Genomic DNA, 288,358 nt, shown 5'->3' with positions numbered 1-288,358 from the left:
CTAGGAAGCATATTTAAACAGTCCTGGCATATCCTAGCAAATGTCGCTTCCCCACAAAAAGCTTGAAAGCTCACACTCACAACTTTATCGGTTTGGTGACATTTTTATTGCTTGCAAGTTGCAAGAGAGAAATGAGTTTCTAATCTGCTGATATTTTGCTTTATTTTTCTCAGAAGTTTTCAAATGTTTCTTGATGCATTCTCAACCAATTTTTCTTGTCTAATTCTCTAGCTAAACTGTTCATCAGATTTCAAAAGCAAGACATCTGCACTTTTTTTGTTTACTTTAATTAGCTTTGTTATTTTCATTTTAAAAATGCCTACAAAATCAAGGGTGGGACTTGTGCAACTTTGGTCACAGGGCACGGGCCCACGGGAACTCTCTTTTAATTTAACTTTTTAATTTATTGAAGAATATTTTACCGTGGATTCAAATATATAATTATGACAATGTCACATTTTCATGAATTTATGAAAATTATAGATCTAGGTTAGTTACTATTTAATTAGGTGCGCACGTGCTAGTTATTGCTTGCAATGTTTGCATAACATAAAGGGGTTCACGAGCCTGATCCTCGTTCCAGTAATGTGGGGGCCATGCACAAAATATCAAATAAAATTTGAGGTTTGGAAATTGTTTACTCTATCTTATGAAATTTGAATTAGTGGCAGCCATAATGCAATACCAAGAGACTTACAAACGACGTGCAATTTTTGCTAAGTAAAGGCCGCTTAACATGGTGCGTTCAATAAATTGTGAAATATTCCATAAATGAATATTGCACGTCATTTCACATTATTAAAAACTTTTGCGATGGCATCATAGTTAACACTAACAAAAATTCCATTAGTAAAAGTTCCTAACATCAAATTTTGTTTAATATTTTGTAACCGGCTTAAAAATGAGAATAAAAAACTGAGGTCACTGGGCTTGTTTTTGAAGCCTATGGACAGGTTGTTTGTTAAGTCAAAAGATTCTTTAGATTTCAAGCTAGAATCTTAGCAATAAAAATGACACCAAATCAATAATATTGCAAGTGCAATATCTTGCATGAAACAATCACTTCATATGCGCATGTTTTTTATCAAGAAATATTGCGTCTTGTATCGCATTGCACGTTATATTGCATCATATCAAGCGGTTTTTACTTGAATTTTTGAAGTATGGTAAGTAAAACTTATTGGTGATATAGGAAGGATGAGATTTTTAATGGAACCACAGAGCGAATATTTGAAGAATCCGTATGATCTGTATGCATCATTACCTGTAAAAACAGTATTTTTTGTCAGAAAACAGAACTTTCAGTCCATTGTTGAAGTTAATACTATATTTACACATTAAGTTCAATTTTTTAAAAAAACTTCAACTTCAGATATATTTGGTTGAAAAAATTTTCCTTGAATTTATCTGAAGCAAAAGTTGAGGCTGGGCTTTATTGATTTGAAAATTAGACATATTTTTTCGATGAAAAATTTCCAATGTTTCTGTATCGTACTCAAAAAGCAATTGGAATTAGTTATAAAGCAGTAGTTTTTGGAGTTCTAGGAAATTTTAAATTTGAAAACTACAATGCTGAAATTTTGAGACCATGGGCAGATAATTTTCAAAGCAACATGGGGAAACACACACAGACAAAGAGAACGTTTTCATAAAAAAAAATGTGTTTCATACAAGGTCAATGCAATGAAAACATGATGAGAGTTCCTCGAGAGAAAGTACTTATGAACATAAAAAAGTGAATCGTTGCAATTTTTAATTATTTTTCATGTTTTTAGTTAGTTTGCTAGTAAAACTACATAAAAATAATAAACATGTTCCGAGGAGGTTTACCCCAATTAAAAGTTAAAACCACAGATTCTGAAAAACATAATTCAAACAATCTCCTAAATTGCAAATCAAACTTTTCAACGTCGTGCAATTTTTTCGTCTAATTACGACCTCGAGATCAAATTTCGTGTTTATCGGTATTACCTGCATTTTGAAGTTTCTATTCATTTATAGTATTTTATAGCAAAAATAGAATGTTTAACTTCAATTTTTGTTAAGCATTCCTTATACGCAAAAGTTTATAAAAACAGATTTTATAATATCTATTATGAATCAGAATCAATATCAACTGATTACATTTTCTTACCAAGTAAACATTTTTTGATGATTCTTTTAAGCGTACCATGATCAACCTTTCTGATATATTTTGTATGCAGATACCCAGCAGTATTTGCAACAGTTTTTTCACTTTTTTTTATTCGTATTTTTCTCCTACTATTGAAATGATCCGTTTGATCCGTTTATTTTCAGGCTTCGTGCGGTATAGAAATCTTTATTAATAAATTTTAGTTGCAAGCAAACAATTTTCATAATAAATACCCAGTATACAAATCAAGCCCACTGCTTGTAGAAAAATTTACTCTAGTCATGTTACATAATTCTTAATAACTTCTTTGTTAAATTCGAGTATTGTATTCATATCTTTATAAAGCAATGTCAAGTAATATTGAACTTTGTCTACTATTCACCCTCTTATCGAAATAATCTCTTCCACTTCATATAATAATAACATATATTTACATATCTTTATAAAAAAATACAAAAACAACATTTCAACATGTTTTATGTTATCACTAATTTCACAAACAATAATGCATATGTAATTCTATGAATGTGAAAAGAGTGATTCTTGAAAAATTATGATTCACAGAATATATCTGTTATTAAAATATAGGTACATATACTTATAAAATTTAATAACAACAACTGTAGATTATCTAACATAAAAAAAAATTTGATTGAGATCTCATATACCATTAATGTAGTGAGTTTGGGAAGAATAAGTAATGCTGTTAATTTGATTTTCAGAAATCAATTTATTTTCAATGTTAAAAATTTCTAAATCCTACGAAACCATCACAATTCACTTCCATTATGTTATATACTCAACTTTTTCTCCTAGCAATTTTATTGCATATGGGTGGTGCAATGTTTAAAAAATAGATTGAAAAATGAAATCAAAAGGTTTTTCTAAATATTTCCAAGTAAATGATGCTCTGATCTACGAACAGAAGTTATGGAAAGCTTCCTCCAGTGTTGCTATTGTATTTATGCCTTTTCACTACGGAGTTTGTGTAAGATGCATCAAATCTGGACTACAAGAGGTCCCTGAAATATTACCTTTTTCGAAATCAGTCTACTTGGGAACATCCGGTTCACAACCACGATGGAATCATTTGACGTGTGATTGGTTGAAACCAAGTTCTTAAATTAACTATTTGTGAAGTTTTTACATCTAGAGCTAGAAAAACTTCCAATATCGCAACTTAGTGGTCAGTATTAACAAAAACGTTTCGCCCCTGTGCATTTTTGAAATAAAAGAACCAATCGTTCCTCTTCCCGAGATTGCTACCATAAAGTCACTTAAGGCATATGCAGTGGTTTCTAGTGATTCAGTTATGACGGTTTGCAAACCTATTAATGGGGACAAAGTTGGAATTTCTGGAACCGTTGGTGATAGTCATAATGAACACAATATTTACTACTACTACTACACCAACACCCACAATTACACTGTTTGACGCGCGTTTCGATAACCAAGTTATCGTTTTCGTTGCCGTCTTGTTTATCGTATTCGTTATCGTCTTCGTTATCATCTCTGAAGACTGCTGTGAATGTTGGTGTAGTAGTAGTGTGAACAGTGTGTATCAAATCTAATGGTTACAAAACGAAAAGTTTGTTTGAAAATGTCATAAAAAGTGCCCTACTGTTTTATGATAGTGATAAAACATGTTTTTGTTTTATAAAACTAAAATTTATTTGATGATCATTGTCAAAACAACCTGTACCTTCAGAAATAGTTAGGTAGATATTTGAAATGTACCTAAACAAAGTATTAAATGAAACTGGTATCAAAAAATGATGCATTCAGCTCAGAAATTATCAAACTAACAAACACAAAAAAATTAGACACCTGAGCAATTATAACTACGAACCAGTAGCTAAATTCGTTGATAACATTCGTGGCCTATGTTTTATAATAATCAAACTCTCTCTTACTTTTCCACCATTTTCACGAACTTTGTCATTCATTAAGATTTTATGAACTGATAGTAATTTTTTTTTCAGGGAGAAAATGCTACTGATGTAGCTCTAGAAGGTTTCCAGACATCAGGTCTTCATTCTCCAATAATCGATCTATCTCACTACTACTTCAGTGGTATTGGTAATGATTATTTTTCTGGAGTAACCGACTTTTTGAAATTTTATCATGAAGAACTTTCTTCATTTTTGAAAACATTGGGATGTAACGCTGAAGAAATATTTTCCGTTAACACCCTCCTCGACCACTGGCAAAGATATTCCTTTTACGGATTCTGTTTTGCCATAGCATCTTTAGAATTAGGATCGCTCAAATTAGATGACGTATTAACCGAATTCAAAAAAGGAGAGGAAAGAGGTGAAGCTGTACAAAAAGCTCCACGAGAACCTCGATCAGAAAATATTATAGCTTATAGAAAAAAGTTGGAAAAGATTGTAGAAGGTTTTTTAGAGTCTGAAATAAGATTTTGATGAGGATACGAGGATTCAGTTTTCATTTTTTGTTTCACAATTTCGTAAAATTTAATATGTATCACAGTTTATCTAGTAATGTTTATACTTGAAGTTTTTAGATCAAACAATAAACTTGAAACGATGACCACTTTCTTCAATACCTTGTGTAATTTGGGAAGTAAGTATCAATAGGAAGTATCAATAGGAAGTTTGAGCAGCAAGATAAATCAAACTTCTAATTTTGTCAAAATTCAAAAAAAGTATAGGTACAATCATACCATAAAATATTGTGAGATGAATCTACATCTACATCTACATTGTTGTCAGATCTTTTCTTTTTCCGGAAAAATAATGAGCTTTGTTATTTTAATTGGATAACCCTATATATTTTGGTGTTTGTAGAAATCCTTAAAAAATACTGATTTTTTTTATTATCAGGTTTTGTTTTATAAACGATGTTTTTTAAGTGACTCCACAGAAAATAGTCTAAAGGATTCATGTCGGGTGATCGCGAGGGCCATTCGATAAAGCCACGGCAGTAAATTAAACTGAGAATTCGTCAACTTTGAATTTACTTAACACGTTATTGTGCCGATTTTCGCCGTGGTGTCTTATTTTTACAACTGATACCAAAAAAATAAGAAAAAGCAATTATATTTTGTGATTTCAGAAATCGTTAAAAAATTAAAAAAAGCAATGTCTGAAAGTTAGCAATGTCCTGATAAACTGATAGACAGTGCTAGGAGCTTTCCACATTTGTATGACAAATTATTAATAAGCTAATTAGAGGTTTTTACGATAAATCATTTTTTTCTAAATGTTTCATATGCGTTTGAAGTTATATTAATGAAGTAGGAAACTTGGTATAGTAATGGATGGATATTTTATTTGTTTTTTGGAACATTAAGCCTCTAATCTTGTGAACCAGTTCACTAGTCAAATGGCAGACAATAGGGAATAATGGGACAATAGAGAATAATTTTCAAAAAAAAATAAACAGAAAAACAACAAAAAAATACAAAAATATATCCCCAAACTGAAGGGAACCGTTTTTACTTAGTCTTCTTCGAACCACTTGGTCTTCGTTTCTTCTTTCTTCCGTAGCTTAGACAGCACAATCACAAACTAATTCACCACAACCCCAGCCCTACAGAGGAGCAAATCCTATATCAGTGCCAACTCTAACAAACCTTCCTATAAAAAAAATTTCCTTATCCTACCCAAAAATTCCTATCAAATCTCTTTCTTTCTCTCGCAACTTTAAGACTGTGGTTTTCAAGATTTGAGAAAAAAATTTCGATCGGCTTATGAGTTGTTACACTGTATCTCTCATAAGTAAGCCTTCGACTTGGATCAAAACTAGAAAATATTTTCTATTAAAAAATATATTATTTATCAAAATAAAGTTAAAAATATTCTAATTCTTCTACAATTTCTGGCTCAGAATATCATGGCAGCTTGGCTTCAGTGGCACCCACTCACATAAATTATTACCGATGACCAGCAAAATGAAGTTTTAGAGACAGACCAGTTGTTTTGCTCATAGCACACCACCCGTGACTTTTCATATGACAATTTAACAAAATTATTATCCAATTATCAATTGACAAGAGTGAGAACTGTCATTAATCCATAGTTTATGTGATAGTTGTAGATAAATTTATAAATAATATTGATATAGATATAATGAAAACGGACATTGGAATATATTGTATTATATAAAGGATTGGAATAAATCACCGATACTCGAAACGTTGAAAAAATATCTCATTGTTCATTCTCGAGCATAGTATATCTCTCTTCACACTAACGAGTATCATCAAAACGGGACTGAAACTAATTGTCGTCGCACTCTCCAACTATCATTAGGTAATGATTCCCTAAGGGGCGTGCCGTAAAACTTCAACATTAGTTAACTGAGCTAACGAAGCCTCAAATTAATTTAGTAGGTGTAATTAGAATTTAGCAACACTAGAATGAACTTGAGATGTAACGGACACGTATGTCTTAAATAGCGGTCAACGATAATACGCGGCAAGATTTCATATGAGCACTCGTGATTCCCCTAACATAATCGTAACTTCGTTTTTAGTTGAGAGGAGATAAAAAACTTGTGAACCTTGTGGAGTATTGGATTGACGATTAATAATTTCTTGATTCATGTTTTTCAGAGTAAATTTGTTGATATAAATTTTAAATAATTGAATATACATTTGCATTCCACGTGTGAAACTTTCTTGACGAAAAACTAATTCAAATAATTTTCGCTATTGCTTGAATGTAAAAAATTGTCGCTCTGCGTTTTCAACATCTCCTTCGGACTCAATTTTTTCCCAAGAATTCCTCCACGGATCTGAATAAATAGTAATCTGACGGTGCAAGATCCGTACTGTATGTGGATATGGTAGGAGTTCAATACCATCAAATTCTTGCATATTATTCTGCGCAGCTTTTACAGTATGTGGTTTAGCATCTTAAGAGGTACTTTTTTAGGTCAACCTTAATATTTTTCAAATAAACCCTCATACATTCGCATTCTTTGTCCACTATATACCTCGACATTGATAGAGACCTTCATAATTCCACCACACACACACGACAAGATTTTTCTCAACCACTGATTTATCATATTCGAATTGTTAAAATAAATTAATTGTCCATCGCGTCTAATATGAGTTGTTTCCATACCTCTACTCGACGTTTCATTTGAAAATTTCATAGATCTTACTTGATGATAATAACTGGCAATATATGGTATCTTTAGGAGTTCCGAGAGACTCCAATAATCGGCAGTACCAATACTAGAATGGTTTTCTATTGCTCCCCTTGTAACCTCAATATATCATGCTGATGGACGACCTGAAAGCGAACGATCTTCAAGCGTCAAATCTTCACTAATAAAAGGATCAAAACAACTCTAAGCCGTTCGCTCATTAACTGTGTCTTCTTCAATTTATACTTTAATTGCTGCCACGGTTTCTTTAAACTTTTGTTCCCAATTATGACTCGATTTGTATTTGTGGCACTCCATACTATTTATTAGAAAAACACACTGCTTCATCAATAAGTATAGATAAGATTATTGGAAGAAGGTAAAACAATTGTGCTCTTCATAAAATTAGAGACTAATTTTTATAAGTCGCGACATATTTACATAGATAATACTTTGTTGAGAATTGATCAAATTGACATCTGACCCGACCTATCCCAACCTTGACCCTATCCTTATCTCACACTATTTTGTTTTATATAGAGTCAAAATTGGTAACCACGTTTATATTAATTTTCAATTTAATTTAGTTAAGTTAGCAGGCGACAAGCACTCTTAGATATGTTTAACTGTCAGTGTTAGTATGACGCAAAACTTGTGACAGGCAAACGTGATCCAATTTGTAATTTTAAGAATTTTTAAGTATTGAGCAGCAATCCGATGATTGTTCAGAGTTTTGTTAATCAAAACAAGTATCATTTCTCAACAAAGAACCCAAACCCACTGAAAATAACAACATACTTTAACTGAACTCTTCCAATATTTGATGAATCATTAAAAATATGTGAAGTCTAGCCCATGTTGACCATGAAACTTACAGCTGTTGTTTGCCTACGCTGCACAGACATTTCACTATTGCTAAGTTGAAACTACTCTTCTACTCAACAATGATTTGGTTTTTTCTTGGTTTATTTCTAGACCGACTTTCCCTGCTTCTATTCCCAATTTGGTGATTGCCCTTATTAGTTATCCTGCCCCCCATTAATTCGAATTATTTATTTAAAAACTATATTCAACTATATTCAATACATTTTTTAATTAGAGAATTTAATGGAAATTGAGCAAACTATGATCGACTATTATAAATTTAATTAATCCAAATCTCAAATTACTGTTATAAGAAAGGACTTTGTTGTTGGATAATTACTAATGATAAATTTGGACACAGAATCCCCATTTAACATTTCGATGAGAACATTATGAGTAACAAGCCGACAGGATTTCCCTTAGATAAAACATGATCTTAGTTGAGGACATATAAACTCGGGAATAACAAGATGACATTTTCCACATATAAACTGGACGAGGGTTCATAAGGAACTTGATTTATTTTGAAAGTGCTGGACAACATAGATAACGTAGGCGGTTTGAAGCTACGAGACAATACAGTGTCGTAGCCTCAATTTTTAAAACTAGGAATCGAAATATCACAATATTTTGCTTTTTAACGAAATATTAAATAATAGCACAGGATATATATATATATATATATATATATATATATATATATATATATATATATATATTTAATTTAATCTATTTTCCTCAAATACTCAAATACTATTCCAAATATGATATGAAAACACAACATAAATATAGATGTTTGTCAACAATGACGTACGAAGTTTTTTTAGTGGGTTCGCTAACTTCAATTGGCAACTCTGCTAAATTTTACAGCCAATTTAATAACTGATAGTTGCTTTTTGTGAAATTGGGGTTCATTATGATTAGCCTTGTATCAAAGTAAATTTTACAAGGTATTAGTATTAAAAATATAAAAGTAATGCTCCCACGTTAAGCAGTGCACGCTGGAGAAGCTATAGACGCTATATAAGTATTCAAATATATACAAAACATTGAATTTTTCGATGTTCTTAGTAATTAGGATTATGTCCTTCCACTTTATGGTAGATTTTACGCGGGGACTTTAGATTAAAAGCTTCCAACATTCAACTTATTCAGAAAACGACCATCGCATGCATCGCCAATTCGACGAATGTGCTGAAGTACAAGTTGATAATGATATTGATTTGCCCATTTCAAACTTCGTTTTCCGATTAAGCCCATTTTTAGCTGAATGGATACGTGAGAAAATACAATGTCACATTTAGAATGAGAATAAACCACTTGTCTAAACATGGGAAATTACTATTTGGCTTGCTCTATGGACTGACGAAGTCATTGGTACAAAAACAATGATAAGATAAGTAACCAACATATTATTAGAAGATAAGATGGAGATATCACATATTGAGATCTTCGAAAAGAGAAGAATTATATGTTACTTAGAAACTAGACTTAGGAGGAAATGGAATATTGATCAGATAGAAGGAACACAAGAAGTGTTACTAACAACAGAACAAATAAAAGCAGATATGAAGTACAATCAGTGAGAGAACTGGGCAATCTAACAGGAATGAACAAAGTACGGAAAGAAACAGAATTCAAAAGAACGAGGTAATAAAATTGTAAGGAAAAGAAAATAAATAGAAACCACTTAACTTGGATGAAACAAAGAGGAAAATTAATTGATCACCAAGATCTTCTGAGTTAGCCCCTTTGAACTATTTTCTTTGGGTTTATATAAATTCACGTAGATAAATGATCAGAAACATCATTCGAACAGTTATTAGTGATATACGGCTCCGAAAACTTTGTGATAAACGATGTTACAGATCACCTCTTGTACTCGCCAGCCATGGAGGTCCTATCGCCTAAATCATATTTAAACATTAATGTCATAAAATCTTCCATCGAATAGAGCCCGTTTTATTGATATTCAAAATATATTTCTTCATTTTATTATGATTTGAACTTGTTTAACAGTATATTAGATTTCGACATTATACCAACGTTGCGTTTTGTATAATCTTAAATAGATCGGATCAGTCTATTGATAATAATTCAAGAAAATCAACTTCTTGAGAAACGACATCATGCTTAAGAAGTGATAGAATTCAGTCCACAAGTTTCACTATTTACTATTTACTACTACTATAGCTATACAATACTAACTAAATTTCTTATTTCTTACAACTTTTGATATGTTCTTTATTTTATGTCTCCTCTTATTTACTTTACTATATAGTTATAATTTTATAGCCAGGAAATTGGATTTCACTTTTAGAATGATGAAAATTATATTCAAATATTTTTTAATCTTTCCAATTATTTCGCAGGTGCTAATCAGGCTTATGAAAGAAGTAATGAATAGAATAATAAATAGAGTTTTCAGTTTCCAATTTAGAGAGGACAGCTGCGAAGGAAAGAAATTTTATTGGTTTAATTTTGAATTTCTGAAGGTAATATTTCAAAAAAATAAAAATACAATGCATCTACAAGCATAAAAAGTAAAAAAATAACTTTATTTTCATCTACATTCTCTAATAACATTACATTTAGCAATAAATGGAAACTATGCTGCAAGTGATCACAAAAATGATAATCTCTTCGTTTATTTATAGTCTTGTACCTTCATGTTCTTCTTTTTTAGGGTGCGTCACTACTCCACCTAAAAACGCCGCAACAATGGTGATATCACATCAAACTATTTTTAAATTTATAACCGTTTCCACGAACCATTGCGCTATCGAAGCTATTTTACATTAGAAACGATATTTGTAACCAGACTTGTTTTACAAAAAATTGTTATGAAATTTGTGAGATAAAGTTGAAATACTATTATAGAATTACATATATGTAAAATAGAATATTCTGTTTCATATAAAAATCAATCAATTCGCGGGATATTACTAAATAGCTCACCAATTTTGTTATTGAATTACGTATTGTCATCAAAAGCCAGAAAATATTCGAACTTTCAAGAGAATCGGTTGATCATAAATTGATAAAAATTCCATCTAAATACACAAACAATTAGATAAAATAACAAAATTAATGAAATGTGAACAATAATGTTTTTAAATTGGAAATTCTATGAAAGTCATAAGTAGATTTGTTTAAAAGATAGCATGAAAAATTTCCATAAATTTCAAATTTCTCTAGAAACGGACAATTACGTAGCATGCTTTTAATCTGAGAAGTTTTTCATTACCTACTTTTAAGAAGCCTATAAAGTAAGTTTATGCTTCTGGATGTCTTTTACCATGAGCGTCTGAGAAAGTAAGATTAATATCGGATAATTTTTTACAACCATAGGATTATTTATGAGAACCTCATTTTCAAGACACTATTTGATGAACTTCTTTCGCATCCTATCGAATAATCAAATCTTGTTGAGAAATTAATCGATATGAATATGTTTTTCGTTTCTCAATTAATAAAATTTGGAATTTATATTGTGAAATAGATTGTTGACATTTTTCTCGTAACTTACCTCTCCAAATCAATTTTTCTAATGCAATCATTGGTGCTTCGAACAGTAAACTTAAAATCAAAGCCAACAGATAAGCCAAAACAATATCCCCGGCAGCCTTATGAATCTGTAAAATTATATTCAAATCACGAAGTATATTTTAAAATTATAAAGAAAATTAGAAACTGAGTTTTCAAATATTATTAATATATACATTTTTTTAATATAGAGAGAAAAAGGAATGCTTTTCTATTAAATCTTTAAAATATATTATAATAGATGAAATACTCATCACCGTTGTATTGCCCAATAAAATCTTCAGAGAAAAACATTTCATAAAATCAGAGTCTTCGCCATTAGCTTTAGCGCAGTGTTGGCCAACAGAATCATCAAAAAACTGTGTAACCTAGTTAGAGATCTGTCTTGCTATATAGGAATGTTTGGGGGAAATAATTTAGACAAACCAACAGAATAATAGAGAGGAGATAAAATAAAAAAAGCCGTGAGCAGCAGAGCTCCATCACGAAAGTCGAATTTTTCGTCGAATGAAGAATTTAACTAATACATAAACAAATCTTTCCATAAAATGAATTTCTTGGAAATGATATCAATTCTCAATCTTATTTCTTTATATGAAAAATTTGCTATTCCTCAATAACTTTTCATTTCACAAGTTAACTCTCTCTCTCGAATGAAAATTCATAATTTCAATAGACCCGTGGGTCTCGAACCCTCTTGTTCACCCTAGCAACGATACTCGTATTATTCATTAAATAGGAGGCGGTCCAGTTCAACAATTACAACGATCAAAATGATTTCGGGCGTTTTGTGCTAGAAGAACTGAAGAAGAAAACTTTGAACTTGAGAAAGACCATTCTTCAACATCACCCCTACTTGCATGCGAAGTTCGAACCCTCTAGTTAAACTTTTTCTGGCCAAAAAATAAGAAAATATAACAAAAATGACCATAAAATGGGGAAGGGTGGAGATGGAAAGTTTAGACCTTAGACAGGAAATCATCTCACAACTAATTGAACGAACCTACATGTGAAATTTCATTTTTCAGTCGCTTTTCGTTTGACCTGCAGAGGTGAACAAAGGTCAAAAACCACTTTTTTTGCACTGCGACCCCTCGAAATATTCATTCAAGCCATGTATGCTAATTTTGAACCAAATTGGACCCATAGCAATTGCTCGAGAGACGAAAATAAGAATTGTAGCTTAAACAGATATATAGATATATATTTATATAAACTACAGACATTCGAAAAACCATCAAAATCGTGTTCAGGAGGTCTCAAAACATGGGAAAAATGATGTGCTCCCCATTTTTCTTCTAGTCATGCCTACCGTAATAGTCTAATTTTTCCTTGAAAAATTCGACCAAAAAGATATAGAGAAATCCAAGCACGTCGAGAAAATAAAGTCATACTAAAAACATATTAAATGGGCTTAGTTTAGCTTAGCCCCGTAAGAACATCAGGAAAAAACCTGCTTAGATCACAAACGGATGGTTAGGCAATCTAAACCATCGGTTGGTCTAAAAAGAAAGAAAACACCATTACTTGCAATATAAAATACCAACTCTTATACAAGGGCCACTCTGTATAATTTGAGATACCCTGAAACTAGAAGAGTTACAGCTAGTATTTTTAATTACGCCATTCTTTAGTGCCAAGCTCTGACTGCAGTTGAATCACTGCTCTCTCTCCTCTTTCTATTATCCTCCAGAGGATGTGACACCATTTATATATGATTCAGCAGTTGTTTCCATGCTGGCCTATCCTCATATTTATAAAGGGTTTTGTTTGGTCTACCCATCTAGTTGGAGATCTGCTTCTTGGGCGTTTGCACTCTACTTTCCCTTCTTTGATTAATCGTTGCATCGATCTTCTAGCTATATGTCCCAGGTACTGCAGATTTATTCTGGTTAGCAGCAAGTATTCTGCCCATAATACTCGTAAGAGTAGTCTATGAACCCACATTTCGAAAGCCTCTATTCGGTTTTTATCTGCTTTGTTTTCGTGATAGATTTGTCTTTCAATATTTTATTTAACTCGGTAGGCGCTGATCTTGCCAACCAAGATAGTTAAAATTTTTTACTACCTAGCTACTTCTGATCTTTGTGGAAAAATGTTGTCTTATCTATCACTTTCGCTTTGAAATAATCAATTTTTAAGCCATATTTTTTGCTGATAACAGACAGTCTGATCATAATTTCTGTTATTGCTGGTATGTTTGACGTGTGTCGTCAGTGAAGCGTAAGTTGTTGATTCTCTTTCCGCCAACTGATATTCCGTATTCCCACTCATCTAGAACCTCTCTCATGACGTATTCGCTTCAAACGTTAAATGAGGTAGGTGAAAGAATGCAACCCTATCTAACTCCCGCGGCAGTTCTGAAAGTTCCCAATTAATCCCCGTCGATTCTGACTGTCGCGTTGTTTTTTTGATAGAGGCTGCGCACTTGTTGAACCAGGTGTTTTGGCGTTCCCATTTCATTAATTATAACTCCAGTTAACTCTATCACACGCTTTTTGATAATCTACAAAATAGAGATAAAGTGGAATATTAATTTCTCTAGCCTTTCCAATAAGTTGTCTGATATTTAATATTTGTTCCCTAGTTCCCTTTTCTGGCACAAAACCTGCTTGCTCCTATGAAAGCTGTTGCGAAAGAAATGGTTTCAGACGGTTATGTAAGATATGCAGGAAGATCTTACTAACGTTAGAGATAAGAAAAACCGTTCTGTAGTTGCAGCACTCCAAGGGCGAACCTTTTTTGAATATTGGAATAATTTTCTCCCCAATCTTCAGGCCATTGTCCTGTTTTCCACATAAGGTTATAGATTTCTTGCAATATTTTGATTCCTACTTTGCCCATATTTGATCCGCACCTGATGAATCACTGCTAGCACAGAATAAAGTGGCACATACAATTTGCCAAAATATGATTTTTTCAATTTTCAAAATTTCAAGGTTGGTTTGTATAAATAGAAAAGTTTTGCAACACGCTTTTGGAGACGAGAATCTTTCAAGGGCATGTGTTTTACTAGTATAGCAGATCTAGTAAGTGATGAAGCATAGTGATGAAACGTCCTCTAGTAAACTCTATTCCCTAATTACTAAAACAATAATAGAATGAGAAGATATAGTATATCTGTTTTTTGAGGCCATTCTGAAACATAACTGGCTTTAATTTGTTTAAATGTGGAACCAAAAACTTTGAACTTAACTGAAATCATTTTTCTGAAATGGGAATTATAATAATTTCAAAACTTACCGTGTTGTAAGTACTTGCGTAAACAGGCGCTCTGATAGTACCAGATGAATACATTTGAATGATACCATGGCATAAATATACAGTATAAGTGAGTCGACTTAATATTACCAAAGGAGACTTACTCAATATCATGTAAACCAAATCTGGAATTTATTGTGTATTTATTAAGCAAACTATATACTTAAAAACTATAAGGCATATCACCTAGTTAGTGAATCATGCAATTCATGCTATTCATTTACAGAATGTTTCCTTTTATCCCGTTTTTTTTTTCTAAGCAAACTCATTTACTTACGTAGATGGTGAAGTTGGTTCTGTTCATTACATTCATAGAATCTAAATTTTGAGAGCTGAGGTAATTCTCAGAATTTCTATTTAAAACAATTTGCGGGAATATTAATTCATTATTTGTATCAATTTAACAAAAAATATATGAAAAATTATAAACTAGTTAGTAATTCTAGCATTTAATTTTTTCTTAGTTTTCTATTTATACATTTTTTTCTAAATTCGTGTTAAAACATACATTAAATCTTGTTACGAACTCGACTATTGACGTAGATCGTGAAGCTAACTCTGTTCTGTTATAGAATTTAAAGTTTGGCGAATGTGGCAATTCCCAGAAGGTTCATTTACATTTTTTATACTGCGTCAATTTTTTCATATTGGTTTTTATAACTTATTGACAGTATGTTATGGCAGTTTTCATAAAATCAGTTTCTAAGAAAGCCTTTTTTTAGTTTACATTCTAGAACCGAATGGCTGATAAATCTGTTTTGCTTAAATTTAGCGCTTGATAAAATCAGTAAATAATAAGATTAAAAAGTAAACGGTGAGTTCAAATAAATTAGTGAATAATTAAGTCTTCGTAGATAATTATAGTGAATAGCGAGTAGTTTAGTGCTTAAAGCATCGTTTAGTGTATCTAGTGTAAGGGTACAAATAAATTAAGTAAATAAAATACCTCGTGTGTATGAATCTACCCCACCGTAAAAACACTTTAAATAAATTAGTGAGTTTTTTTTCTTTATAATATATATTTTGAGCTCTCGAATTTACTTTTTTGTTATATACTTTGGTCAGAATTTACAATGTTCCACTTGTACTTACTTCCGTATCCAGAAGAAGCTGCAATAACGATCCAAGCGATCCCCAAACTCCAACTTGCGTGATAAAGAGCACCATATAAAGCTGAAATCCAAACTGGAACTTCATGAATGAAAAACACAAAAGCTGTATGTAATGAAATAAACATCATAGACGCGCAAAGAATCCATCCAGCTCGTACCCATAGAATTGGAATTTTGAAATGGCTATTTTTCAGTCTGTATTTGATATAACCAGTCAGAGCTCCGATGTAATAGGAGCTAGCTCTTAGATGTCCTGGAATATACACTCGCAAGAAAGTGCTGTTTTCAGCTGGATGTAATAACATGCTTGAAAACAAAAAAACAAATTTACAATCTTATCGTCTATCCCTGTACAATATACTAGCTGTTGCCCGCAGCTTAGTTCAAGTTGTTTTTTATAATCATCAGAGCAGTAACATAAAGTAAGTATGTTTATAAATAATATTCTATCGAAATGTCAATATTATTACGAACTCGTCCACCTACATAGACCGTGAAGTCGACAGAAAAGACAATTTCCAAGAATCCTTTAGATTTGCTAACGACATATTAATAATTTCCAGTACATATGACGCTCCGAAAAGTAAAATCAATAGATGGAGATTTAGTGAATAATTTATTGACATAGTAAGCACACCGGGATAGTACAAAGTAAACCAAACAATGTATTTAAATAAATTAGTAAACAAGCGTTTAGTGTATTTAGTGTTCATGAACAAATAAATTACGTAAGTAGGTTACACTTTGTGTATAAATTCATTATCATTAAAAACTGTTTGAACAATAGGAACATTACAATAATATTGATTTGACTAGAGTAGGAGCTGTCATTAATTGTTAATATTCTCTTTGTTATCCGTAATTTTGTAAAAGTTGTAGACAAAAAAGATAATTTCTCATTACAATTTCTGTATATTCTGTTAAAATTATCAAATACATGTTTCTTTATTGAAACTCTTATTATTTTGAAATTTCACATATGTTTGAATTCTATTGTATTCCACAATTAATTTCATATCGCAAGGAGTTTTTGTGGAAAATTAACAATAAAAATTCAACTGCTTGAGGCGGATTTTTAAATTGGAATTTATAATTGTTTTTATCTTTGTTATGCGTTTCTGAATACCTTTTTTCGCCGATAACAGATTCGACGTAGAAGTCTATATAGTACCTACTGCCGCTAGCAAGCTGCGTGCCCCGGTATCAGAAGAAACCGCATACAAAATCAGTCATAATCATTCTTTGAAATGAATAAATCGTAAATAATAATATTATGTTACATGGAACCTAACAATTCATTCATTCTTGTGATAAAATAAAATTGTAATTTAATTTAAGGTATATATGTAAAAAGCTTAATAAATAATCATTTGGACGTGGAAATTATAGTACTTGTTTGAATCTATTATTATGGCTAAAGTAAGCTTTTAAAGCAAAGAATAATACCAAGAGCACAAAATGCAAGTAGTCTAAGTGAGTCTATTAAATATTTATAGTTCTGTTCCTTCTCATCCTCATCCTGGCTCTAGGTTGTCACCCCACCTCTTCCATGGTCGTCCTCTACTTCTTGTTCCAATTAGAGATTTATCTTTCCCTATTTTTACCAGTCTATCGTCTCTATTAATAGCGTACTCAACAAGAAAAAACATGTGGCTTCCGAATACTCATTTTTTTTCCAAAATCATCTTTTTTCAAACCAATTTGACTTTACCTCTAATTAATGACTATATGTTGATGGAAATTTCGACTAAGGTTCTTCGCATAGTTGTTCACTATTCACAAACCTTTATATACCAGGATTTTATTTAATATGCAAATGAATTTACAGTGAACGGCGTTGAGACTGATTATTGTAGATAAAGGCTTAAAGTTTTCTCCACTCCCAATTGTTTGGACTGGCTATTTAACAAAGTGCAAGTATGGCCTGTAATAGAAATATCTGTTTGTTATTTAACCTAGTCATGGTTTGGAAAAATCCAGCTTCCAGTGCTGAAGAGTCTGAAATTCACCATTGGTTAAATTGGAATTGAGAACTGATATTTTTACTTCCTAACTAAGTGAATTTTTTGAGGATGGGTAATGATCAACGAGTAATGAAAAACGCTGTTCAATCAATCAATAATTACATATCAAAAAACGAGACTTTTTCCTTCAAAATTGTGGAATTGTAGTACGAAACAAAAAATCAACGCTTGTCAACCCTCTCATCATCAATATCTTTTAGCTTATCTGAGTCCACTGCTGGATATAAACCTCCCGTAATTCTGTACGGCATCTACTCAGTTGGATTGCATTACCTTAATATCTCGTCGGAGGACTCCCCCTAATACGGTGTGCGTATTAGGGGGACTCCGAAATATTTCTTATCCAGCATTTATCTGTCAATCCAGCTACGTTGCCAGCCAATTTTAATTTTGCAATTCGTTCAATTACATCAGTAGTGCCAGACACTTGCCGCAGTTGGTTAATAGGAGTTTTGTTTCTAAGAGAAAGTCCCGGCATACGATGATCCCATTTTTCTTTGTACAACGCGTACCTCATTCACAGAATATTTTGTGATCGTCTGGGTTTCTGCTCCATGAGTGGGTACTGCCAATATGCATTGATACATAACCTTTCTCGTCAGGCATTTTGGCAAATCTGATTTGAAGATATGATTGGTCACTTCTGATGCAGATTTTATGCCCTAAATATTTATACGATCTGGCTTGCTTCGTAAAGGCTTCACTACAAAAAACTGTAATTATCAAAATTACATTACAAATTTTGAAATTTCTTAATTTATTTTTGAAAACTAAGTCCATTTTGAAATTAAAATTGTTAGTTGGTTGTCTACTTTCCTAGTCTTATATTTTCCAGAAATTATATATAATTCTTATCTGTGACCGAACTGACCTAATTCGCTTGCGCCCAAGTGTCCTATGGGATTAAGACCTTCAACTAAACTTAAAAGTGAACACCGCTCCGGAATAATTCATGCCCTTTTGGTCGTATCTTCAAAGTTATGAATACTTTCTTATCTCACACTGTATTAAACATAGATATACAATGAATATTTGAGCTCAAAATACAGAAAATCTAATTAATAGAATCAAAATAATTGCGTTAATTAAATTCATACGTTAATTATAAAAAAGTAACTGGTAAAATAAGTTTACATTTACAGTTCACTTAACGGAACTCTGTTGTTTACCTGGGACTCAAATCGAAAAAAATATAATTCAACTGAAGTATCGTGAAAAAATGAGAAAAGTCATTACTTTTTTTATACACTCAAATTTTTATCGCATCATGCTTTTACACTTTTCCATGGTCGCAATAAAATTCGGATTTTATGTGAAAATATTTTATGGTTAATAATTCGAAAGAAAACACTAAAGGTGAACCGTCAGATTAATGATATTCACCAGAATATATTCGACAAAATATTGCTATTGTGATTGACTATAAACCTATAAAAAAATCAACGAATTTAAATATCTCGATTACAACATCAATAACAAATTGGATTTGAAAATAAAAATGAAAATGTTCATAGCGATGTTATAGTTCTTCCAATATCAATTGCAGATTATAAAAACTCTTGCCGACAATTTTGTTTGATCTACCATAGGCGTAGATACCTCATTTTATAAATTTATTATATACACAGATATATAGACAGATGCACTTGATTATACTCCTACTTGGAACTTGAAAAAAAAATCATTATTATACCTCGCTAACTTGCTACAACTGATTATTAAATTATAAAACGTGAATAGACGAGTAAAATGTACCTGCCTGTAAGGGTGTTTGGTTTAAACAAACAGGGTACCAGACGTTAACTGAACCATTTTTGTATCCCATTCGTATCTTTCGTGGAAAACGAAATTTCAAAGCAAAAAGCATAAAAGTAAATAAATTCTTTGCAAATAAAACAAAAGGAAAAAAAACATTTCAAATCCAAAGTCTCTTTATAAATAATCATGGTAGTCAGAATCGTCTGAACTAGAGTCATCTTTTTATTGAATTATGAAGTGTTGTGAAGAGGGGTGATACCACATACTCATCTTCTTCTTTGATAACATGTTTTACACACTCTTTCCACGTGGTAGAGAAGGTTAAGACAAGCGTTATATACATCTAGGGACAATCCTGGTGCGGCGTTGATTGCTGCTTTTAACGCAAATTCCGTGTAGACCTTGGAAACACCAAGGCCCTTGAGTTAATGAGTATGTGTATAATAAGATAAGATCAGAAATTGGTGAAGATAATGTGGGCTATTTGCACATATATTGTCATAAGTGTATGTGTGTTAATTTTTTTCAATCGTTCAATTAATAAAAATGGGATGAGATTAATACCCACCTCATGTACGGTATCAAAATGGGCATCTCATCATAAATGTATATAGTAGTGAAGACCAATATTCCCGAGACAACTATGAATAAAATCGTAACTGCAATACCAATGATTGGTTTCTTATAATAAAGAAGACTTAACAAAGGTATTAAAAGGAAAGCCTGCATATCACATGCCATATACCAAGTCTGGAACATACACTGTAACAAAAAGCAATACTCGAATATTTTGCTGTTGTCAAAAAATCTGATTTACCAATTTTTATATAGAATAATAAATACTCACATAATTAGAAGTTCCAATATAGTTGTTGATAAATAGTAAATTGGCCCACCATACGTTCCTGCATTTTTGTTGTTCAATCTCTATTCTTTCTCTCCATAAAGGGCCATCACCAAATTTCACAAATATTGTACAATAGAAAGTTAAAATCACTACATACACAGATACCATTCTAAAAAATTAAAAATAGACTTAGACAAATAATAGATACATTCTCGAATCACGACAACATAATTTTAAACAAGTTTAGTTAAATAATTATTAAAAGTGTCATTATTTATCTATATTATTTTGTGATCTTCTATTTCAATTATCTATTCTCATTTCTAATAATATATTCAACGTATACTTCTTTGTTGGTCAAATGTATCTTTCTCTGTGTTATCAATGATTCTTCTTCGTGGAAACTGTACCTAATGCTCTAAATCTCTATCTCTCATATTACTAATTTCTAAATACAGTGGACCCCCGGTAATCCGGCCCCTGTCTTATCCGCCACCTCCTTTAATCCGACATGGTCTATTACATGTACTATGTACTGAATAATTTTTTGACAATCTTCGCTAATGCATGATTGAACAAATTATAACTTGTACGAACCACAACTACCACATATTGAACTCGACGCGTAGGGTATTGTTTTGATTCTGACTGCTTAGTTTGAATTTGACTACATATGAAGATAGCGGTGCGGTCTAGCGGTCTAGCGTGTGTTCATTATTTACTGTTTATTCATTGTGTATTACGTATTCATACTTAGTAATGTCGTCACAAGCTCAGAAGCGAAAGCGCAAAACGCTGACAATTAAAGAAAAATGTGATATTTTAGACCGCCTTAATCGTAACGAATCTTTCAGTAGTAGTAGCAAGTGAATACGGCGTAGGCCGATCTACAATTTATGACATTCAAAAAACCACGAGAAGATTAAACAGTTCGTGTCAACTACTGACTGTGGACCAGGCAAGAGACAGATACTCAAGAACATCCAGAAGTGGAAAAAACTTTATACATGTGGTTTCTTCAGGAAAGAAATAGGCATGCGCCTATTTTGGGACCCATGTTGACTATGAAAGCTAAATATTTTTATAAGGAAATAATAAAAAAAGATGATTTTGTGGCTAGCAAGGGATGGCTAAAACGTTTGAAAAGTCGTTATGATATACGTTTAATGACTATTATATGAGAGAAACTTTCTAATGATGCCACCTGCATAGAGCCATTTAAATTAAGATTTTTGCAAAGGGCGAAAGATTTAAATCTTAACTCGTCACAGGTGTGCAATACAGACGAATAAAATACGTTTATTCAAAAACATTGATTTACCTGTACACTATTATGGACAAAAAAGTGCGTGGATGACAGAAGATCTTTTCAAAAAGTGGTTTGATGAATGCTTCGTACCAGAGGCTAGAAAATGGTCGAAAGATCATAATTTTCCTCAAAAAGCGTTATTACTTCTTGATAACGCTTCTGGTCATCCGTCTGAAGAAGACTGACAACTAAGGAAAAAATGCATCACTGCGCCAAACTGCACTGCACTGATTCAACCCATGGATCAGCATATCATTCAGTTTGTAATGCAAGATTATGAGAAAAACCTACTTCTGAAAGCCGTACCAAGAAAGAACAACCTACAGAAAAAATGTTAAAAAAATTTAATATGAAAGACTTGGTTTTTGCTTTTTGTCGTGGAATGCATACTGTCATCAACTATTACATCGTCTTGGAAAAAGTTATGGCCAGATATAGTCACCACTCCTACCAACGATCCACAAGTCAGTGTAACTTCAGAAGTACTACTAGAGCAAATTTCTGCTGAAACAAAGATAAGTCCTGAAGATTTTGAAACCCGTTACCATGGAATGGATAAAGATATTTTTCATGAAATGTCTGACGAAGAGATTATAAAACAGATTTCTAGTTATACAACAATAAATCAGGAAGATATCGACGAAGTAATTGCAACTAAAATCTCGCGTTTCAGCAATGCTAAGCAAAAAAAATGATGAATATTTTCATGCTTCATAAATTAATTAATTCATAATTTTTTATTATTTTAGTACATATGTACATTTGTTTGTACACAATTACATAATTCTAAATGTAAAGTTATTACATATTTTTTGTAAGTTTAATGCATTAATGACGTTAATTATATAATAAAACCCAAGCTCTCTATTGTGTTGTTTAATTTACTAAATTTGACATACATAAGTAAGTATGATTTGTACTTACTACATATACTCATATGTATAACATTAGAATCTTATCATTGGATCTGTAATTTGTGGGATTATAAGGTGCTGTTTTGTAAAAAATTCCGGACTACAGGGGGCCTTCGGCAGTACTATATAATCCGAGAAATTCGATAATCCGACACTGCTCTGCAAAATGTTTGTCGGATAACCGGGGGTCCACTGTATACGAGAAGCGTTGATAAACATTCGATAGTGGAGCAGCATTTACGTCGAATCTATTCCAACTATTAAGTCTCATACCCTCAATAACAACAATATAAGCTTTAATCCGTTCGGCTTGTAAATCTATGACTATCCCGCTTTAGTTTTAGGACATTGAGAAGATAACAACAGAATAGATAAAAGCCATTCCGAAATAACCTTCTGGAGCAGTACTTATTGAAATTGAATATTTCAAATTACTAGCATCCTTTGTCCTGATCTTAGTTATTAATATCATTGATTAATATTACAACACTTTGTGGTTCTGGGATGTGGTTCAAATCTTTTCCATTCGGGAATATTTCTGTATAGGTTCATCTCAGTAAAGAGCTTCAATACTTGTCTAGCGCCTAGAAGGTTTTTCCTCGACATAATTAATAATATTATCTTATACCAGAATACAGTGTATCCTCCTGTAGATGAAATGACTCGTGTATGATATAAAAAGTTTTGGTTCCAATTTTCACTTTTTTAGGTCAAGACCTGCGTGGAAAGATCAAGATCAAATTGGTCTGTGGAATATTTAAAGGGAGTTCGTCAATAAATCTTTGCAGAATTTGTAAGTAAGAATCCTGATTCAACGTTCCTTGAATTAGAAAAGTTCTGCAAATTCCTAGATCGTATATCACGGCACACTGAAGATTCACTTTTTTGAAATAATGTCTTCGTCAGAAACAGATTATAATAATTTTCTGTTTCGTGAAATTAATTATCCTAAAGACAAAGAGAACTGTAATCGCGGTTCTTCGTCACCTTCTTCTAAAGTGTGAAAAATTTTGTCTTTGTGCATATAAATTCTGTTCCTTTTATCTCCAATTTCTGAGTAATCTGCATCAGTTTCTTCATGAGCATGTGTATATTTCTTTTTATGATGAATACTTCATTGATAATGTCCTGGTACACAATTTCTGAGTAATCTGCATCATTTTCTTCATGAACATGTGTATATTTCTTTTTATGATGAATGCTTCATTGAAAATGTCCAGATACACAATTTTTCAAAATTAACATTATGTTATGAGTCTTCAATCAAGCCAGACTGAAATCTTGAATGAAGAATTTTTTATCGTTTGCAAGTATCAATCCACCTATTTGGCGTAATAGTATAGATTCAAGATGATCCTAGGTATGTCTTGTCTTCTAATTGTGGATAAAACAGTTTATATATACTTGGTATGTTTTATAATTGGGGATAAAACAGTTTGTAAATCCTAGGTATGTCTTGTAATTGAGGACGAAACAGTTTGTAGATCCTAGATATGTCTTGTATTTGAGGATGGAAAAGATTTTAGATCCTTGGTATGTCTTGATACATATGGTTGAAACAGTTTGTTGACCTAACAGCACAGCATTTGGTCGAAAGAGTTTATGAACATCGTTTTAATCTTGATAAACGAGCGAAGTTCCTTATTTTCTATACGAAATTTATGACATGGAAATAAGAATTACATTTCAATGTCTATCCAAAGGAAATATATATTTTTTATTTCAATCTACTAACCTTAAATACCTATGAATATATATTTGCGGTATGCAAATTCTCTTTGCTGTTTGATAATGATGCAAAACTAAATAAGTTGCTAAAAATCCAGAGACTGTAAAAAATGTATCCACCAGTATAGGTCCATTTAAAATAAAAGTTATAGCAAAATTTGTATAAATCTGAAAAAAACTTTTGAAATGACTTCATGTTTTCGAAGAGAAATAAAATTAAAAGTATTCCATATTACTATATTAGAAAGTGAAGAAACCAAGTATTTGGTTATTTGGATCAAAATAATGTCTTTAGAAAAAAAGGATGAGGAATAGAAACTTGGGATGTCGTGGTCCTGCAAAAAATTACAAAATTCAAAATAATTACTTCTAAAATGAGGGCGATATTGCAGTGTATCATGGACTTAATATTTGGGTATGTGGTACCTATTGCAGGTGCTCGACATGGATGATTGTCTGTACCCCACCTTCTTCTGGTTCAAATCAACTCGTAAAGGAGCTACCGAAAGGCGTTTCCTCAGGGAACCTCGTGAAATGTCTAGATTGAAATTAACACATTTGAATTCACGCCACAACCTTCTGACTATATATTATGATAACGTAGAATTCCCTAATATATCCAAAAAATCTCTGTGAGAGTGGGAGCATCTCTTTTCATCTGACGTGTCTGTTTTAAATTCAAATTTGATTTTGGTTCAGAGGTAAAGCAAAAAGATATAATCTCGTAAAATGAAAATGAATACATAAAATGTACCTTAAGAAAATGATAACTAGGATAGTTCATTAAGAATTCTTCAAGGGAAAAAGACATGCTTGCAATTTCCAAAAAACATTTTATAAATTGAATGGGAATTAATTACAAGTCAACAAAGTTACAAAAGTATAACCAAGCAAACGTTTGAGGATATTATTTTGTGAGAAAAATGGACGGAAGATATAGAAGGAAAACTATTTCCAAACTCAATTCTGCAAATTTTATTCTTAACTCTAAAAAATTACCTTTTCTACGTATGTCGAGTTACTTAGAGCTGAACCAAAATCGAACATATTTCTGTGTAAAACTATTATGAGAATCATTGAATATACTTTCATTCCAGCGGTGCAATTTAGACCATCCAAATCATTCCCCACTGATGTTAATGATTTTATATTCTTTTGAACAGCAAAGCATAGCAGTATATCTTGTATTATACCTGAAATTAGAAATGTGCTAAAATATATGATGATGTCGCAGGATATTCCTGAATCCTATCTTAGCGACTTTAGTTTAGAGCAAATCCAAAGATTATCTTATGGTAAAATTCGAGAATAACTGAAATTTTGTATCTATACTAGTACATAATAATGATATTCTTATACAATTATTAATAATTTAACAATATCTTTTAAACGCCACATATTTAAACAAAAAATATATAGTAACAATCTATGAAGCATGATACGGTATTATTCAAATTTGCATTCACATATACACAATTATATTAGCAACACACATTAATAATATTATTATTCTTGAGATACTACTGGTAGAGAAAAAAGTCATTCTTTTACCTGTGTAAATATATTTTCAAGGTATTTCGAGAAACACTTAAACTTTTTAAACCGAAATTTCTACATTTATTTGAATGGAAACTACAGAGTTTTTTTTAAAGAAATTGATGTTAACCCAAGAACCCTTCTTCACTACAAAATTGTTGTTCTCCAGAGCTCAATACTTTTTCTAGGACAGCCATCCATCCCCGTTATAATATAGACTGTAAAAGCCAATATTAGCAAAATTCTACGGCTACGAACTAACTATAAAAATTATTGATTCTTTTGCTATAAATTGGTCACTCAGATCTCCACGGCAAAATAAACTGCGAAATTACCGCTACCACTAGCAAGAAAACAGGAAAATTATTGATCCTTTTGCTATAAATTGGCCACTCAGATCTCCAGAGATAACAATTTTAGACTTCTTTATTGATGATTTCCACTGATAATGGATACGAAGAAATGATTGATCCTTTTTTTTCATGGATTGTCACACACATCTCCAGAACTTACAATATTAGATTTCTCACTTTAATAATAAATAATCCCACTAGATAATAAACTGTAAAAGGCAACGACTAGTTTGCGATACATATCGAATCATAACAAACAGTGGAAATTATTTAAGAGTTATCAATTTAAGAACCTAATTTTCATAAATATGTCATGCAATGGATGCCCATAAAAAAAGTTTTGAATCTCTTGACCTAGCAACTTTCACCCCCATTAAAACCTCAAGAATCGAAGAATAAAATTAAAAATAAGAATAAATATTGAAAATTTTGTCCCAAAGTAGATATATTGGTATTTTATATTAGGTAAATTAGTTAAATACTTTCACAATTCCAATGAAAGTTTAAATCTAAATGAAGCACACTGTTTTAAGGATGAACTTTATGCATTATATGTTTCAGTGATTTGAAAATTAACAGTAGCATATACATAAATAAACAGACTTTTTAATAAATTTTATTTATTAAATATTATACTTTTATTTTCAAGTTTTAATAATCTGTTGATCGAATAAAATTTACAAGTAATTCAAATATTAACTAAAACTAACAAAGTACCATAAATAATAGATTTTCTCCTTTCTAAGGGTACAGATTACGTTGTTTCTAAGCCCATTGAAACATCAGAAAGATAGTGTAAATCTAACAGTGATTTCTTTTCCTTTATAAAACCAAAACACAAACTCTTTGACTAGGAAGCTTGTGCTGGAAATCTTGTATTGGGTTGTAGAACAAAAGAAAAATGTTCTGGACTAGATTTTGATTTTCTCGTGATTTGGATGAGTCTAATAATAATTTTGATGATTTATACTTTTTGTAGTAGACGCTAAAGGTTACAGTTTACAAAATGTCGTGTTGTACAAAATGAAGACTTCATTCAGTCTTTTTATATTTTAATAGTAATTGTTTACACGTGATAATGAATGTGATGAAACATCTGTGCAAAAGTTGTTTGCTCTAAATGAAAAAAAGCATTGAACACGATATCTGAATCCAAAGCATGAATCCAAATTGCCTATCCAACCAAACTCAAAGTTGAATATTAATATGATTATATGGTTAATATGGTTATATATGGATATATAGTCGTGCTTTATTTAGGATATTAGAGGAAAGCAACTTCGTCGAGAAGCTAAATGAATGCCAGAAACTATCGATAAACTTAACGTGATAAAGAACCCATTTTTAAGCCAAAAAAAACATACTTCTTCTATTACCTATTCAGTGAGGTAGTGAAAACTTTGGATAGAGGAAATTAACTTTAATACGTCCGTAAAAAGTTTCATAAGCATAGTATGGAAAGTATGAAGGCGGAATACTGGACTTTAAATACAGAAATTTATAAAATATACAAATTTCATCAAGGTGATGATTCTTATGAAAAAAAAGATTGAAAGCTTTTGTAATTCTTTGTCAAAACAATATCAAACCTCAAAATATAACTAAAACCAAAGAATTCATAAATAAAAATAGAAATCTAAAAATTTTGAAAGCAGATAAATCTAATAAGACTGTTATCATGAAATCGGAAGATTATAATAATAACATGATGAAATTATTAAACGATAAGACAACTTACAAAAAAATTAAACAAGACCCTACGAATTCTTATCAAAAACAAAATAATGATCTAATCCGATCTTGGGGAGAACAACTTTTTATTTGGCCATCAGATGCAAAAAAAATTAAAATTCACAATGCCTTACCCCCTAAAATATAGGGTTTACCAAAACTCCACAAACCTGACATGCCCCTTCGACCGATTATTTCAAGTATACAAACTCCTCTCATCCCATTATCTAATTATTATAAAAATATTTTGAAAATAATTTCATATCAAAACAAACACTATATCAAAAACACATGGGATTTCAAAGAAAAAATTAAAAGTATCAAAGTTCCTAATGATTGTGTATTTATTTCGTTAGATGTGGTTTCTTTATATACAAATATTCCTATTAGCATTGTGAAAAATATATTAATAAAAAAATGGGACAAAATTAAATATACAGAAATACCTCAAAACGAATTTATAAAAGCTATAGAACTCACACTTAGAACAACATATTTCAAATATGAAAATGAAATATACAAACAAATTGATGGTTGTGCTATGGTAGCTTCCATTTCAAGTGTTATAGCACAATTGGTAATGGAAGATCTTGAGGAAACGGTCCTAAGCAAACTTGATATAAATATTCCATTCTTTTTCCGATATGTAAATGATTGCATTAGTGCTGTACCAAAGAATAAAATTGAAAACATAAGTAAAAAATTCTCAAATCATGAAGTTTCACAATCCAGGTTGAGCAAAATAATAGAATCAATTGATGATGTCACATTATATAAAATTAACAATAATATAAGAACAGGATGATATACGAAACCAATTTGTTCCTTAAGATATTTAAACTTGAATTTGTATTATCCTATGTCACAAAAAAGATCAGTAATAATTAGTTTGGCTGATAGATCTAACCAACTATCAGATCCTGAATTTAGATGCTTAACTATTCAAAAAGCAAAAACGGCATTGAAAGAGAATCATTATCCGGAAAAAATGATGAATAACTCATTCAAGAAAAGGATAAATAGATACTACAACCAATTTAAAACCAAAACTGAAACGAAACATCAAACTATAATAGTTATTTTCCTAACAAGTGCCGAACGACGCGGAGCGGAGTTCGGGCAAGCGGTCAAGTGCAGGAAAGACACTTTACGCATGAGTTAGGAACATTATTTTTTCTACGACCGTATATACAAAAAAGTATACCAACCCATTTTTCTAAAATTATTTTATTCCAACAAACATAATAATATACAAAACATTAACTAAAAACTACTAATTATTATAAATATTAATATTGAAAACACAATTTGTTGTATTCTGTAGACTAGTAAGAATTGCCGGTCCAGTGGAGTTATTTGGTTTCAACTGGAAGGTAGATGACGTCGATGAGGATGGCATCAGATGCAGGTCGCAGAGATGACGATGACGGTTACGGCAACGGTTTTGTCATTTGGCAGGAAACAGCTCGGAATTAGCTTCATTTGCAGTCTTCAAAATAGCTGCGGGAAGTTCTTCGTCGGATGAATCCATTAATATTATTGTATAGGATTCAGTTTAATGTGGTTTAATTCAGAAGAAGATTGCACTTATTCGGTTACTTCCAAGACGTTTTGAACAACTTTGACGTTTTAGTAACAATTACATGGTTATATAAAAAATATCTGTATTTTATATTTTCAAAAAATTAAAAATGCTACAAAAAGCTAGAAAAGGTTTGAATTTTATTTGATGGACTATTTCGTAAATATTTATTTACCTGTAGTAACAATAGTTATAATCTCAGAAAAAGAAAACTATCTAATAAGGTCAAAATTTGCATAATTTTACTTTCAAAACTAAAATGCGTGCGGGAAAGTATGTTAAAAAGCACGGTCGTAGAAAAAACATTTTTCCTTACCATATGAACAAGGACTTTCTCAACAATTATTTCAATAAATATGATATTAGTATAAGTCATAGAGGACATAATACATTATCCAAATATTTCACTAAATTAAAATCTAAAACACCAAAACACAAAAGAAGTAGTAGTATATATCAAGTGCCTTGTACTAATTGTGACACTGTAAACCTAGGGCAAACATTTCAGTATTTAGAAATAGACTAAGAGGTCATCAATACGATAAAAAAATAGAACCGCATTAACGAACCATGAAATATCAAAAAAATCATGAATTCAATTATAAAGATTCAAAAATTCTGGAAACGGAGTCTAATACACAAAAAAGAGAATTTTTAGAAATGGTTCACATTCATAAGAACGAAAAAGCTATAAATGATAAAAAAGATCTAAATAATTTAAAGTAAAATTTGTAGCTCTATTTTCTAAATTCTAATAAATTTAATATATTATGAGATGTTGAAACCAAGGAAAAATTAATTTTTCTTATTGGAACAAAGTTCTAAGTTGATTTTATCCTTATTTTGATATTCACGATGTAGGTGATCTGTAGATCAATATAAATAAGCAAACTGTCAGTGTCAATATCATATTTTGATAAAGACTTGAAGAAAAGTCGAAATGTCAAAATTTATCTTGCTTTTAAAAACTATCAAAAAAAACTAATTTTGAAACAGAAGAGACCTAAAATCAAGAACATTTAGATGCATTAATATATCAAAAGGTCATTTCTTAGACCTTTTATAAAAATGTTAATTCATGTGTTAAATTTTGTCTTTCAAATCCTTTTTAAATCACTCAGCCACAGCAACGCGTGGCCCGGTCTGCTAGTAACTATTATAGTTATTCTTTCTAATTCATTCTAGTAGTATAACCTCCAGCTCTTATTAAATCGATATTCTATGCATGCAGAAACTTCTGTGTTATTCTGTAAACATAAATTTTGTCTGTTACATCTAATATAGACTATTTTGACTATCTATTAAATATTCGCTTGATCAAATCGAGAAGGAAAATTTGAAATTACTACGTAGCGACAATTCATACTCTCGATTGTCTCAGTCGCAAAATGAATTCATGTATAGAAAATGATCCATCTCAGACATTCTCTGACATTTCGTTTAATCTACGTTAATAACTAAAATACCCCAGTGTAATAAATTACCATTCCCATCAAGTGAATTTAATTAATATCTCAGTCTAGCTTTCTTTTTTCTTGGTTTTCGTTTTGATTTTCCATCGAGAATATTCCATCAGTTTGACATTATCCTCGGGAAATATTTTCAGCGTTCGTATTTTCAAGTACGAAGCGTGTGGCAACTCGAAAAATAGCAACATTGCTTCACTTCGTCTGCGTCTGCCTGCCTCTCTTCCAGTTTTATTCCTATAGCATGACTTAGTTGTGTGCTTAAACTCTGTGACTTTGTTGTTATTCAATTTTTAGTGATGACAAAAATATCTTGGAAATGTAAGACAAGCTTGCGACAAAACCGCACGCGTTTGAATGGTCGAAGTAGTTCGTAGAGACGGTAAATCAGTAGAGAACGATACACGCGAAAAAGTTTCTGTTGCCGTTCGTACAGTTGCCAAGAAGACTGAAGGTAATTTGCATCACAACAACGCACCTCTACATTCCTTATTAATTATGCTATAGTTTTTGGTATTCCAAGATAAAAATGACACCTCAAAATTAGTTATCATGGTAACACAAAGTTAAAGAAGCTGTAACAGTGGTTCTAAATTCAGATGATTACCAAGGATGCTTTGAATAGGAACTACGTTAGAGTCGACGGTATTTGATGTCTTCCATATTTGGAAACTATTTAACATGGTACTCAAAGATAGAATAGGTGTATAGTGAAACAGTTTACAAATTATTATTTTCGTGATTTTTATATTGATTTTGTTTTTTACTTCAATTTTAGACCTTTATAAATTCACACCAACGAAATGAAATAAACGATATTGATTAATCATCTAATGTAACGAAAAACTAATGTGGAATCATACAATATATTAAATTAGAAGACGTTTATTCCAAACCTCAAGTGATCTTTTGAAGTTTACGATCACACGACATCTTTTTAATGAGAAAGTCAGTGGAGCAGATTGTTAGTAATTTGCAAATATTGAACTAACGTCTTATTCGAAAGTTTCAGCCGATTTCAAATATTTTCGAATTAACTTCCAAAGTCAAACTTTCACTTTGTAATTACCATTCAAAGTTATTTGTCACGTCATCAAACTTGTTTCGCATTCCTTGAGATTTGTTCGTGCAGGAAATTGGAAATAAATGATTATCTCGCCAAATTTACTACCAAGTTCAAATAATTACATACATCTGTGTATGGTAAATTGATTGTCGATTAATTGGAAAAAACAGACATTACGACATCACTGTCAAATGAATGTCACAAAACAACCTAAAATCTTTGAAAAAATAAATCAAATCGAACATCGAAATTGAATATATTAAGTTGTCTGGATAACTTTAAAATATAACCATTGCACTTGGCGACAAACTTTTTCTTGCAAAAGCCTTCGATTGTAAACGAGTTGAGTCCTGCGGTCCAATTTTAATGCGGGTTACTGTTAGGGTCGCATCGAAGTCTTCATATCAACAACAGAATTGAATGACCATGACAAAAACAAGATACTTCGCTTCAACTTTCTTCTATATGATTCTTCCACCCTAATTACTCACTATATTGTAATAGGTGATAATGTTTAATTGTATACAACACCCGATACTATAAGTTAGTGAACAAAGTTACCTGTAAACTAAAATTGGTATATAATAAAATTATTTAAAACCAATTTCAATAAAAAAGATATTAACCTCACTTTACTCAAAATTCACTAAGAAATCAACATTTTTGGCATAGCTGATAAGCTGATAGGTTAGAAACTGAAAACACTCGTAATTCAGAAACCTGTATTCCATTCAAAAAGTTAAACACACATTGACCTCTTAGTTGATAGTTGACCTCGGTTCTTGAAGTAAGTTCATTGTCACTTTGGTGTGATTTGTTTTTTATTGCCCATAGTTGCTACAAGCCAACAGTCATTACAACGGATTACTCTTTTAGTAGAGTTAGCTCAAATTTAAAAATCTCAAAATTGTAATGTAATTATGTACGAATTGAGTTAATTACTATTTTTTATAGGTACCAAACAACGATGAATTTGAAACATATTGATGAGATGGAAATTAGCAATAAAAATATGGATATTTTTCTAAAAACTCAATAAAAGGTGTAAGGTAACAAAAAATATTGAAAAGTAATAAGTTTCAAATCACAAAAATGTATTTATTTATTTCTGAATATTTTTATAAAATAGAATTAACTTACCAGAACTATCTGCAGATTGTCTTCTATTTGAAAAATGGTAATAGCATGAACCAGTGATCACAAAACATAAAGCAATAATGGATATTATTCTAAAAAATTGAAATTGCATCATATTTTGAATTAAATAAGTCACCTAAGGCAGCGGTTCCGCGGAACCCAGGGTTTCCCTGAGAAGCTCCCATGGGCTCCGTGAAAATTCAATGTATCGATGTTTTTTTCTAGTCTAACTAGACTTGTGAATCGCTTCACCTTTGATATATGTAGGTATGCTGGTAATTCTATAATTGAACGTATTATTATTCAGTTTCAATTATCTTATTTTAAAATGTATTCTAAAATTCCGTTTAGGTACCGTAGTGTAAATTCGAGTTCGTGATAGGTAGCATGATCTGGCATGGCCACAGATGGAAAACAACTCGAAAATTTTATAAACTAGAACTTATAAGGTTCATAAAAAATAAATAGAGAGGAACTAAAATTTTATTGTGATCGCAAAATTAAAAACTGAAAGAACTGGTGAGCTGGCTATCATTTTTCCTCTCAAATTTTGTTACTGGATAAATAGAAAACCTTCAGTAAAATATCCGGAAAAAAGATGTACATTTTTCCGATTGTAAAAGAAAAAGATTCTCCTCCAACCCTTTTCTGTAACTTCAGATGAAGAAATCAGTTTTATTTGTTTTCATTTAATGGGGATTTAATAGAGTGGTTGATTATCTGGGAATCTCTGTTCAGATATATTAATCATGGGAAAGAGAGGAATAAGAAGAATAACATAAGTAACTTTTTCTCCATACCTCGGACGAAAGTACGTACTTTCGTCTTTAGTAGCTAAAGCTCTAGGGCTAAATGTCAACATTTACTCCCAATAATAAAATATTCCCGCGCATTACCCTGCATGTACCAAATGTTGAATTTTCGGCCCTGCGCGTCATAATTCCCGAGGCAAAAGTAAATGTTTAACTTCTGTCCCTGCAAAAAAGTACATAGCTTCGATCGAGGTATGAAGAAAAATCGTGTGCACTACACGGGACGAAAGTTGAAATCTCGGTCGTGTGCGTTTTGATTCAGTTGTCATATGTGTTACTTATAATAGTTTCAAATTAAGCTCGAATTTTATAATGAAAAATTGTTGTAAGTAATGGAAAATTTAATGCTAGACGAGTTTTCCAAGTTTATATCCAAATGCTAGCAGTATATACATATTATATTATTCACTTTCATATTTAGAAAACTTTAAGATTTATTTAAAAACTCACATAAATATTAGATCGCCGTAGTCCAGTCGAGAGCTTTGAGCTTGAACTTGACAACTAAGTTGATCAATTTCTACAGTTACCCTGAAACCAACTTGTTCATTTAAGTTTTCAATAACTTCCTGTAGAGTTTCCTGTAAATCCGAATTGGTGCAACTGGAAGGCATACAAAAAGCAAACCGTAATATATTTCGAGGGTTCTTTATAGGATCTTCTATAGAATTCTGGAAATTGAATAAATACAAATGATTAAGAATAGAGAAATATGCTTTTTCTACTGTCAAACATTGACCAATTTTTATTTGAAATTTTTGAAAATTAGCATCAAAAATTGAACTCAGTACGCAGGAGACAAAAAATTGGATAAAAAAAACAGCAAACATAGGAAAACTATCCAACGCGATATAAACATCTTGTCTAGGAAACAATGTAAAACCTAAGGATATATGAGTAGAAATTTACAAAATGGTGGTTATACACATACAATATATGGTTCAAAAACATGGACAACGACCGAAAGACACGGGAAAAAGGTCCAAACTATAGATGTGAGATTTCTTCGAAAAATCAAAAAATCAAAAATGAAGCATACGCGCAAATATTAAATACAAAACCTGCAGAACTAAGATGATTGCGAGATGTGGAAAAGATGAGTGAGGAAACTATTACAAGAAGAATATTAGAAGCCAGAAAAGTAAGAGCGAGAAGTAGACGAAAACCAAGGCAGATCTGGATTGACGAAATTAACGAAGTGACTGAGAAACAAAAGAAAGAAACTACATGAGGTACTACCATAAACAAGAGACCGAAGAAAATTGATAGAATTTTGAGAAAAAGATTCTGGTAAAGGATGAGGATTAAATAAGTAGAGTAGGTTTCAGGAAAACAGGAGTTGGGTGATAAAATAATGCCCAATTGAGAATTTACGACATAATTCAGAACTCAAGAAGACAGACACAAATTAATCAATCCTACTAGTGAGTTAACGATACTTTCTCATCACTTTCCATCTGTAGGCAACGATATTGATTCTTTTTGAAGTTTATTTTTAACGCCACTTAAGAACCAAATTGTATAATATTACTCTCATTTTCCTATTTCAGAACGTATTTCGTTCTTATCGGCCCCTCATACATTTATGTACATAAATCAGCTGTGAGTCACTATGAAGCAATAACTGATAATACTTACAATAATTTTCATCCATATTGAACTGTTCGTAAAATCACTAAGAGAACTTGTTCCATTGGACATATATTCTTCGAGAAAGTATTTTGAAGGCTCTATAGTGTATTTCGCCAAGCAGTACTTTCCAGTAAAATTATAATTCTCGTATGAAACCTCTGTTCTAATGCATTCATCAAAATTACCAAAATCGTAATTTGATCCCTCAAGTATACCATTTGGAAATTTCGTTGTAGAATCAAACACTGTGAATTAGGGATAAAAAAGTGTTAGAAAACAATTTTTTTGATAAGTCTTTTATTTTTGTTACTATCATATTATTTATCTATAAAAAATCTACATTCCTAATATCAAACAGTCCACGCCTCATCGAACTATCCAACTAGGTACTTGGGACATCCAAGTAAACTGGATGAAATAGTGAAGGAAATGAGAGAATACAACGTCAGGATATTGAGACGACTGGAAAGGAGACGGTCATTTTGTAACATTGAAAGGAAACACCGTTCACTCTTCTGGACATGGTGAACTGAACTTTGCTGGTGTCGCTTTTGTCGTCCCGACACTGTTCATCAATTTCATGGATTGCGAGTTGAATAATATCAATAAAACCAGATACAAAATCGGTTAAACTTGACATTTTACGGGTATATGCCCTTACAACGACACCAAGTTAATAAATAACTGATGGCTTTCACAACAAGCTGCAATATGAGATGATTCATCACAAGAGATTATTATCATTGCATAAATCATCACTCTAAAGACAATGAACATCTTGAGCATGTTGTTATTGATGCGAACAATTCTTTTAATCTTTCTTAAACTTATTGAAAGAATCCTATGAATTATAAGTTGTCGTTTTTGGTAAGAAACTTTTCATGCTTGAATATTTATATGGCTAAAATAATTGTAACAATTCCTTATGATATTTTCGTGATCAATCAATAAACTATTAGATGAAATAAAATTGAAATTAGACAACTGTTGTTCAAAAGAAGGTATTTTCAGAGAAAAAAAAAAAGATTTGCGTTGACCCCTGTTAGTCATCGTAGACTCATTGATCGATGGGATATCAATTACCTCTGAGGAAACCGTGGATAATTCAATTATAACCAAAGAACGACGGGAATTGATCGAATAAAAAATTAAATATCATCTGATATAAAATAAATAATATTATTAGTTAAATACTAGAACACGTAAATAAATATTATTTATCTGGTCCTAGAAAAGAACAATTCGTTTTACGACTAATCTTTCAACTCGTTAATACAGCTCAACAACTCAACGTACAGGCCATTGTGTGATGATACATAGTTCAAGAACTTGAAACAAACATTTTGAGATGCTTCACGTGCGATTATCATTCTCTTTTTCGGAAATAGTTGATGTGGCACCCAAAGGGTAACGTTTTTCACGTAAAAATAATCATTTAAACTTTACTGTTGCGAATCCAGATCCAAGAGTTGTCTTAATCTTCAATCTTCTTCTTCAAAGTTCATCTTCAATCTTGATTGACCACATGCTTCACTTTTTCAACGTTTCCAACAGCTACTAAACTAGAGGGCCTACCAGTACGTACCTCATCGCAAAGGGATATTCATTCTCCTTCAAATTGTGTGTTTTTTCGTGCTTGGATTTGTCTTTTGTCTCAATATAGGCTCAGTTTTAGCAATTGCTTCTTTGTTCGAGCTGAATTTCTTACCGGTTAGCATTTTTTGAAATCAGCGAATAGCCAGTAGTCTCTGGGAGCCAGATCTGGAGTATAAGGAGGATGAGGAAAAATTCGAAGTGTAATTTGTGCAATTCAACTATCGTTACCATCGACTTGTGATTCAGTGCATTGTCTTGGTGAAATAGTGGTTTTTTCTTCAACATATGAGGCCGTTTTTCCTTGATTTTTGCATTTAAACGATCCCAACAACTTTATGATTGTGTATGCTATTGACTGTATCTTCCTTATGGAGAGACTGTCGATGAACAATATTCCATACGCATCCCGAAATACTGAAGCCATAACCTTCCCAGCTGACTGTTATGCCTTTGAATGCTTTGGACATGGTTCAGCGGCTGGAGTCCACTTTGATGATGATCGTTTTGATTACTGTGAGTAAACGTGACATTCCCTTTGACAAAAGCTTTCTCATGGTCAAATGTTCATGCACATCTGTAAAAACACTCCCTTCTGATATCGTTATGGCCGTTGGGCTATTTTTTAACAATAGGCGAATAGACAATGAAAATCGTTAAGTGATCAAATTAACACGCAATTTAAAGATAACGCTATCGGAGAATGACTGATTGACAAGACAGCCAGACTCTAGACGACAGCTATTTCAGTGAGATAGATTTAGAATGCATTTTGCTGAAAGATAAACTTACCTATGAAACCTATGAAAATAAAATCTATTGAGAAACTGGTTACTTAAAATATGTTTTATCATGAGCTGCAGATCGCAGACCTCTTGTCTGATGTCTTCAAACATACTCAGTGGTTACTTATTTAATTTGCAGATCCCCTGTCAAATTAATTACACATGCTTCAAGATGCTCTCAATTAGTCTAATCGCCTGTTTAAATAAACAAGTTCCGTTTATTTTTAAGTACCGTCCTTAATTAACTCTTTTCCACTGCTAAATGTCTCGTAGAACTTGTAAACAGTATCCAATTTCACAATATTATTATCTTTGATAGATTTCCTAACTTGTCTTAATACATCAAGCTATAAGACGTAATTTCCATAAATTATTTTACTTAGTATGTGAGACCAAAGGGATAAAGTTAACATATAACATTAGAAACTTGGACTTACTAATTTCATTTTAAATAATAAAACAGTTTTATTATGAAATACATAGACTTACTTTCTGCTGCCCATCTTGTATATTTTCTCAGATTTTCGGCGTATAATATACTTTGATTTCTACAAATTTCTGAATTAGAACGTAATGTAGGAATATAATTTTGAATAACATCTTCTATAATTTCTGGATTTGACACATCCACTAGAACATTGGCTTCGATTTGATTAAAAAGAGAAATAATGTAATAAATTGTTAAAAAACTAAGCTCCTCCATTTTAAAATCCACAAGGTGTATGAACAAAACTCATTTACGAATGGAAGTTAGTAGTCTCGTTTCGTGAATTCGATTACCTTTCTCTTATTCCGTTAATTAAATCAATAAAAAAGAAGACAATCATACAGAGATGATAATAAAAAAACTATTATTTATGATGAGAATTGAACACTGCTCTAGTGGGAAGAATAGTGATAGAAACAAATGGAATATACGAAATATTAAAATCACACACCAATCCAATTCCAACGTATCTTTTCCAGTAATGAACCCATGAAAATGGGTCCTTTATTTTCTCAAACATAGTTTTTCCTTTTTCAAGTCAGTCAATGAAAATTATCTCACGCGTATCCAAAAAAATCGACGTCATGACCGTGCCTGCAGATGGAAAGGCCTTCTTTGGAACCGATTCTCCCTTTTAGTCCATTGTTCTTTTGTTTCGGATGTGACGTGATGAGCCCATGTTTCATCCATGTTTGTTATGAAACGGTGTAAAAATTCGGTTTTATTTCTGTAAAACATTGCCAAACACTCGATGGAAACATCAGCATTCGCAGGTCGTACGACCTCGTTTATACTCTGCTATCCAACTTTTACTGTTGATGACGAAGGAGCAGTCTCACCCAGAGTACAATCTAACTGAACTCTTTTATTCGTTGGGCTAACGCCTTTCAAATAAAAGTATTGAATTACATAACGATGACCAATGTTTTCCATGTTTACAAATTCACTGAAAAAGTTCAGTATTGACGACTATCAAACAACGTGGCGTCTTCAAACTTGAATCATATGCTGTTTGGATCGTGCATTTTCTAGTGATATTTTTCAAAGCAACTACCGCCATCTATGGGTTAGGTCAAGTACTTCCGTGACCATCCTCGTATGTTTCAAACACACTAATTTTTACATTTGATTTATTTAACTTAATATCAAGAAAGTTCAATCCAAAAATTCAGGTATTTCAGGTTTCCAAGAAATTGATAAAGATGGAAATAAGTGGCGCAAGAGTTTATGGAAAAGTGGAACTTCCATAACTGTTTAGTAAGTGCTTATCATAGACATTTATCCATAACAAAACCCCGTTAACTCTTACTACTATAATTATAACTATAAAGGAGCTTTTAATATTGTGCCTATAGTTATTTTTAATGATCATGTTAAGAAAATACAGTCTGAAATGAAAAAGATATCTACTAGTATACATCCTCATGAACAGTATTCTTTTAATAACTGGAAAACCCGAGAGGCAATGACCCTTTCATTACTAAAATTAGGAAGTTAGCTCTATCTATGGTGTTTGTATTTTCATGCAAGCTTAGCACTTGTTTGTATCTTGTGTTCATAAAGTAGCGCAACTGGTTAATATTTCTATTTCTGTTTGTATTCCAAAATATTAATAAAAGCTTATCAAATAATTCAAGGCATCTACATAAATCTATTAGAAGTACCTATATAGGGTACACTCATACACCAAAAGAACCTATTAACATATTATCGATACTAGTAGTTGTGAAAAAATTCAACCCTAATACATTGAACCTCCCAATAAACGGTGGTAATTTGAATGCGGTATTGGTCATTAGAAAATGATTCCCAAAATTTTGAGCAATCATACTTCGATTTCTCAAAGCCAACTTGTCATTATCTCTTGGATAATTGAGTAGGAGGGGTACTTTCAATCGATTTTTTCCCAAATCAATTTCAATATTACTCGTATCATTCCAAACGTCAATATATTAAGGCGAACAAAATTTCTTAGATTTGTACAAGGTGCGTCTGCTCTGTTAAGTATGATCATTGGGTTATTATATTCATTATATGTAGTATTAATTAAATATGTTTTTTCAAGTCATGACTAATCATTTTAAATATTAGGAAGAAAGTCTTTCGACCGACCAGTTCACAATCAGATTCATATAAACAACGAAACCTCAAAACTCTCAAAGCCTCCAATATGATTCAATAAGAAAGCATCGTGTGAACAGAAAATGCTAGACCTTTGTACAAGCATTAAAACGAGCTTTAGCTGTAAGCTAAAATACCAGTAAAAGCCTCTAGCTCTGCTGTAGATACAATATAATATAATACATATACTTTTCCTGAAGAGGGATTCCGTATCCATAATCGAAAAAATATCGATTCCCAATTATTTTCCTGAATTTTCTAATAAAATTCGCAGCTTGTGAGTACAGCTTAGACACTTGTTGCTTTTTATTCCATTTTCTCTAATAGAAAAAATTGCAGAACAAATTTTAAGTTCGTGAACACTTAATTGAATTCAATCTGTTGCGTTGCTCCTCAATGTCTTCATGCCCAGTGGTGCAATGAAGATGATCTATTATTTCAAATTTTATAAAGGAAGTTAAAATCAGAAATATTGAAAAATTATTTCTTACTTTAAACTCTGAAAAAAGTTTTTGAATTTCGAAAATTAGGTCATCATACTACAACTCTACGACTTCCGCTAAATTTATGATCACTTTTCAATAAATAAAACGTCAATTAGTTCTTATTATTTGGTGTGAAATTCCCTACAAGTTTCATACCTACAATATTTTGTACGATCAAAAGTGAGAGAGTGTGAAAAACTCAAATTTCGCGTTCCCTCATTTGTACTTTGTACGTACGTTGGGTCTCAGCTTTTACCAGATTGTATTAGACAATTCAGGAAATTATTCGTAGTCGACATATTCTCAATTATTTTTGTGATAAAATGTGAGGTTACTTTCTTTCCTAGACCAATATATTTATGACATATGATTTAACACGTTGGGCCCCAACCAAACTTGATAAACTTTCCACAGGGCCCAAAAATGTGTTTGTTTTTATATGCTCAATAATATGGGGTGTGGATCCAACGAAAAATAAAGGAAATGTCCTTTGTGTGCGGTCCATAGGCTCCGTCTGGGCCCGAGGTAAAGTTTAGTGCAAAAACTTCCTCCAGAGTCCAGAGAAATTCTTGAACACAGAAAACATCATTTTTGCACTTTTTATTTGTAATAAAGTTTTTCAATATATTTTTATGCAAGTACTACTTTACAAATTTTATTCTTTGAACGATGATTTATACTTATGTGAAGTCTACAAAAATCTACGATATGTTTTGAAAAATATATAAGATTAAGATGGGTAGTGTAAAGGTAGCATAAATCAAAAATTCTAATAAAATATCATTTGAATTATATTGAAGAAACCAAAAAATAGATGAAAAGTAAGGTTTTCTGTTTTACAATGGAGTTGAACATCAAAAAAAATTCAAATGGACCAAGTGTAGTATAATGTTTCAAGGATCTAAGACGGTCTAATCAAACTGCGAAAAACATTTAAATACTGCCCCTTGGGCCGTGGAGTGGATTTGGAATAAAATTCAGTTGCGGGCCTATGAACCGCATCGGGTCTCGCCGATTTCTATTCAAACAATAGAAATCTTCTAATTTATTAACTATATGACATTCATACCTACATGTAAATGATACATCTAAAATTTGCTAAAATTCGCCTATAATACTATATGATATTACTCTGACCCTATACAAGGTCTGTCTATAAAATAACGAGAATGGTTAGGTTACGGTTTATTATAAATGTTTTCCCTCTTTCATCGACTCAAATCGGGTCCCTTTCAAAGCATATTTTATCTTCGGAAACAAATAGAGTCGCACGGTGCCAAATCTGGTGAGTATGGCGAGTGTTAGAGCACTGGAGTGCGCTTACTGGTCAAATACTGCTTCACAGATATCGCGTTATGGGCAGGTGCGTTGTCCTGGTGGAAAATCGGGTCGATTTTTACGAACTAGTTCTTGCAGTGTTGACAAAACTGACAAATAGTAAATCTGGTTGACAATCTGACCCTCTGGAACCCATTCAGTCATCAAGATACTGTTAATTTCGAAAAAAACGAAAAACATTGAATAATGGTTCGCTCTTTCGGCCCTCAATAAAGCGCTTACACCAGTCAAAAACACGCGCACGAGATAGAGAATTGTCCCCATAGACCTCTTGCAGCAATTTATCGCCCTCATTCGGAGTTTTTTTCAATCTAACGAGGAATTTAAGTTTGATTTGCTGCTCCTGTTTTACGTCATACATGGTTTTCGGCACGAGAAAACAACATGTTCGTTTCAAACCGCTACTGCACAAATACTATAATATAATAGTGACAGAAACGTGTTTTGGAACGTGCATAGATGCAAGATATATAGATGCCCAACGCACTACTCGTTTTTTACCCCACCCGTCTAGAGCGCCCTCGTATATAATCGTATTTTCATCAGAATAATGATTCAATATTCTAAATGAAAGAATTTTCCGACTTGGTATAAAAAATGACATGCTTCCATAAGCGAAGAAATTGATTCGTCATTATTGATTACAATTCAATAATTGCAGGACAATTTAATAATTAGTTTATAATTTATTCCTGATGATTAAATAATGTTGTAACTGAAATATATAATTTGCAAAATAATCGGTTCTAATGCCTACACTGAACGTAGCGACCACATACTTTTCCTTATTTTTGCAATCAAGGTCTCTGGATGTTCAATTGATATAATTGAAGGTCCTCTCAAAATAAAATTGATTCTCATCGAACTATATAGGAATATCCAACAGTGAATGTACACTGGGCTAGTTGGGGCAAATGTCCAGGGCGGAACAATTTTGAGAGTGAAAAAAAATTAATTTTTAGTCTTATCAAGATTGCTCAATATAATTAATTAATTAATAATTTTCTGTTTAATTGATAATTCAAGAAATTCAATTTATCCTTTATTTGCGAATTATAATTTTGGTAGTTCTAATTATCAATCAAAATGATTTAATCAATTTATTTCCTTAGAGATATGAAATAATAATCGATTTTTCTATTTTCTAGAATCAAATAAGTTTATTTGGTATTTTTTTTTTGAAAAATTGTATAAATTTCAAGATTATTTTTTTGCATTTTTCAAAACATAAACTTTAATCAATAAAAGAATCTTAAAAAAATATTATAATCTGTCGATTACGTCGTATGTTTTACAAAAACGTATATAGGTTCCTTTGATGAAGTTTGTTATTTTAATTTTGAAAAATATATGATCTATAAGTTAAAGTAAAATTCCAGTAATGGAACGGATTTTTTTCCGGTGCCAATGAGCGGCATTAAGTTTAAATCTAGCCCTACAAATACCTGTATCGTTCCATTATAAAATGTAGAATCTGGTTTTGTGGAGGGATTCTCCATGGGAATTCGGTTGACATCAAAATCTTTGATGTTCAATTAATCGAAACAGTTATGAATAGCTCCATTCGCAGGTTACCGAGGCATTGGTGATCTCTCTTACCTATAATCATAGTTTCCGTTAAGCTCTGTTGTGAATCATACTTGAAATAAATAGTCGTGTAAGGAAAAATTCACATAACTACCTAAGAGTCAGTTTATACAAAGAACTATTTCTTTTTGCACAGAGGGTCACAGATCATAATATATTACCCCTCTTCCATTTGCAACACCTTAGAGTCTGACATTGGTTAGGGGTAACGATTTAGCTGATTAATTTCATTTTTAGTTAATTTTATTACCGTCACCCAAGTTTCATTTTCTGTTAGGTGGAAGATTGAATATATTTTCTTCGCTTCCTATTTTAGATTTAGATAACAAACAACAAACATCCTGCATTCCACATTTATATTTCTGTCATAACTCTTGATAGTTGATAGATTACTTTCCAGCCAATAAAGTATAGCAATAAATTCTGAATTAAAAAAAATAGTTGTGAGTGAACATATTAATGTTTTAATAAAAAGTGATAAATAAAATGTTTCCGCCCGGGTTCGAACCGAGGACCTTGTGCGTGTGAAGCACACGTGATAACCACTACACTACGGAAACTTAATATTAATAGTCATAACTTTTTGATAAAATATAATAACATTTTTTATTAATAATATGAAAAACAGTTAATATTCAAAGCCTATTCTGGAATGAGATGGAAAATTTTTGCGTCATATATATTTAATTTCTATATGAATACAAGGAAAGCAAATTATTCTACCAAACATACAGTAACAATATGATATATTATTGTTTTATTATAAAGACGCATGTAAGACCGTGATCAAGACATCAAATATATAGAATTTGTTTAATTTGTCATTTCTTGGAACTTTTGATATATTAATGCTTCTAAATATTCTTAATTTTAGGTATCTTTTATTCAAGAATTATTGAAACAAACTAATTTTTAAACAGAAGGGACCTGAAATCAAGAACATCTAGAAGCATCAATAACTAGAATTTAGTCAACGTAGGCAACACACATTACATTATATAATTTAAATCTGCTAAAAACTATTCGAAAACTTTATAGAAATATCACTCAGTCACTAATGGAATGTAACCTAATAATTGAATTTGACTAAAATTTAGAATAAAAATGTCATCAACTGATGAAGAAGAAATGTCCATTTTATATTATTAAATTACATTTCTATATGAGTAAACTGCATTAGTTATATAATGTAAATAGCTAGGTGCAACTACAACCTAACTTCCAAAAATGTAAAGTGGTCAAAAAATTTGAAAAAGAAATGTTTCCGCCCGGGATCGAACCGGGGACCTTGTGCGTGTGAAGCACACGTGATAACCACTACACTACGGAAACTGCGTTAGGGTAATTCGGTAATACAAACAAATGTATAATACAACAAATTTCTAATTTTTACCCCAAAAATTTGTTTATCAAAATTTAAACTATTGAAAATAACATTCAAATTTTACTATAAACTAAACTATGAGCATTAGTGCTATTCGAAAGCCGCTTTATATAAAAATAAAAGACAATAAAAAGCAAGACGCAATATATCTTTCGTACGATCTAGTTTAATGGATCTTTATTTCGATAGTTTCTATGAGCTATCGGAATGTACAATTTAGTCCAAAATGATGCTTGAAATCGGGTTTTGATTAATAAGATGCTAAATTAGGGAGAATCCAAAATGACCGCAGACTTTACTTAGTTCGTTTACCGAGTATATAATCTTGGTGGTGATTAGCAGAAATGTAGTTTAGAGAAACCAATACCTAGACATAAAAGTATACCTATTTAAGGTTTAATCATCAGATTTCTACCACCTGAGATCCCTTTCAAAAAATTGATAGCACTGTAAAGTAAATCTCTAATAAACGCGAGCTTACAGGCAACCATAATTACAAAAGTTTGTCTTTTGGTTTGTGTACCTTGCAGGAAATAAATTAAAATCTTAATTTTTTTAGTGGAAATTCCAAATGTTAGGTTAAAATTATGCGTAGGCAAAGATCAGCTGCTTCACGTAGCTTGGTCGGTTTGATGCTATTTTTAATTTGGATTAACAATTAACATTATATTATATATATTAACAAGTATAATCATTCAATTGTAGCACTTTTGTAAAACTAACTTTGTGGTCTTATGTGATTAATTTTGTTGGTACTTGATTTTTCTTAGTTCCATCTATTCACTTTACTTGTAATTCTGGATAGTTGGTAGCCACACGGAAAAAAAAGACTTATGGTTGGGGATTCAAGAAAGGGATTAAGAGCAAAGGCAATTCCTTTTTTTCTACAGAGTGAAACTTCGTACCAAATTAATATATTCACATTAAAAAATATACAATACACAAAATTAAAATAAAAAATATCTATTATATATATAATTTTTTTTACTTTTTAGATTTCTTCTTTGTTTTCGTATCAACTTTTGATTTCTTGCCATCTTTGGCTTTTTTAGGTTTCACCCAATTCGTGAATATATTCTCGAAAAAACTATCTTCTGCCGCATCTGTGAGAGGAAACACAAACAATTTATTTTCCTCCGCTTTTCGTTCCATCTCCTCTCTTAATTTCATTTCAGCTTGAAGCCTTGCCATTTCCGCTTTTTCTTGTTTGGTAAGTCCCGGTTTTTTCTCTTTTGCTTTTCCACCTTTCTTGCTCTTCTTAGATTCCTTAGAGGATTTGCTCTTTTTTGAATCCTTGGAGGATTTACTCTTTTTTGAACTTTTTTTGGAACCTAAAGAATCTTAGTGTGAGCTAAACCGGAATTAAATATTTTTATTAGAATAGAAGTCATTCACAGAGTAGAAGGCACTGTCCAGTAAGAACACCTTCAAATTATTGCTAAATGCAGGAAAAGATAATATCGATTTTATTTCAATTGGCAAGTGACTGTGCATTTTTTGCATTGTAAAATATTGATCCCTTAACTAATTCTGAGCGTGAAGTAGGTATGAACAGGTCGTGCTCTGCGATCCTAAATGGAACGATCTTTCTGAAATTGGAGAAGCGTGCTTACGAATTAGGCAAACGGATTCAAAGATGAATAAAGAAAGAAGAGTCAGAATTTGTAATATTTTAAGGAAGTCCCGGCAGTAGGTCCTGTTGTTTAGTTCGAGTAAATATCTAACAGCTCTCTTTTGTAGTGTGAAAATTCGCTCAAATTGAGTCGCACCACACGTACCCCAGAAGGGAAGGGCATATCGGAGACTGATTTGGAGACTGATCTTAGCGCAAAACAGGAGGAACTTAATTTTTTAGATAAGGCGGCATATGTAAATACCATTTCAAGAATTGTCAACAACAAGCAATAAAAATTCCACAGATTCAACGACGTCAGTGGTGGTGTTATTTTATAAAAACAGCTACAATGTATTCTTATATGATGAAACTTTAGTTTTAGAAACGTTGAAGATACAGAAGATTAGAATTGCACCATGATTTAAGGATGATTAGGTACTATCAAGTGCCGTGAGATCAGGCTTGCTCCAAGAAAAACTAGTATGGTCTGCCCAGTACCGAGCACTCTACAATCTATTGGCTTGCAAGAAGACATCGTGGTATGAACCCTTACAAGCTGACTTCTGTTGGTAAGGTATGACTTAAACTATTCGAGAGTTGATCCCCTGAAGCCGTAGTACTGCAATTTGTTAATCAAAATATTTTGTTTACCACACTCGAAAGCCTTATAAAAATTACAAAAAGTTGTTGCGGTCGAGTGTTGGCTGTTTACGCTGGAGTAGACATTATTTAGGAGGGAGGATATAGCATCATTTGTGCATTTTTTACTTCAAAACCCAGGTAGTATATTTAAACAGAAATGATTCCAACTCCTCACCGCATTATCTAAATATTTGAAAAAACTTTTGAAAATAATTTTATCCCAAAACAAATATTGTATCAGAAACACATGGGATTTAAGAAAAAATTGAAAATATCGTAATTGCTGACGAATCCGTAATTATTTCGGTAGAAATTTTTTAAATATACAAATTTCAATAAGAAAAAATAGGCCTAGATTAAAAAATAAACATACACTCACAACATACTTCTGTAGAGGTACTTGAGCGTGGGAAAATTTTAGATATTATGGGAAAATATGAGATAGCGACCGTGCAGTACGCTTCTACTATGAAACTCGTAGTATACAGGGAATATACAGATGGAATTTATTATGCAGGGAGCGTACGTAACCTATTATACAGGGAGTATCGAAAAAAAATACTATCGATGTCAAAATAAAGGCGTTATTGTCTAGTGTTATGATTTCTTAGTCGTAGTCGAGTAAAATTAAAAACACATACAGTTATACTGTTACATAAACATATACTGTTATATAAACATATACAGTTATATAAACAGATATAGTTATAATCAAATTTGAAAATTAAATATATGAAGATAATGACGGTTTTGCTATGGGAGCATTCATACCAAGTGTTATAACACAATTAGTGATCTTGAGGAAACTGCTATGTAGTTGCTTGCATTGCATCAGATTCTGAATTTAGATGAATTACATTTCCAAAAAAGTATAAGCAGAGACTATCAATTAAAGAACAAAACAGAAACCAAACATCAAAACATAAAACATTTTTCCTCGGCCTATGTACAAATACTGTCCCAACAATTATTGAATTATTTCATAATATCAGAACAAATCATGAAAGATATAATACATCTTCGAAATATTTCACTAAACTAAAATCTGAAACACACAAAAACAAAAGAGGTATTATTGTGTATGAAATACCTTGTACTAATTTACATAGGACAGACATCTAAGTTTTCAAAATATAGATTGAAAGCCCATGAATAAGATAAAAAATTTGAACCTGCATTAACAAACCACGGAATATCAAATGAAAACATTCATTTGATTATAAAAGAAAAAGAGAGTTTCTAGAAATGGCTCATATATCAATAAAACTACAAATTGTTTAATTAATCACTGCTAGATATTTTTGAAATGTAAAAACTAAGGGAAAATAATTCTATTTAGTTGAGTCACATTTTTATTTTGATATTCGTGTTCTAGATGACAGGTTCTAGGTTCATATAGACATAAATAGGTCGACGCGTCAATTTTTACCCTTTTTTTTAAACTAATTCTCTATCAAAAGTAGCCTGAAACTTAGACGATTTATAAAGAAAAAAATATATTTCAATATAGGAAACATGATCTATAAAACATACTTTTACTACTCTTTTTTGATCCTTTCTCTTTTTTAGGTTTCTTCTCTTTTTTCACTTTCTCTTTTTTCGGTTTCCTGGGTTTTGGCCTCTTGATTTCTCCTTTAAATTTCTTTGGTATATACCATATTCTATTCAGTTCTTGAGTTATCAAATACTGTGGATATCTGTAGGCCGTTTTCAATAGCGAAAATTGAAATCTACCAAAAAAACTTAAAAAAAAATAAAAATATTAGCGAAGTTATTCTCCACGACAATACATAACTTATAACTAAAATATTAAATGTCTAACAGAAAGTTTTCTTTTTTAAAAATACTGAAGCTAATGACACCTACTACTCACGAACAATTTGCTTGATGGCCATCAGTGCGCATGAGTTGATGAAATAATTTTTTCTTGCTTCTTTCATCCTTTCTTTCGATTCCATAAGATAATCGAAGAGTTTTTTTTGAGCTAATTCAGTCGCAGAATCGAAAAACGATATTGGTTCTACGGATTCAAATTCGATATCGGAAAATGACAACCAACCAATCTTTGGATCATCCATATCTGCTTTACGTAATTGCCATAGATGGTAATCGAACCAACTCTAAAAATGTTTGACTCTTGTCAATTGAATAAAATTAAGAAGTCGATAAAATATTATTCACTAGCTATATCATCATGGGTTTAATGGTAGCCTGCCGCACTAAGTTACACTTCATAGAAATTGATGATATAGAAGATTACAATGGAGCTATTATAGTCAATAAACTTGTCCAAAATCAAAACAAACACTTCTCATCGTATACCGTGTCGAATAAATTTTACGAAATTACAGAAAATCTTTCGGTGCGACCACTTCATGCCCCATCAAACTCTGTATTTTAAAATTATCAAAATGCACAATACAAAAAGTTTGCAAAACAAAATGGCTGCTATGGGGAAACCAATCGGTATATTTAGAAAACTGAATGATCCTTAACTTTACATGAGTCATTAATTTTGTCCATCATTGGCAACAATGTGTGAGAGCGGGCGTGATATTATCACAGCTGTAAAAATACTAGGAGAAGAGAATGTTATGCAACGACGACAACATAAATAACAAGCTTGAAGGATGAAGAAAACTTGTGGAAGTAATTAACAAGAATACCATACAAAGTATGGTAGAGTACATAACTAATTACATTAAACATGTTGGCAACAATGATTAATTTTCCTGATATTTGTTGATACAATTGAGTATATAGATGGATATCGGGGTGTCATATACACTGTGATCCAAAGGATTATCGCATGTAGAATAAGCAAAGGCTAAAAAAATTAAAAAGGAAACTCTTAATGTTGAAGTGATTTTACTGAGTGAAATCAATGAGCGTATGTACTCTGATAGGAAAATTAAAGTCCAAGACACATAATAAATAAACGCATGTAATTCTTGACCAAGAGTATAACTAACATATAGAAAAAGAAGATCATAATGATGTACTTATGTCAAAGGAAAACTGTGAGTTATACGAATCTGGTGCCCTAAGAGGGCAAAATTCACTTCAGCAATATAAATAGGTAAAAATACATAGTAAAAAATGAGATTTTCCGGACATTAGAGTGGAAATTTCTGCTTTGCACTATTACAACTATTTAATTAAGGACGAATGACTTAAACCTGCAATACTTCCTCTTCTTTTTTCTTTTCGTCTACCTCAATACTTCCATCGCTCTGAACTTCGAATATCTTACTGGGGCATGGAACATCGGGATATTTTCGTTTAGCAATAAACCAATTGGGAGCGAAAGTAGCAGCTTTTTGTTCTTCTTCAACTTCTACACTACAGCTTTCGTATGAATTGGAAATAGACGATATATCATCAAATATCGATTCTGATGAAGCTTTGAACCTACAAAATCGGGTTATTCAAGAAGATTTTCTTTTGTACAATGATTATTTTCTTGTCATTATATCTATTTGATATATTTGAGAGACAATACGCAATAGTCATAGAGTTGACCAAAAACTGTACAAACCTAGGGGGAGTGCGCAAGTCTGGTTTATAGAAATCTTCATACATAAGATCAGCATTCTCTTCTTCTTCAACAGTTGCGTTAATCGATTCTTTTTTCACCAATATCATTTCATCTTCGGATGCAGTTTCAATTGAAGAACTTAGACCTAAGAACATGGTGTTTTGTTAGTTTACCAGGTATATTCACAATGTAAGCTCCGTTACTATTTCTTTCAACGGTAGTACTGCAATCGCAGTTCCGAGCAGTTACTCTGCGTCAAGCAGAAGAGATTACAACCAAGTGACATTTTCCCGCAAATCTACGAGGCTTAAGGACACAATGCTATGAGTGATTCAATGAAGTTCGTGATCAAGTGCAACTGAATAACATAAAAAACAACGGATGAGCAGTGCCCTTCATTTTTCATCACACTACAAGATGGTGCTGATTTTCTTTTTTGGATAGTCACGGGAGATGAATATTAGGTACCTTACGACACCTCAGAAACTTAACGGCAATCAATGGCATAGAGGCGTACGTCGTCCCAAACGAAAGTTAAACCTAAACAAATTTTAACATCTAGAAAAGCCATGTGCACAGTTTTTTGGGATATTTTGCTCATTGATTTATTACCACGAGGCCAAACTACCATTGCACATGTTTACTGCGAGACCACTAAGGAGTTACGCCACAAATACGATTCCTGTCATAAAGGTGTTGTCTTTGTCCATGATAATGCCCGACATCCCACAGAAATTTGACTGGGATGTGTTTGATAATCTTTTGTACAGTCCCGACCTCACTCCTAGAGACTATTATCTCCTCTTAGAACTACAATTATCACTAAGTGTTCAACGATGATGAGCTGAAAGAACATGTTAGCACATGGTTGAAAAAATGGTTGGCAACATTCTATAAAGAAGTCAAGCCAAACGGAATTTACTTTGTGGATATACTATCTACAAAGTAAATCGATGGAGAAAAATCGAAATTTGGGATTACATGAATAAAAATTACAACATTAGAAATATTGTTCGTTATAATAATTGACTCACAATCCTCGTCGGTATCCCACGGACACAATTTTGGAGGTAGATCATAAAATTTAAGTCCATCTTTACATTCAATTGCTAAATAACTGTTCTCATTTTGTGGTACATCTTCATCCGAAGAGATAGAAAGAGAACAACTTCTGGATACAGATTCCGTCTTGAACAATATAAATGGATCATGTATCTATGGAAACGAATATAAAAGTAACTCACATCTGAGGCCATTTGCGGACTTCCAATAGTGACAGGTTGCGCGAGATCGTCCACTTTCAACTCAAAAAGCTCTTCTGGGTGAGGAATTAATGCAACCCCATTTTCTATAAAACGTTCAGCTGCGGATATAGCTTCCCCGAATATTTTAATTATTTGTTGTCGTGTAAGGTCGAGATCCGTTGCTGAAAGATTGAATAAAAGCTTATTCCTTAATAATATCGGCACTTGTATGAACACAATACCTCTTATTAAATTGAATACATAAAGTATCCAATCTAAAATCACTTTTTGATAATCTTCTGGAAATTGATACTCATCTTGAAGTCTCCATAGACAATCGGTGACAAAATCAAGAAACCAAAATTGTATCAAATTCCAATTAAACTGTTCGCATCCATATACATCTGATAATTTTTTTATTGTTTCTTTTACACCGATTTCTCGAACCCACGGAATTGTAGTGATTCTTGGTAAGTTTCGCGGAACTGGAGTCACTTCGCAATCGGATATAAGATCTCTGGGACTTGTAGGAGGAACTAGGAGATCTTCAGATAAATATGCATCTGAAATAATAATTAAAAAACTATAACTCGACCATTCTGGTTTGGTATACACACGGATCAAGAGATTTAAAGGAGATAGAAACCTTTTTCAAGACGGTATGGCTGGAGGTACCCCAGTGTGGTATAAATCTTGGGTGTCTACTACGTTTCGAGGTATACTAGTTATAATATCAACGGTAGGAGCAAATTGAAAGATTACAAAGAAACTCTGCTGCCTAACTTAACTTTCTTTAGTTTCAATGTATAAAATATAACATTCTCCATTTGCCCAACGCTATTAATGGTGTAATATGGAATTAAATCGGTCACTCCGTTTAACAATAAAATTATCTGAGTCAACTCCATGCTCTCATCTTAGGCATTTAAATAATCTTTGAAATGGACATATGAATATTTGTCCAAACAATTTGTTCAATGTCCAAACTCTCGTCTGACTTCTGAATTCACATTTTTTTCATACCTCGACAGTGTATCCATCACCTAACTAAGCGAAAAGCGAAAAATAAATAACTATAAAGTCCATTTAAAATACCACTGAGGAATGTTACTATCAACAGTCGAAACAAAACGTGTGTACTTTGTCAACACTTTGATTTCTAATCGGGGTAACAAAAAATAGATAATCTTGTAAAATTCACCACTTTTGTAGAAGCTAATGGTCTGACATTGACACTTTCCAGCATATGGGTATTGCGGTCGAAACTCTTTGATACTTTTGATAGTCGTCTATGTAAAAACAGATGAAGTGTACTTCTGAAAAGTTTTAAGATCCGATTTGGATCTACCTCTCTAATATCTTCAAACACTGCATGCAATTTTTTAACGTCCCATTTATTCAACCTCCTACCCTTCTTCAATGATTCTTCACGCAAATCTTTCAAGTATCCTTTTAGTATGTCTTGGTATTTATACAGATCTTTCTTTCGTTCTCTATCAGTTCTTCTTCTCCAAAGTCCTCTGTTAGTTTCCATTCTCAACAGCTTTCCATTTATTTTATTTTTTGATAGAATGATGAAAATTGTGGAAACGTAAACTTTTCTATTGAATATCAAAAGTGGTACCATATTTCTTTTGGTATACTCAGTACTGTTTGGCAAAGAAAAAATAACAGTTTTTGGAAAGTTATTTTCATGTTGAGGTTTGATTTTTAACTTAAGAACTGGAAGGCATACGTATAAATATCGAATTTTGCTAATGGAAAATGAAGAAGAAACAAAAATATTGTCAAATTGAGTGCATAAAATTACCTATTAATCCGTTCAACTTACCATTATCTTGATGTAGGGGAATCGATGTAGTACTTAAAAACTTGACAGATTCATCAGCATATGGCAAGCTTTTCCGTGATTTTACAGCTCGAAAAGAACTAGCTGAATCAAAATCTGACCTAAGTCCTTTACCCTTTCTATTTATTTTCTTCGACATAAGCTTTGAATAAATATTTTCAACTACAAATTGTCACTGTCATTGTATTCAAAATCATATGATAAGAGATGACGTAAGGGACCTAATAGACGAAGCTTCCAAGTTGCGCAGCCACGTTTTGAATCTCCACAAAGAAATTCTCTCGGTCACAGTTTATAACTCAGTGAATACGTATCCTATTTATAGTTGTTTTGCATTACGAGTAAAGTGTTATAAAAATGTGTTTATTACATACTATACGGTACTATATTCACTTTCCTACCTCGTTAAGAAAACTGTTATTGGGGCCTAAATTAGCTTCAACTTAAATGTTAACTTACCTTGAAGTAACTACACATTTTTCTTCTGGTGAGATTCATTTTCTCATTTGAGTATCTATCCCAGTTATGTCATCTCATATAAAGTCTAACAACTCCAAAAAACTTGGTTTCGACATGCGAAAGTAAATAAAAAATTTAATTGTCATCTGCACATAGTGATATGCATTGTTCTCTTTCATCACCTCCTTTTTTTTCAGTATCAACAGAAGAGGCACACTCTCTAATCTTTTCTGTCAAATGTCCCAAATGTTCTCATTTATTGAACAGCGAACTTGACAATGAATAACCTTCTCTTTCGTCTTGTTTCAAAGCTGGTGATTTTAAGGCTGCTCTACTACTTACTCTCTTAAGCAGCCAGGCTGCCTCATCGAATAAGGGTCTAAGAAGTTGAGTTACCTCTTCCAATTCTTCTTGGAGTTTTTCCGAAGTTCCTCCATAAAAGCGGTTGATTTAAAAACAATCCATATTTATTTATATTAAAGATAAGAACTGTGACTTATATATGGAAAGCTGGGATGGTTGCAGCCCTCAGCTGGGTTCCAAATTGTTGGTTACAGCTAAGTAAGTTACAGAACTTACTTTTTGGATATACCTCGTATATCATAACAGCAAAAAGTTATTATAAATATTTACTAAATCGCATTACTGATATTTGTAAGGTCGACCAGATTATTAGATCATTTCATGTTTATATAGTGGATAATTAACTCTATTGATAGGACGTAATCACATTTTTTGATAGGTAATTTATATGTCAAGTTTAAATAAATATTCTTGTTTTATTTAAAAGCAGTTATACAAAGTCAGACAGAATAATTCTGTAATTATCTATCCAATAAATAAACTTTATCAACATTCCGATAGTGACTTTCCTGAAGATTGAAATAATCATTAAATAAATAACACTGAAGTAGGTCGAAATGTCGAATTTTGACATGTTGTTTTGAACTGATTTTCCTAGAGAGAAACCTAAAATCAAAACAAATCATCACGGAAAACATATAAAAAGGTCTAAGAAGTGAAAAGCTAAGAAGAACTAAAATAAGAACATCGCAAGGAATCACAAGAAATGATTCATGTAAAAAATTCGGTTGGTTAGATTAGGTCAAGCGCGGATCTAAGAGGGGGAGTCATGACCCCCCCCCCCTAAACCCTGATTAATTAACTTGGTTTTTGTTTCAAAGTCGATGAGGAAATGAGGTTTAAAGTAAAAATTGCGTAAAATTCGTTATTATGCTGTCAAAATCAACGTAATTAACTTATGTTTTGTGGGTAAAAGGCTTAAAATACCATGTCTTTGTAGGAGGACTCGTCCTAATACTAATGACCCCCCTTTGTCAAGACCCTGGATCCGCCCCTGGGTTAGGTTAGGTGAAACATGAGGTTTAAATATTACTTTCCACTATTTTAACTATACCAACATCTGAAGAACAGTGCTATAAATTTTTATATATCTACACAAAATAAAATACATTAAAGTGGAAATTATTTTATTCAAACTAAAACTGTATTTAATGATGAAATTAATACTTAAGTTTGCTAATATCTACTTAATATTGTGATAGTTCATTAATAAAATATGATATTTATATTCACCTTGAGGTTGTAAAAAATACGATTTCAAAAATTTTGCATTTCATACCATATTATATCGATGTGAAATTCCATCATTGACGAAATGAATATTATACAAATTACTTTTGAACAACAGTCGTTATAGAAATGGCACATGCTTATGAAATTCAAATCAAAATTAGGTTTAATTATCTTTCAATTAGATTAAAAAGATTAGAAATATTTCAGTTGATAAAAATGCTAATTAATACTACTACTGTGGCCACTCCAAGTTGATTTTTGGCCTCGCCAACAAGTTGTCTCTATAATTTTCTATCCTCAGTCATGTCTACTTCTCCACCAAGTCTTCTTACATCCTTACCCACTTGGTCATTCCATATTGCTCTTGGTCTTCCCAGTGGGCGCCTCCCTTCTGGTTGACCTCTTCACACTCTTCTTATTGTTGTCTCTTCACCCCTTCTTCTTACATGACCTAGCCATCTAATCCTTCTACTTCTTATCACAGCCACAATATCTGGTCGTCTGTACCTGAGTTCTCTGTTTTCAGTATTCTCCATGCTCCTCCTTCGAAAACTGGCCCATATATCCTCTTTAATATTTTAATTTCAAATGTTATTAACTTCTTCTGGATATGTTTTGTTACTGTCCACACCTCAGCCATACAATAAAACTGGCTGTATTATGACTACATATACTCTTATTTTCCTATTTTTTGACAGCAGTTTACTTTTAAGTAGTTTCCATAGGCTCCAAGAACTTCTAGTGTCTACATTTAACCTCATCTGTATTTCTTCTTCTATTTTATTGTTGCTGTCCATAGTAAATCATACGTACTTAAATTCTTCAGTAATTTTAAAGCTGTATCCTATAACGTCCAGCGTTGAATGGTTTTCAGTTCATTCTTACTCTTCGTTGTTAAAGCTACATCATCAGCATAAAATAAAATATCCATTTTCTCTACAATATTTACTCCTCTTGGAATAGCTTCAGCTCCTTTCATAGCTTTTTCTACACCAAGGTTGAACAGAAGGGGGACAACCCGTTTCCTTGTCTTACCTCTGTGGTAATATTGAAGAAGGCATCTGTGTATTCTTTTCTTTCCTTTTGAGCCTTTAGCACACATTTTTACAAGTCTTATTATCTTTTCTGGTATGTTATTCTCTCTGAGCACATCCCATACTTTCGATTTTATAGGCTATCATAAACCTTCCTAATGTCAATAAATAGTATATATAAATCTTCATTATATTCCTAGTACTTTGAGGCCAGCTCTTTCATAACAAATATTTGGTCAGTAGTTGATTTCTCACTCATAAATTCTGCCCACCGATTATCTCCATATTTTCTTAATCTATTTAATATTACTTTAGATAAAATTTTATTAGTACAGTTCAGTAGAGATATCCCCCTGTAGCTTGAGCATCCCCTTCTTTATGAATGGAGATTATCACTGCTTCCTTTCCTCCTCCATTCTTTGGGCATAATTTCCGGGTCCAGATCTTAACTATTATTTTATGGAGGAGCTTCATCATTGATCTTCCACTGTACTTTATCAATTCCTCTGGTATTCCATCTTCTCCAGTAGCCTTCTCATTCTTCACCCTCTTAATTACATTTTCAATTTCTCCCATGGTCATCGTCGGCTCTACTCATTCCTGGTCTTTCCCGATTTCGGCGTCTTCTTCATCAATTTCATTGTTCATATTCTCTGAGTTCATTAGCTCTTTAAAATATTCTTTCCATGTGTTCAATAACATCTCCCATCTCCAAGCACTTCGCGACAGTACCCTTTTTGGAAAAATCTCACTGTCTTGTGTCTTTAGATTTATTTAATACTACATCATGTTCCTCTTTAATCAGTTTATCATTTATGAATTTTTTCTTTTCATTTTTCATTTCTTAAGGTGTTATTTACTTGCCTGTTTATTTCTTTGTATGCCTCCTTTGCTTCAGCGCTTTTGCATTTTAGTAATCTATCTTTGGCTTCTTTTCTTTTGACAACTCTACATTTTTCATTAATTCAAGGTTTCTTTGTCTATCGCTTCTTTGGAAATACCTCCTTTGCTTTGCTCTCACAACTGTTTTAAAGGTTTGCCAAAGTGTTTCAAATTCATTTCCCTCGTTGGCTTCATTTGTGTCTTCCACCAATTTTCCCTCCTCAAAGAAATGTTCTCTTGCACTTTATTCCTGTTCCTCTTTTCAACCTTTATTCTTTGCCTTAGCTTTGACAAAACTAAATTATGGTCTGTTCTACAGGCAGCTCCCCGTTTCTAAACATATAAGAACTGAGAATTAACTAATGAGACTTAAGCTTAGTTTATGCAGCCAAAATTAAAATTTACCATTAAAATAACAAATCCAATTACTTGTTGAAAGACACTAAAATAGTACTTATTGTTCATGCAGAAAATTAACAATAAATTTAAATTAAAATTAAACTAAGAGTTCGCCAACTTTCAACTTAACTTAGATTCCTTAATTTTGTGAGGTACAGAATACGTCATTTCAGGTCTGTATTGGTGGTATTATTTTGTTTACAACATCTTTGTTTTTTGGTTATGTAGAAATTATTTTCCTCATTGCACCGTATTTTATTTTAAAAACTGATATCGAAAAAATAGGGAAAAAAATGTCTTAAAGTTAGCAATGTCCTTTAGACGATGGAACACTGATAGACAGTGTCAGGAGCTTTCCACATTTGTATGACATAAAAGACCCATACGGGTCATCTTATTCTCTGGATTTATCGCCCTGTGAACTCTTTTTTTTTTCCGAATATCAGAAATGTCATGAAAAGAACGCAGTTCGAATTCCAGTCAATGACTTCCAGAATTGCTACAGCCAACACCTGGAAACATAGTTGAGGTCGGCGTGGAAGGAAATTACTTCAGAAGGTATAATATCACCCAAAAATTTTATTTATAATTAATAATTTTTATAGCACCAGACTCATTACTTAATTGTCAGAATTTCAAAATTAGAATCTCAAATTATTATTTGTAAGCTACGATATTACGAATGTCTAGCGTAGTGGCCTTGGTTTTATATGAATGCATAGAAAGTATTTGTACTTGATTCAATGAGAGGATAAAAAATTGTAGAAATATGAGTCATAGACCAGTTTTGGAATAATTTAGTTTTATTTCTCATATCCTTCTGTACCAGTTGGTAGTTATACTCATCCCGTTTGTCTACAGGGGGAATAAAAAAGACTTTTCGATCTCGAATGAAAGTTGGGGTCGGGTAATACCTTATTTTGAACGACGCTTTTCTAAAAATGTCATTTTAATGGATAGAATTAACGTCGTATTACAAAATAGTAAATATTCAAAAAGTTTTTACTTCTAATATATACAAAATAATAAAGTACATAACATAATATTTAGTTAAAAATAATCATTAGAGTGACTATTAATTCACTTAAACGACACTTTTTATATTTGTGTAGAAAAAAGGAGCCATAATATAGCATCATCCTCAATATTTTTACTTAATACATTATTTACGAAAGTAGTTCTTGTCGCCAAAATTACTTTATTGTATGATTAACTTTGTGAATTGATTATTTTTCTTCAAGCTTTTAGTTAGAGGGTTTATTAATCAAAGCAATTTTACAAATTTTTCAACTTGATTGTAACAATATGTAATCAAATTTTTAATACAAACCGAAAAATCGAGGTAATTTACATTCCTCATAATCACTATGCTTAGCCGTTCCTTTTCTACCTAGTTTCCTTATGTAACTTCTTTCCTCAGTCCAAAATACATTTTGGGGATTATTAATCCCAACGGTCATAAAACGTCAATACGACCCAAGTTGAACCGACGCTAGGACAAGGTTCATAATAATATTAAATATTTAAAAGTTAGTTTAGGAATTTACAAATAATCTATATAATTAAACAAAGCGTGTTTACTACTAGTCTCAGATAATCATAAACAAATATATATAGATAATTATTGGTCATATAAAATAGTTATATGAAGTGGTATATAGAATTGTAAACCCGTGATATAGAAGATGCAATCCTATATTTCCGATTGTAGTGTCTTTATTCACATTAATCTCCGGAGTTGGCATAAGACGTAAGCGTTGTCCCACAACGTAACTATGAACCACATTTTGAGTAATATTCATCACTATTTAATATTTTTCTAAAGTGATATTATTTTTGTTTATTACAGAGTTCATTGTCATAATTAGTACAATCTAATATCATGTGATTGTGATACAATGATTGTGTTAACATTTCAATATTATCTTTAGATCAATTAGCAACTCTCAGCTGACTTAACTAAGGTCTGATTAGCCAGCTTTTCACAACCTCGCTCCACCAACTCATCTTAAGTCTTGTTATTCTTACTGTGTCTAGAAGCTGGATTACCTAAATATTGGTATAATGTTGAAGTCTTAGATCATGACTGGCAGGAAATTTACTTATAGTTTTGTCAACAATATCCATATCCAGATTCTTATTGGGGCTAATGTTTCGAATGTATCTGATGAGACACAAGAATGTCCAAACTAATCAGCGGTTACAATCTTTTCCTTGCCTTTGTGAGCCATTAGGGATGTTTATATCGACAAAAAGGAGAAGATTTAATTTAATATTCATCGAGGCATTAGCCAGAACAGTTAGTTAATCGAGAATTGTGATGTGAAGTTTTCTCTTTTAAAAAAAAATAATTTCTTTCGATTCAAATATCAATATTCTAATCGAAACTTGACATAAATATTGAGGTTTGTTGATTTCTATTGCCATTCAAATTGTAACTAAATTTTCATTGGTTAGACCATTAGGTTAGATTTTGATTTTTGAATGGAATATATTCAATGTTTTTTTACCAGAGAAAATTTCATAACATCTAACAATTAATTAATTCAAGTGATTTTTATACTTGTATATATTTTTTCATATCATATTTTGACCATAATCCTAGTCTCTAATAATTAAACCATCAGTATATTCGAGAGCTTTGAATATATATCAATTAGACTACACTCCGGTGTTTTATTTGCCACAATCCTAAAATTAGAACGCTAATAAACTATTTGGCAAAATTTTTGCTCCAATTCAGTCAAAACATGATTTTATATTTAATTTCAATAAAATATTTTCTTCTTAATACTTTATTTATGAATGGGATTTGTTTTTCATTCATGTGTATAGCTATAAGTTTTTGAGAAAAATGAAAACGTGCATAGATTTGGATTAATCTATTTTCCATTTCTCCATTTGTCTAATTAGTTGATTTATACCTATAATTTTTTCTGTTTATGAAAGCGTATTAAAAATATTATTTTCGATATAATGAGTATTCAAACAACAGTTCTGAAAATTATAAAAAAACAAGTTTTTTTTCAATTCATAAATATTCAGAGTGACGGGCCTATTAATGCACGATAATGTAATGGGAAAAGTGAAATACTGATTTAAAAAAAAACATGTGAATAAATTCATTCAATGTATGACCGTGACGGTTAAAAGATAATGAAAGAAGTTATCGAAGGTTCTAAATTCAAATCGAGGATTTATCAATATATTGCTGCAGTCGCTGGTGAGTCACTCATTTTTCTTGTCAGGTCAATTCAAAATTATTTATTGAGGAAAAAAAATAATTTCTATAACCAAATTGTGAGCTATAATATCAGGAAAGTGTTATTCAATTATTAGTCAAAACATATTGTTACTGTTTGAGTTTTTTATCTTAAATCAAACGTTCTTCATGAATATTAAGGGTTTTTCTACCCCATTGGAAGTATTAGTGCTCCGAATATAATTGATTGAATATTAATTTCTGTGTTTTTATTCTAGTTACTGGGAAGATAAGTAATTTCAATTTTTTTAATACACCTATTCATAGTAATTGTTAATTTTTCCAGCAATTTGTTCAACAATTAAGAAAATTGAGGATGAAAAAGTAATTTTTTTCATGCTTGAATTCTTGTACATATTTATTACCGATAAAAAATAACCAAAAGAATTACCATACAATTACTTCCACACCTTTTATTTTAATTAGCTATTCAAGTACTGGCATCTAACATATTAAATTAATTAATTTCCTTTGTTATATTATTTTATCTTCAACTACATTCATTATACGAGGGCGATTTTGTATTAAAAAGTTATGAAAAAAATCATTTTCAACAAATCTACGAAATACCCACTATTGAAGGCGGCTAGAAGATTAAAGAGGCTAATAATCCAGAATCCAAGAATCCAAAGTTAAGAAGGTGAACTAGAAACAATTAATAAGAAGCGAATGGATGTTAGCAAACGTTTTCACAAAAAACTAAGAACAGAACCTCTTATACAGACAATACAAAGTCAGTAAAGCTTGAAAATAACCTATACACTAAAGGAAATATCCATAATGTTATAAGAAGAAGAAAACTTTTAATTTTAAGTTAATCACAGGGGATATATTAAAATATTCACCAAAGAAAGCTATAATCAGATTTTTAATACTGCGTGGAAAATAAAGTCTTAATGATGCCCAAATTAGGAAAGCAACCAAACATATTATCTTCATATAATCAAATATCAATATTATCATAATGATTTCGCACAATTTGGCTCCAGAGAAAGCCACTCCATAATAGACCATGACCGATGACATGGAAAAATCTTAGACGAGGCTCATGCATTTGAGAAGGTTTGTCATGAACGCTTTAATTACAAAGTTAACAAACTCTTGTCTAAACATAATGCTAAACTGTTGAAGTTGAAGAGCAAGCTTTCAAAAGAAGCATATTCAGTCTTAAAGAAAATAGAAATACCACAAAGTAGTGTGCTTAACCTTTTGTATACTAGTCAAATCTCTCAATTAAAAAATGATACAATTGACACATTTAATTATTGAACCAAAACATTGATACTAATCTAAAGTAAGAATAATCCGTACTTTTGAAATAGTGACCTCTATCGGGACCTGGATTTCAATTGATGTTATTTCAAATTAACTCAAGAGTTTGATCATATAGAAACAGAAATAAATGATATAACTTATATGTTCATGCCACACAAATTTTTGACTACAAAATGTGCATTCAGATAAATATTAGAATTCCGTTCTATTGTATCGTTGCTTGAGATGCTGCTTCCTTAAAGATGCTGCTCATAGCGACCCCATACATTATAAATGGTTATATTGCAATAACATTCTACGTTTCAGCAAATTTAGGAATTTTATCAATCGGACTACATTATGGTTGGCCTTCAGCTGCACTTCCAATTCTCGTTAGCGGAAAATATAGTTTCACTCTTACTAATGATGAAGCCTCCTGGTTAGTTGCTGTAATTCCAATGACTTCTTTAATCGGTGACGTCTTAGCAGCCTACACGATCAACAAGTGTGGAAGAAAAAAGCTGATACTTTTCTCCTCAATACCAATGACTATATCTTGGATATTGATAGCAGTGGCTGACTCAAAGACGAATCTCTTTGTTAGCAGAGTTATTGCAGGTATATTCCTTAAATTATTACTAACTTCCATACGAGTATCTTTGTTTGTAAGATCAGTTATTAAATAGATAGTAAATTTGAGACCAAATTGGTCATTCCATTAACAACGAGATTGTTTTGAACTATAAAAACCTCGAAATTTCTTCAATATTCATTCCATGCAGAAATTAGTAACTTTTTTAACCATAATAACAGCTAACAGAGATCTGTTATCTTGATGAGTTGACATATTTTTCTTGATTATATTATTTATTTCACTGAACTTGGTTTCGCACTCGGCTCCCGCATGGAGCAAAGATAATTCATGGAAGAAGAGAATTTAATGTTCCTTTTATAATCTTTTATTTGAGTAAAATCAAAAAAAGGATTTTATGAAATATAATCAATCCGTGCAATATTATGTAAAGTTCTAAATTAATAAGATAATATAGATGTGGATAATTAAGTTTGGTTGGATGTTTTCAATTTTATTATATTTGTAGTGAAAATTGAGTTTTCCTTTCATCATCCAGCGTCTACAGATTTAGGGTTTGACCCGTGTTAATACTCGGAATAGCAAGGAAGGTTTTCCATTACATAGCTCAACACAAAATTTGACTCTGACTTCAAGGCATAAAATTTTAGGTTGTAATCAGATTACGTTTACTTTTGTATTCAAGAGTCAGACTGAAAGATATTTTCTGTGGTTTCAATTTTTAATTGATTCGAATAAGTATGTGGAATAAGTGGAAAACAATTTGAAAGTTTACGGTTTTACTTTTGCTATCTTATTTATAAGTAATTTCTCTGAATAAACTGAGTGATGGACCTTGATAACAATTTCCAGAGCTTATATTGTCTTGATGAGAATGTTCTCCTTGTTCTTCTGAAGTCGCTCCCTGTTGTTTTAAAATGTTTCTAAATGAGCGTACAGCATACGTACTTTCAATGACATCCTGCATCACGCTTTTTGAGCACGATTTAGTAGCCTTTGAAAAATTGTAATCCGCGAAAATATGTACAATTTGGGCATCCAAAAAAAAACAGTTTCGAGTATCCAAAAGCTTATGAAGCTTCATACAGCTTTTTAGAATTAGCTTGGGAAGTGATCACTCATCACGTCTAACTTTTTGTGTTGTGAGTGGAGCGGTGCAACTTTGTAAGATCTTACGGCACGTTCCTGCATTAATCGTATTTCTGCGAGGTAAGAAATCCTCCTAAAGGTAGGATTCCTAAGCAGCGACTGCAGTCGTACTACTATGACTCCTTTACATGACGCGAATGGCGCCGCGCAACTGAAACGGCTCTAGTTAATCTGCTCGAGTCTTTCGACTAGACTGTATGCATGAGTAGTCTAATCGTAACAGACGCGTGATCAACGTACTTTAATAATGCACGATAATATACTAATAAATAATATTAATCTCTTTGATATAATCCAATATCTACAAATAATTAATGAGAGTAAATTAATAGAGCTTGTGCGTGATCATCCTTACATGTTCAATCCAAAAAACTGAATCATCCTGTAGAAGGTGCCTCTTAATTAATATATTTTCAAACCCCTCTTCAAACCTTGATAGATGCAGTGAGTGTTTTTTAATTCCGATAATTTAAATGCTACATCACGATTCCGTTTAACACTTTTGAGACATCAGGAAATTCTTCAGGTAAGGAATAAATCGTGATTCGCTTGTTCTCTTCCACATTACTTTCCACTTTTTGCAACACATCATCGGTAATGACTGAAGGTTCCCCACTTCGCCATGAATGTTTGTGCGGTCATCGTTGAAGATCTCATACTCATAATATCTTCACCATAAACGTCACTGATGTTGTGATGAATGTTAGCTCAGCTTAAGTTTTAATAAGTTTTACATCTTCGACCATTTCTTGTCTTGTATTTGGAGCCATTTTATCCGAAATTCGCGCCGATTTCTTCTTTTGCTCTTGTACGACCAGGAGTACTACCAACATCACTTTTCTAGTTACTTGAACAGTTATATAATACCTATATAAATTTAGTTCACGTTACTAAACAAATGAAAATTTAATCTCACTGAAAATGAATGCACAAACTTAACCCATTCAATACGGCAACCATTTCCACAGATTATCACTGAGTACGGGGCTATTTAAGATAAACCTTTGGCTCTGGCGGAATAGTTTTTGATACAAATTATTTGATCTAACATTAATTTGAATTAAAAAAATGAGGGCGCGTCTCGGCACGCTCTCCGTCAGTGGTAAAGGGATCAGTTCACCTGTGTAGCGGGTAGCCTAGCTTCGTGACTTACCATGTAACTAATTCGTGGTTGGTTCTAAGACCGAGAAATTAAACTAACAATAAAAAAAACATGTAATTGTGTATATTAATTACGTTAACGATTACTTAAAATCATATACATATTTCACCTTTTCTTTGTCAATCAAATAAAATTGTTGTAAAAAATATAATAAATAAACAACCTTTTACATTTTTTTATAAAATGTTTATTATATGTACATTTTTTCAAAAACTTATAGAAAATTTATATAAATTAAATTAAAATTCTATTTACAAACAATATACTTAAGTACTACAATTACAACTCTATATTTATATGATAGTTTACGAAACAGTCAACTAAGCACAAAGAGGGTTGGAGCTTTTCTCTGAGGGATGTTCTTGATTATATTGTATTCTAACTTCTAAAAGTCGAAAATGAACAAAAATACACCGTGAGAAATATAGAAACGATATTATTTTTAAAAGTTAGAATGGGATAAAGTGAAATCAGAGAAAATAAAAACAGAATGTTTTATGGAGAAATATATCCCAAAACTTGAAAAATAAACAAAGAATTTAAAAATAATGATGATTCTACAGATGGTCTCAAAAATAAATGTTTGGTCCAATTTACAAGAATCTTTATATACAACTTGCGTAGTTATTTATCAAAAATAGTTTTATAAAATAGACCGAACGAAATGTTGAAATTAAATATTTTTATTAAGAAAAAATGTCAACTTATGTTAACGATTTAGTAATTTCGTTGTCATATTTGTTTTTCAACATGATTTTATTTATATACAGGTGGAATTTAAAAATTAATAATTATAACAAATGTAAAATCTACGAAAAATGTGTGGCACTTACCTGAAATTCAATTTAAAAAAAAGGCACACTTTCAGTTATCCGATTTTAAAATGGTAAACGGCATATTGTACACTGTTTTTTCGAGAATCACGATAGTACAAAGCTGAGTCCTTTGGTTGTAACGGATGGTTTGGTGTCGACTTGTAAAGTGAAGGAAAACGAGCGTGCCGGCACGCGAACCGTCAGTAGGTGAGGAATCGAAGAGCGCGTCGGTACGCTCTCCGTATTGAATGGGTTAATGACTGCAAATAATAATACAAAATCAATCTAAATGAGAAATAAATCTTCGTTTGTTAAGCCTAAATGTTCATTTTTTGCTAGTTGTAGCTCAGATCTCGTTTAGATTTTTGTCTTTGGATACAAAGTTTTTGAGCTGTCATACGTTTACGTATTAAAATTGATAAATTTAAATTAATTTAAATTAAATTTAATGAAGAATGAAATTAAATACACTATATTAGAGTATAGAGTAGAAAAGTCCAAAACACAGTAGATCGACTTAAATCTGGAAGCATTGGCAAAAAGTGTGTTTAGTACGAATATCACCAATCAAAAGTTCCGTACTGAAAAGTTCTTCTAAATTGAATGACAGTTCTTATCTTCATTTTAGGTACAATCGACGGCCTTCTCTTCACTGTAGTCCCTCCGTATTTAGCAGAAATATCGGAACCTGACATTAGAGGTTTTTTGGGTGGGACTTTCATGTCAACTTTGGCGTTTGGACTTTTGCTAGAAAATATAATGTTATATTTCATGTCAATACCGACGGCAGCGTACATATCATCTAGCTTTACAGTTTTAACATTATTTTTCTTACCTTATTTACCAGAAAGTCCTTATTACTTTCTATTGCATAGAGAAGAAGTGAAAGCAAAGAAAAGTTTGAGGAAATTTCGAAGGCGATACGATGTGAACGAAGAAATCGAACGGATGACAAATGGAATTGAGGAAGACGGAGAAGAAGGAAATATATTAGAGTTATTGCGTAACAAAACTTACAGAAAATGTTTTTTATTGTCACTACTTTTAACTTTAACTCAACATCTTAGTGGAATCATGCCGATACAGTCCTACGCGGAGACACTTTTTACAGAAACTAAAGACTTTCTATCTCCTAGTACCGCAAATATAATTTATTACTTAATTTTTTTCCTATCGGCGATCGTTTCTTTAAATCTAGCTGACAGAACTGGGCGGAGACCTTTAGTGTTATTCGCAGCTGGAATCGCAGCTCTGTGTCTCCTATCCAATGGGATATTCTTATATTTAAAAACAGCTAAAAAAGTGGATACCACCGGACTGGACTTTCTCCAATTACTTTTCATTTCTATTTACACAACAGCTTATTGTAGTGGACTACATTTGATGCCTGTAATTATTTCAACCGAAATCTTCCCGTCAAATATGAAAGGACTAGCGTTATGTATGATTAACATCTGCTTTAGTTTCGCCTCCACTTCTTGCATTAAACTCTTTGGTTGGTCTACTTCATTCGGTATTTACGTCCCGTTCTTTTTATTTTCTTTCTGTGCCATGGTAGGATTTATTCTTATATATAAATTTTTACCAGAAACCAAATCGAAAACTATGGAACAAATACAAGTTGAACTGAGAGGTAGTGATAGAAAAATTAATAGATATAGAGGTTAGTTTTCATCAAATCATTTATCTTAGACTTTTAAATCATCTTCTATTAAATATATTAGTTTCTTGATACATTCTTTGTTTTGCTATTTGTTTAATTATGAGTGAAAGCACTATAGTTTTCCGTGGAAATAAATAGTTTTTATACAAATACATAGTTTTGAAACTTAATATTAAGAATTTTAAATTTGACGATTAATATATATCATATATTTGAGATTAATTTCACCAAAATTTAATGAATTTTCTCTTAACTACGAACAAAATATAATGAAGCTTTCTCATGTCTCACTTTCAAAAACTGTCAAAATTTAAATTTAGTTAACAGACATCCAAACAGTTTATATATGTTAAATGTACAAGAGAAAACCGCTTCTGATATTGAAGAAACTGATGATCCATTTGTGCTGCTTTGACTAGATGCTTCTAAAGGCGTCAATAACGAAGCGGACTGATAATTTACATAATGATCATTAGGAGTATTCAGAACTAGCAAACTGTATATTTTATTAAAGTGTTTTAGTTTCAATCTTCAGATTTTAGGCTCACTCTAAGTAGACTTTATTAGTGGTCATGACTGTCCTATATTCTTCTATATTGAGGTTTTCAAAGTGGTTGTATAAACATATTTTCATGATAGATAACTTTTCGTGGGAGTTTGTCTGTACTTTTTATTGAAAATATTCCCCACTTAATAATTAGAAAAAAGAACAAAAGTTTCAGAAGAATGTCATTGTTTAAAATTGTACATACAAGTATAAATAAATTATAAGTGTAGACCAAAGAGTATGCTTCTTACAAGACTTCAAATGGTAACGATAATAATTTGTTTGATGGCGAATTATGCTGGCAAATTTACCAAGCTAGCAGGTGTGATATCTCTCACATTATGTTACATTTGAGAAAGTTTATTTTTCTAAAATAACAATTATAAAATAAAATAATGAACGTTTTCTTCTTCTTTCTATACCTAGTCATAATAATAAGGGTGAAGTGAGATTAACGTTGGCAGAAAAGTGTTATACTTGATTAAACGCCCACAATATGAATAATATTCTACACTACGTTGTTTTTTTATAATATACAATAATATTTTAAGGATTATGTATTTTCTTAGTCTACTTTAACATAAGCCGAGTGAATGCAAAATTGCGAGTTATAATAATGTTTATAATAATAGTAAGGTAAAATGTGAAAAAAAGTATGTTTTCTATTGCCAATAGTATTAAAACAGAGCTGTAACTTCTAGTATGACTTCATATTTAAAAAAAAACATTTGTGTATTAAACTTATATTTTATATGTCACGACGACGTTGTTTCAATATAGGCTTACATACACAGGGTCGTACTAGTTTAAAATTTTTTAAAAAATGTCGCCTTACTTCACGTAGTTTTTTCTAATCCTTATTTCCAATAAAATAAGGTAAAGTGATGTTAGTCCGATCCTGTCTATTTGTAACTCTCATCATTCTACAATGAAATCGTTGAACTTCAGATAGAAAAACAATAGGCTGATTATCTACTATCATTTAAATTTACTTAACTAATTATACGTATTTTAGTAGATTTTATGTTAGAGTTATATATATGGAAATATTATGGATGAGTCTAATTTTATAAACTTTGGTGCTGGACCTACACAACTACCAAAGCAGGTGAGCTTGATTAATAATAAATTTCATGTGCAGGCAATATATATGCGTGAATATTTTAAATTTTTATCAGTCGATGTTACAATATTTGACTCTCAATTTTTGGTCCGAACTATATTGGGACTAAACCAAATAAAATTTGCGTCTTAGATTGCAACCGAGAGCTACGGTTTTTATATTCAGAAGATAAGTTTTTAGGGCTCCTCGGAAACTATAACCCTGATACTGACAAATCACAGACTGCTGATTGCAGATCCTAGCCCAGAACGAGATTCAGATCACTGTATCCGAACGCCGTGTTCAATTTCAAATATGGTATACAAGGTATAGTGCACTTGCCATTTAATGGTAATAAATCATTTTTAAAGCTAAAAAAACCACCGGTCTACGAGGGTAGAAAGGATTTTATCATATGACAACGACCCGATTAACTAGATTAGTTTCCGAACAACAATGAATGTGATCACATAGATCCATCACATCCTTCGTGATCCGGATTCGTCATGATCCACAGAAACAACATTCGGCAATTCGCATCAAGTCTACCTATTAACTTAACCTTAAAATGTTTAGTTAACCTCTTCCTTGATCCAAATAATGAATTTTTTTGATAAATTTTACCTAATATCTGTGTACAATAATGACCTAAAAAGCTAAATCTTACATCATGAAAGCTATTGATTTCAAACAGAATTTCAGTGACTTCAAGTTATGTGAGGTTACATCAATTAATATAATAATTTGTTCAAGTAACGATTCAGTGTGTAGGAATACAAATCAAAATACAAAAGAACTACAATAATATGCAGTCTTTATCAATAGAAGCACAAATTTTGAAATATTCCTGCTTTAAAGTTGTAGAAGATATTTATTGCCTCATATTAAATGTGCTTAGGTACTTGAAGAAATCCAAAGTGAAATGCTATCATATGAAAACATTGGAATAAGTATTGTTGAAATGAGTCATAGAAGTACAGAATATGGTGAACTGAATAAAAGGGCGCAAGAAACATTGAGGAGTTTACTGTAAGTTGGATTTTCATTAACTGATAGTATCATGTATCAAAAAATACGTTGTAGAAATATTCCATCAAATTACAAAGTACTTTTTGTTCCTGGTGGTGGCCAAGGAGCGTTTTCAGCTATACCAATCAATTTAATTGGAAAAACAGGTAGTGCAGATTACTTAGTTACTGGAACATGGTCAAAAATTGCTGCCGAAGAAGCTAAAAAGTATGGGAATATAAATATTGCAGTAAAACTTGATACAACCGGTAGTATTCCAGATCCAAAAACATGGAAACTGGATCCAAATGCTTCCTATGTGTTTTACTGTGACAATGACACAATTGATGGTATTTATAAATGAAAACACTTTATTAACAACATATTGAAATAATAATACTCATTAGGTGTTGAATTTCCATTTGTACCAGATACCAATAATGCCCCATTGGTAGTGGACATGTGCTCAAATCTTCTAACAAAACAAATAGACGTATCAAAAGTAAGTTAATTTTATCTAAAAGACTTTATCTTATAAAGCTGAAAAAAAGTTTGGTGTAATATTTGCAGCAACTCAAAAAAATTTGGGCACTGCCGGTATAGCTGTTATCATAATCCGTGATGATCTCTTGGGATATGCAGCAGGATATTGTCCCAGTATATTAAATTTTACATTACTGAACCAGTACAATTCCATATTGAACACACCACCGATATTTCCGTAAGTCTAGAAATTATTGTAAATTAAACAGAATTTTTGAAGTATCTGCATCCTAAGAATTACTAAAAAAATTATTTTTCGAAATGTTTTAGAACAAGAAAAAAAATTGGGTTTTTTGTAATAAAAATTATAATGTTCATTTTATTTCTTTATACAGTTTTTTAACTTTTCCAATTTACTTATACACTACACTATTTACTAAACTATGCAGTAGACTTAATACCAAACACTTTACTTTTAACTATCACTGTGTGTTCATTATGACATCAAGTAATTTACTGACTACTACGGCTGTTGGAGTCTCATTTAAATAGTATTATAGAAATAAATAAACTATAAATTTCGTTTACTGGAAATCTCTAGTTTGCTGCAAACAAATTTTCTCCATAAAAACATGTATTTCACATAATGTTTTAGAATTTATGTTACAAGCAAGATTGTAGAATGGGTGAAACAAAACGGAGGACTAGTGACAATGGAATCCCAATGCAGGGAAAAATCAAATTTAATTTACCAAGTGATTGACAATTTGAAAGATTTTTACTACACACCTGTTGATAAAAATGTACGAAGCCGAATAAACATCCCATTTCGAATAGGAGGTTCAGATGGTGACGAAGAATTGGAGAAAATATTTCTAGAAGAAGCGAAAAAAGAGAATATGATTGATTTAAAAGGACACAGATTAGTAGGAGGGATACGAGTTAGTTTATATAATGCCATAACTATAGAAAATGTAAAAAAATTGGTTGCATTCATGATTTATTTTAAAGACAAATATGGAAACCAATGATATTCATTTGCAACAAGTTTCTGAATGAATATGTTTGATAAAATGGTTTTATTATTAATATTATTAAAGTATAAATAAGAGTATTCAACTATTAATATCCTTTCTAAGCTCTCCAGTCAATTTTTATGAAAAGAAAGTGGCAACTATGCAATGTTTACAATATATTTTGTTATATTTCATGTAAATAGAAACATCCTGAATTTTTAATTGATCAGTTTAATTATTTTATATAAATTTATAATCATTAACCAGCTTTTAGCACCTATTCATGAATTGGGTGTATAAATATAAAAAATTTGATAGAAAAACAATGAATAGGCAGTTTTATGTATTGGAAAAAACAATATAGAATATGAGGCGCCTAGATTCAAAATCCGCCAACTCCATCTCAAGAAATTTTCGAAAAAGTGGAAAAATCCTTAGTAAAAATCTTGATTTTAATTATTACAAAGTATTATTATTATTATTAGATCAAACACAATGTCTGTATCAATTTCCTCATCAACAATAATGTATTTATCTTCTTCATTGCTGAGACCTTCGGCTTCTTGGTTTTCCAAATCTCGGTAAAATGTCAGCATCTCGTGGTTTCTCCGCCCTTGTCCAAAGTGCTTTGTTAGCAGCTTCGCAACATCCCTTGTTTTTGCAGCCTTACAGCTAACCCCTTTGTTGATGGCTTTTGATTTATGTGAGACATATTAAACTTTGGTTTTGTGACAGATTTTGCTTGACAAGTTTCAGCTCTATAAAAGACTTCACCCTGGACCAGAAAGCCGATACATAAACTTGACGTTTGACCTCTATTGACCCTATTTATATACTTGACGTTAACCTAAAATATATGTTATTATCTTTGACGTGTGTACTGCATTTTGTTTTTGTGATATTTTTGTTTGTTGTTTGTAACCCAGTATTTATGGAAGAGTTTTTTATATCGAGACCATTAGGCATAATCACGTGACAAATGGTCTTACCCGTTTCAATGACTTTAATTTTGTAATAGCAAATGGAAAGTAAAGTTTATTAATTTATATTGTTGCATAAAGTTTATCAAACACGAGCAGGTTGCAAACGAATAAACAAAAAACATATTAGTGCTGATGTAGCAGTATTAACTATCTTCAAATGTCGTCATCCATCTTAATATAGGTGATCTGTAGCTTTGAGACCTCAAGTGGACAAAACACCACAATTTTCTTTACATTACAGGATAGATAAACTAATAAATCACTTATAATATCACAGACTATATGGTTTATTCTCATTTTATATTCACAAAAATATATTTGATAAATTTGTAAATAATTTGTTGTACTTCTACAAGTTGGGGTAACAATAAACTAGTACCCTCATTCTTCTAGTCAAGTAGTACTGATTTTGGAACTTCTTCAACCTCTTTGATTACATATTGTTACCTGTTATGTTTGAGAGGATCTGAAAATAAAACTTTAATTTAGATTGAGCCTGTAAGGACTTGATTATAACAATAATGAAGGGAGGAAATCTCAACATATGTAGTAATTACAGAGGTATTAGTTTGCTTAATACAGTATATAAAATAATAACAACATTATAATGATAGACTGAAAAAGGTAGTGAAACCAGAAATAGGGAATTATCAAAAAGGTTTTATACAAGGAAAATCAATACATACTATAAAACAAGTTATCGAAAAAAACTATGAGCACAACATTCATTTGCCAATGCTCTTCATAGACTTCAAACAAGCATTCGACAATCTGAAAAGGAGGACGATTATAAAGGACATGGAAAAACTACAAGTATCCCAAAAGTTGATATGATTGGTGAAAATAACTATGCTAAATTCTAGGGCAAGGGTAACATGGACCCTCTATCCTCTGAGGAATTTGAAATAAATGCGGGGGTATGGCAGGTATTGTTTAACATTGTAGTTGAAGGCATAATATCGATGGAAGTATCATTAATAAATCAATACAAGTAATAGCATATGCTGATGGTTTAACTCTATTAGCAAGAGACCGAAAGAGTCTAGAGAACACATTAGAGAAAATTGTAAGAAAGGCAGGAAAAATAGGATTGAAAATAAATCAGAAAAAGACAAAATATATGGAAATTGAGATATAGGGCATGTAATAAGTACAGAATTATAATGCATAGCAATAGAATTAGCAGAGCAACCAAGTCTACAGGACTGCGATAAAACAATGAGACTAACAAATATGGACAAAGAACAACTAAGGATATGTGAGAGGAGAATAATTAGGAAAAATCATGGACCAGAGCTATGAAATCAAGAATATATTAGAAAATAAGGATATAGTAAATACACAGCAAAAATAATACAATGGTACGGACACATTAAAAGAATGGAAAAACTTACAGGGTACAAGGAAAATCACAGAATGGAGACCGAACGAGAAAAGATTGCCTGGTAGACCAAAAAATATATGGGAAGATCAGATTGTGCAAGATATGCAAAATCAGGGAGTACGTGACTAGAACAAACAGATGCAAGACAGAAAGAAATTGAGAACAATGGTCGATGCTTCAAAAATATGTGTTAAGCTGTAATTAAATAGGGATAAAATACAGGGTCAAAAGAGCTTAATTTCAGCGGCTACAATTCTCAATAGAATGTATAGCCTTGTATATATATAAGGATTAAAATCCATAGGAGAATTTTTTCATGAATTGAAAATATTTATTGAATGCATTGAATTGTTTTAATTGTATTTTTTTTGAAATAATGAAAGTGGTCAGTAAGATTATGAATTTAGTTTTAAAAATTAAATCAAAATTATAACAATGTTGTCCAATAGAAAACATAATTTGGAACATTAGTGAGATTTACTGATAAAATGATTTCTATTTCTTGGCAAATATTCAGATTCAATTATTGCACAATGTACCTTAAGCATTTTAGGGTACTGTTTGGGGGGATAGTTTGTCCGTTAATGTGTAGCTGCGATTGCAATGAGCTGCTTTTCCTAGCTATACGTCTGAGTAACAAGTACTCTGTTTTGAGGCATTTATAGTTAATTGTTTTGAAAATATGGTAAAATTTTGTTGTTTTACTGTTTGGATGACTTTAAGTGCGTGATAGGGATGTTTCACCGATGCTACAAAACAAGTATAGTCAGCTTACACGGCTGTTAAGATTTGTTGGGAAATGGGTTGGTCATATGTAAAAAGAGAATACAACAAAGGTGATAAAACTGAACCTTGCGGAACTCCAGCATTTATGGGGTATGGTACCGCCATACTTTCGTAAGATTTTCAGTTGTTCAAAATTCTGAACAAATTCTGTTTCCAAATCATTAGGGTAATTTTTTTCCAGGAAACTAACTTTCCATTAGAACAACTCACTCCATTTGATGAAAAATTAGAATTTTTCACTAAATCCATTATAGGCCAATAAACTAACTCGGATTTAAGTCAATTTCTGACAACGACAAAGTAAAATTATGAAGTAATCATTCGCTGCCATTCCAATATCTCCATCCGGTGTTTAATAAAACCTTCTTTTTGGTTGTGTCTTTCCATATCTCTAGCATTTTCTTTATATACGCTTCATTCCATAGTCTTCTTCGAAATACTTGAATTTTTCTTGTACAGCTATAGAAAACTACTTAAGATCCGAAACGGTGATCAAAACTCGTTTTCATATAAACAATTTTTGTTTTAAATTTTAAAAATTTAGCCCTAGGCTACATCGCACTCAGTCTGTTGGTGAATCCTCCACTGAATTATCGTATATCTTCACGTTGCAATAAAAAGAAATCTAGTGGACTTAAGTCAGGACTTTGTGGAGGCTAGATTATATCAGAAAACCAGATATATGTGAGAAACTATATTCCTCACTTTAATTTGCAATACATTATCCCAATCATAAGGGTTTTTTGGATACTCTAATCCGGATTCAGGTAGATCATCTACCAGCTGATTGTGGATATTAACTCAAAACGAGATTTAGATTACAGTTTTCGACCGTCCTGTTCAATTTTCGGTGAAAATTTCATATTCAAAACACGACATGCAAGAACTTTTAATTGTTATTAGGTATATTCTATGTATTTAATAATTGCCATCGAGCAGCTATCGACGATTTACCCCCTTACACGGATTTTGTACAAATACTAATAAACCTTTTTTCATGCTGAAATGCCAAAAATTGCAATATCCATCAACCTCGTAACCTATAAATGACGCTGCTCATGAGAAGTAATAAACTGGTACTGCACGATACGTCCAACTTTTACGCCAAAATTCACATACCAACGTAGGGTGAACATTGGACATTTGCTGGAACCTTATCTAAACTTACCTAAAGAAATGAAAACGTAGCAAATTAGTGATGAACGGCAAACAACAGATAAAAATTCTTCAAAAATAAACTGGTTGATACTGGTAACTTAGGTTTTTCATAGTTCCAACTTCGTTCCAATGTTTGGTACTCCTTTGACTCGAGTCAAAAAAAACCGACTTTCCATATCCAACGTTGGAAGCAAAATATTCGTCGAATAACATGCGCACTATGACCGCACGTTGAGTCCAATCATACCAGCGTCCGACATTGGACGCAATAATTGTTCTAAAAACCATAGACAACGAAACAACCCATCACGATCACATTTACCCACTGGTCTACCACACTACGATTCAAATAACTAGATTATAGTTTCCAAAAAATCTATAGCCATCTCACCAATGTCAGTTCTCAATAGATAAATATTAACCCTCATAATACACACTCCGCACAAAAGTATTGCGTAGCCTACAAAAATGGCAACATTGGTTACAAAATCAGAGATAGTGAAATTTTTTTATTATTATTTATACTATTAGAATCTAACAAAAATACGAAAAAGAAATATCGATTAGTAGCTCACATTACTCCTCAACTGACCAGTTTACACTTGCAGTTTCGCACGAAAATATGCGAACTGGAACTTTCAATATTGGGGTAATGTAATTTTTACGGGCGAGTCCGGATTTTGTTTATGTACTTCAAATCGGATACAACCGATTTATAAAAGAGAGTGCTGTACGTCTACTTCCCGTGCACGCAACGTTCCATAAATTCCATCATACTGTGCGTCTCACGTTCGAAACATTAGCAATACTGGGGTGGAAGATACTAGAGCATCCCCCCACAGTCCGGACTTATCTCTACCATATGTTTGGACTACTGAAAGAAGCCTTCGGAGGTTAAAAATTCAACACAGAGTTGCCAGAGAAATTTTTCAATACCGGCCTGTGTAACTAATGATGGAAATTAACTAACTTTGAATATTTTTGATAATAAATAATTGTGTCACTGCGTTTATCTCTGACCTCCTAGCAATTACAACTTTAGTCTCGCAAGAAGTCCGTAGATGACCGTAACCCCATTAAAGACTTGTTCAATGAAATAAATAATCTTCCTCTAAAACTGACAAAATATAAAATCATACAGCTTAAGATTCAATAAGAAACAGGATTTTTAATATGCCCCAAAGAAGTCACGACAGTAATCAGAGCAAAGGGAGGCAATTGAATAGAGTAGGTAATGATTTTTTTTCAATTCATAAATAAACATTTTTTATTTATTATATTTTCATTAATATGCTTCAAACATTTGATAAATTTCAATATCAATACATTAAGTTACTACAAAATATATTTTTTCATCAATTGGTGTCACTTATCACCAACTATTTTTTGGCGCAAGGTATATACATACAAGCTAGGTTAAGTTATAGCGAACGATTAGTACACAGCACCTCGCCTATGCGGATGGCACGAACTTTTTACTTCTTATACACAAAATGTCTATAATTATAACCATAATTTCCTCAGAGACCAGCTATATGAGGACCTGGTGGAGTTTGGAATCCCAAAGAAGATGGTGTATATGGTCAAAATGACAACCATGAACGCCTCTGGCAGTGTGTAGGTATCGGGGTCTCTAGGTACAGTTTTTACCGCGAACACAAGCTTATGTCAGGGAGTCCCATTAGTGACAACACTGTTCATTATAGCACGACCACTCCGACTCTTTCAGAAGTGGTTGAGGAGTTGAAGCAAGAGGATTCGAAATCAATGAACAGAAAGCCATGAGAACCTCAAGGAGAACACCGACCTTCAAACCACGTTCCAGAGAACATCACTTTCTTGTATGCCACCAATGACGCCAACAAGAAGGCCGATTTTGAACTACTAGGTCCATAAGATCCTACGTAAGATTTTTCGCCCTGTTTGCGATCCGGAGGAATGTTGAACTGAGACAGATGTATAGCGAACCAGATTTGGCGCCGTTCATCTGAGGTGGCTAGGACACGCAGAAAGGATACCTTCTGATCGATACCCATATGGAGTTCGCAACTATGAGAAAGACCTCGCGTTCGCAAGTTGGAAGACCTGATCCAGCTAGGGCTTCGACATTGGAAGCGCCATGCTCAGGACAGAAAGGATTGGCTGTCGATTGTTGAGAGGGTCCTGTGTCTCAAAGAACCGTAGCGCCGGTAAAGGAAAGAAAGAATTATTAGTATGTTTATTTACAATATTACACATAATCTGAAAATACGGATTACCAACACTACTTTTGATGGAAGGGAAAAGAAAATAGATAGAAACAATTGATTATTTAATAATCATAAATATATACATACACTGGTATAAATTTTGTTATTAAACAATTATTTACAGTCTTAAACATCAACTAAATTAGCTTTCAACTACTGAAAAAAATAATACAGAGGTTGTAAATATTTAAAACGGTTACCGTGATTATTTGTATGGACTCCACAAACATCAGAACTACTAATATCTTTATTATTACCTGAGCGTTTGTCCTTGACAGTATCCTGTGTCAATGTGCGATTGGAATTCCTTAATAATGAGCAATAATCAAGTTTATCTTTTTGCCTTTGTGCTTCAGCTGCCCTTTCTGCTTCTATAATTTCCTTGCAAGCTTTGCTGGTACCTTCACGCAAACAAAACTCTTTGTAATGTTTGGTGGCTTCCCTTAATTTATCGAGAAAATCTGGCATGGCACGCATGGCAACCCATGTCGTTACCGATGATGGTATACTAACACCAGGATTGTCGTAATAAGTAAGGGTAAATTCAATTCCGGGTTTCTTCATATCTCCATCGTGAGGTCTTATTACCATGCACGACCAATAATCATCTATCCGATATTTATCTGGGTATTTGGGAAATTTCGGATATTCAGTACTTTTATTGAGGATGAATATGTATTTTGATTCTTCATCAATTAGATAACGTCTATTGAAGACATAATCTCTATTTACAAACAATCTCTGAAATAAAAATTGATGGATTGATTAAGTAAGTACACCAATAGATAACACTAATAAGAAAACAAATATGGATAAAAATGAATTTTTTGTTTAAATTAATTGAAACTAATTTGGAGATTGATACTAAAAATTATTAGATGATATAACTTCTTATCCACTAGATGACACATCATTATTCTTGTTTCAATAATTAGAAACTTGTGTCAACATTTTCAATTTCTCTAACAGGTAATGAAATTTTACAAACATAGGTAATTCCTTTCCCAAGAATTAAAATTTCTGGATGAGGAGTTTTTTCAATAATCAGGCCAAAAGTTATTGAAGATTCATCAATCGAAACAAATTCTTTTCCTACAGACTTGAGATCCCTGACTTGATGAGTTTCTCTTGAACGATGCACAGATACATAAACTGCCCGTTTTCGTTTTATGTTTTATCTATGTATTTTTATTAATTTAGTGTTATCACTTATTTTTATTCTATTTCTTTAATCTGTATATACTTCTCATAAATGTATTATCAAATATTTGCAGCTTACTTTTTGTAATTTTTATTTCAAAACTACCTTATTGCTTTATTTATATAAAATTCAACTGATGTATATTATATGAACCAAAAATATTTGTCATTTTTTTAATTTATTATATCACAAGTCTTGTGTTAGATTAATTAATACAATAATTAATTAAGTGATTAATAAGTTTCTGTAATTGATCTAATAATTATCATGAACTGTCTTATGTGCTAATTAACAAAAAAAAGTGGGATGAGGTAAATAATGCCTTAAAATATTGAGTTAGTTCACAAAAAAGAAGAGAAATTCCCATATCCATCTGTGAGATGGATGTTCCTCAAAAGCAAAAAAAATCATGTTCCGCCTGAAAAGTTAACAAAGAAGGCTCAAACTACTAAAATTTATTAAAATTCTTAAATTTAAATCAACCTGTGAGATTGAAAATTTGAGGATTAAATTTTAAAAAGTCTATTAACTTAGATTTTACCAACAATAATACAAAATAAACACAAATACTTACAGGCCACAACAATTCCCAGTATATAATGTCACTATTAGAACTTTCATCAGTTTCTCCATGTTCAAGAACAACAGCACTAGTATCCCAACTCCTCCTGTAGTCAATATCAATCTGTACATTTAGAAAGTCTTCTGCTGAAACATCATTATAAGTTCCGAACATTTTATACTCATATTGCCCAGATCCTGATGGATGAAGTCTTCTCCAAATAACTAGATCTGGCTTGACAATAAATAGAGCCCAATCTTCATAAGTTTTTGGTGTTTTCATAGTACCACAAGCGCATACTTTCATATCATCTACATCTTTTTGAGAAGGATCACATGCTAAACATATTGTATTTTCCTTTAGTACATTTATATAATCAAATTCCTGTTCATTCTTTTTTATTTCCTCGTCTGTTATTCTATATTTTTCCCAATTATAAGCCGATATGCCTTAAAAATATTTTTTTTGTTTCTAAATCGTCTTGATTTTAGGTCTATTCTTTTAAAAAGTTAGTATTTTTCATAAATTTTGAAAAACAGATAAAAATTTGACGTTTCCACTACTTTTAGTCTTTATCAAAATATTTACAATGATAATTTGTATATTTATATTAATAAATAGATCACCTACATCATGAATGTCAAAATAACAAGAAAAATTCATTTTTCCGTAGTTTTTACATCTCCAAAATATGTAGTAGCCATCAATTGAATTATTTGAGGTTGTATTAGAATCTACAAAATACAGCTAAAAATTTTACTTAAATTATTCAAGTCTTTTTTATCATTTATAGCTTTTTCGTTCTTATGAATGTGAACCATTTATAAAAATTCTCTTTTTTATAAATTATATTCCATTCCCTGAATTTTATAATTGAATTTATAAATCAAGAATTTTTATCTGTCTTGAAAATTATAAAAAAACTAATTTTAAAACAGAAGAGACCTAAAATCAAGATGATTTAGAAACAAACATTTATAAAATTCTAAGAAATTAAAAAAAATATATTATAATACATATTAATCAAGTGGATACTGCTATATTAATTCCAAAATATTGCTTTAAATATATGGATGGTTAAGTGATTTTCTCTATTTACCTACTGATCCAAATGCAAAGTCTCTAGTTCTTCTTGTCAAGTTCTGCCTCATTCTTTTCATATACTCTTTAAATGCCTTTTCTTCCCACCATTTCGAATACAAGGTAAACATCTGCTGGCATCTTCGTAATCTTTGAGCAGCAACACATTCGCAATGATGTAGCCACACCTTAATAACATTGTTTCTACCTGATCTATTACTTGGACTTTCTTCTAAAAATAACTTATAAACCTGACCCTTTCTTACAATTTCACGGATTTTATTATTTATATCTTCAATACTCTTAATGCCACTTAATTTTTCACGAAAGTTAAAACCATATTTTGTAAAAAATTGTCTCTGCACCAGATTTCTGAATACATTTTTTAGGTTAGAATTTAGCGGTAATATGGATAGTGAAAATCCTCTTCTCGGATACATTAGTTTTTAAACTTACTTAATGTTTTGATGAAGCTGATAAAAATAACAATCACGGGTTTTTGTAAAATGAAGATTGGAGATGAACGTTTAAATTTATGATAGTACTGAAATTTTGACAGACATGCTTTCTTTAATTCAGATGCATAAGGTGTTTAGACTGTTTAGTAGTATTAACTGTGTAATCAAGAGGCAGTATTGGCACTGGTAATTAAATTGAATTGTTTTCACTGGCACTGCTTTTTAAACTAAATATTCTACAAAGCGTTGATAAACATATTGGTATGCTTCTATTATTTTAACAATATTATGCAACATTTACTGAATAGTATGTTTGTTTTTATTTCGACTTTTCAAATTTTTCGTTGTAATGATAATATATCAAAAATTTAGAGAATTAAAAATAGAAAAAATATTCTACATTTTTTTAAAAATAGATATTCCATTCCTAATTTGTTGTCATTTTCACAATTGTTATTGTCCTCTCAATTTTTACTGATGTTAGAAAGAAACAAAATACCATTACACCGGGAATTTACGAAATGAACATAGCATTTAAATGTCCTTATACAGGATCGGGTTGGCTAAGCGTGCTCTTTATTATTTAGATTTTTATTGAGGAATTCTGGATATTATAGTAACTATCATAGTATGAGCTTATAAAGCATGTCGTGCGAACGGACTATCTTACAAAAGTCAAGATTAAAATCTTTTTGAATTTGAGAATAATATTGTTATGGATAACCATTAAATAATATATTAGCTAGTTCAAGTTTTCTCCTTTTCATTTGAAAAAATATATAAATTGAAATTATTGTTATATTTACAGTTTGAATTTGAATATTAAACTTAGCTTTCACTGTGAGTACCTATATTTATCATAATATTTCAACCTTGACAAATGAGTGTAAATGAGCTCGAGAATGACCCCGAAGACGTTCTGGTACCCTAAGGTATCCCAAGCACAGAACCAAATTCAGGGCCCACATGAATACAGCATAATTTGAAGCCCAATGCCACAGAAAGCATTGGTAGATCGATGTTGTTTAAATGCAATTAAAACAACAAGTCAATTGGCCAAAATATCATATTCATCATATTCCACGGTGCAATATACAGTACATGAATTCAACTCCCACTGAAAGAAACGAAAAATTCGTAAAGATTCGATGAGACTAAAGATAAAAAAAATCATATATGATTCATACAAACAAAATGTTGTCAAATTAAAATGTGTAAACCTAGTGTTTTCTTTCTATAGTTAAAATTGGCTTCATTTGGTTCTACATTCTTTAAAGAGCCAGGCCGCAAATTAAATGATGATTAGTTGCGGTAATCCCTTTTTAAAGGTTTACAGAGACCATAGGACTAGGACTATATATTCTATTGAATCAATAGAAAAGGTGTGAGCAAATTAATAATCGTTTTGTCAAAGAATTTTTCATGTTACTTTCTAAAGAAAGTAATATGTATGAGAACATAATGTGAGAATTTTCTTTTATATAGGTGCTTCACGCAGGCCTTTTAGACCCATAGCATGGCCCTTTCACTCTTTCCTATTTTTTACTTTTGTTTTCCAATCCTTAATTCCTCTCTCTTTCTCTTAGGTCTTTCATCATACGTAGCATCTTTTTCTCGGTCTTTTTTTTCTTGTTCCTCCTCGTTCTATGTCCATCATTTTTTTTTTGTTTCTCTGGCATTCTCTGTATGTGACCGTTCTATTCTTTTGGAACTTATTATTTTGCTTAGTTCTGCTTCTCCAAATAGATTCCTTATTTCATTATTTGCTCTCCTCAGTCATAAATCTCCCTCTTTTTTACCGCCTGGTATTCTAAATATTTTTCTTTCCTATATATCGTTTCACCACCGTAGCTCACTGTTGGTCTCATTAGGTTTTTTTGGATCTTATTAACGCGTCCAGTGTTTTCAACTGTTTACTTCCCCTCGTCATCCTCGCTTCTAGATTTTCTCCCTCGTTAGTGTCGTTCTTAATAACCTCTACAAGATATACATAACTTTGAACTTGTTCTAGGCTCATTGCCTTTTCTTCGTTCAGTTGTATCGACAAACTTCTCATTGCTCTTTTCCTTTGTGGTGTTGTCATTATCATGAGCTTCGATTTATCTTCGTTGACTCGAACATTCACTGTCTCTGCAATTTCTATGAAAGCTCTGCAGGCTTCCTTAATTCTAATACTATATTGAACAGCGTAATAGATAAAGAATCTTCCTGTTTTAATCCTGTGTTGGTCTAGAAACATTTTGATATTCTTTGATTTGATTTAAATTCGATTTATATGTTCCAGCATCATTTTCGTTTTAGACTTTTAAGCTTTTTTGGAATACTAAGCTCGTTCATATTGCTGAACAAATGGTTTCTGTTTACAGTATCGTAACTTTTTTGTAAATCTATGAAGACTAAGTAAATTGGCTTAACGTCTTCATACACCATTCTTTGCGTTTGAGTGAAAATGTGGTCTGTAACTGATCTTCCACATCTCAACCCGCATTGGTAGTCTCCGAACAAGTTTTCTCCATATACTCCTAAACTTTTATCCGTAGCCTGAGTCAAAGGTTTGTAGGTTGTATCTAGTAGCCCTATACCTCTGTATTCATTTATTTTTCCTTTCTTGTGTATTGATTCTATTATTGTCATTTTCCACGTTTCTGGTATTACCTTTGGTTCCCATATACTGCTTATTAAATAATATATTCTCGTGTTTAGTGCAGTTCCACCATACTTGATTAATTCTGAATCTATTTCGTCCTCTCCCGGGGAATTGCCGTTTTTTAGCTCCTGAATTGTTTTTAGTATTTCCTCCTTTGTTGGTGGCAATATATTTTTGATATTATTCCAATTTGGAGTTTTATGCTCCTCCCATCTATTATTATTTGCCCCCTCATATTTTTTATATAAATAGTGTTTTGCTCACCGTATTTTATTGTATTTTATTTCTTTATAGAAATTCCTCATTTCTTTGTTTAGAAAACTTTCTTCAATGCGTCTAATTTTGATCTTTATTTTTTTGCGTTTCTTTGCTCTACACGTCTTCATCGTTATTCTTCTTTGATCTTCATTGACAATTGTCTTAGTATTTGTTTTATTACAAGTGAGAAAGATATTGCTGAAGATATCGATGAAGTACATCCAAACCATTAATTTTTCCGTTAACAACTCAGTTCTAGGGAATGTCTTAAATATTATTTTTAATATGTAACCATATTGATGAATTGAAAGTGTTTATTCGCTATCTTTTCATATCGTCGTACAAAGTATTCTTCTTTCCACAGTTTTGTCAAATATTCAATCTAAATTTTTTAAATAAACAGAAACGGCACAGATTTTCTTTTAATAAAACTAAATATATTATAAATTTGAGTACTTTAGTCTATATTTTTTGGATGTATTCCAAGGTATTTTCAATTTTGATGAAATTTTCATTCTTTATTGAATATCAAAAATAATTTTGCGATACACCGCTGGTTTATGTATGAAATTTTTGTAGATATCAATGAAAAAAGATTAAATAAGATTAATAGGAATCTTATCTTTCAGAACAAAATCTCAAAATTCAAAAACACATTAAACACGTTTAATTCCGGCTAGGTTCACAAAATGTCGAATTCGCCGAGTGTTTTAATTATTGGGGCCGGTGTTGCGGGTATTTCTGCAGCCTGTAAACTATTGGAACATGGTATAACTAATGTCACAATATTAGGTGTGTACAATTTTTTCTCTATTATTATATAGTTTCAATTTAAAATAATGATTTTAATATTAATAATTATATATAAAAATCGCCATATATATTTTAGAAGCAAAAGATCGTATCGGAGGAAGAGTTCACTCTGTGGAATTCGACGGTAGTTACGTAGATCTTGGTGGTCAATGGGTACACGGGGAAGACGGAAATATCGTCTATGATTTAGTCAAAGATTTTGATTTATTAGGTACATCTTTGAATACGTACGAAGACAACACGTATTATTTATCAGATGGTTCTATAGTTGACAAGAATTTAAGTGATAAAATATTCGAAATTGGATATAATGTTCTATATGATGAAGAAGACGCTACTAAATATCCAGGACCATATGGAGATTATTTCATAAAACGGTGATTTATTGTATAAAAATTGATAGAAAGTTTTTTTTATGTTCTTCGTTAATCGTAGATATAATGAAAAAATACTTGAAGAATTCAAATCTGATAAAGAAATTTTGAAACTAGCGAAATATTTTGAACATTGGTTTCATAAATTTTACACTTGCTTAGATCCGGCTAAAACTTGGTTTGACATATCGACTCATGGAGCGTTGTCTGTATTTAAGCAGTGTGACGGAGATCAACAGCTTAATTGGAAAAAGAGAGGATTCAAAACTATTTTAGACGTTCTCATGGTAAGTTAGACCAATTTTTATCTTAACAATTGGTCATATAGAGGTTTCATTGATAATTGAAAATAATTTAATCTAATTTCTTGCCTAATGATTCTATTATAACGAGGCTGTAGGGTTTGGTAATTTTTTTTTTCTTAATTTTAATTGTTTTTAACTTAACGATACATTTCTGATTAAAAAAATAACTGCAGTTGAAAATGAAGTAAGAAACAAACGTAAATTTAATTAAAATATGATTAATTTGCAAATCTAATTTTTATATAATATTCAAAAATTTTGCGCGAAACACGGTTCCACAAATACAAATTTCTCACAATGATATTCCGAATGAATGTTAATCAGGATATTCCACTATCCGACGTCTTTCCGAAAAGTCCTCATCATATTTCGTATGTGGGAGGTCTTTTCTTTTATGAGTTTATCTCCAGTGGAGTTTCAATATTATCTTCGCGGTTGTTTTGTCCTCGTAAAGTGTTTGTATATCCTGCCTCAAGCAGAACCATTAAACTTCTTTACTTAGAGAATGTTTAAATTAAAAGGTCCTTCGTCTTCTCTATATATTTCCTCGATGTACAACTCGTTACTTGCTTATATGAAGTACGAAGTTACGTTATTGAGCGTGACTTCAGTCCTTGGATTTTTGGGTTTTTTATATTTTTTTATTTTGTGTCTGTGTATATGAAAATATAAATAAAAATATATATAAATTCAAAATTACTTACATCAATTAGATAGAGTGAAATGCTTTATTGTCAAAAAATTGTTACAATTTGTAGACAAAAGCTTGTAAAAACGAAAATATATTATCGAGAATTGTAATATTATAAATTTTGTATGAAATATTATCACATTATTCAAAGAAACAACATTAAAAATGACACACAAATAGTTCCGCGGGTTAGATGAAAAGTTAATAACCCACGCAAACATAAACATTAACAATGTGAGTTTTATAAAAAAAGAACTATGAAATATAAACGTAACAAAGAAAATAATGGTTTATCTACACGTTTTCGATTTAAGCGATCCATCGTATTAACGTCTTCACAGAGTATCATTGCGTCTTCTGAGCGCTCTTAAAACTGGAATAGTCACGATGTCGCCGGCTAGCATAAACAATGCCCTGAGCACTGAAAAAAATTGAGATGGGAGAAAACAAAAAACGATAAACAAGTAGAAAAATAAACAAAATACTCTGAAACTAATAAATTGTAGAAATATATTTTCCTACAATATTGAGTAGAATTTTTTCAATATTTCTTTAAAGTCATATCTGTCTATTTAATTATTTATTTATACACTAATGTCAAATGCACTAAACGAATCACTATCCACTCGATTATCCAGTAACACTTAACTATTCACTAAAGTATGCACTAACTTCAACTAAACACTTATACAATTCATTTTAATTCACCTTTTCACTTTTAACTATTCCTATTTGTTCACTATGATATAAATTAATTACTGACTCGGGCTGCTATTTATATATAACGGATTTGTCGTTAATTCGGATTCTGGAACGTCAACAAACAAAAAGGCCTTCTAAGAATTTATAATAAGAGGTCTCAAAAGATGTAAACATCTTATAAAACGAATACAAGGACTTGTCGCTTTATAACCGTCCACTAAACTTTAGGTTCTTTTAACATAATAGAACAGGGCAGGTTTCTCGGTCTATGTGAATGGACGAGTTCGTAACATCACGAATGAATTTGTAAGGAATTTGTTTTTTCAAAATCTAAAAGATGTGTATAGATAGCCATTTTAAATCAATATTATGACAGAGACAAATGACAAGAGCTTCAAAATAAAATTCTACGCCACAGTCGTGTGTACCTGTTGAACTTCTTTAGTTGTAGCATGGAGGGTTTGATTAACATAATTTAATAGGTTGTATTATACCTACTATTTCCATCAAATATAACAAGTAAATGACATGGCATACTTCCGAATAATAACCTGTAATTAAATCTTGATATTTTAACCTCAAGATTCAACAGATAAAATGTACTAATTAGTAAATAAACATCTTGTATAACTGAAGCATCAAATTCTTCATTAAAGTTAATATTTATAATCATTAATTCTTTTAGAAAAAGTTTCCAGATGAATCGAAATGTCTTCCTGTGGAAGAAAAAATCTTCCTAAAGAAAGAAGTAAATAAAATAATTTGGGACGACACTACCGAAACAAGCCCAACTGTCCGTTGTTTTGATGGTACTTCTTATAAAGCTGATCATATATTAATAACAACTTCGGTTGGAGTATTGAAAAAACTCCATAAAAGTTTATTCGAACCTCGACTTCCAGCTTATAAAGTCAACTCCATAGAACATATTTCCTTGGGAGTAGTGAACAAAATTTTATTGAAATTCCCAACTAAATGGTGAGTTGTATAGGTGATATGTCACCGATATAGAATGAGGTAAATTTTATGTCTTCAGGTGGCCTGATGATACTTTAGGGTTCAGTTTACTCTGGAATGAAACAGACAGTTTAAATTTAGTGAATGAGGTACCTGCTTTCGGACCAATTGATGAAAATAGATGCTGGCTGGAAGATGTCTTCGGATTTTATGTAATTGACAGTCATCCTAGAGTTCTATTGGGATGGGTCGTTGGCAAAATGGCATCAGAAGTTGAATATATGAGCGATGAGGATATCATTGCTTCTTGTATGTTCGTATTAAGAAAGTTCCTAGGGAAATTGTATGACATTCCAGACGCAGATGGCGTTCTAAGGTATACCATTTGCACATTCTTCATTTGAACTTTTTACGCTTTATTTTGCTTAATCCTTTTTTAGTTTTTCAAAAGTATGCGATTTTTATGGTTAATTTTCTATTATAGATCCAAATGGGGTACCGATCCACATTTTTGTGGTTCATACGTCTATGTTAGTATGGACCAAGAAAAGCATAATGCATCTGCCAAGGATTTAACTGAACCGTTAGTTTCAAAAAAATGGAATACCCCCGCATTACTATTTGCTGGAGAAGCCACCAGCGCTGAGCATTATTCAACAGTTAATGGGGCTATTGAAACAGGTTTCAGGGAAGCAGAAAGAATTATTAATCTCTATAAAAATTAAATATATGTTTAAAGTACCGATTTAATTAATTTAATGTGGATTTGGGTCAAGAAGTGAACAATTTTATTAAGTTAAAATGTTTTTTTTACATTTGTATTATTATTGAGTTTAATAGAAAAAAATAAAAATACTAGTTGTTTTCATTAATCAATAAAATATCTATTCCCTGGATAGATGCTAATATATCATTTATCACAATTAAATTGATGAAATATCAATCGAAAGAAAAAACGATATTGGTCGAAGACGGCTCTGTGCTTTTCGCTTTTAATTCTTAAGATGATAGCTTTTGACATCTGATGTAATGTGTATTGCCTAATACATATATCGCTTATTGTATTGTTTGGGATTACTGACAATTTAATAATTTAAGTAATGTTTTAAATTAGAAGTGTATCTAAATTTAACTAGAAGTGTATCCGTCGTTGTCTAGCTTTAATAAGTTCAACGAAACATTGATCATTTATATCATTTATTATAATTAAATTGATGAAATGTCAACCAAAAAAAAAAAAAGATATTGGTCGAAGACGGCTCTGTGCTTTTCGCTTTCAATTTTTAAGATGATCGCATTCGACATCTGATGTAATGTGTGTTGCCTAACGCATATATCCCTTATTGTATTGTTTGATATTATTGACAATTTAATAATTTATTTAAGTAGCAGTTATAATTTTAAAAGTCTTATAGAATTGCTAAGTAGTGAATATAAGTGAATGTTTCAAATTAGAACTGTATAAGTGCATCTAAATTTAACTAGAAGTTTATCTGTCGGTGTCTTGCTTTGATAAGTTCAACGAAACATTGATTTTGTTGTGAATGCATTAAAGTTCACTGCTCTTATTATACATTTGGTAAATCACAGCTTAACGCACTGTATTACAAGAAAATAAGTAGTAAGCATGATAAACAGTTCAACTATATGAGGTAAGTTTATTGAAATGATTGTTTAATTTTATTTAACTCTACTAAATCCCTGTAAAATAGAATTTATTTATGCTGCAACTAAAGGTTATGATTAAATTTTTACTTTGTTAATTCATAAAATAATTCAAATATTTAAATAATTATTGGTAAAAACAAATTTTTTTATTTTAATTTTTATATTAGTTTTTCATTTTCGTCATCCAATTTTACTTAGTTTCGGTATTTAATCCACCACATAGATTCATATTTTTTTTTAAATATTTATGTAATATTTCTAGTCTACATACATAAATTAATTTTTTATTTTCACAGTTAGCAACATAAATTCAAGTATGAACAATTACTTACAAAGATTAGGACTGACTGCTTGGAGAAAAAAGACTACTATTCTTGTAGCCTCTGGTTTCTTGTCATTAATAATATTTGGTTTACAATTCTCGCATTTAGATAATAACAGTACAAATCTAAACAATCTTCTACAAGATGAAAAAGATGCAGAGGTAGTAGCTGAGGCTTTAGTTAAGAGTATAAAAAATGTTAAATTTATAGAAGCAAATAAAAATAAATTGGTTGCAACTGAAATCGATCCTGAATCAAGACAAAATGATATTAATATTAAACGAGAAATTAAACAAGACAAACCATTTGAAAACATACATTTGGAGCAACAATTAGGAATACCTTTTGTAAATATAGATCCTAAAAATCCTTATATTCCAAAGAAAAGAATAGTCCATTTAGATTTAAAAGGAGCGCCACCCCTAATTTCATATTTCAGGAGGTTTTTCCCATTAATTCAATCAATGGGAGCAACTGGAATATTATTAGGTAAGACAACATTATTTATTATGTGCTCCTCTTATTATTTTTTTTTTCAGAATATGAGGATATGTTTCCTTTTTCTGGACATTTGAAAAATATATCTGCTAAAAATGCATACAGTGTGGAGAATATCAAAGAGATTATAAATCTAGCTGAAAATTCTCAATTAGAAGTTATTCCTCTGGTACAAACCTTTGGACATTTGGAGTTTGCACTTAAGCATGCAGAATTTGCTAATCTTAGAGAAGTTGGTGGTAGTCCACAAGCTCTTTGTCCCAGCAGAAAAAGCTCTTTAGATTTCATAACGCAATTGATTAACCAAGTAAGATATATTTATGAATTATTCTAATATTTATAATTTATTATATAATTTATAATTATTATAAATTATATATTATTATAATTAGCAAAAGTACTTAATGAGTTTTTTTATTAGATATATAAAGGAAATTATCCAATTAATTCAATAAGTACGATTTGTTGGCTAGTACAAATACAAAAGCATTTGTGTAGTTCCAATAGTATACTTTTAGGCAGTCATGACTAGCATGAAATAATGAAGTAGCTTTAAACAAAGTCAAACAACTATTTTCATCAAATTAGACTTCTGATGTAACATATATATAAGAATGAAATTAGTAAGACTAAAAATTGAAAGACATGTGGTTCTCAACTGCATAAGAATAATTTTGCAACAAAAATTGCTTTGAAAGTTTATAGAACCAATTCTGGCCCAGTATGCAAATCTAGAAACTCCTTCATTAGAGTAATCAATATATTGTTGAAAAAAATTTCAGGTAATGTCATTACATCCTTCAGTAAAATATCTTCACATAGGTTGTGATGAAGTTTTTCAAATGGGAGAATGTGATTTATGTCGATTGGAAATTCATGAAAATCTTTTCTTAAAACATATTAAAAATGTAGTAGACATTGTTCGTCTCAAATATCCAACATTAAAAATTATTGTTTGGGATGATATGTTACGTCATATATCTCAGCAATCAATGTTGGATGCTAAACTAGGAGAACTAGTGGAACCGATGGTGTGGGTTTATGCTGAGGATATTTACAGGTATTTACAAATGTATATTTTATAAAATATAGTGGACTGCATCTATATTTTCAAAACTCAATCCATTGAATAGAAATAAAACTGTTTTACAGTGTGGAAAGGAACTAATGTGCCATCTTCAACATTATTATTGGACTTAAATCTGTGTAAAGATCTAGATTGTTTGAATAGTACTCATGCAGTTTCTTAGTGACTCAAAACTTTCTTTTGATTCACTGTATACTTTATATATTTTATATAATATGTTGGCCTGCATCTATATTTTCAAAACCTAAGCCATTGGATAGAAATATATTAGTTTTACAGTATGGGAAGGAACTAATGTGTCTTCCACATTATTATTACACTTTATACGATATATTAATTACAATCAATACTTTGTTTTATCATCAATAGATTTGTACAACCTACCATATGGGAAAAGTATTCATCAGTGTTTGCAACAGCCTGGTCTGCTTCAGCTTTCAAAGGGGCATTTGGGGAAACTATGTATGTTCCTAATGCCCGTAGACATTTAGAAAATACTTTAAGATGGTTAGATACTATGGCTGCACAATCTACTGCATTCAAGAATGGAATATCCGGTATTGCTATTACAGGTTGGCAGAGATACGATCATTTTGCAGTACTTTGTGAACTACTACCTGCTTCAATACCATCATTAGCTCTGAGTCTGCTTGCTGCAACAACTGGTTACTTCAATTCGTCATTGAAAGATAAATTTTTGAAAGTATTGAGTTGTCCTGAATCAGTTATTGATAGTACTCCTTTCATTACATTGGAATCTGATCCGTTTTTATGGGAAAAAGTCAGTAGGTAAGATAAAATCATATGATATAGAGGGAATTAAGAAAAAAATTGAGTTTTTTCTTTAGTTATATCATTGTATAAAGAATAGGATAGTAGAACAGTGACAATGTTAAAACCATTTGAGGTAATTTTGCACGCCATCTAGTTACTTTTACGCTCGTTCGTTCGTTCGTTTTGTCGAAGCTATTAAGTACTATCATGGTGAAATTTTTCAATAATGTTGTTGAAGTTTTCAATGCACACTTATCATTTAAATAATAATTCTTATAGAATATAAGAAGCTCCTAAACTGACTTTACAGTCTTTGAAAATGAAGCGATCTAAACATTTTTTAATTAAATATCTCCCAAAATATACTACAGAACAATTTTATAACGTCGCAATATAATTTGAATGTACCTCGGAAGAAATTGAATTGGTGGATGAATCTGTTTGTTCGGATGATGATTCTTCTTCAACATTTAATGAAGCGAGTGCTTCATTTTCATCTGTTGGTAAAAGCAGTATATTATCATCATCAGCCAGTTGACTGTCTGCATTAGCACTTCTAGGTGGCCTCTTTAATTGGTGACAATATTTATTTTAAATGCAGCTCGAAATGCTTTTACTGTTGGGTTTCTGTTATACCCTCCTCTCTGATGATAAACAGAAAATTGATTTTCAAGTGGTTCTTGAATTAGTCTGCCTGTGAATAAATAATTGAAACGTTCATTTTTTTTATCACTTGCAAATTGTTTAACGGAGTTAATGGTGAGAAGAAAATCATCAAAGCTATCAGGTCTGGTCAAATTTCCCTTTTTTCGAACTTTATATAGATTTTCCAATAAATCATATCCTGAGCTTAAAGCGCTAGCACTTCTGGATTCCTATCGCTTAGAACACGATTACAGGGTTTTGTTGACTGTAAACGTACTATTCAGGACATCAAATAAATTTTTCATGGTTAGAACAAAGTTAACCGTGTTTTTAGCTGTACTTGAAATAAGTTCACCTGTTTCCAAAGATATCATTTTGGCAGAATAAACACTGTGACTTAACAATTGAGCAGCTAATTTAACCTTCATTTTTTCGAAAGAATTCGGGTTGATGTGCTTATCAGTCAGTTTCAATAAGGCTTTTCCTGTTTTGCTCCTTTTATCAAGATATTAAACTTTTCGAATGTCAGAAAAACATATGAACTGCCTATTAAATATGAAACTATTGTTCAAAAAATTGTTTCTAACGTATTTCAACAGATGGGTAGCATCAAAAAAACCATAATATTTTTCTCATTATGAAAAAAATAAGGTTGGTTTTTGTTAACCCCCAAATGATTTATGAGTTTCTGATTGGTAGTTGATAAATCACATACTATGCCTATAGTGTCTAGTTTTGTCTCACTAAGTTTTTCCAATGCCTTGGTAATTATACACAATAAAGAAGCATATGACACCCCACCATTCGACACAAAGTAGGCAATAGGAATTTTCCAGTTCCAGGCTTTCTTCCAAATTCGCCCAGATCTTCGAAACCCTCAATTAAATCGGTTTTCATGTTGTACTCAAGATACCTCTTAATAGACATTTCGTCGAACATCAGAATATATTTCTTCTCGTAAGGCAGCATCGTATCCGCCTTTAAAGTAAGGTACATAAAAATTTTTTTATTGAATCTAGGTTTGCAATTAAAATTGACAATCCATGATTTCACTGTTGATATTGCTGGCAAAATAAACCCTTTTTGTCTCAAATATCTGTATGTTTTAGGTCCTTTATATAATAATGACAGGGCAGTTTTCTTTTCAGATAGTAACCATGGTGATTTCATCTTATGTCGTAATTGCATATTCACAAGAGATTTTGTAAAATTCGTGAGATTTCCTTCTTCATACAAAACGTTCGCAGAAAGTTGCGTTTTCATAATCCTTTTTTTGTAGCTCTCAATTGAGTATTCAGGTTATTGACTTTTTTTCCCAGTATTGGGTAGCTCCATTCTCAACCGTTCATTTTCTTCTTGCAATGACTGCTTCCTACCTCCAATTCCCATAGAACAAGATGGAAAGTTCTGTAACTCTTTCAACCACTTTTCATCTTCATGGTTACTGATAGAACTATCTGTCATGTCAATGTTTCTGGAATGAATCGCGGCAATAAAATCACTATTTGAATATATTTGTGGATGTGAGGAAACATTCAATTGGATTATTTGTTCATCCAAATTTTCCCTATCCGATTCACTTTCTGAACCTTTATCATTTTTGTAGCGTTTTTTTAGATTGACTAATATTTTCACTAAAATGTTTGCTGCAGATCAGCTTATTTCTTAGTGATTTTTGGCTTAGATTTGCCAAAACAGCATTACCTGAAATAAGGAACATTAATGTTAACATACATATTTATTGTAATGGTTGTGGTAAAGTATTTTTTATGTTCAAAAACTTGAATTTATTTCATTTCAATAACGGGCATAAATGGAATAACGACTAGTAGCACCCTTATTTGGAATTTCCCTAATTGTATCTTATATCATCGTCGAAATGACAGAATTTTCCCGGTTAAGATAATTCCATACCTGTGTATCATTCTCAAAAACAACTACACATCATTGAAATTTCTTGGTATGCTCACAACAACGGTAAAAACACTCTCATACTTATCTTTAATAATAAAATCAAACAAAAAAGACCATTCAGAAGAATTGTAACAAAACCAGAAATAAAAAATATACAAATAAGTATATACGTACCAAAGATATTTAAATAATCTGATTTTAATATAAATATGTATTATATTCATTGGCTTTGTATTGAAAGTTACGGATCAATGCGAAAATTTGGATAAGACCTATCAACTACTACTAAAATACCTACTTATAATCGTTTTGTCAGTTTTATCATTGTATATTTATACAATGGCCTCACCCTTACCGATAAGTGTACCAACTAACCCAGGACCGGTCTTGGTTTCACATTGGAGAGCCAAAAGTTATAATAATCGAAAATATTATTTATTGTATTATCTATTTATACTTTTTGGATTTACCACAAAATAATATAGAAATTTAATAGAATTTAACAAAATGGATTTTATTCACAAATCTGTTATAGGTAAATCAAGCATGAGTCATATATTTTTGAAATTATAACCTATTAAAGTGCAATATAAAAAATATATACCATTAAAAAATATATCCAAGGCGTCATATTTAATACAGTTATAACGTTACAAAAAAGACACCAACTACTACAGTTGAAAATATAAATTGCCTTTCTCCAGGATTTTTTCTACGTAACATTAATAACAATAATTAATTTGTTCTATAGTTTTAAATAGGCTGTTTCTATTATCACTGTAGGAAGTTATGGATAGTTAAATCGTGAAATAAATAACTAACATCAATATTTGTTGGGATGATAAATTCATTCATAATGTGCGACTGGAAAAATGTACTTGAGGAGCTTGTTGCTCCCTTCAACTTTCAGAAATTATATTTTACAATGAGACCATAAATGCTTACAAAACAATCTGTTTGTTTAATGGTATAATAAAAGCAAGCAAAAGGTCTACTTATCTGAACCAAGTATGTATGGTCATAAAAGCGGGTACTTACTAGTAAATAAAATTATCTCTTGTTAAATGTGTTTTTTGCAATTTATATAATAAAATTGAAACTAAAATTCATTTTTATTGAAAGTATTCAACAATCTTAAGATGGTATATGGCGTTACTATATTCTTACCCTTAATAGATACGAGGACAAAAATGGTGATTATATTATGGAGGGACATTACATGGTTAAAAAAGTTCTTTTTTATATGGAAAACACCAGGTAATGGTTAAAGTAAAGCTCTCAGTACCTTTTTTGACAAAATCAAAACGAATATCTAAGACAGAAACGTATTTAAGAATAATCATTAATGATGTTAGTTATTCGAGATAAAAGTGTGCTATATTGCTTACATTGACTAATAATTATAATAAATAAGCATATCCTCATTAAAAACCTATATGTTTGCCTCGTGAAGGCACGAAACGTCGTATTTGTTGGTACATGTCTATAGTAAATTTGTATTCAAATAAAACTAGTATTTGATATTATTTCATTCAAACATTCTAATCCGGATAAAACAAAAGCATAATTTTCATGTATAACTTGAGATTGGAGGAAATTATAATTTTCTCCTTAATTGTTACTATTTTGTCAATTTGTTATGTCATAGAATATAGTATTATAACCATATTATAATATGTGATAGTCTATATACATTTGAACAGGTGAAATTTCTGCCTCATTGACAGGATAATTTCCAAATATAAACACACAGACACACTATCTTATTATTATGAGCTTAGTTCATGAACATAAAAAAATAATAAAAAATATCATTTCAATTTTTGTGAAGTATTAAAGTTCAGTCCTTTGTATTGGGTTAGTTGTGTTTATATATAAGTTTGAAATATTTTCAAAAATGTTTTATTCTATTCTGCTTGTCTTTACTATAAAGGTGGCTTCTAACTTTAAATTTAGGTATGATTCAAGTACTTTTGATAAGTTTATAAGATTGAATGGATTTGGAATTTGTAGTAAATCATTGTACTCATATAATATGATAAGGTTAACCTACTATCCTATTCTTTATACAATAGTTATATTAATTATATTTATTAAGACACTGAAGTTCTTTATTTGTAAATACAATTTGTTGATATTTTAGTAGATATGGGTTAGACAGAAAAGGGGGGAAAAAAATTTTGATTTTCATGGTAGGAATATAATTTTTCTGACTACGCTATATATAATCAAAAGTAATTTTATTTTTATTCAGTGTTCCATTAATTTATAATATAAAATAAGTAATTAAATCAACTCAGTGACTAGTGTAACCAACTGTTTTTCAGGTGTACATTTCCAGGTAGTCCAGTGTTTAGATTAACCAATCGGTTTCACAATCTTGAACTGGAAGCCAACGAATTCTTAGACGTCACATTGAAACAAAAAGGTTGGATGACATTGTATAATGTTCAACATAATTATAGTTTAGCACTTAGAGTTGAAGAACTTACTTTAGATCTACCTAGACTTTATCACGGGATGATTTCCTTAGCTAGAACTGCTGTTGACGCTATGAACGGCATCTTCGACAATTACACAAAATCTGAGTGGATAGAACAGAAAATTTTTCCTTATATCTTGCAATTTGAACAAATACAAAATGACAGTTATGTTTTAAAGAGCGTAAATCATTGGCCAGCTAGACCGCTGCCAATTTCTAAGGAAATGCAAAAATTAGCTTTCAATATTGGGTTACACTAGCAGTCATCAGTATATATTTTTCTCTTGAAATAATACTACCTAAAAACCTGTTTTTTTAAATGTGTAAAGGCCTGGTTACACGAACCAGTATCCGATATGACTTAGTCAGTTACTACATATTTTTTAATACATCATTCGCCTTTCTCTTGCAAACCGGTATCAATAGATCCTTATAGAAGATGTCTACTTTTATACCAGTAGCTTGCACTTGTATGACCAGGTCGTAAACCTACTGTCACACGATTATGTAGATAAAATCTATCACTTGAACCATTCGAATCAAATTTTATATTTAAAAATAAAGATTGAATAGAAATTTGAAAGTGAAAGAACGTATTGTAAATTCTGTGATCTAAAAAAATCTTTTGCTTGAATGTTTCTAAAAAGTATGTGTTTTTAGTTTTAAGTAACAATGGTATTTATTTCATAAGAATCCATGATATATCTAGGGTCGGTATTATAAAAGTTTTGTTCGACCGAACGTTCTTCAACCGCATGTAAAAATTCCATCGATGATTAACATCGTTCGGTATTATAACGCATTTGCAACCATCCGTTGGTCAACCGGAAATTTGTGCTGAAAAATTTACGTTGGCTGCATTGAGAGTTCAATTTTAACCAATCAAATCCGAGTGAACTGACATTTTCTGAGGAGAGTGTGTCAGTCAAAGGTTGAAGTATAGTTTTGATTGAAGTTTCCACGTGAAGTTGAGAAGGAGAAGATGATAACGACATCGTTCAAATGGTTCAATTAATTAAGTTCATCAAATGCAAGTCAAAATAAATGGAAATTGAGATTAGAAAGTACATTCCAACTCTCGGTTGACACTTCAAACTGAACTTTCGTTACGGTTGAACCGACCGACAGACAACCATCCGTTCAACCCTTGGTTAACGACTATAATACGCAAATTTGGCTTCAATTATAAGTTGAATCTCAACCTTCGGTCAACCGGACGTTAATCAACCGTCGGTCGAAACTCCACCGATGATTAACATCAATCGGTATGATAACGCATGTTGGTAGCACAGAGAGTTCAGTTTTAACCTATTAAATCCGTAAATTCGGATTCAATTAACAATTGAATCTAACCTTCGGTCAACCGGACTTTATAATCCCGACCTTTAAGGTTGATCCACACATATCCGTGCCGTAACATACCGTACAGTGACCTTCAGTGGAAAGAAAATATCGGCTTACAAAATTCTTAGTAAACTAAAGGGGGAAATACGGTATGTGTTCAAACATGAACGGCGAAGTGACAACTTGGCGTCCTTCATATTGTAAAGAACTGGTCGTTCCCGAACCAACTCAATGAGAAGCTTGTCGGTCATATTAGAAAAATGAGGTACACACAGAAAATATTGGAAAATGAATTGAGCAAACTCTTTTTCACGGTACGTCACGGCACGGCACGGATATGTGTGGATCGACCTATAGACGTGTGTTCATTCAAAATGGTACTCGAGTTAGTGTTGCTAGGTTTGAAAAAAATGTATTTATAAAAGTGAGAAATTCGTATTTTAAAATCAGTTTTTATGAAATAAATATTCATTTCAAGTACTAATTACAGTACTCGTTTAGATATATCTACACTATATGCACAAAAAAGAGATTTAGTTTTATTCTATATAAGATAACCTCTAAAAATCGGTCTAATCTTTAGTGTAGGTAGGCGATGTTGTTTTTTAGTGTGTCAATACATCACTTTATATGATCCCTAATTGGTAAAAAAAATCATTTTGTACTGATATTTATTGATGAAAAGTTAGGGATTTTATACTTGTTAATGATTCTATTTATAATATTTTATAGAGAATATTCGGATTTTCTTCATCTAGTCAAACATTAAAAAAAGTCATGAATAATTTTTCTAAAGCTATATTTCAATACAACAAACCAATCCAAAGCATTACAACCATTATACTTTCACACCTATAAATAGTATATAAATAATTTCATATACAGTATGGTGCAATTGAAAGGAATAAATCACAAGAATAACCTGTGCAGAGATAGTCCAATAGGAGTACCTCACATATCTATTTGAAACTTTGAGCGATGACATGCTCATATATATGACGACAAAAATAAAAAGATATACGAAATAACAAATTTGTTCCTTTCATCATCATATATCCTCTATACAAGGTGTGATCGAAAATACAATCAATTATTTTATCGAAAACAAATTACATATATTACATAACTTTTGAAATAATTGCCCTTAAATCATTGCTTTAACTTGATAAAAGATTTTTGTATCCAATTATTGGATGTAAATAAATTAAATCATAAAAATTGTAAAATAACTTTCCCAGAGGAACTGTCTTTGCAAATAATCCGTATTTTCAAACTTCAATACATTTATTGATTTATTAGAAACCACATAATTTCACGAAATAATAAAATTTGTTCAATTATCGAGAAACGACATTTCCCAATATGATTATCTCGTAATTGGTAACTAATATAACTCCAAATAGGGTTTCCCTGTATACATTATTGTTTTATAAGAAACATAGCATCACATCTGTTCATTATCCATTAAATAAAATGAGTTTTTGAATTACCAAATTCTTTTTCATCCTATATTCCTCCTTTAATGAACTTTTCGTATGATATCTGCTCTAGTTCCATTATTTTCATCCATTTATGGTTGGTCTATTCTATGTACACATATATACAAAGTTAGTGGGATTCCATCTCGCCTAGTGATCCACCATTTTCCGTTCAGCAGCTCGTTGTATCACTCTAATCTTATTGCAATTATTGATTCGACGAAAACGGCTTGCTTTTATTTGAAGGATTTTTCTCGTTAATCGAATTTTGTTATAGTAAAAAATTGACGTAAATCCATGTTAACGAAGTATCATTGAGATCTACTTTAAACTTTGAAAGCACACCTGGATTATTGCCAGAGATCTTCGTCTTTTACTTCAAGCGCTCCCAGGTGTAGTGCTCTGGAGCTCCTTAGTGTTTCACACTTCGAGAGAATGTGGATAGAGATCTCGTCCTCGTGCAACACAACCAGCACGCTGTATTATCTGCTAAGTCTAGCTGTCTCCTGTTAGAATTCGTAGATTGTTCTTACTTAGGTTGATACATTCAGAAGATCTCTGGATATGGTTTTCTAGTACTTTCTATGGAGTTTACAGTTCCCCTCTTGAAACGAACTTTGCCTCAACCAAAGAAAATAATAATAACTATGTTCTTGAAGGACTCATTTCCACTTTTAAAATTTTCATACGACTTGAATTTAGTATATTTTACAGATTTTAATATTTCGTGAGCTTCTTTTCACTTTTTCAACTCTGCGTTTTTAAGAATAAAGTTTCAAAACAAATACTATAAACGCGATGTCATTAATTTGGTATTTGGTAGCAGACTGACGAGCTAGAATGATTTCAAACTTATCTCACCATAAGAGGGTACAATATGTACTAGAAATTAAAAAAGATAACATTATAAATAATCGTTGTTATTAATTGTGTTCTGTATTTTGTAATCACACCTCGTATATATTTTTGCAAAACCTTAAATTTCAAACTTCCACTTGATATAGAACTTGAAAAATAATGGGATCCCTTTATCAAACAATTATTTCAATAAATGTTAGTAGGTTCTGTTAAAAAATACTTTAGCTGTTTGTCTATGACTGTTGCATATCATTTACCCAATCTGTATGATACTTTTTCAACAGTAATCTATTAAGTGAATTATTAATATTTTTTGTTTATCTTTTATTTTATTAATACAAATATCAAATCATAATATTTTTGATATTAATAATGACACTTAACTTATTTTCCTTTCCTTTTCCAACAATAATTACTTAATAGGACCAAGGACAATCGGTATTAAAGACTATTTTTAAAGTGCCAAAATTTTTTGATATTTTTTTTGAGATATTTGAATTTTTCTTGTCTTTGTGGATATTAATTATAATAACAAATTGACAATAATTCAACTTGATTACTGTATCATTATTTTTCTTTTGTATCATTGCAAAAAATTACAAACATTAAATAGTCATAGACAATTTGCTGTATATCTTTTGCTTAGTTCTAGTTGATTAATTTTTAATTCATATTTCATGATTTTTATTGTTTTATCTAATCAGTAGTGATAAAAAATACTCATTTTTTTAAAATTTATGTATAAGGTATAACTATCAGAAATTAGGTAACATGTATACCTTTTTTGTAGCTAAAAAAAAACAATTACTTGACTCAAGCCTTCAGATTAGTTCATTTTAAATGGCTAGTCATCTATACCCTTTTTTGAATATATTTTATGATTGTAAATGAAGGATATAACAAAAAATATAGTTTATAAATTAAACCACATATCATGACCAAAAAGAACCTGACTTAATTTAAGGGGCAACATCCTGTAAAAATTTGAAAAAGTCAATATCTTATTTTAGCTAAAATGGTAGGAAATTATGTTAAAACTGACGTTCTTAAACAAAAAAAAAATTCACTTGGACATTATATTAATAAAAACTTTTTGTTTTATGACTAATTTTTTTATACAAAAAAAAGTTTATCAAACTTCCGCGGTTTTGTTAAAATTTCTTATTTTTTGAACCCCCTACGGACTTCGCTTGCTTTTAGTTCAAATATTAAGAAAAAAACTTGATTTTTATGTTTCTGATAAATAGCTACGACCGAAACTTGATGGTAGTGGAAAATTCCTGTTATGCTTATAGCTCTGTATTGACGCCATTTTGTTTTAGAATGCTCTGTTAAATTAATTTAATTACTTCAAAACAAATATAATGAAATCATCTAATTAGATTTTGCATCTGATATAAAGTTTTTTTGAGAAAAAAAATTCCAAAAATAATCTTAAAAAACCGTACTCTACAGTGGTGTTACCCTTTGAATATGCAGTAAAAAAATTTACTACATTCGAATTAGGTTTTTTAAAAATTATAATCAATAATATAGGTGCCAGTATCTAATTGTATCTCTGGCAATAAAAACTTAATAGATAATTCAAATCCTTGTATACACTTTTTGTAGCTAAAAAGTACTAAAGAACAAAAAATTTTGTTAGTTAATCAGGACTCAAAATTAAACGAACCCAAAACTTGAGTCCTAGTTAAATTAAAAAATTTAATAATACAGTAAAGTATCATGAAAATTTCATTAAACTTTTTTAGCCATCTTTAGAAACTTGGAAAAATACTAATTTTTTTCCAAATTCATGTATAAGCTATACAGTTCAATATAATTAGTAAAATTCAAATTCGAATTGTCTTTTCTAACTTTTTCACTGCTAGATCCTCTTATAGTGGGGCTAGTGAACCTTTGTCTCATTTTAGTAGGTCTAGACGATTGTTCCGTGCTTGCGGACCACCCCTAAAGTCGGGCGTAACATTTTCAACATTTGACTGCTGCTACCAATTAAAATAAATCCAAAAATGTATTCTCATGTTTTAATAATCACAATCAACAATATAGATGTCAGTATCTAATTGTATCGCTGGCAACATGAACTGTTAAATTTAACAAATAATCTAATACCACTTTTTGTAGCCAAAAAGCATTAAGGAACAAAAATATTTTAGTTACTCTGGACTAAAATGTAAAAAAATGAAGCCAAAACTTGAGTACTAGTTAAATTGAAAAATATAATATTAGTATCTTTTTCTTTCATGTTCCTTGTCCGGTCTCTTTGACGTTGGTGATCACCATGGCAAAAGTTGTACGATTCTCTGCGAAGTGAAAAAGTTCACCAGCCCTTCTTATACCGGTCCAGTCTCGATTATTTCTGAGCCATCACTATTGCTTTCTTCCAACTTCACGGCGTCTCTTCATTTTTCTCTTCAGTATGAACTGTAAAGGACGATTTATTAACTTGACTTTTCATTTGCCGTTAGATGTTACAACATTAAAAACATTGAATTACATAATAACATTCATAGTTGCCGTTGGCGGCTTTTAATATAAACCGCAGTTCGTAGCAATAGAAAAAATCCAAACATATCCGTTTGTGTTTAATACGTGATTTTGACGTATGACGTTAGATTTTCGACCCCTGTTTATTAGTCTCATATTAAATTTCTTCATATTCTTTTTCTTTTCAAGTTTTGTTATTGCCATTGTAAACATAAGGCCTAATGCTCCCAATAAAAAACTCTTCGTTATTTTCCATATCATTCATAAATACCAGATTACAAACAAAAATACAAAAATATCACAACAATTTTTAAGTTAACGGCAGCACTTCAAGTTTATGAATAGGGTGTGGAACTCTCGAACTGCAACAGCAAACGGAAAGTCAAGTTTATGAATCGGCCTTAATAGACAATATTTATCACCCCTCAAAATATGACCAATTTATAATGTATATCGTCCAGTGCTGCCTTTCAACGTTTGCTGTTCGTAGTACTTTCTCGTTTGTAACATGTGTTCATGAAATATGAAGTGTTCTTCTGTGAAGCCATATTTCAATTGCCTTCAGTTGGTTCAGCGTACTGACCTTTAGAGTCAGAGTCAGATATACATGGAATTTATCAAAAAATTTGTACGTAACATAGTTATTTCGAAAAATCAAAAGAAAACTCCATTTGTCCTCAATAATAAGACAAATTGTTGCAGAAATAGTCCTGGAAATAACGATTGAAAATTTGAAATACAAAAAGTAAAAAATAGTTTAATGCAATTACATGTAACCAGTTTGTTTTATGATAATTTACAAGAGCTTTTTATTGAAAATTTATTTCCTTCAAAATATGTATTGGTAAAATATTTAAGATTAATGATTAGTAATGTTTGCACAAAAAAGATATTGTAATGATATATCAGTCGATATGATAGATATTCAATATAACAATTTTTATAGTAAAAGAAACGTTGTTGAAAAATAATATTTGGATACAAAATGACGGATAATATTTGTAATAACATCATAAATTATCCCAATATATTTGATATTGAAAGTTATTAGGAAAGCTTTCGAAATCTTTCTGATATATTTTAGTGGACCAACACCCACTCGTCGTCTGTCGCGGTACATTCGAAAATTAAAAAAATTAATGAAGTTACAACAGTATTAAAAACGTTTAAGAAAGTTCCTTCAGTAAATGTAAAAATTTGGTAATACCTGTAATGATTGTTCTATAAATATATAAATATCATCCCTATTCTACAAGAATTTAAAATCAAGAGTTGATTAAGAAAGGAATGATTTTTATGAAGGAAGTCAAACATTTTATTATTTATTATAAAAAATTCCCTTTAAGCAAATTAATATAAAATAATATCTCACATAGTTGTACTGATACTAATCCACAGGTATTACAAAAAGACCGTTATAAGGTTAAAGATAGAACTGAAATCAGCTGATATTAATAATTTTGAAAATTGTTGGATAAAGAACAATCTTACATCATTACAAAAACATCGCCATGATAGAGGTAATTTACCGCCCCCCCCAGCATTTTTCTGTTTTTAGGTTCATATGCCCCGTGTGGGCAATTTTACATTTTGGCATGTTGGAAGGACCACGATTGAAGAGGATACAAAATTAAATTTATTTTATTTAGCGTATACTTTCATAGAAAAATCGTCATAAACTTGAATTACACCAAACTTAATTCTTCAATAAACACATTTAGATCAAAATATATAATAATGAAAATAAAGGATGGTTGATCCAAGTACGTTAGGCGCCTCTGGTATCACTTGGATCAATCATTTTTAAGTACTGAACATTATCTCAAAAACTGGGCAAAGATACCCCGAAGGACAAAGTCACCCTAATTGACGGTAACAGACTTCAGCAGCAATTTTTAAGCACCCAGTATAATTTTTTCAAAAATTTCAAATGATTTAGAAAGCTTTGGGTATTTTTTGGGGCAAATTCTAATAATTTTTGACTCTTTGTTTAAAAAAAAATGTGTGAGCGTCTCAGATAATTTGAACTCAAGTGTAGTTCATTTAATTTTAGTCAAATCGGATGAATTGAGTTATTTACCTCCCTTTCACCGATGCAATACCAACTTTTGTTTTACGAAAGTTCAGTTTATTTGACAAATGACTGAAAAATTTGAGGATTGATTTACTTGTTTTATGATCAGTTCTTACTGAATAGAGTTGTGATTAATATTTGTGAATATCATTTTACTTCACTTTTGTATTGACAAGTGCATTTTGGTTTAGAATACAATCTCAGTTTGTTATTCCATTTGACTCACCATATCAAAGTGAAAACAGGTGAGCTTATGATATCAGCTTAATTTGAAATGGAGCAGATCATTTGCAAAAGGGAAGCTATGATAAATTTCGAATGAAGTTATATTGAAATCCATCATAGATTTGTATGAAAAGTGGAATTTGTGAATAACTGAAAATATTTCTACTAAAACAAACTCCCCGAAAAATATTAGGTCATCATGGTGTACCCTGTATATTAATGGCACCTTACAGGTTTTAGTATATTTACCGCTACATATTTGTCCCTATTTTTTATAAGTACAAAAACATTTATATTTAGGAATGATTACATGCTTGTGAAAAATATGAATTTTATATCTCTATTCTACCTGTTGTGATACCAGTGTTGTTTTATTTATATATTTCACCAAATAGTATTAATGTTCAAAATATATGAAAAAAATTCTCTAACGTTGTTTTTTTGCTGGATACTTGGAATATAGATAATGATATTGGAAGGAACCAGAAACAACCTAAAAATTTGGCATTTCTACTACTTATCTAGATTTTTATCAAAAAGATGAACAAAAACAACAATAAGAACATTTAATATAACAATAAAAGGGAAACATTGAAAATAGGAGTTATAACAAAAATACAATAATATTAAGAACTAATATTTTTTCCTAGGTTTACTATAATATCATCCCTCTTATCGTTATTGTGTATCCTTTTATGGGCAGATAATTGTCCTGATTGTGAATAGCTATTTCCACATATATTACATAAATATGGTTTTTCTCCAGTATGTACTCTGTAGTGACACTTCAACGTTCTGGAATCTCCAAAAGCTTTACCGCATGTAAAACATACAAAGTTTTTTATTCCAAAATGGGTACGTCTATGTGCTGCTAAATTACTTGATGTTAAGTATCGTTTACCGCATTGGTCACACGTATAAGGTTTTTCACCTAAAAATATACACTTACATCAGAAATCACATCTAATAAACACATTCATTCAACTTAAAAGTGATATTTACAAAAAAAGTTTTCAAAAGAGTTTCTCACATCAATTTGGAAATACAATTTGAAAAACATAGTGAGGTAAGCTTTCAAAAAATAATTTTTTGCTAGACTAGCTCAGCGTTTCATTTACTAGAGGAGAGGAAGATATTTTAAATGAACTGAAACCCAACCACCCAAGATAAAATTAATCTGGATGTAGTTCCTAGAAGAACAGAATGGATAAAATGTTGCAAATATAGAAAAGTACAACTTCTGACGAAGAAACTGAACAGTATCAGCCTTATTCAATTTTATTTACAATAAACTTTTGTCAATGTTCTCTGTCTAATGAAATTCAAAAATTTTCCGAAATAGAACCTTACGCAATCAATTTGGGAACCATAGTAAAGTAAATGATCAAAAATTTATTTTTTGCTATACTAGCTCAGCGATTCATTTACTAGAGGAAGGAAGATATTTGAAATAATTTGATTCAGAAAATTAAGTGGATTAAATATTAAAAATAGGAAATTATCAAAGCCCTATAAAGAAAATGGACATTTTTATGTAAGGTTTCATTCTAAATATATGTGAGGTCTCAGTCTAATGATGTATGAACAATTTTTCAATCAAGTACCTTACATATTAAATATTGTAAAACGCAAAAAAATAAGACTTCAAAAATTCATTTTTTATTATACTTCCTCATCCTCCCAGAGAAGATAATAAACGGTAAACTAATCCCAAGAGAATGGAGTGGATGAAATATTGAAAATATTTAATTACACAACTCGTCATACAGAAATTAAAATGTGTTAGCTTCAATTCCGTTTTTTGACAATACATTTTTGTGTATGGTCTCAGCCTAATGATATATGAGTAATTTTCAAAACATGTATACGTCCTCAGTAGTTTATTTACTAGAACAGAGAAAATATTTCAAATTAACTGAAACACATTAATCTGGAAATTGTTTCTAGCAGAATACAGTGGATAAAATATTGTAATTATAGGAAAGTACAACCCCCAATTAAGAACTTGAAAGGTCTCAGCTTCAATTTTATTTATAGCAAAAACTTTTGTCAACGTCATTGGTCTAATAATATTTGAATAATTTTTTAATCTTGTACCTTACATAATCAATTTGACAATAGAAATGAGAATGAAACCACAATAAAGACAGCATTCCACAAATTATTTCTCTATACCTCTCCAAATTGTTACTCAATGCAGAAAAGAAAATATTTTAAATGGATTGAAACCTATTCTCACAGTAAATATTCCCATAGAATTGGATTGGAAAAAAACAAAAAAAAAATTGTTAGTTTTTAAATATAGTTTATAATCACTCCAGTTATTGAAATATCGTGAAAGGCAAGTAAATACACTAAAAGAGTAGCCTGAGTAAGCACTAGATTAGATTTGGTCTAATAGAAACTGTGAGTTCATATTCCATGGGTAGAAGGATTAAACTCCAGTTCACCTATTTCTAAAAAGTCTTACTATTGCAAGCATATGCAAAAAATGATTTTATTAAACTTCTAGGAGTGTAAATCTATTCTCCTTAAAAAGAGCAAAGATACTAGAGTTCATTACTAGTGAAAATTGAGCTGTCAATGACTAAAACAGTTCAGATAGGATGATACGTTGGAGGTTGAAGTGTAATCTAATCCTATTAATTAATAATGAACATCCACGTATACATAATTTGGTTAAAATAGTATGGAACACTTTGAGATGAACATAATTTCAATTCTTACCCGTATGCGACCTCATATGAATTTGCAAATCAGTAGATCGATTGGCAGTTTTCCCACATATTGAACATTGATATTGCTTTTCTTTATTATGAATCACCTGATGCGTTGAAAGAGCAGTTTTGCTCACAAAAGACTACAAAATACACTCAAAATGAAATCAACAGAAGTAGCAATTCAGGAAACTAACCATTCAGCTATCAGTTACTTACTTTGAGGCATGTATCACATTTGTATGGTTTTTCTTGGGTATGGATTCTCTCATGTATTTTCAAATAAGAAGATGAAGCAAAGGAAGCTCCACAAGTAGTACATTTAAACGGTTTTTCTCCAGTATGAACTCTCTTATGAGCACTCAGTACAAAAGAATGGGCAAATCTTTTACCTAAAGAAGAGAATATTTGCAAAATAAAATCCAAAAGGTATTTGCCTTAAAAAATATTTTGGAACAGTTTCTTATTGTGAGAGAATTTGTTTTAATGTCAAATAAATGAAAAAAAATGACAACATCAAAGCTTACCACATTCGTTACACTGATACTTTCTTTCCCCAGTATGAATTTTATTATGTGTAACTAGTCCATGTTTACTGCTGAATTTTTTCCCACAAGTTTTACAACTTAAGGGTTTTTCTCCAGTGTGTGATTTTAAGTGTACCTAAAATACTTTTTTGAACACTTATCATTATATTAATTGAATTTTTGCAGTTATTATATTTCTAAGTAGGTTTATCCTCCACTAGTGTCGCATGGGTATTAGAACATGTTTTGTCTCATGTAGGGTCGCATTGACATATTTTGTTTAGAAGCTAGATCAAATGATCCCCTAATTGGTTTAGTAACGTGTATTTAATTTCACGCGCGTTAATTTATTGCCACAACCTCAAAGAAATTCATTCAAATTATAATATGATGCTTAAGTTAACTACCGTATTTACGCTGATAAGGATTAATACAGTATCTGTCTAAATATATTTACAATTACTTCATTATATGAGACAAATTTTTTTTAAGAAGCAAAATAGATAGTTTGGGCATTTTAGTATTTCTTTACGTGAAAATTTCAATTCTTTGAAAGCCATTTTTTATCAAAACACTTTATATCCATTATAACGTTTATAAGTGTTTTTTATTTAGTTCTCTCAATTTCTTTTTAGGGTTTTTGTGAAATTAGTAGTACAAATGTACCCTAAACAGACCTTAATTGAAAAGAAATCACACCTACTAGAGCGAATCCTATGAATAGACGTAATAATTTGAAAATAATTATTTTCCTTTGAAATTATTCAAGTTACTAGTTTTTTCATGAATATTATCTAGTTTTTCAATTTGTTCAACTTTTAAATGTTTTCTATTTTTTATTTTGTTGTGTCTCAACTTTTTTAGTATGTAGATTCTAGCACAAGTATAAGGAAATTAATGAGTGCAAGAGAGATATCGTGACCATCTTTATTTCAATAGTCCTCCATTGTTCCATTTTTTACAAGCAGCGCCATCTATTCGATAATAGCTGCACGCCGATATTATTCAATAGCACCACCTGTTGGATAGTAGCCCCACCATGATATTATTCAAATAGCGTGAAATGTTCGATAATAGTCACACCCCGGTATTATTCAAATAATCCTCCATTGTTCTATTTTATTTTCTAGGCGCCATCTGTTCGATATTAGTGACATTTCGCAGCGTGTCCTGCACAATAATCACTAAGTTAAAATCGATTACCAATTCAATTTTTTTATCACTACTTCACTTTATCTGCTATACTGGGTGCTTGCCCATAAGCCCCTGGCTTATCACTCACGACGACGGGCTATTTATATACACTGGGTATGGTAACCATGACCGATATAATTATCATTATCATGGTAACTGGTTACCATACCCAGTGTATATAAATAGCCCGTCGTCGTCGTGAGTGATAAGCCAGGGGCTTATGGGCAAGCACCCAGTATAGCAGATAAAGTGAGGTAGTGAAAGAAAAGTGGAATTGGTAGACTTTGTATAATTTGTGTAAGAATGCAGTTACGTACGAACATTTTATCAGCCCAATAACTACTAAGTCAAAATCACTTACCAAATCCACTTTTATATTACTACTTCACTTTATCTGCTATACTGGGTGCTTGCCCATAAGCCCCTGGCTTATCACTCACGACGACGACGGGCTATTTATATACTGTGATATAATTACTGTGATAATGATAATTATATCGGTAACCGTGGTTACCACAACCTGTGTATATAAATAGCCCGTCGTCGTCGTGAGTGATAAGCCAGGGGCTTATGGGCAAGCACCCAGTATAGCAGATAAAGTGAGGTAGTATTAGAAAAGTGGAATTGGTTAGTGATTTTGACTTAGTTATTGTACTTAGTGTATCAATTTCTTAGATAAGATATATTTTTCCTTGAAAAGATGCAAATTTTAATAGTTTTTTGAACTTTTTCCACTTCCTAAACAGACTATAACGTATTTAATTATCAAAGTATTATTTTCTTTCATCTTTGTTTCACCTCTACTTTTTTGAATGATTTGAAAAGAATTATAAGTAGTTCAAATGTACCCGAAACTTAACCATATCAAATTATTTTAATAGAAAGTATATTTACAAAATAAATAATTTTTCCTTGAAATGATTCAAATTTCAGTAGTTTTTTTATAAAAATGGACAATTCTTATATGTTTCTTAAAATTATCATTTCTTTGTACTCGTAGCCATGTTTTATTTTACATCACAATGCATAATAACGATTTTTCCCACTTTCTAAACAAACTAAATATTTTTAATTATCAAAGTATTTCCCATTACTCATTTTGTTCTGTTAAAACTTTTTTTTAATCTTAACCAAATTAAAATCTCATTAGTAGTTCAAATGGTAAGCAAAAGCAACTTGTTGAGGGATTAAGCAGCAATTTTAACTAAAGCTCTCTGGAGGCCAACTCCTATATTATTGTCATATTTCAACTAATATAAAACTTGAGAAAACTGTTAACTCAAATCTTCCTCACGAATCACTCTTTCCCTTAGTAGAATAATAATTTAAAGCAACAGAATATGCTCTATAAGAGACAAATTTTCATTATAAATGGCACTTTTCACTTACATTATTAGTATTTGGTTTTAGCTAAAGAGAGAAAAATTTAAAAAAATATATACTACTCACTAATAAATGATTGTGTTCATAAAATCTCTTTCCACAAACTGTACATAGATGTTTCCGTTCACCTCCATGTATTCTTAAATGTTTAACAAGGTTGTGAGACACATTAAAAGATTTCCCACAATTTTTGCACTTATATGGACGATAATCTGGATGTTTAGATAACATATGGGACCTGTATGTTCTCATAACTGGAAAAACAATTCTAATAACAAAAAAATATTTACATAATTGAAATTTCATTTATATTGATTGAAAACCATCAAATAATGATAATTAAAATTGATTTTTATATATCTTACCAATAAACTGTTGATTACAAACTTCACAAACTAATTTTTTACCATGGGTTACCATATGTAACTTAAAAGTACTTTCAAGTCTAAACTTCTTGGCACATTGTGAACAATCGAATAGTTTTGGCTTAAAAATTTCATTAGCGTTTACTTTTGGATTATATTTAATAACACTATGAGTATTATGTTCAATATTTTCTTGAAATTCTTGCCTATCGTCTGTATAAGGACTTTTAGGTACGTTTTTGATGTTTTCATTGTAATTTTTGGCAATCAAATCATTTTCTACCGAATTTTCAGATATATTTAGATCAGTATCATTTGATTTTGGTAGATTTTCTTCATTGATGATTTCTAAGCACAAATCATTAGGATTACTATCTAATATAGTAATTGATTTATAAATAAGTGTCGATTCTTCAGGAAATAAAACACTTCGTAACTGACTTTCTGATTTTAAGCACTGCTTTTTGAAATTTATACTAATGTTGAGCATATAACAGCAGTTGTGACAAATTCCATAAGGCAAACCATCATTTTCTTGCACCTACAAATTAGAAGATCGATTACTGTAAATTCAAATAAGTTCATGTCTTCCAAACAAATTAATTCAATCATTAATGAAATATTCTACTTCTATAGATGTAATTTCTTTCAAATCCTGTCTTAAGTTATTATCATATAAACATTTCAGTTCTTCTGGATTTTTTTCAGTGAAGCATGTACGACATAATTTATTCAATGAGGTAAATACTGTTAACTCTTCTGTCATTTTGTTCAAATTTATAACTAACACATGAATTATAATTCAAATAAAGTATCATAGAAACTTAAAATAACATGTATATTTATAATTCTAATACATATTAATAATTATCACTTTTATGTCAATTTTATTTAGAATTATTACTTGTAGATATCTGTACTATACAACTTGAAAATTATTATTCTTTCACCAGTAGATGGTGCTAAAAGAGGTGTTTGATTTGAAATAATTTTAGGTATTAACAAAAGACCATGTTACGAATTATGTTATGATGAAAATTCGTATTTTTTAAAACAATATATGGTTATTGAGACAATTTTTTGTTATTTAAGAAAATGCGAGCGATGGATACGTGTTACTCCAGTAGCCTATCAATTAAACCGCCATTTTCTATCATCTCATTCCATCCAGGAACTACAGTGACATTACTTCGATATCATTTGGCTCGTGGAAACAATTCTTACTCTCATATGTCTGTACCTTCTTCATTTTCTGAAGGTACCGCAGAAAGTAGCTATATCCCGTCAGGAGCTGGCTAATGTAATTCACATCTTCCAACTTCCTTTCTTTTCAAAGTTTAAGGTCTTTTATCAGTCGTTGTGTCTATTAACTTATTTTTCTCCTGTCCCCAGTTTTAAATGAAATGAATGAGTTCGAATAATTCAATATAATTAAATGAGTGTTTTGAATGATGGGAAGTATAAATAATTGTCATTAGTACTTTGCTATTTTTTATTATTAAATAAGTACATAAAACTTTGACTAGTTGACAACTACCGTTATCATTTTGTTCACATTTACTAAACAATACATAATAATGTAAAAGCCTCATTCACTTTAAAATATTTTTACAAAAATTATAGTTTTCTACAGTTGACTCTACTCAACTTTGTTCATTTCGTTTTCTCACCGTAAAAAAGGCTTTTGAAACATAGCTCCACCATTAGATGGCGTACTAATACATAATTAATAATAAATATACATGCAAAGAATAATTTAATAAATAATTACTTTTACTGAATCGTATACAGTTAGCTCAATCAATTTTTGATATAATTTTCTTAGAAAATAAAAAATTTTAATAACTGCCGGAACAGAAAAGTCAGCTACATATAATGAAGATTAAAATAATATAACGTAGAAGCGGATTGAAAAATATTAGATGGAAAATCTGCAGAAGAATTCATAGAACAAATTAACTAAAATGGTTCGCCACTGTTAAAAAACATAAGTGAGGAAAATATTACAATAATATAACATGCCACAACAATAAGAGCGAGAAATAGGGGGAAGACTAAGGAAGACACGGATGACGCAATCAACAAAGCGATTAGGAACATAGAGTACACAGAGGTACTACCATCAACAAACGACCGAAAAAAAATAATACTACTACAGCCTTAAGGGTAGATAGATTGAGGGATTGAGAGAAGAAGCTGATTGGAAGTTTTCATCTCGAAATACTTATTAAATATTTGAAAAAACTTTGTGCCTTTATTTAATGGTTATGTTCAGAAGCTTGATATACCAGGGAATGAGGATTTTATTAGAAAAATTATTAATTAAGTTCAAACTATGAGTTTTATCTAGCTACCACGTTTAAATTAATCTTTTCTTATAAAATAAAATTGAATTTAATGGTTCATTATATAGTTTCATAAATACTAGACGATTTCTAATGAAATCACCTTTTCAAAAAGGATAGTTAAAAAATTAATCAAAGCCATATGACACTTGATAGTGCAATTAACGACATCTGTCCAGACGTCGTTTATATCGACAATTTCTTTAATAATCTTTTTATTAAGAATATTTAACTGATTGTAATTACTAATTAGAAAGATAAATGAATGAGTTAGTTTTACTAAAAATCGAGATGGAATTAAACAAAAAAAGGAGACTTGTATTTATAAGTATTGGCCTTGACGCTTTTACATTTTTCTATTATAGAGTTGAAGAAATATATTATCGAGTATCTACTACTTGACAATCCAAGCTATTATAAACAATGGCTCTTCAAGGGAAGGATTTAAAGCGACACACGTTATAGTTTTCTCATTTATACAATCCCTTATTGTGTATTAATCAGCTTCAAATGATTCTAATTAGACCAGGGTAGAAGCCTTTAAAAATGATAAAAAGTGAAAAGAATAAATGCTGGAAGAAACACTTTGTAAAAAGAGGAGAATATGATAAAAATGTAAGGAAAAATAATTTACGGGCGATCTGGGTTCAGGAAGGAAGGGGAGTTTTTAAGGGTAAAAAACGGTTTATCTCGATTTCCGGGGAAACTACAATTCCTATGTAAAAAGTTGTAGGTAATAAAATAATCTACAACTTTCATACTTACACTTTTTTCACATAACCTCAAAATTGATATGACAACTTCAATAAATCAAATTTTGGTTTTCATATTTTCATCTGTTACAAAAAACATTATTTTTTCACACATTTTAGTGAAAACTTCTTTTTTCATGTCCCAAATACACTATATTCTATTTTGATTTTCAGTCAATATTCTACCGCCAAAATATCAGCTTTTTTTAAAAAGCCGATGATTTTTTTGTTCTTTGAAATTTCTACTTTCTGGTGGTGTAAAAAAGATTACCTACACTGTGGTAAATTTTTTCAGAACAAGCAAAGAAAACTCGAATCAGAATTTTTTTAATTATTATGTATAATTTGAAGATATTTTTGAAAAATTTCACACTCTAATTACTTAGGGTTATCAATGTAACATGGAATTACATGTTTTTCGTATAATCAGAGTGAAAAGTTTCAATAAATAACTAAAAATTGTTTAAATGATAAAAAAAATTTTCGGATACTTTTTTTCGATTTATCTTTTGCCTTTCCTGAGAAAAGTTACCATGGTAATAGTAATATTTTTTTACACCATCAGAAAGCAGATATTTCGACGTCCAAAAATCTCACCGACTTTTCGAAAAAAACTGATATTTTGATGGGAGAATTTTCGATTGAAAATTAGGGTGGTTTTTCAATATTGAATCAAATTAAGGTTGAAAAATAAATCTTTCAAATCAAATAAATTACACTGTATTTGGGACATTTTTTACCTTTAAAATCTCACCCCCTTCCTTTTCCTCACCTGAGATCGCCTGTAAATTATTTTTCCTTTCATTTTTGTTATATTCTCTTCCTTTTCCCATAGGATTCATCTACTATTATTTTTTTTTTGTTTCAAAAAATTATCAACCCTGGTCTAAATGGATTCAGTTAGAGTTTGAAATATAAATTTTGGAATTTTGTTATAGTCAATATTATGCTGGTATTTGCATTGTTGTCACATCTTTCGTTTTGATTGGAATATAATAAATCTATGATTACATATGTATCTCAGGAATGTTTTATAATGTCCTGATATTTTTATAAGGGTTAACAAGAATATTAGAGGCTGTACGATTAAGCAACTTACATAAGATAAAGGGTACAATTTCAAATAAATATTAAAAAAAATACTACTTTAAATTTTATTTATAGAAAAACGAAAGATCTGACAACTACGTATAGCCGTTTTCGAGATAACTGAGATGTTTTATACTTTAAATTTACTCTGTATATTGAAATATTTTATTGTATATTATTGTCAAAAGTGATGATAACCTTATACCACTACTCCAATTTCCTACTACAATCAAATATACACTTTTTCCTAATTCTCATCAAATTATGATTTTTGCAATATTACTTATTTATAAATTTCTTCAGATTCTTATTTCTCAGACCTTTTTATATGTATTCACTGTTAAATTGTCTTGATTATAGGTCTTTTTGCTATAAAAAAGACAAGAAATCAAGACGATCTAGCAACAAATTAGTTATTTATTATACATGGGTAAAAAGTATAAGCTCCAGGTTGATGATGGAGTTAAAAATCGAGATAAAACTTGAGATTTTGTTCTGTAACGGAAAAAACTACGATGCTACACCGCATTAGTATTTTTTCATATAATTTACAACGTATTTATTGATTTATTCTTTGTCACCCACTGCAATGCTATACTCGAACGCGTTGTTAAGCCGGTAATACACGTTGCGTACAAAGTTTGCGCCAAATTCACCTTCCAACGTTGGCTAAATATTGGACAAAGGCTGGACGCACCGCTGCAGACAAGTGTGAAAACATACATAATGTGTGCGAGTTGTCGATATTCGCAAAAAAGTGATGAACAAAATTCAACAGATATAAATTCTTCCTAAGTAAACTGGATGATACTGGCTATTTTGGTTTTTCATACAAAATACGTAGCAATCACGCGCAAGAGGACAAGAAGTATGTGTAGTTGTACCGCAAGTGTTGGTTCCAGCTTCAGTCAGTCTTGAATCAACAAACATACGAGATGGACGTGGAGTTATTAATTTTAAAAGTTAAAGAAAATAGTGCTATTTATGACGCCAGTGATATAAATCACAGCAACAGAAATCTCCTCCTACGAAACACTATTGCATTTAAAACAACTGCGTCCATGATGATAGCTCAAAAGCAACTAAAAGAAGGAAAACAAAAAGAAGATGAAAGGATCTTTATAGATTCAGGTTGATTCAGCTGGTGTGAAAGAGTGGAGATGACGAATCAGATTCAACTTGATTCGGAGTGATCCAGATTGATTCGGATTCATTTGGTGTGAAAGGGGCCATAGCTTCTACCCAAGTGATATGCAAATGAGTGATCACACAGAGTACCCAATATTATATCATCAACAAGGTTGAAAAACATGTATTAAAAGTAGTCATATATAAGTTAATAATTTAACTTTTCGTTTTGAATCGTGATAAGAACGACTGAACCAATAATGACTGAAAACTGAATAGTTTATTAATTTTAATAAACTTACGATTAAGTATGGAAAAAAATATTTCAACAATTGCTTAAAAAACCTGTGTTTGATGTGAAAATTCCATACTGGCATATTATTTATCTACAACTATCAGGTAAAAACACAAAATATTTGAATTTTTGCCAACATGATAATTATAATTAATTTGTTATATTAATATGTTTATTTGAAGGATTTTCTTTACCTGATATTTTTATATGTAGTACTTCCTGTGGTAGTTGTACTTGTTTTTTATTATCTTTGTCAATTACTTTAATAATTTTTCATCCTCGTTGTTATTCGGCAAGTTGATTTAAACCCTTGGACGATGTAAAAGTTTGAGCGATGGTCTTTGATTTGGGGTTTTGGGAACGCTTGTAACTTGAAATGATTTTTCAGATGGAAGTTATGGTAAATATTGAGGGTATTCGCGACTCGAGTAAAAAGCTCACAATGAAGATGACTTGTATTTCTTGTTTAAGTCAGTTTAGGCAGGGCATTTACGAAACCAAACCTAACCAAAAGCCCTTTATTCGTAAGTGCCTTGGTCATGTTTGCAGAAAAGAAGTATGCAATTTGATTTTGTGATACCTGATTTTCTATTGTGCTTGTAGCTATCTCCAAATTATCAGAATAAAAACACAAAACATTTATAATTTTTGTCAATGTGATAATAATTATAGTTATATATAGTTATTGTCAATATTATCGACAAGATTAAGAAATGTGATTACTTGACACTTGATTCGGTGACAATTGTAGATGAATATACTTTTATTAAGTTGTATATATTTCCATTGAAACAGTGATGACACAAAAAGTGATACTTTTTTCAACAAAAAGGGAATATCAAAAATTTTTTCCGCCACAGAAAAAATAATTCATTATTCACTCAAAGAATAAATATATCTTGTAGAAGCCATCCAAAGTTGCGTTTACATCACCAAGTTAGTATCTCTGTAGCGATTATGGCTAAATTTTTATTCAAAGATGTAAATACTAGCGATACCACTGTAAGGTTTACCTTTGGTTTTTGAAGATGATAACTTTGTTATCGAAACGCGCGTCAGTGAAATTGCGAGTGTTGGTAATAGTTATTATACCAACATTCCAGAAAATCCAAATTAATGAAAGTGTTCGGATTTGAGAGGATTAAGGATAATAACGATAGAAACAGATAATTACTTAATATTTTTTGAGAGTGAAATTTTTGGATAACTTAATAATAACCTTACCACTTTTATTGTAGAATTCTTGATTGCGTGTAATCTATTCATAAAATTTGATTTTATTGTTTACTTCATTTTTTTTCTGTTTACTCTCATATTTCAACGATGTGAATGTTCACAATAACTACGTAAACACAATTTTATTTGGCTTTTACTTAAGTTAAAAGTTTGAATAAAACATTAAGGAAACTTGTCGAGATATATGCATAAAATTAAAATTTGCTTTTCTCAAAAAGGCACCAATATAGTTTTTCTATTGTCTATTCATATCGTCAAGCTTAAGTTTTTTCATATATCAACATTTTGATATCTTTAGATTGATAACTTCTGAACGCATCTGTCAGAAAAACTTGTAAAGACTCAAACAAATCCGTTACAATTTGAAAGCCTAAATAAAAATCCTCGCAATTCCAGACCGCCATTTTGTTTAAGACTAAACACACTCCATGTTGATTTACTTAACTGTATTTTTTGAATTATTTTTTAGAAATTCGATATGTGACCACTACTTTTAACCTTTATTTGAAAAAATAGGTCAAGTCTTCACTAATTCTTTTGTGTCTACTGTAAAATTTAAAGCTATGGAGTTACGAGGTTTGCCACATAAGCTGATGATATGCCAATTCCTTAGCATATTTAGCTAGGGAATTGGCATATCGTCAGCTACCTCTACTATTGCATTTTTTTCTGAAATATCTGCTGGATAGTTCAATACGGCTTAGTTTCATCTATACTGCCACAAAAGATTAAAAAAAAAGAATGGCATCCATATTAATACGGATCATCTGCAATTCACAAGAGTTTTATTTGAATCCACAAGTTTGAGTATCCATCGTGGATTGAATTTAGAAATTCTATTTATCAAGATCATATTTAAACAGTCAAAAACATACACTTTTTACGATCAATTTTTTAAATATTTCCCTTTTCATATAGTTTCAGTTGAAATTAGCTTAATATTATTCATGAAAGTTCCTCATATTATTTTCTTACAACTCCGCCTTTTTAATCAGAATATAAACTAAAAGATACATTCGTTTTATCAAACATATATTTCCCCACTCGGAAGTTTCTCACCATTAATACCAGCAACGATTTCAATCGGAGCCCTTACATAAACATTTTTAACTAAATTTTTCTTGTTCGATGTGTCTTCCTCTTCTTTAACTTCTTTAAGACTACTTGACTGTCTAGAATAGTTGCGACTGTTTTTCAGGAAACTCTCCGAAGTCTGCTGAGAAGAAGTATGGGTGGAAGAACTGGTACTTTTTCTGGTGATTTCCGGCTTCTTCAGATACCTCTGCCTGAACTTTTTAGCGCCACATAATTTGAAGAATCCACCACGGAATTTAGAACTCATAATGTTATAGAGAATCGGATTAACGGCGGAGTTAATGTGAAACATAATTCGAGAGAAATAAAGGATGTTGTAGTATCTTTCGAATCCTAGTTCAATGATAGATCCTGCAGGAGCTATGATAATCCAAAGTGTAAGCGCACGGAAAGGTAATAGGCAAATGAAAAAAGCTAGAACCACTGTACCCAGCATTAAAATAACTTGTTTTCTATATTTTATTACGTTCTGTGCTGGTACAGTATTATTTCTCGATGCTATCATAACTAGAGGTTGAGCCATTAAGGAACTAGCTATAAGAGCGTAAACGCAAATTAGTATACCCAATGGGAAAATGAAAAATACTACAACCGATCCTATGAAAAATATACAAGGAAAAAGATCTTCAACTAAACTGAAGCAGACAAATACTAAGGAACCATCGATGTACTTTTCTGTGCTGTACTGGGTTATTGCCAAAATTGGACTGCAAAAATAAAAATATATTAGAATATTGCAGATAAATTTATTACAACTATCACCCAAGAAATTTAACAATGCCTTTATTAGTACGAAGAATTGACACTAAATAAAGATGGTGATTATTAAGAGGTTATACGGCTTTTAATAAAAATGTTGTAATCACGCTCTTCCATGCAGATCTGGAAACGACGGTAGTAAGCTGGGTTGATTCAACGGGCGCTTAAGTACCTCATTCTGTAATCGCCAGAGCGGCGTTGTAATCAAGAGAGGATGTCAAATTTTGTTAACCTAATAATGTAATGAAATGTTATATACAGGGTGCTCCAGGACTTGACGCAAAAAATTCGGGAGCGAGTAGATGACATGAAAATAATGCTGTACCATGAAACAAATTTTCTCATATGACCCCTCGTTTCTGAGTTGTAGGCCTTTGAATTTGCAAAATCAGAATTTATACTCAAGTATATTTTATAAATTATACATTTGACCATTATGAATGATTAATGATTAGTTATGTCCTATAATAAGTAATAAAATAATTCTACACTATTATATACCCAATAGTTTTCAATTCACAACTTTTACAGTACAATCTATAGATATAAAAAATAAATTTTCTAATCGATTTTTTAACAAAAAGATACTCTTTATTAAACTCGATAAAATTTATGGTTTAGAAGATATATAGATTTTTAGATCGTTGTACATGCCAAAGAAAGCGTTCGTCATAAAGAGACATTCTGAAGAAAATCATAATAAATTGTAATTATGTATTGAAAATAGGTATTATAACACAATTAAAAATTTTTCGGAGAACTAATGAATAAGTAAATAAACATTTGTACCACATACTATCGAAGATTACTGACGTAAGGCAAAACTTGAAACAGATTAATAATTAATTTTGATCAAGTTAAATAATCTACTAAAATGGTCTCCAAAATACCCATATCGAGATTTAAAAGAACAGACCTACTGGAATCTGGTTTCGAATAAATTCAAGGAGTTCTAGTAGATTTCTCTCGAATAATCTACTAAAATGGACAGTAATACTTAGAATTTCTCAAAAATGATTTCCCTCCCTTGTTATGTGATAATTCCTCAAAACATTAACATAAGCATGTGGTGCATGCACGATGGAGCCCCTCCTCATATGCTGAATGATGTAAAAAATCATCTTAATAACTTTTTTCCCAATAAGTGGATTGCATTTGCATAGCCACCACTTTTCCCTGATAAAAGAATAGAAAATTCTTGGGAACAAGATCACACAGGAAGGTGAACGAAGCGTTTGATACCACGCGTGTCACCTTGGATAGAAAAAAGCTAAGGCATAGTTGGGTGAACTCATACAATTTGTATCGGTATATGGGTATTTTGCGTGCTATTTGCACACGATGTGGTGAAGATTTTAAAAGAACATACCCACTGGAATCTGTTTTCGAATAAATTTCAATGAGTTTTCGTAGGTTTCTCTCAAATAAGCTATTAGAATAGTAAGAATTGCTTCCGAAATGATGTAATAAATAATCTAAATAACATTTTTCCTAATAGATTGATTGACCGGGGAGGTCCATTTGCATGGCCACCACGTTCCCCTGAATTAAATACAATGGATTTATTTTTTTAGCGATTTCTTAAAAGCTTGGTATATGCAACACCGATAAACACAAGGAACGAAATGATCCTAGAATAAACTTCCATTGTGAAGCTATAAGAACATTTATTATTTTTTTTTGATAAATTGTAGACTAACCAACTAAATTTCTCTACATTTCAATTTTTTGTAACAAGATGTTCGAGAGTATGCAGTACAATTTGAAATTTTTGATTGTGTTTTTATACTCGCTGTAAGTATTTTCAATAAATAATTACAATTTATGATAATTTTCTTCAGAATGTTTCTTTATAGCGATCGTTTTAGAACGATCTAAAAATATACATACCTCCTAAACCCTCAATTTTATCGAGTTAAGCAAAGAGTACCTTTTTGTTAACAAATCGTTTGAAGAATTCATTTTTGCTATCTTTAGATTATACAGGTTGTTCCTGTAAAAGTTACGGATTGGTAACCATAGGGCATGTGCCACCCCCGGCTTTGTGATCATAGTGTAGAATTATTTATTCCATCAAATTGACAACATGGACCTACGTAATTATCCATTTAAAATCCATAATGTTCGAATGTAAAATTTAGAAAATATACTTGAATATAAGTTCTGATTTCGCAACTTTGAAGGCATATAACTCAGAAACGTGGGTCGTATGAGAAAATTTTTTTGTTACAGCATTATTTTCACGACATCTACTCATTCCTAAATTTTTTGCATCAAGTCCCAGATCACCCTGTATAAAAGTAGTTGATACGTAACGTAATTATATATAAGTAGCCAAATAAGTACAAATAATAATAGTTGTGAAAATGCTGTCAACATTTTCATATCTGCCCTACCCCACGGGTTTATGTAACCGTGGCACTACAGTGGCTTTTAGTTTAACCCAAACTACGATACAAAATAAATCATTTTTGTTTTTAGTTAAAAATACTACTGAGCATTTGGATAGTTTTTGATTAATTATTTGAGAATATCGATTACGATTTTATAAGCGTTATTACGAGAAGAATAAATGCTAAATCAGTCTAGGGATATTCATTTAATATCGATATATCAAATTTTTTCGATGTTTTTCGTACGATCCATCGGATTGATTCGATGTTTTGTCAAATATTTATTGTATTCCATATATCGATATATTTATAGAAATATCGAAAATATGCTATTTTTTGTTTAATCTATTATACAACCATACATTTCAACACTACTAGAAGACTTAGATTTTAAATATGGTTTATTTAGATAGTGACATCTGTGAGTCATCAGCTTAATTACTTAATTTATCCTGACAAACCGATCGACCCTTCACACTCATTATTTTTGCATCGTCTTCTACTGTATGGCGGTAACGCATTAAATCATTATTTTGATTTTTTAACAAAGACTAGTTTATGTCAGACTTTCACTTGCTACTACAATTAATGACTCTCAAATATATGTAATATATCAATTGTGGCAATACATCAAACCTGTTTAGCCACGTAAAAAATATTCATAAGGCTGCCTTTTTAGATATGTATAAATAAAATTCGCGAGTGCTGAGCAATGTAAACTTACTAAATATACACAGTAAAACAATCACAAAAACAAATACACAAAATATTGAAATGTCGGATTCTGATCAATTTGAAAAACAAGAAGAGAGCTTTTCCTTATGGGATAATCATCACAAGGTAGTAAGCAAAAGCTGGAAATCATCGCAATCAGATGATGCAATTTCTGATGAATTATCAATCCACTTGCGTAGTCCAGTAGTAGGAAGGCTCAATGAGAATCCTTTAGAGATTTGGCAAGATCTAAGAATTCAATTTCCTAAGCTTTATAAGATTGCCTTCAAATATTTAACTATAGTCGGAACTTCTGTTCCATCCGAACGATTATTTTCAAAGGTTGCTCAAATAGTTAATCAGCAAAGAAATAGAATGAAAGGTAAGATTGAGCAAACTGTTATTTTTGCGAAGTTTGTCTAAAGAGGTAAAGTGAAAGTTAGTTTTGGGGATACCTAGATTGAGGCTAGTATTAAATATGTTTTTATTTTCTTTTACTGTTTTGAAGTTTTGTATGTAATAACATATTTTTATTAATTTGTTGTTTTTATTTCACTTACAAATATAGATATGTAGATATAGATACATTCTTAGAAAATCAATATCATTACACTACTATTTCAGCTATGATACAAAATCAAGGACCACCAAACTTTGCCTTTCCCTTGGAAGAGGTAATATTAAACTTTGCAGCGCTAAGCAATGGTTATTTCAATATATAGAAATTAGGCTTGGTTTCCAGACCTGTATGTAAGACCGTGGTTGTAATTAATTTATATATGAGACTATGATTAGTATTTTGTTGTTGTAATTATCAAAAATTTTCGCAATTCTTAGATCGTAGATTCTTTGTACTGCTTCTTGTTACTATATAATTATGATTATTCTACATTTTAATTAGTTTGTTAATTGTTAGGTGATAGTTGCTAGAAATTTCATTTGAATTTACACTATTAAATAGACCAAGAAATAGGAACTACATACGTTACAAAAAAATTTAAGGAGATAGTAGTAACAGTTTTAAAAGAAAAGTAAGAATCAAAGTATTAGCGTATTAGTGAATTGGTTCTTATAAGTTATTTAACACGAATTGTGTATTATGTTCCTTAATTTCATTATATGCTTCGTGTAAATAAATAATACTTTAATTACTCTTCGAATAATACTAAAAATAATAAATAATACCAACTATTTCCATATTTTTATAACCTATTTGTACTGGTGGGTTGAAGCTCTGAGAATACAGAAGTATCTAAAAAGATTAATACAGGTACAAAAAAGAGCGGCACCAAGAGTCACAGATTATCGGAGGGTCATGAAGCCAGCCATAATAATGATTGTGGGAGTTATTCCTGTAGAGCTTCTTGTTTTGGAAAAGAAGGTAATATACATTAGAAAAGCAGAGGTATTCGGAGTGAGAACACCACAGTAGAAAAGGACTAGCAATATAAAGAAATGAAATATTCTTGGGAACAAGATCAAAGAGGAAGGTGAAAGAAGCGATTGATAGAAAAGAACCATAGCAAAGTTGGGTTATCTCATATAATTTATATCCGGATATAGATATTTTGCGTGCTACTTGCACACAATGTCGTGAAAATGCTAAAAGATGCTAAAACAGAACCATTTTAATCTGGTTTTGATTCAAGAATTTTTGCGTACCAAAAAGGCTGACCTAGATCGGACAGCGAGAGAAAGGAAAGAGCGAGTTCGAAGAGTCAAATAGGGATCCAAAGCTGAAGTAAATTGATAAACAGTTCCAGGCTGGTCGGAAAAAGAAGCAGAGGTTTTAGTTGATAGGACAAGTGATGAACATTCAAGCACTCAGTGCGTGAATGCATCAGGAAAAGGAAATGTATTTGTACTTCATTTTTGTTTTCACTTCTTTCAATATATCATCCATTTTTTTTATAAATAACGCCGGACTTGATATTGTTTATCAACTCCAACTTCTCTTTGTTATGAACTATTATTTTGATATTTGATTTTTTGGGATGCTATCACATGCTTTTCCAATGTCTATAAAACCGAGGTATACTTTATGATTTGTTTTCAGTTTTCTCTCTATTATCTATCTCAATGTAAATATACGTTTTCGTGGACTTTCCTTTTAATAAATCCACTCCAATTAGTTGAGTATTATTTTCCTCATTCTGTTCTCTAACATATTCTCGTGGACTTTCAGTACCACGCTTATTATACCTCTATAAATATTACTGTCTGTTTTGACAATTTTTTTTAAAAGTGGTAAAATTATACCCATTTTCCAAGTATTGTCTACTACGTATTAGAAAATATAATATCTACATTTTTTTTGAGACCTGTTTATTTCAATAATAATGACTTCATTGGAACTTTTGAAAGAACTGATATTAAAAAGTTATGGCATGTTGTGTTATAATATGTAGGCTAGAAAAACGTTAGGAAACCCTCAATTTGAAGTTTAACTAAACGCCGACACCCATAAAGTTTTATTGAAAACGTATTTAAGATCTTGAGGCACTTAAAATGTTGTGGCTTGGCATCCTTCAACAGAAAACATTGAAAATTGCATATACTGATTGATGACTTACTATAGAAGTAAATAATTTGAAGCAATATCATTCATTAATATGTAAGGAAATATGTTATGAAGAAATTGAACTGTTACTACTCTCTCGAACTTTGTGACGTCACGTTGGAATCAAAATGTGAAGTATAATAGGTTCGTTTCAACCCATTAAAAAACCGTCCTTGGTACGGTCACGATTTTTCGCAATATAGATAACGTATTCCAACCGGGCAGTTACTGTTAAATGAGCGATTCTGTTCGATTGAGTTCCAACCGACTTAGGTATCGTTTATTAACAAACCTATCATGTTTGTTCCAACTGGGAAACCTAACCCGATAGTTTGGAACGTTCTTGGAACGGTTATTGGAAGCATTTATAGATATTTTTTGCGCAATCTCAGACTATGCACGATTCTTGTAACAGTACTTGCTATAAATCAAGTGTCGAAAAGACCGTCCCGGAAACGGTTCACAAACGACAGAATCGTTCGTATAAAGGTCACCGCCCGGTTGAAACACGCAATCTCTATTACGAGAATCGTCACCGTACCAAGGACGGTTTTTTGATGGGTTGGAACAAACCTAATGTGTGCTGTATAACTGCTATAAAATTTCCTATATGGTTATCGAATTTGCCAGTTAAATTTCACATTATTAATAATTTCTTGTATGTTCCATGAAATAAAATACTATTTAAAATATGATTAACGAAATTATTCAATTCAATAATATTGTTTCTCATATATTATAGGTAGATTTTATTCTTTGCATTATATGGAACTATATTCTCTTTGAAATGAATGCCCTAAAATAAATAAGGGGTATCGTAACTAAATATTTCCCACCAGCTCGAAACCGTTTTTGTTTATAATTCTACAAGTGAATCGACAACAACATAGGATAAGTATAATTATTGGAAAAAATAGGAATAGTGTGTGTTATTTTGTGATTTATGTCATTCATTCACCCTATTTTAAATTAATTTTATCCTATCGACCGCAGGGTCCTATTCACCGCTTCAAAGTATTTAATATCTGTTTGTTTTGTATTTCGAAAAGTACAATATTTTAAAAGAAAATAATAACAGTTGGGTCAACGCTAAACACAAACAAATATCACAAACACACAAAAACCCAGGAAATGCGTACAACTCCAACCTTATCTTGGCCAAAAAACATTCTGATTCCAGTGTGACGTAATGCGCGAGGCGTGTTAAATTTGAGTCGACATTTCAGCATACCGGTGATGTGTATCGTGTTTGAAATATACAATGGACAAAATAATTATTATTAGTATAATTGTTATTAGAATGAAGGATTAGATGTTAAATATTTGTATATATACCACAAAATTTTAACTAGTTCAAAAGATTAGGTATGTTTTTTATCGGTTCTAATTTGATTTGGCTTTTAATGAAATCTCTATTGCTTGGCCTAGAAGATAAATTAGGAATCCTAGTGAATCCATCGAATTAAACTAAATGTTTTGGTAGATATAATAAGAATAATAACGCCCTTCAATACAAATTGAGGCCGATCTTTGACAGATTTTGACGAACTTATTAATAATATATTTAGTTGAATTCGATTTTTACATTTGTGGTTGCATCGACGCTACAATAATCAAAATTAGAAACTACTTCTGATATACTCATAGAAAATAAATAGAACAGTGCTCTATCTACTGTATTTACAAAAATTAATGCAATGAAAATGTACGGATATTTTTACAATGTAGAATATATACAGAATGTATTCGTATATATATAAAATGAGCAATAAGTTGAATATAAATACGGAATATCATCTAAGTGTTATTTTTTCTCAATTTCTTCAATTTTAGTATGTATTTTTGGATTAATTTGGGTGATTTAAAAAAAATATGGCTGCGGATATGCCTTGTAGGCTCCTGTTGTCCGTTTTTAACCACTTTGGTAATCCCTTCTATTGCAGTATTTCGTTCCACTTGTTCATTACTTCTTTTATTAATATTTTACTAATTCATCCTGTTTCTGATGTACTAATATCTACGAACAAATACTTTGAATACTCCAGAGTATTAGTTTTATTGTGAAGGTCTGAAGTCTCACCACGAACCAGTTCATAATATGCCACAGACTTGTTAGTGATTTGTTTCAGTTTTGTGTGTCTACTCTACCATGTTTTTTTTCATATATGAACAAATTTAGTTTCTTGAAGAATGTGGTGCATATTGGAGAATATTGCGTCTATGTACAGTACGAAAAAATGCATATACTAATTTTGTATACTACCAAATGCTAAAATAACATATATGAATCAGTAAAACTATTTTTTTTCTACTACGAAATTGGAAGCCAAGCATTATATGCACACAATTTAATCAAACTAAACATTGTTGAGATATTTTTGTGAAAGAGCTTCGAATTATTTACAATAGATTGATGGCACTGTACAAAACTGAGTAGAATAAAAATTAAAAAACAAATGAAAAGTTATACTCACATTTGGCTCATTGTTAAATGACTGGATGATTATTGTTGTTAGAGTCGATGGATGCTGTTTAAGCTCCTCTAAGGTGTCATTTGTAATGAAGTATGTTGAATAAACTCTCGAAATGAAGATTCAGTTTCATATAACTTCATTGAATATGTATGAATAATTTGAATGAGATTCTAATTTAGTTGTGATTGTATACCCTTGTAAACGAAACTATTGTATTGCCCATGACATTCTCGTTTGCGAAAGTATCGTTTTATCTTGCTTTCGTAGCGAGAATTTCAAAAAGTCTCGTCTTAAATCTCGCACGAGAGTTTCGCTAAAGTCTCGCAAATATATTAATAAAGTATTCTAATTGCAGGGAATACTATTTACACATATTTTTTAAAGCCGCTTTATAGTGATCAGTCTTTATAAAAATATTTTGATAAAGACTGAAAGTAGTCGAAACGTCAAATATATTATCAGAACAGACCTAAATTCAAGACGATTTAGAAAAATGAATATATATAAAAGGTATAAGAAATTAAAGAAAAATTAAAATTTAACCTAAATCACTTATAAATATGAAAATCTTAGCAGCTTTGAGGAGCACTGTTAGGTAATGCAGTGATCCAGATTAAGTTTGTGGGTCAATTGTGAAGACATCCAATAAGCATAAGTTTGGTATGGTTAATACGTAGTTTTCTTTTTATCATATCTTTTAAGAAGCGGTGAAAAATGAATGCATGTTGCTCCAAAGATAGATCCAAAATTCTCGGATGAAGTTTTATAAATTAATCTTGAATGCTTGAAGGTTAGAAAATACTGAACAAAATTCAAAGGCTGATATGTTTCGCGGCGTCTACAGGTTAATCCATACTGAAAATGAATGTCAGGGAATCTGACAGGTTACTTGGAGGTTCTAGAATTGATAAAGCTAGAAATAAGCAAAAATCTTCTGCAAGACTTGAAATGCATCTTTGCGGTTCCAAACAAGCGCAAGGAACTGGATTGAGCATTTTTGGTCCGAAATGCAAGCTTTCTATACCTCAAGAAAAATTACTGACTATTTTTAAGGTACAGTTGCTAGCAATGAACATACGAGAATATATTGAAAAATTCTTAGCTTACTATAGAACCAAACAAAATTTCAATGTCAAAATATTTTATTACTCAACATATTTTCCTCTTAATTGGATACATCTATTACAGCGAACCTACAACGTCTCTAGACCTTTCAAAAAAAATATTTCTTCTTGCTCTGTAAACCAGACCTACACAGCTTTTATTATCTCCTTTTGGAAGAAAATTTACGACCTTTTAAAATTTTTTTTTCAGTTGAGGAAAGATATGATAGTCGGACGGAGCCAAATCAGGTGAATAAGGGGGGTATTCTAGTAATCCAAACCCTAAATCACGAATTTTTTGCATGGAAACATGAGATTTGTGTGCAGGGGCGTTGTCCTGCAAAATAAAACACCTTTGGATAGATTTCCACGTCTTTTCTCTTTAATTTTTTCCCGTAGAGTTGTCATTAATGTCGAATAGTAATCTCCAGCTATTGTTCTATATGGCAATCCCAAAAAAATTGAAGCAAGAACCTTTCCAGCAGATTTTTGGTCACGAAATTTCTAGGTCTTGGAGAATCAGAGTGTTGCCATTCCATCGATTGTTGCTTTGTTTTTGGATCGTAGAAATATACCCAAGTCTCATCCATAGTAACAATTCGGTTTAAGAATTCTACATCGTTTTGAAATCGAGCAAAGAGCGAACGCGATGCTTCTACCCTTGCACGCTTTTGGTCAACATTCAAACATTTGAGAATCTATTTTGCAGCAATTTTTCTCATGTCTAAATTGACGTCAACTATATGATGTATGAAATATCCAGTGCTTCAGATATCCATTTTAGCCCAATTCGACGGTCTGATAAAATCATGTCATGAACTGCATCGATGTTTTCGGAGACTGACACAGAAACTGGCCTTCCCGATCGGTCATCATCTTCAATGGAAAATTTACCTCTTTTAAAGCTTACAGCCCAATTTTTCACGGGCGCATACGAAGGATATTGATCACCAAGGGTATTAAACTAATTTCTAACCGTAACAAAAAGCCTTAATGTGAACACCAGGGCATACTAGGTAATGATGAAGCAAAAAGCATTGCAAAAAAGGGACCACCTCTCTATATTTTGGACTAAGGCACTAGCACAAAAAAATGATTTAAGAAATTTTATGGGTTTCACCATTTATCATAATTCTCTTGTTATATAACATTGAAAATTTTTTCTTTACCCATTTTAGCGGAGACGTATTCATATATTGGTTCTTATCTATATAATTTTCGTTCTTTGGTGTAGATTGAGCGAAAACAAAGTGATTTTTCATCTATTCAACATCTTCAATACAAATTCTTAACATCAATAGAGAATCAATAGAAAAATGTTTCTTCTTAGAGTATGCTGGGAAGTACGTACCTGCTCGAGGTTCGTTAATATTGTTAGAGAAATACAGGTGATGAAATGATAAAAATAAAATAACACAAATATCTTAAACTTTATTTAATAACAGCTAACATTTATTCTTTGGTCTAGATTCATGCAGTACAATAAGAAACTTTACAAAAACGACTAATGGATTAAGTACATGATAAATATTCAGTTAGAGGATGAAACGAAGTTAGCGTATTTGATTTTTCAGTTCGTTCCTCATTTTTTAATTATTAATGTACGAAAAAATATTTAAAAGTGAAACTACATATTCTTCCATCCTGGTAATGTAGATTATTTTATCGAAATTGTTGAAATATAAATTATGTCAAAATCAGATGCAGTAAGTTTCAAATTGCGATAATAATATTTAAACCGGAAATAATTTCTAATAGTTTCGTAGTATATTCTTCACAGTTAATTATAAATATTTTGTAAATATATATTCGCTGCAGAAACATTTTGTGAAGTTCAAACAAAATCATTTATTGAGAAAATTTTAGAACTTTTAGATCAAGACGGATATGCGTCATAATATGATATTGTGTAATAATTGTGGAAATTTGCCGAAAAGACTGTTGAAAAAGTACGTTCAAGGGGCATCAAGGACTATGTATAATATGAAGAGTGCCCGATCAATGTATAGTTCTTCCAATATCAATTGCAGAAGACAGTTATGCGAGGAGCAATCAATATTTCATAAATATGCACGGCACTCATATCGAATTAAGAAATGAAGAATAATGTTTATAAACCATCACTGTTTACCAATGAAAACATCGAATCGTAAACATAAATACATTTATATGGGCCGAAGCTGTCGGAAGGCGTATGTACACAATTTCTTTGATAATCTCCTTCTAGACAATCTGCGATAAGCAGTGGCGTGGCAAGGTGAGATTTATTTAATCAATATATTTCTTTAAATAAATAGAAATATGACGCACTTTAGACCATGGGCAAATGAAGACAATGAAATAAGAATGTTTAAAAAAGGAAAATATTCAGTAATCTGATAATGCCATCATATTAGAAAATGCTGAATTAACTAGAATAAATAAATTTATCGAGTAGTTACGGAAAGGGTTGCTGTAGATCATTCAAAGAACCGAAAAACATGTAAAGCAAGACTGAAATCAGTTGACAAAGCTACTCAAGATTTCATACTTAGGTTGCGACATTAGAAGTAATACAGCAAAAGGTAGCAAATTATCCAGACTACAAATATACCAGTTTAGACACATTGCATCAAGTTTTGTCAGCATGTGGTTTTAAACAAAAAAACCGAATAAACGGATGGCAATAACCGAATCATCAAGGCGACAAGATTATTTACGTCAGATAAAAGATTACCGAAGTTCTAATAGACGAATGGGGTAAAAAATAACGGCGTATAGTGCCATCCAATTTATGATGATTCGATTGCCTTTTAACCAATCATTTAACTTTTTCGCATAAAATATACATATTTTTAAAAGTATTAATAAAAATAACAAATTTATAAAATGAGGTATCTACGCCTATGGTACATCAAACAAAATTGTCGGCAATCAGTTGATATTGGAAGAGCTATATATGAAACCGAATATAGGAATCAAAAGCTGCAATAGAAACGCCTGGTCGAATGTCTCTTTGGATTTACCCACATCAGTTAATTTTGAAAAGTATGCCAAAAAAATCGAAATTATGTTAATCATTGATGGTAAGAATAATTTAAAAATTTATTAATACGAATAGAAGTGATTAGTGATAAGATAATATTCCTTTAATGGTACAAGCGAAGAAGTGTTTATAATTCAAAGAAATTATTATAATCCAGAATATCCATTGTATTATGTTCAATTTTTGACGAACACTTTTTTTATTATGAAATATTGGCTCAAAGTATCCCATCCGTTGGAATTAGGCCTTTATGATAGATATCGTTAAACAGGTTAGTTAGTAATCTAAGGGAATTGGTTTCAAGAGTTTTTAGAAATTTTGTAGGTATTCCATCACGCCCGGAAGCTTCTCCATTTTTTGCATTTGCAATGGTTTTCCTGACTTTATCTATTGTTATATCTAGGTAAACCAGTGGTTCTTTTATTTTGTGAACCTCTTCTCTATCATCATCAAATAAATCTTTAATCAATACTAATCACAACATAATATATGTCTCGTAGTTGTGATTAGTGGCGGTTTGTGGCAACAGATTTGAGATTTTCTGCAATGTTTCTATGAAACTTATGTTGTGAAAGCTTTGTAGTCTTGATCAAATTTCCATTGATTTCATCGGTTTTTATGATGGAATTATGCATTGTTGGAAAGGTTATTACACAAGATTAATATGAATCAATGATCCCTACTTCACTCTTATTATTTATACGGGAGATTGTTTTCTAAACTAACGTACGTTTCGGTATTCACTTACATTTACTTGGTAAGTAATAGCAAAAGGTTGTATTACATTATTATTATTTAAATTGTGTAATAATTATCATATTTTTATTCAATTATAATTTCTTACAGCTCTACAATACAGCTTATACACTAACCGCCCCCGGTTGTAATCTAATTCTAATGGTTTCATTACCGAAAATATAGTTCATTAATATCATTTTTACTTTCTTTTTTTCTAGTGATGTAAATAAGTATATAGTTAGCGTTCAAATAAATAGAACTCGGACTTTTTTAAAAACAAATTTCCCGAATGAACTTTTTAACTGGACTAATATGTATGGAAGTTTTCCAACTGAAAAATCAAATACATATGCAGATTTTCACACAAAGCTTTCGTCATCCTTATTTGGATTTCGTTTAACGATTTTTTCTTGTAAATTAATTTGTCCCTCTTTTTCTCTATAACATTTTTCCTGATAAAAGTTTTTAAATTCATGCCTTCTGTCTTGGCTGTACATTATAACTTTCTCAGTAAAAACGTTATAATCGGGGTTCTCATGGTTTTCTAGATCAAAATCGTCGTATTCTTCGTCAATACTACTGTTTTTTAGAGATCTATTTTTGGAGGCAGTCACGTCTTTCAATATAACCGAATGAGAATCAGAACTTTTATTTGAACCCGGCGAATCACTGAAGCCTTTAATAATATTTTTAGGTCTATAGCAGACCCTGTAATTATAACTGTCTTGGCTGTTTCTAAGTGTACTACTACTTCTCGTAGCAGTAGTACTAGTAGTACCGTTTCTTGCTCTTCGAAAGAGGTGCCTGTTAGTGTCTGAACATATTACAAAACCGTGTCGAAATTTTGAACTCATTAGATTGTACAAAATAGGGTTGACAGCCGAATTCAAATAAACCATAATTCTGCAAAAATACAGAATATTATAATACTTTTCAATACCTAAACGAATGACGCTTTCTTCTGGTACTACGATTATCCATATTATGAATACCCTGAAGGGTATTAAGCAGAGGAAAAAGCTTAGTACCACGGTTCCTAACATCATAATAACTTGTCTCCTAGCTCTGATCGAATAATTATCTATATGTTTATTTAAAACTAATGTAGCGGCATTTGATATCAAATTTTTTGCTATTACAAAGTATAATACTATGAGCAAAAGTAAAGGAACTATAAAAAATAGGAAAACACTTCCGAGGAAGTACAAAGCAGACCAAAACGTGTTGGCGAGTGTATGGCAAGCTGGTACCTTGGTTCCGTCGAAATATTCAATGTGTTTGAATTCTGCTATTCCAATTATTGGGCTGGAATAAATGTTGATTTTCTGAATAACAAATTTTCCATAAAATGCAAAGAAAGCTGGATGCAAAAACCAAAAAACCAACCCAAAACTCCTCACCGAAAGTGTTATTCTTAAACTTTTATATGCAGGAAACGGAAACTAATAATACGGCTCGTTGGTGTCAATATGGTGGGTCGATGCAAACATTTCGGAAGTTGATAAAAGACATTATTTTAAATTTATTAAGACACATTTCGTCTTTACGAAATCTTATGGATTATGATAAATTGTAAATGTATAAGGTCATTAAATATCAAAATTACATAAAAATTAGTTAATGATGGCTTTATAATCTAAAATTCTCCACGAAACATCACGTTGTCGGTTCTTTTGGAATACATATCACATACTCGAATAAGTTATTAGTTCTTGAAACTACAGAGCAATTATGTGGAAAGTGGCCAACAAATAAATTGTCAAAATTTTCATCAATAAATTTCTTATTACAATTAATATTGATCATAACATTCATAGTGGTTACTTTAAAAAACAATTTGTGTTTTAGAGTTTTATGGGAATTGCAGCTATATCGTATAGGAGAGCGGATAGTTGAAGCTTGACAACCGAACCAAGAGAGGTTTTTTACCCATAAAATATCGTGTTGTCTCTCAAGCAGTAACTGTAAACTGTAGCGTACATGAAATTGGTTTGAACTCTTAAGTCTAAGTACACAATTTACAGATATTTGAAGCAGCTTAAAATGAATGAACTCTAAAGAGAAACAGATGCCCTTAGGAGAACGGTAATCATCTTGTCACAAAGATGAATGTAACCTCTTCTCACATCCCTCATATAAAAGAAACTCATTTTTTGAAACCTCTCAGTCCAAATACTTTTATAAGCTGACATGATCAAGCAGAAGAGACACTTTTACAATTTAATGAGTGAGCCACGCACAAAGCATTCCTTTCTGCAATTTTTGCTTTCGTACAAGCTTTATTGGAATTATTATCGTAAGATAGTCCAATTTCTAAGCCATCAACTATCAACTTTTCTACAATCTGTTTATTTATTATCCCGCCATTCCAGGAACTTATTTAGAATCACATAAATCATTAAATATTTATTGTACAACACAGTTTTTTTGTCCTAATTTCATTTCACATAAGTCTGACAACAGCTAGTAGTCACTGGAGGTTATGGTGTATGGAAATTCAATTGACAGAATTTGTCCATCGTTTCTGTTACGTTGCATTGTCTTAATGAAAAGAAATTTTTTCGCATAAATGTGGAGCCGTTTTTTCGTCACTTCTTTTTTCAATCGTATTATTTCGTAGTGTGTATTCTAAAATACAGAGGCCGTTACATTGACCGCCCTTTTCGAACAGGTTTTACTCAGAACAGATTTCTCAGATGGACGTCTAGTGGTGAATTTAGGTTGCATCGATGGTAAAGAGAGAGAAAGATTTTCATAAGGTTTCTAAGTAATTGTGTGTGCGTGTGAGATCTTGTAGATCTTTTCAGTTGACTTGATAATAGTTCATTAAAAGAATCTACTTAAGTGGAGGAGGTAAAACTGCGGTTGTATATAGGTTATAAAATGATTTAAACGTTTCCATATGATTTCTTCGTTACCACTATGGTCCCTATCAATTTTTCGTTACTGTTTGCTATTGGTCACAATGATATTTGATCATCAAAGGTGCTTAATTGAAGATCTTCCTACACTTTTAGGAGGTGTACAATTTCTAGAAAAAGACTTACTAGAATAACTGTGCTCGCTCATTACAATCAAACTGTAACGGAATGTGTTTATTACAGCTTTCTCTATAGCTGAATTGATAGGTGTGGACCTAGAATATCGCTTGTTATGTTTTTAGATATCAATCCTATGAACTTTCATGTTTGGGAAATTGCAATCGTGGGACCATTTTATTCAAAAAATGATACGAGTTCCATTATATTGATCATTATTATATTCTAGTACTACAAAAAATAAGTTAAACTGTGTAATAACACTTTGTCGCTGTTTTATAAACCCATAAGAATTCATACAAGGTAAGTAAACATATACATAAATTGATATATTCAAGATGATGTCCTTTATCAGGTTATGAAACGTTTGCACGGACCTACTGAAATTTGTATTTGAACGATTGAAATTTCAAATTACGTAACATCCTTTATATAGTTGTATGTACAACATAATGTAAAGTATAACATGCAAGCAAGAAGCTGCTTCGATATTTGAGGCAAAGACTGAGTTGTCAGTATTGTCTAATCCAAATAAATGACGGAAAACTTAGGTCACATGTTATGAAATAGTGGCCACATCTTTTATAAAAATAATTCACTTGTTTCTCTTGAGGCTGCATAGATATTTCTAGTTATTTTCTAATTATATTTGTATCATTACTCAGTTTGCATCTCATACTAATTTGTAAAAGTAATAAACAGTCGATCAAATTCATCTTCCCCCTGATGTTCTAACAGTGAACACAACCTCATAGTAGATTGAGTATTAACTCAGGAAACACGTACATTTGTCTTTTAATTGACATAACTCTCTTTTTGTTGTTCAATTATGACCTTAAAATGTTGAACAGAAAGCAATAAACAACATCAATTCAGTTTTATTCATAAGGATTGATCCAAACTAATGAAATTTTGGTTTTGCAGGACGAATTCTTTCAACATATAGCAGATGTAAAATTAAATAGACGTGTAGAATTAAGAATAGATCATTACTTACTAGCAGCAATTATAACGCAGAAAATGTTCGCAAATCATACTGATGAAATTGAAAATAACAGTAAAAAAAATTTTTTCTACGACCGTGCGTTTAAACCCGCACGCATTTTAGTTTTGAAAGTGTCACTTTCCCGCACTAGTGCGGGAAAGTAAAATTATGTAAATTTTGACCTTATTAGATAGTTTTTTACTTCGGAGGTTATAACTATTGTTACTAGAGGTAAATAAATACTTACGAAATAGTCCATCAAATCAAATTTAAACCTTTCCTAGCTTTTTGTAGCATTTTTAATTTTTTGAAAATATAAAATAATGAAGATATTTTTTATACAACCTTGCACATTCTTCAAAGGAGTGTCACAAAACAACTATCAAACCACCTGAGTTTGATATCAGTTGATATGAGAACCCAGGCGTGTAATTGTTACTAAAACGTCAAAGTTGTTCAAAACGTCTTGGAAGTGACCGAATAAGTACAATCTTCTTCTAAATTTAAACCACATAAAACCGAATCCGATACAATAATATTAATGGATTCATCCGACGAAGAACTTCCCGAAGACATTTTGAAGGCTGCAAATGAAGCTAATTCTGAGCTGTTACCTGCCACTTCAGACTAAGGTATGAGAAGCAATACGACCATTTTGTTACATGGTGTAAGGAGAAAGGGGCCAAAACTTATAAGGAAGGGGTATTTCTGGCGTATTTTTCAGACCTAAGTAAGGTTTTGAAATCTAATACATTAAGATCCCGCTATTCGATGGTAAAAAGTTTAGTAGAAATAAAACAAAATTTGGATATAGGAAACTTCCATAAGCTAAGGTCGTTTTTTGGTTTTCGAGCACAGAAAGCGCAAGTTTTCACCAAAGAATATATATCCAGGGTTATGCTAGCTCCCGATGAGGTATACCTGATGATTAAAATGAGTACTATTTTTGCACTGGTTGGCGCTCTCTGCAGATTCGAGCTTGTAAATATCACTGTCGACCACATTCAAGATAAAGGCAACCTAATTGTTGTGAAAATTTCTGATTCCAAAAATCATTCGTCAATACCATTTGTTTTATCTGATGAAATAAATGATGGAACCTATGACTTAAAACCGTTACCGTCACCGTCATCGTCATATGCGACAACTGCAGTCGCGTGCGGGAAAGTATCACTTTCTGCACTTGTTAGGAAAATAACTATTTTAGACGATGCCATCTGAAAGTTGTCGTTCTGTAATCATTTACATACCGAAAGCTGCGTTTTGAGAGTTCCATGTAGTGAAAGTGACAGTTCCGTACTGCAAAATACTTTCGGGACGCTCTGGAGTAGACAACATGAACTTCCTTAAATGTGACTCTAGCCACCAAATATATAGTTCTCTGAGTTCATGACTTTTACTTTGTTTACTATATGCTTTTTAATTTTCTTTTAGCTTTAATAACTGCTCATATTTCTGATGCGAACAATGAAATTATGATTCTAATCGCCAAAATCTGATGGACAGAAGAGGAAGACGAAATTTTCTGAATAGGAGGCTGCAAAATATCACCATGTGATACTCCATGACTCCACAAGGTCTTGTACGAGTCGGTAGCTAATCATTTGGTTGGTCATTAGCCACTAGACAAAGCACCACCTGTTGATGGGTGTTACACAAGCTGCTCATTGTCCAAGATGCAAAAGCGATAATTTAACGCTGCGCTGCGCTCCTTCCTGGAAGAATCTACAACTATATGAAGGAGAAAGTTATGTGTGGGCTTTTTTGCTTAAAACATAAGGTAGATCTCCACACTCTGTACTCCAATTCATGAGATTTCCCTTCGTTCGGACATTATTGTTAAATTACTTGACGTGGATCAATCAGAATCCAATGATTCTGATTCATATTGGAATTGTAATAATTGGAGAACAATTATTGAAAGTATTTTTTAAAATATTATGCGTCTGTATAATAACGATTTACAAACATCACCTGTTTTCTGTATCTATTCATTTCATTTCTGATTTTCCTCACCCACATTTTCGTTCGCCGACGACAGTGATAGATCTTAATAAGCCAATATCAGGAGTTACGACACCAGATATCGAATTTTCTGCAGAGTAATGCACCAATCTTGACGATATTATTTGATTTTCGATTGCATTTCTATAGTTATACCAGTGGGATTCTCTCATTCGATTTTTTTATATAAAAAGAATATGCGGTGTGTAGAAAATTATAGTAAACAAAAAATAAGGAAGTAATATAGTAAAACTAAATAAAATAACTATGTCAATAAATCTCTAATGTACGTAATTTCAAAATTTTTGCCTTATTATTCAAGTGGTTCATGTAGAAATGTACGTAAATTATTCAGGGGATGAGGGGTTTAATTCAGTACCAATTGGGAGGAAATAAAAGGGATCAATTTACAGGAAAGTTGAAAATTGCTATCCGTCTAGCCGTCTTCACGAAGGAAGTCGAATTTTGCAGTTTTCTCGGTCGATTCATCCTAAATAAGAATAGAATTTTCTAAACGTTGATATATTTTCTTCGTGAAATAGTTCTAAAGTTTCATTTTATCTTGAATTGTGGGGAATGCGAACCGGATATACTGTATGCAATAAAGCAATTTAGAATAAATTTGAATAGTAATTTTGAAAAAATACTTGGATAAAAACGTGTACAGGGTGTCATAAGTACTGGAATAAAAATTTGATAATTATGGAAAACGTGACAAACCGTATAAAAATAGACTGTGTTAGCATTTAAGAAATTCAACGATTCTTTCATATTTCATATCGCTAAATTGGCAGATTTTGAGCATTTGAAGTAAATAGTATTAAACTTTTGAATATGGTAAATTACACATTTTGCTCTACCTGTTTTACCTCAATAAATGGTCCTGAATCATTTTGACTTATTCCCATCATTCAGATTTCGTTCCACCTTTTGTTTTTTCTACTTGTGATTTTCTTACTGTCTTGTTTACTGCTAGATTTCCATACTTTCTGAATACCACCTAATTCTTCGTGACATGAATCTTCTTACAATATTTTCCCAATTTGAAAAATAGCCAATTTTATGATTCATTAATACGTTGACACATGCCTTCTTGTTATTTTTATTTAAATGCCAATCATTTTACGCCGTTTTCGTCAAATGAGACCAGGCCTTTTATTTGTCTTGTATCATATTTTGCAAGCACACGAGTATTTAATGAGTTATTTATTTTTTTAATTCATTGTACTCGATATTTAGCTGAACATATTACATTTATGATTTTCTATAGAAAAGGGACAATAATAGATGTTTCTTCGTCTTATCTTATCGTTGAGATGTTTAGCTTTTCATTATGTTTTCCTCAACAAACAACAATATTTTGTTAAAATTTTTAGCATTTCAAGGATGATTTTATTACGTATTCTATAATTTTCACTACCAGTAGTGTTGGTACTGAAAATTTTGTCCATTAACCTTTAACCATTAACCAAATTTAATTCATTTTATTTTAATTAATTAACGTTCAGCATATTAGTAGCTTTTCATAAACATTAATGCTTTATTTTTTCCACTGTTTTTTTTTCTTTCTCGCTCATTCAGTTTTCTAATATGTGATTTACTTCCTTGTTACTGATTTATCTTCTTCGTAGACTGATTAGTTCGTTAGTTACAAATAAATTATAATTTAAAAACAGGTATTTAGCAATAATCACACTGTAAAGTGAAAAGTAAGTCTTGGCATAAGAATAAAATTATTGATGAGAATATTTTGAAATTTACTTTGCGTTTTGTAACTAATAGATGTTAGTCTGATTGAAATTCAAGGACTGTCCCAATGATTTTTTCGATTATTGAAAACTATTCACTGAGTAGGACTCCTATTTCCATTATTCCTTTTCTTCCTCATTGTATATAGGATAGTTTAACTGGTAAAGCCCGTAACCAATAGAACTCGCTCAAAATGGCGATATAGAATGATGACTCGATGACACTCGTTATAATTTTTACTAGTTTCATGCCGAAACACAGAGTTTGTATAAAAAATTCAGAAAGCTTCCTACGTCATTTATGAACGTACTAATATATAGGTGAAAGGATAAAAGCATATAGACACGTATTAAGCTTCCTTTTCGTCTTCGAGGGGACGTAACATAACATCCCATAACATCCAATACTATTCAAACTTCTCGATGCCGTGTTTGTAGAAGCAGTTGTCTTTTGCCTCAAAATAGACTTCAGTTTCAGCAATTGCTTCTTCATTTCAGGTGAATTTCTTACCGGCGAGCATTTTTTTGATATCAGGGAATAGCCAGTAGTCACTTGGGGCCAGATCTGGACTATACGATGGACCAAGAATCAATTCAAAATGTAATTCGTTCAATTTAACCATCGTTGCCAGCGACTTGTGAATCAGTGCATTGTCTTGGTGAAATAGTGGTTTTTTCTTCGACATATGAGGCCCTTTTTCCTCGATTTTTGGATTCAAACGATCCAACAACTCTATGTAGTATTCGCTATTGAATTATTTGTCTCTTTTGGCGATAGTCTATGAACAATATTCAGATGATGATTCAGTTTTGATTTCGTAGTAAAGTGATGGATCCATGTTCCACCTAAAGTCACATATCAATGCAAAAAATTTGATTTATTATGTATAAACATGGTCAAACACTGCTCTGAATCATCAATACGTTGTTGTTTTTGATCGACACCCACTTTGTAAAAAGCTTTCTTATGGTCAAATGTTCCTGCATAATTGTAAACACACTCCCTTCTAATATGTTTACGGCCTCAGATATCTCACGCAATTCCAATTTACGATGAGATATCAGAAATTTGTGGGCTTTTTGGTTGATCTTTTCTGGAGTAACCACCTCAATTGGACGAGCAGAACGTTCACCATCATCGGTGTGTGTAAGTCTACATTTAATTAAATTAATGGTTTTTTTTCGACGAAGCAAAGTCTGGATAACACTTTTAAAGTCAATGTTGAGCTGGTTCAGTATTTTTTCATCAAAAAGCAATAATAAATTAACACATGAAATTGTCTTGAATCCACTTTAAATGACTGCCACTTTTTTCTGACTTATCGCAATGTCATGAAATTCTTCACATAGTCTATTGAAAGTTGTTGCTCCCTGAACGTCATATGGATTTGACAATAGCAGTGCTATCTATGTGTCAGTCACACGACTTATTTAGTAATGTTATGCCAATCGGCCTATTACTATTTTCGTCAAATAATTTCTCTATTTCGTTGATTTTTGTGGTACAGTTGTCACTTTGGTTTTGTAGCTATTATCAAGTTCTAAAATACATTAATCTTTTGTTTATATCCTATTCAATTCGAGAAATCTAATAAATCATCCTCTTCATCCACAACATCCAGCTTCAAGTAAATTTTTGGTGAAGTTATTTTTTTTTAGTCTCTCTAATGTTTATTTTTAACTTCTTTTTTCCATGTGCTTTTCACATTCTTCAGTTGTCTTTTAAAATATCTTTTAAAACTCATTTCAACAAATTTTTCCATTTATTTAGGGAATGAAAATAAATTTTGTTGGAAAATTTTCATTAATAAACATTCAGACATATAAAAGTAATTTGTTTTTTTGAATTTAAGACAGCCTTTATAGTCAAATCCATTACAGTTATAAACCTAATAATCATAATTTAAACTTTTGTAATAATGGCTTATCCCTCATATTCGCTTTTCAATTTGTTTCTGAGTGGGCAAAAATCAAAACTGTTTGCTTAGAATAACCTTCAAACAACCCTAATAGATTAAAAAAACTTTTACGACCCCACAACTTTTTTTAAAAGTGGCCAACGAGAGCGATACTGATATATTAAATTCCAAAGTTGAACTTCAATATAATAAATTTAATGGGAAACTTTGGACGTTTATCTGAATAGTTTCATTTAATGGAAACTGTGTGTTTTCTTCGCGAAAAGTCGTTCCAATGGAGACAAAAAAATTTTGAACAAAACAAGGTACACTGTTTTCATTAGTACAAAGCTCGAAATAAAAACGTTTCTGTTACGTGTTTCGATTCACACAAGTTACAAAATAAATAAAACAATAGAGAAGTTGACAATATATTTTCCTGGCGTTTGAAAAACCATGTTTTGGAAATACCTTAATCGGAATGAAAAAAATCCTTCGACAATTGGTTCGAACCCAGGCAAAAGTGACATATCCAATTATAAATATTATTTATTTATCTGAAAACTTGAGTAGCAACCTTCGTATAACAGAATATATAATTACGCAATTTTAATTTTGTATAGCTAGAGTGGTATCTAGGGGCACTAAATGAATATAAAAACACCATTATAATAGCGCGGTATTTTTGAAAAGTCTTCAAATAAATTTACTATAATTATCACTGTAACAAAAGCAAGCTTTATACCAATAAAAAGTTATTTTTGTATATAATTAACCGTAGAATTATAAAATAAACTTTAGAACAAAGATTGGAATTGTTTTTGTAGAATTCAGCTTGAATTACTGATTAAAATCATATATGGAAAACATGAATTATCGTTAATGAAATTTCACATTCAAACTCTAAATTTGATTCTGATTTAAAATCTTCAACTAGCCTTGAAATAAATAGGGTATTTTCAACATTAAAACTGAATGCCTCTCATGTGCTTTTGCCAGTTTAAAGCTGAAAAATGATGATTCGTTAATATTTAAACGGATTACAAAATATACAGGGTGAGTCGGGATGAGCGCACCAAACTCTAGGAATGTATTATACACGTGAAAATAATGTAAAAAAACTCTTATCCGATTTGCATTTGTTTTCAAGTTATAGCAAATTAACAAATAAACAAATTATCACATAAAAATTTTCTCAATCAGAGCGTTCTTTCAATAAATGTTCAAAAATACCGCCATTGACTTCTAAACATTTTCTGCTTCATCTACGAAGAGCGTTGTTTGCTCTCCCAACTGATTCATTTCTTTCTTCTTTAATATGGGCTGCAGTATTCTCGATTCGTCTAATTAGTGCATCCCGTGTGTCTACTTTTATTTTGTAGACTTCATTTCTCATCCAGCCCCATAAACAAAAATCTTGTAGTGTGAGGTCTGAAGATCTTGCAGGCCAATTAATGGGACCTCCACGACCAATCTAACGCCCTGGAAAACATTCGTCCAAATGTTGCTTGACCTGACGAGCGACATGTGCAGGAGCTCCATCGTGCTCTAGTAGGCCTTCATTTTGAAACAAATTTAGGTAGTTGCCTCCTGTGAGACGATTCTCCAAAATGAGAGGGCCAATTGAATAACTGTCAACCATACCACACCACACGTTTACCTATATTGAAAATTGCTTTCGACTGTTGCGTGGGGATTTTCGTCCGACCATACATGATAGTTACGAGTATTATTAATTCCATCACGGGTAAATCCGTAAGGAGTATACTCGATACATCACGATGATTATTATTTATCCACCGACAAAACTCCATACGGTTAGCGTAATCCTCTGGTTGTAGGTGCTGTACTTTCTGTACGTGATAATGATATAAGCCTTGTTCGTGGAGAGTGTTTATCACCCTTTTTTGTGGAATTCCCAATTAAGTGGCAATTCTCCGTGAGCTAGTAGATGCATCTTCTTCTACTAGATGCAGAATATTTTTGACTTCTACCAAACCTTGTCGAGTAGCGCGTTCAGATGATATGTTAGCACTAGGAAGCTTACCAGTCTCGCAGAATTTGTTAAAAACTCTAATAAATACGTTTTTATCAGGATATCTTTGGTGTGGAATACGTTGGCGATATTCTTCAGCAGCAGCTGTAGCATTTCCATTACAGAAATCATAAACAAACACCATATTTGCATATTTTAAATTTGAATAAGTATCTGGCATTTTGCAACACTAACAATCACATAAATTCGAAATTTAACGTTCAGTTACTGTTCACTGTACACTGACAGTTCATCAAAGCGTCCGAATTATCAAATGCCTTTGAGCCTCGAACATGGCATATTTTAATAATGTTAAGAGAGATGAACATTTTTAATTACTCCATAACTTGAAAACAAAAGATAATCGGATAAGAACAATTGAATTTTTTACATTATTTTCACGTGTATAATACATTCCTAGAGTTTGGTGTGCTCCTCCCGACTCACCCTGTATATCTAACCTCAAACGGAATGTTACTTATTTAAGTTGTAATTTTTGATGCTTTGATGAACTTATTGCAAAATATGGATCTAATTTCGCCAAACATGTTTGAAAAGTCAAACGAGAGGTTTTTTTAAATAAAATGTTGCTTGTAGATTTCATTCAAAATTATGACTATAACATCATATATTAAACTTGTACAACCAATCATCAATCGTAGGCAAGTAGCAGGCAACCTTTAATAGTTTCTGATGTATGACTGATCCAAAGAGACAAATGGAGGAGAGAATTTTTGAATGGCACATATTGTGAACCAACTTATATCAAAGAATAGTTGAATACACTGTTCATAGCCACACCAAAACTAAAAACTACCTGACCGAAGGTTAGACAGTGTAACTGAATATTGATGTAGTAGCATGAACAGTGTTGTTTAGTATGAATATTACCAAGAGTTCCAGAAATTCAAACTTATTGAGGAATGATTATTGTATGTAAGTGTAAATCAAGATGACACCACAAGTGAATAATGAAGTAAATTCAAATATATAAAAATTCATAGGAAATACTGAAAAATCATATCAATTTAAAGTATGTAAATGATTAGACGTTGAGGAAGGGCAAGTGATTTTTAAAATGCTCCAAATAGGATTTCTACTTGATAATATACCAAAAAAACTAATGATTCAAAAATACTGAAATACTAAAAATATGAAATTACAAGAACTCGCCATCTACATAAATGGAAAGACAGGATCAAATTATTTATCTTTATATAGATTTTGTATAGATGTTTGTATAGGTGAGTCATCGTGAGCTGCTGACATGTATAACGGGAAAATCAAAATTTTATCTCAATTACATATTATTCTAATTATTATTATTCGAAAGACTTATCTACTACAATGACAAAAAGGACTGAATTGACTCTTCTTTCAACCACCACGATGTCAGGTGTGTTATTCGTCACCTGTCTATCGGTGATATCGTAGTGGAGTCTAAAATTATCATTTTCGAGCACCTTCTTCCGCTAGCACTTCTAATACGGTGTATACGTATTGAGAAGACTGAACTTGTTGGCCAGTTTCTGGTGGATGATGTTGCATCTACACATAATACAAGCAGATGTTATATGTTGAATGGTTTCTGATGTTTGTGGGCTTTTTCGGCAATTGTCAGTTTGAGTGTTCGGATCTTTAATTAGATCTTTTAGTAGCTTATTTTTTAAGACGGTAGATCTTTGTGAACTAATTCAACTGCATCATGATATTTTCATCACTTCATAAAATTCATCTGACACAGTAAACTATCTGTCTTCGATACGGATGTTTTGACTTAAAAAGGTTCATTGCAATGTTAGTTTCCAATTGAATATACTTCGGTCGTTCGTTAGACTTTTAATAAACACTTAACTGATACCACCTGTGTAAAACGCTAATGAATTATGTAGGGTGTTTCTAAATTCGGGCAAAAAATTCACGAGGTGATTGCTATTAAGATGAGTCTTTCCTATTCCTCAGCTTACACCTTTCCGATATATCACCCTTAAAAGGTGATGACTAAAATTGAGGAAAGGGATGGGCTGAGGAAATTTTGTTATAGGAGCAATCAACCCTTGATTTTTTTCGCATGAATTAAGAAACATCTTGTATATATCATATACATGTTATAATTTCGCTTTGGTAGTGGTTCAATAAAATATTTATTTAGATCCTCCAGTGTTTTATTTTAGTCGATGGCCTTCGGACTGGACTTCTAGGAATCCTTGCAACTTCATATAACTTTTCAGATGGAAGTTGTGATTAATATTCATTGTACTTCTAGCATCAAGTAGAAAGCCCATAATGAGGATAATTTGTATTTCTTGTTTGATTCAACATTAGGAACCCAGTTGTAAAAAAAGAAGTGTTTTTTTACGTTGAATGCAAACCACAGAATTCTTGTATGCAGTATTACACTTCATCCATGATTTTGTATCTAGCAGATTTCCTGGTGTGCTTGCAGCTAACTCATATATGTTATGAGAAGTATTGCTATGCATTTCGAGTTCATTAAAGACACCCAATCATTACATCTTGTATGCAAAATAAACATAACTCAAGATAGACAGTTATTGTTATGAAATTAAAATTATTAGGTAGCAAATATTCAATTTACGTGATTTTTCTTAGGTTTCTCTATTTTTTCGCAGAATTTGTTGATTTAGATTCATACAATCTTTCTATTTTATATTCATTATATTTCTCCTATCCTATTACTTTAAAAAGGCAGTAAATTTTATCTGTTGCTATTCCTCTTTATAAACGTTCTCAAGAGAAAGCTTTGGAATTTTAAAATACGAAACAAATTGAAAATTTAATATGGATTTATTAGATCTATTAAATCACTTTAATTAGGTACTTAACGTGACATGGGTCAATTTATTCAGTATAAACCCGAAGAAACTAGAAAAATGGACGTGTATGCACTTTATATATCAGCAAGAAGTTCGAAAAAAAAGTTTCCAACAACGAGCTACTAAAAACCTTTTTTTGGGAAAAATTATTTTATACACGAACATAAATCAAAACGACGAAAACGTCTTTATTATTAAATCTGAAACTGTTTGCGAATATATTATTATTTATGTATTGAGAATTGCTCTCGGTAAAATATTAGAAAAAGGTATGGTACGGATGTTGAAAGTATATAACTTGTTTCGTGTTTTTATATATCTGTCGTTAAAAAAATAAAAAGCCAAATTTCACAAAATTAACACACAATGGACGTAAGGCTGTTTATATTCTTGAAGACACTCTCTCAGTAGAATTATCTGTAAATCTATGTGCTCAGTCAAAACATACATTTCAGATATAATAAACTTCCGTAGAGCTGAATATTGATGGAAACATTGGGTTCACCATTAGAATTAAGTTCTCAGGAGTTCCTACCAGTCCTACGTGTGCTAAAAAAGTTAGTCAAGGTAAAAATTTTATTATTTTTGGGCTTTTTTGGTATATAGTAAGTTTTATCGCAAAATAGATCGGACAAACATTATTTATCAGGAAATTGTCTTCACAGAACTGCCTCTATACTTTTTTGGGTAAGAATGGTCATTTCTGATATATCACGATTTTAAATATTCAACAAGTCACTCTTAAATCATGGTGTAAATCTGATCTCCTGTGTCTCAACATTTCTAAAGCTAAGTTTTATGATATAAAAATACATTGCAGCATTGTTTATTAAATAACACCACCATTGACTTCATTTAATCTATAAAATTCTTAGGGCTTGTTGTGGACAATTCTTTGGAAATTTTGCGCTAAGATCAGTTTCCAAAGAATTGAATTTATCTACCTCTAAAGCAGTTTATTATGCCCTCGCATCTCCGATATGCCCTTCCTTTCTGGGATACATGTGGAGCAGCTCAATTTGAGTGAATCCTCAAACTACAAAAGAGAGCTGTCAGGACAAAAGATTAAAAATTATTTATCTTTGAATCCGTTTGCCTAATTCTTAAGCACGCTTCTCCAATTTTAGAAAGATCGTTGCATAGCTATCCACTCAAGAACACACAGCACGACCTTTACCTGCCTTTTTCACGTTGAGAATTAGTTAATAGCTCAGTACTTTACAATGCAAAAAAAGCACAATCATTTGCCAATTGAAATCAAATCTATAATATCTTTCGCATTTCGCAATAATTTAAAGGCATTTTTATTGGAAAGTGCCTTCTACCCTATAGAACACTTTAATTCTAATAATAATATTAAATTCAGACTATGATGAGTAGTGGTTTAATGTTGTTATTGATTTTTGATATAAATTATTACCAAGTTTAGGATTGCCGTATTGTTAATTTTCACATGCACAATTTCAAAGGAAATTTTGTTATTTGTTGTAGTTTTATTTATTTATTTGTATGTTTGTTTCATAGTTTTTTACAAGCTTTTGTCTAAAGCTTGTAAACAATTTTTTGACGAAAAAGCATTTCTGTCTTTTCCTCAACATATATGATTCGCATACATTTTCACGCTACCTGTTGGCTAGTGAACTAGTTTTTTCCGGTCCACTTAGTGCTGGACCGTAGTTTCGCCACCTGTTTCTGTCAAAAAATGTTACATTCCTTTTAACTCCTCATCTACGATATTCTCATGAAAATAGTGAATGCTTAAATAGATACAAGGAATTTAAAACAAAAAAGAAGTTGAAATTCAAACTTTGGAGGCCTACAATTCATAAAAACAAGGAAATGTTTATATGAAGTACTAATATTATTATGGATCGATTTCTCTACAGATTTCTTTCCCATTGGTCGTAGGATGTATATGCACACAAGAAAACTCTAAAAGATATTCAATCCTTTTTAAATATAGATTATTCAGAACTAATCAAATTTCATCGCCAAATTTGATCCATTAATTTGATACAGAGAGCATAATAAAGGGCAGAAAATGGAAATTTCCGCAATATTATCCAGATTTTGCTCCCAGCAAAGGCCTGATGTTTCCAAAACGGAATAGAAGCGGTGCAAGGGCATCAGTCTTCGTTCCCATATTAATAATTAAGATTTGTTTTAATTTTTTGCTTTCATTAAATCCTCAGTAATCTCTGAACTTATGTGTTGTGATTTTTTTTGTGTGTATCATGTTACTTGGTAATTGACAATTATTTTATCGTTTTCATATTTTCAATGCGATTTGGATCATTTTATGCAGCATTTTACAATAAAGCAAACTTTTATCAGCCGCGCAATCGCCAAAAATTTGATTCCAATTCTAAAAATTTCAAAATCAGTCTTATTACTACATGAATTGATCAAAGTGTCACTATCCTTGAAGATTTTGTAACGTTTTGTCTGATATATTTTATGTGAATTGAAAATACATAAAGATCCGCCTTTATTCACGAATTGGACATTTTTTGTTTATCCTGTCATAAAATATCTAAAATTAGTAGTTTTCTAAATCACATATCTACGAATTAGTTTGTTTACTATATTTATAACTAACAGAAACGAATAGATTATAAAAAATGACCGGTAATGAATGAGTTGATTAAACGGGATAACTCATAAAAAGGCGGCTAACTTAAGTACTTATATTCCAAGAAGGGCGCCTAGGGGATTGTCTTACGAAGTAAATATTTTGCAGAGTCCTTACTTTTTCACACCACCAGTTTCCCCGAAGTTGTTTATCTTTGAAACAATCGACTGCGACCTGCAACATGACCCTGGGGCGTAATATGATGTTAACCAAAATAAGTTGCATAAAATTTCACGACACATTCTTTCGACTGTGCCTAGTTTCACCCTATCCTGAGCAAAAAACTTGAAGGAAGTTTATTTTTCACGAATATATGTTACACATTTATGAATAATCCCGAAACACGTCGTCAAATTTGAATTATAAATTGACATTCTTTAACGTGAAAATTCGATATCTACCTTTGTACTTGGCAGCAATTTAAAGATTTGAACCAAATTTCTTGACGTCGTATGGGTGAATGCTTCCATTTATGTTCGTTTAGAATTTGAAAATTCGAAAAAAAAGGTTCAATAACATAACATTGTGTGTCAAACTGTTCATCAAAATATTAACTGAAGAAATATATTTTACTGTTAATTGGTTGGTTAAAGCAATACCTGTAATAGAAAAAGTAAAAATTTTATCTTGTAAAAGATACTTAGGTTTTCTTATTGCAAGCATTACGCATATATGAAAGTGCTTTCTGCTTAATGTGATCTAGATTACTATTTTCGGATGATGATTTTCGTACGAAAGAGCAAATTTTTCAATTTTGACATTCAGGAAAAACTTCGCTTTTGGGCCATGTTAATCATGGAAGGGTCACATGCTTGAAGAAAGTGGAAATCTATAATTTTTTTGGATGACAAAACGAGTGAAGGTATGAAGCGAGGATTAAGACCCAATTTTATCACCTCCAATGTCGATTTGAACTACAGATACCGTTTTTCCCGTTTTATTGGTAGCGTTTACTAACATACTTCGGGTTAAACGTTACCCACGGTCTGGGGGTAGTTTGAACTTCAGTTTAACATGAAACGGAGGATACGAACCTAACTGTTTCAAATTGTTCACATTTTTACAATGTTATAAAGGTTTTTGGTTGAATGATTGAAAATTTGCACTTTATATTCAATGAACTCGACGATGATGATGAAGAAGTTATTCGTTCTAGAGCGAATATTCAAATTATCCCACTTATTCTTTAAATTTGTTGTGGTTCTACCATAAACATAATCGTTTTTGTTATTTTTATCATAAAATGTCATTGCCAGTACCACCCAATTTTTTTTCTTTTCTTTCCAAGTTACCGTTTCACTTTTTGGGAATCGATTGTTTTTTTATAAAACTCTTTTAAACAATTCAACTTTAGAACAAATATCAGAAAATTTTGATTATGTTTGTGACAATTGGCAGAAAAAAGTCTGTTTTGTTAGGTTAGGTTAGGTTTAAACCTAAACGAAATTGTATACTTTCTAGCAGCGTCTGTGCAAAAATACGAATCAACTTTTGTCAATATATAACACATGGTCTTTTTTACAAATCTAATGCCCTGATCTGTTTGAGAGACACCTAGAGTGCAGTTGAAGATTTGTTTAAAGAGCAAGTATATTGTGTGAGAAAATCGCCAGTCGTTCTAAGGCACCCATAAATACAAAAAAGTCTGTTTTTCTATTTTCTAATTCGTTATAAGCTTTTGCAATACTTCTAATCAATAAATCTTTTTTCTGTCTAGAAGAATCTGAAGATGATACGAGAAAATCCTTATCTAATAAGTAGTGAGGGTAATTGATGAGTGCCATTAAATATTATTGATACGAATCTAACATAGTTTTTATTCTATGTTCGGTAGATCAACATAATTTGATTGTTAGAAATTAAATAGGGCTTTGACGATCTACTAAAGAGTTCGTCACCCTTCAATGGTTTTGGTTTATAGCATTTGAATATTTCTTAATTTCCGGAGGAATATTTTCCATTTCTATATCAGATTCAGACGATTTTTGATTAATTCTATTCAAATTTAAACTTGTTCTTCCCTCAGAATGAAATAAAAGTAAAATATCGGTATTAAATCACAGAAACAACGAGGACGTACACTCAAAATTACTTTCTCTATCACTACGTTTTACACTTTTAGTAATTGAATTTTTATCGTTATTAGAGAAAGTTGTTCTCTTTGCGATTCCAGCATTTTAAGAGGTTTCAAGATTTTATTGTTATTATTTAATGCCTCCAAGGAATTCGCGTCTTAAAATTTAAGTAGAAGCGTAGTCAGTCTGGATTGAGTCTTATAAATGAAACTTACACATCTGAAGATTATATCAGTAAGAATATAATGGAAATAATAATAAGGACTTATCCATAATGGTTTGAACATTACCAAATATATATCATGGAAATTGAATAACGAATTTCTAAGGTAACAGTTGATGCCTCAAAAATTAGATGATGTTTTTGAAATTGTAGTGAAAAGAATTGGTATTTATTAAGTGTTTTATTGGTATTGTAACTTCAATTAGACATAGTTTCAACAAGAAAAAAATTATCTCGATATTTCAACTTATTTACTGCGAGAAAACATCAAAAAGGCGTATATATATATATATATATATATATATATATATATATATATATACATATATCAAAATAAATAAGCGAATCTAGTAGTCAACATCGAAAAAGTACACAAAATATCCAATAAATGGTAAAGAATACAAAATTTTCTCATTAAGTTGTTTATATTATATTATAATATTATAAATTCTTTCTAATGAGGCTTCCTACTTTCCTCCTTATCAGAAATCTGCAAACAGGGTTCTCACAGCACAACCCGGCAAAAACCCTATAAAGCTTGAGTCTACATATCTAAATTTCCAATTCGAATGCAATCAACAGAAAACACTGCGCCATGTTCGCAAAGTCTTCGATTAGGTCTGGCATGTCAGACTTGTTAGAAAGTTTCTGAGTATCCCTCTGCCATACCCTATAATAAAACTGATATATGCATGTCTTATTGACTGTTTCATAAATATCAAAAACGGCCATTGTTTATCTCAATAATTAACTCCCCCAGTGGCGTCCCACAAAGCTCTATATTAGCTCCTCTTCTATAAATCTTTTATACGTATACCACACCCGTTTCTCCAGCCACAAACATAAATTCGGACATTAATGCGAGAAATGGAGGCAGCTCTTAATTCTACGAACAACATCCAAATCCCAGCCAATATGGTTAGATGAGTATCAACATAGGTACCAAACGGCTAGTCAATAATTCCAGTGATGACTGTTTGCAGAGTTTTATGGAGACGTTTGCAAAAATTAGAAAATCGAAAGCCTATAAACCATGATTGACATTTCATCTTTAGTAACACAATGCTGCTCCTTGATGATTGAAATTTTCTGGACGGCTAGTCAAGAATTCCAGTAACGACTGCTTACATAGTTTCATGGAGACGTTTGCAAATATTAGAAGTTCAAAAGCCTCTAAACCATGATTGACATCTCAACTTTAGTAACACAATGCTGCTCCTTGATGATTGAAATTTTCTGGACGGCTAGTCAAGAATTCCAGTAACGACTGCTTACATAGTTTCATGGAGACGTTTGCAAATATTAGAAGTTCAAAAGCCTCTAAACCATGATTGACATCTCAACTTTAGTAACAATGCTGCTCCATAATGATTAAAATTTTCAGGATGTAATCACTCTCAATTCGTCAATCTGGGACTTCAGTACTTTATTTTTGATGCATACTTATTGGATAAAGAATAATGTGATTGGCTGAAGGTTTGTTTTCCACGATTTCCATCTGGTTTGACGCCTTGTGATGTCCACGTCCATAATCGCGATTTGAGATAAGACGAAGATTTATAGGCTAACAAATTTCTTGGATACAACAAACAGCTAGTGGATTGAGGTATCAGAGAGAGTTTGAAACAGATAAGTTTAGAGGAAGCTAAAAAAGAAAAATAACACATCAACAATCGACGATAAACATCAAGAAACGAATGATGATTATAAGTTGTCAGGCTTGTAATTTGAACGATTTCTAATCTAATTGATTGTTTACTTGTGAAAATTGAGTAACTTAGCAGGATTGTTTTTAGTTTACTTATGTTGAAGTAATTTTAAACCTTTAAACCTCTCAAATATCTAGTGAAAACTCTTTTTTTCTCTTAAAAAACAAACCAAGAGAAGAGAAGTGATTAAAAAACTTCTTATAACATTACACGAAGTAGTTAAAACGGACTGCAATAGAATACGTCTGAATTAAAGTGTACTAAGTAAACTTTTAATTCCCCGTCGGCTTTTAATATAGGATAACATTTCCAACATTCTTAATTCTTGGAAACAAGATTTTATGATGGAAACTGTTTCAATTTCACAAATAGGATATCAATGTTGAGTAAAACAATTCGATAGAATAGAATAACTATCTTATGATGAAGGGTATCTAATTGAAAACGGTGGTATTATTGAATGGAAGCGTGAAGTACTAAAAGAATGTTATAATGGAGACTCATATTGGAAATATTAGTAAAGGAAAGTAGAAATATTGTCATTTAAATAATTTCTATTATTCTAATCTTATTATAATCGCCATAGAGAAGGGCTTTTCATTTAGTAGGAAGAGCTACATGAAAAAAAAGGATTGAATCGGGTGATTCTGTAATTAATGGCAACTACTAAACTATGTTGAACCAGACAAGTTAATAACATTGTTAAGAAAATGGAGGATGAAATAAGATTTTACCTTTCTGCTCTGGAGTTGAATGATGACCGTCATCAACCCAAACAATAGTGCTCAATTTTATTAGTGGTATGACTATAAGATTTTGAACTAGAGCTACCAGATGTGTCAGTTGCCATACAGATAAAGACCGCTCCAATACCAGCAGTGTTGTTACAAGGAGTCTTCACTTTAGAGAAATTAAGTTGCATTACCTGTATAGTACTGTTTATACCACCACTACAACAAAACTCACTATCGTCTTCAGAGACTGAAGATAAACTGAGATTACCTTCTTCAGAGTTTTGGTGTAGTGGTGGTATAAACATTGTATTTTGTTAACAGGTATCAGTGTAAACTAATTTTTAACAGTTTTTTGATAAAAATTTTAGAGACAGTTATGTGTTAGGCCCAAATCAAGACAATTTATACTATAGGTTAGATCTTTTTTCATAAAAATCTTTTTCTTGCTGACAATTCTAAAATTGAATTTTCGGTATAATCCATTAAGCTATTTTCGGGACTCTAGAAACGATTTATTAGTTAAAGCTGTTACTTTTCAACTTCGAGTATATATTTATTCCAATGTAATGATGGATATGAATATCCACCATCCCCTATTGACTTGGGGTTGTGGGGCGTGTTAGAGGGAGGTAATTACAACACTATTTATACAACATCTTTTCGTGCTCTTTTAACATAACCCCGCCACACCCCTTTACCTAATTTTCACCCCATTTTATCATAAAAAAATAGTTATCGAATTTTCAATTTTTCCATATGAATTTTTCTATGATAAAATAATAATTACTTATGGTTACGTCAATTAACAATTATAATTGTTCATAATTCCACTAAATTAATTTCATATATTTTTCACATACTATTTTCACTATTTAGCTGTATTCTTTGTTTATATATTTTCAAATAAAATTTATAATTTGTTAACACACGTAATTCCAAAAACGTCAAATTTTTAGTCTTTAACCCTCTCTATTTTTTTAACAACGGATGACCGATGGCTGGAATAATTTTTTTGTGTTCAGTACACTTTTTTTTAATACATCCCACAACCCCAAGTCGATAGGGGGTGAGGGACGATTTTTAGATAATCACCAATAATTTTTGATCTATCAAGCTTGTGAATCTATTAATAGATGCTAAAGTCTATAATAAATATTGAAAATAAAATAGACAGAAGCTGCTCTTTATAAAGAGAAAACATATCACCCAAAAGGTATTCATACAAAATTTCGAAACAATGTTGCCAATACTTCAAGTAACATCAAATATTTTTATAAAAAAACTTCAGTTCTTTCTTATTACGTTCATTCAAAATTATCATATAAAAAAATCCACTTGAAAAACGACAGTATAAGAAAAGTTTACCAAACAAATTTGCCGTGTAATTTTGTACTTTCGACTACGAATATATGCCTTTTTCCTCATTTAAAAAATTTTTATATGGTTTTTATATGGTAAAATAGATTTATTAAAACGTTGAGTGGTTAACAGAACTGTAAGAATTTGAGAGATAATTTGCAGTTTTACGAATTTGCTACAAATGTAATCCACTACAGATACCCGTTTGCTCTAAAATTGAGGTCAGGAGAAAATCTAATTGGCCCAAATTTCTTTTCGCACAGAGAAAATCCCTTATTTATAAACCCTAATGGGTACAGCGACATCCGAAGCAAATCTTTCAGGACAGGATTAAGCATATCAACTGAAGGGAAACCATTTTATAAATAAAAATCATCCTGAAATAGAATAGAAAATTACTCAATTTCAAACGGTAGTAGTAACAAACATTTTTTGTTTTATATTCATAACTCTATTAAAAATAAACGAATTCGTCAAAAGAGAGAATTTTACCGCTTGTATTACTTCATATTAGTGATTTTGTGAAAAATAAAAATGATTGACATCTTGATTCAATTTCCAATTGTTCCATTATTGATTCCGAAATAAAAATAACTTTACGGTTCAATATACTGCGAACTTGCTAGTTACCTAGTTACATATGAATGTTCTCGGTAAAAAGCTTTATCATGAAGTATATATATGTCAGATATAATATTCACGTGAACAAATGATTTGAGTAGAAAATATGTCGATAGGAAACAAAAATTTCATTCCTAGCTAATAGATATGACTTCCATATTTTTATTACATTCTACCGTTTCGAAAAATTATGGAGAATAAATTTTAGAACTAACCATATTGAGTTAACCAATGTCTACAGCTAAATTTTTAATGGAAGAATTAACAAAACTAACTTCCTCGGAACAATTCACTTTCATATCTTCCTCTTTTATTATACTTAAGATCTCTTAGATGTCGAATTGGAAATCCTTGGTTTTTGCTTACACTAATTTTTTCTAATCCTTTTTCTTCCTAGTAAATATTTTCATTTCCCTTAAATTGATCTCATACCTATTATGAAATATTGTCTGCTTGCTTTTACCTACTGTCCTGTTCATTCCTCATTAGTTCATTCTCATTATATGTATAATTCCAATTAACTGCCTTAACTTTTATTGATAAATTATATTTCTTCTGTCAATTTCGTTGTGTATTTGTTTCTCATTCTGTTCTATTTTGATTTTCTACTACGAGCTCAAACTGTCTTTTGTTTTATTTCTAACTTCATTGGAAATTCTTCTGAATCCTTTAATTCTATCTTCTATCTTTTATCTTACTATTTATATGTTAATTTTAATAGTATTGATGGTAATTTCATTTCTTTTAAACATGTCCATATTTCCCTTCAATATATGGTACCAAGAGCCGCTTTCGTATCTATGTATCTTAGATATAATTATTCTCTTTGTATTTTTGAGTTTCTGTCAGTTTTCTAATTATATGTGAGTTATCGCTTGTTTGTTTGCTTAGAAGAAAACTGTTTGCTCTTCTTCTGGCTTATATTTTGGATATTTTCTTGTGTCTAGAACTATATTTGAAATGGAGTTTGAATCAAAACTATCAATATATGAGTATTTTTCTTACTATTGCGGTATCTTTCGTATTTATTTTTATTATCACCATCATTTGTTCTTTTTCCGTATCAATACTTCCGATGATTTCCGATGTAGTTGCTTCCTTTACGCAAGAATTAATCGTATTTATTTCAATAATATGAGAAACAGAATAAAAATTATTATAATTAAAAAATTCACGTGTATCTCTGTATATAACGTTCTCCAGTAACCAAGATGTTATAAAACTAAATTAAATGTGAATCTCTCTCAATAAAAATATTTATACACACGGAAAGTTTATCTTAGATACAAAAAATTTCCTGTAGAAACACAAAAGAATGGGTTTTGATCTGATAATAAATACACTGAATACATTTGAGATTATTTAGATCAATTTCTCGATTAAACTGCGTTGTGACAGTTATCTGCTTTATTTCTGGTATATTTTCAATCCCGATTTTTGTTTAAGTAAAAGTATTGGTGTTGAGTATTCCATTAATGCTCAATGTTCCATAAAATGTAGAAATTTTCCTGTTTTAGTTCTAATAATAGTGTTAATTCCTTTTTGGATCGAAGAAACATCTTCACTAACTACAGAGTACGGTTATTTTTAATGACATTATATAGCATAACAACATATCTATTTTCATATCGAATAAATATCAAATCTCCCTGGTATATAAAAATGTTTAAAGTGCCGTCACTAATACCGTTTAATCGTGATGTATGATGTAATTAACATATCTCTCCAATACCTGGCACTTAAACGGCCTATTCTTCACGTGGTATTCTCTAATTCAATTATTGGAATATACGCCATAAATTGGTCACAAACAAGGCATAAAAACGTAATCACGTTTTTTTTTAATTTATTAGTATGGAAGCTATCTCCAATTACGTACGCAATCAAACATTCATGGTTTATGGTAATTTAAGCTCGAAAGTATCAACTTTGGAGCTTGAATTAGTTCGAATTCGATATTGTTTGCCGTTGTAAAAATTTTTTTCACCTATATTCCAAGGATTAGTTTCTTAAACCAGTATTATTTTATAAAATATTTACATCCGTGACATTTAATATTGATATGTTTGCAGCTTGTCCAACCATTTTATCTATTGAAAGAGGTGAGGAAAAATATGAAATATTAGGTATCTTTGATGGGAGAAGGTATTTTCCACCACTTCTACCAAATTAATTTTTATTTAGCAAAAAGAATCGATGCAAATATTCGTTGAAGGTTAATAAAAGAATACTAAGGGCGTAGAAAAGACGTTGGAATTTGACTTAAATTCAAAAAACCAATGTAACTGGAATGCTTCTGAAGATAATGGTGCTACTTTAATATTGTGAATCACTTGATTCCTATTCAATAAACATCCACGTTTTTACAACATACTTGTTTTTTTTTCTGTGTTCCAATTTGAAAGATGTCAGTCACGAGCATTGAGAGCGATTTCATGCTAATTTCTTGAGTGTGTAAGAATAAAGAAAAAATAGTAGTACTGTTTGGTAGGTTAAAACTTAGTTTGGCTACATTACTACCATTTCTTCCAATTTTGTTCAAGTAAATAAATACTGTTGATGGAAAAGTTACGAAAATCTTCGTTATCAAGAATTTTTGTTCAATTTTAAAGCAAATATATATCTGTTTCGCAACGTTTTGTGAACATACGGAAAAAAGTATATGGTTGATCAAATTAGAAAACAAAGTATAGTTAGAATTTTATTTCTATTTGGGTTTAAATCTAAAAAGCCCCTATTATAGAGATAAATGAATGGAAATGATGGAAAGAAAGTGGAAGATCAAGATAAGACAAAAATTTCACCAAGAATCGTCAAGAACATTGTATTCGTCATATAATATTAAATTATGTAAAGCTTGAGGTAAGTGAATAGTTTGCGCAACAATCTAAAAAAGATCTAAGTACTGACAGAATTAGATAAAAATAATAAAAAAACCCAAGGAACAAGATTGAACAATTAAACTTTTGTTAAGAATCCTAAAGATCATTATATCGTTCATAATCAACAGGTATAACAAATAATAATGTAAAAATTGTAGAAATATTTGCTAGTAAGGTTTATTTTCGCTTTTAACCCAAATCACCAAAAGTCGTTGATCAAAATTGGAAACTAAGTATAGTTTGCGTTACATTTTTATTTCTGAGGGAATTTAAAACTAAAAATGCTCCAACTACTGACAGAATTGGTTCAAAACGATCGAGCCGAGAGAGCCGAGGAACATGGTTTAACAAAAGAATTTTGATAGAATTATCAAGATCATTGTATTTGTCATAAACGAATAATAGAAAAATTGTGAAAATCTTTATCAGTAAAATATATTTCCGTTTCCAACCTAACAAAATAAAGTTTTAAAAGATTGATTGCATTAAGAAACAATATATTTTGCATTAGAATTTTATTCCTTATTGTGTTCAAGTCTCAGAAGAGCTTCAAGTATTGAGAGAATAGGTTAAAATGATAAAAAGAGATTTAACGAACAAGATTGAATAAAAAAACTTTAAAGAGTCATTAAGATCATTATATTTGTCATAATCAAGAGATATAACAATTAATGAAGCAAAAATTGTAGAAATCTTCGCTTGTAAGATTTATTTTCGTTTTTAACTCAAACGACAAGACGATTTAGAAGATTTTGTCATCTTATGGAAAGAAAACCAGTTCCTGTTATGACATAATTTGATGCTGCAAACGTCTCGTCATCGACAAAAGGATTCAAGGTCGTTAATTACTTCCGCTAGATACTCTGAACTGGTGATGAAAATTGGACAATGTACTTTCCATCATATACCACAGATGTTCATTGGGATTTGAGTCTTATAATCAGGGTGGTCACGCCAACCAGATTGTTGGAAACACTGCGTTATCTTGTTGAATTAAATTTTGTGGATGCCAAACAACGAGACGTTTTAAAATATTTATCCATCTTAGGAAAAGAAAACTAATTTGGAGTAACGTCGTTGATTAAATTAGGAAACAAAGTATAGTTTGTGTTAATATTTCGTTACTGATCATGTTTAAATCAGAAAAAAGTTCTTGTTATTACATAATTTGATGCTGCACACGTCTCGGTGTTTGCTTGTAGTATCTTGTTCCAAACGATTCAAGGTCGTTAATTACTTCCGCTAGATTCTCTGAACTGGTGATGCAAATTGGACAATGTACTTTCCATCATATACCGCAGATGTTCATTGGGATATGAGTCTTATAACCAGGGTGGTCACGCCAAATATCAACACCAGATTGTAGTGAGCACTGCGTGCTTTATCTTGTTGAACAACGACATGGTATACCTGAGTATAGTTAAAGAAGAACACAATTTTGTGATAAAAAAAGCAACGTTTTGGTAGAACACAATTGTACCTCTGGCAAAAGTTTTAAAATGATTATAATTGAGCTTGAGACTTGAAATATTGGATATAAAACATTGTTAATGATATCATTGACTTAGTATGGTCAAGATGTTGCCAAAAATTAAGGTCAAGGTCCTTCTGGGTTTAACATTTCTAATGTCACTAATTAATAAATATTAGAAATTATGGGCGTAGTTTGAATTGTATGGCAACTCGACTATTATTGTTTCACATCGTTTCTAATGAGAACATTAAGTATCCTTACTAGGAAACATGATATTTATGAGGAACTTGATTTCTAGATAAAATTTATTACGAGAAATAGTATTGTGTTTTTAAATGTTAAATGGAGAAAATAATTGATATTGCATTATTTTTAAAACGACAAATAGTTGCGATTTCAAAAAAAAACTATTTATACACATTTTTACTTCATTTATTATTACTGATTTCAAATGGATCGGTTTTGACTTCTGTCATTTTGGAACTTTTTGTCTTAGACTTGAGAAATCGACTTATTGCCATGAAAAATTCATTAGAAACCACAAAATATGAGAATCAGAATTATGTATCATGTTATTGCAATTTATTATTGGCACTTTTATCAACAAATATGTTTCATTCTACCAAACTTGTAATAACTTTTTTAGTCAAAATTCTGTCACAAGCAACATGATGCCTGAACTCAACATTTTTCAGTTATTAGTGGGGTGCATTTAATAATCTGTGATTTATGTTCTTGCGCATACTAAAATTCCCTTTACTTGCAATTTAGAAATGTATCTGGCAAGGGACCTACAAGATGAGTAATTTCCCTGAAGAAGATGTTTCAATTTCATCAGAGCCTATGTTGAAAATTGGGCAAAACATAACTTGCAAAAAGTTATGAGTTATTTCAATTTCTGAAGGAAAAAAAAATCGGCGGTAAGAAAAGATAACGATAAGAAAAACAAGCCCCAACTTTCCTGAGTGTGTCAAGGGTAAACCAGCCCAGGCCTATAAATAGCATTTTATTTTACTTCACCCAAAATTGTATTCTAGTGTCAAATAAAACATTGACAATGAAGTAAATGAAGATTTCACAATATTGTGAAACCTTGCTTTACAATATTACTTCTTTTTGCAACACCTTCATGATGTTTCCCCTCTTTTCGAGTTTATGAAATTTTCGTAAACAATTAAACTTTCAATAACTGAAATTGACATTTTTCACTGATTAGCTTAGCTCGGAGTTAGAAACAAAATGACAACTGTTTAGGTAGGTACTAGACATACCCAATAAGAAGGAAAATGTGAATGTTTTCGACAAAACAAATTTACTTCTGCCACTTACCAATAGTGGCGCCAATGAAATAAAAAAATGTAATTACTGTCAATGTTAATTGTCAAGATAAATATTTTTCCAATTTCAGTAAAGCTTTCCTGATATGTGATGATATTAATGGAAAGAATTTTGTAAAATTCTATGCTCAACATCTAATTATTGCTTGTGTGAAAATCATTTTCTGGAAAGTGCTTTTACAAATTTCGATAGAAAACACTTGATGTATGAAGCTATCCCATCTATTCCTTCCTCTCATCTTTGTCATCGTTTCTAGCTCCATTCATGAAGATTAAAGTTACGGCAAAGTTCATGAGTGTGTAATAAACAAAGAACATTCATATGCTGTAAATACATATATAGTAGATACTGATATGATCGTCAAAGATCGTCAAGTCTTAACCTCTGGAAATATACCTATAGAGGAGGTATTGGAGTCTTAAAGTAAATTTTCAAAATTCCATGTTACAAAGGTAATTAGTAGTTTTGACAAACAAATATCGGGTATTTTGACGGTAGCTGGAACTAGGAAGAACAATTTTTTTGACATGTAGGAAATGGTAATGATTCAAGTTTATTAATAAACAGTTTGAAGAATAACAAAGAGCAAAGACATTGAAAAAAATGTGTGAAATTGGAACATTTCACTGTATAGAAGAAAGTTTAAATAGTGTAACGGAAGAAGTTATTAATTACAGTTAAGAAATTTACATAGTTGGGTATAGCAAAACGATGGACTATACAATATAAAACTTTTGCTCTTTCTATGTACAAAAGAAATCTCTAAAACCTTGGTTTAGTTGAAAATGTATGTAGATATTATTTTGTAAATAAACGTTGTCCAGTTCTAAGATGTTTTTCATTGTGAATTCAGGAAACCTCTAAATCGGCACTTGATGGAAATATTGTAAATTTAAATGAGCCGCGAAAACGTAGTTCTGCCACGTACCATCGAGGGCAATGGCTTTGAAAACCCGCCATGTTTTTTCCACTGAATAACAACTAAGGTTGCATTTCTTCTTAGGGCATGTTCTATTTAGGTACTCAAGAAAAAACCAGCAACGAATGTGTCATTAATAGCGACCCCTTTCGAAATGTAGATAAAGGGATTATCTTGACAACAAATTGACATCCATCCGATAGGGCTTAGTACTGTCGAATCTATGCAATTACTGATTGATTATCCACTAATTCTAAATATATAAATACAAAACTCAAAATTTTGAATTAATTAGAAAACTTGTAAAATTTGTACATTTCGCGCGAATATTTTATGAGCTCACTAAATTAAATCAATCACATCACTATATGAAAATGTTATTAAAACGTAACGAACATCTGAAATAATATTTGTACTTTATCTTATTTCAGTTATTACCACAATATTTCACGTTAATTTTGGAGTAACGCCAGATTACATTAAGCGACAAAATATAATCTGAAATACCCAATTCCTATTTTTGAGAATTAACTTATCCCATCGTTCATCATCTTCGGGTCAAAATAAATAAAACGAACAAGATCGACATGTCTCAAAATAATACCCAGATAAATACTGACGGGATTATTTTTATAATTATGTACTATTAAAATAAAAAATTTCAAGATTAGTAGCAATTGAAATACTTCATTTCGAAAATTATTTTGATTGAAAAGATTGGCCACTATTTGTTGATTGTTGTTAAATAATTAGACAACTTGTTGGTTGTTGAATGATATCATTATGTGATTAAGGATAACGGTTGAGGAAGGATTGTTATATATTTTTTTTTGAATTCCGAAATCGATAAATTCCATTCGTTGATCAAAAGCAGCGACATTACTGAAAGGATGTAGTTACAGTTGTGAAGCTTTCCGTTATTTAATTATACCGGGTAATTCACTATAAAATAAATCATTTTCTTGTCAAGTAAGATAAATAAAAAGTGTCATATAAAACCAACTTTGAAATATTTTTTGGTAGCTATTTTTTTAATCACGAATAAACACTAGGTTCAAATTATAGTGAAAACCCGATTGAATGAATTCATGATTATAATTGTTGTGTGTATATGAAAAAATCCGCAAATATCCCAATTTTATTACAGCACAAGACATGATCAGTCAGCGGTTCCGCGCCAAAATTTGTATTCTATGAAACAACTACTCATCGTAATGTTTTAGTTCTCTCCAAGCAATGAACATTTGAGTACAGTGCCGTGGATAGTGATGAAGTTCAAACCGCAGAAAATATTATAAAAAGCTAAACTCACTTTATAAAAACATAAAATGAACAGAGCGGTCACGGATGCAATGTATCCTAAAATATGCGTTATTAGAAATTATATAGAAATTATATATATTATATAGAAAGTCCAAAGAAAAAGGTTTCTCATGAGACTCATGGTATTCTATACTGATGTTTCGAAAATGAAATATGGACAAGTGGCATTTATAGCTTAATAACTAGGATTACTATACCAATGGGCTCAGAAGCTTTAGGTAGTAATATACAGTATTCGTACATGCGTAGCTCATTACTTGACTTTTATACAATTGAGTTCAAGTGAATATATGCGACGTCTTAATTCACTGGGGATAAAAAACAAAATTACTTCGATGTTGGTAGAGGCCACATTGCATTGGATAAACTGATCATCTTGCTAAGTGGCTTTTGGGAAAACAACCGTTTATAGGTTCCACAAAAAGTCATGATTATAAAAAGAAATCAGGAACATGGAGTGAGATGCTAGGTTAGAAACCATCGACTAGATTTCTTTATTGACCTACTAGCTAGACCCAAAAAGTCTTATCACCAAACAAAGACGAGATAAGGATAGTTACTTGGATGCTTACTGGAACCTATTGAATCTGAAGAACATCGAAGAAACTCTCGACAGATCTTATCGTTTCTGCAATGAAACTAAGGGAGCAGTCTAGCAACTACTCCCTGTTTATATTAACAAAAGCTACGTTATTTACTTTTACGATTCTTAAAACCAGAGAAGTTAAGCCTTCAGAAAAGTAACTCATTTGTAAAGTCGACCAATAGGATCAAGTATTAGCGAAGATGGTCTTTACCATCCAGCAAACTTGCTAATATATGGTTAAATAAAAACCTTCAGGGCGTTTTAAACAGGACACACAGGGGGAGCAGATTTTATTTAAACCCATGAAGTAGTTGAGTAAGCTTTTGTTGGATAATAAAAAACCATCAAAAAGGTTTTATTGTCTTTTTTACATCCAATCAAACCTTAAAGAAAAGAAAGATATCAATTATGCTGATGTACATAGTTGAAAATAATATTCTATGGCTTCCCAACAAGAGATTGATATAATGAAATGGATATCCTGATAATAATCTTTTTTATTACAAAAATTTGTTCACTCAGTTCAAACCTTCGTCTTCTCTAATGCAGAATTGGCACACGGAGTTTGCATTTCTCTTTCCTCAATATTTTCTAACCATTTTCTTCTTGATGAGGTTACAATAAACTATACAATAAAATTTTTTTTTGTTAAAGTACCATAATTTCCGAACGGCCTATATTATAACGCTAAGTAAAAGTAGTATGAGAATCCGAGATTCAATTTTCATTTAAAATAACGTTTCCGTCGCATTTCATTAAAATGACTCGATTCTAAAATTACTGGAAAGTACTGCACAATCTACATAGTAACTTTTAAAAGCTCGAATAAATTAAAAGCCATGCACCATTAGCTTCGCAGTTAGTCAGTATGCATAGTGTACATAACGTGCAGCATGCTACCAATCGCCTTTTGTGAGCCGATCTGTTCACGAAATACTAAAGAAAATCTACTGTTCTAGGCCAGTACTTTTTCATACTAGGAATATATTTTACCACTCAAATATTTGAATTTAAAATATATATTAATATGGTATCAGTCAATTATTGTGGATAACAAATATTTACTGAATGAAAATGCAGTTTATTATTAAATATGCCCAGGTGATAAATCATTATCCTCTTATTTTTCATAGAAATAGTAAGTGAGCGTGATGCAAATCGAAAATAAGTATATATAAGAGTTCAAACGTTCTGAATAAAAAGCAAAAAGAAGAGATAGATATTGGAAGGGAAAATAAAATAAAAATAGCAGTTCTATAATGAAAAATCCGAAATAACAGAAGTGAAAACATTATATTAGAGTAAGTGCGTCAAAAATTTGAGAGAAAGATACAAGAGGATATGAAGTATAAATGATAAGTTGATGAGGAAACTAAATGAAACAGCATCATAACATTTTTGAAACAGTAAATATAAGATATGACATACTTGGTTGTTTAATTATTTTTGGCTTTCGTTAAGAAAAACAAAACAGCAATGGCGACATGATTAAGATAAATTAGTAAGTCAAGCTGGATATTGATAGACAAAAAAAAATTGATCAAATCTTTGGATGTAGTGTAGCCAGACAAGAAAAAAATATTAGTTTTTCTATGTAAAACAAGAAATCTTCTTCTTCCAGTGCCTGCATTCTAATTAAGACTGGCAATCATCCTTTGGAATTCCTCACGATCCTCAGTCATGCGTATTAGATTTACGGCATCACGTACATGGAACAAATATCGAAGGTTTTTCAACCATGAAAATCTTTTTCTAACCAGGTCACACCTGTCTTCTATCTTCCCTTTCATGATCAGCTGTAACAAGGCATATTTTTGATTTCTAGAAATGTGACCAAAGTATGAAGCTTTCCTTCTCTTTACAATGGTTAATAGTTCTTGTTCTCTTTCATTCGTCTTAGTACCTCGTCGTTGGTCACCCGATCCGTCCATGGTATTTTAAGGATCCGCCTAAAGAGCCACACTTCAAAAGCTTCCACCTTACGCATGATGGAGACCTTCAAAGCCCAGCTCTCAACACCATAAATTAGGGTAGTCAAAACATAGCTTTGTGTTTTTCTCCAGCGTGTTCTCAGGTTAAGGTCATTACCTGTTAGAAGCGACTTTAATTTAAAAAACGTGCTCCTGGCTATCTCTATTCTTGTCTTATATTTTTTTAATTTAGCAAACAAGAAATAATAGATGTAAAAATAAATCACAAACATCTAGAAGATCTGGAAATATAAAGAGAGTAGATGAGAAAAATGCAAGAAAAAGCATCACAAGATTTGTGAAATAGGATATACCTGGTTGTTCCATAAGTTTTTCCTTTGGATCAGATATACAAGACGACAAAGGCGAAATAGGTAACTTAAACTAGATACTGAAAGAGAAAAAAAATTAGACAAATAAGGTTGTTTAATAAGTTTTTTCTTTGCATCGGAAATACAGGATGACCAAAGCGAAATGATTACAATAAATTGATGATAAAGATGGATGCCGAGAAAACAAAAAATAGACAAATATTATAGCTAATAAAAAAAGTATAAGTTCTTTAATGCAAAACTAAGAATACCAGACCTAAAAAGATATCACAATGGTAGGGTGATCTGAAAAGATGGCATTTGAGTAAGTGTGTTAAAAATATAAGTGACAAAACAAGAGAATATAAAATATAAGAAGAGTTGATGGGAAAAGTATGACAAGATTTGTGAAACAGTCAATACAGTAAAGAAAACAATTGTTGGTTCAATAAATTTTCGCTTTGGATCAGAAATTAAGAAGATAAAGTTAACTCAATCTAGTTAGTGAAAGGGAGTCAAAAATCTGTGGACGTAGTATAGTCAGACAAGTCAAACAATATTAGTTCTACAATGTAAAATCAAATATAACAGACGTAAAAAAAGATCACAATAGTTAGGTGATCTGAAAAGATTGGATTTGATTAAGTACGTCAAAAATCTTCGTGACAGAAACAAGAGAAATATGAAATATAGAGGAGAGTCTTTAAGAAAAATGAAGGGAATAGTATCCGAAAATTGGTGAAATAGTAGATATATAACTGGTTGTTCAAAAAGTTTTGCCTTTCGACAAATGCGAAATGATCAAGAGAATTTGTTACCTTGTTGAAGGTACGAACAGGTGTAATTGATATTTTTGATTTAAACTCAATATCTTTTTCATAGTATAGAAACCTATAATCTTTTCCAAATTGAGGAAAGCTGCTTTTCATTAATTTTCATGAAGTAATTTTTGTATAAAATGAATATATTAATTAGCGATTCAGATCATGATATCTAGAACATATTATAAACGAATACGATGAATTTTCATCCAGAATTAACTAGTTTTCCGTTTACATTCTATAAATTTAGAAAAAATAATTTATGTTTGAAAGAATACTGGCCTGGAAAACAAAGTTGTAGCGGTAACTAATCTATTCTGTAGTCCGGTAGGTTAGGGATTGAGAAAGAGAAAACTTTGTATAGAATGAACAAGAACATTTTATTAGATTTATTTATACAGGCCATCGAAAAGAATCTTAATAATCGTCTGTTGAAGAGTGAGTGTAAACTACAATTCAGGACCGGCTTGGTTAAAATGTAATAAACACGATTATTAGAAATGAAATAACTGTAATTTTATCAATTTCGTGAGATGAATTAGGTAAAAAACACAGTGAGACCAAAAATTAGATTCAAAATACGTAGAACCAAAAGAGGTCTAAAAAAATACATATAGGGCGTATTATTATTAAATTCATTGAAACACCACAACCATTACCACTTCAGATAAGTTATTTTGAGAATAAAGCAACATTTTCTCATATAGCAGTTTCTGAAATAAGATTAAATGTAGTTTAAAATGTAAGTATATAAAATTTGCTAGAAGATTATTCATTAAAACAAGATTGTTTTATTAATATAGACCATTGATATAAGAGCAAGTGATGCTGGTGATTAAATGAAGGTAAAATGACTTTGTATCTTAATTTGAGTCTGACTGTATGTAAGTATAAAGTTGAAGAGAAAGAAGCTGATATTGGTACTACAGGCAGAAAATAAACTCGTAATGTGTGTTGTAACCAGAAATTAGATATAAGAGAAGGAGAAAAGCTAAGAGTGGAGATATAAAGATTTTGCGATAACCCTGAAAGTTTTAGTTTCTAATTTTTTTTATTATTATTTAGTATTATAACTACTTGAATAATGAAGCATAAAGAATAAATCGATTACAAGAGCAAAAGGGTAATAATATTCATCCTCAGTATGAGAAGAGTTACAATTAACAAAAAATTAGATGAATATAGATCATAATAATAATACACAATACAATTCATTCACAAGGATTACTACCATAAAGAAAATTAAAGAAGAAAAGTTTGAGGCAACCGAAATAAAATACTCTAGATGAGTTATAAATTTATCCACAAGATAAAAAATGAAAAATAAAATAATAAGAGACTGGCTAAGTATTAAAAATGTTGCAAAATATATATGAAAGAGATAAGGTGAAAGAAAAAATGAAATAAATCGAAAAAGAAATAGTGCTAAATAATGAGGAAAGTTTATAACTTTGATTGGAAATAAAGGCAGTCGAAGTGTTTTTTACAATAGTGGATAAGATGGCAATGGCAATGCTAAATAACAAGGAAATCAAGTAAGAAAGTACTGCGTTGGTGTGGTCACATTCAAAGAAAAACACATTACAGGTTGTCAAAACGAATATTAGAATGAGGGTCCTTAGGGAGATGTAGAGGATGGCTCTAAGATGGAAAACATACATTGGACATGTGATACATAGAAACGTGAGAGTAGAGGACTGGATCGTGCTGGAACTGTTGAAGAAAGAGCATCGAATTTTGAATTTCGAATATAAAGCGTGGAAGCCAAAATATCGACAATTCATTCACTTATTTCTGGAATAGATTATGTTATGTTACAAATACAGACAATTAAACTTCTATCAGCTACTTGACTTGGTGATCATAGTAGCAGTATCCATAATATCTAATGTGAACATGCTGTTACCTTTACAACCAAATGTAGAAGGTATATTATCGGAGGAAAAATCTTGTTCATTCCACAAACCACATTAACAATGGAAGGATATTAACTTTTTAGTAATAAGCCGGTCCTGATAAAATTCTTCAAGGAGCAATCTACCAACTTCGCAAGTCTCTTAAAGAGACGGGTTAATTTCGAAATAGAACCCTCACTAAATTCCAACTAGACATAACAATTATTGTTATTTTAAAATTTGTACTTTCTTCTTCATTTGTGTGAATAATGAAATAGGTTGTATTTACTGTTTGGACATCATAAAGAGATTGTTGTTTGTATAAATCCTAACCTTCAGATACTACTAGCTACAGAATTTATTATGGAAGCAATTGTTTTATAAAACCATAGCTTCATCAATCTACAAAAGCACATCGAATCATTTGAAGTACACAATTTGTTATTTTAGTTAGAAGTACAGCTTAAAAACGCATAGTGTTTTATGTACTTACCTGGTAAAAACAGCTGCCACAAACCAAGCTAGTAAACAAATAAGTGATGCACGGGCCTTGGTACATATGTAACCCGCTTTCAACGGTTTGCAAATGGCGTAGTAACGTTCGAAGCTAATGGCTAGGATAGTCAACACCGACGCATGGGCTACAGTCAGTTCTACAAAGGGAACTGCTTTACCTGAAACAAAATTCAAGACTTAATAAGAAAAATCGAAACTTATACTTCACAAAAAAATATCTTATTGAACCCACTATCTCATATCAATGAGATTTGTATATTTTGAAATCACAGGAGCATTAAGTATTTGTATATTGGCGTAATTCTGCTACTCAGTTTCCAGTTCAGTCGAGTTATATTAAATTCAAAATATTTTACGATGCAATAAAGCCCTCTGAGAACTCATCAGTAACTGTTTGATCGCGATAAACAGAGCATAAAAGAAATCTTCAACTGCTTATTACTTAGTGCATTACGGCGAGGTTCGAGAAAAATAAAAAAAGACTCGAAAAACTAATTAATAGCCACTTTAAGATAATGTGACATTTTTACGACGGTTTAAACACCAAATTATGCTGTTCAGCTTCTTATACGCACTTGATTTGTAGCAGATATTCCGGAATTTCATTTTCTTAAAGTTAATTGTTATTATGGGGAAACACTAATTTTTTTGTGACGAAACTTTTTCCAAAATTGCTTCTTTTATTTTCTTTTTATGATTGGAACATTGTTATGATGAAAAGACGAAATTTTATGTTGGAATTTAATTGACTGAACTACGTGGAGCTACAATTGAATTAAAATAAACCTTTAGTCTTTAGATTTTCATTTTTTTTTATTGAATTATGTACATAGTTGGGTACATGAAGTTATTTATGAAATAATACAAATGACCACCATAACATTTATAGCACATACGCATTCTCTTGTCGAAATTTCCAATTACCGTTTTGCACAATTGTGATTGATTTTTTTAATGCAGATTTTGATTGATGTTATAGAACCCCATTCATATTTACATTATTTGATAACGTTTCGATAACTAAGTAATCGACTTGAGAGATAAACTGATTTCAACTAGTATTAATCTAAAAATCTAATGACGGTAACGGTATGTTCTTTATTGTCATTCCCCAATCATATTATTCGAAAAAACAATTAAGTTTAAACGTAGTTTATATGAAATAAAAATATCTGTTTCTCATGTATTCGTTATTGACTTATTCCCTCTTCTACCATCTGGTGGATGCCTCTGTAGATTCTTGAGTGAAAAGAAATCATAGGTTGCCTACTGTTGGGTAACTGGAAGTTGACAATAGGCAACCAAAAGTGGGCGAATAAATAAGTACGGACATATGGTCTATATAATGATGCGTTCAATCTAAAATTCACATCAAACATAGTAAATTTGGTGATTTACAAAGATATAGGTAAAAGGGTACTTAATCGCCTAGGATTATTTTGCTTGAAAAATTAGTATCCATTTGTTGATGTTCAGTAATCAATTCCTCTAACTATATTTGTTATGCATGGTCATTAGGCTTCAGTTGTTGTTCTAACTGAATTTTTTACGTATGGAAACCCAGTTATTTTTGAGTATATACTATAGAGAGCAACCTTTTTTTACGTCTTTAACTGATCCGTCTTGTATAAAATGTTTAAACTGCAACTGTCAAACTTTCATTGCTTTCAAGATATTGTCACATTCTAAACTGTCCAATGACATAAAATCGGTCCAACTGATTAATTACATCAATCTAATGATAAAGATATGAATGGCACGTACATTTTTGGAAACCAAATTTATGATACTCACCTATAGACAATCATGGTTCAACCATTTTACTACTAGCACATGCCTCATCATCAAATGATATACGTTTCTTTAAATGCGGTATACTAGCGAAACACAGTTGCTTCTGAAGGAATTTCATCAACAACTTCACGCTACAACCAAACAATACTGTAAGTTGTAGTGTTCGGTAAAGACATGCGTTGGTAATTGAATTTCCAGGCTTGTACTTCTCAAAAGAAGTTGTTTTGGGATATGAAGCTTTTTGATCCTAAAGACGGCCCCAAGTTTTTGTGAGCTGCCTTAGCTAATTCGGTACCGTGACTAGGACCAGGACATATTGCTCTCAAATTAGCACCCAGCAAGCGAATTTGCGGTGATATTTTATCTAGACAGGACCAAATTCTGAGTCGCAGTGCCATCCTTCTTTGTAAAAATAGCAGCCTGCATTATTGCAGTATTAAGCTCAATATTCTCTTACTTCCATCTTACTATAGAATGTTTTTAAGATTGGTATTGATGGTGGTGATTACAGATTGAGATAAACCCCTGGGGAATGCCAGTTTTGATTTAAAGCGTTTCTGAGGTGTGAACATCGATAGCCTAGATTGAACGGTCTTTGAGAAAGCTACCAAGCCAGTAGATTAGAGAGGACAAGAAACTCTACAATCTTAATTTATTTAGAAGCGTTGGCATGCCAAGCCCTGTCAAAAGCCATCATTACTTCCACTACGATTTCTCGGGATTTTCCATATTTCTCTATAGCTTCAGTCCATACTTTGGTGACATAGACCAGGAGATCTATGTTTACGGAAGCCGTATTGATGGCTTCTTCTGTGCTTTTTTCACTTTAATACCTTCATTTCGTCCATAAATTCCATTCTTTAGGTTTATTAAAATTAATTCGATGTATTTCTACGTATTAACAGAAGGTTTGAGAACAAAATTATAGTGTAATTTTGAGATAATTTTACCATTTCATTTATTCAGCACTTTTGTCTTAATATTAACTACAATTTAAATTATACTAATTATTTTTGCTTGACGCGTCGCATCATATGCTGGACGGTGTTTTTGTCAATTTCTCAAGCTGTTGCTCATTTTCGGTTTTTCCAGTACTTATCATACACTCAATATCGCTCAAAACTGCTCCATAGGGCGAGGCTAGGGAACATTCAGTTATTTGGGCTACTATGTAGTTTCCTTATCTTTATAATCATAGCATCTTTCTGAGATTAGAGCACTGGTGTAATCTAAGCAGCTGTATATCTTTTTTCATTGTATTAATCATCACCAAAGTTTGTCCACTATAAAATTATAATATGTTAGTTTGATCCTTCACTTGATATTTTCGAAACGCTTGTAATCAACCGTTTTCTTTTCTTTTCATTAACTAATTTTACCCTCAACGCTGTAATTCATCTTTTTTTGGATTCTCCTGATTTTTGCAGAAAACAACTTCACGCAATTGTATTTCATCTGAGAAAGTTCAGACAGTTTTTCACATTTATTTAAAAACCCTTGTTAATTGTATGATTTAAGATAAATACTGACAAATGAAAGTAATATTATTCTGGATTATGTTTTCGTTGAATACATAGAAGTAACTTGTTTCTACTTTTTCATTTCAAACATAAATTTCCCCAACTGAAAACTGGAGAACGATTTCATGGGAACGACATGCTGCAGACATTTTAATAGCTTCATACGAGTACATATTCACCAGATGATTATTTGATACAGATCTTTTTTATTTATAATATTATAATAATATAATATAATGAAAAGAATGATATCATAGATGAAATGAAAAAACATGAAGTAATTTTATTTTTTCAATTATATTTAAAATTATGTGCTAAGAAGATAAAATTTTCAACACATAAATATATAGATGAGCCCATATTATCGACAGAAGAGCAAACAATGAGTGCTGTACGTAGCACGGCAAAATAAAGGTAAACAGTTATATTAGATAACATTTTGAAGAATTCGAGATGTAAAAAGAAGCTTAGAAAAAGATAGATACGCGGTTTTACCTACTTAACGAGAAAACAAGTAATAGAAACTGCTAAAAACAGAGAAACGCCAAAAGAGATATATAATACTGGTCGAACCAAGGTTGATTATGAGCTAGGAATCATCTTCTTCTTCTACTGCCTTGCACCTACAGTGCGTTGGCGGTCAGACATCTATTTATAGCTGCATGAGATAGCTCACCGGTGTTATTTATGCCAGTCCAGTGTTTTATATTGCGTAGCCATGACATTGTTTCCTTCGATCTTTCCTTGTATGATCAATTGAGGTATTGTTTATCTTTCTCCTATAAGAACGTGACCCAAGTATCCAACCTTTCTCACCTTGATCAAGTTGAACAACTCTCTCTCAGTCCCCGCTCTTTTTAGTACATCCTCGTTCCTCACTCTGTCTGTCCATGGTATACGCAACATTCTTCGAAGGGCCCACATTTCGAAGGCTTCTAGTTTATTGATGGACGATATCTTTAATATCTATGTTTCCATGCCGTACGGTAAAATTGATTTGAATTGATTGATTTATGTATAATTTGAGAAACAACAAAATGAGGTTATAGTGTTTCATAAATAGGCCATTGCAATAATTGTTGATGTTTGCGTTAATTTTATTTAATCAATCAAAAATGCCACATCGATTTCTTCAAAGAAATCTAAGCAACTATTCAAATCAATGTAATTCCTTTGAACTTTGGAGCTGCACAAGTAAAACATTTTTATATTTCGTAATCATTTAAGTGGTTCAAAGTGAACTATATATTTATGTCTAGAGCTATATGTATTTATAATAATATTTATTAATGATAGCTGAGAGGAAATTTATTATTTGGCGAAAAATAGTTCAGCCGATAGAAGGTCGCTATTTCTTATAAGTCACATTCACACGTAAGTATTTATTTTCCGTTAACTGCAAACTAGTTCGCTTCGACATGAAAATTATGCTGATGGAGTTAAGAAAAACGTATTAAAATGTATATTTGAAATATTTTGAAACTCGCACTATTACATTTGAATTACTAGAATGTATCTTTTGTTTTATCGTCTTAAAATGGCAAATAATCTCTCGAAAAAGATTCTATTTTGAGGTTAGGTTCTGAATTGGAATGTGAGCTATTATAATTGTCTACTTCTTCTTCTTCTTATTCATTTTTAAGATCTCATGATCTGTTAGTTTTACAGGTTCCTCTGTATCAGTTCCTGGAAGGTGTAATGTAAATAATAATATACTTCTAAATCGAATAATTCTATAATAATTATTGGTTTCCTTATTTGTGAAATAAATTGAATATTATTCTTAATCTTATATGCTTCTTTTAAAAATTTATTTATCTAGAACTCAAAAAATAAACGTCATAATAGTAAAGAAAATAAAAAGGCATGAAACTAAAGTCATACAATTTAATTTGCTATACAAAATTACTACAAAAACCCACAAAACTAATGATTCACATTCTTTGAGAGCTAGGGTTCTTGAGAAAAACATCAAAGACAAAGTACCAACGAGTCATCAAAGAACTTTATACCGGAACCAGAACAAGAATTAAAACTAAGGTACTGGTGTTCGGCAGGGAGACAGCCTTAGCCCAACCCTATTCAACATCATAATGGATCAAATTATCGAGGATGTCTCAACAAAGTCAATGCAGGGTACAGAATGGGTCACTGCTCCCTAAAGGTATTGTTTTATGCAGACGATGGTATTGCCGTAGCAGAAAACGAAGACGACTTACAAAGTATACTATATAAGATGAAAATTTCTGCCGAAAAATTTAATATGAGCATCTCAGTCAACAAGACACAATCAATGGTAATATCAAAGCATCAAAAGTCAGCGGCTGTTTGAGAGATATAGTGTGGAGAAACAAAGTGATGAGCTCACAGAGCAAAACCAGAATCTATAAAATGTATGTGAGACTTATTCTCACATATGCCTCAGAAACCAGAGCCGAGACATCAACAACAAAAAGAATAATGAGAATCACAGAGATGAAAATAGTACGAACCATCGAGGGAGTCATTCTCAGGGACAGAATAAGGAGTGAAGAAAAATTGGGTGTACTGGATGTGGTGAGATGGGTCAGGGCACGAAAAAGATTCATGAAGGGATTACGTAAAAAGAATGCCAAAAGACAGATGGACAAAATGGGAATTTATTAGCAGAACTACATTGGTTGATCCACCTATCAAATAAACCTTTTGTATAGTATTTTTAATATTGACAAATACTTATAACTTTGTTGTTCAATTATTGATTGAATTAATTATAAATTATTTTTAGTTTTCAATTTCGTTTGAAAGATTCACTTTATAATGAACGAACGAACATAGGCAACTGTGTATTTCATACCAAGAAAAAAGTGACTGATTTGTTGCAAATGAGGCATTATCCCAGTATAGGAAAGTTTATTATACGAATTGTACTTATTTGCCTCACATACGAGGTCTGGCTATTAAATAATGAGACTGGTTACGAAAAAGGGTTTTATTAAAAAAATTATTCTACATTCAAATACTCCCATCCCCTCGCCCCACACATTTCCATACGTTTTTTCCCTTGATCGAAGCAGTGCTGGAAGTCTCCTTTGATGAGTGCCTTTAGGAGCTCTACCGTTTTTTGCTTTAACGCTTCCATCGACTCAAATAGGGTCCTTTTCAAATCAGATCTTTCCCTAACCTTTCAAGGAAATACAAGGAAATATGAGTGGGCCCTTTGACGCAAGAGCTTTTGGTCATGAGTCAGATTTTTTAGCACCAACTTCGCACAGACTTTTCTCATGTGTAATTTCTCGTTTCAAATTTTTCTAACCGTTTCTTTATCGGCGTTTACAACTACGACAATTATCCGGTTGCTCATTCGACGATCTGCACGCACAATTTGGTTGGTTTTGGTCATTGCTTCCGGAGTTAAAACAGTCATACTGCGAGCGTGTACAGACAAGATATCTAGATACTCAACGCAATTCTCGATTTTTATCCCTCTGTCTTGTTATTTAATTATTTAATAGCCAGACCTCGTATAAGACAAAATATGATTAAAGTCATCTCTAGATTCGTCAAATTCACTTCGAACTCTATCCATCAAAAACTAAAAATTTTCTTAATTTTTATGGATTTTTGGAAAAATTTCAAACAGAAATAAACAGAAACGTCATGTTTTCATCTGTATTTTTCGTTTCTATTGTCATATTAGTTTTAAGAACACACTTCACTTGATCCCTATTTTCCCATTTTCTTCTTTAATCTCACTCGGAAATAGTGAGTAAATTATCATTATTGACAATTTTTAGACCTTTATTTACTCAAGATCAATGTTCCACTGCGTCCACAATCTCACTAAAGTAGTTAAAGTAGTCGACTGCCAGGTTAGAGCTGGTTCAAGCTCTCATCTCTTTGTAAGTAGTTGCAATAGGTGCACCGTTAATTATTGCTACCATTAACATTAATTTACAGTATTTTTTCATCATTCCTTGTATTTTTACGGTCTACTTTCGGAGTTTATCTTGTATATTACAGACTTATTGCCGCATAAATCACCTCTGAGATGTCTGTGAGTGGCTTTTAAATTTTTCCAAAAGTCAGAATTTATTTGAAATTCAGATTTTACATATTATCATTATCATATCTAAATTATCATATTCAAAGTTATTTTTATTGTATATCATATAAATCGTCCTGTTTACCTTCGACAAACAGAACTTTTCAAATTACAGAGCTTTTTTTCTAATACAGAAAATGTGTCTTGAATCATGAGAAGGTCACTAGAGAAGTCTATGATTTATAAACGGCACATTCACCCCAATTACATTGAAAAGATAAAATATGACTCCAGGAAAAGTAATTTTGATTCCATGTTTCATTTGAATTTGGTCCGTTTTCCTTGTAGATGAGGCATATATTATTGTCATTGAGAAGTTGTTAACAAAATTGTGAGAGACATAATGGCTCGTTTATCACCAGATCGAAATGTATAGGAAAAACTCTCATTAAATGACCTGAATAAATGAAAAGATTAGTTTGGGAACTCTTTTCTCAAGAGAATTGCTGATTTTCCTATTTTTCATTCGAATAATCTAATCAGTAGACTTCCAAAAGACAGTTAGTATGCTAATTTATATTCCTTATATTTTCAAGAAGTCGCAGTAGTTTTCTTCTAATACATAAATCAACATAAACGCTCTTACAAAGTGAGAATAAAGATACTTAAATTAAAAACGGTTTTGATTCGTTTTCAATATTCGTTCTTCAACGTTTGAACTCAAAACTAAAATTCAATATTTGTTCTTCAACGTTTGAACTCAAAACTAAAAATTGTATTGTATTGTACTACTATTACCGAGGATATAGAGGCCTCGTCGGTTCTAATTGCATTTGATGTCTCTTTCCACTCCTTTAGTTGCTCTTGCCCTAGTTAATAGACAGTACATTTGATGATTCGGGCATTATTGATTCTGAAAGTAGATGCTTCTACTAGGTCAAATTCAAGGATTTCCCTCCGTGTGTTAATAATAACTTGACATTTACAGAGGAAGTGTATCGAAATAATCTGCTCTATTCCATAGAACCGGTAATCCAAATCTGCCCCCCTGCCTGCTACCCTTCTGCTTAACTGCAGTATTTCCGCCTTAAAATCTTACGAATTTGTCTCATCCATTAAGCTTTTGGTCTATTTGCTACCATACGCCTGGAGTCATGCCTCTTAGTTTCTTAATTTTTCAGAGTTCAATGCGCTTCTCAATTTCTGTTCTGTTGGCAATTGAGTGGTTCTAAGTTGGGCTGGGAAGTAAGTGATCTCATTGACCTTAGACTTTTAAGCAGATCTACTGACTTTTCGCAAGGTATCTCATTGAGTTCTTATTGCATTCCCGAATGGGCTTGTCAAAGTTAATTAAGTAATTATGTCTTCATCAAACTTCATATTTATACTGTGAGTTATCTGAGTTATCAGTTCTTTCTTGAGGATAAACTTTTACATTAAGTATTTAAGTGACCTTGTCTCTGCATAAATGGCTGAAGGAGTGCAAGAAATTAATTATTTCGATGGATTGCTGCAATTGGAACTGGCACAATATACCTCGATAAATTCAGAAGTTAATTAACTTCTACTATGATTTCAAAATAAGTCGATGTACCTAACTATTAAACCTAATTATTAATATTAGTTGAATCGGTTTTTATTAAACGGGCGTAAGTCCAAGAAAGTGAACTATCGGGTAACTAAAAAAAAACTGTTCAAATCAAAATTTTTCACTTAAAATATTTTTAAAAAATATTCAATATTCAATTTACAACAGGATTCAAAATTTCACACTTGTATCTTTTAAAAAAATCAAGTTGCAAAGAGATGAAAAACCATTAATTTTCAAGTAAAAACTGTAAGACAATGTTTACAATTTACTAAAAAGATAGTAAAATTACTTAAATGAGTTTAAAAGAGGAAAAAAGTCAATGATGTAGATTTCATGTCATATTTCTGATTTATGAGTCATTGTTGGTTTCTTTAACCTAGAAATCGCTGGTAATTTCTCGAAATCTGTCATCAGTTGGCCAGTCACAAAGTTCTTCGAAAAATCCCCGATGCTCGTCTGGAATGTAGGCTCCCAGTTTTTTAATATCTTCCATCTTTGCAGTTTTTATTATTTTTATTCGACTTAGTAAGCCTTAACCGATGTTGGGGAGAGATTATCTGATATTATCTTAGCCAGTAAAAAGTTATGATGAATAATACCATTTATTGTAGGGTAGGCTTTAACCACATCCTTTTAAATGAAAATAAAGAAAGTACTAATATGAAAGTACATTCTATCCTTATCTTTGTTTTTTTCCTTTTGTTTCTTGTGACATACGATTTTTGTAAAATCTATTTAGCCATTTCTTGAAATCCAAAACTATGTCAGATGATGTAACCTTATGAACAGGGAACTTATTAAACCGTGATGAGTTTTGCAAAATTATGTCAGTTATTTCATGAACTTTAAAAATGCGGTCATGTTTCTTTAAAACCTTAGATATTATTTCAAAATCCTTGTCACACGAGAGGAAACTGTGGCTGCGAACAGGGAAATACTGAGAGACCTTCTGTGAACGACCTCAATCTGTCAGGTATAAACAGAATCTTGACATCGCTCGGTTTTTGTTTTGGTCTGAACAATTATCACTGAATAGACGAAGCTCAGTGCATTGGCTCATTAGGGATTTTTCATGCTATACTCTCGTGGTACAAGAATAATTAACTGACAACTGTCTCATGTAATATAATTCCTGAACGGGAATTTTAGAAATCGAACCACAGAATGTATAGAGGAAGTGGACAAAAACTTTTGAACTTGCGCCCTAAACTAAAAAATAAAATGCTGATTTGTCTCATTTCCATTCGTGATAAAATCACTCTTTTAACAAAAATCGTATTCTGATGTTTAGACTACAAAATCACCAAAACCTGAAAATCGAACACCCGTTTAAAAAAAACCGATCCAGTTAATACATCAAACAATATATATTGAAATAATAATTAGAATTAAAACAGTCGAACAATGTTCTTAAAATGACTTTGATTTTTCTATAAAACAACATAATTTTAATGTCCCCACGAGTTGGTTATGGTTAACAGAGGGGGTGGACGACATCTAAGAGCTCGCTTCATAGATGTTCTCCTCTGTAAGGTGGCTAATAGCATTTTAAGAACCACTAACTTAAGTAACAGTATCTAGACAAGCAATATCCAGTAATATTGGACATTTATTCTGTACGGGCATCAAAGTAAACATACAAAAAGCGATGAAGTGAGATATCCCACATATTCTTTAAGAGCTTAGGCTCTTAAGGCTAACTTAGGTTTCAAAAAACAATTTTTTTCAATAATCGTTCGTCTAGATCTGATGTATTGTGGCAAAATACAATCTCTAAAATTGTGAATGATTTTCTTAATAAGTAAAAGGTAACCTAATTTCACTTCATGTAAACTTCTATTAGCGTTTTGTGATGATTCATTGATATTTCGAAAATTTTTGACTTCTATTTTTGGAATCACGATCATCAATTTGATTTGCGTGATGTTTTCTTTATTTATTATCCAAATCAGGCCATTACTTTTGGATAGAATGCTAGGTAATCTTCCAAGAGGAGTAGCTTTTTTCGAAGTCTATTCAATATAGATGTTGAAGGTCAAGCATCCATTTTTAATTAAGACAATATGAGGTCTCAAAGCGCTTCTTATACATTTAAATTTTTAACCAGACAGAAGGACTAGTTGATAGATTATCCATTTTATACCCTGACTCGAGGATTTTATTTTGTCAAACAGGAGACAAAATATAGTTCAATCCATATTGAATTTCTTTATTTTCTATATTCTCAACTTCCGCAGGAAATAAACAGTTTTATAACAATATATATATATATATATATATATATATATATATATATATATATATATATAAATTGTACTTATTTGAACTTTAGAATGATCTCCAGACACCCAGACACGAAAAGCGAATAAATAATGTCAAACGAAGAATATGAGGTAAATAGAGAAATCCAGAGAAGAATAAATAGCTGTCCCTGCACCGGAAAAAGTATCAAAACCACAAAAGAAATCGAAAATAAAGCGCTATCAAGGGAAAAAAGTTCAGGAAGAAGTGATTTTTGTACTTTTTATAAAAATATATTTCTTGATGTCACAAAGAAACTTGATGTGTCAATTTTTTTCCATGGATATATTATTGTTTGGTGGCCCTAGTGTATTCAATATTTGATATATTAAATATTTTGTTGACCAGTGAAATTTATCTAGCATTGTTATGAGAATGAATCTATGAAGAATTAGAACCAGTCTTAGAAAAGAATCCACTATAATGACTCATTTTTGTTTCAGCAGATCTAGAACAACATCAGAAGTAGCCGTTTTAATTTCAAAACGCATATTTTTGAGTTATCTTAGTAAGACAAGAAGCAGAGCTTTGAAAATTGATCCAAAATCTTGAAGAAGTATATAAATTTGATTATTAAATGAAATACATTCACCTTAAAACAAAATTAAATATCTTGGACATACTACAAATACTCTATTGTATATCTATGCCTATGAAACGCTATTAAAAAATAACAATCTTGTTTTCCAACTTAGCACTATGAATTTTTTCCAAAAGATGAGGCTACAAATAATGAGTATCTTCTGAAAGTTTAAGGACACAAGTTCATAGGATATATTAGATATTTGAGAAAAGACTAGTAGCCTCAAAGTCTTAATCAATTTCAAAAATAATAATTTTCACAGAACTAACATCGTATATATGTTTTTCTCTCAAATATTGAGTGTCACTTTGATGGACCTATTTTCAGTCGATATGAGACTTATTTTTTATTATTATTCCATTCCGATTGATTTGTTTAATTATAGATCGTTCTCTGCACCATAGTTCCTTTATATTTGTTTCATTTAAATTATCCTTTATAGTTCACTTAATTAATATCATAAATTATTCATGAACCTTATGTTTTTATCACGTTTGGAATATGTACGCACGCCTTGCCAATTCTAAAATGGTCAACAAAACACGTGTTTCACGCTGTGTAACACGATTTGCACCGCAAACTTGAAGAGAATAAATACATATCAATGTTGAGGTAGTAATTCATTATTATTTTTGATATTTGCTGATTAAATGAGAAAACTAATCAGAGAATCATTTTGCAGAGATTATTCTAATTTCTCGAGTCAAAATCTATCAAATATTTTGTGCCTTTTCAGTTTTCATACTTCGAACACCTGCATTTAAAATTAATTAGCTTTGTATTTTTTACACGTCTTCGTATAATCCACTTGACAATTGTTTAAGTAACAAGCTTGTATCAGTTCCGAACAAAGATAAAAGGCTATCCATATACAGCAGAACGCTTGTTTCAAGTACGTAAAATTTCTTACGATCCGCAATTATGGTTACCGTTAAATATCTTACACGAGGTATGTGAGAAAAGTAATGTGACTAGTTTTTCATTCACCAAAACCTTTATTTTTTCTTTGAAGCAAAATTGTTATCTTGTCCAAAGTAGTCCTCTTGGGCAGATATACTCGCGAGATCGGTAGTAGCGTTTTAAGTTTTCGATTACTATCGTTTTAACTACTTATTATTCACAGTCTTTTGAATCAAGGTTACTACTAATAATAGGAGGTTTGTGACATGTGCATGTTTTTGTAAGCAAACGATCAGCTGCTAGAACACCAGCTACGTCATTATATGTTTACATTTTTGTTTTATTTATGTTTTTATGTCAAAGAGAACCTCACCAACATTATGTCCGAGTTATGAGGATGTGTGTTATCTCTTGCTGATCTGGCTATACAAACGAATATATTTCTAACTAACGAATTTATTGAGACTTATTGCCGTTCTCACAGCTGTGAAGAAACGGTGACGTTACTTGTATACTGCGCATCTTGTTATTGTCACAAACCTTCTTGGACTTTGGCAATTCCCACTTCAAAATTAATGATTCTCACTACAATATTTATTCACAAGTTTCTCCTATTCAGTTGTGAGATTGTTTGGCACCATTTTGGTAGTGGAAGTGTCCAACTATTCATTCATCATCCTCATTGTTGAAGCACATGTTCATCGATTTCGTAGTTTTTGAAGTTTAATCCTCTTCGAGCAACGTCTATTGGATCTTATAAAAATTGTCTTGATTCCCAAGTTATATTTCTGTAAAATAACGTATGTCCCAACAGTTTTGGCACAAAATTTTTAATCATATATTTTTGTAATGAGTGTCTTCGATAAAACTTTTCTTATTTGCCATAAATAACTGCTTAAAGACAACGTTAATGACTCAAACTAAATGAAGGATCCTGTGCTCAACTAGGCAATATTTTCTGCGAATATATCTCATTAGGTCTAGGACTACTTGTATTTCAGCTTGCCTATCTCCATCATACACTTTGCGAGATAAAAATCTCAATTGAACGGTCCTGAGTTAAATTGATCTCGATTTTGAGTTGCCCTTGTAGGGAAGAATGGTAGGACGATAAGTCTGACAAAAACATTATATCATCTCCAACGTGATGTTGACGTCACAACATCAACTAATTTAATGAGGCAGTTGTTGAAATACCTTTCAGAATGTACAGTTTTCTCCCTTACTCGATCCACATATGGTCTGGGTATCCTTCTGGTCGAAATGGCTCACTAAACTTTATCAGGCAATTTTGCTTTTTCTTTATATGTTACCTTGTTGGAACAGCCTTCAATATTATGCGTATACAAACTATAGTTTCTTTTATTTTCTCAGATTGGTAAGTATCGAGTATTTTTAATCGTCCATAATAATGACTCTGTGATTCGCAAAATATATCCGCCTTAGTTGACGACAGTATCTTGGTATTCGTGTTAATTGGTTAGGGTTATATTATGCTCAAAAAAATATAAAGTACAAGATAATCGTCAAAGTGCTAAGAAAAACCTAAAACAACAGGCTGAAAAACATGCTGAAATCGAGTGAAAAGAAGTTTGCTCCTGTTCCTATTGGTACTTCTGTACGAATTGCAGTTCCAGAGGTTGACAGAGGACGTGGTGATGCCCGAAATATTATAGGTGTAGTTTTGGCTAAAACCGATGATGAGCTTTATCAAATTGGTACCAAGAACAAAATCTTAAAACAATTATATTCACGATCTCACATTAATGTGTGTCCAAGAGTTCTTGATGCAGAGGATGTACCGAGAGATGGCACTACGGTCAGTTGCTAACCTCCATCCACTGGAACCACCCAGGAATTTAAAAAGTGCCTTTGCAAGAAAAACTTTACTACAGCAAGATGTCTGTGCTATAAAAATAAATTATTGTATACTTCCAAGTGTATTACGGCTTACCCTGCAAAAATAAATAGCCATATGGACTGACTCGTTTACATTTAACATAATATAATAATATAAAGACTTACTTTAATATTGTGACATTTATAATTACTTAATTAGCAGACTGATTACTTACCAAACGAAAGTTTGACTTTATAAGAATAATATGAGTCGATTTTGTGATAAATAAATTTTAAAAGTTCATAGATACTTGATTTTCGAAGCATTATTTTTATACATTTCCTAATACGATATTGGAATTATATGCAATTCCTGTGAATTGTGCACATTTCCTAGGACATTTATGTATTAAATAGTTTTTGAAACAATATTTTATACATTTCCTAAATAGCTACGGAATTCTATAAATTTCCTAGGATTTGTATACAATGCCTAGATTTTTTACATTTCTGATAACATATATAAGAAGTTTCTGTAGCGCTGCTTGATTAGTTTATAATAAATAGTCATAACAGACCGAAATATAAATTAATCAAAGAATTTGAGTCAAGTATTTAAGTTAGTTAAGTGACAGTGATAAGTAAACTATATAAATTAGTTAAGTGTAGTGTAAAGTATGTAAATAAATTAATTCATTATACAAATAGAAATCGTATAAATATTTATTATTTCTATTTTCATTGCCAATTTTATTATTATTGTAATACATTTTTGTTTGAAATTGAGATTATGAATAATTTTTATTTGTTTTGAACTACTTACCCTCAATCATTATTCGAAATCGAATGAATAATTAATTAATTTGTGAATTACTTACTTGCTTTTAGACTTTTGTTTAGAGTCACATTTCTACTACACCGTTCATTTTAGCTCCATAGAAGGCTATTAGTTTTTTAACTGAAAATAATCAAGCAATTTGGAACAAAATTTTAAAAAAAATTGCTCCAGTGGCGTAAAAAATGGGGGGATAAAAGTGAGAACTAACCTTGTCAGCACGCCACTGGTAAAATTTTTCCAAAGTTTGTTTATGTAAAAATATTATTTTATTAAGGAGCATATTGGTCACCAAATTTGAAAAACAAATTTAAAGGCGTTCTTGATTTATGGCAAATTTTTATTTAGAATTAAAATTTTGAACGCCCCGTAAGGGTTCGTATTCCTATATTAAAATGAATCATTTATTGAAATCTCTCTGTGGTCAAGCGTTGTCTGTCAAATATAGAAACACCCTGTATATGCGCAGAAAAGACATTACTTTTTGGTCTTTGAAGAAGAAACATTGAAATTGAGTTTTCAATTATAAATCCACGAATGTTGAGTTTTCTGCTTTTTCATAAATATTAAATTGATAGGAAATTATAACAATCGAACAATTTTATGAAAAGAGAAATTTTTCATTCAGAGAATTGATTCTAATGGCTTCTGCTATAGAAAATAAAAAAAAGTATTGGCAGAAGGATGAAAACTAATATCCTTTCATCAATTGCTTTCAAATACAGATAAAGAAAGATTATATGAATCATAATCTCCGGTTACAAGAACTAATCGATTCTCATAAACTATTTTTCCATTAGTTCACTAACCTATATGAAACGAATTGAAGTAAAAGAGAATTAAATCATTTCTCTCCATTTGTAGAATTATTTACATGTTCTTTAGGATGATTCAATGAAATTGAGATTATAGACGAGAGTAAATAAATTTTCAATAGATTGAAAAGTTATATCTGAACTGATTTTTATTTATTCATTTATAGTTTATTGAACTCCACATTTCTGATGAAGTTTATGTGCGTACAGTAAATAAATTAATTCTTTCAAAATTTGCAACATCAATTTAAATTCTTATACCCCCCATTGTCTGGGTTTCTGAGAAAAAAAGTCATAAATTTTAAAATGGCCACCCGGTACTTGGCCTACCAATAACGCTCATCATGAACAGTTACAACTAAAAATGGTCAACAACAACATTAATGTGTTACTGTTATTACACCAACGAGTAATTATCTTAATTTTAATTGTATCAAAAAAGTAGCACCAAGCACATACATTTCGTTTAGTTTTTTTGCTTTTTTGCAAACCTCAACTGATACACATATGACCAGAATAAATATACACTTGAATTAAACACAGGGTGTTTAAAAAAAGTGATCACGTCTCTAAGATAGATAGAAAACTGAAAAATCTTTAGGGTTTACTCAGTGAAAAAATTTCCCGTATCCGTATTCAAGATAAAGGGAGTTGAAGAAGAAAAAAATTGTACACATTTTTTACGATTTTTCCGCAACTACTAGCAACATAGTATTGAAATTTTATACGATTATGTTTTGGAAGCTGATACATCCAATGAATTTGTTTTTATGTCTGACTCTAATAGAGGGCACTAGTTACACGTACCAAGTAGTATTGAACATGACTTTTTCAATTTTAGATTTATGAAGCAAAATTTCAAGTGACATCATTTAATTTTACACCAAAAAGGTACTTTTCATAAAAGTCGATACTTTGTACCGTTTTCGGAATATTTTGATTTGAAAATTATGAAGTAATAATCGATGCTGGTATGAAGAAACGATAAATTTATGAATTAAACAAAAAATCACAACATGAAAATTTAAAAAAATGTTAATAACATAAAATAGAGTAGGTGTTCAAAATGTCCTCCGTTTTCACAAATATACGAGTACAAGACTATCCATTTTTCTGAAGAATCCATTAATCTTGTAATCGGTTGGCAGTCAACTATGAGGTCATTAAAGTAACGTTGAATTTTGACTTTCAATTCTTGAGGTGAATTTAAGATAGAACCAAACTGTGTAATCCAAGGGATTGAAATCGCATGATCGAGGTGGCCAATGAATCGGAGCTTCTGCACCTCTACCAATTCATCGATTCGGAAAGTGACTCTCAACCAATTACAGCATCTTTTATTAAAAAATCCAGATACAGATATTGATAATGTATTAATTTGTTACCTAAAGTTGTTGCCCAAACATTAACTTTAAATGAGTATTGGTAATGTGATACCCTTTGGACATGTGGATTCTCATCACAGCAGTAGTGTGCATTATGGGAATTAAACATACCTTGACGCTTGAAAGTAGCCTTGTCCGCACAAAAATACATTTCAAAAAATCTGGATTGAGGACTGTCTTTTCTTGCAATGTTTGACAAAAATCCACTATAACCAGTATATCGTCTGGCAAGAGCTCTTGGACTTGTTTGTAATGATAAGGATATAGCTGTTGCTCCAAGTACCCAAAGAAGTATTCGTTTGTCTTGCTATACGCTAACTGTTGGATTTTGATCGACTAATTGTTGTTCTTGGCCTGCCCGAATTTATTCTTTTATGCCTCACATTCCCAGTTTTTCGTAAACGTCGTTGAATGGCTCTAAATGTATTTTTACTTGCTACGTTTTCTGCAAAACGCATAACAGCTGCACTAGAGCGCCAAGGGCAGTTCTTAGCTGCCCAACAGGTATAATTGTTCATTGCTCCCAGCGTATGGTTAAATATTGGTATATTACGTTATTTCTACAGAAATAATCTTTAACAAAAGTAAGTTTCAATCGCGAAATAGTTTGTTATTGCTAAATCTCGCATCGTTTTAAAGACAGCAATTGAAGTGCATCGCATTCTTCTTGCTGATATAACCACATCATTGCGGTTTCCAGGCAGTGAAAAGCTTGATCGTGATAAGGGTCCTTTTCATGAATTGGTTCGATATACTATTTTCTTCCTAATCGTAATCACCGTTCATTTCCAGGCTCATTTTCATGACATTACAGTCGTTCGTGTTATAAACAAAATAAAATACAAAACTCTTGGTTTTTTGGAAATATACTAAAAATTAATTATGTTTAAAATAATTAAGAAGAATATCCTTGAAGAGAAGATTTTGAAAAAAAAAATTATTACTCCTGAAACTACATCTCTATTATTTATAATTCCAATTTAACGCTGAATGAAAATCTGTGAAGTGCGGCATCAGCACCAAAATATTATCACATATTTTTTCTCTAGTATCAGCGTCAGCGGAATCTCCTGATTCAAATAGACTCGACAGATGATCGACTAGAAATTGTAGCAAATGTTTGATTAGAACTAATAAAACTAGTTTGTTTGCTGTGTAGTGTAGTGTGGTCGGAGCAACTAATAAAATGGAGGACAATATTTTCATTGGAGAAAATCTAACTGGTAAGCTTCACTTGGGAATTGGAAGATTTCACGGAAAGGCTAACAGCTGCTTGTAGAGAGGTTCAGCTAGTAGTTTTTTAAAATGTTAGAAAGGAATTGTGAACAGAACAGATTCAATAAAATAAATTTTATCCCATTATTTTTTTCACATTTTATCACATATAAGAAACAAAAAGCTACAGTACTAGAGTTAAGTAATTCAAAGTGACACTTATCATCGTGGTGCACCATTATCAATCACTTATTTATTACTATGAACTCTAATCTCATTGAATTATTCATCTCAATTTTCATATTTATGTCAGTTTTATAGATTGTCAAGTTTAACACTGTTAAGGTATCATTATTCATATTTTTCTTATATTGATGTGACTGTAATCGACAATAATTATCTTTATCTACTATTGCTATAATAATTTATAATTATTGTATACGATGATAATTAGTATTTAAGGCAGTTTCTACACTGACGCATTGTTCTCAATAGTTTGATATTCGTCACTCAGATTATTGAAACCAAAAGTAATTTTAACTTATTATTAAATTTTCAGTTTGCTGAATATATTGTTTTAAAAAACAAAGTTTGTGCACTGAGTTATTTAATTCTAGCGAGAAAATTGTCAGTATGAAAGTCTTCTTGAGTAGAATTTTACTGTGATATTTCTTAGTAATACACTTCAATCTGTTAATATATCACGTTCTCAAAAAAATATATTCGTACTTAACTTTAAAATAGCGAGAGATTGGAATTCCCGTCCGTTTTTTTCTTATCGTTTTTTAGATTTTAATTCAGGATGTTGTGTACGTTCGCTTGTCGATATCACGTTCTCTAAATTCGAAGCGGCAGTTTAATCGAAAATTTATTTATTTTATAATGAATCTAAATCTTCTGTTGGTTGCTTGTTCTGTTGGCAGCAAAATTTCCAATTAATTGTTCGATTCAAGAGTCAGTCGTAAAATCTTATGCGTTTTTTAAATCTTCCTTAACGAGTCGATGTGTATGTTAAACAATTTTTATCGAATTAAGGTGCATGTAAAGTATTTATCTTCCATAAAAAGAATAATTGCGCTTTCTGTTGCATGTATATACCTCGACAGGGATTGAATTACACTTCATCCCAACGCGCCACAGAAAGTTAAATGTATTTATATCTATCTCCTTACAATTTACGGATTTACGGTTAGTACAAAGAGATATTAAATTTTTGATAATATTTCTTTCATATTATGAATTATAGTAAAGTTAAAGACTTCGATGTTAGATATATATATATATATATATATATATATATATATATATATATATATATATATATAATGTATAATCAATAAATATAAAATGTATGACAAATATTTAACCAAATATATTCGAAACTAATGATGTTAATTACTTTAAACAAGTCAATCGAGAAGTCATCTCCACAGAAATCTATTGGTATGATTATTGTCGGGTAATATTTTAGTACCTATAAACTTTTAAAAATTTGTCAAAATTCCTGAAGTGAGGTAAATGTATGTAATTACCTGGCCTCACCTAGAGATGGCGGTAGTTGCTTGAAACATGCCAGTGTATTAGAAAGTATACAATCTCTACAGCATATTTTTCAAGTTTGAAGACGCCACGTTGTTTAGTATTTGTTTGGCAGCAACGTTTTGAATTTATAAACTGGACACAGTTATGTGATACAATACTTACTTGAAGAAAATAGAGGGCATTTCAAAAAGTGCAGTACATTTGATATTTATGTAAAATTTGGACACGAGAAAGCTGTGCGCAAGTTGGGTGCCGCGTTTGTTCACAATGGAACAAAAACAGCCTCGTGAAGATGTTTCCATTGTTTGGCAATGTTTCAAAGAAATAAAGCTGGATTTTATATATGGCTTATAACTGTTATCACAAAGAACTGGTTTTACTTCTTCAACCACAAAGGACACGTTATATTTTTTCCTCTAGACGTCTAGACAGATGAATATAACAAACGTATCGTTATTGAAATTATATGATGAAGAAATAAAACATACTGTTTGATCACACACTAAGCTGAAATCATTATGTTAGAAATCTTCTTCTTGCTTGCTGTTTACTAACACTGTACCGTACGATCAAAACGAGACTATAAATCAATTGTATATTCTACAGCTAACAAATCGTTTCTGAAAAAACTCGACAGCTTTCAAAATTCAGCCTTACGTTTGATAACAGATTCATTCAAAACAACACATAAACATAAATGGGGCAAATTGGATCACAGCCTCTAGAAGGACTTCCTCAATGTACCTTCGAGCAGTTAGAACCGCATTATTAATAATAATCAGTTCAGTCCGGGAGTGGAAATCAATTCCACCCCGAACCATAGCTGTTTCCTTTCGAAATGCCGTGATTCACGAATGGTACATAGAGCAAATCCCTCCTCTGGTCGTCTTCATATTCTGCCCCTATCGTCTGAGTGCTATTGTCCAAAACAAGACTCATCCGTGCATAAAACAGTTCCCCATTGCTTCAGAGTTCAATGAGAATAATAATCGGCAAATAATTGCCTTGTTGCCCTTGGTCACACACTACTGGCTCTCCTATCGCTACCAGTTTTCTGAAGATGCCGGAGTACATCGTCAATGGTAGACTTCGCTACCCCAAGCGTTTCGGCAATGTAAGCTCCGGCTTTCTTTGTCCAATGCATTAGCTATGTCAAAATTTGAAAGAACCATCATTCTGGACAAAAATGGAAAAAATATGTCTAATAATCACTGAAAAGGCTTGGTAAATAAATTGAAGACGTGCGAAAAACTACTTACAGCGACTACTTATAACAAAAACAAAGACATTGCTGAAAATTAGCTTTTAATAAGAAAAATATGAAGTGTCCGGTTTTTTCTGTTTGTATTTATAGTTCTACAAACTAGTCTATAAATATTTCTAACTGTCAATAGTGTAATCGTGAATCGTAAAGTTCAAGTTCAGTTGTTTTACTTTAATAGAATAGTAATGGGCTGTTTAAACCGAATGCATGGTTCCAACTACACTTTCGTTTAATTTACCGTTTATATAAAACGCGATCCGGTGAGAACACAATTTTTCAATACTATTAAATGTCATTCGTACCAGTATGAGATTAGATTCCAGGATAAGTTGTCTATTAATGTCATTGTGAGTATTATATTCACCTGTGTTGACTGCTGAATTCAATGGAATTCTAAACAAACTTTGCTTGTATAATAAATATTGGATAGATTGCTTTACAACCGTTCTTTTACGGAATATTTCAACAAGAAACCGATTTTATTTATTATTCAGGTATTGTTTGCACATAGTTAGAGCTTTTAAATAACACGAGACAATTAAAAAGTACAATGACAAGAAAGTAGATAGTAGAAAGTTAGTGATTGATCTGATATATGATGTATGAAGTGGGGATATTAAATAATGAGATTGTGCATTGTGAAAGACATTTTTATTTACACCCCGTCTCAAAACCTTCTGTAGATATTATATTTTCTTACCCTACAATATCGTGTATCCTAGATAGTTACAGTAAATAACCTTTTCATGATTTACTTTTGTATCACAAGAATATCCCCAATATACCAACTAACTTATTTTATGGTAAAAAGAAGAATGCAATAGCAGCATTATTAGTATATTTTCAGGTTCATTGAAAGGTATTGTACACTATGAAGCATACCTTATACAGCGTTTCACAAGTTCAAAGAGTCCCCGCCCTGCAACGAAGCAGACAATGTGTTTTTCGTATGTTGAAAATTTGAGATATACCGACATAAGCTGGAAGCCGCGCTGGGTCAAGGCATCACATATGAGACCTTGCTTTGGAAACGAATGAAATGCAATAAGATCCCTTACCATGAAAGTCTTCCGGAGCCTATTACACGAAGAGAGAAATAGGACGTGTCACAACTGCCACCCAGTGCGTAGCACCAGGTTTTGGAACAGCAATTTCCCTATCACAATGCGGAGATGACGAAGCAGTGCCGATCTAATCAACTCTAAACATGAAGACCTCAATGAATGGGAGAACAAATGATCTACGTCCACATACAAGCTTCGTAAAGCGAAAGATTCAGTGAAACCGTAAGCTGGAAGCCGCACTTGATCAAGGCATCACCTTACCATGAAAGTCCTCCGGGACCTGCTACCCGAAAAGAGAAATAGAACGTGTCACAACTGACACACAGTGCGAAGAAGCACCAGGTTATTAAAGAGGAATTTCACTACCCCAATGCAGAGAGAAAGAAGCATTGCCGATATCTAATCAACTCTAGAACATAAAGAGTTCAATGAATGGGAAAACAAATGGTCAACGTCCACATACAAGCTTCGTAAAGTGAAAGATTCAGTGAAACCATAAGCTGGAAGCCGCGCTTGATCAAGGCATCACCTTACCATGAAATTCCTCCGGGACCTGCTACCCGAAGAAAGAAATAGGACGTGTCACAACTGACACACAGTGCGAAGAAGCACCAGATTATTAAAGAGGAATTTCACTACCCCAATGCAGAGAGAACAAAGCATTGCCGATATCTAATCAACTCTAGAACATAAAGAGTTCAATGAATGGGAAAACAAATGGTCAACGTCCACATACAAGCTTCGTGAAGTGAAAGATTCCGTGATACCATAAGCTGGAATCCGCGCCGGATCAAGGCATCACACCTGCGACAGTGGTTTGTCTTAAGAAGCTTTTGCTCTAAATGGAATGCAATAACAACCCTTTTCTCCGAGAACTGCTACAGGAAGAGCGAAATAGGACGTGTCACAACTGACATACATTGCGAAGCACCAGGTGTCTTCAGAGATCGAAGACAAGACGATAACTTGGTTATCGAAACGCGCGTCAGATAGTGTAATTGTGAGTATTGGTGTAGTTGTGGTGTAAACAGTGTATTCAGTATGAATATTGCCAACGGCTCCAGAAATTCCAGCTTAAGGAAAACCAAACTTATTCTGATCCTCGAATCAACCAACATCGATTGGGGAACGCAATCGGAAAGTAATGAATGAAGATCAAATCAGCTAATGCCCCTCTCCAGAAGGGTGTTTCCGCGGGGAATCTAGGCTCACAATAGAGATGAGAGAAGTGGGCAAAAGTGCATGCGAGTGTACACTTTTGCCAGTACTAGTTGACAGATTAGGTTGGTAATGCTTTCCTTAGCAATGCATTATTTAAATGATTGTGGTACAAGTGGATGGACTGAAAATTAAATATCAGAGGCTTAATTATTTAAATTGGAGAAAAGTTTCGGCACTTTTTTCATAATTCAAAATTCATATAATACTCAAAGAATTGATAAATCCGTTTAGTAATTGATATATCAACATATTCAAATTCGTTACATGAACTGGTCTATAATATCGAAGGAAAAAAATAAATAAATCCGATTGATAATGGACTGACACAAAATATCTCGCGAAACTGTCAAATTTATAATGGATTTCGATTCTCGAAATGATTAATATTAATGGTGAGATGCGATACATGTGGCGTATTGCCTTATATGCCAAATTTAATTTAATTGATGATCAAGGCGACGTAAGAAGTTATTTATTTTTTGTATGTGCAAGTCCGGAGGATCAGAGGAGTGTTGATTTTATGCTTTTCAGTTTAAATCAGTTGATAAATGAATTGAACTCGCACTTGAATAAAACTCATTTTATAAATAGTAAATTATACGGAGAGTATATAATAATTGTGATTAGTTACTTCAATGCCATAATTTTTTAAAAGCAGCCTTCGAAGACTGTAATGAGAACTTCATTTTTTTATTAATTAGTTAATATTATATCTGAATGGATACCGATTTTTCTATTAGATCGAAAAGTCTATCAGCTATTTACATTGTCTACATCGACAAGCAATTTCTTATTATGCTCTCCAAGCACTTCATATAAGCTGACGATACTGCCGTTGCTTTTCAAGATATGCTTTTGAGAGGGTTGAATAAAAACTTTCTCACTGCTTACAATAAATAGAATTTCTTGACACACCAAACCCATCAAAAACCGGAGTGTTTTCCACCTAAAGATACAGAAAATTGAGGTTAACTGGAATGATACACAATTATTAACACCCCCATACACTACGGGTAAACACGACAATCTTAACAGAACAGTTAAAATTGCGCATACAAAATTGCTAGTGTATGATCCAATCACGACAATGTTAACCGACGTTCTTCATCTCCGACATGACCTGAGATTTTACCCGTACAGGCTAACGTGTTCGTGCAAATCAGTAAGTGTATGTGGTATTCATTAAAATCCGTCGTGAAAAAATATAGTCGTCCTGCTAAATGGCCGATACAAGAATGTGGAATAAAGATTTTACTATTGAATTTTTGGAGTTATATAAATCGTTGCCAAGTTTGTGGAAAATAAAATCTTCAGAATATTCAGACAGAATAAAAAAATAAAGCGTAAGAAATTATTATCAACAAGTTGCGAGAAATAGATCCAGAAGCTTCTAAAAATGATGTTAAGAAAAAGATTGACTCACTAAGGGGATCTTTTAAAATTTTAGATCTCCATAATTTCGCCCTTTAGCAAGATATCGTACTGTCGCGGTAAGACGTTCATGATAGGATATGGACTGTCGAAGGTGCGAATCTCGCTTTTGTATCAAAGGTGTGACACGGTTTAACAATTCTAAATAAGTATCTTTATCCATTCTTAAATAATTACGTCAGTCAATTTTTTCCAGTTTGAACTTTTAATAGATTAACATGGGAAAATTCGTTTCTTTTTAATAACCAATATCTTGCCTATTTCGAACGTTTTCTACGTGATTTCTTTTTTAAAGCATCGTGAAACACGCAACTGCAGATGTTCTTTTCCAACAGTGTATGTGTGTTTAAAAGCGGCAATTTTGCTCATACAATTATAATTGTTCGGTTAAGATTGTCGTGTTTACCCATAGTGTATGAGGGCCTTTAATCAATAATCAATAATAATAAACATCCCTTCCGCAACAACATAGTATCAGAGTTAACCGTCAGCATATAGGTCGCGAAATCAGCTACTCTTCGAACTACAGCGTTTGTGGAAATATGCTACTCTGGTATGGCACTACTCAGTCAACGCAAAACAAGTAGATATTGTCATAAATTAGAAGGTAGGTGTGATCATACAATGACTGAAATACACATCACTGCCAAAAATATACCCAATAAGTGGGATTACACCCTCTTATATCAGTAGATCTACTGTCAATGCTATTGAGATGACGAAAGGAAACATGTCATACACAGCCAAAATCCGGCACCCTAGCACGACGCTTGGGTTTCCGTAAGATCTTGCTACGTTCTATTGAATCAATCTCCGTCGCACCGTCTACAAACTTAGAGAACATCTTCTCCCCGAATGTACCTGAACCTAGAGAAAAGCTTGTAGCACGATATAACCTGCTTTTTCCGTTGTATCATCAATCTCTTGAAAACGGGATGTCTTTTATGCAAAAAGAGAGCAGCAGTCGGCATATTTTATAACTGTAAGATCGTCTAAGACTCTTCTCATTTGTAGGTGTGCCCAAAATCATCTACACATTGCACATCAGAAGATCTAAATCTGGGACACTACAAGGCGTTCCAAGCCACTCAATACTGGACTTTTATATGAACATACCATGTTTTGGACACGCAAATTAAGTAACCCATCAAAATCTAGTGCTTTGGTTACTTTCGAGGTTATGTACAAATTTTTTTGAAATTGTATCCTTATTCTTTGATATAAGAGTTTGGTGAGTATTAAAATTCGAATTCTGGATATGGCGAATCCTAATTATAAGAGAACAACATATCGCGAGCTTAGTCATCTAAAGATCGGATCAAAAATGAAACACAGTCGTTGATAACTCTAGAAAAAAACTTATTTTCATTAGGAACAATGGTTTTGGGAGGTGAGGTAGCATAACGCGAAACAAGGAAAACATTAGTAGAACAAAATTCATTATAGCAAAAAAGTTGTTTTGAATTTTAAAATTAGGAAAAAATTTCACATGAGTGACCTAGCGGGCTTTGAAATCTATGCATAAAATTGTTCCAAAACTGTACTTCGAGCTATTCGAAAACTGAAATAATCCCTAATTATTTGTGGCCTCTATAGGTTAGGCAAATTAGACTTCATCATAGGCATGCTCGAATGAAGTTCAGATAATCAATTCATACAACATAAAGGTTTAGTAGCATTTTCATAGCATGCAGCTTGCAACTCTAAGAGAAAAGCTGCTAGTTACCTTTGTTCTAACAATTAAACAAGTATCAGTAAGATCATTCGACTGATTGGAGCAATTTTATAAAACTAATCTAATGTGGTAAATCTAAACTTTTTTTGTTTTATCATGACCAAGAGTAAAAAAAGCATCTTGCAAAAAGTAAGTGACAGAAGAGAAGTTAATCAATTTATGTTAAAGGGCAAAAATAATGAAATGACAATAGCCTTGCAAACAACGTCGCATATGTAATATTTCAAATTTGCAAAAGTTCAAGTATAATTTCTTGTATGCTATGTCTAATATATATAATAATAACGGCTAAGTATGTTTTTTTATCATTTCATTATATTCCACCAAACCGAGATAACAATTGGAATTCATTGGTTTTTTTATTCCGATTTATTGCTGGTTTTCTTGTGTTTGAGATACAACGTAAATCTCAGAGACTTCTTCATTTCTTGTCAACGATGATTCACATTGAATACAATGGAACTTCAGTGGATTCTAAAAGCATGTTTGTATTTTTGAACTTTGAGTTTTTGCACTCCAAGCGGCTCATTTATATTCTATGTGGAATAAAGGAAAAAGTAGGGTAATTTATTTTGCAAATTGATTTAATTCTTGTTCGGAATGAAGGAGACTCGCGATATTTATTAAAATTGTTGTAGGTTTGAACATAAATAAGAGAGATTTACAATCTACACGGTAATTAGAAACGTAAAAGTAGACAAATTGATTGTGACACTCAGTGAACGTGAAATAATTCACGTCGTCATGTCATACAAACTTGTATTTCCTTGAAACATACTCAACGTGACTTACGGGTGCCCAAGTAAGTAATTATATAAATTCTTAAGTGACAGCCATTTGTGGAACCGTTGTACCTTATACTATCAGGAATTTTAATTTTTTTTTCCTCAATATTCTCACCTGTTTACAAATTTTTAAATCGTTATACTTTTTACTCACAGATCTTCTTGATTTCACTTCATGCTGTAAATACCGAAACCTTCAAAATTATTATAACATCTTGAAAATGAACCCTTCTCGATGGAAACATTGACGAAAAGTTGCACTTAAAATGACTAATTCGGCCTAGGGGATTAAATTTTAGACAAACAAAAAATCGATCGTTGTTTCATCAGAAGAAGTTTGATGGATTTCTGATAGTGTGTCTTATTATGGGACTCTAAACAAACCTTCTAAGTGCTAAACTATCACTATCAGTTTCAAAATCAGGAGCAATTTATATTAAATCTTCGGTCGAGATAAGGACCAAGTCTTTCAGCTTCTAGTTATGTTATGTATTAAAAATTTATATAAATTTTAAAGCAGTTATGATTAAATTGTTTCTCCTAATTAATGATGCAACTTGAACTTTTTTGGAAAATGGAACTAGTAAGTCTATTTGGGTTATTGGATTTTACTGTTTCCTCTGTACATATTTTTGTCATCGTGAAAATAAAAGTAACCAAGTTTTTCTCTAATCAAACAACATGAATGAGTGAAATGCAATGAAGGTATAAAAATACGTTTTTTATTAGAATGAAAACAGCTAAAGGGCTTCAGTAAACATTTTTGCTATTCACATATTGAAAACATTTCCCCTTGATAATTATAAAGCATATTATCAAAAAAATCAGTTCTGGTGTAAACATAAAGTGAATCCATACAGTTCATGATACATTTTACTAAAAAAGTTCAGGCTGAATACGACCAAGTGAAAATGAAATAAATTTTTAGAAAAGTAACAACTATGCTCACTTCAAAATTTGAATACTATAATTCTTGAAGAATGAAAAAAATAACTGAAGAAAAAATTTATATTACTATTTAATACATAGATGACGCTGTATATTTTGAAAGGTAAATGATTTCAAATGTTCAAAATAATCATCAATGCACATTTTATGAACAGCCTCGACCCGTTGCGAAATGTCGAGCACGTAAATATTTCTTCAAGTTAAAGAGTAACCAGGTATTACATATGGCGGCCAAACCGACGAATAGGGTGGACATTCAATGACTGCTACTCCATTTTCACATTAAACTGTCTACTGTGTAGTTTGTTATGATGCAACATCAAGCCGGGAATATTGATCAACTGATAAGAACTGCAGGTGAACAGTGTTCGATGATGGTCCCAGAAGTACCAGACTATTAAGGAAACACAGGAATTTTGGAAAGAAATATATTTATTTTTCAGCGTAAACTCGTTTTAGCACCATACACTTCTCCCAGCGATGTTCAATAAGTTCGATACCCTCTTTATAGTAAGAATCGTCAAGTTCCTCAAAATAGCTAGTCGACATAACCTCTTCATTGTTGGAAAATTTTTCATTACCGAGTCATTTTTTCAACAGAAATTAATCCGGTAGCAATTCAAACTTTAATTCATTAATTTTGGCTATTGCAATAACGGATGTATGAGCTGTCTTGATAAAACAATACTTTCTTCTTAGCCAAATGCGACCGTTTTCCTTGATATCCTCGCTCAAACGTTGAGATAAGTTCACATAATAGTCGCCTTTGATAGTTTTTACTTCATCCCAAAAAACCGAAGTCCTGACCTTGCCTGTAGATGGAACGGTCTCTACCTTCTTTGGAGCCGGTTCTCCCTTTCAGTCCATTGTTTTGATTGTTATTTTGTTACGGTGTGAAGTTATAGACCTACGTTTCATCAATGTTTATGAAACAGCACCAAAGTTCGGCTTTATTTCTATGAAACAGTGCCAAACTCTTGAGAAACATCTTCACGACGCTGATTTTGTTCCATTGTAAGCAAACGCACAGCTTTCTTAAGTCCAAAATTTTTAGTTAATATGCGATGTATCGGACTTACTATGTCTGCTAGCTCGCGCACTTTCAGTCGACGTTCATCCAGTACCGCTTTGTAGATTTTCTTCAACATTTCTGGAGTCGTCACCTCATTTGGTCGACTGCTGCGATGCTGGTCTTCGCAGGTCGTACGGCCTCGTGTAAACTGTGCTTTATTCTCATAATAAGAACTATTTTTAACTTCAATTTGACCATCAAAAGCGTGTTTTTTACATCGTTCTATCATTTATCTATTATTCGAATATCGTTACGGTTGGGACATGATAAACCTTGTAGTCTTCCAGTTTGAATCAGGATGACAATTTTTACACAGAAAATATTTTAATTAATTCAATGTTATCTTCAAGAATAAATATTTATTGCGTAACTTTTCTATCCTAAATACTGATAAGGATAATGGAAAAAATATTAAAATGTATTTTCTTCGTAGTTCGAAATACCAATTTTAATAATTAAAATTTAGTAGTAACTAGTTGAAACAATGAATGTCTTCAGTAAAAGAGAAAAACAATAAAAACATTCTTAATTATGAATAAGAGTAAAACCAAAAGAGTTATGCCCTATAGACCTTCTGTTATGTTAGTTTATGGTATACTCCACGAATTTTGTTCCTCTACCTATTAAAGAGAATGTTTCAGAAGTTTAAATCGTAATATGTCGATCTCTGACTCCACACATTTTTATCTAAACGCTGAGAAAGCGAATTAAAGTTTCCTGGAACATACAAGGAAAAAAGTTCGTTGTCTTGTTAACAGGAAGCAGCTCTTCTCTCATAATTCCAATCCTTAATCCTAGTCGTTGGCTTTCCTGACTCGCGTTATAATTTTATTTCGTCTTGGAGCATGGACGTAACGAATATGTGAAAGTAAATACCGGCATTTATTCCTCAAGTATCTTTAGAACTAGAAAATTTTCATAAACTTAATGCTAAGCCTAATGTAGGAGAAGCATAACAAATAATAAAGAGTTAATTAATTTTTTTAGTTAGGGCTTAATTAGTAATAATGAGAGAGAGAGAAAACTCCGGAATGATAAAGCCCCAGGAGAAGATGAAATAGAAACGGAACTGGTGCAGAAAAACTAAATAAACATATTCATCAACTGATAGGGCAGATATGGAAACAAATGAAAATCTCAGACAAATAGAACATAGGCATAATCAAAACCAATATTTAGGAAAGGTATTGAAGAGATATGTGAAAATTATAAAGCCATAACCCTGCTAAATATCACCTGCAAAAGATTGAAAATTTAATAAACAAAAAATATAAACAATTCGCAGAGAAAGAACTTAAGGATTATCAAAACGGCTTTAGACCAGGAAGATCAACTATCGACGCAATCTAAACTGTAGACCTAATGATAGAAAAGACAGTGGAATATAAAAGAGAAATACATTTAGTTTTCATTGACTTCATTCAAAAAAACTAGAAAGACAAGAAATTACTAAGAAATTAAGAAAACTAATAGAAATAAGAGTGACATTAAAGTGAGATTCCAAGGCCCAACATCAGAAAAGACGAACACAAATAAAGGCGTCAAACAGGGAGACCCAATGGCACCAAAGATGTTCAACATAATATTGGAAGACATTGTGAGAAACTCAGGATTACAGAATAAAAGCATTATAACAGGCGCAATACACAGATGATCTATCTACTATCATAGCAAAAGGAAAGAGGGAATTAATAAAGGCGATTAACAAATTAGAAGAAGAAGCAAGCAATTATGGACTGGAAATAAATGCAGAAAAAGCAAAATATATGACAACCAACTGATAACTAACGAATACACTTTTGACACCTTTAACTATCTAAGAATAACGATGAGAAAAACAGCCAGAGACAGGATAGAAGAAAGGATACAAAAAGGCTATCAAGCCTATAGAAGAAAGAAAAACCAATTAAAAATAAAAAGCAAACAAACAAAATAAAAATGTACAAAGCCCTAATAAGACCAGTAATCACGTATGCGATGGAAACAATAGTAATCAACAAAATGGAAGAAGAACTTAAAAGAGCCGAGAGAAAGATGAATTAGAACAGGTCCAAACAAACGAAGAAGAAAGGAGAGCAAAGAAAAATGAAGAAACTGAAAAAGAGCTAGAGAAGGAAAATATAGTAAGATACATAAAAGCACAAAGACTCAACTGGGCTGGACATATAATGAGATGGAAACCAACTGAAATGATCAAAAGAATAACGCAATGGGCCAAGGAGAAGAGGCAGGCCGAGAAAGACTTGGAGAAATGAAATAAAGAAGGATATAAGAGCACTTAATATAAAGAGCTGGAAGGAAAAATTCTGAATGGAAAATAATAACAAAAGCAGCCAAGACAAACGATAAACGATAAAGAAAACAAAAATAGAAAACGAGGAGTAATCCAAAGGATTGAGAGACTTGATGATGATGATATGATGATCAGAGTTGCTCCAATGATGAGCCTACAGCAGAAAGTATTCAAAACTTTAGAAAAATTAGAATAGACACTAGTAAAAGTTATATCAGACCATCAATTTGGAATTCATTTACAACATGCCTAAACAAAGAAAAGTATATCTAGCTTATTCTTAGAAAAGAAAAAGTAGTGCAATCTTTGGGATATAGACATTTTCTTATTTAACATCTGTTAGACCAATTAACATTAAGCAAAATAGTATAATTTGATATGATATATAAATTTATTTCAAGATTTACTCAAATCTATGAACTACATCAAGTATTGCATGGTTTAGTCTATATTGTTCTTAGCCAGTAGATTCAGGCGTATTTCCAGCCTGGTTACTTCTCTTCTCTACTGGATCTCTTCCCTGACTGTAATAACTTTTAGGTCTCTACATATCACATCGTTAGGCACATACCAAAGGGTATTAACAATCTTAATATTTTGGATTTAAATATTTCCAGTATATCGATATTGGAGTTACATACAGTGCCCTATAACTATATTCCATAGCACCAAATCGGTTTGTTGATTATTTTGTAAATAAGAGTTCATTACTTAGAGCTAGAAGATATATTTTTATATCTAAAAATTTATTATTTATCCAAATTCATAAACTATTATGTTATTTGAAAATTCTTGGAATTCAGAATACAAGACAAAATTAAATAACAGCGTGTAACTTTACCCAACATCTTCCATGGTAAATTAAAATTGTCCACCTCTGTACATAATTCCCACAAACGTCTATGGAGAGATTGCTGCAGCACACTCGGCGGTGACTATGCAGTCATCAGTGTAAAGGTCACGGTTCAAATTGTTGTCTGATGGCTACTTTTTAAAATAAAACCGAAGGAGCGTGGGTCGGAAATAGACATCAGAAAAATGGGAGTAATGTTTATTTGTTGTTCAAAGAGTCATATATGGTGTAGAGAAATATGTAACAGACGAGACGTTCTTTATCTTAATGGATAATAAGGATCTGGCAATTCATTCCTTTAGACCTCAATTTGTAGGTTGGCTTTTATTGCATAAGAAATAATAATGTTTTTAAAATGTGTGATATTTATAAGAATCTAAATTGAAAAGTTAAAGTGAAGAAGTATAAATTTTGGGTATCATGTATCTTTCATATAGATTGTCCAAGACTGACGTTGTAAAATTCAAATAGTTGACAGCAAACCAGTTTATATGGTTCTACTAAGATAAAATAAGTCATTGCATATAGTGGTATCAAACAATAAGGAACTCTTTTAACTGTTCCACTTAGGACAGACACCTCCATAGTGACTCTTTGTTAGTTTACTTCTTTTTAATTTCTTACAGAAGCATTTTACAAAACCACTGTAATGCTTGGTGCCAATAAATGCGTTTCCTGACGAGTGTATTAGCCTCTTAGTTTCCTGTCATAGGTGCCAATTCCACGGGGTAGAAATTCATTTGGGGGACAAATTCTTTTTACTATAGAACATATATATTTTTTATAACAGATGAATGTCATAATATTTCAGCAAAGAGCTGCAATCTCTTGGCTGGATTTCGAACTTTTCATATGTTCGTTGGTTTTTATGTGTAGATATTTAGAGAAACAAATACCCGCGTGCTTCCTACCTGATATTCTTCGTTTCAATAGGTTTTTTGTACCGTGTAGTCCTTACATTAAAATATTCAGCTTAAAATGACACGAAGAGAAAGAAGATACAACAATTGAGCTTAATCCCTTACTCAGACCATGTTGTGTCCGTGTTTACCTATGATTTGTTTCGTTCATTGAAGCCAAAGAATGTGTAAGGATTGTCTAATTATCAAGAATCGATTTTTCGGGATCTAGTTCTGATCATTTGATTCTAAAATGCTTCATCTCACAATTTTTGATATAAAATTTAGAAAATATCAAGGAAGACATTGACGTCCATTGAAGCCGATTGTGATTTGTTATAGATTTATGTCTATTGACGTCGAATCATGTCGCTTATTGGAGCTGATTGATGTCGTTTGTCTTCTGATGTTGATTGATGTCTTGATGTCGATTCACGACAATTCATATCATTTGAGGACATTCATCGTCTTCTTTGTTAAATCATCTCTATTGGCGCCCATTGAAATCGATTGATGTCCATTGTTATTTGATACTGATTGATGTTTATTGACGTTGAGGTTATTTGGCGTCTTTTTTTGTCAAATCATGTCGATTGTCGTATGTGGTATGCGGCACATGCGATCATGAATTTTAACATATTTTCACCACAAATTTTCTCTGGATTCTGTTTGTACCATTTAATTTTTATTTCGTTGTTACATAGCGATATCTCGAGAGTTCCCAATCTCCCATATGTAGCGAAAAATAAACTTTTTGTCATTATTTCAATTCAATTATCTCTACTAAGTACAATAATAATGTTTCTAATATGTTATCATGAAAATTGGAAAATACTCACATACATAAACACAATTTTCTATTATCATGATTTGTTTTATACGAAAGAAGCCTAATTAAACTGTAAGATCTACTTCAAATCATATCACATGTGTAATAACAAATAATATTTCCTCAATAAAACTTGTGAAGTATTCGTTGGGTGGATTCCAGAATTATTACTATCAAATGCCAATAGTTTTTTTTCTTGCTTCAAGCCATTTAGAGTGCATCATCACCGTTGAGGACTCAATTCTCGAAAAGTGCATTATCCTTTAAACGATAGGGTTCACGTTCTTATTAGGTCGACTTCGTAATCAGAAGAAAATAAAGTTGAATCATATTATGGATATGTAATTTGCTGAAGTGTTTCTTTTTATTGACAAAACATTTCTATCATTTCTCGTATATGCTGGATTTTGCCTACGACCATAATAAATGATTTTAATGAATCTAAGTTCGATTAATGTTTTGTTTGGTCAAGTAATACCATAAATGACCAATGAAATAAAAGACCAATGAATTTTAAACATATCTTAATGGTTTTCTTAGATTGATCATAAATTAACAGGACTTTTTATTCAAGTATAGATATTTATAGCTCATTCTACATCGTTTCGACATATTTATTATTATGAGAAAAACAATGCACGTAATCTCACGATTTACTAATATTTTACATTTAACCTAATCTACACTTCACTATGGTGTCTAAAAACTATTGCACTTGATTTTAACTATCACTTTCCGTATAAGTTTAAATGGCTAAGTGCTATTGAGCCTGCGGACTTTGTTTTGATCATCAAGAAATCGTTCTTCGTGACCTTCAGCAGTCTTGTTTATCTCTTTTTTGACTGTTTTTATATAGAATTCTCTGTGTATATTATTAAGGGCATATCAAAAGACGTTAACTGTATTCTTTTGATTGTTTGCAGGCAATCATAATTACTTTCTCTAATACAGCCTTAGTTGTAAACCATAAGTTCACATTGATTTGAGTATTAGCTAATACACTAGCACTTTATTTTTAATAGCAAATAGTGTGGTACTTATCTATGAAATTAACTGTAATGATTGTGACGAGGAGTATGTTGGGCAGACTAAGATATCCGTGCATATCCGATTTAAAGAGCACATAGTGTTGTAAATAATGTAACATTGTTATAAAATGTATCCAATAATAAATTTTTGCATGCATTTGAAAGCATTGAGATTTTTAGATATAAGAAGACAAAGCGCCTATACTATACGGTTTTTCCGCTGGAATTATTTTTGGAGGGAGAAGTCTTATTGGTGGGAAAATTTAGTAACAAATAGATAAATCAAGTTTCAATTTACCTCCAGTCTCTGAAGACGATTCTTGGTTATCGAAACGCGCGTTAGACAGTGTAACTGTGAGTGTTCGTATAGTAGTAGTGAAAATAGTGTGTTCAGTAAATATACTTAATAAAAGTTATTTATATTGGAAATGCCTACAATTTACTAGACGAGTAGTCTACAATTAAAATATGACAAGTCATTAAGATGACTTAATAATAGTACGAACTTTCTATAGAACATTGAACCTCCAAAGGTTACCTCAGTAGGTAATCTGAAGTAATTTCTCTCTAATGGTGCATATAAATCAACCATTAATTTAATTACTCGTCCATTAAACTGCGAATTCACAGCTTTTAATTAGTTATATACAAATTATATCGTGCACCAAAAAGGCAATCACAGATAGGGGAATAGAATAAACTCAAATTGAAATAATTATAATTTTAAGGGTCAACGGTAGTTGATATCCTCATAATGAATAGCTTGAATTGAATTGTGTTTTTGTACGTGATTCAATACACGTAATTGGGCTCAGAAATTGTGCTCACTCATAGTGTGGTCACATCAAACTAACCATATCTATTATAACTAAAAATCAAATACAGGGTCAACCTGTGACTTGGGATAATTTACAATTAATTGGTCATAAAATAATTTTACTTTGCTAGTTTTTCAGTTGAAACAGGATAAAGTCTTATGACTTCAATTGACAGTATTTTCTCCTTTAGCAATGGCACTAGTTTTCAAATGTGACATAAGCTTTGTATCTTGATTTTATATTATAAAAGTGGCATTTTACGGAAGATTATCCCTTTCCTGGAGTAGATTGTCCCATTTCTGGATCATTATGTCGGAAAACTTTTCAAAACGTCTGAACAACGTTACATAAACTTTATTGAAATAAGTATGCTATATAAAACTGGAGTACATGTAAATCGGCACTCAACGTTTTAGTTCTACATTCTAACACGTCAATGGGTTTCTCACTCATGCTCTATGTTTTATTTATTACAAGAATAGTCTGCTTTAGACGAATTGATGTGAACTTATATGGTATAAATCCATGCAAATATATAATACCGTGACTAGTCTATAAATTCGGACTTTTTTTATATACCTTGAAACATATATTTATATATATATATCTGTCAACTTACATTCCTTAACCTAACAATGCTAGTAGATATACTTTATTAAGTCATATTCTCTTTCAACCAAACCTTTTTTTAACTACTCCACGTGACAACTTCAGCTCGTCTTTATCTCTTTCAAATTTAATTGAAATGTCGAGTAGAAAATGCTAAGTTCTGATCGTTTCCGAAATGTTTGTGGACAGTGTACATTTTCGAAGAAAACATTCATCCTGGTCAAAAAATGGAATTCAATCGTGAACATGATTTTATAAGACTTTGGACGTAAATTAAACCAACAGCAGTGTGCCTATCAACTCGCTTCGTCTTTTGGCGATGAAGCACCATCTAGAGACAGCGGGTTTCGCTGTGCCAAAAAACATCGATGCTGTGCATAAAATGATACTGCAAGATCGTCATGTGACATACCCAGAGGTTGAGGCAAACTTGGGCATTAGTTCCACTCGCATATATTCAATATTCCATTCATAATTGACTGTCAAAAAGATTTGTTCACGTTGGATATCGCATAATTTGACAAACGCTCAAAAAAAGCTGGTGTCGATTGGATTCAAAATTAGTACAACAAGATCTTGACAGAAGACGAATTATGGATCTATGCATTTGAACTCGAAACTGAATAATAATAATCTGTATGGGTCTTTCAAGAAAACCCAAATCTAATACAAGTAGTTCGTGCACGAATCACGTTGCCATTAGAGCACATAGTCAAAACTTCAAATTGATGGGTAATTCGCCGGATGGAAAAAATGCTTCGACAATTAGTACAAACGCATGCAAAAGTGATCTTACTGGAGAATATTTTGCAAAAACAATATAGTCACATCCAATTATGAATATTTATTATTTTGAAGCTTGAGTAGCAATCTTTGTATTATCAATATTTTGGATTTCCTATCACGAACCAAGCTAAAAAGTAGCTACTTCATGTGTTTTGAGAAAGTGGAGGAATTGTTCTACCAAATGGTCAGCCGAAGATACATATATACCATCCATTTCATTCATCAATGTTATGGAAAGGACCTAATAATTATAAAAATTACAATTACTTTTGTGTAGGAAATCAGTGAGTTACAATGGGATTCCATTCGAAATATATTAGAAGATGGCAATAAAAATAATAATTTTTATAGTGATTCAAATGATTTATCTCTCCAGTAATATAATAATGAACATTTGATTAATCCAGCTGAATCAATTGATTTCAGGTCTAAAGTAGACTATTAGGGTCTCGCTTACAACAATGGAATTTGTCAAATGTCGAATCACATTGAACGACCAGCTAAGTAACGATTTTCTCGTGTAATTCCATTATTTTATTGCCTTACTTAAACGATAAATTACACATATTACTTTTCTACTAACGGGAAAGTGAATCTTGTTTCACTAAAATGTTTCTTGAGCTTAACCCTATTTCGGGACACATTTCAAGCGTGACAAACTTTAATTATATTTACATGGGAACTAACTGGACGGCCGTTTTACTGTGTTAATACTGCAGAGACAGTTCTCATGGGATCTTCCCAACTCCGGGGTAAAATCAAAGAAGGGATGCCTGCATACTTAGAAACTCCTTTATTAATATTAAATTCCTTTTGGGTGTTAGCATTACAAATTCTTACTGAGAAATTATCGTATGATCAGGTTTTTAATGAGTGTATACATCGACTATATTACTGCAGTATTTATTTGAACCAGTTATTTGTTTGCCAGTTAGTTTTCGTTTATACTACCAGCTGTGATTTATGTATAAAATTATAAGGCAGGAATAATTTTCGTTATTGCTCTTGCAGTAATAAAAATATTTTACTAGTTCCCAAGCCCTATTCGTGTAGAACTTTATACTAATAAGTTCCCTACAAAGGATTCCGGGACACACCGAAGCGAAGGGTAATGAATTAGCTGATAAGCTTCTTAAAGCGGAAGCAGACAAGCCTTTCATGGGACCTGAACCCTTCTGGAGTACCAGCTACAAAACAATGTAAAAATCTCTGGAAAAGAAGGTGGATAGGAGCAAAAACCAATGATTAAGACAACCTAATGGGGCTGAGACAGACAAAGACTCTTCTGAGAAACTATAACCAGAGTAAAACTGCTGAATGTATCAACCTTAGTAAGAAAAATCTACGAATAATAACAGGAGTTCTATCGGGGCACTGTCGCTTCAACAAACACCTGAAGACGCTAGGCTTAGCAAATAATGAGGCGTGCAGGTTTTATTGCACAGAGGACGAAATCTCTACTCACATTTTCTCGAAGTGTGAAACACTAAGGATCTCCAAAAGCAGTACACCTGGGTGCGTATGAAATAGAAGACGAAAATCTCTGGAAAGTATTGATGGATCTGCTGTAAACACTGGGTTCTACAGTATCGCAATAATCGCAATAGATCCTTTGGGTTACAGTGTATACGAGACCCCAAATCCATACATACATACATACATACATACATACAACTAATAAGTTTTACTTCCTAGAATTGTCTGAATGCGCTTTTGCACATAAGCTCATATGTGCATCCACAGAAAGAGAGTTACAGAAGATAAGAGTTACAAAATATGAAAGTAATTGTTGGAAAGTGAAATAGCGGTAGAAAGAGAAAAATAGGACAAGTCGAAATTATTAAGAATTTGGGAATGACAATATAGAGGAAAGGAATAAACGACACGGGAATGAATGAATGAATCTCTAGTGTCTCCTAACTATATTACATAGTTCTAAAATGATTCAAAGGCAAAAAAAGAAATCAGCAGGAAAACTGGATAGTCACATATAGAAAAATAAAAACGGAATAAAAGCTATGTACATGAAGTAATCGAGAAGAGTGAAGGGAATAACATGTGAAGATAGAAGATATGAAGCAGTGAGGAAAGAATTGGGAAGCACGATCAAATAGAAAACTGAAGAAAGGTAGATTTGAGACAACATAGAATAAAGAGATAGCAAAAAAATTATGGAAAAAGTTTTTGTAGCTAAAACTATGGCAAAAAATTAATAAGCCAACCAAGTCCTATACCTGTGGGTAAGCAGGAAATAATGTTATAACACTTTTAAATCAAACTTTGAAATATCACGCATAGATGGCGCTACAAGAAGCAAAGAAAATTTATGATTTCACCAAAATATGGTGTCCTTAATTTCAAAGTGATAAAGTGAATTAGTCATATTGATAGCATGAGCTAGATTTTAATTTTTATCTACTATTAATTATCATTATTTAAATCAATTGAGTTCATATATGAATTTTGTCGCTCAACAATTTTTAACAAAATGCGATGACGGTCGCGTGGTTAGGTCATCGATTTACGTCTGACTGGTATATGTGTGATTTTGTCAGCTTGTATTCTTGATTTTAAAAATTTCATAATATTTTTTTGTATAAAAATAATTTACCCAAATGTAAAGTATCGTAGTTGAATATATTATCATGAGAGCCTGAAACAAAAGACGATGAGGCCCAGAATGTCTGTGAGGAACTCTTTTGCTGAAAATAGTTTGAAAATCATTAATATAAACGTGAGTTAATATTTCTATAATGACTTCGAAGATATTTTTCATAAGGTTCCTTCATAAAAAAGTTTTTTAATAAAACTGAAATGATTGATTCTGATATACTTAGAGCTTTTTGTTTATAGCTACAGTTCTGGGAAAAATGAATTAGAATTTTTTTGTAACATCCCATATTATTTTCGAATTTCGGTTAGTTGAACATATGTGACTACATAAAACTATTACGTGACTTGTGATGTCCAGCAGATTTGGCAGCGGAAGAATTTCATTTTATACTTTATCCAGACTGATGGTATGCAGCTGAAACCATATTTCGTTTCACGAGAAATATCCAGTTGATCCCAATAATTAACGTTAGCACATTTGTCTTTTGCCAGTGGACCACATTACGCCGGATATATTTCTCGGTATATAAAATAGAATTCTGAAATCTCCATAAATAACTACGTAAACGCCATATATTTCTTGGCCGAATAAGAGTAAAAGTAATTTAAACCGGAATGAAATATGTGGTATTTAGTTCTGATGTCAAGTATCGTTTGTAACTGCGTAACTTACTCGTCCAGAGATAATCTATTTAAATGTGGCTACGAAGGATATTCATGAAATATCTCGAACCGATCTCGAAATTTTGATTAAAATATTGTATTTTATAATATGAAAATTCATTTAAATAATTATTGTAATAAATAAATAGTAACCAAGACAATTGTACAAAATAAATTATTATATTGGTTAAGGAGTAATTACTTTGATAAAATTAGAATATTCATGCACACTAAAATGATACTAGTTATTACAGAAACGTATAAAGTTACACACATACCACAATCAGTGTTAGCACAAAACCACACACCAAAAAAAAAAAAACAAAAAACCAAAATAAAAATGCAGAAAATACAATAAAACTTTTTTCCAGGATCCTAGGTTAAGTCAAACCACAAGAGGGCACTCCCTGACACGGTAACTCCACACTTCATAAGCAAGTGCCGAATTATACATCGAGGACAGCTGTAAAAAAGGCTAAGGACCACTCGGATTAGATCTTTTCTTGCCGAAGGTTGGAAAGGGTTTACCCCAGGTATCGAGAACAAACATACACACACATACACTCACACATTAAGACGTCCAGACCAAGAAGACAAGAGCGTATACCCATCAAGCTACCTCTTAACAAAAATATAAGACGTCCCAGAAGCTTCTACAGAACTCAGGGAAGAGGAAATAGTCTAGCGCGAAACTGTGACGCTAACGAGGATGAGGACCTGTCGAAATGACAGGGGGTGGTGGAACGTCCTTCTTCGCAATTATTAAAAAAAAATAATTTTAAAACATAAGAGGTCTAAAATCAAGAACATTCAGAAGCATAAATATATTTTTTATTATTAATACTTAGCAACCAAAAGAACGATTATGCTGATCGCCGATTTCTTCGACTAAACAATAATTCCACATGGTAGGTATATCGAAATCGTTTACAATCTCATGAACAAAGATGATTAAATAATATAGTTGGAAAAAAATTGTTCGGAAGCTGCTTAAAACATAAAAAATAGCTTGAACAAACAGAACATTAATAAATTAGCTATCATAAATCACCGAAAAACACATTGAATGTAATAAATTTAGGCAACACAACACACTAATTAAAATTATCAAAGAAAACATCAAGAAAATTACATGTAAGCAAATTCCAAACATTTTTCGTTTCACATATGTAAATTAATTGTTTTCTTTTCTACTTCTTTACAAAACCTATACCGTCTCCAAGATCCTCAGTATCTAACAACAAAATAAAGTTACTATAACAACTTTCCAAGGGAGAATCTTGATAAGAAATGACTTTTATTGTTTTCTATAGACTGTCAAAAACATCGAATCGTTAATAAAACTAACAATCAAAAGATACCGAAAAACTACTAACATTTCTTATCGAATGAAACTTGTAATCGTTTAAGGCCTTTTAGGAAATAAATCTCAATCGCTCTGGTGTGGAACTGCGAAAAGTTTTATTGGGTTTTCCACTTATCCGAGTTGTTCTTTCGTCGCTTCTCAAGGTCACAGATAATACCGCCGAAGTAGGAGGTCTGGTTAGGAAAATGGTTTTTGATAAAATTGCTGGTGCATTTCGTTTCAACATTATTATCCTCCTAGGTGTTCTTGAATGAAAATAACAGTGTATACAGGGATTCATTTAAAACAAGAAAAATTCGATAAACCTTCAAACTAAATAGAGTTCTTTCACATTTTTATAGATAGAGTATTTACTATTATCCAGGTATTTAGAAATCCTCAAATTAAAAATTCATATAATAGAATTTTTTTGTAATAATTTCTCGATAACTTAATATTGAAGTTTTTGTTTTGGTTTTAGTAGATTAAGAGAGAAAAACTGGAGAATATTTGTTTCTGTTAAATCTTCACTCGGATGGAAGGAACCTACCATCCAACGAATCCGTACGTACGACATTTTGACAGGTATAACGTACCGAATTTAAAATTTTCTTCGAACCCTGGTTTGAACCAGAGATATATTTCAGATAGAGTCTTCAGATAGAAAGTCTTCGGCTTTCAGAAAGAGAAATAAGATTATTCAAGTCTGCCTTTTTACCGTTGCAGTTGAATCGGTGTCACGCATGTTCAGTATGCAACTAAAAATAGAGATAGAGATACAGTTTAATGGTAATTCGTACAATTAGTACTAAAAAGCACTCACGATAGAGTTCTCCAAACATCCATTGTCGTAGAATTACTCATCCAACATTAACAAGTTCTACTATTTTGGCATCGCAATTTGAATAGGATTGTTTAGAAGATTGTCAAACTTTGCTCAAGCTGAAAAGTGACTATAAAATATTTATTATGCCACTATCAATTTTACTTAAAAATTTTATTATTATTGAGTGAATCGCCTCTAATTTTGTTTGCTAGAAACATTTATTTGACTAAAAAATGAATCGTTAAATGTTTGTGACTAATAGAAGAGGGTAAAACAAAAACCCTGATAATATGACTAACACAAATGGATGTAAAATGGAATGGAAAAGGTAACGAGCTGAAACCTAATCTAACATAAACGCTGAATAAAGGACAAACGGTAGTTTTAGTTTCTAGATTCATTACATCTCTTATGCACTTGATTTTAAATATTTATTTACTATATAATTGCTCAGATCCTTTATATATGATGATGTTGTTTAGAACAACATATCACTTCTTTTAAACACAATATTCCCAATCGTAGGAATCTTTATCATATTTGTTAAATAGAATGCTATCTGTTGCATTAGCTTCTATGTAGTCTCCTTAGCTGGCTTTCCTTTTAACAGCCTGTTCGTATTTTTTCTTTGTCAAGAATTTTACACTCTTGTCATATATATATATATATATATATATATATATATATATATATATATATATATATATATATATATGTGTGTGTGTGTGTGTGTGTGTGTGTGTTTCTGATTTTCTCAATAATGGAAATTTATATTTCTGCTATTATCAACACCAACGTCACTTTTTTATTCACATTCTTATCAATTTTATCGTTCAACGTGTTATTTTAACGACAATGTTTAGCATACTTTTTTAAGTTGGAGTTCGCTTCTAATTTAAATGCGTACAGATTGTAAAAATATTTTAAAAAACCTGTCAAAGCATTCCACATGCAATATCATATTCCTAAGATATTTGGAATGTCTACAATGAAGTAATTGTAGACAAACTGACGTGTTAACACCTATACGTCGATCGAAACTGAACCAATTAACATTTTAATTTGAATATATTTATATATATATATATATATATATATATATATATATATATATATATATATATATATATAGTGTGCCAATTAAAAAAAAATTATTTTCATATAATGTATTATATCATTATCTCAAAGTAGTAAATCGTATAGAAAATGTCTTTGGAAAAAATAATACTACTACTACATGAAAAATCATATTACTTCATCATGTTCTCATACAGGACGTCTTATAAAAGATGTAGATTCTCTTATCTATCAAATGCTTGAGGACCTTTTTGAATATAACCAAAATATAAAACATAAATGAGTATCAACATAGAATCCGTCTAATCCTTGTCTAATCAATCACCCTCTATAATCCAACCTGCCCTGAATACATACGAATAGTCTAAAATTTGTCTGATTCCAAGATACAAGTTTTGGTCTAAAAGGACTGTGGCAGTAATACTCGTATATATTTAATAACTAAATACTGTCTTGCAAAAACTTTGTCCGCTTAGCAAGAGTCGACCTTATTTTGATCTATAATTTATATTCTTAACTGAAGGATTGCAAACATGTTTTTATTTAAACAGTAACATTGGGGTTAAACTATTTCTCACTTACTTAATTTATTCATACATTAACACTAAATGCACTAAACTAATCACTATTCACTAAACTATGCACTTATTACTAGACACTTATCTATTCTACTCAACATACTAATTTATTTAAGCACCCTGCTTACTTGTCTATCCCGATATGTTCGGGATGACAAAGTATTTACTGACTGACTTGCTAATAAACAAACACATTTTATTTCCCAACGAATTTCTCAATAATTCGATTGATTAATATGAACAACCAGAGTCCTTCCAAAAAATTGGTTCTATAAAAACAAATTGTAAAACAATATAAAAAAATTGCCGTTTTATAGTTGTTCTCTGAAATTTGTACCCAGTGTATCCACCAAATTTTAGATTCTATAACATAATCGAATATGGCTAGCTTCACGGTCCATGTCGTGGACGAGTTCCTAACATCATGGAATCATGTTGTATTATGGTACGCCGTTAATAATATTTGCAAACAATTACGACACCAGATGCAAGCAAAAATCTAGTATATATGAATGAAATATGATTTGATAAAACGACATAGTTGAATATAGCTGGATTGATTATTCTACAAATCAACCCTCCGAAGCGCCACATAGTATTTCTGCTGAAATCCGATTCTTTGCAATGTATCTAAATAAGGTAGATGGTGTAAGAGCTGTGTGACAGTACTTATTTGTCGATCACACGCTCTAAAGTTTATAAGATTTGCGTTTTCCGGATTTGCGAATCGAATCAGAAGTTAGATCAGAAAATGTTGTACTGATCAACGAACCTGATCGTGGGTTTCTTCAAATGTTATCGTGCGTCTATCACGAGAAATACTTCGATACCAAAATTACAAATAAAGTTTTAATTATGATTTATCTTGATTTTACGGCTATTTCATACAAAATCAGCTTGAAATAACAGGTATACATTTTTGGACGTTTCTACTTTATTTATTTATTTATCAAAATATTTTTACCTGTTATTTTTAAGAGATTTTATATGAAATAGACCTAAAATCATTAAAAATCATCATTAAAACATATCAATAGTGGACTAAGAAGTAAAAAGCTACAGATATTTTCATAATTACTATAGAAGCTTACCACTGCTAGAATACTTGTCACAAAACAAACAAATTACCTATAGGCAAAGAAATTTCCAAAAAGAGAGATTATTGCTGATGTGAATGTTGCGGGTGTAGCAACCGTAGGCTAGAAAGATGAAAAAGTTTAACATCCAGTTTTGTCGGAAAAGTGCTATAAGACTACAAATGGTCGTCCAAATATTGTTGGTGATGGCTTCAGAGGATGTTACAAAGTACAGCTTTGCAGTGAAAGGTGGCAGGATCAAATGATTTGTTATTTATTGGACTTAAATATAACAAGCGCATGGCTTCTTTACAAAAAAATTCATAAAGCTAAAGGTTTGCAGGAAAAACATTTGAACTCGGCTGATTTTCGACTTTAAATTGCTACAACTTCAAGTGTATCATTGAAGATGAAAATCAAAAACGAACATGCTGGATCAGACAGGACACTGGCGATTACTGTTATTTTTTTCAATAAACGTGATTCGGGGTTACAGAGGGTTGAATAATATTTGCTGAAGGAATATATGAATACAGAAATCATACATCCAAAATTACCGCATATTAAATGATATTTAATGAACGCCAGCGAGGTGGATTTAAACCAGAAGAGCTCGATTTATTGGATATGTCATTAGATCAAAAAAATGTAATTGCGAATAATTTAAATTCTTTATTTCCTTCCTAAAAAAGTTGTGATTGGAAAACATTCCAGCCACTTGTCCTATCAAAATTCTAAATAATTTCATCTCTTTATCACTCAAGTGATTTGTGGGCAAAGGAAATCATTTTTTCAAATTTGCAGAGTGAATATGGAATAGCTTTAATAATATATTTTCATAGAACTCCCATATAAAAAGTCTATCATAATACCTTTGTTTATTCTAAAATGACTTTTCATCTTTCACTATATTTTCTGCTTCTTCTAGCAATAATCACTATGTCAATATATTTATTTTGGAATTTAGGTGATTTGAAACTGTACTGTATAATCCTACAAATTGTACGACACTGCCTTGCAGAACGATTTTAGGTTCACTGTATTAAAGTGATATGTTCAGGTTTGCTACGGTTTAATTCCATTTTTATGAATCAAGACATGAAAAAAATATCTTTTTTTCTGACATACAATAAAATATCAAGACTCATATGTCCTGGTTTTCACAGCATTTACTGATTGTTTTGGAAACGTGCCAGCTGTGAATTGAGTACAGAAGACAATTAAGATGAAGTTCACGATAGGTAGATGGGTCAGTTAAGACGGGGTCACAGATATTTTTCACACGTCAATCATAAGCGAGCGGAGAGGAGTAGAATATGTTGACATGAATTCCTAGGCGATGAATTTTTACTAATACATTTCAAAATCATTACATCACTCACTTTAATAATGTACTATTAAATGAGATATGTTCTAAGAAATCTATAAGTATTTTTCCGAGACCGACGGATAATTTCTAAGGTAGAAAATGGAAAAGTGTAAGATATGATTATGCCCTAAAGATTTCTTAGATGATAGGACTTCTCGGATACTACGAGTTAATTCGATCATGATCTAAATGTTCGGAAAATAATCCTGATCACGTTCACTATTGTCCAGAAAATAAAGACATTATCGGGTCATATAGAATCCTTTCTATCCTCGTAAATCAGTGAGTGAATGCGCTCATCTTATGAGTTGTTTTGTTGATTCGAATTAACAAAAAATGATCTTCCAAATTTTATTTCATCTTAACGTTTCTGTGTAAAGCTAAAGAAAATTACATATATTTTTATAATTACTATAGGGTCTGGGTACAATTTGCCGAAATAAAATTTCAGATTGCAAATTACCTATAGCCGAAGAAATTTAATGCTGAAATGATAGGACTTCTCGGATACTACGATTGAGTTAATTTCGATCATGATTTAAATGTTCGAAAAGTAATCCCACGTTCAATTTTGTTCAGAAGATAAAGGAAGTTTTCGGTTCATATAGTATATCATTACCAAAAAGTTATAACTATGATTGAAACTACACAAATTTTGTTTTAAAATTGTCACTATATTATGTCACATAAAATCAGTTTACCTATGTTGATGATTGATCAGCCCCAATTTCATATGACGAATCTAAAAATTTCCTAAATGCTTTCCAATATATTTGACTTCAAAATCCAATTCATCATTAAAATACTAGTTATATCAACATTTAAGTTTCGTTTCTAATTCTGTAAGGCGGCAATTGCGGCACTTACTCTGACTCAAATAGAACTATTTAGGTCGCTGCTGCCGATGTGTCCATTGCAGTGCTTTGCTTCTTCATGAATTCAGCCTTAATTGAAAATGCCGCCGCTTGTTAAACCAGACCTGTGATTAGTTTTCTAAATGCAAAGAAAGTAAAATTTATTGGCAAATCTGATATGAGTGATCGTAGATAACAATCAACATGTAAAATTTCTACGTATGGCACTTATTCAAACTAAGAATATTACTGTTGGAACTCAATTATATACAAAAGAAAAATAGTGTGATTATAGGATTAGATAGAGCTACAAAAACAACAAATTCAATGTCTATTTTTTTACTTCGAAAACAAAAACGAGAACATGTGAAGTTACATAACATGATTTCTTCATCAATAAACATATTTATTATAAAGTCACGACACGTTGTACGAAGGTAAATGAAACACTCAATGTAATTGTGTAGGTTTTCCAACTATATTAACAAACATTTTCTTATTTATAATAAAAATACTATAAAGAAGAATAGCATTTAAAATCACAGTCATACAGAAATTACAATTCTACAAGTACCAATAACATTATATTAGAATAAAATCTCTTTAACCACAATTACAAAATTTAATAGTTAATAAATCTTTTAATTCTGTGGCAACGATTTTAATGATTCCAAATTGTGGTTGCCGTATTGTCATAGAATACGTAATAATGATTTTGACTTCATTGCATAAAATTATACGAATAGAATGGCTTTTTTAGGTTAATGTTCTTGTACATTATTAAAATAATTTTTGAAAAACTTAAATCGTGATTAAATATTTAATGTCTTCGGTTAGTTAAAACTTTTATATTACTTTTTATATTCATTTAGCTCAAATTAGAGAAAAATCTTTTCATAAAGTATTTTGAAAAGAGAGAGAGACGCAAATAAATGCTTCATTGTCAAAAAATTGTTACATTTTGTTGACAAAATCTTGTAAAAACTAAACACACATAAAAATAACTAAATAAAGATACAAATAAAAATTTCAAAATACAGAAGAAAACCACAATGGGTAACAGAATTATAGGTAATAGCAATAGGTAATAATTAGTATATAAGTCCATAGCAAAAATTAAACCAGTATGTAGCAAACCCGAAATTAAATATTATTATTAGAAGTCGTTTACAGAGTAGAAGGCACTTTCCAGTAAATATGCTCTCAAATTATTGCGAAATGCGGGAAAATATGATATCGATTTGATTTCAATTGGCAAGTGATTGTGCATTTCATTCCATTGTAAAATATTGAGCCGTTAACTAATTCTGAACGTGGAGTAGGTAGGTAAAGGTCGTGCTCGGCGTTTCTAAGTGGATAGCCGTACAACGACCTTTCTGAAATTGGAAAAACCTGTTTGCGAAGTAGACAAACGGATTTAAACATGGGAAGAAGGAAGAGATCTCAGCGCAAAGCAGGAGGAACTTAATTTTTTAGATAAATCAGCAAAATGTAACTCCCATTTCAAGTAATTGTCCACAACAAGAATTTTACGGATTCAACGACGTTAATGGTGGTGTTATTTAATAAAAAAGAATGAAAAAGGTCACTAGATATGGTCCTATGAAGTGCCGTGATATCAGGGTTAATTCAAGAAAAACTAGTGTCGTCTACAAATAGACATATTTTACCACTGAACACACACAAGAAAAACTAATTTTAAATCTAAGATCTTTCGAATGGATATTGAATATATATCTATAAACACATTAAAGTTCATGTTCGGAAACTGATCCAGATCAAGTTCATTGTTGTTGTTGTTATTGTATTTCTTTTCTACCCTGGTAGAGCAGTGGACAAATCATCGACTTATTAAAGGTTATGGACCAGCCCAACCGATTTTAAATCGATGCCAACGCAGTGCAAGAGAAACAACACAAGAAGGATGGAGTTAAAATGGGTAAGGAATTTAGCCTGGAGCCTGGAGTTTATTTGTTTTGCTTATGGTTAATTACGATACTTCATTTTAGAGTTCCTAAAAAGTGCCCTTTGTCCTTTGGTGTCTTATCACCTGCGATTTATTCTATTTTGGGATATTGATGATTATAATATCGTTTTGAGTGATTTTTTGAGAAATATTTCATTTTTTAAATTCAAATTTGTGGATGAAGGTTACTCCAATCTTGTTGTACCATAAATGGCTAGAAAGAAAAAAAAAGTACAATAAAATGTAAGATTTTCCAAATAAGAATATTAACATAAGTAATAATTATTTTTCTCCCAATAGAAATCAAACGTTTCTAATTGTTGTAATCAAAAATGTTTATGTACCTTTATTTTAATTTATCAAACGACACATACCTCAGAAATAAATGGGTAGTGGCTATAAGAAGAGAAAATTCAAAACTAAGTGACTCATCAGTGATTTGGAAAACACTTCATCATGGAAGACTTTGAAGTTAATGTACTAGGGTTCAAAAGCAGGAAAAGTTATTTTCTGTTTTTGATTTCAGTATTATCGTTAAGGTAAATAAGTATTATTATTGTTGTAACCCACCTTGTATAATGTAAATATCAAATATGAGGATATCTTGTTATCTTGTCACTTTATCCTACTTAAAATTTCTTCTACTCATAGACTTATTGACTTAATTTGTTGGGGTTGTCTATTCTATCCTCTGATATAATAATTATTTAATAAGATTAGGTAATGCGTGTAAGAGTACTTAGTTTATAACTTTGTACCAATGGCGTTACAAGAACTTTCCAATGCTGCAAGAATGACACAATAACTAATTAATAATCTGGTGGTCTGACCAAGCGCAGAAGTCTTCAAGCTGGTATATATAAAAAAGGTGACAATATTGTTTTACTTCATTCAATAATCTATCGTGGAATAATTTTTCATGTTTCTCTTTGGTTAAATTAGCTCGATTTAATTTCTAACCTGAATGATATCACATAAAATGTGAAAAACTTCGTGAATCGATAATCAATTTAATATTTTCATTACGTATTTTTAAATTATAGAAACATTTAATTTTGTTAAATATATAGATTAAAATACAGTTCAATTGGCTCAGAAGAATATAAAGCATTTTTTTTTAAATTTTTAATAATTTTCCGGTGGTATATACTGCAACGCCACTGTATCCTTCGGGTATATGCCTTTGACATGTATTCTAAATCCCATAAATGTGTTCACTCGAAGTTAAAAGAAAAACCTGAATCAATGTTTCTACTTTTTAAGGAATCTCATAGTTATTGAACTCAAAGTGAATACAAGTACTGTTTACCAACATTAAGCGAAAAAGGACATCAAAGTTTTGATTTAGATGGAAAGATAGGGAGAAAATAGATATTTCTCGAGAAACTCAAAAAAGAACTGCTATGATGTTGTCTATAAAGTTTTTTAATACGATAATATTTCAACTCCAATTCCTGATTTATATTTCCTTCTTAAATAATCCGGTCAATTTAGACATTCGAAGTTACATAAATTCCCATCAAGCTGAAAATCAGTAAAATTGTTTAAAATACAATTGAACATAGAATTTGAATGTTTTCCGTTATTTCCGTGTATGGAAAAAATTTTATTCAAGGCCAAAAGTAAAAAAAAATGAGTTTTTCGCAATTTTCAACAATACGTTAGGCAAAAATAGTAGATCATAAAATTATCTACACAAAAAAAACGTATTCATACTTTTTTTCTACAAGCCACTGTTTCTTGAGATATAATGATTGTTAAAGTTGTCGTATTTAATTGTTTTACCAATATATTTTCAGCAGTAAACTTTTCTTACAACATTGAAATGAACCGAGACTTGTGAGTATTTGTAAGAAATTTCTGTTGACTGGTTGGAGCTGTCATAGGTTCATCAAATAAATTATCAATTGACGAAGATGTTGCTAAAGTTCGACGATGTTGTTCTGCAGTTTTGGTATTTCTCGTGCAATCATTATAGCCATTAACGACAGTAAATCTGAAACCTTATAACTTTTAGAACTTTTTGAATCGTTATATCTCAGAAAAGGTGGCTCGTAGGAAAAATAGTATAAATACGTTTTTTTGTAGATAATTTTATGATCTACATTTTTTTGTCTGAGGTATTTTTATGATAAAACTTACCGTTTTGCTGATAACCGCGGAAAGCATATTTTTTGACCTTTGAACCTTGAATAACATTCTTTCCATACACAGAAATGATGGAGAACAATCAAATTTTATTTTCGATTGTATTTTAAGCAATTTTACTGATTTTCAGCTTGATGGGAATTTCTGTAGCTTCACTTTTATTTTTTGGGCTAATTTGACCAAACTAAAATAATTCAAGAAATATCAATAGAATGTCCAAACATGTGTATAGACAGAGATTAAAATCAGAAATGTTTTTATATTCAGCGTGTTTATATGTCGCTGCTCAAGTTGTAATTGTTTTGATTAACAGTTACCGCCAGCTGGGGACTGTTCTTTGAACGTTTCAATGGGTCATTGTTGAAAGTTTTTCTATATAGAATTCATATTAGATTCAAATCGGTTAAATAGAGAAACTTATAACATATTCTCAGTTAAATAGGTAACTTTCTACAAAAATAATGAATATAGATGATACTCACAAATTCATAAAAAAGACGGACAAATAATTTCAAAAAATGATGGAATGAACCGAATGTATGAATAGATTATACGATGTATTGAACTAAAAAATAAATAAGAATCCAAAGAAAAACTTTGGAATAAGATATCTAGATACGAAATAATACCATTAAGATTGTTAAATATTCAATACAGTAGAACCTCGATAACGTAATAACCAATATAAATTCATAAAATTTTGTGTTCCCTGCAATTGCATCTATCAATGAATGATTTTGAATGAATATGCAAACAAAAAGGTTTTCCTGTAGACCATTGCTTATACGTTTTTACCAAAAGGCTTCAAATGTAAACAATAGACTAAAACCTAAGTACAGTAACTTATTTGTATGTATGTATGTATCAATAGCTTTTAACCTTCGTTCTGTGACTGAAAATGAATTCAAACAGAAAACTGAAAGCACTAACTTATGCTGAGAAGTTAAAAGTGATCCAAGTTATAGAAAGTGATTTGAAGAGAAAAGACATTGCAGTTCAGTTTGGAATACATGAGAGTACATTATCCTTCAAATTAAAAAACGAAGCTGGGTTCTTGGAAAAGCAAACATCAATTTTAGTAATTTTAACAATTTTACACGGTGTAGAAATAAAAATATTAGTGTTAGCGGACCCATACTAACGAATGAAGTTGAAAAAGTCACTGGAAATGGTTGGAAAATTTCAAGACACGACATGATCTGACCATCAAAAAAGTTTACAGTCAAAATGCAACTGTAAGCAAAGAAGTTTTCACAGAAAGAAAAGTTATTGGAGACTTTATTGAATAGATACGACTTCAATGATTATATCTATCAACGAAGCAAGGAAAGCTGTAAACACTTTATGATCTATTGTAGATCAATGCATAATACAGAAAATGTCGTTTTCTCTTCTTTATTTAAGAAAAAGTGTGAGTAGTTTGTAACAAAAAAAAAATGTTCAATAAAATAGTGTCTTTTAAAATTATGATTCTTTAGCAAATATATTTATTATTCATGAACGATTTTTTTGGAATAGAAATACGAGAGGATAATGCAGTCAATGTGAATCCTGAAATAAATTTATAGCCTCGGGATGATCAGAAATTTGAAGTACCTAAATCCATTAAATTGAAAGGTTTAAATCGTTAAAATTATTGTTCTATGAGATCTGGTTTTATAGTGAGCACGATGAAATATAATTTTTATGTTTCGATATAAAATCAGAATAGATCGGAAGTGAAATCAATAGAATGGTTCTCTAAACATCGGAACAAAATATAAGAACCGATATTGGTGGTCAACAGGTTATAAATTTTAGCGAATACCAGGTATGTGCAAGCTGTAAACACATTATTTTAATCCTGAATAACATTTGAAAATACAATATGCATCGATTGAATTTTATTGTAAATCTATGAACTTTATGTTATTTTTATATAAATAATATTTATTTCAACTCAAAGTCTAGTAGGTACATATATCCTCAACGTGAAAGAAAATATTATAACTTATAACCTGGGATATGTAATCAGGCAGAAAAATATAATAAAGGAAATAGTTTTATCAATTGAATATTTTATTTCTCATTTATTTTCAGAAGAATTATTGAAGGATAATTGTCTCTGCTTTCATTTCTACGAAGGTTAGAAAAATGTGGTTGAAATTACAAGTTTTGTCTAGTCCAAAACCTGATAATTTGACCTATAGTCAATCTTAAACATTTCTTGATTTAACATAAAACACTAATCGAACTTTCATAAAGTTCCACACTAAAGAGATATTTTTCACATCTTGTCTCGCTTTTCCTAGACGAGACGAAACGAAAGTTTATGAAACCACATACAAGGCAACTCGAGAATTTCTTTTTTGGTCTAGTTTAATTTTTATTAGAAAAATCATTACAAAACTTAATAGTTTTGTTTTTGAGATCTTTGAATCTACTTATCGATGTCTCCATAAAATAGTACTTTCAGTTTTTTCAATAATTTAAATGAAATTCTTTATAAAAGCATACCGCATTTCATAGAAAAATATCTTTTTTCTGAGTTATTAGCCAATCAATCTAAACTAATGTAAATCTAACCTATTCGAATCTAAAGTAAACTTAACCTAACCTAGTCTTAAAATGGACGCGTTTCACTGTTTATTAAATAAGATCAACAGACATTTCCATGTAAATAAAACTGTGAACAACAATTATTAATGACTTTTTCCTTGCCTTAAGTTTTTTTTTCTAATCAATCTTCAATCTTCTAAAATTAGAGCCCCCCTAATAAAATCTTTAGTTTAATTCAAAAGCGCAACCGAGTAAACCAATTCAAGTATTTTCAAAACCAGATAGACTAATTCCTGGGATTTAGATAAAGGAATTCTAGAACAAACTAACCTGTTGTTGTTATTTTCCTAAACCAGGCAGGCACTGAAGTATAATTGCTCTCTATATTATATATAAAGTAGTATCCTTGTGTGCAGAAATTTATTCCAACATTCCAATTGCCTAATCTAATTCAAGCTGTTGCAAAAATGGTGTCGATTCTCTAAGGTCGACTGGCTTGATAGTGATGATTATTGTCAGGGTATTCGGGATGTATTACAAAATTAATATATAAAGAAGAAAACGCGAATTTTTTTATTTGATATAAACGGAATTTATATTATTATATCATCCCAAAAAAAACTTAGTTACTACACTGACTTATAGCTAGTATTTTTATCGTTATGCCTATACAATTACCATACGCATTTTTACAGTTAAAACTTTTTTAAACTAAAGTGAAAATTATCAAATTAGGTTAAGTAAGCACCAATGTATTTACATGATTATGTCGTTTCACTCTTCCTCCCTCTATTATAACGAGTTACATATCCGGATATAAGCCTTTGAAATTCAATATTCAAAGAAGTGATAACAATTGTAACTGATTTGTGTTTATTTATAAAATGCATACGCCGTTATCTGTTAGTTTACTGAAATTAATTCTACTTGAATACAAACGACAAAATTATGCAAATGATAAATCCGAAAAGGAACTAAGACAGAAGGGCCTTTTAATCAGATGAACTCTTTGTTGTGGAAATAACTGATAATAATGAAATGATAAGGAATGATGGCATGTTATGAAACTGTTCATTTCCAAATAGAAAAATTGACATCACAAATCGAAGCGACTCTTTTTGAATATGTTGAGATTAAAATAGGTATTATTAAAAGTATTAAAATAGGTATGTGAATAAATAAAATTAATTTTATAAGAAGTTTATCTTTCTTTCTATGTTTTAGTTTTATTACGAGAATTCTTACATCAGTACCTGATATGACCTAGAGATGGCGATAGTCGGTTAAAAAAATACCTCAAACAAGGTTATGGCGTCGGTTTTTTGGAATGCACGTGAGATAATTTTCATTGACTATCTTGAAAAAGGAAAAACTATTAACAAGGAGTATTGTGCGACGTTCTAGCAAAGAAATTAAGCAAAAACGGCCGCATGTGGCTAAGAACAAAGTGTTGTTTCATCAAGATAATGTATCAGCTCATATATCAGTTATGGCAACGGCTAAATAAAGTTTGAATGGCTACCTCATGCACCCCATTTGCCAGATTTTGCCCACTCGAATTATTTTCTGTTCCCAGACTTGAAAAAATGGCTCGGTGATCAGAGATTTTCCAGCAATTAAGAGGTGATGTCAACAGTTAAAGGCTATTTTGAAGAACTCGAAGAAACTTATATATAAATATATACAAAAAGGGTAACGAACTTATTGAACATCGCTGGGAAAAGTGTATTTTTTTCCAAAATTTTTGTGTTTTCGTTGTTATACCAGGTACTTCTGGGATCATTATTGTATACTAATTTGATGATCGGTAGAACTTTAATTGCACAATTTGGGTTTGAGGAACATTAGCACTTACATTTTGCTATAAAAATTGTGCTATTTGCAGTTGTATGAAAATATCTTACTGGGTACTTGACATTCATACATATACCGGGCGTTCCAATAAAATGGTTCTAGGCTACGCAGATCACGATACTGTCTCATCATATCTGCGGAGAGCTAATCCAAATATCCCACAATATATATCAAATTTTCATTATGCGTCTGTGAATCTAATTCAACCTTGAATAAACTAAATCCTTGACCCCTTTTTCCGATTTTAGCTTCATCGCTACCAAAAAGTTAAAAAGAAAAACAATTAAATACCAGTTTTTGTTACAACTACAAATTCAATCATTACTGGCATAAATATTTTTCATCCTATTTTCGTTTGAATTCTATCTTTTCTTCGTAATATGTTTACAAAATCTCTTTGTATTCTCAACTTAAAAACTCTTCTATGTTGTTATTTGGTTTAAATAGCCTTATAGAATTAGACAGTTTGGAATGTGGCGAAAAAAAAACTATTTACTCAGCTTCTATCTACCGTATTAAGCATTGCGCTGGATTCAATTCAAAACATGTCTCCAATTAAAAAGTCACTGTTTTGGAACGTCAGTAGGTCATAAAAAGAGCAAGATGTTTCTACTCAAATGAGATGTGGAAGTGGGAACATCCGAATATTATAATTGTTAAATTGGTTGAAAATATAATGAATATGATGCACACGAAATCACCTGATAAAACTATTCTGGAGCTGAAAACAAAGATGATGTAAACAGAAAATAAATAAATTAATCTTCTGCTCATAGCTGTCGATAATAGCAAGAAAATATGATCTTTTCAATCAGTTTAATCAAATGAAGAGATTTTTCTTGTGAATTTAGCTGTTCTTTATACGAGAAACTACATAATTATAAAAAAAAACATAACATAACACTGAAATTGAAAAATTAACATAAGTTATCATGTAACGTTGAGTTGTTTGTTGAGATTTATGTCCTACATTCATATTTAAATGTGATGATGTTTCCCCTTGTAATAATTCATGTATTTTGGCACCGACCGTACCCAAAAATATGTCCGTATATCTCAAGCGGCTGTTAAATTCCTTCATTAAGATTTACAAGTACGTAAGTAAGAAAAAAATAAAACGAAATCTTAATTGTTGGATTTTAAAGAATTTAAGTTGTTGTTAATCCATTAGATCGTTGATGAGAATTTATTGGTTCAACTGGTGCTATTTGATTTCATACGACCAGCAATTTGTGGAATTATTTTAAACGTAAACAGAAGAGAAACGGTTTTTAAAATGTTGGAAAAAACATCTCAACACATCGATGCTCTAGTAAGGACAAGAATTACATTTTATCATCAAGATACCGATAAAATAATTCCAACGTTAATCAAGTTTCTAATAACATTTTTGAAAACAATTGTCTCCAGAAAAGGATTCTGTTTTAGATATAACTTTCTCATTTGATTCATATTTTAATCGTTGGAGTATTTGTTTAGGTGAAAAACCGAAAGTTATTGTTGAAAACCAGATATGGAAAATATAGTAGGTATAGAAATAAATCCTTCAATTTGAGACTTTTTTTAGTTGTATAGTCTAGAATCTAGGTTTTATCTATTGTCAGATATAGACGAAAATAGCTCTGAACAGCTCCCTAATTTACTGTCCTTTTTGTTTAGTTGTAAGGAAATGCAGAAATCCTTTGGAAAGATCTTTTGGTGATAAAGTGCTCATGTAAAATGATGTAAACATGCCAAGAATTTGATAAAATTAAGTGTTACCGTAATTTATCTTCAAGATATTTTCCTTCCTCAATTCTCTGGAGAGAAACTTTTTGTCCTTACTAGATTTTGTTAAGAAACATATAAGTACACGAAATTTATTTTCTAAATTTCTTACTTATTATACCTTCCATATGTTATGAGTTCCAAAATCTTGAGGGAATTATCAAATAAGGGATTGAAGTATCTAATCGATTGTACAATGCAGTTTGAGAATAGGCTATTTCTAAATTCTGTGGGAGGTCTCCCAAATAAAACTTATTCCTAAGCCAGGGAAACCTACTAAAGAGACTACATCTCACAAACCTCTTAGCCTATTATTTGATTATAGATCTTTGCAGATTATCTCTAAGTGAATCTATCTTAGTAGTTAGTGGTTCTTTCTTTAAGTATACTGTCAAAGTTGCTTGACCAGCCATATTCTATGGTGTTTATCCATTCGATCAATCTAAGAAGTAGACCAACAACATTTTAACAACATTTTTAAGTAAAATTATATGAAATTTATCTAGGCATGATATTGCTTCCGCGTATATTAGTCTGTCGCATGATGTTAACTTTTGTAGCATGCAACAAGAAGACGAGAACTTATGGCATGCGGTAAGAATAGTGCATAGCTAATCAGTAAGTAAGTAATTAAAGTCACTATTTTCTATGTAACATCTATAATATGATCGAATTTCAGTATTTTTGAACACAACACTTAAATATATATGAAACAATGATTCTTCTTAAAATCCGGAAAGTACCAGCACCTTTACACAGAGCAAGGCATTACCGATTATTGAAGGATTCCTACCAGTAGTCATTTGTATCAACTTGCAAATTAGAAAACTTGACATAATTTCAAAGTAAATCTAATATATGCTGACCCCTTTTACGTTCTTGCATTGAAATAATAGTTAATTACTAATCTGTGGCTGGTATTCTTATCAAAACATAACTGTACATTTCTAATATACTCAATAGATTTGTCAACCTGTCAAATAATAATACAATGCATTTATTTATGAATATCGTAAGAGTATAGTTCATTCTTTCTGTTCTGCGCATGTCGCGATAATATATTTTTTTGATGTTATTATTTTCGATTTTTCTTCAATAGTTCGAAACAACTCTCTTCCAGTTTCAATAAAAGCATCTTTCCACACGTTTTCTTCTTGAAATGATTCATTATGTGCAAGTATCTGCAATTTTAAATGAGGTAATTATAAAAGTTTTCGAATTCGTATTACAATTGGAAAAACTATTTTATTGTGCAGTTAATTGTGGCTTCAGTTGGTGCACTTTGGTTTTCGTCGCCGCAGATAATCTTCATAGGTTATAAATACTGTCCGTTTCTCAGGCAAACCTAGTGTTGTACACGTTCTAGTGAATCCAAAGAGACCATCATGCGAAAGAAAACCTGTAACCAGTTAAAAAAAGGTTTCGATTGAACAACACACCTGGATGCTAGTTAAAAAAATTACTCCACCTTAGATTTGTAGGCTACTTTCAAAAATTCTGCAGTCCATAACTCGACTATCCTGCCACCTTATTCGCCAGATTTGGCTCCTTGTGACGAAACTCAGAAATTAGCTTTGATGAGTCCATTGAAGCATAAAAAATTCGCTTGAAGTATATTCAACCGAGACTTCGAACACTTGTATGGAAAATTGGATTTGGATATGGAAAGCAATAATAAAGATTTTATCAAAATACGTGAAAATGTTTTTTTTGTCAGCCGGGTCAATTTTGTACATAAGGTATTACACAATCTATTTTTGTTGAAATATGTTCACCGCTTGTTTTAGTTTGTCGTAAAATTATTCATTCGTATTATATTAGTCACAAAAAAAACATGATGATTTAAATTCAAATTTTTTATACGAGGCTATTAAATAACGAGATTGATTACGAAAAAGGGTGTTATTATAAAAATTCTATCTACATTCATAATCTACATTCGAATGCTTCCCTTCAATGTACCCCCTCCCCACGTCAAACACCTTTCCATACGTTTTTACCATTGATTGAAGGAATGCTGGAAGTCTTCTTCGGTGAGTATACCTTTAGGAGCTCTGCCGTTTTTTAGTTTAAACCTTCCATCGACTCAAATCGGGTCCCTTTCAAACCAGATCTTTTTCTACCCTCTCTAATCTTTCAACGAAATCTGAGCAGACATGTTGACGCAAGATCTTTTAGTTAGGAGTCAGATTTTTTGGCATCAACTTCGCACATGTGTCATGTGTAATTGTAAAATTAATTTTTCTAACCGTTTCTTTATCGGTGTTTACAGCCTCAGCACTCATCCGGATGCTCATTCGACGATATGCACGCACAATTTGGTTGATCTTGGTCACTGTTTCCGGAGTTAAAACAGTCACAGGGCGACCTAGGCGCTGGTCATCTTCAGTGCTCTCTCGGCCTTCACTAAAGCGCTTACACCACTCAAAAACACGCACATGAGATAGAGAATTGTCCCCATAGGTCTCTTGCAACAATTTATAGTACTTAGTTGGAGTTTTTTTCAATTTAACAAAAAATTTGAGATTGATTAGTTGCTCGTCACACGTGGTTTTCAGAGAAAAAAACACGTTCATTTCAAACTGTTACTGCACAAATATTATAATACTGATGGAAACGTGTTTTGGGATGTGCATAGATAAGATATCTAGATACCCAACGCACAACTAGTTTTTTACACCACCTGTCTATGGCGCGCTCAAGGCGCGCTGTCTCGTTATTTAATAGCCAGACCTCGTATAGGATAACCAGCGAATGAGAATATAAAAATAAATTCGACCTTGGGTATGTTGGTAATGAACCTGAAATTTTTATGTATGAACTTTTTCGCATGATCAAAGATTGTAGAGGAGCGCCGGAAAGAAAATTTTAATTTTTTGTCTTTTCATCTTCTTGTGCGGTGAATGAGTCACTGGCGTTGCGTAAGTGGAAGCAGATTTATAATAATAGACATCATATATATGAAAGATCCGCATACCACTTTGTTTATCGTAAACACTTTATTGCTATAGTGGATCGTGTTTTAGTCAATATTGTGACAACACTTAATACCTTTCGGCATAAATATAATCACGTTATCCCATAATTTGTTTTAAAAATTATGTATACAACTTAAATATTTTGACATATGTTGAAACACCTCTATTTTTATTGTACTCGAGTCATCCTTTATTTTATTAATTTATGTATTAATTTATTTACAGAGCATAAAGAACGATAGGTATGAGATATATATCTTACAACAATGGCAGCGTTCGAAATTTGCAATGGAATTTCAAATCACTTCAAAAAGTCCAGTGAATTTTGAGTTAACTAACTTGGTATTATGTTATATATATATTTGATGAAAATACTAAAATTGATTATTATGATATATTTTGAGAACTTAGTATAATATTGTCTTCTGAAGTGGATACTACTTCGGATAAATGGGGTAGTTTTATATATATTGTTTGTGATCCTAAATCCCATTTTCGATCCCGGCAAATTTCTCGATCACCGTCAAAAACCATAAAAGTCGCCATAATTTAGTAAATGGTTTATTTTTATGAATTCTGCAGAATCCGTTAAGCTGACTTCTTTTTCTCCTTTGGTAGAAACTATTTTGACTGGTTTTGAAAGAATTGTCACCCCATTCTCATCGACATTGAATATTAGTTGAGTTTTTATGGTGTAGAACCAAAATATAATCGTCAAAGAACTCCTGAATAGTTATTTTATTAAAAGATGTTACTTCCATATTTCTTCTTCTAACTCTTTTCATTGGGAATAGGTTTTTATGGAAAGTTATAGAAGGAATTATTAAAAGAATCAATTTTATTATTAGCAGTATTAAACCCGAATATTAAGAGTTTGAAAATTTGACGAACTTCGAAGGGGTGTATAAAGAAAAGTATCAAACTGAAAATATATATTTCCGACTTTCATATACTTTTGAAATAGTTGTTCTTTAAACAAATTATTGCACAGCATCAAAATTAACTAGACGTAAAGTGTCACATTATGTCGACTTATGTTGAATCTAGAAGTGTACCAAGATAGCCAATAAAACAATACCTTATTCCATACAAAATAAACTCTAACATGGCTAACTTTTGAATTCTCTATAAAGCACAGTATATTTTATTTCAACAACTACTTCTTCTATTAATTTATACTTCCTTTTCATGAACTATGATAATGAAATATTTAAATGATACCTAACACATTTATGATATGAATTTATTCATTATTAAATATTTATGCTGGATATTCCGTATATATACACATACTTAGTTATAAAATATTTACTTGTTCGAAATCTTCTGTACTATCGTGACTTGCATAATCAATTTCGGCGATGATGAATACTCAAGAATCTTCGAACAATAAAATCTCCAAGTGCTTATTCTTGACGAACAATGCACTGAAGAAGCAGCATGCCGTTTTTGGTCACACACGGAGAATGAAAAGCGAATAGTTAATCTTAGTGGTCTGTACAATTTATACACAACATTTTGAAAAATTCCCTCTTTTAACTTCTTCTGTTTGTTTCTTTTAATGTAGATCTCATCTTTTAAATATTTTCATGCTTAATCTTATTCCCAAAATTTCTGGTTAGTAAAATTGAATTGTTTTTCTCATATGTTAGTTTAGTTCTTCCAATATCCAATGCAGAAGACAGTTATGTGAGGAACAATCAATATTTCATAAATACGCACGGCACCCATACCCCATTAAGATATGAAAAATAATGTTTTCTCCGCGTACAAAATTCGGTAAACATCTAACAAACCGTCAGTCCACGTGGACTCATCATCTTCACTGTTCACCAATGAAAACATCCAATCGTGAACATAAATGTATTTCTATTGTCCGAAGCTGTCAGAAGGCGTACGTATACAATTTCTTTGAAATATTCCTGCTAGACAATCTGCTATAAGCAGTGGCGTGAGAATAAAAAATGTAGTGAGAATAAAGACAGGTATGAATTTAACATTAAAGATTTAGATATACAAACACAGCAATTTATTTTATTATTATTTTTAAATATATTCGAATGTTAAAAAAACGAAAATATTCAGCAATCTTATAATGCAATTATAATAAGAATTGCTGAATTATCTAGACTAAATGAATCTTTCATTTATCAGTTAGTCAGAAAAGGGTTGCACAGAACCAAAAAACTGGTAAAGAAAAACCGAAATCAGTTGACAAAGCTACTCAAGAGTTTATACGTAGGACAATTTATAGTTTATTTACGGAGAATAAGTCAAATTATCCAGAATACAGTTATACCAGTTTAGAAACATTGCGTCAAGTTTTGTAAATATATGATCTTAAACACAAAAACTGAATAAACGGATGGCAATAATCGAATATTCAAGGATAGTTCGATGGCGACAAGATTATTTGCACCAGATGAAAGAAAACCGAAGCTCTAACAGACGAATGGGGTACAAAAAAGGCTCAGTTCACGTCTGGTACCCTGTTTAAACCAAACTCCCTTACAGGCAGATACATTTTGCTCGTCTATTTACGTTTTATAATTTAATATTCAGTTGCAGCAAGGTAATGAGGTATCATAATTAAGTGCGTATAATTAAGTGCGTATAATTAAGTGCGTATAATGCCAGCCTATTTATAATGATTCGATTACCTTTTAAAGAATAATTTCTCGCATATATAAAATAAGGTATCTACGCTTATGGTAGATCAAACAAAATTGTCGGCAAGGGTTTTTATAATCTTCTATTGATATTGGAAGAACTATAACTATACTAATGCTAGAAATTTCTAAACATTGCACCTATAAAAAGTGTTGATTTATTTCACAGTGGCAATTATTAAATTGTACCTTACTTTGTTTTTTGTTCAATAAACAGTCAAATATTGAGATTGTTTTGGAGACTTTAGATCGTGTAGGTAATTCCTTCTTTGTCACTCAATAATCAATGTAATTTCCATTCTTTGGTTTGCTTCAGCTTTTTGTCTTTCATTCTATTCTCATAGTATTCTACTAATATTGCATTCATTCTTCTTTGTTGCCTCTAAGTACCATATTATCAGCAACTTTTCTTCCTTTCTACTTCATCCTCCTTTTGTCACAAGTTGTTAGCTTTCACATTGATAAAGCTATTTTCATATCTTCTTCCTTTTGTGATTTTGTGCACTTTTTTCGATTCTTAATAATCTTTAGGCAGTATGTAATTTATTTTTTATTCTAATATTGGATCTATAATTTTTTCATCATATTATTGTTGTATAAAGGAGTGAAGTTTCTCAATAATTACAATATTATCTACTATTATTTTGATATATCAAAAAAAATGATGATTTTTTCATTTATTTTAATTTAAATCTCATCTCAAATTTTAATTCAGTGGAATTTTTGTTATTCCATAATTTTGGAATAAATTCATTAATTAACTAATTAAAGTATTTCGGACTATCTTTGCAGACAATTATATCCGATTTAATATACTATTATCATAAATATTGCGGCAAATTTCAATATTTTTGCAATACCACCCACTTTCTTTCATTGTTTACCTGTTTTGTCATCTCTTATGTCGCAGAAACACACCTACTTGTGTTGGCCTACTTGTCATTTTTAAACATTCTTGGAAAATTAATAATATTTTGAAATAAAGTTGTTATAATCACTCATATCGCCATTTGGTGTCTTGTTCATTTTTCCTTGTAACCATTTTAAATATAAATATAATTTTAGATTGCGTAGGATTAGATCAGAAGGGTCTATTTAAAGCTATAACTAATATTTATAAAGATATCGGAATATGAATGAATTAGATATGAATTGAGATTTTTAACATGTGTTACAGTATTTTAGAAAAAAAAATATTTAGTGGTACATCTATTAGGAAGGAAAGTACTGGATTGAAAAAAATTCTCCTTTAAAATGATAAATATCACATCGATAAAATGATAAAAAAATATAAACCATCAATAAAGAAACCCTCTTTCTTACCATATGTCCGGGATTTTCTCAATTTGAATAAATCATAAACATGGAACATTATCAAAATAGTTCACTATAAATGATTCTTTTATAATTATTATGATACTGTTTATATTGGACAGATATGAAAATATTTGGACAATAGATTAACAAAGCACCAATAAAATGAAAAATTAAAACCGCAAAATTTTGGTAATTTCAATGTTATTGTGACTTACTTGATACGTTAGTTGTTTTTTATGTATATCAAAATTTTTTAAAATGTGGATATAAGCTAAGAACAGATTCTCAATGTCAACTCATATTTTAATAATTAAAATCTTTTCTTCAAAATACAATTTAATACAAGTCCCCAAAAAATGCATAGATAAAAACTGTCAATCTCATATTACAGAATGGAAACAGGAGAGAAAATAAGAAAAATATACACAAATTAGGTGACATGACCAAAAGACATCGTTTACATGGGAATTTCAGAATAAAACTGAATTTAATAGCCAATACTGGGTGAATGTATGATGGAAAACAAAGAAGTATGATTTGGTTGTGATGGTAATTGTGGTGTATGGAAATACACCGAATACTTACAATACATACAACGAATAAGTTGAGGGATTTTATGTTCATATCCTGAGTAAATATTAAAAAACTATGATTTATTTAAATTTTTATCCATTTTTATTAAATTTTACCGTTTTTAGTGACTTCTCTATCCATTATTTTCTCTCTGTACAGCTGGCGCACCAAGATTATTTGATGCTATTCTCATTCAAGTTTTGTCTACCTAATATATTTCACATTTTAATGATGACTCGAGCCGAAATTTGCTTTAAAGTTGTTGTTTTGTTAAGAGTATTCTCTTTCTTGCAAAAATGCCTTGCTCTATTTTCTATTCTATCCTGTTGTTTTGAGACAAATTAAAACAAATATTTATGATTGGATATGGCTTTATTGTCTTTCAAAATATTCTCCATTAAGATCAATACACTTTTATATGCGTTTGTCCATTCTGATTGAGGTGCCTTCAAAACATGTGATTTGATTACACCAACCACCTAACCAACCTATCAATTCAATGTTTTGATTGTTGAAAAACGGTTTTGTTTGAACTGAACTAAAATCTCAAGAGACGAAAAAAACTAATGAACCATGGTAATATGAAAATATGCAATGAAAACAATGACAAGATCAAGGACGTGCTAAAGGATAATGAAACAATACCGAAAATAGCAAAAAACAAGAATAAAATGGGAAATAGAACTAAAAATAAAAAAAATAAAAGAATAAATAAAAAAGTAAATAAAAAAAAGGAAATTAAAATTAGTACATGGAATGTTAGAACTATGCTGGCTCCAGGAAAAATGGAAGAAATAGCAGCTGAACTAAGAAAATATGAGGTGGATGTAGCAGCCATACAAGAAATTATATGGAAAGAACAGGGAATTATAAACAAAAAAGAGTACACCCTCTTATACTCAGGAAACGAGAAACAAGGGCAAGGTGGGACAGGTTTTATAGTAAGCAAAAAACTAAAAGACAATATAATAGACTTTAGGGCGGTAAACGGGAGAATAGCGTATTTACGAATAAAAGCAACCCCCTTTAACCTATCAGTCTTAAACGTGTATGCACCAACAGAAAATGCTGAAGAAGAAGAAAAAGAAAAACTATATGAGAATCTGGAGAAGGAAATCGAAGGAATACCCAAGGAAGATACAACTATAGTACTGGGGGATTTTAACGCACAGATAGGTCAAGAAGATCACAAAGTGACTTGGAGTGCCCCGGACAACAAAACATTCACGCAAATAGACCATATATTAATAACAAGAAGGAAATAAAGCTCTGTAATGGATGTCCGAACATTTAGGGGAGCTTGCGCAGATACGGACCACTTTCTAGTTACAGCAACTATAAAGCAGAAGGTTAAAAGATGTAAAAGAGATGCTAAAAAAAAGAAATGGAACATTGAAAAATTGAACCACACAAATGCAAGAAAAAAATACAGAGATACTTTAACAAAAAAATTAAGAGAACAGACAAAGTCAAATGATATACAAACGGAGTGGGTACAAATCAAAGACTGTATAAAAGAAGCAGCAGCAGAACATGTCGGAATAAAAGAAAAAACAACAAATAAAGGCTGGTTTAATGAAAATTGTCATGAAATACTAAATAAAAAGGGCAAGACTAAAATGGATCCAAACTGGCAAGCAACAGGACTTACAAAAATATAATGAGTTAAGAAAAGAATCAAAAAGCGTTAATACAAGAGCAAAAAGAAATTGAATAGACAGCAAAATAAAGGAAATAGAAAGGGAAAATATAAATATAAACTCGAAGAAGTTCTATAAGAGCATAAATGAACAAAATAAGGTAAATAAAGGGAAGATAAAAGGCATAAAGGATAGCAACGGAAAAGTTACGGAAGATGAACACCAGTACAAAATTACATGGACGCAATATTTTAAAGAAATACTTACAGATAAAGAAGTACTCCAAGATGAAGAATATCAACAAATAGAAGATCTAGAAAATGCAACCGAAAATACGGATGAACCAACAAGAGAGGAAATCTATGAAATAATTAATAAAAGCCGCAATGGAAAAGCACCTGGATTAGATGGCATTAATATGGAGCTAATAAAATATGGAGGCTTTGACCTCCAATATCGGCTATATGAATTGATAAAAAAGATATGGATCGAAGAAAAAATCCCTGAGGATTGGGAAACTGGTGAAATTATTACTATACACAAAAAAGGGGATCAACAGATATGTAAGAATTACAGAGGACTCACGCTGCTAACCACCGCATACAAAATACTGTCAACACTCATACAAAAAAGAATTTCAAAACAAACCAAAACCATAATTGGACAGTACCAAACCGGGTTTACATCTGGAAAATCTACAATAGATGCTATCCATACGGTCAAGCAGATAATGGAGAAAGCGCATGAGTATAAAATGGAAGTGGAAATACTCTTCATAGATTTTGAACAAGCGTTTGATTCGATAAAAAGAAGTAAGCTCATGTCGGCACTAAAAGAACTGGGAATACACCCCAAACTAAGAAAACTAATACAGTGTACAATGAGGAAAACAACAGTCACAGTAAGGACACAAGTGGGGAACACAGAAGAATTTTAAATAAATCAGGGTGTAAGACAGGGGGATGCTTTATCAACGACGCTGTTCAATTTGGCACTGGAATATGTGATGCGTAAAATAGGCAAGAGAACAATAAAAACTAGAAGTGGACAAATAGTAGCATATGCAGACGACATAGCACTTATCACAAGAAGTCGAAACACAATGGAAGAAATGCTAAAGGAAATAGTACTAGAAGGAAGTAAAATGGGTCTCAAAATAAATGAAAAGAAAACAAAAATAAGGAGGCTAGATAAACGTATTATAGGAGGTAAACAGAAAATAAAAATTGGAAATTTTGATTTTGAGGAAGTAGATACATTCAAGTACTTAGGAACAACCTTAAGTAGTGACGGAAATAAAGAGGCAGAAGTCAAAGAAAAAATAACAGCAGCTAACAGGGCATATTACGCTAACAAAAAACTACTGCAAAACAAAATACTAGGAAAAAGTACAAAAATGAGAATATATAAAACAGTTATTAGACCGGTCATGATGTATGCTGCAGAAACTATGACTATGACAAAAAAGCAAGAAGAAGACTTAAGAATTGTTGAGAGAAAAATATTAAGAACAATATTAGGACCAGTAAAACTAACAGAAAATGACTACCGAAGAAGAATGAACCATGAAATAGCACAAGAAATTAAAGAGGACATAGTAAGAAAAATTAAACAACAAAGAGCAAGATGGCTGGGACATATATGGAGAGCAGGAGAGGAAACAGTAGCGTACTCAATATTAGATTGGACCCCTGGAAGTGCTAGAAGAAGAGGAAGACCAAGGTCTACATGGTGGCAAGAGGTAAAAGACGACCTTAAGAGAATTGGGATGTGGAACTGGCAAGAAAAAACGAAAGATAGACGAGCCTGGCAGGATATGTGCCACAAGATATAAACAGAAGAGAATGGGGACTGATCTACCCCGAAACAAAGAAAAAAAAAGATCTAGAAAGCTCGTAAGAGCGGCGTTACCCCATCTGGGGTGTTTAGCAACCATATATATATATATATATATATATATATATATATATATATATATATATATATATATATATATATATATATATTCTCATTCAAGTTTTGTCTACCTAATATATTTCACATTTTATGATGACTCGAGCCGAAATTTGCTTTAAAGTTGTTGTTTTGTTAAGAGTATTCTCTTTCTTGCAAAAATGCCTTGCTCTATTTTCTATTCTATCCTGTTGTTTTGAGACAAATTAAAACAAATATTTATGATTGGATATGGCTTTATTGTCTTTCAAAATATTTTCCATTAAGATCAATACACTTTTATATGCGTTTGTCCATTCTGATTGAGGTGCCTTCAAAACACGTGATTTGATTACACCAACCACCTAACCAACCTATCAATTCAATGTTTTGATTGTTGAAAAACGGTTTTGTTTGAACTGATGTGTAAGAGCTCGAATTGTCGTGGTGGAGAATGATTTGTCTTCTGCGATTGATTTCCTATATTTTTTCGAATACTTCTGAGAAACAGATACAGGTGTATCATTTAGAATTGACCGTTCTACGTTGCTTTAAAATGGAATGGTGGCAATATGTGCAGTTATTCCGAAAAAACGGACGACGATTTGTTTCGTGCGCCAACAACTTTTGTTGGATTTGACACGTTCTGAGAGAACCAATCGATTGTTGTCTTAACTAGTTTCAAGTTCATGTACTTAAATTTATGATGCGTTGCCTGTCACTATCTTATTAACCACGATTGAATTTTTTCAACATTTCCTTGCTTTTTTTTGAGCGATTATCAAATTATGCGGTATCCAACGCGAACAAATCTTTCTGGCAGCCAAATGTTCATGCAATATTGAATGTATGCGAGTGGAACTAAGACCAATTATGCCTCAATCTCACAGTATATCAGTTTTGACTTTTTCACATCAGTGTTGCCATGTCTCAGATCTTAAGTAACAACCCTCGTATACATTTACTTCAATAAGAATACTCTTTATATTAAATCAGTTGTTATTCGTGACATCATCCACTTTAATGCCTTTGGAAATACCTCACTTTCACATCTGTATTTTATTTTTGTGAGTAAAGCAAATATCGTAGCTCGACCCTCATGTCTCTTTATCATCCAAAATGTTTGTATTTCAAATTAAGTTTTAGTTTTTTAGTTTTAAGTTTTTTTATAACATTTATAAAAATTCATTCCTCAATATACCAATCAATAGAGTATCTGCGTGGATACTCAAGATCCCTTTTGCTGTGAGACTTCTGAAGGCAAAAGTCAAAAATTGTAATGAAAATCTATTTTATTTTCATTGCCGATAAAAACAGAAGATATATCGTCGCTTGTTTGTGGGTGAGAAGATATCATAATGTCATTCAATTGTTTCAAAACATCGCAGAGAAAGAATTTGTAGTAAACAATCATAAATTTACATAAATTGAGTTCCCATCGTTGGAATTTGAGACAGGTTCAGCTAGCGCTATCACTAATATTTTGCAACTTGAAAACATTTAAAATTATTACAAACAATATAATTATACTAATTTCAATTTAGTAAATGTTGTTGACGAGATTTTCTGTAAATGTTTGACCTTCTATTTCACTTAAAAATATGTCATTTTCATTCCACCACAAATCAATTCTTATCGACTAATTGTCTGAATGCATATACTTTCTGTATGAATTTGGCCACCATTTTTTAGTATATTTAGTATAAAAGACATATAATATTTGTACATTCAGGATCTCCATATCACTACCTTCTTCATACTTTCACTATAATTTGAACTGTTTCGTTGACGCAAAGAGAATTACGTTTCTGACGTTCTCTTTATTTTTCTTTCTGCTTTACACGATTTCATTTAAACCAAACAATGTTGGAGAAAATTATTAGGTCATATGAAGAGTTTATAAGGAATTGGACCGGAATTAAATTATGCCTGGGAATATTTGAACAAAGTGGATACGTTATTCCAATTTTGTCACCCAACCATTACAAAAATATCAAGAATAAAATCTGTTTCATTTGAGTTCTATGTCGTTTTTATATAAATGAACCAAAAATATCCACTATCTTGACAGTACCTCCAATCTTCATTCTGCAGTTAATATCGATAAAAAACAAACATTTACAAAAAATGAACTGCTACATCATTTGTAATGAAATGTATAACTACAGAAAAAACAATAAGCCTCACAATTCAAATAATTGAGTATATATTTATTTTACCACCGTGACTCATGGTTTTAAAGCTTTTTAAAAACTTAGAAATAAATCACATTTCAAATAACAATAGTCTATTATAATTTCACAAATTTAATGGAGAAATAAAACAAAATTATCACTTCATAAAACAAGTTAAAGTCGACCCTATTCATATAAAAACATAATTCACGAAATTTATCGATGCATCCAACTTGAACGCCGAAGTAACAGAGAAAGCAAAAGTTGCTACTTTTCTCTTCTGGGCCATAATTTTGTTGGAAACAATGTACCACTACAAGCAGAAAACTAAAAAATGAATGGCGTTTCTTGAACGAGAAACACGAAGGGACATTTCCTTATAAGTTGGTATCGTCTGTATCGAAATATGCAGAAATATTTACGACTGGCTTTTTGTATTGTCAAGTATATGACTGTTATGTTGACATGCATAAGAGAGGAAAAGATATGGATCTCATCCACAAAATTTACAAGTAATCCAATATTTTTAATTATAAATGTAATATTCTTAGTTATAAGTCTGAAAACAGAATATCAAGGTAATCACTTTTTCAATAATTTAGTCTCAAAAGGTTCTCTCACTTTTGCTACTGGCTTTAAACTCTGAAAAATCATCCTAGCTAACACATACATTTTCTAACTCTCCTTACCAGATTTCTAGACCATAAATCGACGAAACTTAAAACTTCCAGAAACACAAATCGATTTAACACATTTCTGCCAATTGCCTTATCATCAAATTTCTAGATAAGAGTTCTGCAAGACATACAAAGAAGTGAAGAGGCTTTTGATAGATTTTGTTTATGATTTTAGGTCTCTTCTGATTTAGAATTAGTTTTTTTTTATAATTTTTTAGACAGATAAAAATTTTACGTTTCGACTTCGTTTAAATATGATATTGACACTGACAATTTACGTATTTATATTAATCTATAGATCACCTACATCATGAATATCTCAATAAAAATTTTTTTAACAAGAAAGATTAATTTTTGCTTATTTGTAACTAGCTATAGAGCTCTAAATTTTACCTAAATAATTTGAGTAGAGATGTTTAAAATGCAGTACGACAGTTTTTTGTATCTAAGCCCAAAGAATAGTTTAATAAATGTCTCAAAGAACTTACTGAACATTGGGTTTATCAATAAACCAGGTGTACATTGGTACTAGACATTATTTATAAAACACCGTCTATATTTAAGATATCTTTGTATGTATTATAAGAATTAGTTGTCATGAAAAAGAATTCAAAATCAAAATTTGCTTTCCCAATAAATTCAGTTGTAAGATATTGTTGTTTGAAATAAATAGCATTCCAGAAATAAGGACCTCGAGTAGCATTATTGGAGTGAGGTCCTTTAGGAAACGATTAAACGTAACTTATAACTACGAACAATTACAGACGAAATTCCGTGGCATGTCGTAAATTCTGTTCTCGAGAGATTCACATCGTGTTGTTTTCGTTTTGTGTTTTTGTTTTACATGTACTGGTAAATTTCTCTTGAAATCGTGGAATATCTAACAAGCTGTTAATGACATTGAATTTTTGTTCTAAATCATTAATCACATGATTTTGAGGAAGAATGTCCACGTGAGTTAGAAGAATATCATTAGTGAACGAGGATTATTTCAAGTGGAATGTTTTTCATTAAATATGTACATTAACGAATTCTTTCGAATACAAAAAAGTTTCATGATTCTATTTTTACAAAAATTCCTTGGTATGACACTAACACAAGATGGATGGTTAGAACAAGAGATTAACGAGAGAACTGGAATAGCTGGAAGATTATTCAATGCAATGAAGACACAGTTTCTTGCCAAAAACCTAAAATAAACAAAACAAATAAAAAAAGCCACACTCATACTAACATATGGATCAGAGAAATGGATACTCACACAGAAACAAAAAAGCAAAATACAGAAATGAGAGAAAAAGAACAGAGAATGAATCAAAATACAACAAAAGAAGGACTAACACTATGAGATAAAATTGAATTTGATAAGAGATTTTGTAATTATAAACATAAGTTGCAAGCTTAAAAAAATCTAAAATATTTAAAGAGAATATGAATAAAATATATAGTACTTACACATCTCCCTTCCAAGTACCCACGTCTCAGGTATAGAATTTACTTCTACTAGTACCGTTGGAGTACACACCAACAACACCATCAAATCCGCCACACTCAAATTCACTAAAAAAATATTAGTACTATTCCTCATATCTTTCGTTTTAAATATCACTATGGGCACCATGACGTTCCCAATAACACCAAGACACATTATGATAATACAAAACACCATAGAAGTAGTTCTAATATAACTAGGGAAGACTGGATATATACCCTCTGTGAAATTGGTAACATTGTTGGTTATATTGAAGACATCTAAAGCCGAAGGGGAGTAAAGATAGTTGGAGGTAGTAGCATTTATATCAGTTATAGATAAAGGAGTAGCATTTAAAACAGACGTCGTGGAAAGTGACGTCGTTGTTGAAATCATGACATCGTTTTAGTGATGAAGTTTATTACTCATTGGATAGTAAGAGGGTGTTGACTGGATAATCCTTGCATCTGAAACAAAATAAATATATTTTAAATTTGTGTCCTTTTTACAATTTATAATTAAAAGCTAAACAAAAACGTAAAGTATATCAAAGCATTTGTTGATTGGCTACAAAATCAATAATTTTTTATCAACAGAAAAATATTATTGCGATAATAAGTGTGATTCTTGTTATATATTTCGACCAATTCATGAAATTAAGTCTATTTAACATCAAATCCAACGACTTGTTTTTTGCAGAACAAGTACATGGAAACAAACGGTTATTTATTTCTTTGCCATTAACTTTCATGTAGCAACACGTGCACTAGAGCAACGTCAAACGGTCAAGAAATTCGGAAAACGGACGGAGAATACGCAAAAATTTGAATTTCAAACGAATTAGGAGATCAAGTCGATGGGCCATTCACTTTTCAGCACTGATGTGGCATCTCTATCGGAAACAATCTTCTTAGTCAATGATTCTTAAAACCAGAAGAGTACTTTTTGCATATAATACATATATTTTGGAGATATCTGAGAACAGTGTTTCGAAAATTAGTTGATATATATAGAAAAGTCTGTCAATTCTAATGAGAGATATTAAGAGAATCAGGAAAAATTAGTTCAGATCATAATTAATTGTTTTTTCATTGACCAAAAACATGAAGAACAAACAATTTTCGTAATATTGACTACACTTTCTACTGAAAAAATATGTATCATCCATAAGTAAACTTTAATATCATCAAGATTATTCACAATTCCAATAACAGATCTATGTTTTCAATTCCGATCAGATTCGATCAAAATCGAGGTTGTAGGTTGTGAATAAATGTCTCGAAATATCTGTACCTCAAACCCTAACACCTCACAGTGAGCCATTTGTATATAATAGAGCCAAAATATATATTTATAATTCTCTATTTTCCAAATTATTTCTCATAAGATTTTTCCTCTCCCATATTAACAAATTTTATTCGTTTAACATATTTATCGATTTATTTTCTAAAGTATATACTACTGATTCAAATCATCAACCATATAAATGAAATTACTATATGTATTTCGATATTCAATTCGTCCAATCATATATGAGAATTACGATGTCAGGTAATGACTGTTGGATAAATATTATGTCTTCTTACTTCTCGAACCCGATCTTATTTTTATTTTGTTGGATTGTTTCATATCGACAACGCATTTTCTGTAAATACCAACAGTGTATATGACTTTTATTTTATCCCGTTTAAAATTTTATTACTGATGACAGTTTGATCAGTGCACAGTAATTCGTGAAAGCCTCATTTGCAAATAGCCAAAGTTCTTCGCTAAGAAACTTCATTATATCAGGAGATAAATATTTTGAAGTGTTTTTATGTTAGTAACCTTCTATTTTCTAATATTTGTTCTAATTTCATAAATAATAAGCTGTTGAATATAATCTTGATATATTAATAATTCGGAAAATAATTTAGTACGAGCAAACATAATCAGTAAGTATTTCAACATTTGTTTACAAAAAACATCCAGAGAGCGACACTGGATATATAGGTTAATAATATTTTGACAGAGAACTTTGATAAAGTTGCACACATAGCTAAAATAAGAGAAAAAACATTTAGTATTCGTATAGATTTGAAAATTTATATTAAATTAGTTCTTCCAAAAATTAACTTTCAAATTCATATTGCTGCTATAGAAATTAGAAAACTCAGAACTTATACTGGACCCAAGAGATCATAGAATTGTTACATAAGGATTAGATGGTCAGTGTTGGATTTGTATTTTGCACTTATTTTTCTGAAATAAGAACTACTGCAGTTAAAGCAATGAAATTAACGCTCTATTATCTATCTATCTACAATAATAAAGGCACACATCTAATGGTTGCGTAAAATCATGCGATAGAAATATTTTCATCAACGTTAATTTGAATATTTGAATCCTATGAATTTAATTGAATGAATTTAAAATTTTTTACAAGAATTAATACAATCCAAAATCACCGAAAATCTTAATTAATTATTTCCCAGACGATAAATACATTAGTATTCGAAAGCTCGGAAAATATATTAAAGTTAGTCCACTTTGGTATTTCATTGCCACGCTATCCATTTTTTCCGTGAACGCTCTCTTTTTCATTTTGCCCCTTTTCCCCTTAACAAGGGTCTTTTCATTCAACTATCTTCGTCCATTTTGGACCATCCAACGGAGTTTTTTTGCTCTGAAGACATATCCCATCTCAGCTTGACCATACAGTGGTTTTATATTTGCGTTCGTTCTTCTCCTCCATTAATTTTGCTCTGGCACTCCTTCAAAAATCCTCCTTTAGTTTGTTTTATCCTTTTTTGTTCATGATCCAAACTCACTGCCATACAGCACCATTGGTTGTAAAACTGTCTTGTAAATGCGTAACTTGGTGGCCCTTGAAATATTTTTTGATCTTAATAGTCCTCTTAGGGCTCCAAACGTTTTGTTCCCTCTCGCCAGTCTTTTGTTGATTTCCCTGGTTTCACCTTCTTCGTTTGTCACTGTCTCTCCCAGGTATTCGAACTCCTGGACTTTATCAAATCGGTACTCCTTGTTTTGTTCTGTCGTCACTTTCAATTGGTTACGGCTATTCAGATCCATCCCCATCTTAATTATATTATATGTAATAACATACAAAAATTCAAGATGATTAGATGGTCAATCGCAACATTCTAATTTTCAGATTGTAATAGATTTTAGGCAATTACTCTTATGACACAATTCTAAAGAAAGGGAAATATTTTTTTAATATTTCAGTTTCACATACAAGTTTACATTAATTTTAAATATTATAAATCGACATAGAACATTTTTTGCAACAAATTCGCTGTTGTTGCATTTACAATCGTAGAGGTAGATGTAAACTTACTACTTCAGAACAATCGTTAATTTCTCTATTCATTTATATTAATGACATTTATTTAAAAGCATACATTTTGCATATTACGAAATACATATTAATTTCATAGTAAAACATATACTACTCTAAGTTGCCGTCCTACAGAATTAGGTTATAGGTACACTTCTTCTTCTTCATCTTCATCGTAGGTTAGGACTTAGTCCTGTATTTGCATGAATGGTTGCCTAACTGCAGCTGGAATGATGAAGACCAGCTTTCATACCATCTTGTAGGTGATCGGGATGTATTCGGTTTTTCTCTCTTTACAATCTTTGCCAGGTACATTTCTATCTGCATTTATCTATTTATTTTTCGTATCTACTTTAGCTTCTGGAAATATGTAAAATTTACACTTACTGTTGTTTGTACTCCTATTGTTGCTGTCAATAACGAAACAATTATTATGAACCATTTTTCGTTAAATGTATATTAAGAGCATGATTTGACAATAATTTGAGTACATCGAGCGCTTTGATCGAGTCAGTTCTCCCCACTATATACTTCGCTCCCTGCGTAGAGCTATAGTAACTATATTATATTCAAACCTTTTAAAAAAGATTCTCGGTCAAACTTGCTTCGGAATAAAGTTTGCAATGTTCTGAATCTGATAATAGAGTTCAGTAATTTGACAAATATATTTGAATACCATTTCAATATTCCCGAAACTACTAATATCAGGAATTGGGAACGTTCTTTGTGGTTCTTGTTATAGTTATCCAATTTTTTGGCAACAAAAGCTATGTGTAGATTGGAAAAGAGATAGAAGTTGGTTAATAAACTAATGAATCTTTTTTTATTTTCCCGCTTTATTTGGAATCTATAACAATAATTACAATAAGCAAATTATGTGACTGTACTATACAAATTGACATGCTCGGAAATCCACTTTCTCTTACAGCTATAATCAATAACTAGATCACTTAGGTTTGGCTAGCACTCGTTTAAGACTACTAATTAGGTCGTAAGGAATATGCTTCTTGAGTTTACGATGAACTGTTGATTGCGCCATCAGGTTAGATACCAGTCTGTTTGGGTGGAGGCTTAACCTATTTTTTGTAACTTATGCATAAGTTTTTTATTTCCGTTGGCACATGGAGGTCACTAGTTATGACAAAGATTGGTACAAACCATGGAACATCTACGATAATTCGTAGGACCTTCGATTGGAATTTCAATATTGGATTTGGCTGTTGATCCCCACAATGAGACTCCTTAGGTCCATATGGGCTTGAGGATTACTTTGATTTGATTTCCTATCTATAAGCCAGTATTAATCCCTTAGTTTTAAACCCAATTGTATGCGTTTGGTGAATATGTGTTTCCTCCAGGTTAATCGCTTGTCCAGGTGTATGTGGTAGGGTTTGATTGTTTAGAGTGACTGTCTGTTTAGTTGAGATGGAACTGTAATGTATTATGCAAGGATCTCTGCATGATGCTAGTATAGCGGTGTCATCTGCAAATGTAGCTGCTAATACATCATTGTTAGTTGGTAAATTTGCCGTGAAGATGAGGTAAAGCAGACAAATGAAAATAAAATAATAAACATTTTGTTATGACACTACATGATGTATAAACTATTAAATTGGCTGATTATTTATAACAAATAATTATTTTGCAATTATGAAAATTCTTATAGAAAAAGACTAAGTATTACATATATCACAATAAAAGGTAGGTACAATATAAACATAAAGTAGGTTTCAATTGGCTTCACTCTACTTGTTGTAATAGACCATTCGTAAGTGATTCTAATCTGCGAACTAAAACAAAATATTCTAAAAGAAAATGGATTGAAAATTGAATTATCAATCCTGCAGATAGTTAACCAGAAAACATATCTATGTCGTTTTCTCTTTCACTGTGTAAGTTAAAGAATTATCAGTTACCAGTAAGTATATGGTAGTTGGTGCTTTTGAGAACATGGAATATGCAAATATTATTTATATCAGAGAGTGCGGAAATTATTTCAAGCGTAATGGAAAGATAGCAAGAAAATTAGGTCATTTCTGAGACATTCCGTTTTTTAACTCAAAGTATTTCATTTTCAAATATAAAACCACTAAGAGAGAATAATAAAAATGTTTATCGATAATATTCACTTTTTCATTAATTTAAATAAGAAACTAGAGAATCAAGGAGTATTGGGAAGTTTTGTCACACTAAATCCTACAGAGTATGATTATATTATATACTCTCTCAGCTCATTAAATAATACAGAATTATTGAATTTTTGGGATTACAATGTGGTTCTTTTCCTATTATGGAGTGAATCCTGTACTAAAATCGTCCGCAGTACAGATTAAAGATACTACACGAGAAAACGTTGAAACTAAACTGATTATTTGTCACATAAAACCAAAACTACAGTCAGTCTACAACTCCAAGATATCAACTGAGCTGTAGTCGTAAAGTAAACTTCCTTGTGGCGGACAACAGGATCCGCGAGGAGTCTCGGACTTCTATATTATTCCACACTTTACAGTTGGTGTTCGTAAAAACTATTCTGAAAGCTCCTTTATTCAATAAATACGAGATCTGGCTATTAAATAAGGAGATTGCGCGCCTACAGGGAGCCCTAGACGGGTGGGGTGAAAAACAAGTAGTGCGTTGGGCATCTATATATCTTGTCTATGCACGTCCCAAAACACGTTTCCGTCACTTATAATATTTGTGCAGTAGCGGTTTGAAACGAATGTGTTTTTCTCGTGACGAAAACCTTGTGTGAAGAAACACAGGAGCAACGTACCATTCTCAAATTTCTCCTTAAATTGAAAAAAACTCCGACTGAGTGCTTTAAATTGTTGCAAGATTCCTATGGGGACAATTCTCTATCTCGTGTGAGTGTTTTTGAATAGTGTAAGCGCTTTAGTGAGGAAAACAGTGGCCAAAATTAACCAAATTGTGCCTGCAGATCGTCGAATGAGTTTCCGGACAATTGTCGAGGCAGTAAACGCCGATAAAGAAACGGCTAGAAAAATTTTACACGAGGAATTACACATGACAAAAGTCTGTGCGAAGTTGGTGCTAAAAAATCTGACTCCTGAGTGAACGAGTCTGCTCAGATTATCTAGAAAGGTTAGGAAAAGATCTGCTTTGAAAGGAACTCGATTTGAGTGGATGGAAGTGGTAAACCAAAAAATGGCAAAGTTCCTGAATGCGCGCACCAAAGAAGACTTCCAGCATTACTTCGATCAATGGAAAAAACGTATAGAAAGTGTACGTCGAGGAGAGGGGAGTATATTGAAGTGGAGCATTTGAATGTAGACTAATTTTTATAATAAAACCCTTTTCTTGTTTCTTGATTCCAAAAATATGAAGTGACTTAAGCGGCTGTATTTATTATTGTTAATCATTTAAATATTCTACCTGATAATTTAAAAGAAAGTTTTTTAAGTCAAATTGATTTATCAACATGAATGGTGCAGGAAAAGTTAGTGGATTTGTTAGATATTATCAAGTATACAGTATCAATAAGAACTCACAGAATTGCAAAATGATGAGTCAGTTAAAACTTTATTTAATATGAAATGAGGGATGGTATGGCTTTGTGAGGAAACAGAAATCAAATATTTACTGGTAAAAAATAAAATATAACACAACGTGAAGGCAGGAAACTAAATCTAACCAAAGTGGAACTAATATAAAATCTTTATGGAGCAAACATCAAGAAGAGACATATAGAGAAATTACTATTAAAATTAACTAATTATTTCTTCCTGAAACCCATTTTGAGTTTGTTCAGTGAACAATTAAATTTTTTATGTGTGTTACACAGGAGAGCACAAGAATTTTAGAAAGGCTAAAGTGGAGCATGGCACAAAAAAGGTTGGGAAACACTTTTCTACAGCATATGCATTTTCTTATTTGACTGCTATACAAATAAGATAGTACGATTCAACAATGTAGTCATTCAGGGAAAAATAAAAAATATTTAGTTATTTTTTTACCGGAGAATGATTTTCTTGAACAGACAGAGATGTAAGACGCAGGAATATCTGACTATATCTTTATAGGCCTAAACAATTCTTACTATATTTCTGTAAAATGATTTTATTAGCTTAATCGAACACCAACGGAAAATTTAGTAATATAGAACTAACATTATTCAATATTATAGGCATAATTTGCAATTGCATATCTATTTCCCAATCTTGGTTAATTAGTGTTATATAGGAGATGAGATTTCAAGACAATTTCTTACTTTCTTACTACGTATATAAATGTTTGTTTGCAAAAGCGGGACATTTTCGTTGTCGTTGGGAAATCGAGGCAGACAATCTTAAAGCGAGACAATCCCAACTAAAGCGGGACGTATAGTCACGTTAATCTTCATTTATTATTAATATGTTTCATAATTACAATGTATCTAATTTATCGGTAGAAACATGATATCTCTCAAATTTCACTCAATATTATTTGCAATGATTTATTTGTCTATAAATATAATATTGTTTCTACACAAGTAGATATTTTCACCTAATGAAGAATTATTATAATATGTTATTATTAGACACGATTAAACTCAAAAACAGATCTTTGATCCTTGGATATAGGTTATATTCTCCTTGTATTTGTGTTTTTTTTCTTTAATTGAAGGAGAATTATTTTACTTCTATTGTCCTATAGATGATGAATGATGTGAAACACCAAAAGATATAAACAGAACTAGAAGAACTAATTGTAATGAATACAAATGAATAAAAAAAGCAAAGAAGAAACTGAAGAAACCACTAGTAAAAATAATAAGAGTTTGTAAACATAGAGGGAACAATGAAAAATAGGAGATTATGAATTTGGGGAAGTACAACACATCAAATATCTAAGATGGTTAATAGGAATGAGGAAACACGTTCGGAAATAACGATATAACCGATACTAATATACGGCTCAGAAACAATGATGAAAAGAGTTATAGTTTATTCCAGAAAGGTATAGAGTAATAAAACCTCATTAGTTATGCAAAGGGACCACAGAGTGACCCAACGAATATTTAAGCCACCTTCAAAGTTTGCCATTGATTTCATTGTGAAATTCTTTCTTTTTATCAAGTGCAGGTAGTACCACCCGGGTTTGGGTCAATATATGGGTTTAGCCTATTGTTATCCATTCACAAACACTGAAAATAGTGTGCCAAAGGCGTGCCGGTAGGATACTTGTAAAAAGAAAAGCCGAATCTGAAATAGGGTTGGAATTAGGCAGAGGCACTAATAGAAGGTTAAACGTAACGGTATAATCTACTACCTAAGTAATCCCTACACAATATTTCGATATTGACACTTCAGGCCGGAAAATATACTTTTCCTAATTCCCTTACGCAATTACTTGAAATTTTAATATTACAAACAATACTATTTCAAGACCTACACCTATGGCCGACACCGAAATCGAGCCGAACTGGACGGAATTCCCCATTTTATTACTCTATATCTTTCTGAAATAGACTATAAGAATCGAGGACAAAAGATTGATGGAAATGAATACATACAACGTAAGAATTATGAAATAAAAGACTTAAAACTTAAAGAAATATGCAGTTAAAATAATGGAAACCCAAATAATAAAATAGTTAATGTTAGAGTGAGATCCAGGAGGTACTAGTAAAAAGTGAGGTCCAACATCAAAGTGATTAAAAGGAATAGAGGAAGATATGAGTAGAAAATATACTAAGCGATGGAAAAAAATTCGAAAGACAGGGTCGTATGAAGAATAACTAGTGATATAGAAAAGTAAAACGATAACGGAGATTGATTTACCCCACAAAAACATTACGCGGCTAACCCCAATAAAGAGTCCATCGAACTACATAATAAAAATTATTTTATCAATATTTTTAGAGAATACTATATTTGGATGAAATCAACCTTATCATATCTAACATAAGATGACCCAAGTAACGGTGTTAATTTTCTACACTTCTTCTTAGCCCCTATGATTATTTCTTCAATGATTCTTCATATATTATAGTCCATTAACATATTTCGTTACTGAGAGACAGTCAATTAGGTAAAATTAAAGGAGGATATAAATATTATCTCTCATCTACTTACATCGCTTTTCCAAATAACAATAAATAAAAAACAAAAAAAAAGTATAATTTTCTATTAACCAGGATTACACTCACAGACTAGACGTTGCTTTTTACTGTATAGTGCGATCGTAAAACTTCCTTTATCCTCCTTTTAAAAGATAAAAGATAATCTCAAATGTGAGTACTTTGAAATCTATGACTGGCTTTAAAAATACATGAAAATTATATGCATTACAAATCCCTGTATTTACGTATATACTCGTATGTATTTGAATTGACGAATTAAAAATTAATTTGTTATAGCCTCGATGATTGAATATAAACAAAAAATAAAAATTTAAACATAATTTTAGCAAAGAAAAAGTTAAATCATCTAGAAAACAATCTTCAAATTCTACTTTCTTCACCTTGGATTGTTAATAATAAAAGCAATTCATCTGTTGAAATTCGAATTATAGTAAGTAAAATAACCTGAATCAAGAATTTTGTTGGTCACGGTTCAAAATAATGTCACGGAATAATTGGTAGGTTCGCAATCTCTGTCCATTAGTGATCGGGTATATTCTTAGTTGTTCAATATACATAGTAGTCTTCGCAAAATCAACTGTCTTTATCTTTTGAGCTACATTTTTCTCTAGGAATGAACGATAAATTAAAGGAAGCTACATCGGAATATTTCGAAACTGACGAAGCTAAACGACTTGATATTTCAAAAATTGCAGTACAAATGAGCATTGTCTAGTGAAGCAGCCAATAAAGGCTTGTCCACATCCATAATCGCTTATTTTTTATTGGTAACGTCCTTACTCCACAGATGTAGCTCCGAATATCTGAAGTGTAGATACAAATGCTACTCAAGGAATTTATATACTATATTATATACCGAAGTAACTTTTTCACTACATGTTATTATGATCAAGAGGTTTAACCTCATTAATTTATAACTATAGTATTATTTGCAAAAAATATTCATGTGAATGGTCGTGACACAAAGCGATATCTAAACACTGCAGTTATTTTTGAAATCAAAACTTCACTTTTTCAGAACATTGGACTTTGGAGCCATGACGAGGAGTCGTTACTGGCATACTTTTCGTACCATCTCTAAGATTGAATGCTTATAGATTCCTATCATCATTACATCGTCCATATTATCTTTTCATTCACTCAGAAACAATTCGTAATTACAAGTACAATGATAAAATTGAGAAAATCTACCTCAGAATTTGTACTGTATGTTGCATGTATTGATAATAACATCTACAGTCTCCTAAACAACCCATCTTTCTTAAGAAATCTATTAAGATCTATTAAAAAATATTAATAATATGAACTATACTTCGATCTAAAAGATCTATTACTCCCCTTTTTTGACGTGGCACTGAGGATTTTTGCAACTGATGTATCAGAATGTTGAATTACTCTACATGTCAAAGATCTTTATCTTCTAATTTGTACTCTCCTAAGTGTAATGCTACGGAGTTTGTAGTTTCTCAAACTTGAAGAGGATGTGAATAGAATCTGGACATTTCATCCTCTATTAAAACTAGGTATCCATTGTCCCGACAAGACTCTTAGAAGTGTCTTTGCTTGTCTCAATCTATACAAATTGTTCCAGTAATTATCTATCTTCTTTTCTACTCCATCAACTTGTAGCCAAGTCCTCAGAAGGGTTCAGGACCTACGAAGAGTTTATCTACCCTAGCTTCAGTAAGTCCTTCTGCTATTCAATATCCTTCCATTCGCATGTGGATTATTCTTTTTTCCTACCTCGTTCAACTTGTTCAGGCATTCCCAAATCAGTTTAGATCGTATGAATTTTGATGTTGATACGCTTTTTCAGTAAATTGTTTAATAGTGTTTTCTTGATCATTCTTTTATTATGTGATATTTTGAGTTTTACTACTAGCCGTCTTCTATTTTCTGATAGTAATATGTTGGTTTTAATAGTTTTGCATCTATTGGTTTAATTTAATTTATATCTCTCAGTTGCTTACTCCTATTTTTATGATGGAAAATTGATGAACATCGCAGTTGTGTGTTTGTGACAGTAGTACGCTGAGATTATTTTGATGCCGCAATTTATTTTCCAAATAATCGTAACTTTAGGAATGTTCTATTCAACAGATGACTATTTCTAATGAATTATATTGATCTCATGTTTAACAATGTCGGTAATGATTATATAGTTTGTTTTTCAAATATTTTTTCATTGAGACCAGTTGGGATAGAATATTTTTTAATAAAAATAGGTATTAACTAATTAATTAACTACGATAAATTCCACTCCTCAAATAATAATTAAAAAAAAATTGATTTGTATTTTATTACAAATGAGAAGATATTGATATACAAATTTAATAATCTCATCGCACTACTATTTTCTGATCTTCTTTTGCGTCCTAAATATATATAGTGGTCTTATTTGATATACCAGAATTGGCGCGTAAATCGTATCTACCAACGGGAACGCGATATGAACCCATTGACTCCATAAAAAGTAATTCGCTTAAGGTAGAAATGTTTTGATCAGTGCAGGTTTAATTACATGGTACTTACTTACTACATGTCCATAAGCTCCTTTTTCTTTTTACAAATCATCTGTAGCTCGGCTTCAAACAGTACTACAGGTTTGCGGTTTGGTATACTCTTTTTTGGACTAAGAAGTAAATGTACGAAGTAAAGTTTCTACCTCCTACTTCGTTTTACCTATTTCACACTTATTTTTTCAGTTTGGACGTTTATGATATTGATATTTAATCATAGATATGATATTTCGTTCGATTTTGATGCTGTATTCTTTGGCGTCATAGGAGCTTCTGCATTTTAAATAGTTATTCCTGGAATTAATTTCTGACTATATTACTACTTCTGAATGTCTAGTTGCACGAACTTTTTCTTTTATTTTATAAAAGGTGTTAGAATTAGTTTCTTCGGATATGTGATTTTTTGATAAACACAAACACGACCTCACAACTAAAGCGGCTTCAAACGGGTTAGTGTTTATTTCAACACATGTATGAATCATTCTAGTTGAAATAGATACTGGTACATTGCAATCCATTCTACAAAAATGTCCAAACCACGTAAGATATTGTTTGCAATATAGAACTATAATCAATCATTCCCTTATTTTCATTACGTATTAGAATGTTTCTGATAACGCCTTTGAGACAATTTCTGTTGCCCGCATTTTACTTAGAAGATATCATCATTTTAAATGCTTTTTATAACTACGCATGTACTTTCAAATCTCTTCAATTGTTCTAACTGCATTTTAACGACTTTAAAACCGACTTGTATTCGTTAACATTCTGATACTGAACTTACCGATACTCCCTATCCTAATCCTTTTTTTCTCTTTTCTCTCCTGCTCTCCGCATATTTTTTATCATATTGTTTCATTAGTACATCCAATATTAATTGCCAAATCAACTTTAGATTCTCTTTATTTTTTCAAGGAACACTGTCATTTTTGATCATATCTGTATTTGTCTTAATGAAATAAGTTTCTCGGTTGGGCTTCTTATATCTAGAATATGTAGTTTCTTCAAAAATTGATCTTTACGTTTATTTATTTTTCATTACAGATATATATATATATATATATTCATAATACCATTGTTATTTTAGAAAAATCGTGTAAATTTCGATTGGTACAGTAAAATCTGGACTGAAACTTTATTTTTTCTTATCTGGCAATTCATATGAAGTGAGTGTTTACAAAATGTCAACTTGTAGTCATTGAACAAATAATTTTACGGTTGAAATTGCTAGAGTAGCATCTGTTTATTCAGGCAGATGGATTGCAATTTCCAAGACACAAAATAAACGACGTGAAGTGAAAATGCATGTTTACATTAAACTGTTCTTTTGTAAGACATTCGCGTTTCTCTGTTACTGGAAGATTTTAAGATTCTATGAATATTAAACTGTTTGTTCCAACCTTTATATCTGAACTTAATTGAACATAATTTGAAAAAAAACTTATTCAAATAACATCTACATTTTAAAGGCAATCAAAAACTTATTTTTCTATGGTATTATTATTAGGATCATATAAATAATATTTTTTGAAAGAAAATTAGTTCATTTGTGTATAAAAATGAAATAGAGACGAACTCAAATCTAAGAAAATCGTTTCTAGACGTCGGGGAATACTTTCTATGCACAAACTTGCATGTTGTAGGAGTTCCATTTTGTAATGCAATTCTCTGAGAGAAACGAATGGATTCCTTGGCGATAGCTCATTTAGTAAGATCCCTTTATAGAGTATAAGATATTGCTCTGCAGCCTTCGACAACGTTTAGAAGGAATAAATGTTGTAGAAAATAAAAATTAACTTAACTTACCCTTTTCTTTAATGTGCTGAAGTCTTACCTTACAAAAGACACTTTCAACTGGAATATAGGGAATCACACACGTAGTACCGATAAAAACTAGGGTTCCAAAAGGGCAGTATGCCAGGACCAATTTTTATCTGCTTTACACAGCTAATCTTCATGCAACAAATATTACTACCCTAGTCACGTTTGCATATGATACAGCGATTCCAATCCCACATGAAAACGCTGACACTACCTCTAGATGTCTGCAGTACCACCTCGATACAATAGATAAATGGATGAAGGCCTGGCGCGTCAGAGCGAATAAATCCAAATATGTCGATGTAAACTTCAACCTCAAAAGAGATGAACAGCTGTCCATTACCCCAAAAAGAAACTATGAAATACCTTGGTCTCTAGACAGGCGCTTAGTCTAGAGTGAACATAGAAGGAAAAGGAGACTACAACTTGGTCTGACTTTAAGGAAAATGTACTGGTTGACGGATCGTTCATCTCTCTGGGATTCAGCAAGCAACAGGAACATCTTAAAGCTAGAGCGTTTTCAATCTATAGTGTTCAAATCGCTGGACAATGTTCCGTGGTATATTTCCAACTACGTACTTCCATGAATAAATGTTGTTTATTATGGAAGTTCAGTTAACTACTCAAAAACCATTTCTGGAGCTTCTAATTTTTTATTTATTTAATGATTGTGATAGTTACTTTATCGTGTGTTACAGAAATCCACTCAAACAAATTGAAAGTAGGAATAAAAACCAATATGAATCTCTCATCCTTCTCAAGAATTTGAACCTAACAAAATCAATGGAAATTTTTGTAATAACATTCTATGAAAATATCCCATCGAGTTATCGGATATGGATTGATTAAAAAGAAGATGAAATATTTCAACGTTTCAGTGACCGACATTGTTATCTTTCATTTTTGACAGTAAAGTTTATGAGCAATAAATATGTTGAATATAAACTTCATAAAAATATGGAAAACTAAAATGAAATCCTCGCATCTGAAACATTGATACTAGAAGTTGAAATATAAACTATAACATTTCTTTGTCAATATATGATTGCCATTGTTTACCACACTTTATTTAAGTTACTTTGTTAGTTTCTCCGTTGAGATGGAATTTTGTAATGAAATCTTCACTTTTAATTGACCCATTGACTTAAAATGAAGAAAATATGAAGAGAATTGATTACTTAATTTTTATATGGAACTCATATTATGCATTTTTGTAAAATAAATCATGTTTACGTAGTGCGGACAAAGAGTTTTTAGCCTAACATAGAAAGAAAGGTCATGAATACATTTCGACAAAGTTTTCTAAACGTCTGGTTAAAACATCTATGCCACTTTAAAAATATATTGTTCGTACATCGCCTGGTTATTTTCATCGTCGCTGTTTAATCTTTTACCCATTATCTTGACCTTCGGGTTGTAAACAAAAAATAGTCTGACGGAGCCAGATCAAGGCTAAATGATGGTTGTTTAATATTTGTGAGGCTATATTAATGCGCAGTAGCCCGGGTTATCCCATCGATAATAATTTTTTGGCGCAACTGCTAAAGTAATATGCCGCGTTCACAGTTGTATTTGATCCCTCAATATCAATAAAAAGGGTACCCTCGCAGTCTCAAAATATTGTGGCCATCACTTTTTTGGACTATAGTTTCATTACCCGTTGCAATTGATCTTATTACATTCTCTTGATCCTCGCGGCAAAGCTCTAGAAATCGCTCACAATATTCTACTCGACGATGCTTTTGCACTGTGTTAAGAATTCAAGTGACCCCCTTTACACTAATTTTTGTTATATTTAAATGCCCATGTAGAATCCTTAGAAATTTTGTTACAATTTATTCTATTTTTAGTTTCCAGCCACTTAAAACCATTTCTTCCATTAATTTAATGTTTTCTGTAGTAACCACCGTCACAGGACCTCCCGCACGTGGGGCATCTTCTGATTTTCGTCCCCAGTTGAGATCGATTTTTAATTATTGAAAATGATGTCAAAAATAACGCGACTTTGACGTATTTCTAAAAACAACTTGACTGAGTGGTCGTTCGAGTTCTAGTATGATGAAATGGATCGAAGCAGCAAGTAAATTTGTGTGAAGCTTGTTGAGACTTGTCACTGAAGCGAATATAAAGATTTTTGCGCACGCACTCTATTTACTATTTGACCTCAAGATATAATAAACCGCGCTATAACCCTTTTTTTAAATAATATTCCGAATGTAAATAGCTTCGATAGATCAATAGTTCGCGAACACGGCTGATAGGTTGATAGATCATGGGGAAAGTGAATAAAAAAGTTTATTTAACAACATACACTTGTGAATTTTTACTAGAATCTACTTAAATCACATCAAAAAGGCGAGAGAAATGTCTATTTGAATGCGTTTTTGATTAAAGTCACCAAATACTACTTTTGATATGCCAGTAGCCTTTTATATCGCTCCAATCTTGATGTAACCATCACCCATTAGGTGAGCTGGTTGTCGTAATTTTCAGCCGTCGTGTGCATTCAGCTGCTCAAATTTTACGGTCGAAAATGATGGTGCAGAGTCTCCGTACACAGTCTAACTCCTCTTTTCTTTTTCATATTACCTTCCAAAAAAATATATTTATTTACAGCTCGATACTTACTCAATTTTCCACATTTCCCAAACAGAAACTGAGAAAATGGATAAGATTTTAGTATAAATCTCTAAACGCATATTCAAATATATTTTCCAATCTCTATTCATAAGTGCTGACATCCTCAAATTGAGGTTGGCAACATTTCTGACAGACCTCGTAAGCTAACTAGATTGACTTCTCAGGACTATTTAACTTGTTAGAAAATTATCTAGATCTGTTACTTAAAAGTGACTATTTTATTCTCTTTCCGTGTGGTTAAGCTAGTAAAGTCTTTTCATTTTATGAATCTCTTTGTATCAGATTGTACGTAAATGTGTTTATGTGGATCGTGCGATAACCATAAGTGCATCAGGTAACATAAACACCGTTAACAATGGGTGTTACTAGTTATTAGACACAAACCAGTCATTATTATGATTTATCACATGTTCTAATCTATCGGAACTACATAAACGCTGCTAAATAATAATAATAATTACTCTTGACAGCTGTGGAATTAAATTTGTTTGTTGGTATTCAAACTAATATTTGTGAATAGATGATTCCACTTTTGTTTAATAAATTTTATATTGTACCAGAAATAAACGATGTCAATTAAAATTATGTATCTAGATTTTTCGTACGTCAAGTTCTACCTTGTTCATTAGAATATAATTGATAATGAATTCGATGATTCAATTCGGATTATTTGCTCACAGATATTCTGAAAGTTGAGTGAATAGTTTCAACTCGAAAAGAAAACGTAAAACTTAACATAATACAAATTTTTCTTACAACTCAGAAATGGGGTTATATCATTCCGGCATCAAATCCGTATTAGCACCAACACGTTGGCGCAAGATCCGTCTATTGGCACTAGTCTTAATAAAAAATCTCAACTACTCCAAACTTACTATATATACCAACAAAACAATATACATGAACACATTATATACAAAATGGAAAATAAACCTAGTTGCGCGTGCCGAATCTCTAGAAGCAGCGTAGCTTCGCTAGAGACATGTAGTATGCTATTAGGACACTAAGAAGTTTATTAAAGAAAGGCAACTTGGAATTCACTAGGTCAGGCATTATTCAGTCAATGGTCGAAAGATTATTGTTTTATTGAGGAAGTTGTTGGGGAATTCTGTTAGAAGGTGAAAAATAAGGTAAATGGAGGTGTACATGTATTATGTATATTGAAATGCGACGTCTTGGCACATGACACATGGCGAGGTCGCCATAAGCCGATGTGCTGTGATCAAAAATCAACAACTAGAGCAAGAAATGTCGGACATATTTTTAGACCGGAGCTACATTGGGAAATTGATTTGATTTTTCCGATAGTCTTTAATCCCAAATACTCTATAAGGTATCGATGTTCTGCTTCTGAAGGATCTCTTACTCTCATGAGTTATCTAAAACGAAGTGCGTTCGTAATTTCGCATAATAAAAGTTTTTCCACTATGTCTATTCATTTATCTTAAATTGCTAACAATTAATCCATTTTTTTTCAGTTATAAAGCAGAAATTGGTCAGAAGGCGGTCAATAACAACAACACTAACAAATGTTTCGATTACCATAAAACCTTCTTCAAATATCTAATATAAAATAGATATTATCGGGTAGATAATTTCAATGTAAAATTAATTGAAACACAAGAATCAAGTTTAACTTGGAAATCTGTGTAACCTTGAACTCAAACAACTTTTTTCACGTAAATATTTCTATTTTCTTTAGCTGGAATGTTCAGTTTACTTCAACAAATAGATGTTCAGGTAGAAAAACTAAACAAACACTATTTATATAACAATTATACTCGACCAAAATAATTACTTGTAATACACAGTGGCAACCCGGAAACAATGTTGACAAATGTCAGTTGTCGAGCATGTTTATATTTCAATTAAGCGTTGATCTAAAACGGCTGAGAATGTTTTGAAGTTGATATTTTAATGTTTTAGAATCAGAATTGAAGTTTAATCACCTGATTCGACTCTATTTGAAGTTGTTAATGAATCTATTTGGATTATAACTGCGGCAATATTTCAGGAAAATTATTAAGTCTCTGTTACATCTTTTTGGCTCGGTATAGATACGGAAATATGACAAGAAAGACCGTACTTACGACTCATTTTTTATTTATAAAGTTTAATGGTAAGATGGATTCCTAACGAATTTAATATACGTGGGTTTTTTCATAATTTAGGACCGAAATTTAATTTTATTAAAACATAATATAGCAATTCTTTATATGGAAGACAAAATACATCGTGTTTTTTGGGTTTTTTGAGTAAGAGAAAGTATGACTGATTTTGATTGTTGTAGTTATTTTTCTTTAAGACTTGACGAATCAAGTGATAAAGTTGATATAGCTCAGTTGGCTATTTTTGTAAGAATGATATTTGAAGATTTTAAAACAAAACAAGAGCTGGTAAAGGTTGTGCCGCTAACAACTCTAAATAATGTATTTTTAGCATTTAAAAAGCTCATTGAATCGGGAAACTTTTTGTCTTACCATTGCATCATACCCCAGCAGTCACTGTGTGGAAAGTTCTTAAGTATGAACAAGGTCATGAAAACAATTGTCGAAATAGTAAATAAAATAAGAGCACATGCACTTCAAAGACGAAATAATTAGAAAGCCAGTATTTTGATCTGTTGCTTCATACAGAAGTTCGTTGGCTGTGTAGAAGCATAGTTATGCAACGTTTCAAAGAGTTGCTACTTGCACTGGTGAAATTCTTGAAAAATCGGGGAAAGCATCTCACCGAACTGGAAAATCCCACATGGCTACAAGATTTTTCCTTTCTTATTGATATAACTGAAAAGTTGAATGGCTTAAACTTGCAGCTTCAAGGCAAAGATAAGAATATCGGTTGAATTATTTCAGATATAACATCATTTTCAAAAAAAAGCTTAAGTTGTGGGAAAAGAAGATAACCCAGTTTGATTACAAGCATTTTCCCAGTCTGAAGCAGATTGTTGATAAACAAAATCCTCCACAACGCCCCAGCAATAACCAAGAATACATGGAAATTCTTTCAGATTTAAGATCACAATTTGATCAACGATTCCAAGATTTTAAAAGCATATTGATTGTAGCACAGTTCGTCATTTCTCCCTTTGTAGATCGATGCAGAAAAAAATTTTTCAGCTTCTGCAGTAAAACATTTTGATTGAGATCAGGCTGCAGTTGAAATGGAAGTTGTTGATTTTCAGAATGACCTATATCTAAAATCCCTCTTTACCACTGGAAATGTCTGGTCTCTGATCTCCAAAGAAAAGTATCCAATTGTGGTTCAAGTTCAGCTCTACATACTTGTGTGAAGCATCTTTTTCAAATATGAAATTCATTAAAAACAAATATAGAAACAGACTGACTGAACATTTGGGCAACTACATCAGAATGGCGGCTACAACATACTCTCCAAACTTCAAGAAAATACTTGATGGCCAAAAAGAGTTCCACTACTCTCATTGAAATGAACATTTAAACTTTTTTCATTACACTTCCTATATATTTTGATTAATAATAGAAATAAATGTTCATTTCTAATAAACTGGTACTTTCTTTTGCCCAATATTCCTAGGTAGCTCACTATAAGGATTATAAATGCTAGGATGGCTTACTAAATCAAAAGTTTGGCGACCTTTGTTCTAGAATATAAGTCACAAAAATCACAAAATGCCTTTTCTTAATTCTTAATTTACTAACGATTTAATCTGTTGCAGGTTCAGACAAACAGTGTAACATTCTAGATTATTCTGTTTCCACTAGTTTTTTTATACATTTTTGTCAAAGTCATGTTATTTTTGTACGTCAGAGTTAGAGGCCGTCAAATGGCATCTTCCCTTTACTCATGGGTAGTTCAGGAGTTAATGGGTAGTGCAAGCCCCACTAAATTTCTACATGCGGCACACAAGTAAATTAATTAGCTCTTGTAAGGGTTACCACTTACTAAAACTAAGACTAATCTGGTCTCATCACTAATAATATTTAGTTGAAATCATTTAATGTTTGAACTTAGATCTAAAGACCTTAAAGTACCAATAGAACTAATAAAGCTCACGAAAATGACACTCGAAACCGCTCAAAGAAAAATTAAAATTACTAGAACTCTATCTACGTTGTTCAACATAATGCTGAAATTGATATTACGAAAAAACGGAATAAAACGGCTGGAACACTAAAAATAAAAATATGACAGTTGTTAGCCCATGCCGATGATCTGTTAATTTTGGCAGAAATATCGAACCTAAGAGTAAACGAGGAGAAATCCAAGTTCAGGAAAATGAACCATCTCAAACCACATAAAACAAACAGACTTTTAACAAATCCACTAGTAGTATCTTCGAACAGCAACTTATCAAAGACAATGGCGATGAGGAAGGAAGCATAGGAGTAAAGTTAACTAGGGGAAGTAAACAGGCAGTAATAATAAACAAGATACTGTTACGAACTCATCTCCGCCCTGGGGGATGGTCCTGCTTGGATATAGTGGAATTCTGAAATACGGCGAATGCGTCGCCTTTGATGAAATACCCGGAATTCGTTTGATCTTTGATTTTATATAAGTTTTTATGGCAAGCGGTTTATTTACATTGTTACTTTCGAATAATTTTTTATTATTTGTTTTGTTTCTTCATTTTTCTAGATTTTTTAAGATTTATTTTGGGATATATAAAGAGTTTTTGTAGCGCAGTCCAATTCAAGTTTATAATAAATAGTTATAGTGAACAGAGCAAAGTAATAGAGGAATTCAAATAAATTATTTAAGTGAGTTAAGTGATAAGTGAATTATTATAAGTTATTTAAGTGTAGTGTACAGTATTTAAATAAATTAAGAAATCAAGAGACAATATTTGTTAATCAACCCCACGAATAAAAAACCATATAAATAAATAGGGAAAACATTACAATACTAATCTTCGAAAAGTTGATTCTGGATCCGATTATTTGTTTAGCACCACAATTGAAAGTTGAAATTTGATTTTTGTTATTTGGGATAGAGAAATATCTGTAATATTTTATTTTAATTGTCACACAGAATTTATTTCCGTTTATAGTTTTCGCTTTGAAATTTAGTTTTTTCCAAAACAATCACTTCACTTCCTCTACTCTATTGTTTAAACAGAATAGGTATCTCTCTCTGGAAAAAATTGCATACATTTTCATTGTCTAAAAATTTTTGAATCCATTCAAGATATCATATGAACAGAATACTTTCAACCATATTTTCCAACGTCACATTCTTCTTGATATTTCTCCATTACTGATTCTAAGGTTAATTTCCTGTTCCTTAGAGGATTTTATACTATATAGTACTTGGTGTTTTGTAAACTCGTAATTTTGTTAATATCAGTTTTTTGATTTCTAAATACAAATTTCGTAACCTAATATTTCTGGACAAACTCTAAGATATATTAATTAAAGAATCATATTGGCAACATTGACAATTTTATTTTATTTATTCGCTTATTTATTAAAATTCTGGAATTCTCTTGGCAGCGTTTCGGAATTTTGTTACTTTGTTTACTTATATTTTCATTTGGAAATGAAAAGCAATTATGTGACATTGCAAAGCATGTTAACGAAAGATATTGGCTGGATTTATCAAAAATTTCATTATAAACAAACATTGATAATAAAATAAATAAAATATTGATTTGTATACATAATAAGATTTTTCAATAACTGATAATTTGGGGTGAATTTTGCATATATGAATTATACGTCATTGTGAAGTTTTTTAGATTGATGATGTTGAAAATAATAAAAATAATTTTCAACTTCTTTCATATTTGTAAGTCAAATGTCAAATTAACATAACCTAAAAACGGGTCTAACTTTAACCAGCTGTCAGAATTTTTATAGATTTTGTCTTAGAATCAGTTTATAATTTTAAAGACAATCATTAAAACAAATTTATTGAAATAAAGTTATGTTTAATGTAAAAAAATACAAATAAGAAGAGTTGAACATGTTAAATTTAGAATTTAGGTTGTAAAAATATAGTTAAGTTGATTATAACATTTACTAGGATCTATAACTATGAAACAATTAAAATTTTAAATTATGTATTAAATGAATATATAGAATATGAATAATAAATTATCCAATTGTATATATGAACTATTGAGAGAGACAGTGAACCAAACTTATATTTAAAAAAAAAAACTGGAAAATTCATAATTTTTTCAATATCTGTGGTATCTGTAAAACATTGAATAGTTATAACTGGGCAAAAGGTAAGGACATACAAAATAGAAAAGAAAGTGGGAGAGACTCCTTTACCGAAAATATTCATTTTCTCTCTCGTTCGAGACACTTTATCAATACTGCGCATGCTTGAGAATGCGCAGAACCTAACTGGAACCTCGTTTGAACAGCTTCCACTTATAGAAACTGTCCATTAAGGGGTATGGTCTACAAGTGTTGATTCTAATTGATTATTTGCTGATGATAAGTGGAGAGTGTGCAAATCTTGATAGTATATAGAGACTTTTGTGTGAACTAAAGTTAGTGAATTTCATTTATTGGTACGAATAAATGAAACAATTATACATGTGTGTCGAGATTTACATAAAAATTTAGAGATATCTATGAAAATTTAGATCAGATAAATCGGATAAATTAGAATGTTGAATTTTTGATTTTTTATTATCAGAATTATATGATTAAGTTGTTCGTAAATGATGTCAATGTTTCGTATACAGTGTAGAAATAAGTATTTTTGGAAATCAGTAGCTATCCATACATCAAACGAATTTCATTATTTTGTTACCCCGGGCGAAGATTCTCCTGAGAAACTATAACCAGGGAAGATCTGTTGAATATATCAACATAGGCAAAAACATACGACTATCAGGAACATCTGAAGATGTTATGTTTAGCAGACAGTGCAACGTGCAGATTATTTTACTTAGAAGACGAATATATGAAGTAGAAAACTAAAATCTCAAACATCTGGAGCCATTCCAAATTCAAAACATTCTAAGAGGAAAGAGATTGATTAGCTGTAAACACTGGTGATCAGGGCCGGATTAAGATAGGGGCTTGGGTGTCCAAGAGGGCCCCATCATTTGGAAATCATTCTGTATTTTTTGATATGTTGATACCACAAATCTAACGTATTGATACTATTTTGTGAATTTTTCCGGGTTTTCGAATTCTTTAAGGGGGCCCCGTCATTATTTTAGCCCCGGGCCTTATAAATCTTAATTCGGCCCTGCTGGGGATCCCAGTTCCTCAGCAATAAAAGGGAGTGCAATGAATCCTTTAGGTTGCAGTGTTAGCATATACATACATATTGTTTCCTTTTGTCTGAATCACACGTTGTCACTTTTCTGTTATCTAATAAAGTTGAAACTGTAGAAGATTCATTGAAAGTAACCAGGGCAGCTCGTTGCTAGCTGTAATATAATTAGTATCCCACTAAAGTCAATTAAAACTGCAGAAAAACAGTAATTAAAAGTATTTTTGGGATGTAGATATTATAAGGGTTGTCATTTTGAAAATGCCCTTTTTATTAATACTAAACAAAAACCGCCCTTTGGTCAAACTCAACATATTAACTTCCAGAAGTTCCGAAAACAGAAACCTTGAAATTTTTACCAGATACTCTATCACACACTAGATGATTGTACCTATATGGCGTCTCGCGAGGAAAGAGGATAAAAAATTTCTAGCCTAACCCAACTACGTATTTTCAGCTAGTTCGAAACTATATAAAAAAATAATTAAAAAATATTTTTATCCCTTTTCCAAGACGCTAAAAATCCTTTTAGGTACAATCATCTCGTGTGTGATGGAATATCTGGTAAAATTTCGGTGGGTTCCCGTTTTCTGAAATCAAGTCATTTTAAGTATTCAATCGCTAGAATTTTATTTAGTTATTCCAATGATATAGTCTTGTATGGCAAATAAGTTTTGGCATCAAGTGCCTGGATACCGTGTATATCACGAAACAATGATAGTAATTCCCAAAAATGATTAATTTAGGTTTTAAACCGATTAATATATTTTGAATTAATGATACCCATAAATATGGACGCTACCTCTCGTTCTCATTCACTTTCGGTAACAACTCTGTCAAAACTAGTGTTTTCATTATAAACAAGGAAACATAACCACAGAGATAATAGAATACGACTATAAAATTTATATATAGTCCCAAATTGTCCGCTTTCTGTGAAAAAGAAATGGAAACTTTTTTATACAATTGGAATAAACATGTGACATGAAATATATCGATAAATAACCCAAAAAAAATAAACGAAAAGAAGAGGCAATGTGTTGAATGTTTTTCTCGTTTTTATTTACAGAAAGATATATATGTTTACAATGCAAATAGTCATAAAAGTTCGTTTTTGAATTTCTGTTTTCCCGAATATTAGTCAAAGGAAAAAGCACGAAACCCGATCCTTATTTATAGAGCCAAAATTTTATTATTAAAAGCAACATTTGGAATGAAACAATAGACAAAAATCACAAGAATGAATTCGTGTCCTCGATCCTTTATTACACATTTCCTTTGATTATCAAAATCAATAAACAAAATAGTTGTCGAAATAGCACACATATAATAACCAGCACAACCAGTTTTATTTGTATAATATTGCTCATTATTCGCATATTTGCATGTGGATATTGCGAAATCGTTATAAATACCCACCAATAATTAACATATTTTAAATACGTTATTTCAGTATAATTTACTCGTTTAAAAAAATTTGCATACTTTCATAGAAATGAAAGTTGTGTCTAATCTGACGGAAGAGTTCAAATTAACAAATTATTAGTAAAGGGTAGTTAGCTTTGATTTACAAAGTGTAATTAACAGCATACCAAAAATGTTCTAATTTGTTAAATCAATGTTAACCATAAAACGATAGCAATCGGAGAGGTCCACTGACCTCAATATTCCGTTCGGTTGATTAATATTTATTTAACTACTAGGGCAAGAAGCTGGAATACTGTGCATTTCTGATACGCGGCAAACACCTGTATTAAGCCCATGATTAATGTCACCAGAAATGAATTATATAATCGACCTTTGTCGTTAGATATTTCTAATCAGGAGGTTCGTTTATAAAATTATTAAGTTGTTCTGGCCTTAAATTGTTTTCTTTTTTTATTTTATATTATTGACATATAAAAACACGTAATTTTAAATATAGAGAGTGTCTCATAAATAATGTCATAAAATACGGCATTCTTCAATATTTCTGGAGTCTTCACCTAATTTAGTCAACCCAATATTTTACTGTTCAAATAAATTTTTTTTGTTATTTTTATGCTAACAAATTCAATGAAAACTTTTATCGCTATTGATGGCTGCCAAACACATACAAAACAATGTGGCGTCTTCAAACTTGAAACATATGTTGAATACATTGTGTAGTTTCTAATACTCTGGTATTTCTCAAGCAGCTACCACCATCTCTAGGTTAGGTACTTCTGGGACCATCCTCGTAGAGTGCGCAATTAAGTTCCATATAATCGCACATTTATGATATGATATTTTAGTTTGAGTGCCTTGAATAATAATTATATTTAGATATGACGAGAATTATTCTCTTTAATAAAATAGAATAAAAAAAAATTATAACAAGGCATTTCAATTTATTAAAATGACATATCGAAAAAGAAGAAAGTTACACCCGAAGATATAGTTCCGATGTGAGAAAGTAACATCTACAGTATGAATAAAGCGTATGCGCGACTCACTCGCTCTATTTTGTATGATTGACCTTTGAAAACACGTAATTTTAAATATAGAGGGTGTCTCATAACTAATGTCATTTTTCATATGTGAAAATTCCCAATCCTCAATTAAAACATGACGTAATTTATCAGAACTAGTCTCTAATTTTATGAAGAATACAATTGCTTTATTTTCTTCTAATCATTCTCGTTTTGTTTATTGATGACGCAGTATTTTGTTCTATTTTATTTAAATTATAATTTATCATTCACTTTTTTCAGTATAACTAACTGTAAAGGCCCGTTTACACGAGTTTAGTGAGCAAGTATTTAGTTAATTTTAAGCCGTGTGAACAGACAGTTTAGTGTTTAGTACAGTACAGGTACTAAACAATAAACTGTCTGTTCACACGGCTTAAAATTAACTAAACACTTAACTAATTACTTGCTCACTGAACTCGTGTAGACGGGCCTTAAAACTGCGTTTCTGAGTGTATCTTTTCTAAAATATTTCTAATTGACTTGCAATTAACATCAACTTAGGTAACAGCTATGTGGATCCTAACTCAACCACTGACTGTGTTTCATCACTTGTTTTGTATCTACACATACTGTTTAGCATGATTAGTAAAGTTATACACTTTCTGCTGACGAGGAACATTTTGAAAGTGGTCAACAAATTTCAAAAAATTCAATTTGTAAAAATGTAGATGAATCTATTTTATTTCTTCAGTTCATATTATCGTTAACTAATGGTTTCAGTCATGTTATACTGAATAATTGTTTTTTAAGAATTCAGAATTATTCCGTACGTTTAGAAAATTTGTTGTTAATATGACAATGCCACAGTAAATGCTCCTAATGACCATTCATGTAATAATTATCAAAAAGAGTGATAATTTTTATTTCAGAAGCGATCTAGGTAAAATAATAATATATAAATTGTATTTTCACTCGAGAAAACGAAAATGACTTACAGTAATAATAAGTTTTATAAAAACACTTAGCAATCCGACAAACAGCAATAAAAGTCACATAAAACAGTAAATATCTACGAATTAATAAAAGTAGTAGGAATATAAATATAAATTAATGTCTCAAACGTGTAAAAGAATACATAAATTTAGAAATTTGACATACCAGTATTATGTTATAGTCGCCTAATGGATTCTACTAAAAAATTCAGATTTTTTTAAGGAGAATGGTGTGGAAACTGATTGTCGAAGTTAATGTTTGGAAAATAAAAGTTTCATGATCAAAATTTCGCTTTTGCAGAAGATACGACAGCATATTTGTTAAAAAATTAGTTTAAAGAACATACTGATTTGCTGGAGGTACTTTGGTACTTTGGCAAGACGCTTCGACAGGCGTCAACAACGAAGCGTTCTGATACATTTCATATTCGAGGATGGTCCCATAAGTAATAACAAAGAGAACACAAAAATTTTGGAATAAAATATACTTATTTTTCAACGTAATCTCCTTTTAGCTGCATACACGTTTCCCAGCGATGTATAATAAGTTCGTTAATAATAAGAATCGTCAAGATCTTCAAATTAGCCATTAACTCCCGAAATCACCTCTTTGACCACTGTGCCATTTTTACAGGTCTAGGAACAGAAAATAATCCGAGGGGGCTAAATCTGGGGAATAGCGGTAGCAATTAAAACTTTAATTTATTAATTTTGGTCATTGCAATAACAGATGTGTGAGCTGGTGTATATTCTTGATAATACAACAGTTTCTTCTTAGCCAAATACGGCCGGTTTTGCTTGATTTCTTCGTTCCTTTCTCAAGATAGTCAATGATCAACATTTCTGGAGTCGTCACCTCATTTGGTCGACCACTGTCTTCGTAGGTCATATTTTACGCTTGATAACGAAGGGGTAGTCTCACCAAGAGTAGAATATAGTTCAGCTTCTATATTAGTTGAGCTAAGGCCATTCAAATATTTTTTTTTATTTCTATATACAAATTCAATGAAAACTTTCGCTATTGATGGCTGCCAAACAAATACTAAGCAACGTGGCATCTTCAAACTTGGAACATATTATGTACTTTCTCTAATACAGTGGTATTTTTCAAGCAGCTACCGCCATCTATATGTCAGGCCAGGTACTTCTGGGACCATCCTCATAGATTGCACAATTAAGTTCTATATAGTCGCGTCATTTATGACATGATATATTAGTTTGGATTTCAATGCCTTGACCTGAGGTGACGAAGGAATATTTACGGGTATCAATAAAGCGCCAGCCGCGGCTCACTGGTTCTGTCGACTCCTCACAAACCGGATACGTGCCATATCGAATAATTTTCGTTTGAAAATATTTAAATTCACTACCAGTGCGAAGCCGTGTAGTCGTATTCAATAAATTTTTATTAAAATTGTAAAATTGCTCGTTCGTTGAGTTAAAAAAATTATACTGTTATATTAAAAAGCTTAAAACAGCTCTCTTAATTCGACGTTAAGCGATTAAACTTTAACGTTATTACACTTTAAAATTGAGCCCACTCCATCCAACAAGACATGAAATGAATGCAAAAACGTAGAACTAGGGTAACGATGTTGTTAAGTAAGCTTTACCAGAGAGTATTCAAATATATTTCGGAATTAAACTAATTGTTTAATAATTTACGTTGATATTTAGCAAGTTTTCAATATAATTTTGAGTAAAAAATGAGAAAAAACTGTCAACTTATATCCAGAATAAAAAGTACGATATTTTAAGAGCTATTAATAAATTTCTAAATGGTCCTTTTGTATTTGATAGGTCGAGTGTTTATGTTGTTTTAGACGGAAATGGATCCGGCTTTTATGAAACACAGGAAGGCGTTTTCATTTAAAGAGTAGTAGTAAATATTATATCTCAAACTTAAGCTCAAATTTATTAATACATTTTGTATTTGATACTTTTTATTAGCTAACAAAAAATATTAACTGGAAATTATAGCTGAAAATCAAGCTCAAATTTATTAATTCATTTTGTTTTGTAACTATTTACTAACTTTCAAAAAAATATAAACTGTTTACATCAGTAATTACCAAAATGGTCCGAGTGCACTCAGAGGTTCACGGGAAGCTCTACAACGTGTGTGTGTGCTTGAATTTACATAGTTATATCTGATTCACAAAAACTAGCAAAAAGTATTTTGAAAGTGCTTTACGAGGAAAAAACTTCTGGTTTGGATAATCATTTTTCGAAAACCCCGTCGTACATAGATATGGAGTAAATTCTTTTTCCATCCTCGAAACACTATGAAACTTTTTTTTCATAGTTTTTTTCCAGTCTACCAAAAAAGAAGTCTTCAGAATAAAGTAATATATTTATGTTTTATCATATTTATATATTATATTTATAATTTAAGAACTGAAAGCACTTCATTTTTAAATAGGTCTATTCAAAGTTGTATAGTAGTTATATTCTCATTTTGTTGAGCAAAAAAACTGTAGAAGTAAAAAATAGTAAAGGATTCTGCCGTTTTTCATTGTTAAAATAATTAAATTATATTATAAAGGAATAAAAAAACATAAATTATAATAAGGCAGGATTTTTATATTGGAATTTTATGTAGATTATAATTTATTTTATTTCTTGAGGGTTATGTATATGTTAACTAGATCTTCTCTAAAACTGGCAGTTGGTAGTGGTCGAAACCCTTTTCATATAACTTTACCTTCTTCTTCATCGTACGCTAGGACTTAGTCCTGTGTTTGCATCAATGGTTGCCTAGCTGCAGCTGGGCTGGTAAAGACCAGTTTTTATACTTTATACTTTATACATTTTGTCCACGGGGTCTCTCTATTCCCTTCGTCGATTTCTCGCCCACCTCACTACGTCCTGGATGTCACATATCTACCTTATTTCATCATTTATTTTGTACTCAAATAATGTGTCCCGCTATTGATCTCAGCGTTCGCATTTCACTAGTTCTTAAAAGCTGATTAGTCATGTTATTCTCTGATCTGGTCTCTATGGCGTATGCCATTACTGGTCTCCTGAGTTTGCTCCTGGTAGTCATACATTCCGAAAAATTACATCTCATCCCTGATATTAATGACGCCTTTGTTGTTTGAGCTTTCACTTCAATCTTTAGATTTCTATTACTAGGTTTTATATATATATATATATATATATATATATATATATATATATATATATATATATAAAATTCTTTTGATTGTAATTACAATTTATATGGAGTATAATCAATTTATTAGACAACATTAAATTTGTTTATCCGAGGACTTCAAGGCATTATGGTGAACATAACCATGAGTTATCTTTTAAATGTCTATCAAACTTTTTTAATTTCTGGAAGTTCTGAAACATGACTGTCGAGATATCAACTTCACAAACAACTTCCCTTTATTTTCCTTATCAACGTGAATTTTACCCAACATTCCGATTCTTCCCATTTTTTTAAAGTCTATCAAACCTATAATTCCAAAGAAAGTAATTACTTTGATGATAATGTGAAATATAAGAAAAAGTTACCATAGAAATTTAAGAGAAAGATACAGATGGTATGAACTAACTTATAAGTTATACTAGAGAAAAAAACGAAGACGAAAAATTTTTAACAAAACAAAGAAAAGTATCAATAATAAACGATCGAAAATGTGAAAAATTTTCATAATAAGTCCTCACAAAAACGGAGATGTGTAAATTGATGTTAAAATAAGATTAGAAACGGATTAAAAAAGATAACGAAAATTACAGATAGAAAATAAAATTTTATTATGAAGTATGATTAATTAAAAAGAGCTGGTGGCACTGATAGTATATTGGTACAAAGAAGGCTACAAAAAGATTAGTTATGAATATGTTTTGTGCCAAAATTCTTTAGGGGCAACAATTTTTAGCGATTGATCGATAAGGATAACTAAGTGCCAGAAAATGTGGTTAAATTCCTTACCGACCTCTCAAGAACTGAATTGTAAACACAGTAAATTTATTGCTTATATTTAGTGATATTTCAATCACGCAGATGTGTGAATTGATTGAATTGGATTGAATTTTTATTGTTTGCAAATTAAAAAACAAAACTATTAATCATAAATGATATATTAAAACTATGTGATTTTACGAAATTATATAATAAACAAATGATTTTGACATTTTCTAATATATTTTTGTATATTTAACAAAAATATATGATTCAGCTAAAAACAAATTTGAAAATTAATGAATTAATTTTTTAATAAAATTATTGGAGCATTTTCACCTATTTACTCAGAGCCAAGCAAACACAATGATTTTTTCGAAAGATATATTCAAAAAAATATAAACAAAAACTCGACTTACTAAACCTCCTTTCTTTCTAAACTGTCACTATTATCAGTAAAGTTTCACCCGAAAATTTTTTTCATTATCAGTCTCACAAATATTCGACAATGGTTAATAAAAATTCATTTTCAATCACAACAGTCCCCATACACAATTAATACACGATTGGAAATAATTTTTGTTTTAAAAAATAAAATAAAAATCAATCAATAACGATGTCAATCATGCTTTTCAAATCTATTGGCATATTTGTGACATAATAAGAAAGCACCACGTAATATCAATGGAACCGCTTTCATGAAAGTTTGTACGAACATTACGGGCAGTGTAAACTGACTGGCATCCTCATGGTAAAGGCGGTAAGATGCGCTGTTGCCGGCACAAGAAAGCAGAAGCCGGCTAAATTTTCTTACAAAAATTATACTACAAATACAGATTCTTGTTTAGCCTTATTTTTATATAACTTATCAAATTATGACTCACAATATCAACTTAATCATATGAACACATATCAATCAGAAACATACTGAACAAATGAATCCTTTCGTTGGCTATTTACCAATTAGTATAAATTTGACTATTAACTAAGTAGTAATTTCTAGAACTGTTAAGGATATTTGTACTGAAGACACTACACTGCACTGACATTCAAATTTACACTGTCTGACGCGCGTTTTGTTAATTAATGATCATCTTCAGAGACTGAACGTTAAATTTCTTTTTTTTACCTTGAGTCTTTGAATACTTGAAGGTTAGTATGCAACTACTTGATAGAGACAGTGCGGACACAAGAGGGTGACTGCCAAAATAAATTATTTCCTTATTTTTTTTTGTTGAAAATACTATTGAACCCTTGAAAAGTAAGTGATTATGTATGTGAGAATATACATTATGATTTTAGAAGCGTTATTATAAAAAGGAAAATTATTAGTAAAATAGTCGAGTTTGGGTTAAACAGAGCGGCCATTCTGTATCTATCAAGTTACTGAAATTTCAATTAATAAAGTTATAGCTGTCCCTTGATGAATTACAAAATTATTTTTCAGAGCAGTATCAATGATATGATTCCATTAATATCGAAGATATGCATTTTTTTAGATTTACAGATTGTGGTCGCAGTAGATTCGAAAGGACAATAATTCGATTTTTTCTTTTATAAGAAAATAGATAAGGGCCTTTCTGGGAACACAGCAGCTTTTCTATAACGTTTGTCGAGATTTATTGGCTTCAATTAAATCATTTTTTCCCGTAACAATCTTAGAACATATATAAATATTCACTTTTCAACCCCCACTTCGGAGGGGTTGAAAAGGGATGGTATGGGTGAGTGTTCCACTTACAAATTTTAAAAAATTAGCTTCGATCACCCTTAGAAAGAAAGTTACGGAGGGTTAGGTTAGATTAGATTGAAGTTTTATTGAAGTTGCTGAAGGTGGATGTCTAGAGCATCCTTAAAACAATTCCGTTGGAATTACCCATCGGCCAACCCCTAAAAAAATTTTGCGGGGTTGAAATATTGCAAAAACAGGTATTTCCAAACTATAGCAAATATGAAATTATTGAGATGTAATCTATACCTGTTTATGTATTCAGGTTTTTTATTTGCAACAAGCTTCTTCTCACAGCTCCTTTGCCCTCCTCTCCCGATCTCGCAATTGTTCGAAAAGTATGTTTCTATCAATACTTATTAGACAATATATCGATATGTAAACACATTAATTTGTATTTACATTTCACTTACCCCTACCATCTCCTGAAATTTCAACCCCCTCCGAAGTGGAGATTGAAAAGTAAATATTCACCTTTACTTCATAGTAATACCACGATACTATAGGTGTTAATTCTTTCTTGGGATGTGATTAGACTACTGTATGATATGAAGAAATAACGCAAGGTATATATAAACATTTGAAATACCACAATAAACAAGGTGATAGATTAATTGCTTTCAAATATTAAATATTATTAACGTATACTATGCGAACATTTTTAACTAACATGAAGTACACTAAAAAAATTATATTAAATTTGCATTGTCAAATATAGTTTGAAATATATAATGAATATTGGAATTTAAATATTTTTCTGTGACTTGGCAACATGGCAAGGCGCCAGTTTCATTCACAGCAAGTTACTACCAATGTAGCCATCCAATAGCTTCCTTATTCTATCGAGCGCAGACGCCAACGCCACGCGGTTTTCATATCTCATTCTGCTTTATTGTGATTTTCGCGAAATTCTGATGACTGATATTTTTCCATATTCTAATTTCAAACTTGATGGATAATTTTAATAATCGATCAATCTTCGTTCGATCAATTATGAACGTTCTATCAAGCATAGTTGGTTTAAATGCGAATTTTCAACTGACGTAGCGTATTTGTTGCAAAATTTTTGTTAAGCGAATAAATGAGATTTGAGATATTATTTATTATGATTCATGAAAAACAAAGCTTATTTGATCAATGAAATGGAATATTGACATGTTAAGTACCTGATATACGATATTTTTTCTCCATTTTAATTTTTATTTTTCAACAACAACTCCTTTTAAGTCAAGGGAAGCTTTAACCCTTCCAAATAATGGTGGTCGTTTTTGTCTTAATGGAGTCTATGTATGATGAAAATCTGTCTCCTGCAAATGGAAGTCTGATGTTAGGAAACAGGAATAAGTCGCTCTTTTACTTCAAATTCAGTCGTTCTTTATAGTTGATGAACAAAATCCAAAAAAGCACTTCTATCGATGAAAACGTCTTTGCTATCTTTGGACCAGGTCCGACATTTGCAACCCACTGTCTTGACTATTTCTCGTTTCAGAAATGTATTGATAGATCCAGATCTCATATACGAGTTATGGATCGACGCAAAAAATCCGACTCATTTTACTTAAATCGTGTCAATAGAGCTTGGAAAATACGGTACCCAACCTGCAGATATCTCATCATTCTTCAGTCAGTGTATAGCAATGCCAATGGCCTCCTTTTGATAAAGTTTTTCAGTTATATCGCTGATTGTCGCAGTTTTTGTCCGCCCCAAGGGCTAGTGGTCTGTCAAGTTGATACAACCAAGTTTCAATTCAGCTGCCCAAAATTTTATGGTCGTAAATAATGATGCAGTATCTCCCTAAACAGTGTTTAACTAATACAAGATCTCAATAATTTTTTTAACAAAGTTAAAAACGAGTTTAATGGATAAGATAGTTAGATGGATAAGAAATTAATTTTTCATGGTGTTAATTATTATCACGCAAGTTATTGTCTGCAAATTCACGTCGAGTGAAACAAACACTTTTTGCACGAGTTGCATAGAATATTTTTTCTACGTTCATGAAAAAATGTTTTATTCAGATGTAGAAAAATAAAAAGATAATTTAAGAGTAAAATATTTAATGATTAATTAATATTATCGGTTAACATTGAGAAAGTTAGGAACTAGTAACATTATTTGTACCATTAAAATTAAAAGTAAATGTACAATTTTTGCAGTTTACAGTATAAATATTTTTTAGTGAATTATTTTTTTAATTCTACTTCTTGATTGACATTTAGACTTCTCTAAGTGTACTTTAGTACTTGGTATCTGTACATTGTCATTTTCTTCAGCTTGAAATATTTGTTTTGCAACATTGAGTTTGTATGCAAGTGATTGCACTACGTATCCTTCCGCTACTGTCGACGATTTCCGTGTCGTTTGAGCTCTATATCTGCTCCAGTATCTACGTATAGCTCAGAATTCTCCAAATTCAGAAATTTTGCAATTTCATACGGGATTTTAGCAAATCTGTTTACACCAATAGCTTGGACAGTGCACTTTTCATTTCGGTAATTGATAAAAAAACGTTTATTTGGAATATGACAGGGACGTAACTTCGTGTATTTACGGTATATATCGATCAAATTTAATCCTTCTTCAGCCTCACCTCTGATGACAAAACTTCGTTTCTTGTCAGTTTTTGAGCGTGGCACTTTTACAATTAATATTGAACCTACTTCTTCTATGTCTTCTATATAATCTCAATTTTTGGAGCTGATCTCTCCGACATACCCCTGCGATACCAAATATTGCAGTGACCTACAATAAGTATTTTACAAAAGCTAATTAAAATTTTTGACTTTTGATTTTTTTGACCAAAGTCCTGCAGGGTTCTGCTTCATAAATGCCATTAGTTTTTTGTAATCTGTAAAAATTGATGATTTCCATTCCGAGTCCGTTCAGGTGTTCTGTCCAACCGATTTGCTTAATTTTTTTTAATGAAAGATATTGATGCAGAGATCAGCCATCATCAACCATCGGATTTCATGTAATTTTCACCATTTCCAAGTTATACTCAAATGCGATTTCCCCCTGTACATTACTTATGGGAGTTTTTCACATACACACGTTCTATCCTCAATATCTCAGGTTCTATTCAAGATAGAGACTTCGTTTTGATTTAAGAACACTCGCTGAAACACCTTCTTTCTTATGAGTTTTTGAACAGTTAAATCGGTTGAGTTGGAGAGGAGCTAGGCGCGGACATTCAATGTGGAGTTATGGAATTTTGTAGGTCTTTGGCAATTTTTCTACATTCAAAGATCTATATCTCAGGTTCTAATATAGTTACAGAGGTCGTTGTTTTCTATTATGATGATTTCTGATACTTATTTAATGTAAGCGATGCGAGCGAAGCCGCGGGTAAAAGCTAGTTTTTAATATTAATACCCCTTCTCTGGTAGAAAGGCAAACTCTCACCATTGAGTACTCTGACCAAAATAATGACGCTTTATTTACTATTTCACTATCTTCTGATAAACAATCCTTCTTGAGTTTGAGGATATTATGTGTCAAGATTAATATTTCAGTTTTAATTTTTGAAAAAAAATTCAAATCTACCCCCTTTATTTGATATGCTGCTGTTGTTAGACTGAAAATAAGAGGCTCAAGTGGTATTGACTCAAATATTAATGCAAGCGGCATAGCTACCGCCATCTATCAAAAATGTTTCAAACTTTCTTATACATAGAAAAATTAAACACTGCAATAAACTGAAACTTTGTTGTAGAACAACTCACCTTTATGTCTTAAGATAATATAACACATTTATTATAAGGGATTGTCTCTTACAAAACAAAAACATTTTTATAGTAAACCTCATTTTCTTGATATTTATGATAACAAATTATAAACATTACAAATCACACGGTGGGGGAATACTGAATGAAATTAATTTATTATTTAGGTCAATTTACAATAATTATAAAGAATCCTGAAACTCATCAAATTCAAATTATAAATTGACTTTCTTTAGTACGTAAATGAGATTTCTACCTGGTGACAGGATTTAAAATTTAGAAAAACAAATGTTATTCTTGTTTTACATTTATCATAACCATGTGTTACTTCATTATTTAAATACCTATTTATGACTATTGTAGTGTATTTTCATTAGTTTTTTCTTTCATAGACTTTAAATAAATTTGTATATAATCAACTGATGTGTAATATTCGTCTTATTATTATTAGTATTATCTTTTAAAACATATCTAATAATTTCGTTTGTATTATGATACGAAATAGAAGTTCACCTATTTATAATTTTCTTTTTTATCTTGGTTTTCTTTTTATATTTTTCTATAATATTGAATTCATACTTCAAGTTTCCTTGTTTCATTGCGTATCTCTATTGTTATACTATAATTTCTTTATAGGCTCACGTTCATTTTTTCTCCTTTTTTCCATTCCAAGTTGGATACTTTTATTGTTTTTTCTTTTCTACATAAATAATTAGATGCTTTCATATCATTGTCTTTTATCAGAGAACTAAATAGTGATCTTCTAGCTGGTCTCATATTATTATTTCTTTTATAATTTTTTTTAATGTGAATTTCCTATGTTTCTTACAAAGTTTGATATCAATTGTTCTTATACTTCACTATCATCTATTTTTCCAATAATATTACTCATTTTTAAACTTTGTTTAATCATCAAAATTAATTTCTAGAATTTCTATCTAGTTGCATTATCCAAATCATTGAAGTCGTGATTGCGTATGTTTGAAGCATTTACGTTTGTGTTTTTAAATTAATAAATAAATGCATTTTCCAATAATTTCGTAATCCAGTACATAATAAATAAGACTGATAATAAAATAAAATCCGCAATTCTTTGAAACGTATTTCAATCTCACAGAAAAAGGACTAATTATTTCGCTCCTTTGAATGTTTATGTTTGTTTTGATCACAAACCTATATTGACAGATATTGACAAATATTTATTACACTAGTGCACTAAATATCCACTTTTTCCGATAAATATAGTTCAATAAAGTTGTGTTTATTCCATGAACGTAGAAAAAAAATTATAACAATTTTTATTCACTTCAATATAATTGAAATTTCGAATACTTTTTAATTGAGTGACGAAAATAACGAATTTATTCCATGCTGTCTAATAACAAATACTTATTAAACAACGTCGTTTGACATTCCGTAACAAATATAAGGTTGCATGAGAAAAGAAATAGTTTCAGCTTATTTCAAATATTTGAAACGCAAACGTGTATGTCTACAATGCATCTGTGACCAAGACTGCCATTATAAAGGAGATTATTAATGTTGTGTACACGCCTCGAATACGAGAAAGAAGCAATATCTTGTAGAGAAAAAAAGACGAGAAAAAAAAAATATTGTTATAAAAATTGGTTCTAAATACATTCGACAATTATACCGACATTTTTTATAGGTCAAAAAAAATTGTATTTAACATAATTTTTCGTTGCATACAGGGTACAGTTAAATTGGAATTCCTGGAACAGTTAGCGATAGTCATACTAAATACACTGTTCACACTAAAACTACACCAGCACTTACAATTACACTGTCTGATGTCTGTGTTCCGATAACCAAATTATCGTCTTCTGATACTTAAGGTAAACTATTTGGTGAGGAGCTAGGAGCGCATGTACATCAAGCGCACAGGCACGTTTAGAAAACAGCTCGTGGATTTAGCGCATATTACCTGTATCGAATCTGAAAGGTTGTTCGACGAGCGCACAAGAAAATTTATTCTGCCGAAGTGAATAATTAGTATCATTGAGACAAAACGAAAAACCATCAAAAACATGGTTTGAAGATAGCGTCTTTATATATGCAGATGTGCACTCGATGCATCCTCCTATGGAATCTGTGCACTCGAACCGCCTTGCGCTCGACTATTTATTCTTTAGTCTTCTGACGATAACTCATACCAGTAAAATCGAGATTATTGGTACGGTAGTGTAAACACTGTATTTAGTACAGAGCAAAAAAGCACATAGCAGCATATTTTGATCCTTGATATTAGTGATGAGTGAAATTGGTTGCAGTATTCTCCTGGTTGAGTATTCCGAACAGGAAAGACCAAACGATTTAGACTAAGAACAAAACGAAGAATAGGGAGTATTTTTTTGTGGAAAATACCAATAATATCAATTACTTGGTATGGTCAAGCTTTATTCAAATTTTATTATAAATGAATAATGAAAGTCCAGTTCTATAAGGGGAGACATTTAAAGCGTTCCATCTAATCATCTGAAGTTCTCAGATTACAATGTCAAATGTCCGATTGAACAAACAAACAGACTCGAAATTGAGCTAATATAATAATAAAATATATTTCCGAATTATATTTTCAGTAAACTATGTTTTTAACAGAAAAGCAGAATATTCGTCACTCCAATTAACATATATTATCATACAAATATTATAGTTGTTATTAAGAATTGAATAAATAATTATGACCACACCCTACATCCTTTGAATCGATAAATAATGCGAAACTATGAAAGGAAGTGTTCGACGACAAAGGAACGAAAATGGCTAAATAAAAGTTTGCAAGCTCCTACCGAGAGAAAATTCTCTCATGCTGACCATTTTCTTCTATACATAATGACATGCTGCGTCTCGAAAAATGTGTGTTACATTTTCTTTTGAAATAAAAGCTTGCTTTGTTTCAATACCGTGAAAATATACAGGGATTTTAATACATCTCGTATATATCATAATGATATTGGAGTGAATAACATTTCAAATTGTTGCGGTATTTACATATTGTGCAAACCGGATAAATCCAACCAGAGAAAAGGAATTCATATAATTTGCTTACTGAATACATCAAAGTGTGTTTATTGCAGGGATTCGACAATGGAATTGTTCAGTATTTTGCCAGGACTTTGTACGAGGATGGTCCCAGAAGTACCTGGCCTAACCTATAGATGGCGATAGCTGCTTGAAAAATACCTCTGTATTAGAAAGTACACAATATATACAGCATATGTTCAAATTTTGAAGACGCCACATTGCTTAGTATTTGTTTGGCAACTATCAATAGTGAACGTTTTCAGAATTTGTAAACATAGAAAAAATTGGTCATCGTTATTTGATACAATACTTTTATTTGAAATGCATTAGCTCAACCAATAAAAAGGCTGAAATAGATTGTATTTTAGGTGAGACTGCACCTTCATTATCAACAGTAAAATATTGTGTAGTGCAGTTCGAAGAGGCCGTACGAACTGCATCGCAGTGGTCAACCAAATGAGATGATTCCAAAAATATTGAAGAAAACCCACAAAACGATACGTCAACTGAAAGTAGCGAGCTAGGATTTTAAAAATGCGGTAGATCGCATATTGAATGAAAATTTGAACATTAAAAAGCTGTGCGCAAGATGGATGCTACACGCTGTTACAATGGAACAAAAAGATGGTCGTGAAGATGTTTTCATCGTGTGTTTGGGACCATCCTCGTAAATTATATCTAATAGAGCTATTTACCGGTAATAATTGCATTCTTCTTTGGAACCTTTTTTATGGATTGTTATGATTAATACCTTGTTCCAATGGTCAGGAATCTTTTCTTCTAGCCGTAATTTTGTCAACACAAACCATATTCTTTCCGTTAGTTATTCACCGCCATTTTCCAAAATTTTTCTTGAAATATTGTTCTTTGGCTGAATCTTCTTTTTCACTAATCTCTTCCTCCGAGTAATTTTCATTTTAGCTTATTTCTTCCTCAAAAACACCTTGTCATTCTTCGGAATAATGTTGGAATCTATTTTTTTGTCCCCAATTAGATATCTCCCTTCGCTTTGTATAAAAAAAGAAAAATAGATAGTGATTGTAAACTGTTACAGATGCTTATTTAACCACTTGAGTTGTATCTGAGTAATAAAATACATATAATGAGGTAGAAAGACACACATACGTCCGTCCATTAGGAATCCACCCTTAGACAAAGTCCACCGAAAAATGCAAAACAAGGCTATCCACCACCCTCTGTCATTCCCATAGACCTTTATCGTGTTTTACGCTGCAATTTCAGACGTAATCTCATTCTTCTTTTCTTAGTTCAATGGGAGACTTCGGGAGGACTTCTTGACTTGTTAACAGCTAACTCCGGTGGCTATACACTGTTGTCTTTGCTGTTGTTCGTTCGTTATAACGTGTGTGTGTGTTTTGCTGCCTCGGGTAAACCTTTTCTAACCTACTTCAATAAAAAAAGATCTAATCCGAGTAGGCCTTCGCTTTCTCTTTAGCTGTCCCCAATGTATACCTCGGTGTTAACTTATTAAGT

General features: G+C 31.3%; 9 protein-coding genes and 2 non-coding genes across 16 annotated transcripts in view; 5 read left to right on the top strand and 6 right to left on the bottom strand.

The window, feature by feature from the left end:
• LOC130441389 (uncharacterized) overlaps nt 1–4,700 on the top strand; it is a 6,564-nt gene extending 1,864 nt beyond the window's left edge. Inside the window, exon 2 of the mRNA XM_056775054.1 lies at nt 4,117–4,700. Coding sequence (XP_056631032.1) covers nt 4,117–4,560 — 444 coding nt within the window. The 3' untranslated portion in view covers nt 4,561–4,700. The remainder of the gene's footprint in view (nt 1–4,116) is intronic.
• A 5,948-nt stretch (nt 4,701–10,648) lies between these two features.
• Nucleotides 10,649–39,057, bottom strand: LOC130444370 (nose resistant to fluoxetine protein 6-like). Its single transcript, XM_056779467.1, has 12 exons — nt 38,801–39,057; nt 35,940–36,178; nt 34,752–34,972; nt 33,493–33,581; nt 25,618–25,811; nt 24,626–24,786; nt 20,668–20,836; nt 20,389–20,582; nt 16,019–16,344; nt 14,909–15,051; nt 11,649–11,754; nt 10,649–10,823 (listed from the first exon to the last, which is right to left on the bottom strand). The coding sequence occupies exons 1-12, from the start codon at nt 39,012–39,014 to the stop codon at nt 10,771–10,773; spliced, it is 2,109 nt and encodes a 702-aa protein (XP_056635445.1). The 5' UTR covers nt 39,015–39,057; the 3' UTR covers nt 10,649–10,770.
• A 5,759-nt stretch (nt 39,058–44,816) lies between these two features.
• Nucleotides 44,817–44,889, bottom strand: Trnav-cac (transfer RNA valine (anticodon CAC)). Its single transcript has one exon. It is a non-coding gene; the product is annotated as a tRNA-Val (tRNA).
• A 699-nt stretch (nt 44,890–45,588) lies between these two features.
• Trnav-cac (transfer RNA valine (anticodon CAC)) lies at nt 45,589–45,661 on the bottom strand. The gene has a single exon. It is a non-coding gene; the product is annotated as a tRNA-Val (tRNA).
• A 16,428-nt stretch (nt 45,662–62,089) lies between these two features.
• LOC130452551 (facilitated trehalose transporter Tret1-like) lies at nt 62,090–70,523 on the top strand. Its single transcript, XM_056791892.1, has 3 exons — nt 62,090–62,194; nt 63,815–64,105; nt 67,834–70,523. Exons 1-3 carry the CDS (start codon nt 62,128–62,130, stop codon nt 68,871–68,873), a joined length of 1,398 nt encoding a protein of 465 aa, XP_056647870.1. The 5' UTR covers nt 62,090–62,127; the 3' UTR covers nt 68,874–70,523.
• LOC130452552 (phosphoserine aminotransferase-like) lies at nt 70,363–74,139 on the top strand. Of its 2 annotated transcripts, XM_056791893.1 has the most exons (7): nt 70,463–70,523; nt 70,719–70,844; nt 71,416–71,546; nt 71,601–71,875; nt 71,933–72,027; nt 72,077–72,246; nt 72,664–74,139. In XM_056791893.1, the coding sequence occupies exons 1-7, from the start codon at nt 70,467–70,469 to the stop codon at nt 73,037–73,039; spliced, it is 1,230 nt and encodes a 409-aa protein (XP_056647871.1). In that variant the 5' UTR covers nt 70,463–70,466; the 3' UTR covers nt 73,040–74,139. The 2 variants fall into 2 exon arrangements, with proteins under 2 accessions (XP_056647872.1, XP_056647871.1); XM_056791894.1 differs by lacking the exon at nt 70,719–70,844 and having other exon boundaries at nt 70,363–70,523.
• A 134-nt stretch (nt 74,140–74,273) lies between these two features.
• On the bottom strand, nt 74,274–83,347 carry LOC130452550 (stAR-related lipid transfer protein 7, mitochondrial). 2 transcript variants are annotated; one of them, XM_056791891.1, is made up of 4 exons: nt 82,447–82,871; nt 81,360–81,796; nt 79,842–80,325; nt 74,274–74,473 (listed from the first exon to the last, which is right to left on the bottom strand). In XM_056791891.1, exons 1-4 carry the CDS (start codon nt 82,865–82,867, stop codon nt 74,451–74,453), a joined length of 1,365 nt encoding a protein of 454 aa, XP_056647869.1. In that variant the 5' UTR covers nt 82,868–82,871; the 3' UTR covers nt 74,274–74,450. The 2 variants fall into 2 exon arrangements, with proteins under 2 accessions (XP_056647869.1, XP_056647868.1); XM_056791890.1 differs by lacking the exon at nt 74,274–74,473 and having other exon boundaries at nt 79,634–80,325; nt 82,447–83,347.
• LOC130452549 (spermine oxidase-like) lies at nt 82,982–90,490 on the top strand. Of its 3 annotated transcripts, none has more exons than XM_056791887.1 (7): nt 82,982–83,071; nt 86,420–86,582; nt 86,680–86,980; nt 87,039–87,264; nt 89,361–89,653; nt 89,712–90,008; nt 90,117–90,487. In XM_056791887.1, exons 2-7 carry the CDS (start codon nt 86,480–86,482, stop codon nt 90,355–90,357), a joined length of 1,461 nt encoding a protein of 486 aa, XP_056647865.1. In that variant the 5' UTR covers nt 82,982–83,071; nt 86,420–86,479; the 3' UTR covers nt 90,358–90,487. The 3 variants fall into 3 exon arrangements, with proteins under 3 accessions (XP_056647865.1, XP_056647866.1, XP_056647867.1); XM_056791888.1 differs by having other exon boundaries at nt 83,000–83,146; nt 90,117–90,490; XM_056791889.1 differs by lacking the exon at nt 82,982–83,071 and adding an exon at nt 83,084–83,146 and having other exon boundaries at nt 86,471–86,582; nt 90,117–90,458.
• Nucleotides 90,491–91,005: 515 nt separating this feature from the next.
• LOC130452547 (hexosaminidase D) lies at nt 91,006–107,943 on the top strand. Its single transcript, XM_056791884.1, has 6 exons — nt 91,006–91,284; nt 91,597–92,112; nt 92,163–92,428; nt 92,904–93,181; nt 93,578–93,997; nt 98,869–107,943. The coding sequence occupies exons 2-6, from the start codon at nt 91,617–91,619 to the stop codon at nt 99,281–99,283; spliced, it is 1,875 nt and encodes a 624-aa protein (XP_056647862.1). The 5' UTR covers nt 91,006–91,284; nt 91,597–91,616; the 3' UTR covers nt 99,284–107,943.
• A 100-nt stretch (nt 107,944–108,043) lies between these two features.
• LOC130452548 (zinc finger protein OZF-like) lies at nt 108,044–114,586 on the bottom strand. The gene is made up of 7 exons (XM_056791885.1): nt 114,307–114,586; nt 113,679–114,219; nt 113,380–113,567; nt 110,737–110,872; nt 110,429–110,601; nt 110,220–110,352; nt 108,044–108,423 (listed from the first exon to the last, which is right to left on the bottom strand). Exons 1-7 carry the CDS (start codon nt 114,442–114,444, stop codon nt 108,119–108,121), a joined length of 1,614 nt encoding a protein of 537 aa, XP_056647863.1. The 5' UTR covers nt 114,445–114,586; the 3' UTR covers nt 108,044–108,118.
• Nucleotides 114,587–120,483: 5,897 nt separating this feature from the next.
• Nucleotides 120,484–279,088, bottom strand: LOC130441832 (growth hormone secretagogue receptor type 1). 2 transcript variants are annotated; one of them, XM_056775651.1, is made up of 4 exons: nt 278,787–279,088; nt 247,386–247,868; nt 173,295–173,475; nt 120,484–122,325 (listed from the first exon to the last, which is right to left on the bottom strand). In XM_056775651.1, the coding sequence occupies exons 2-4, from the start codon at nt 247,795–247,797 to the stop codon at nt 121,548–121,550; spliced, it is 1,371 nt and encodes a 456-aa protein (XP_056631629.1). In that variant the 5' UTR covers nt 247,798–247,868; nt 278,787–279,088; the 3' UTR covers nt 120,484–121,547. The 2 variants fall into 2 exon arrangements, with proteins under 2 accessions (XP_056631629.1, XP_056631622.1); XM_056775644.1 differs by lacking the exon at nt 120,484–122,325 and adding an exon at nt 133,176–136,689.
• Between the last annotated feature and the right edge of the window lie 9,270 nt (nt 279,089–288,358).

This window comes from Diorhabda sublineata, chromosome 1 (assembly GCF_026230105.1).
Source record: "Diorhabda sublineata isolate icDioSubl1.1 chromosome 1, icDioSubl1.1, whole genome shotgun sequence".
NCBI lineage: Eukaryota > Metazoa > Arthropoda > Insecta > Coleoptera > Chrysomelidae > Diorhabda > Diorhabda sublineata.
The sequence above is the reverse complement of the archived record's forward strand: the minus strand, read 5'-3'. Positions and strand labels throughout refer to the sequence as shown.

Bases quoted from the DNA above. Each gene is read 5' to 3' on its own strand.
- LOC130452552 (XM_056791893.1), top strand. From the start codon at position 70,467: ATGGATGAGTCTAATTTTATAAACTTTGGTGCTGGACCTACACAACTA. The intron at 70,524-70,718 runs GTGAGCTTGATT...ATAAGTTTTTAG, and splicing joins CTACACAACTACCAAAGCAG to GGCTCCTCGGAAACTATAAC. The intron at 72,247-72,663 runs GTAAGTCTAGAA...ATAATGTTTTAG, and splicing joins AACACACCACCGATATTTCC to AATTTATGTTACAAGCAAGA.
- LOC130452551 (XM_056791892.1), top strand. From the start codon at position 62,128: ATGAAAGAAGTTATCGAAGGTTCTAAATTCAAATCGAGGATTTATCAA. The intron at 62,195-63,814 runs GTGAGTCACTCA...TCTACGTTTCAG, and splicing joins ATATATTGCTGCAGTCGCTG to CAAATTTAGGAATTTTATCA. The intron at 64,106-67,833 runs GTATATTCCTTA...TCTTCATTTTAG, and splicing joins TGTTAGCAGAGTTATTGCAG to GTACAATCGACGGCCTTCTC.
- LOC130452549 (XM_056791888.1), top strand. From the start codon at position 86,480: ATGTCGAATTCGCCGAGTGTTTTAATTATTGGGGCCGGTGTTGCGGGT. The intron at 86,583-86,679 runs GTGTGTACAATT...TATATATTTTAG, and splicing joins AACTAATGTCACAATATTAG to AAGCAAAAGATCGTATCGGA. The intron at 90,009-90,116 runs GTATACCATTTG...TTTCTATTATAG, and splicing joins GACGCAGATGGCGTTCTAAG to ATCCAAATGGGGTACCGATC.
- LOC130452547 (XM_056791884.1), top strand. From the start codon at position 91,617: ATGAACAATTACTTACAAAGATTAGGACTGACTGCTTGGAGAAAAAAG. The intron at 92,429-92,903 runs GTAAGATATATT...AAAAAATTTCAG, and splicing joins TAACGCAATTGATTAACCAA to GTAATGTCATTACATCCTTC. The intron at 93,182-93,577 runs GTATTTACAAAT...TATCATCAATAG, and splicing joins TATGCTGAGGATATTTACAG to ATTTGTACAACCTACCATAT.
- LOC130452550 (XM_056791890.1), bottom strand. From the start codon at position 82,867: ATGTATCCGAGAAGAGGATTTTCACTATCCATATTACCGCTAAATTCT. The intron at 81,797-82,446 runs GTAAATAGAGAA...AATATTTTTAAG, and splicing joins CTTTGCATTTGGATCAGTAG to GCATATCGGCTTATAATTGG. The intron at 80,326-81,359 runs GTAAGTATTTGT...TTTTTATTTCAG, and splicing joins ACTGGGAATTGTTGTGGCCT to AGATTGTTTGTAAATAGAGA.
- LOC130452548 (XM_056791885.1), bottom strand. From the start codon at position 114,444: ATGACAGAAGAGTTAACAGTATTTACCTCATTGAATAAATTATGTCGT. The intron at 110,602-110,736 runs GTAAGCTTTGAT...TCTCTTCTTTAG, and splicing joins GTATCAGTGTAACGAATGTG to GTAAAAGATTTGCCCATTCT. The intron at 108,424-110,219 runs GTAAGAATTGAA...GTATATTTTTAG, and splicing joins TCATATGAGGTCGCATACGG to GTGAAAAACCTTATACGTGT.
- LOC130441832 (XM_056775644.1), bottom strand. From the start codon at position 247,797: ATGATTTCAACAACGACGTCACTTTCCACGACGTCTGTTTTAAATGCT. The intron at 173,476-247,385 runs GTAAGTACTATA...ATTTTGTTTCAG, and splicing joins GGTACTTGGAAGGGAGATGT to GTAAAGCAGTTCCCTTTGTA. The intron at 136,690-173,294 runs GTAAGTACATAA...CATTTATTCCAG, and splicing joins GTGGCAGCTGTTTTTACCAG to CCCAATAATTGGAATAGCAG.
- LOC130444370 (XM_056779467.1), bottom strand. From the start codon at position 39,014: ATGGAGGAGCTTAGTTTTTTAACAATTTATTACATTATTTCTCTTTTT. The intron at 36,179-38,800 runs GTAAGTCTATGT...CCTAATTCACAG, and splicing joins TACAAGATGGGCAGCAGAAA to TGTTTGATTCTACAACGAAA. The intron at 10,824-11,648 runs GTAAGTTACGAG...CGGCGTTTTTAG, and splicing joins AGAAAAATTGATTTGGAGAG to GTGGAGTAGTGACGCACCCT.